The sequence below is a fragment of the Brassica napus genome, chromosome A9, assembly GCF_020379485.1.
Source record: "Brassica napus cultivar Da-Ae chromosome A9, Da-Ae, whole genome shotgun sequence".
In the NCBI taxonomy this organism is placed as follows: domain Eukaryota; kingdom Viridiplantae; phylum Streptophyta; class Magnoliopsida; order Brassicales; family Brassicaceae; genus Brassica; species Brassica napus.
This window is the reverse complement of record NC_063442.1, coordinates 41727361-41998491: the sequence shown is the minus strand read 5'-3', so window position 1 is coordinate 41998491 and position 271131 is coordinate 41727361. Positions and strand designations below refer to the sequence as shown.

Genomic DNA, 271131 nt, shown 5'->3' with positions numbered 1-271131 from the left:
AGATTTATTTGAAATCTAAGGGCTGAGAAAGTATGATATATACTTTTATTGTTAAAATATTTCCTCCCTTCACCCCAATATATGTTATTTGCCATTATTTTATATCTTAATATATTTATATATTATTGTTTTATCCTTTTCTTCATATATTTTAAAATCCATATGCATATATGTATTTTTTTATATTCAAAATTTTTATTTTATAAAAATAGTTGTGTGGATAAACAGACAATAATAATATATTATGGATATTGATTTGTGGACAAATGTATCATGTGGGTAAGTGAAATTTGGATTGATCAATCTATATATATAAAGAAATGTTCGCCTCTCTCCCGTGAAGCCACGTCATCAATTCGTGCGTTCTGGGAGTGACACGTGCCCCATTTCATATTTAAGGCCAAAATAAATGAATGCAGTTAAGGGTAATCGAACCCAGCACCTCTAGCACTGGTAATTTCTCTTATAACCACTAGGCTAAAGTCACTTTTTATAAATATGTGGCCGCAAAAATACTTATTATCGTGTCAGCTGGAAGCTCATGCTTCTTCTGCTTGTGACCAGGGTCGACACTGAACTGACGTCAAGATGAAGATCGTGAAGTTAAAAACTTTGCTCCAAACAGTTTTGCAATGTTTCCAACCTTTATAACTTGATGCATATAATATATATCAAAATACATTTGTTGTACACGCTTTTATTAGTTTTGCTTTTAAAAGAAGGTATTTACAGTTATAAATGTTTTGTGCCAGTGAAGTAATGGTTGAAAAATCTCTATACATATGTCATTTTAAAATAACACTCAACTTCTATATATATAGTCAATACATATGTCCATGTTATATTCTAGACTAAATATTTTCTCTTTTAAAAATATAGAAAACACTTTTTTTAGTCTACAAGCAAATGTTGTAGAGCAAGTATGCATTTTACAAAATAATATATATTTAAAATCCATACACAAAAACATAAAAGTTGTTATATGCCTCTTTCTGACACATGCACACTCCACTATGAATAAGAATTTAAAAAAAAAACAGTATTGTCATCAAACTTTATCACAAATCCACATTTGTACATCTATAATTATGAGTTGGACAATTAGTTAATTTGATACAATACCAAAGCAAGAATAATCGAAAAACAACTATACCACCGTATACTAATAAGTAAGACATAACAAATAACCAAATTCTTGAATCTTAAAACAAATTTCAACTCGAACATTTAGTGAATATCAAATTAACTAATATCCCGCCCGTAGGGCGGGCCGACCCTAGTAATAAATAGAAAATCGTTGACGGATGAGTTGTGGAAAAAATAAATGTTACATACAAATGAATACATCGTTATTGTTGTCATTAAGTAAAATTTTCATTTTTTATATTTTTAATTAATTGAAATTTTATAAATTTCGTTTTCTTATTCTTGATGCTTGAGATTTTTATTTTGATATTAAAATTTACATGCTTAAAAGATCGAATACTTGTCAATGAGAAGACTATACAAATACCAGAGCACATGGATAGATACTGAGAGGCATGTTATACGTGGATACAAAATGAGTGGACAAACTAATTTTTTTTTTAAATAAATAATATATTATTTTTATAGCGTAGAAAAGCTCCTAATTAATATAGAGTTATATGAAACGATACCTTGAGTTTTATATCATCACAGAAACTTGCATAAAATTTCTTCACATGGTGTCCAACAACCAGTTGCACATATGACAAAAATGAATTAAAACTCAATTCGACTTGGTCTTTTAACATATCAACAAGCCTAAACCATATATCAACACCAAGCTCCCATCAATTCTCTTCAATTCAAAGCTCTCTCCTAAATATATAACATCTTAACTCTTCCACCACTTTGAAATATCTATGATCTCTTAACGTTAGACCTTATCTGATCGTCTTTCGTTGACCACCCAAACCTCTCCTCTTCCTATCTTTTACGCTCCAAGACGACAGAACCAAGACCTATCTCCTCCTCGGTCTTTCATGTGAGTCCACACCTTTTGTCTCTTTTGCAACCTTCTTTCCTCCAAACTTTACCACTTCTTTTTCAACCTACACATCAACTACAACCTCAAACTTTCTTAGTGTCAATGTTCTCGTAGGAGAAAACCTCTTCAAATCTTTGGTGAAGGTCCTGCATACAGAGATTTCTTAACCTAATCTTTAGCATTTCCTTCCTTTACAAACAAGAATGGGATATACAATTTCCCAACTACAACACTCTTGATTTATCTTCTGCACTACTGTATTGTATTATACCTTCCACTTACATCTTATCGAAATCAAGAAGCTCATAAAGATGCTTTGCGTCTTCTTTTTTAATTCCAACAGTGTAAATTATATCCAAACCCAAAAATCGAGTGTAATACACACTTAACCTAGTTTCTATAAATACAGATTTTAGAATCATTCCCAATTAGGAGGTGTCAGTGGGAGCTATACTTATAATAATTGAAGTAAATCTAAAATTCTATAGACATTGCTTATTGGATTCAAACATTTTTATTAAAATCAAGTGTTATTGGTCTGATGATTTTTTAATGACATATGCAATCCATTGTTATTCAAAAAGTTTGAGATTTAGTAATTTTATAATTCTATCAAAAATTAGTGTTATTGGAATTTAGATTCTTAACATTTTAAGTCCTGAAACAAAATTTTCAAAATATTACATATATTCTCAAGATTCTTAACATCATTGTACTAAATAATTTCATAGACTTTTTTAATATGACAAACTCAATAAGATTCTTTATAAATTTAACAAATCTTTTGATTCTCAAAATCAATCAATTCTACCTAAATTCATCTCCCACTAACCCCTCTTATATTACAAAATCTTCAAGATATTCTATATCCTTCTATATACCCCCTCAAGCTCAAGCCGGTGATCGAGAAACACGGAATTAGTGGCTTATGGAATTGTTAAAGAGTTCTTGATGGCAACAGTGTCCACAAGATTTCAATAGTTTTCCAAACGAAATAAACTCCAAACCTTTATTAGCTTATTACAAATGAATACCAACACAAGAAAGTTTTAAACAAGAAGCTATCATGATTCCCACTTGGTTTTCAACCTATCAGCATGCTTAAACTCAAATGTCAAGACCACACTTTCATCCATCCTCCTCAAGACAAAGCTCTCCACCAACACATAACATTTATAGCTCTTCCAACTCGAACCGCCTCCATCAAATCTGTCTCTTCTTTCAGCCACGGCTCTGCTCTTCCACCCGAACCTCTCCTCTTCCCATTTCATCCTCTCAGTGACAACAGACCTCAAACCAACACTCTTGTTTGCAAACCCAAACCAAACAACCCCATTTTCATCCACCCTTATTGTCTCTTTTCCGATAACTTGTCCCTCAAGCTTCACAACTTCTGGCTCAACTTCCACATTTACCAAAACCTCGCGGTTTTCTTTGTAAGCGCTTTCACAAGAGTAAACCTCCTCCCATTTTTGGTAAAGAGTCATTCTGTAATAAGTTGAGCTCTTAAGCTGATCCTTTGCGTCTCCATCCTTCACGAATATGAAAGGTACGTACCAGTTCCCCACCGCAACGCTTATGTTCAGATCACTAGGAAGCTCGGAACGAAGCTTAGCGTTAATCCCTTTTGCATCATCTCTCAGACCATAGTCTTCGGATGTCGAGTACTCAACTGTCCAACCTTTTCTCTTAAGGAACTCTGGTGGTACACCGTCGGGAGCAACGGATGTTGCAAAGTAGTATCGAGACAAAGATTTTCGTTGATGGATCTCGAATTGTTGGTATATGTCATAAGGATCTGCTTGTTGTGGTTTAGCTTCGGGAACACGGCTGAAGCAGAAGCAGCAGGGGACTCTGTCTTCCTCTTTCGCATTAGCCGAAGCTTCTCTGTACCAAAAAGTTGTGAATAATTTTATATTGTATTTGTAAGGTATAAGCTCAAAACATTAGACATATCCATCTAAGTTTCTGTTCACACTTGAGATTTTTAATGGCCTAGTAACGGTTAGAAGACATACCCTGAGTGTTTCCCGCTTCTTTTAATGGCGTAGTAACGGTTAGAAGACAACGGCTGGTCAAGAACCGGAATGAAAACGACAGGATCCTGATAAACGATGGTCGTGTTATTAGCTGCGATGATGTAGTTCACAGTCAGCTTTGCGTTCTGTGGGAACGGTAAGCCTTTGAGTTCAGACCCGTAGCAAGATCCGAAGCAACAAGTTGGCTTTGACTCTTCATCTTGAATTATAAGTACACCGGAGTTCGGACCTTCCGGCAATGGTTGCTTTATCTCCGATCTGTTTCTTTGATATTCCGACAAACGCCTTGTAACATACATGTTTGGTTTTAGCTGGTGAATGATTAGCTATTTTTTTTGTGATTCGTATAACTTGTGATTGGATCTATTTATATATATATAGAGTATGTTAAGAATGAATATAAATAATTAATAACAACGTTTTACGCGGTACTGTCTAAAGACTTTTCCAAGAGGTGATAAATGAAAACGACTTTTCCAAGCAAGATCTTGAACTTAGAAGGAAACGGAAGTCTTTTTCTGGCTGTTTTGAATGGTTACGTAACATCGTTTTTGAATTTGTGTATGTATCAAAATTTGTCGAACTTTGAATTCAACAGGAAATGACCTATGCGATCCAATCTATTCACGTGGCCAATCTTCAATGAGTTGGTGTGGAGATTGTAAGAAGAGAGCTTGTGTGATGGTAACGGCTTTTGATGCAGATTGTAAATATTCTTGATATTAATTAAAAAAAATGAATGACAAACTCAATTACGATTTCTCTTCCAACTTATAAACACGTCGAAGCTCGTATGTCTAAGATTTTTAAATGGCTGAATCTTAGCACGTTACCAGCAAGTTCAAGAAAGATTTAATGTTTTTACATGAGTTTAAGTTGGATATAAAAATAGAGGGTTTACAAAAGTTGTTGAAATGATGATTACAAAAGCTGTAGCTTCAAAAATATTAAAATTTGATAAAATAAGGAAGTAGGAAGAAGAAAAATTCAAACAAAGGAAACTCCAAACTGTATCAGCTTAGAGCATCTCCAATGTATTACCCCATTTTTTACTTCAAAATGGTGCAACACCAAAATGAAGTAACCCTAGCCATTACTCCATTTTGAAGTTGAAAATGGAGTGGGGTTGGAGAAGATTTTACTCCATAATGAAGTTTGGAGTTGAAAATGGAGTAGGGTTGAAGATGCCCTTATTGCAAATGAAACTAAATAAAAACATTACCAACACACAAGAAAGTTCTCAAGATTTCCACTTGGAATTCAACTTATTAGCATGTCTAAGCTCATATGTATAGCTATTCCATATGTCTAAACTAAATAAAAACATTACCAACTACACTCTCACCCCTTCTCTTCAACACAAAGCTCTCCCACCAACACATACAATCTATAGCTATTCCAGTTCGAATCGCCACCACTGATACTGCTAGTTCTCTCAATCTTTGTTAGTTGAGGATGATTCTATTATAATATTCCCTCATTCCCCTTGATTGATATAATATTAACTTCTCGGTATTGCACAATATATTATTTCCTAATGCTCTGCTTCCACTCATGTATATATGTGTATGTCCAGTCTATCAATAATATTATCTTCCATATTCAATATGGTATCAGAGCTAGCTCTGACTCTTTCACCTGATTTTTTTTCCTACGCCTCCATCTTCTTCTCATCACAAAACACACCATCTCTCCATGCCTTCACAGACGCTGACTGGACAGAGAACATAGATGTCTACACTTCAACTGGCATCTACATTATCTACTTCGGGAAACATCCTATAGCATGGCCCTCCAAAAAAGAAACCGGCATAGCTCGATCATCCACCTAAAAGCAGAATACCGATCAATTGACACAACGGTTTTGTGTCACATCATATGTTTTTATAATCAGCGAGTTGTTAGTATTTTATTCATTTGAAATTCAACGGAAACAACATTGTGGTTAAGCTGAATATTAGGATCGCTACATTACATATTTTTACTATATCGATCAGCTTTTGGACCGATTTTAATCACTTTGCTCAAAAACCTTGGTTTTGCTTTTATCCAATTTTAAGTTCCAAAATATCAATTACATTAAGTTGATTAAAGATTACCAAACCCAGCATAGAAAATCAAGCAACCAATTTAGATTCATAAAAGTTGAGATTACATGAAACATGACCTTAGGTTTATATTATTACATAAACATGCATGAAACTTCTTCACCAAGGTATTAAATCAACAGTTGCACACATGACACAATGAAAACATAAATCGATTGAACTTAATCCCACTTGCTCTTTAACTTATCAACATGTCTAAACTCAAATGTCAACACCAAACTCCCATCCATTCTCTTCAATTCAAAGCTCTCTACCAATACATAACATTTATAGCTCTGCCAAAGCATTGCATCACCTTCAAATCTCTCTGATCTCTTAATGCTAGACTTTATGTCATCGGTTTCCTTCGACCATCCAAATCTCTCCTCTTCCCATTTCATCCTCTCCACGACCATTGTTCTTAAACCTATCTTCTTGCCTGCAATCTCGAACCACACAACCCCATTTTCATCCACACCTCTGATTTCTTTTCCAATCACTTGCCCTTCAAGCTTCACCAATTCTGATTCTATTTCAACATCAACTACAACTTCTCCGTTTTCTTTCTTGTAATCAAGGTTTCCACATGAGTAAACCTCTTCCCAACTTTGTCTAAGCGTCATGCTGTAATAGGTTGATTTCTTTATCTGAGCCTTTGCGTCTCTTTCTTTCACAAATATGAAAGGAACATACCATTTCCCTACCACAACGCTTGTATTAAAATCACCAGGAAGCTTGGAACGAAGCATAGTGTTGATTCCCTTTGCATCATCTATTAGACCAAAGTCTTGGGAAGTTGAGTACCCAGCCCTCCAGTTTTTTCTTTTAAGGAACCAGGGTGGCACCCCGTCAGGAGCAACGGATGTTGCAGAGTAATAATAAGACTTTCGTTGATGGATCTCGAATTGTTAGTATATGTCATAAGGATCTGCTTGTCGTGGCTTAGCTTCAGGTACATAGTTGAAACAAAAGCAGCATGGGACTCTGTCTTCCTCTTTGGCACTTGCCGATGCTTCTCTGCAAACATTATATTAACAAAATATTTTGAGGTTTTTGCTCATACCTTGTGTGCAAGTTAGGTCATTTAAGGAAATTATTCATCATCACTATTCCCACCTTTTTATATGAATAAAATTTTCATATTTTTACAAGAAAACATATTAAATTTTTATCAAGAGTATAGTATTTTGTGATTATCAATTTTTGATAACACTAAATCAAATAATAATTCAATATTTATTTAATTTTTGAAAATTTATAATTTTCTGTGTAATATTAATAAAATTTAATAATAACAGAAAAATTATCTTGATCTTTTGGGAAACATTCATAATGTAAAACAAACGTTGTTTGTAATTTTTAAGCTCCGGTACAAAAAATCCGATTAAGCGGAAAAAGGTTTCGTATCTTGATCCCTTGTGGAACAAAAAGAAAGAAAACAGCATAAAGAATACCAAACTTCTATGCAGATTTGCGATAGAGTAAGCTTGTTTTTTTTAGTAATTTCTAGTCATGTCGACCATGTATGTATTTTTTTTTGTAACAAATCGACCATGGATTTGTTCTTGAAAACAACATGTAAAAGGAAAGAAAGTTGTAAGATTATGTTACCCTGAATGCTTCCCACGTCTTATAATAACGTAATAACAGTTTGAAGATAAGGGCTGATCGAGAACCGGGATGAACAAGACCGGGTCATGATATGAGTCATCTCCGTCACTATAGCTCACGGTCAGCTTTGCGTTTTGTGGGAACGGCAAGCCTTTTAGATCTTGACCATAGCACAACCCAAAGCAAGAGAGGGGTCTTGACTCTTCGTCTTGAATCACAAGTACTCCAGAGTTTGGACCTTCTGGTGGCCGCTGTTCCAACTCCAACGGGTTCCTCTGGTACTCAGAAAGACGTCTTGTAACATACATCTTCAATTCAGAATCTACCAGGTGTCAAATCCAGGAGCTGAGATCTCGCTTTTATATAATTGCACCATGGATTGAGAGGTAAGCCAGTTGTACAAGCTTTCGTATAAAGACTTTTCAAAGGTTTTGACTTTATGGTTTATTTATACAGAGGTTTTACAAATATGTATGAGAGCTTCAAGTTACATACATTGTAGCCTGTTTATTTAATGAATAATGTAAAAACATGTTTGACCGATGCACATTCTTTGCAGGTTATCGTCCGGTATGTTAGGGACAAGCGTGTAGTTGATGTTGGTACTATTAAAATGTGAAAACATAAACTATGCTTTTAGTTAATTCATTTGTATTACGAAAAGTCAAATGTCAATAATCTCATATAATTATATCTTAATACTTATTTATAGGATAACAGTGAAAAATGTTTCTAGAATAATTTTTCGTATTTTTCCCATGCATAAATCCAAAGCAAAAACATTATACAAAGTTCTCTACATAAATTCACCTATACTGATCGAACAAAGACAAGAATGACTAAGAAGAAGACGTCCGTATTGAACATTCGTCGTACTGATCCAACGGTACACGCAAAACAAAAAAAATATATTACCTTTAGGGTTCTTTTCAAGCTTCTTTGTGCGTGATCATGTCTTTCTAACATGTTCACTTTAGTAATTTTCATTCTAAAATAGAATAATTTTATAATATAGTTAAGTTTTATTCCATTGATATTATATTTTAGAATCGAAATAGAATGATGAATAAACAAAAAATAAATTATTCTACAAATAGAATACATATATTTTATTGTATTATAAAGTAAAAAATAGACTTGAATTGGAACTCTTTTATTTTAAACTCTATTTTAAAATGAAAAATAGAGTGCAATTAGAAATGTTCTTACCATGCGTTACCATCTAATTACAAGGAAGATTTCATTTAGTTTTATGAGTTTAAGAAAATAAGAAATTTTAGAAATAGTTGGAGCATCTAGGAAAAAGAATGACCAATTAATACAATATGTTAAATAACGGATAGTAAGATAATCATTTATTCTTTTCAATTTAACAGAGTTCACATCAATTCAATGCAGGCCAAGATAAAGCATACGCTGAAAATGAAGAAGCTCAATTCAGTATTGGATAGTCCTCAATTTATCAGCATGGCTAAACTCATATGTCAACACCAAACTCCCATCCATTCTCTTCAGCTCAAAGCTCTCTACCAATACATAACATTTATAACTCTTCCAATGTGATGAACCACATTCAAATCGATCCAATTTCTTAACCGTCAATAGGTTTCCATCTATCTTCTTCCATCCAAAGTTCTCCTCTACGCTTTCCATCCTCTCAACAATCATAGACCTTAAACCTATCTTCTTGTTTTTTCCTTCATGATCAAAAACTTGGAACCAAACAATCCCTTTAGCATCCAAATATGTTGTTCCTATATTAATCTTTTGTCCCTCTACTTTAATCACTTGAGCTTCAAGATTCACATCAACGACAACCTGAATACAATCTTCATTGCGAACATTCTCATAGAAGAAAACCTCTTCCCATCTTTGCTGAAGGGTCATGTTGTAATACATTGATATCTTCACTTGATCTATTATGTCTCCTTCCTTCACAAACAAGAAAGGGACATACCATTTCCCTACAACAACGCTCATATCAAGACCAGGAAGCTTAGAACGAAGCTCCACATTTAGACCTTTAGCATCATCTGTGAGACCAAAGTCTCGTAGGGTTGAAGTCGAGTTTTCTATCACCCAGCTCTGCATAAGGAATGCAGGAAGTATAGCATTAGGATCAACGGGCTTTGCCTGATAGTAAGAACAGGAAGGCGCTGATGTAGTTGTGATCACAACTTGCCGGTGAATGTCATAAGGATCTGGTTGTGGCTTCTTATACATATGAACATGATTGAATTTGATGCAGAAGCAGCATGTTACTCTCTCCACCTCTTTTTCAGTGCTAGTAGATGATTCTCTGCAAATCCAAAATTTAAGCTTCTCCAAATGAGATGAGTTTTCGAAACATTAATATGTATATGTGGGCATTTGAATTGTTTGTTATGCATGCTTATATGACACAAAAGGACTTATAAAGTTCAAAAAATTAATCATTATTTTTAGGGATTATAATGGGATCAATTCAACCTGATCTAAATATAAGACTATTTCCAATGCATTTTGCTATACATTACAAAAATATAGTTATCCATAATAGAAGAAATCGATAAAGTAAAAAAAAAAGATATTTTCCCTAAATACAGAAATTTTTATTTTAGAGGAAAAAATAAAAGTGACTTGGAATATATTTAGGAAAAATACAGAAATGAGTTGCTCTAAAGTCTAAGCAATCATATTTTATTACTGGTTATATGAAAATTTGACATTTTAAATAAATCATATAATGTTTATGTATAAAAACATATCATACACAATTTTTAGATAATCACTTATTATTAGTGTAAGTAGATGAAAATCTAGAAAATTGTAAACCACTCCATCTTTAATATTTCATGTCGGATAAGAAATTCAGACGTAAATAGTCATACCTCGAATAATACCCGCACCGTTCATAAGTGTAGTAACGATTAGAAGATAGAGGAAGACCAAGAACAGGTATGAACACAGCCGGATCACGACGAACGTTGTCTCTATGCGAACCGTAGTTGTGTATAACGGTCAACGCTGCGTTTTGTGGAAACGGTAATCCTCTGAAGAGAGTTTCGTTGCACAAACCAAAGCAACAAGTGGTCAACGATTCTTCGTCTTGAATCACAAGCACGCCGGAGTTTGGTCCTTCAGGTGGTGGCTTCTTGAGCTCCGACGGGGTTTTCCGGTACTCTGATAAACCCCTTGTTACATACATGTTGTCGTGTAGACGGTGTCGTGTGTTTTATTTTACGGTTTATAAGGGAACATGTTTGATCAATGCATATTTTTATGTTGAAGTATGTTGACTTTTGAAAGCCATGAGTTGACTTTTGTTATAGTCTTTATAGGTTAGTCTTTTTAACGTAACTAGGTCCGTTCCCGGGCTACGCCCGGGTTATTTGTTTGTGAAAATGTTGAACCAAAATATCATATTAAATTTTGGTGTTGATTGTATGGACGCAATAAGTGTTGAGGTGGTTGTTGTGTCCTCCACTCCAATCTCCACCAAATAAAACTAAAACAACAGTAGCTCAGTGGATGACATAACGTTAGCTAAAGTTAATTGCGAAATCGTTTAATTACATAACCCGAAAAAGTGACCTTTCTAGACATGGGTTTCATAAAGTTGGAGTCTTAAAATAATATTTGATATCTTCGCATAGCCTTTTAGATTAAGATTCCATCATGTTAAATCTTGATACATAGCATATAAAATAGTGATTATTAGTACAATTTTTGTAGGTGCTCTACATTATAATAAATTAGCAATCAGGGCAATATGATCTTGGAGTGTGACGGTTGTTAGCACCTGATCCTCGATAATCGTTAACATAAATTTTAGAGTTTTGTCCTGAATTTATGTATATAACATAAATTCTCTTATTTCAAAAGGTCGGAGTCTTATTTCGAATAAATTCAGCAAAAGAAAAAGTATTCCAATAACCTATTTAATATATAAACACCCAATTTTCAAAAAACGAAGCATACTTAATAATATTTTTTAAACGTGTAATTGTTGAAAACTTACAGTTGAATATCGTTTCAGAATATTATTTTAATATATATGTTGGTAAAATTTTTATTGTAATAAACGAATTTGGAGTTTTGTAATATTACATAAATTAAAGGTCTTTAAAATCTATTTGAAATTTCATCATCTATTATTCTTTCTTCTTGCTCAATCACATCTAGACATCGCCTTTTTTAAGTATTATATAGAAGTAGGGTTTTAAAGGAAAGGAATCATAAAACAATTTTATATGAAAATAAATCTAGGTATCAAATTTGTGAGAGAGAGAATAATAATCCGAATGATGCATGAAATAGGGTCACTCCGTGCTGCATGTTTTTGCGTAATCCCTTATTCGCCTTTTGAAATGCTTTATGTAATCAATTGATTTGTTGAAGTAGAAAATTGTTGCTGGTGTTGAACGGAGTATAAGTTTGCCTGCAAAATATTGGATATTATTCTTATGCTGTTAAATAAAAAAATTATATATGTATGATTTTTTGATGTGTTATATAGAATTATTTACCTTGGATTAGTTTAGGAATTAAGCTTGTGACGATCATAACTTTAAATTTTCTATCTTTCTTACTTTATAGGATGCTAAAATCTGCTGCTTGCTTGTCGCACAATATGAGTTTGACGATCGTTGACCTGAGATAGAGATGTGGTATGAAGATAATAATTATTCTGTTGTTAACTATTGTGTTAAACTAACCTGTTCAGCCGTAGGCCAATCGTGGCATCAATATTGAGTTCCGGGTGGTGAGGTTTTATTTTTTGTATTATGACTATCTGTCCGACGACATCTGCACATTTATTTTAGAATAAATATACATATTTGTTTAATTAATACTGGGATGACATATTTACCTGGTAAGTGTGTGGGCAAAATGGCCAACCGCAATAGATTTCTGTATTTCTGAGGAGATAAACTGTGAACTGGAAATATCGGACAATCGAGTGTAACATTCAATGCTATTGTCTTTTGGTTGATCTGAATATTGTAAGGCAGTTGGGTGAGTTTCCGTTGTCGGGAATTATGTATGACAGAAAATCTCGAGAACTCATATGTATCTCCTTCGGTTAAGTTTTTTGGATCATCTGGCTGAATGTCTCCGGTGACCCGACCTTCTAATAGTTGTCCCTGGGTGTGATCAAATTTTGGTGTGCCAATCCAATTAAGTAAGCAGTGAGTTATTTAAATCAAATATGGTGGATTGGAAAACATATATAGATATATATATATATATATATATATATATATATATATATATATATAGAGAAGTTTAGAAAAGGCTTACGTGGTGGTCGTAGCACAGGAAGCCGATGGAAGTTCGAGTATTATCTATTTGGTGTTTTTTGATGTCCCAAACATTTCTTATACATACTATGATAGGACGCACTGAAACCCCTTCTTGAAGTTCGTGGATTCTTTGGGGAATGTGTTGCATTGAAGATGTCACTAAAAACATTCGATTTAAAAATTGTAATAAGGTACATGAATTTCTAACTATATTTATTACACACATGGATTTAAAAAGGCATTCGCCTACGGCCCCCAAATTTTGTAAAATATTTAGGGCCCCTAATTACAAAAAAAAAAAATTACTTGATATTTAATGTATTTTTTTAGTTAGATTTTTATTATTATTTGATTCTAAATTTGACTTGTGTTTAAAATAACTAATCTGTGATCAATTTTACAATATTTTATATAAAACTATAAAGATTCTATTTCAAATTAACTATAAATATTTGATCCATATTTGTCTTCTTTGTATATATTATGAGTTAAATTTATTTTATATATTTATAGAATTTGATTAAAAATTTATAATATTTTGAATATATAGTTTATTGTATTTAATTTAAATGCTAATATTAAAATTTTTAACAGCGACCAACATTTCAATCCAAAACGCTAAAAATTTATAGTTTGGTTTTTAGTTTATAAAAATTTAGAAAATGTTAAGGTAATATATCAAAACTTTTTAGTGTTATATATATATATATATATGTTTTTTCAAAAAAAAAAACTTTATATAATTCGAATTTAAATAAAAATATTTTCAAAAAAAAAAATCATGTAAAATTTATTTAACTCGCCTCGGGCCTCCAAAAACCTTCGCACGGCACTGAAACACAGTATTTGTATATTACTTTTGATGTAAGTTAAATATATATATATATATATATATAACTTTCAAGTCCTTAAAACTCAAACTAAAAAAAAACTCGAGACATATCGCTGTGAAGACTGGGAAACTAATATATATACTATTTTCGTGAAAAATTGAAATTAACATTCGTGATATTTAAGTATATATATAATTAAAGCTTGTCTGTATAGACGAAGCAACTTAGCATACAATATACTGGTTTTTTACAAAACGTGATTTACATAGCCACTATATATCATTGACTATAGAATCATCCCTTCTATTCATAAGGAATAATTCCAACGTAGTAAAAAACGTAAAAAATTATAAGGATGACATTGTATTATTTATTTAGTCTTATAAAACGTTCTGGATAGTTCTTATATAAAAAATTTGAATTATAATGTTGCTTTGCAACTTTCTATGCCGAATGAGTAGAACTGCCATCCAAACCAACTTGTGGTTAAATATAGTTTGGATATTCATACTCATTGGTAAAAAATAATTATAAACGCTACGGGATGCTTCTAATTTTCTTTTGTTTAAGAGAATCATGCAGGGATTTGGTATTTACCTGACACTTCAATGGGCTGATTATTGGGGAGGCTATCCATACCGGTAAAACAGAGATCCGCACCACCAACTTGTTCCAGACGAATATTGCTTGGAAGTGTAGAAGAAACAGATGAGGTCTTTGTCTTTCTCGAGTCTCCTTCTTTCTAACGCAAGTGAATAATTGGGAGAGTTTGATTTTCTGTCTTTTTTCCTTCCTAAGGATCATAAGTAATATGGGATTATAATGTCCGAAGCAAACTTTCTTAAGGAGAATTTATTACTTTCCTATTTAGCTTGGTTTTAACATAAATATAGGATCATAAGGAATATGGGATTTTAAGAAATTTCATAAATGTAAAATATTCTAAAATCTTCATGCTGTGTGATATGCGTGTGTGATGGCTACGTGGAGTTCAAATTGTGTATGGATTATGGAAATAAATAAGTCTAGCAAGATATTGATGAGGCCAAATCAGTTGGTGTATATAAAGGAATTTAAACATGAAAACAATTGATCTGAGTAAACTATATAGGAAGGATAGTTTAATCGATTAAAATCCAAAGTTTGAAATGAAAAGAAACAAAGCAAAGTGTTGTTAAAAACCAAAATAGTACCAAACTGAAGCAAACTTGCAAAAACCAACATAGTACTTGAAGTTCAATGCAAAGACTTAAGAATTATCGAACTGAATCATTATTTCTCACACCTTGCCCGTTTGACTTTCTCTGGATCAACACTGTCAAACGTTCTCTTACTCTCTTCATCTGCAGAATCTCCACGGCTTTTTGAAGGCCCACACACTTCACTTCCAGTCTGCACTGCTTCCATGGATGTTGCAGCAATAGCGTTATCAACGGAGCCTTTTGTGGGTGATGATGTCTCCGGAGGGAGGATCTTGGTCACAGTGATTGCTCGGGTGTTGCCAGAGAAGTTGTGGTCTGTAACTTTTACACAGAACTTATGGGTCTGTCCGACTATGCTGATCAGAGCTTCCGGGACAGGCACTTCATGGTCAGGACCTTTGTCTTTATTGGCCTTGCATTCAAAAACAGTAATGTGAGTTTCAATCATTTGAGAGTATAAACTGATAGATATATACCTCAAAGTAGCTGCTGACCAACTCAGATGCATGCCTCCCAGTCAACTGAAAACCAGCATCACCAAGCAGGACAAAGAAACCTTGTTCACTGCTGTCATAGACCGAAATCTTTGCACGGTACCTGTTATGTAAGTTTTAGAAGTCAATAATCCAAAAACTATATAAGAGAGAGTGTAATTGATTATCGATGCCAATGAACTTACTGTGCAACTCCAGCTGTGGTATCCTTCACACATCTTGGGTTCGTGCAAATCAATGAATTTGCGCCTTTGGTAGCCTTACTATGACACCCAGTGCATGCAATATAGTACCAAGCAGATCCATGAACCACATCATCAATCGTGGCAGTGCACTCAAAAAAGGCATCCTGCAACAGTTCAAAAGCATTTGATATAAACATAGAAGCGTTTAAAAATTGCATGTAACATTTAGCTTTGTATTTACCTTTGCAGATTCCAGAGTCATGTAGGAGAAGATGTCAGATATGGTCATCGTCTCCCGCTTAGTGACCACCTCTGCACTAACCTGCTTAGCAATCTCTGGGTTCGAGGAGAGCCTAACAATTAATAGAAATCATAAATTCAGTCAATAACTTCAATTTGAATAAATGTGTGCTCAACATAAACTTATATAGACAGTGTTACATACCACGCGAAGTAATCAATTGTTGGTTGCACATCATAGTCCATGAAAACCCGTGTGGGAGACATAGAACTCAGTGCCAGGTTACCTGTAAAATGACGGAAGAAGGATTAAAGATGATAAGAGTGTAAAGTTAGAAGGCGATTTTAAAGAACAAAACGTTTGTAGAATGTTTAATCAGTCAAACGCGAAACCAAAGGGATAAATAAGTACCTCCGAGACGTTTAGTGTTAACAGCTGTGACCAAAAGAACTGTGGGAGTGTTTTCATAGGACTTAAACTTCTTGCAGAAGTCCGTTGCTGCCTGGTCCCAGAGGTAAAGCTTCATAACAGGTCCTCTGGAAAATAATATCTTAGGGACTTAAGAACCTTATGAACTAAAGAGATATGGTTTATCAAAAAAAGAAGAACACACTTACTCATGTGATTGCACGTGAACCATAATGTGCCGAGTGGTAGCGAGCTTCGCTTCATCAATGGTGGGACGCTCGGTAAGAGCCTGTCCATCAACCAGCTTCATGTGGCCAAGAACATCTATAACATTTATCATCAAGAACATAACTCAGATGTCTAATCATTTAAAAAAAAAGAAACACTTGAACTAATCACATAACTGAACAAAATTCTACAATTCTTTATCAAACAGGAAGATAGGCCAAAACAACATCAAAATATAAATATAGTAAAATTAGAATTCTTACCGTAGAGGTCACCTTTGAGATCACAGTTGGCCTCAAAATCCTCATACGAATGCATCCTGAAACGGTCTTCATCAAAAGGGATTGGAATGTCGTGAAGAACCGACAACTCAGAGTTCCATGCGAAGGACACGGTTGCGATATGATCAGCAACCCGATACATCGGTTTGTTCTTCGATCCGTAGAAGTTGATGAGTTCGTAAACTGAACCTCGCTTCATCTCAGGCAGGTATTTCTTAATACGACCTGGTGGGATGAATCCTTGAATGACAGTTCCCTATTGTCGGAAAAATAATAAGAAAAACACAAAATCAGAATCAAACCTCGGATTTAAACAAATACGATCCCAAACCTTAATAACTAACTAAACAACCATATAAACAAATGACAAAATCAAACTACAAATTCTTATTAACGTTTAAAGAAACGTGAAAGCATAGCTCAAAGTTAAATTAACTTCATTCTAACATTACTAATGAACGCAGACACGAATCGCACGGTCCAGTAACAATTAATATAGTCGGGAAAGAATAACAAAACTAAAAACGTGAAACAAACCTCAAGATTTAAACAAATACAATACCAGGAAAACGCCAAAACCAAATTTTAAAGTTTTTTAATCCTAACTAATTAACCCTAGATTCACCTTCCAAGTTTAAAGAACCGGCAAAATCACTGTTAAAAATTTTTATTAACTAACTAAACACCCATATAAACAAATGACAAAATCAAACTACAAATTCTTATTAACGTTTAAAGAAACGTGAAAGCATAGCTCAAAGTTAAATTAACTCCGTTCTAACATTACTAATGAACGCAGACACGGATCGCACGGTCCAGTAACAATTAATATAGTCGGGAAAGAATAACAAAACTAAAAACGTGAAACAAACCTCAAGATTTAAACAAAAAAAATACCAGGAAAACGTCAAAACCAAATTTTAAAGTTTTTTTATCATAACTAATTAACCCTAGATTCACCTTCCAAGTTTAAAGAACCGGCAAAATCACTGTTAAAAATTTAATTAACTAATCAAACATAACTAATGCACCCTAACACACATCGATCTCAAGGTCTAGGAACTATTTATAGAATTGACGTACCTGCTCGTCGATGAGAAGCATTTCCAGACCAATAAGGGTCTTCTTCACCGGGTTCTGAGCCTCCCAGAAATGGATGAGTCGGAATCGCAACCGGGTTTCATGGGGACCGAGAGAGACATCTCTGAAGAACATCACTGATTCGTCAGACTCGGAAGACGCAGGAGACTTTCCATTTCGTTTCATCGCCATATCTTGAGATCTGAGTTTTTCTAGGGTTTTGCATTCTACGGAGAAGGAAGATCAATTATATAAGAGGAGGAAAAGAGGGAGGTGAAAAGAAATCATAATGAAGGGGTATTGATTGATCGAAACGGAACTATTGATAGCTTAGGATTGAATCGATGGAATCTACGGTTCTCTTTTTGATCGAAGAACACGAAGCGGTAATGGTGAGGAGAAGCTTCTCGTTTAGATGTCGGCTCACCTAAATGATTCTCCTCGCGATACACAAAAAACACAAAGAAGCCCGAATCAAACTTAAAGCCCAAAGAGAAATCAGAAGCCCACGAAATCTCTTACTCGACTTCGGGCAAAAGGCAAACCCGAGTCTGACGTGTAAAAAAAAAAGAACCTGATTGGCCAAATAAAAAATCCGACGTGGATAGCCTGTATGCTCTTCTTATTTTGCTTTTAGTAGTGTTAGATGTTAGGAAATCAACGCGTAATTGCTATTAGTATTGTATTAAAAATGCGAGGACACACACTATGCCTAAGTTAATTCATTCGTGCCACAAAAGGTCAAAACGTCAACCAACACCTCATAGGCTTGTAAACGAAATTCAATTTAATGATAAAAAAATTTAAATATATAATTAATATTTTATATGATAGCAGTCGAGCAAAAAATACGAATAATTTTCGTTATACAAAGTAAAAAGACGTTATACAAAGTTTTCTACATAAATTCACCTATCCTGATCACACAGACGAGAATGACTAAGAAGAAATACATCACCGATCCGGTGAGGAGGTCCATATCGATCATTCAACGTATTGCTCCAACGATCCACACACACACAAAAAAAAAAAGCATTACCCTTAGGGTTTCTTTTCAAGCTTCTTCGTGATCCTGTGGATAACCAAAAGAGATACAAACATTAATTTCTTATGTTTTCAAAACAAGAACATGACCTGTTTGACAGGTTTTGATCAAAGACTTCACCTGAAGCAGTAGATTCCAAGAGCCGCAGTGATCTCATGGATGACCGAAGTCGCAAAGTGCAAGTATAACGACACTGTTTTACATCAATACAACATTAGTTAGGACTTAGGAGGGCCAAGATAACTAACTGATGAAGAGAGAGAGAAACAAACAGCTGAGCTAATTGTTTTAGGAGCAAACCTGTGAATATACAGTAGCCGAGAAGAACCCATAACTCGTCCACTAAAGGAACCCTGAAAGACACAAGTTTCTCAGTTTTATAAAGACAAAAAAAAAAACAATGAAGTTTCTGCAGGAATTTGTAAAGATGTTAAAAAAAAACATACCCATTATTCAATCTTGCGGTTAGAGCGTTTGCAAGTGCAAAGGGAAGATAGACTAGAGACTGCATTTTGAAAGAAAAAAAAAACATATCATAAGGTTACATTTTGCGAAACTAGGTAAGATGGAGAGATTAGAGATTTGTGGGATATTACCATGCACATGTTTGTTTTCAGTCCTTTTGGCTCATCACACAAGTGAGCAAGAATCATTCTTCCCTGAGAACAACAAAAAAAAAACATTTAAAACTTTTTTGAGTTGTAACTTTTTGGAATGATAGTTAAGTAGCACTAGAAATGAAGACTTACCACTAGAAATCCAAAGGCAAGTCCAGTTCCAAGTACAACCAAGTGAGGGTATGTTTCTATGAGATTGATTGGAGACAAGTAATCCCTGTAGCAAAATATGATCCCAATCATTTTCAACAGAGAAGAAGAGAGAAAGAGATCTTAGAAGAGCATGAAACAAGACTTACCATATCAAAACACCTCCAAGAAGAACCACGAAAGGATACAGCTGCATCAGAGAATTCAAACAGAACAATAAGCTTGCAGCTTAAAAAAAAAGTATTTTATAAATCAATCGTTAAGGAGATTACCATAGCTAATGCTAGCACCATGCTCCCTTTTCTTGATTGAACAACTTTATAGACATTTGACACACTGCAAAAAATGCAACCGCATATGAACCACCTCATCAACTAGGAAACTTAACTCAACACTAAAGAATACTATTTTCTAATTTCATCAGTACTTTCATTTTTGAGAAAGAAACACTGAATCGTCTGAAGAAAAATAAAACATATCTTGTTCAAGTTAGGAAGACTCACTTGATTGCGACGGTTGGTATAACAGCAAAAGCGATCATCATGTATAGTACTGCTCTTGAAGTTTGAATCGCTAAAACAGAAAACTAAAGGTTTAATCAAGAGCAACGGTAAAAGAAAATTGGATGAATAAAAATGTGAGATAGTTTTACCATTCACAAACGGCACCCAACTAAACAATGGTATGGACTCCCCTAACTGCTGAGCCCACCATTCAGCACCTTTAGACAGAAAAATAAAAAGATCAACAGTGGAAGTAAAGACCAAACCCAAGTATAGAAAGACACTGGTCTCAAAATGAAATGCTTAAAGATTGGCCAGACAGGAAAGAAGCATACCGACAAGGGCGGTGAAGAAGTGGCTGACGTATATAAGTGCAAGGCCCTCTGTAGGTCCATTGATTACCGGAAGAATAAGTGTGTTGGTGAAATAGCTAGAGAAGAGTGCAATGTAAGTATTAGAAAGTATATAACAATGTTAAGAGACATAAACATAGAGTTAGAAGCAGAGGACTTACTGTTCCCATGTAGCTCCATAGAAGGGAATAGCTGAAATAACCCAGAACCAGAAAGTATCTCTTCCACACATTGCAGTGCTTCCAAACGCCATGGCTTCAAACTGTTTTCATTTTAAAAAACCTTCAGCATAGACTCCACGAATGTAAAGTGAATAAAAAAAGAGAAAGGATTTGTTAATGCATACTGCACAAGCAAGTGCATCACAACCTGCAAAAATTGGAACACATGTCAGAAAAATCTAGAAAAAAACTGAGGACAGATAATCAAAAGGGGGAAAAGATAAAGCACCATGATCAAAAAGCTCTCCTAGGGGGCTAGAGGAGTTCGTTCTTCTTGCTTGCTTCCCATCAACCGCATCAAATGTCTAAAAAAAAGGTCAAAGAGTTTCAGGAAAAGAAAGGAGTTAAAACACATTCACAAGAAAGAGAGAGAGAGACGCAGACCTGATACAAGAAGAGAAGCAAACCATGTGCGAAGTGAACCCATCGTGGAGGAGGAGAATCCAACTGAGGTGAATATATCTGAGACAGGTAAAGAAAAAGTGTCTTCTAAATCAAATCCATATGAAGAAAGCAGACATAAAGACAACAAGCAAATGCTTCATAGAGACTACAGAAGAAGAGATTAATGACTCACGTATCCTAGCAGGGAAGATGTGACTAGAAACATGAACCCCATAAGCGTTATCTGCAAAGCAATAAAAGCAAAAAAGCCATAAGTAATAACGACACAACATAAAGCAAAATCGAGAGACAGGAAACACTTATATATACCATGTTCGGTCTGCGTATGGTCCAAAAGGCAGTAACAGAGATAAAAACCACATGAAAAGATAAAACAAAAGTCAAGACTTCACATTTAGCATCTCATCAAGTAAAGCTAAAAAAAAACAAAAGAGAGAGAGAGAGAGACTTACGGCATCCATAGAGGGAAGACTTTGACAAAACGAGTCCAAAAAGGGTTGAGAAGGTATTTGGCAAGATAAGAGTGATCCTCTCCACTGTATTTGTACCTATGAAGAGCTGCTGCACCATGTGCTCCTATGTAACCCATCACTTTCTAACCTCTTGCTGGTTCTGAAAATACAAAAAGACGTTAAAGCAGGGATCTTAACGGTCTCACTAGCACTAATCAGACTCCCTAACGCTAAATCAAGAAAATGGGCATGACCCTTCTACAAAAAGAACAAAACTTTGCTTAAGCTGTGACAGGAACCTTCGAGATTTGGATGCAATCTAAACTTGGATCCTTTGCTATTGGTCAAGAGAAGAGTACTTACGATGGTTCAGGTGGTTTGTGTCGGCGAAAGTAAAGGAAGAGCCTTTCGAGTGTCCGTGTCCGAAAAAGAGACAAGAGTCTCTAGTTCTCTCTCTCTCTTTGCCCAAAAGAACGGCTAAGCGGGACGAGAGGACCTGAAGCAAACGGAGGGCTTTGCTTTCCCCCACACGTGTGAAAGATATTTCTTTTTGTTGTAATTAATGTACATATACTTCTGTTATATACAAATATCTTTTTATACAACTTGGTTTCTATGGTGTTAATGAGTTGCAAGTTTAGTACCTTAACAAGAATCAATCAAAAGGACTTGTTGCTGTGGAATCATATTCTTCTTTTTATTTTATTTCTCCTTTTGCTTTCCTTACCTTTTAATATTGAGTAATATTTTTCCAAAAGGAATATGCCAGCTCCATTTTTCATTCTTAGACAAAGCCAAAGTTGCTTACTTTTACAATGTCCAAAAAATATTAGTTTAATTAGTCAATTATAGATTTTATCAACAAATAATTAAAAAAAATCTGAAGAATATTTCAAAATTAAATAATTCGAGTTTGGATGTGTAGTTTTGAAGCAAAATAAACGTGAAAGAAGAAATATCAACCATATTTAAATTAAAATTCAACCACCAAAATATTAGTAAGAACATGAATATACTTTACAGATTTATCAATGATGTTACTGATAGTGAAATGATACAATGAATACAATACAATACAATACAATACAATACATTATTACAATACAATCAAAGCAGATACTGAAGCTGTTCAATGTACAATTCAGTAAATCGCCAAATTAGATATGGTTAATCCATTCTGTCCATGAGCTGGTCCAGTGTTGGAGTTTGAAGACTCGGTCTCCACCCTTAACATCCATCAGTGATCAGAACCATTAAGAGAATATGCCAAAGTTTATACATTTCATAAGCTCCTCCTATACGTTTGTTATCAATCAATCCTCATGCTCATCTTCACCTTCAGAATCTACAAAACAAACAAAAAACAACCTTGAAGATCACTTCTCGATTTGACAAAAAAAAAACAGATTTTTAAATATTATAAACTAAGCTTACCGGATCTAACATCTTCACTAAGCTTGCCTCTGTCTTGTATTTGTTTCACAAGCATCCGATACATCAACACCCACCAATATATATGAAGAACAAGTAGGCAATAGAGAAGAGTGTTGAACATGTAGTAGTATATTGGTCCTTCCACCGGGTGCTTGTCCTTGTCTAGTTCCAAAACTACTTCATAGCTGCAACAAAACATTTATATACACACATAAGGAGAAAAACATTCGAGAGAACTATAAAAGGAGATCAATTATATACACCTTGTGCTCCATAGGATCCAAAAGGGATAGTAAATGAGGCGGAGAATGATCCAAGATATAACAAAAAGAATGAATGAAAAGCTTGCGATCCCTTCAGCTCCACTATATTTAGACATTTTCCCAACTTCAAGAAACACATCACTTGCGTCGTGAAGTGCCAGAACAACCGAACCAACACGAGAGAAGCTATAAAAAGAAGAAGAAGAAGATCAAAACAATGTGGAGCAAAAGGACGCCATTGTAGAGTAGGAGTGTGATGATGGGAAGCATATACCTACATACGTATGAGAGGACTATAAGAATAAGAGTAGCGATGTGATGACCCATTGAAACTCCAAAATCAGAACGTCTTGTTTCCCAGAAGATCAGAGCAAAGATTGAGTATGTGTAGAATCCAGCCACAAACATATACAGAAGCTTCAACTTTAACCTGCATGGGAATGATATATAACTTTTAAACTTTAACCTGTGAATATATAAGCAAAGGCCTTGAGGAGAAACAAACTTACTTGGTTTGTTGATCAGGCCAGGACTGGTCTCCAGGGCCAACCCAAAAGTATTTAGTGTTCATAAACCAAGGCTCATTGTAAGTCACAGAGAGAGCAAGAATCTCAGCTGATAGATAGTAAACACACTTCCAGGCTGATTCTTTGAATTTTCTGATTTTTTTATTTCTCTCCGTTGCATCATCTCCAAGATTCTGTCTCTGTTTCCCATATATCAAATGTTTTGCCAATTTCTATAAACACCAAATATCAAGTTCAAGTTAAAAAAACAAAAAAAAAGGAACTTTCTCCATACCCTACTTCAAACTAACCAAAGCCACACATGAATGATGCTTAACTAGAGAGGAACTAGAGCTAAACAAAGTCAAGTACTCGTTACCATAAATGTTTAATGTAAAAAAAGAATGCACAACAATGTCACAAGTACATTCATTCTCACATACACTAACATTTAACATTCCTAAGTGATTGGAACAAAAAGGTTTAAATCATTCTTCACATCATAACCATCACAAAGAGATACACTTTCAGCTACAATCATTCATCTTAGTGAAGCTTCTTCCCAATACTTTTAGCTCAATAAACAAATGTAAAGTCTTTACATCATAACCATCAAAAAGAGAGACACTTTCAGCTACAAATCAATCCTAATGAAGCTTCTTAATACTTTTAGCTTACGCAACACTTAGATAAGGCATTGATGAAAACACTACAATCAATCTATAAAGGTAACGGCTTTAGAAGAGAGTGAGTGCATCACAAAAAAAAAAAAAAAACTCAGAGCTTTCGATCTATAAGAAAAGTACCTACCTCGAAGACGAATCTATCGAGGAGGAACCGAACCGAAGGGAAGAAGACTGCGAAGAGAGGAAGTACACGAAAGTCCTGGTAAACCGGAGGTGATTCCAGCTCCCAGTCAATCGATTTCACAGATTCTAACAAACCCATCTCCCGATTTTTACGAATCAGAAAATTTTACATATGGTTGACTTCTCCGCGGAGAGAGACAAAGGGACCGGACCTCCTTTTATTGGATCAAGTGAGAGTTTAAATGCAAGTTGAAGTGTACTGCTCCAATTACAATCTCCCAATTTGGTTGATTCTCTATAAGAATGTATGTATGCTTTTTTATATTTTCAAAGCTGGAATAGTTTTCTGGTCTTCCTCGAATCTTCTGAGTCGCTTAGAGTCTTCTCTACTCTTCAAGCTGGCAAGTGTGACAACTTGTTATTGTTTAGTTGACTTCTCTTTAGTCTTTGACTTTGATATATATAATTGGACAAGTTACTGTCTTTTTTTATAAAAATAAAAACGACTGGTTTACGTATTAGTTTGTTCTGTATATTGTCATAAAAGAAGTTGTAGATTATAATTTGTAATAAAACTATGGTAGAAATTTTGGAACGAATTTTATTTATATATAATGGAAAGTTTTGGGAAAATAATGATTCGTTGATTATTGACGTCAAATAATGATTTCTAGTTTGTGAGATACTATATGTTAATGTTATGTGCAAATATAATTGTATAATTATTGCATCGTATGATTGGTATCACGGTATGAAAGTAATAAATTCGTTTTAAGTTTCAAAAAATAAATATTAGATTTTACCAAAAAAATGATTAGAATATTTGAATCTCAATTGATTCGTCTCATTATTGTGTTTCACACTCGTTAAAGCTTTGTCCACACATGCACGTTCGTCGGTGATTATAAAGCCTTATCTTCTCAATTTTCTATGGTTTTAAAGTAGGAGTAATATACTTATACTACTCCTAGATATGTCCATGATGTTTCGGTATATTCAAAGTCACATTGAAACAAGAAGAGGTGATGTTTCCAAGGAGAAATGAAAGCGTTGACCCCAAGTTGCCAAAATTTGACTTCACGTTCTCTGTCTTTCTGCTTCATCGATCTTTACTAGTATTTCTTCATATAACGCCCATCTTTCTATACAGCATTTATGATTCTATATACAACCGCATCTTTATTATTTAATTAATATAATAAAGTCAAATATCTCCGTATACTTTATTAATTTAGGCGTTATATAGTACAGTATATAAAAGAGTTCTTTGTTTGACACTTCATATCTTAAAGAGAAGAAGAGGAAGAAAAGAAATGATAAAGATGAAAACTAGAATGTTGATCATCTTCTTCACTCTAGTTTTGCTTCTAAGCATGGCTTCGAGTGTTATTTCAAGAGAAGATGGATTTGCTCCTCTTAAACCATCTCCCTCCTCCAGGACCTCCACGCATGTAAGTTCATCAATAGTATTATCCGGCTTCTTTTATCTTTCTCTAATGTGGTGTTATATGCATGGAGTAGAATATGGTAACTGAGATCGTCAACCATCATAGTATTCCTTTTTTCACTCGAGTACACAATTCTTTTTTTTTTGAAACTTCGAGTACAGAATTCTTTTAGACGAAAGATTTTTAGTTTCGCTATATATTCAGAAATTAGAGATTCTACGGTTTATCAGAAAAATCCTATCAAAAGATTTTGTATTTTCTTGCTTCGATATTAGCATAATACATAAATTTCTATATGTGAAAATATATATATATGGTGGCATTGATTTTTTTTTTACAGTGCAGCTGTTTTGTTTTATGTACTTAGCTCATCTATAATCTAAAAAAAAACACTTCTCAATCTTCTTGGGGGATTTAGAACATATCTTGTTCCAAACCAAGTGCGTAGCCCCCTTTCCAAGTATGCTTGGCCCTTGGTTTTTACTGCAAACAACTGAATCTGTATAGTTTTATCCACAAGCTTACGTAGAGTAGTAGCATCTTTTGGCTGTTCTTCATGTCTTTTGGAGTTGCGCTCTCTCCATATACTATGCACTGCCTTGTGGTATTGAATTGCATGTCACATGAATATCAAAATGATAGAATAAGAAAAATATTTGAGCCGAACAAAATTTATGTTGAATAAAAAATGAATAGTATTAAGTTCAAAAATAAAATAAAAAATGAATAGTATTGAGTGATTCAGCTCACTAGTTTTACTTCTTTCTGCTTCTTTTTGGTCGTTATAGGAGAGTAGAAAAGGCAATGGAGTTGGAGTAGAGTGCAAGAGTTCAGACAGTGAAGAAGAATGCCTTGTTAAGAAAACCGTAGCTGCTCACACCGATTACATCTATACACAAGACATGAACATATCTCCTTGAAACAAGAACATTTGCCCTTTGTTTTTCATTTAATACAAGCTATAAGCATAAGCAAAGTGTCCTTGACCATGTGCTATCATGTTCTTTTATTTTATTCTAATCGTCGTTTGCTTTCTTTCAATGTCAACGTATATTTATCCTTCGACGCTATTTAACTTGCTGGTGTGAGAGACAACAATCAAGTTTAATTGGGCTGTTTGAAAATAATTGGGTTTATATGCTTTCGTGTCAGGCCCATAAACAGGCTTATATTTAAATTTTTGTATGGAAAAAGACATGCAAAAGTTTTTTTTGACATAAATAGTTAAATACATACAAAAGGTTAAAAGAACGAGAAAATATAAATGATTATGGCATGGTGTTATTGGTACGTTGCGCATGTAGACGAAGTGCTGATTTAAATATTGATAAATTATTCAGAGACTATGTCACTATTTATGTTGTTAATAATGAACTAATTTCAATACTTTGATAAAACAAACTTATTCATCTTTTTACCAAAAACAAAACATTCATTTAAAAAGAATATCTTGATTGTGTTTGGGAAGATAACATTATTTATAAATTCTATTCTATTTTCTTGATTATATTTGTTATTATTCTTGTAGAAATTAGTCTCCAATTTTTATATACTTTTTTTTGGCAGAGGCACTATGCCACTATCACCAGGAGCCTCCACCTCCCTTTGTTCTATTCCATTCAACAACCATATCCACCATTTTTAAGCAGTCTTATTCTCAACAGTTGACAAAAGATCTTATATAAACACACACACAGAAAGCACATGCAGTCAAAGATGAATCCATTTATAGAAGAAAATACAGCTTAAAATGTTATAAGCATGCTTTATTTTCGTGTTATAGTTAGTCACAATGTTTTTTTTTTTTTTTTTTGCTAGATAATTAAACACATTGTTACTTTGTTAGGCACACATTATTTGTTGTTCTTTTAATTAATGTGATTATCTTTTTTTTTTTTGTAACTGAAATCTTTGAATGATCTTTACAAGTTATTAACTACACTGAACGATCCTCCATAAAAGTCAAAGCTTATAATTCCATCTCCAACCTATGAAAACAGAAAGCAGAAAAATCAAATTAAGTAGAGAATACAAATAAAATATTTAGTGGGGTTCAGTTCAGTATATATTCGCTAGTGTTTTATGATGTACATCTTTTCATTTGACTTTGATGTGTTTTGTTTCGGATGAATATTCATTCAGCATTTGAAGAAACAATTTATAGGTGGTTTGTCAAAGTCAAATTAATTATGTATAAATGGCCGAAATATATAAAAGTGGCTAATGATTAAATGGTTGATTAAAAAGAGTTCCACCATTGTAATCGATTTCTTCTTAAATCTCTGTTTGCCATGAATGTTTTTAATGATGCAAGTCTGTTTATGCGGCGAACTGAAATTGTTAAGATTTAATATATATCGTCATAAAACGTTTAATATATGGATAATCGAAATTATTTCAATAGTTTATTCCAATTTAATGGTTTAAATTCCACTCAAAAAAGTTTAGCAGACTCCACTCCTAACCAACAAAATTATTGGTAACTAAGGCATACCTTCATACAATCATATAAAAACATAACTTAGAGTGCGGAAATAAATAAAAGGAGTATATATTGTATTTTCTTGAAAGTTACATTTAACTAACCAAAATTTCGTGTCGACTCAAACATAGGTACGTTTTATAAAATATTATAAACCATCCGGAAAAACTGTTGTCCCACAGTGGAATTAATTCATATTTATTTATTTTGGCAAAAAGACATTTATTTATATTTTATATCATAATACTATAAGAAATTTATACTTAATAATTCAAGTTGGCTAAAAGAAAAATACATTTATTTATTTTGGGAAAAAGACATTTATTTATATTTTATATATAACATATAATACTATATTATGAAATCTGCATTCTTGACACAAGCAGAACATTGATCAAGATCATTAATTAATACAACTCAAAATCCCTGCCCCTTTGGTCCGAACCCGATCTAGTGTTTGATATCGAATCTTCAAGATCTCTTAGAAAATTGTTGTCGTCTTCGTTGTTGGATTTTATCTCAGAGAGTAGTTGTCTGAGATCAGAAGTTTCCTCTTTAAGCTTAGCGTTCTCCTTCAAAGCAAGCTCATGGCTTTCGGATACGTTGTTTAGCTTATCGATAAGACAGTGGTTATCAGTACGAAGTCGTATCACTTGAGACCAAAGCTCATCGAGATGTCTCTGCTTTCTCATTCTTGACCTACGAGCAGATTCTCTGTTAGAGACCATCCTTCTTTGTTTTCTCTCATCGATGGCCATGCTTTGTTGGTGATCTTCGTCTGATGCTGAGTTGTTGCTCGTCATTAGATCCTGACCATTGGATGATGAAGAGTAGAAGTTGTTGTTGTTAATAAGACCGTTGATGTAGTAGGAGGAAGAAGTAGGAGAAGAGTGCATGTTGAAGTATTCCGACTCCATGATTGGTGTTTGGTTATTATATTTTCCCGGCGCTACATATTGGAAGTATCCGGTGAGCTCCGCAGGAACTGTGTTCATGATCTTTGCTTTGATTTTTTTCCGGATATATATATATATATATATATTTTTTGCTAGTGTAAATGATAAAAATAAAAAAAAAAAATTTGAGAGAGAGAGAGAGAAAGAGATATGTATTATGTGTGAAGTGGTTTTGAAGTGAAGAGGAAGAGAGGGCGAAGGGTTTTATAGAGGTGGGAGGTAAAGGAATGAGTTGTGTAGAAAATGGGTTGTATGTATATTATATGTTTATAAACTCTTATGGAAATTCTATTTACAAAGATTTGTCCATTTAAAAAGAGAGTTGTAATACTTGAGCTTAAAAATATAATAACTTCGCTCTGCATATAAAATTCTGCAGATGACAATAAAGGAAGCAATTATCCTTTCTAATATTTCGGTAAGAGATATCTAACTGATAAATGGTGGTAGAAAATCATCAATTTGACAAATATATATTGCTGAAAAAAAATACAAATATATATTGTTTTGCAATTTTTTTCTGTAGAACTACAAATTAATTGTGCTTAGGCCGGTGAACTAATTAACTTCTTGAGTGGATATACGGGTTAAACGGTAGTGAAGTAAGTGATATACGGTTTAAAAACTTCGCTCTGCATATAAAATTTTGGCAGAGTTAAGAATATAATTCTACTTTCATTAGCAAAAAATACCCAATTTTTAATTAGTTTCGAAAGATTGGTCTAGGTTTCAGATTGAAATTCCCCAAGCTGGAAAAAAAGATTAAGATATTCAAATTGGTCTAGGTTTCAGCTTGAAATTCCCCAAATCCTTCCTTTATTGCATTGCATGTCATATGACATAAGCAAGCATGTTGTATAATATAAAAAGTCTAGCTAGTTAATGGACGGAAGATTAAAACTTGAATTTGGCAAAACGCATGCAAAAACGCAAGCATTTGCGTTATAACTAAAATAATTTGTTAAATAGTTTTAGTTACGTATGCAAAACAGCATGATAAACGTCAGTGCCTAAATAAAATATAAAACTATTTATTGATATAGCAAACTGAGTAGAAAGTATTTTCTCCAGTCTCAACTAAACACTTGCAATTTATAAATTATAACAACAAGAGCTATCATAATTATTTGAACTTTTGTGTTGTATGATTGTATCCTTTGTGTTTAATATAAGTATTTTAAAGTGAAAAAACTGCCATAGTGATTTAGTAAATATACCATAAATACAGTGAAGCCTCTATAAATTAATAATGTTGGGACTGCACCAAAACTATAGTTTTTTATTAATGTATAGAGATATTAATTTATCGATATACTAATTGAACCAAAAATTCGATTTGGGACTAGTGTATATTAATTTATAGAATATTAATTTAAAGAAGTTATACTGTAGTATATATAATCCATGTTCGAAAACTCGGACAACTCGGCCGAGTTTCCGGCGGAAAAACGTTCGGCGGTAGACAACCGCATCGATTTGGTGTTACTCGGTCCTAAAATCGGTTCCCTTAAAACAATCATGTTTTTTTCGTTTTACAAGTTAGAGATCAATATGTTTAAGATAGATCTGTCATATTTGATAACAATCAGAAGATAAAGCATGAAAAAATAAGATGAATACCTTTAATCGTGTCTCTCTCCTAGTGCGATAAAGAAAATCCCCTTTGCTACAGTACATCCGTTGCAGTGACCACCTTCGCTGAACGACGGCGCCTTCTCCGGCGTCGGTTGCAAGACGCACCCTCTCCATCTCTCCTCCTAATGGGGAAGGGTAAGAAGAAGCCCAAGAAATCTCGCTCTCCGACGAAGAGCCCGAGCTCGTCTCCTCCTTCAAAGAGCCCGAGTTCCTCACCTCCGTCGAGTTCGTCACTTCCGTTGAAAGAAAACCCAGTCGCCGTGGATTCGCCCATGACGACGAACTCAAACCCTGCATCTCCGACAGCTGAAACTCCGGTTGATGCCTCAAAGCCTGCTTCCGATGCCCAGATCGCTGATTTGGTTGCTCAGCAGACTGACTCCGACTCTGATTCCGACTCTGAAATTGGCTCATCTTCAAGCTCCAAAGCTAGTGATGATTCCAAATTGGAAAATCCAAGTGCCCCTGTGATCGCTCCCGTAGCAGATCCGGACACAACAAACGAAGTAGAAAGAAGCACTAAGACCGTGAATTTGATTACTGATCTATTTACTCCTGAGATCGCCTTGGCAGATCCAGAGCTGAACACAGTAGCAGAGCTAGCGAAAGAATCACTAGCCATTCCTCCCCTACTGACTGAGAATACAACAAAAACTACCATACCTATTGGTGAAACACAAACGACTGAAGCGGGTTCTAAGGTACCAGGCCCTCCTCCTAAGGACTCCTATGTCTCTCAGGTTAAAGGCATCAAGCAGCTAAAAAAGACTGGTGAATCCTTCATCCTACCATCTGGAGAAGCTTGTGTGAAGATTCCCAATTCAGTCATTGAAAAGAACAGAAGATCCTGGGATTGCTTTGTCCTCGGTCAATTCTATGTGGATCCACCCTCCCAAGGAACCATCCATAACATTGTTAATGGGATTTGGAGCAAACAATACAGAGATATTGCAGTTTCGAAGATGGAGGGCTTCGCCTACCTATTCCGAATACCTAACGTAGGAACTCGGAACAGAGTAATAAATCAAAGACTGTGGCAGATAGACGGGAAAACAATGTTTGTAGCCAAATGGGAACCGGGTATTGTCCCGGCAAAGCCAGAGTTATCTGCTGCTCCGATATGGTTGGAACTGCGAAAAGTTCCACTCCAGTTCTTTAATGAGGATGGTCTTGAGCGCATTGCGGGCCTGGTCGGAGAGCCAAAGTTTCTGCACCCAACGACCGCAAACAAGACAAACCTGGAGGTAGCAAAGGTCTTCACCATCATTGACCCGAGAAAGCCATTGCCGGAAGCAGTAAATGTACAATTTGACTCCGGTGAGATTAGTCGTGTGCTAGTTTCCAGTCCTTGGATGCCTCCCATATGTAACCACTGCAAAGAGATAGGCCACTTATCGAACAGATGTAAGCTGGCGCCAATTACTTGTGTACCATGTAACTCTTCCTCGCATGGCTCGCATAATTGTCCAAAAGCTAAGATCTCAGAAGGAAAAGGCAGGAAGACAAGAAGAGCGAAACCGAAAGAAAAGCAGTGGGCAGTGGTTGACGCGAAACCTCAGGCAAACGCTGAGCAGGAAACAACCTCAAAGCTTGGTACCAAATCGGATTTTGCAACTGGTGAATGCAGTAAGGATCCTCCTCGCCAGAACGCCATCACCAAGCCGCGAGGAACACTTAGTGAGGCTTCGTCTGGTGTTGAACCGGATTCTTCAGATGTGGAATCCTCTGAAGAAGAAGAAGAGGGTGAAATCATGGAACATGAGGATGATTTTCGCGTTGCGAAAAAGAAACTTTTTTCAAAGCTAAAGGGTGAAAGGGGCAAGGGCCTCAAACACGCCTGAGTTATGTCGACACAACTTTTTTGTTGGAACGTTCGCGGTTTTAATAAATATAGTCACCGGAACGGTTTCAAAAAATGGATAAAGGTAAACAAACCTATTTTCGGAGGGTTAATAGAAAACCATGTCAAGCAATCGAAGAGGAAGAAGTTTGTAAATGAGTTACTTCCTGATTGGTGTTTTGAGGATAATTACAGTTTTTCGGATCTTGGTAAGATATGGATTTTATGGCACCCGTCTGTTACTGTCTCAGTGGTCCACAAGTCCCTTCAGATGGTCACTTGTGATGTCACTATTCCGGGTCAGCCACCTTTCTTCGCCTCTATTGTCTATGCGTCTAACTACCATGAAGACAGGAAGGAACTATGGGAATCTATTGTAAACCTGGGAGCTTCTCAACGGTTAACGGGAAAACCATGGATTGTTATGGGAGATTTTAATCAAACTTTATCTCCTGAGGAACATTCTCTCTACACATCTGCTAGAGCTGACAAGCGTACAAGGCTGTTAAGGGATTGTCTTCTTGAGGCAGACTTGGCAGACCTAAATTTCAGAGGAAAAACCTTTACCTGGTGGAACAAGAGTAAGACAGCTCCTATTGCGAAGAAGTTAGACAGGGTTTTAGTGAATGATGAATGGAGCAACTTTTTTCCTACAGCTGTGGCTTCTTTCCTCTCTCCGGATTTCTCAGATCATGCCCCGGTTATCGTAGCTCTAAGTATCAATTCTCCGCCTCTCAAGCGTCCTTTCAGGTTTTTTAATTACCTGTTACAGAATACAGAATTTTTGCCAATGATAGCGGAGAGGTGGTTCTCTTTCAATGTAACTGGATCTGCAATGTTAAGAGTCTCCAAAAAATTGAAGCTGTTGAAGAAGCATATCAGGGACTTTAGCAGATTGAACTACTCTGGTATAGAGCTGCGAACTCAGGAAGCGCACCAAGCTATGCTAGAAGCACAAGAAAGTACTCTTGCGAACCCATCTATTGCAAATGCTGAATGGGAACTAGAATGCTCTCGTAAATGGCAACTCCTCTCTAAGGCGGAAGAAGCTTTTCACTTGCAACGATCTTCAGTAACTTGGACTGCATTGGGAGATGCAAATACCACGTACTATCATCGAATAACATCCTCAAGAAGATCAGCGAATCACATTCACTTTCTAATGGATGACTCAGGAGGAAAAATTGAAAACCAAGGCGACATTGAGGATCATTGCGTTGATTATTTTTCTGGTTTGTTGGGTGCACCTGCGAGTACACAACAGTTCGAGCAATCTGACCTGGATCTCCTGTTTGATTTCGCCTGCACAGAAGAGGACAGATCTGCCTTCTGTAAGGATTTCACGGTACTGGAAATTAAGGACGCTTTTTTCTCACTTCCAAGGAACAAGGCAAGTGGTCCCGATGGATATTCTTCAGAGTTCTTCAAAGCGGCATGGAGCATCATTGGCCCAGAGGTTTCTCAGGCCATCTGGGAATTTTTCTCCTCAGGCTGTCTTCTCAAGCAATGGAATGCGACAACTCTGGTTTTGATACCAAAGATTACAAACGCTTCTTCTACTTCGGATTTTAGGCCGATTTCATGTCTGAATACAGTGTACAAGGTAATTTCGAAGCTGCTAGCGAAGCGCCTACAAGTGATCCTACCTCTTGTAATATCTCAGTCTCAATCAGCTTTCATGCCGGGTAGACTCTTGGCTGAGAATGTTCTTCTTGCTACCGACCTAGTACAAGGGTACAACACAGTAAACTCATCTCCTAGTGCTATGTTAAAGGTTGATCTCAGGAAAGCTTTTGATACTATCAAATGGGATTTCATCATAGGCACTCTCAAGGCTCTCTCTATACCGACCAAGTTCATCAGATGGGTTTATCAATGTATTTCTACAGCATCCTTCACCATCTCTGTTAATGGTAGCAGCAGTGGGTACTTTGAAAGCACTAATGGTATTAGGCAAGGAGATCCTATCTCCCCCTATATTTTTGTCCTAGCTATGGAAGCTTTCTCTAGACTGTTACTATCCAGGTATGAATCAGGAATTATAGGTTACCATCCAAGGACATCAGAACTGAAGCTGACTCATTTGATGTTTGCCGATGACGTAATGGTCTTTTTTGATGGAAGTGCAAACTCGCTTCATGGAATCTCAGACAGTCTGGATGATTTTGGAAGCTGGTCTGGTCTGAAGCTGAATAGGAGCAAGACAGAGGTCTACACAACGAGGCTGAACAGCTCTGAATCCCTTGCTATCGCTAGCTTTGGTTTCACCCCGGGTTCACTCCCAATTAGGTATCTTGGTCTTCCTCTCATGAGCCGTAAGCTGCAAATATCTGACTATGATCCCCTGATGCAACAATTAATTAAAAGATTTCAGAGTTGGGCGGTCAAGACCCTATCTTTTGCTGGGCGACTAGTACTTCTAAGCACGGTTATAGCTGGAACTGTAAATTTCTGGATAACTACTTTTATGCTACCAAAAGGTTGCATCAAGAAGATAGACTCGCTCTGCTCCAGATTTTTGTGGTCAGGCAACATTGATCAACTTAAAACAGCGAAGATAGCTTGGAAAACTTGCTGTTTACCTAAAGATGAGGGAGGGTTGGGTCTAAGAAGCTTCTCGGTTCTAAATAGGGTGATGCTTCTCCGCTTTATCTGGTTGCTACACTCAGGAAGCAACTCTCTTTGGGTCAGTTGGCAAAGGCAGTATCGATTATCGGCTAAATCCTTCTGGGCAGTAGATGAAACCACAACAGATTCTTGGACTTGGAAACAATTATTGAAGCTAAGAAGTGAGGCGCTGAACTTCTGCAAAGGTATCCTAAAATCTGGGACTAAACTCAGTTTCTGGTATGATGTATGGACTCCTTTCGGTCAACTAATAAGCTTCATAGGCCCTACGGGACCAAGGGCCTTGCGTGTTCCACTACTAGCTACGGTTTCCGAAGCTTGCAATTCGGAGGGATGGTTAATCGCTCACCCTCGTAGCCAAGAGGCGCTGGACATTCAAATTCACCTAACCACCATTGCTCTGCCTCTTTCTGAGATTGATGATGATGAATATGAATGGATAGTCCCAGGTAGTTCTTCCACGGTTTACTCGTCTGCAGTTACCTGGGATTTTTGGAGGCCTAAATCAGAGAAGAAAGCTTGGGTGGATTGTGTATGGTTCAAGGGTCATGTTCCCAAACTGGCTTTTAATATGTGGATCACTAATGCAGACAGGCTACCTACCCGGGCAAGGCTGGCTTCATGGGGAATCCAAATCTCTACCTCCTGCTGTCTATGCTCCCACTACGTGGAAACAAGAGATCACTTGCTCCTAACCTGTTCTTATAGCAGAGAGGTCTGGAACCTTGTTCTTACCCGGTTGAACCCACCACTGCATGCCTTCCAGGACTGGAATGAGCTACTTTCCTGGATCAGATCGACAACGACACAGAGCCCCATTGTTTTAAAGAAGATAGCAGTACAGTCGACAATCTACAATCTTTGGAAACAGAGAAACAATGTATATCACAACAGCTGCATTATCGCTCCAACGGTGATTGCGCGTGGGATATACAGAGAAGTGAAGATTATAATTATGGCAAGGAGGGATAGGAAGAAATTTCTTTCTCTGTTGTCAAGTTGGATTATCTAATTTATTAGGTTCATAAACATTGCTCTATCTTGTTTTTCCTTTCTTTTTGCCAAGGTAGAGTAGCACTTAGATTAACTTTTTGTAAATCTGAACATCATTAATATGATATTAGCATTCTTAGCAAAAAAAAAAAAAATAAGATGAAAAAGTGAAGAAAAACTCTCGACGGCCAACGTAAGGTTTCCAGAAAAAAATTAAGAGGAAGAAGACAGGGCTAAATTCGTCAATTCCACCTCATTAATGACAAAAAAACAAAAAAAGAAATTTATATGCCTACCTGGCGTCGAACTGGCAACCTGTGAGAAACGACGTCCCCACGCGAACCACTACGCTACGCTTCCATTTTATATTTTCGCTACAAAACAAGTACATATAGCTATTTATTTATTAAACTTACAAAAACTAATCCCCGATTAATCATCGATTAATCTCCGATTTTTTTGCTACTCGCTAGGCGCATGCCGACCGCCCGACTCACGCCTAGCGCAATTTCGAACATGGTATATAATAGATACATAGACACAGTAGCTTCAGTCCTCCTCCGACGCGCTCTACCGTGATACCACCAGACTGGAGTACCGAACCGACCATCCTCCTCCTATCGTGCTCTCTCCAACAACGTTTCGTTGATGCTGCTAATAATTCTTATAGGAGAAGTTTTCATATTTTCATTTACCGGTGAGATCACTGGAACAATCTATATCACTTTCATCATATCATCCTTCTCTCCGGAGATGCAAGTCATACTACCCCTTTATTCATTTACGAGGAATGTTTCTTCTCCGAACATTATACAGAGGTGTGTATCATTATCCATAACCGGTTTACTATCTTGTGTAGCGTACATTCGAGGTTTGAAGATGTAACAAATATCATTTCCATGACATTTTCAGGTACGGATTAGATTTTAACATCACAATATAAAGTGAATAATTTCAAGTCTTCGGTGCTGCCGTGATTCTTGCTCTGACGCATTTGAACCTCACTTCGAATTCGTTATTATTTTAATTTAGAGGTTTCTTTACATCTAACTTGTCTTCGTTAGAGTTTGGTTAACAAATTTCTTTATTTATAGTTTAGATGTTTTGAGTTTTAACGAAACTTGTGTTGAAAAAATAATACAGATAGTCTACTATATATCGTTATGAGATTTGTCTTATGTCATATCCGCGAATTATATAAATTACTGTGAAAACTGTTGTAGCAATCATTGTATATTTTTCATTTTCATTTTGTTTTGTTACCAGTAATCAAAGCCTAAATCGTTACATTTTTATATACACGGTCGTTATACTTATATATCATACAAGACAAAATACTATAAAATATTTACAGTAATTCGGTTATTGTTCTGTAGCTCTCATATACTTATTGCACCGAGCACTCTCTAGTAAACCCATCTCAAAACAGATATAGAACAAGGAGTGATTAACCCAAGAGTATTTTACATTTGCTGGCCTGACAACATGCAGTTTTAGTTCTTTTCTTAAGAAAAAAATAGTGTGATAGAAAATTCTCCAAAATGATTTTTTTTTTGGTTTAAAAGTCTCCTACAAATTACCACAAAAAGTGTCCTACACGTATTATTGAGTTTTCGTTGGTAACATTCATTTGTAACAATGGTGAGTCATCAACTGTAACACCCGTTCTTGCTTTAGACACGGAGTCGGAGATTGTAGGTTACAACTCACAAGTTTCAGCCGTGTAGACTGCATAGCCTGTTGGTTCCAATGGCTTGGATTTAGAATGTACACAAGTAATTACACAACCCAACCAACAAATCATGTACTATTATTAATACTTTTAATCCTCTTAACCTGACAGAGAGAAGGGATAAAGAGGGATAAACAATTCATATTACCCAATAAAGATTGAGACTCACAAAATCTCATTTACAAAAGAAAATAGAAATGAGAACAAAAATGAATGATGTGATTTAAACATGAAAATGTAATGAGTACGTCCAAACATTTTGTAGTGACGCCTCGTGGCCGGCGCACCAATTCACGGAGACAACTTAAACATTTTACTTAACATGCTTACTTTGATAGTCGATTCCACAATTGAGTTCATTTAAAAGAAAATAAAATGGTGCAATACTTTCCATTGACTTGAGAAAACTTCAGGAAACTTTAATTTGACCCTAAAGAAAATTAATAACGCTTTAATGTTCGTTCTTTTTTTTTCTTTTTTTTGAGAAGGGCATAATTTGTAATGTTCGTTCTTTGTTGATAGAGTAATCAGTAAATTGTAGGTAATACGCTGTTTACAGTTGAGTTAATAGTATTGATATCATTTGATGTGGTTGTTTGTCGCTGTCGTCAAGATATGAAAATAATGTATATTGTTTGATTTTTAAGTAGTTGTAGTCGTGATTTTACTATTCCAATAGTTTTTAATTTTTTTGTCAAAATAATTTTGTTTAAAGAAGACTATATAACAGCTTTGTGTTCAGTTTATGTTAATTTGATTCGTTAATCTGGACTAAGCTGGATATCTTTTTCACAAAATAATCGACCACACAAATTTGGTAATTTTTTTTTCACTTGATTGGGCTAATGATAAATTGTTTGTAGAAATCACCTGTAATATTCATCACAAGAGACTTTTTTTTTTTGAGCAACCATCACAAGAGACTATTTGAACAATCATGCCAAAAGACATACATATTATCCGAAAATTGATTTGAAAATGTGCATTAGAATCTTCTTAATCTCATATCTGTTACCTGCAATCGAAAAATGAAATCGTATTTCGATAAAGCAAACCCGCAAATTTTTCCTTTATCATGGACCATTTATTCATCTAGAGATTTGTTCGTAAACATAATCAAGAGAAAAAAATTTCCGGTCGACAATGCGAGGTAATAAGTTTTCATGTGAAAGGACATCACAAGGAGGGACTGTGTTCAACAGGCTACTGGATAATTTCTAATTTTATATGACAGAAAGAAGAAAAAAAAAATTTCATGTTTATTATTTGGTAGCTTTCAAAGTTTCAGTATATACCCATTTAGAGAGACACTAAGAAGAGCCAGTGACCCTACGGTTCAATTTGATTATTAAAGTGTACCATTTTGCAATAATATTATGACGACTGTCTCCACTTTCCCCATTTCACTACAAAGCAGCCTCGCATTTACATATGTTTGATTGGACTAAAGAAGATAAACTTGTTTTATATTTCCCTCTTCATGCTAAAAACTTGTGTTGTATGTTGAATCAAACACTGTCGATCCATCTTCGTTGTATGCCTCAAATATTCCTCTAGAAGATGACACTTACCCTAAAAAAGCAATCTCTAAAAGATTTTTGTATATGTTTTTTTCTCTGTTTAGAAAAAACTGATATCAATTATAAGTATTTAAGTATAGCATAGTTTTCCCTTTGTTTTTTTGTAGCATAGTTTCACGAATACTCTAATTTTTAGAAATAATTTCATAAGTTGCACACAAAATCGAAATAATTTTGTATGGATATTATAATTTACATAAATATTACGAAAATTATAAAATATGTTTATACAAAAAAATCGATATGAACCAGTTTAGCAGGTCCTACAATCAAACATATACTATATAAGATCTAACAAAACAAATGAATATTTGTAAATAGTATGCTCATTTCTATTTGTAAGAAAATAATTTAGAAACAAAACAGCAATCATATCCCACTATATAAAAGCAACTAATTTCAAGCATTCTTAGGCATGCCACATATGATAAAATATTTAGAACCAATCATTTAGTCATGTCATTATGAATTTCTTAATGACAAATTGCTGGGCCTCACAAAACCTTCACACCAATTCAATGTATCATTCCAGCCAATAGCATATCATATTCCTCCCTCTTCGTTAACCCTAACCTCCACAATTCTTATAAGCTTAAAATAGTTAAGGCAAATTACACTACACCATTAAATAATTCATACCACCATCTTTCAAAATTCCGGCTAGATAGATACACTTTCTCCACTGTTCAGAGCCATTAACACCTTAATCAGATCAAAAACCCCAACCTAACGACTCTCTTCAACTTCCCCATCTCCATCTATATAACCCTTTAGCCACTTACGAAGCTCAAGTATTCTCCAAAGTTATATGAAAATACCTACCGCAGCTATGGCTGGACAAACTCCAACTCAACTGCACGAAATCCAGTCGAGGCGTGTTGAAGAAGAGTTAGAGTTTGTATTATGATCAGAGTACGCAAATTTCTGTCTAGATCGGCCATTTAGATCCCTGCAACTGAATCGCCACTGCCGAAGAGACGACGTAGCAGAAGATGAAAGATGTTTTTTCGTTCGAGAACTTTCGTATTGAATCTCTTCATAAACTCTTGGTAAGCTTATGTTAAGTTTAATGTTCTAAATCTGATCTGATTTGATTCGATATTATACATCGACGAAATTAAGCTTTTAAATTTAGTCATGATAATTGACACTGTTATGAAAAATTCCTTTGAGATTAGGAAGCATAAGTATATTGAAGCTCCAGATTGGTAATGATTTGTTTTTTAAAAAAAATTATTGCTCGAATGTATGGTTTGTCTATGCTCTTTCTTGATTAATAGTGTTTGTATGATTTTTTGCAGAAATGACAAAGCAAATCTGCTCAAATATTAGCCACAGACCTGAAAGTTTTTGCGGCTTTCAACTAACTTTACAAAGAGATCACTCAGCTTCTGACTCTAGAGAATTTTAGGTAAATTTTCTGTTCACTTTATATAACTGAATTTTCTGGAAAGCATACACTTTGGTGTTTAAGAGTGTGTGTGTTTGTGTGTGTGTGTTTGATATCTCCACAAGGAAAACGAGAAATTGTTAAAATATGGTGATACAAAATCAGCCAGAAATATAATATATACTGTGTTGCAGAAGCTGATCGAGGGAAATCCTTTGTTTGATGTGAAGCTTCCCTTTCCCAGTTTCAAGGCTTCCCAGCTCAGAACTTTGATCAATCAAAGGTGAATTTCCTATATATTTCTTCAAACAGAAGGGTCAAGTTTTCAATGTTATTTTGTGCGGAATATTACATCTCGAATTGGCAGAACCAGCTATGTCAACGAGGCCAGATCTAGAGTTCAACACATCAACCAAATTGACAAAATTATCCATCTCTTTTTTGATGTATGCCATCAAAATTTAATCTAATCTTTAACTCGAGTCCTGAAATGGCTTTTTGTTGCAGGTTGTACAAAGTCTTGAACATTCTTGAGTTCAATAGCACGAGGCAAAATATGCCAATAATAGTGCATGATAAAGATGGGAAACTCTGACTACTTTTTGAAAAACCAAATAAGTAAGTGTAACTGGTGATTTCATATAACAAAGTATACATATCTTTCTTTTCAAATTATTTTATGCCACTTCCTTTTCAAAAAATTTGGAGAATGCATGCTTGATCATTAGTATATTATATACATATGGGATTGGTCATATAATACACTGAAAACGTAGCTCCAATTGCTGATTTTTCATGGGATGTTAACGCAACGATATTGCTATCTTTATTACAAACTCATGTTGGATGTGATCTTGACTTCAGGAATCTTTTATTTTCCTAGATTGATAATTCTAGAAGCAGAAGCATGTAATACAAAGTTTGGATATTTATAGTTAATTAACTAACTTGTCATGATCTGTGTTTGTACCAGGTCAAAGTTGGGTGCACAAGGCAGGAAGCAACTGTGCTTAATAATGATTTACTATACACATGCTTTACTATATTTACTCTGAAATTCTATCTGAATAAAATATTTTCATATCTTTTTTTTCATTTTTTCATTAAAACATATATATTTCATTTTATCATTAAAATAAATATTTGGATAATTAAGTAATTTCAAATTTATTTAAAATAAATTTATATTTCATTTTTATTTTAAACAAAACTTTTAAATATTTAGTTAATGTCGTATTTATTTTAAAATTAAATTTATATTTCATTTTAACTAAAACAAAATTTTAAAATATCTAACTAATTTTGTTATGGGCAATTCTCTCAAATAGACCTTTTTTTATTTTGAAAATTTTAATATTTTTTAGTTTTTAAAATTTGAAATCATACTCCCAAAACCCTACCCCTTAACTCTAAACCCTAAATCATAAACCCTAAGCCCTAAATTATAAATCCTAAACCCAAAAATACACCCCTAATAAAACTTTTTTGGTCATTTTGATATTTGAGGTCTATATTTGTTATAAAAACTTTTTTAGGTCTATCCTAGGATATTTCTCTTTTGTAATTACAACTAAAGACATGTATAGTTTTGTATTAATCTGTGATTTAATTTAATATAATATAATACTTTTTAAAAAAAATTGATCCTTCAGCAGTAAAATTTTTCAATTTAGAATATTGTATATCACATGATTTAAAATATGCTTTCACTCAAAATTTAAAACAAATAAAATAAATTATTGTAAATGAACTATAAAATTATTGTGTTTTAAAATGTTTTATAAACAATTAGTAATATTGTAAATGTAGTGAAATTTTTTGTAAATTAACAAATTTGAATCATGTAATCCGCGCGTAGCGCGGAAAACGAATCTAGTATAAGTAATAAGTGATACATTTATAAACCTATCACAGTGCAAACAGATCACGCATAAACTTAATATTTTCATCACGTGCAAACATATTACATTCAATATGCATTCTAGGTTTTACTGTTATTCCGAAGTCCACCTTTATATATTTTAAAACTAATTTTTCATTTACTAAGTTATCTTATCTACAGATCACATACATGATGTGGTTGTAAGACATACGTACTTTCAAATTCAACAGGACGCAAAAAAAATTCTGATTTTTTAATTCATTTTTATGAACCTTTTATTTATTCATTCTTCTTTACTCTATTAAATTGAGAGTAAATTTGAAAGTGTTACGTGCTTTAAAGAAAACCCGTGCTTGACAAAAAAAAACCCGTGCTTACGTACGGCACCTCATCTAGTTGATGATTAACTTATTGATTAACTAATTAAGCGTCTTCTGAATTGGGTTAAGCAATTAAGATATTCGAGGTAGCTAGTGATCCACTCACACTTCCGCCACTAAATATTGTACTAATTAAGATCTTGGGGGTGTAACCTATATCTAATTAAATACGTAAACGATTTTGCCAGTTCTTAGCTGTGTTCTCGGTCGACACGTCTCAACCTGACAAAATTTAATTAAATATTCAGGATATTTTAAAACAAAATTCAATTAGCCCATTCTCGACAATTTATATGCAGATAGTTTAATTAATTGAAATATGATAATAGGTCACGGTCAGTTCAGGTGAGTGTTACCTAACCTAGTATTAAGATGCCGTTTGTCTTATTTTGTAACTAAAAGACGCGCCATAATACCGTAATGTGTCTCTATCCGTCCGTATTTTAATATAATATAGGACTTAGGCTTTTGCTTTTCTTTTTTCAGATATATATTCCCTCCGTTTTTTAATATAAGTCGTTTTACAGCTATGCACGTAGATTAAGAAAACCATTAATTTCTTATATTTTCTAAACAAAAACATCATTAATTATTTACCTAACCACAATTCAACCTAGGCCTGGGCAATATATCCGTAAACCGAACAACCGATCGGTATCCGGTCCGATCAAAGCGGTTCGATTCGGTTTCGGATTATATTAAATAACCATTCGGGTCGTGATTTTGGGTTAGAATGGATGTCGGGTCGGATCGGGTAAAAACCCGACAACCGAATCATAACCACCGAAACCCGACGAATCTCAACCCTAGCCCCTCTTTCTTCCATTTTCGAATCGAGAGTAGATACACCACGATTATCTCCGAAAATCTCAACCAAACCTTTCCAAAATCTCAACTTGCGTATCATGCAATCCGAAATCCTTTCCCTTACCCGAAAATCAAATATTCTCAACGATTCTATTGTCGATTCAAACTCGAAACCCTTATTACTAATCCTATATATGCCTCTGCAAATCCTTAGACTTGAGAAGCCATTCCACCTCAAAGTAATCAATCCGGGGTGCTTATTTTCTTCTCAAAGTACAGTCTCGATGTATCATTCATGTTGCTTTCTTTTTCAAATATAGATTTTGGATAGATAATATTATTGGTTTCGGATTTCGGGTGAAGTCGTGTGATTTTCATGCTTAGTCTGAAAAGAATTGGACATTAAACTCGAATTGTGGTTTGGTTAGTTGTTCAGCTGTTCTTGTTTGTAATGACGCGTTCTTCAGCGGTTCTTGTATGTACTGATACGTGTATAATAAGTAATGATGCGTGTGATGTTAGTTCTGCAGCTGTTCTTTTATTGGTTCTTAAACTTGAAATGATGTTAGTTCTTCAGTTCTTAAACTTGAACTAACTTGAATTAATGTTAGTGCCTCTCTAGTTTTCATATTGCAATGTTAGTTTGCTGTTTCTAGTAGAACTCGTATTTACTATTTCAAACTTAGTTCTTCTATATGCTGTTAGTTAAATAAGTCTAAAGCTTATAAAAGTTTTTTTTATCTTGCAGATGACATCCTCAGCTTTCGATAACCAAGCAACTGACGTTGAAATGCAAGGTGAAGACCAAGAGTACCAAGAGACATTTGCGGCTGCAAATGCTACATCTGGAGCACCATCTCAGGCGCAGAAGGTGAAGAAGATGGTCGTGCCTAGGTCTACTGTGTGGGAGCATTTCACCCGAAAGAAAGAGAATCGAAACAAGTGTGTCTGTCACCATTGCCAGAAGATCTTTTCATGTGCATCCAAGTCAGGAACTTCTAACCTGAAGCAGCATCTTCAAATTTGCAAAGAGCACATAGCGTGGTTAACTTCGCAGAAAAAGAATCAACAGCAGATTGGTAATGGAGGCAACCTGAAGGCATCCAAACTGACTGAAGCGGTTTTCAGAGAAGCCTGCAACGAGCTCGTGGTGTTAGCAGAGTTGCCACTTTCATTCATTGAAAGTACTGCTTTTAAGCACTTCTGCGACAAGGTACAACCTTACGTAACGTAGCCTTTAACTTTTTACAACACTACTATAGCTTTTTGATATCGTCAAACTTACTAACTCTTTTAATGTCTTATTGTGCAAGGTTTTGCCTTTCAAGCCCCACTCAAGAAGGACATTGACAAGGAACATTGTGGAGATGTTTGTGAACAAGAAAGCAGCGCTGAAGAACTTACTCATGACGAATAAACAAAGAGTTTCACTGACAACTGATATTTGGGTATCTCAAGTGACAGGTACCATTTTTTATACGCTTATACTAATTGTTAATGGTTTTATACGCTTATACCAATTTTTATACGCTTATACAAATTGTGTCTATTGGTTTTCATGTCTTGCAGGTGCAAGTTATATGGTTATCACTGCACATTTCATTGACGAGCAGTGGCAGCTGAAGAAGTTAATCATTGGCTTCAAGTATGTCATGGATCACAAAGGTCAGACAATCTCTAATGTTCTTTTAGAGTGTTTAGCTGACTGGGGTCTTGAGAGGGTGTTTTGCATCACAGTAGACAATGCTACCGCAAATACTTCTGCTATTAAGAGGTTTCATGAGAGCTTTATTTCCGTTTCCCCTGATGCTTTTGTATTAGACGGGAATTTTTTACACATGAGGTGTGCGGCTCATATTATAAACTTGATAGCTAAGGAGGGTTTAGGTGATTTAAGTGAGAATGTGTTAGCTATCAGGAATGCTGTTCAGTATGTTAGGTCCTCGACCACTAGGTTAAATGCCTTTGATCAGAGAGTCACAAATGGTAAGATGACTCGTGGTAGCTTGCCCCTAGATGTAAAGACTAGGTGGAATTCAACTTTCCTTATGCTATCTAGAGCATTACAGTTTAAGGTAGCATTTGATAGAATGGAAGCAGAAGATAGGCTGTACAATGACTATTTTCTAGAGGTAGATAATGGGGCTAAGAGGTGTGGACCACCTGATTCTTGGGACTGGAAAGCTGTGGAGAAGCTTATTAGGTTTCTGGTCATTTTTTACAATAGCACCTTGGTTGTCTCTGCCTCATCTAAGGTCAATGCTTTCAAATGCTACGGTGAGATAGTGACAATTGAGAGAAATCTCACGGGTTTAGCTAGTAGCGTAGACTCTGAGCTGAAGTTGAAGGCATCAGAAATGTTGCAGAAGTTTTTAAAGTATTGGGATGGCATCAGGGGTGTCAACAAAATGTTGATCTTAGCAACCATCTTCGACCCTACACAGAAGATGCATTTCGCGAAGCTCTGTTTCGAGAAGCTGTATGGGAAAGACAGCTTTGAGGCTAAGGAAATGGCAAAGACGGTGACTGATCTCCTCACATCCATGTTTAAGGAGTACAGCATGCGTTTGAAAGTAGCTTCTGTACAAGCATCACAGCCAACTGAAGCCTCTGGCGTCTCTACTCAAGACTCTCAGGAAGAAGGAGTAGACAGAATGGAACTGGTGGTTGAGGATTTCGGTTATGAAAGGATGGATGCTGTGTACAAGGAACTTGTGGCAGAAAAAGGTGAAGACACTAGGGATGAGCTTGAAGTTTACTTGAAAGAGGCGGTTGAGAACCCAAAGCTCTTACCGGGAATGGAGTTTGACATTCTGTCGTGGTGGAAGGTGCATAAAGTGAAGTATCCGGTTCTTGCAGAGATGGCGAGAGATCTGTTGGCTATGCAGGTTTCATCAGTGGCATCTGAGAGTGCATTCAGCACAAGTGGGAGGATATTGGAGCCTTATCGAAGCTGCTTGACTCACTACATGATAGAGGTTCTTATGTGTACTGAGCAATGGCTTCATGCTGACATCAAGCTTAAGGAAACCATCATCACAAATGAGCAAATCCTAGCTGATGTTGAAGAGTTTGATAAGCTTGAGAAAGGTATGAATTCATTTGCACTTCTTTTCTATTTGTTTGCGCGTATTATTGGCCATGTAACTGATTTTTGTTTGCCTTTATATCAGAGTTTGAAGCTCACAATCTTGATGATTGAAGTCTGGATTTTGAAGGTTGAAGGCTGGAGATTGAAGTTTCAAAGAGTTTTTATTTATTTATTGATCTATGTTGCTTTCTTTTGGCTATCACTTGGATAATGGTGATTTTTGTTTTGGTTTTTCATTTGAATAATGGTGATCTTTGTATCACATCTATCTTAATAAAGTTTTAATGTTGCTTTCATCTTTGGCTTTGCCTTTCAGTTGTCTCGAGTTTGAATATGTCTTTGGTATGTTGTCATTTGTGACTTTGTGTCTTAGTTTTGGGCATAGGTCGTGATGAGTTCCAAATGTAAAGCAGAGGTCTTTTAGAGTTTGAATCAACGTTGGTTTGATTTGTATCAAGTTTAACCGTGCACCAAATCGACTTTAACCGCTCAAAAATTAGGCAACCCGAATTCAAATTAGTGCATCCGTAACCGAATAACCGATTAAGAACCGAAATCCATACATATTTCGGTTTCTATTGGTTTTCGACACAGTTATAAAATCCGAACCGAACCCGACGAAAACCGAACCGATACCGGACCGAACTTTTATAATATCCGAATGGGTCTGATTTTCGTAAACCCGACAACCCGACACCCGAATGGACCCAAACCGAAACCCGACTGGACCACCGATTGCCCAGGCCTAATTCAACCAATAGAAAAATAGAAGATATATTACCATTGGTCATACAACATTAACTATTAATAAATTTTACATAGAAAACCGAAAACGACATATAATTTGGAACAAAAAAGTTTCTCTAAAACGACTTATATTAAAAAACGGAGGGAGTACTAAACAGAGTCTGAATGAGTTCTTTGCTTTAAGCCTTTAATAATAATCTCCATTCGATATTTAATCAAAAAGAAAAGAAGACGACAAATTGATAACAAAGTTCACTGGAAACATTGAATTATGTTTAAAACCCAATATTTCTACCACTGGAAAACTAAGAAAATCCCGTTCCAAAAAAAACTAAGAAATTATAAAAAGTCTCTTACATGCAAATAAATCTTTTACCACCAGGTATTAATTCGAATCTAATAATATACGTATGTAAAAATTATAGAAAACAGATGACTAATATAGCTTTCGATCTAACTATTAAAAAATTCTATAATTATATTCTAGTTAAAACATTTTAGTCAATTAACATGATGTCTATATATAGAACAATATACTCAAATTTATTTTGGTTTTATAAATTAATACGATATTATGAAAAAGAGTTTGCAAAAATTTAGAGCCAAATACATATATATATATATATATGTATATATATTAAAGATATGTTCATTCTACTTACAAGGTTTTTCTTATTGTTTTTTTTTTGGTTTTCGTATAGTTTCTTATAGCATCGTATGGCATAGTTTTGTACTTTCGATAAATTTTTATCACTAATTGGAGTCGCTGTTTAGCGAGAAGAGGCAGTGTAGTCTGTAGAGAGTAGTCGAATTTGACTTGAAGAGGCAGATTATCCGAAGCATTCACCATAGCATCAAACCACAAATTTAATATATTAAATTAAAACAACTTTCAGTTTTACAAAAAAGATTTAGTATTATTATTTTCGACGAAGGAGAGCCACAAAATCATCTTTGATGAGCCCCAGCACGAAGAAGCCAATTGGTAAGCGACAATAAAATGTATACAATATTGTTAAAAATAAGTGACCTTGGAGGCAAAACAAACGCAGACATGGTTTCATATATATTTAATTAATCGAGATAAATCATTGGCACCTTTGAACCTAACTACAGCGAACTGGCGTCAGCAGATGTCAATTTCAAAACGTTGGAATTTTCATTTTGATTTGGACGACTTAATTATTAAGTATTTTTCATAAACAGTTTTGGGAGAAGTGGATTAGATCCAAAACGCTTTACTCATCCCACTAGATCTAGGGTTTAATAATAGTTCATAACGCCTCTTTCTAATAGGAGGAATAATGGACTTATCTATGCCTATTAATTCTAGAAGTATCAAGGAAATTGTAAAATCATTCGATTCACATACTAGTATACAAACTCTCAAAATTGATATTTGCCTCAATATATTTATGCTATTAAGTTCTTTGTTTTTTTAAAATTGATTCGCATTCGTTCGCAACAATGCCATAGAACAACTCAAATGGTAAATTTTTTTTCATGAAATTCTGAAATTACATATTGGTATATATATATATAAGAATATAATAAAATTCTTTAAAACCCAACCAATAATATTTCATTTAATATATTATTGGTATAGTTTCCAAAAAAATTAATACTATTAATTAAATTATTATTATTATATATGCATACACGATATGTAACTTGAGAATTCCATAGTAAAAAACTATTATTGGAGTTGCTCTTAGAAGTTTAATTGCATAACCAAGCTGGATCGGTTCGCATATTGTGGTCTATATTGGTACCTTGAATTTTTCAAGTCACATTCGTAACCAGAGGTAAAAATCCTATAATGCCATCTGAAGTATGATCTAATAATTAAAAAAAAAAGAGAGAATATGCTTTATTATATTATCAATACTATTAAAAGAGAAAGAGTTTTAATAAATTTACTTAAAAAGTTGTTTAGACCCTTTCATTAACTAATAATATTTTGGTCTTACTTTGATTCGGACAAACAATATGTTACTTTAAATTTTTCTAATAATCATTTAGTCAAAACTTTTATTTATTGGATCCATATCTTTTTGTAAACGAAAAGATTATACTATATATATACTACCACATAAATTTGATTCACGAAAATGTAATATCACATACACTTTATTATACTCTTCTTTAAATGTCTCACTAACTTCATAATTAAGATAAGTTTAAAAATTATATATTATGTTAATTTTATTTTATTGATAAATAACAATTTAGTATTTAAGATAAGTTTAAAATTATCAAAAACGCAACAAATCTTTTTTTACTGCTCAACAAAAAACCTACAAATCTATACTATTAAATTAGCCAAAAACCTCTCAAATAAATCTTAAGTTTCACCAACTAAACAAATGTAACTTTTATAGAATGCACAAAAATATAATGAAATGTTAGATTTAGGCATTCTGGTCTTCGGGTCAAATATAAATCAGTTTCTTTCAGGTCCAAGTTTTTTAGGTCTTGGGCATTTATATCCAACTAGGTATTTGAATTTGTTTTTTGTTTAGATCGGTTCCTTTTAGTTTCAGGTCAATTTGAGTTAATAATTCAAGTATCTGTAAATTTACTATGTAATTTGACTTCATAATGAATCTAGCTCGGTTCGAGTATTTATGACAAAAAGATCTAAAGAATTCGAAAAGCCAAAAAATCAAAATTCGAAAATACTCAAAATCAAAAAAAAATACCACAATAACTAAATATCTAAAAGACCAAAATTTTACCCGAGAACCAAAAATATCTAATATTTTAAATAAATTTTTAAATTTTGAAGTTTTACCCAAAACCTGAAACTATAGCAGAAAATGTGAATCCAAATTTTACAATAATATTTTTATACTGAAAACATTTATGAATTACTCAAATATACATAATATGAACAAAACATTCTGGGTACTTTGGGTACCCGGAGTCCAACAGAGACCCAACAGAGACCCACGGGTCCAAAAAAATCAAATAGATACTTTTTTCTCAATCTCGAACCTTAACATGTATTTTATATTGGTTTGGTTCGTTTATCAAATTTGGGTAAAATGTTCATACTTAAGAAAAAGTTACATAAGAGTGTATATAAAAAATCTAGAATAAAATTATACATACGTTATATAATTTTAAACAAATTTTTGTATTCGATATAATACGACTTTATAACATAATAATACACAATATACTTAAAATACTATCTCATATCTAATTTCGTATATACCCATAAAATCTGCGCTTTCGAGGCGCGGATCAAAATCTAGTTTTACTTTATGAAGCAAATCAACTTCTCCACGGTAAGAGCCCGAATCAATTCTAGATAATATTGTGCTCAAGTCAAATCATGCCTCTCTATTTTTAGATGAAGACATACATATCCATTCATATTATATGTTTACACATTCGTACGAACATATCTTGATTTTTCTTTATATTTTGGATTCCCTCTATGAAACAAACAAACTTTATAATGTTCTTTTTCCAGCATAAATCAACTTTGGGCGGGGGGTTAAAAGAACTTTATATTGTTCTTTACAAATGCAATCTAATTCTAGATATATCTTCTTATTCAATCAGTGAGATATGTGGCTGATCTTTTTAGGTGGTTTTAAAATTCCTCTAGGCCGGTCAGAATTCACATCCGCCACAAAAGAAAATGGATGTGCATACCTTTTAGAAAGAAATTGTATATGTCGCTGGTCCACTTAATCCATCTACATTTTCTGTTTGTTTATAAAGATTATAGATTACAGAGCATAAGAAAGAATAATACAATAGTAAAGGCCATTTTCTGATTTGTAGCCCAAATACGCACAAGCAAAAGAGAACTAAAATGAACCAAGCCCATATATGAAAACTGTATCAATTTACGCGCAGAATGTCTCTCACAGACCAAAAAAAGAAGAAGAAGAAGAAGAAGAAAACAATGAATCTACTTACTCTTGAGTCTTGAGCTTCCACCAAGAGAGAAAGATAGAGAAATAGATGGAATAGGTTTCGAGAGTCGCCAGAAGCAAGACGGCAACGCCGACCAGGATGATATGTGTTATCTGTTAGCCAGAAACTATTGTAAAGCCTATGAATGCATTCAACTCTAAAATTAATCATAATGGAAAAAAATCAAGTGCCCCCGCTACTTATGTTCCTACATCCGCTACTGCATATATACGTAAAGAGTATACATCTTTTGTATCCCTTATCAAGTTCCTAGCTATAGAATAAAATAAGTGAAGTTCATGGATTAATGCATATAAATGACATAATGCTCATATAGACTTAATATTATATATAGACTAACCCCATGAAATTGACATTGAGATGGTGACTTAATTAGTTCGATGAAGATGATGAACATGTAACCCAAATCAGCGGCATTGCCGTGAGAATACACACCGGTGAGTTTAGCCGTTGGATTCTTTACATACAACCCCACGATCTCATTCCCTCTTCTAGTCATTATCTTCACCACTTCAATTTCCTCGTCTATGACGACGAATCATGTCCGCCGATATCCTCATCGATCTTCCCCGTCGATTCATCCGTCACCACCGTGTACGTCGGCGGATTTGGTGGGAAGAATGCTAACTTCGCCGTCATCGTCGACGTCTCTGTTCCCATCTTCACTAAAGAATATTTTGTCTCTTTTTTACGCTTAAGGCGAGAAGAATATAGCCTATGCAATATATGATGGGTGCCATAATAATCTATTTATACTTTTTTTGTAAAAACTAATAATCTATTTGTAATTTTATATTGTCTAAGTTGTTTATTTATTTCCACTATGTTAGAAATGGATGATGGAAAAAGTTTTACATATTTTCTATATAAATTAGTGTTATAAAAATCTGTTTAAGCGGCGCCTAGATATCCAACTAAACAATAATCTTTTACAAGACGCTTAACCACCGTCTACCAATTTTTATAACATTGATCTAAACATAAGACTAAAAGGCTTAACGTGATGTAATATTTCCATAATTATGCACAAATTATTTGTTAACATAATTGTGCAATACACCTTTTTTCTTGTGAAATATACTTCTCCACACACTGATCGTTATTTTAGTTTCCTAAACAGAGTCAGACCTGAAATTTTCGGGACCATGTTTGAAATAAAAAATATTTACAAAATGATCTATTTTCTAAATTTCAATAAAATAATCTTATTTTAAATAATTAGCTTATAAATCTTGAAGGTTAGAATAAAAAACTTAAACAGAGTTTATATCCTTTTAAAGTATAATAAAATTGTTGCAATAATAATTATTTATCTTAATTTAATTATTAAACTTATTCATAAATAAATCATAATAATATGAAATCCATCTAATTTTAAACTAATTTCTCTACAAACAAACATTGTTTTTTGTTCTTTCTACTTAACATTATACATTTAATATTTTATAGTGTAAATATATTCAACTGGCTTTTATGTTTCAAAAAAACTAAATATAAATTATTTTTTGGAAGTGGAGCTCCATAAATTGAGGGCCCTATTCAAAACTTTTATTTCATGGCGTCAGCCAAGGTTTTGTTCATAAATGCCATGTTGATCTTTTTTGTAACTATTATCTTTAATTGAAAGAAGATAAAGAGAGATGGAAGAAACTGGAGCAAAACCGACAAGGCGAGATGGAAGAAGATACATATATCAAAGATGATCCTATGGCCAGAGCTGAGGCCGAGGTTGTAAGCCAGCTCAAAGCCATGAAGATAACTCCCAATGAAAGTAAGCTTTGTGGGATTTCTCTCACGCTCCTTCGTCTTGTCGAATTACGATTTCGATCTTCGCATGAGTGTGTAGCACTATTACCTGATTAAGTTTGAGATTAGTTTGTTTAAGTACTAACCATTTTATTGTTATACTTTACTTGATCTGGTATTTTTTGAAAAGTTAAAGCAAAAATCAATGTTTTTAAACCGGATGCTCTTCATACAAAATGGGTCATCAATGATATTAAGAACCATTTGCTTTTTGGAACAAAGAAGATAATCTAAATTCTACTCAGAGAATTTAAACCCGTCAAGTTTAGATCCTGCTGGTTTATCCATAAACCAGATCAGATTCCCACTGCTTGGCTGGACCATCCTAGCAGGCAGGGAAAGAGAGCTTTCTAGTGACGGCAGATCATCTATCGCTAAGTGAACAGCATTAGCTTTGGTTTCACCGGTTGCAACTACAACAACACTAGCAGCTGAGTTAATGACTGGCAAAGTGAATGTGATTCTCTCTGGTGGCGGTTTAGGTGAGTCAGTTAGGAATGTAACCCAATCGTCCTTCACCTCAAGGGCTGGATGGTTGGGGAAGAGCGAGGCTACATGTCCATCAGAGCCCATCCCAAGCAAAATGAGATCAAACTTGGGACAGTCGCTATTCTCAGACGCAGTCACGGTTCGTGTTTTTACCATCTGTCTGATGGCGAACTCATACTCTGTTGCAGCGTCCTCAGCCGAGACCGTATCGTTAATAGAACATATATGTCTCGGAAACACATTTACCTGGGAAAGGAACAAAAAATAAATAATGTCGCAACTATTTGAGCAAAGTCAACATAATAACACACAAAGCTGCGTTGACCAAGATTGTGATTGGTTTGTATTCTTTTCAAGCAAGCAAGGATTAAGGCAAAAATGTCAATATTGAAGATAAGCAGATAGCGTCAAGATTCTTCTATCCATTAAGTTATTAAAAAATATCCAAACATCTGACCTTAGAGAGGAGATTATCCTTGGCGAGCTTGTAGTTGCTATCGTCATGGTTCTTACCTACCACGCGCTCATCAGCCCAAAAAACATACCATTTAGCCCAATCTACAATCTTGTTGTAAGGTGGTTCGACCAATTTTCTGTTGAAAAATCCATTAGGAGATCGGTCGAGGAAACTGAAAATGGGATTTTAACGGACTTAAAAACGTTTTGGTAAAGATTTGTAATTACCCCATCAAGTTGATGAGAGAGCCTCCTGATAACGCAATGCAGAAAACACCATGTTCTTTAATCGAGGCTTCTGATATCTCAGCTATATAATCTACCAAGTCTATGCTTAGTTCCTCCAAATTCTCATGAACCCTAATTTCACCTGTGTCTTTATGAGTCCAAGTAAGTGCCATATTGCTTCTTCTTTGTCACCAGTTCAGCAATTCTACATGTAAATAACAAATGGGATATATGAATCTACAACTTGAACCTAAGAAAGAGATTAGACTTGGATTGGGAGAAGTAAAATAAAAAAACATGTGTACTGAAAAGAAACAGAGAGAAGATCTTGGTTAATTCTCAACAAATCCATCTTAACTACCAATCCAATAACCAGCATTTAAAATTTACAGACAACAGCAATAAGAAATAAATAAATAAATATAGATATATGTCATATAATCAAAACCAAACCAAACAGCAAGAACTCGATTGCAGAGATAACATTAACATGAAACTTGTTAATCAAGAACCAAAAGAAATTAGAATAAAACCTAACAGGAAAGAGGAGGAGGATAAGATTGTTAGAGAGGAGGGAGGGAGAAAGTTGAGTAAATCAGGTTAATGATAGATTGTACAAAGGACCAATAACAATGATTATATAACTGCATATCAACACATAGGCCACATCTACATACATTCTTAATATATATATGAATTATATGTAGGCTGTACACAAACGAGGGACATCCTAATCTGCCTTATAATAATTAACAAAAGGTCTCTTCGGAGGCAAGAAGAATCAGCAGAAAGACATTTTACCATCTGTGTTTCCACGTGCATATCGTTGGTAAAACTTCGAGATGATAAGTAATAAAAGGGGTATTTAGCGAGATGGTATTTCTTGTGGGGGTTGGTGTTTCATCGAATAAAATAGTTCGAATTATACATGCGAGTAAAATAAAGAAATAAAATATATGCAATCCAAAACGAGTAGTAACCAAACAACTGTCAGTTCATAAAAGACAAATGGACCAATCACTTCTAGTGGCGTGTCAATTTGCAAGTAATGTGGATAACTTCGTTTTAGTTTTCCTATTTTTATAAAATCTATTTGAAGATATATAAATATATATGGATAAATGAGGTTTACTGAAATAATATCCAGCTATTAATAAATAGTTAATGCAATAGTATCCAGTATCTATATATATATATATATATATATATATTCAGATACAGTTTTACTTATTTTGTCAATCTTTCCAATTTGTTTCTAAGTAGTAGACTTACAAAAACATTTAAAAGTAAATTAAAATGTAAAAGTACATGCAGAAGTAGTCATTTAAAATTTTAGACAGGATCTAATAACATTTAATAATCATTCAATTTCAAACAGGGATGTATAAAATATCCATTGATTCAACACATTATCCATATCAATTTGATCTAAGAAAATCAGGATATCCGTAATTTTATAAAATAGAATAAAATTAATAATCAATTTGTTAAATATAAATACATTTTTATGATATTATTAATTATAATTTTTCACATATATAAGTTGGTACTATTATAAGTTTTATAATTATCTTTTACTTATAAAAATCTAAAAAAAATGTATAACTATTTTCTACAATTTTGTGACATATATAACTTAATTATTTTTTATCTACCCAAGTTTTACAATCTTCTTATTCATTATTAAGTTACTATGTTTTTAAAAAATGATAATTTATTATTTTATAATAAAATATTATTGTTTTCATTACATTTTTATCTTTACGAATTAAATCAAATATCGAATGAAATTGTATATTTTATCTAATATTTGAAACACCGAATACCTAGATGATGTCGAATCAAACGATTGATCTACTCTTTAAAAAAATTGGATATATGATCCTTGCTCACCCATTCATATATATTCCAAACAAATAGAATTAAAGAAAACAAAAATGCTGAACTTCATAGACTATCATTATGAAAAATATACTTAGAAGAGTTTTTAGTAAAATGTTTAATATTAAAATAGTACTGACCACGAAAATATAATGATTGTATTGAGTTCTTAATGATCTAGCATTAGCCACTAAAAATGAAAACTAAATTTAAAAAAGAATCTCACATATATTCAAGAAATTTTCAGGACAGAAACGGTTATTCTCTCTTCCTTTTTGTTTTTGTTTCTTTATTTTATGAGAAAATCCATAAAATATTCTTAATGTTTATGCTATTTAAAAACAAAAATAAAAATGTTGAAGTCATTATATACTTTAACAAATTAAACGCATTTACATCATAGAAATTAGAAAATGACCTTTTTATATAAAATAATATAAGTTCATGAGCAGTTGATATTTTTTTTAAAAATGTTTTGTTTAATTTTGGATTAGAGAATCATTACTCTTTTACTCTGAGTCCGATATATAGAACTCATGAACACGGACAAAAAAGTTTGATCCATTATACAAGCCAATTGAATGGATTCTTTATTGTTTTTTTGTTTTAACTAGATGTAGCTTTTTTTATCAATCTACTGATTGAAAATATGATTTTTCTCAATGAACACACAATAACGCTCTGAATGTTACGATCTGCTTCGTACTGTAGTAACAATTTTTTTTACATATATTATATATTTATATGTTTTTATTAGTGTTTTAACTGCACTACAGCTGTACCATTTGTGATGCACCGCTCGATCCGGTGTTATCATTCGAAGCCTAAGTAATGTTTTATGTCTTAATAGGTGTTACCAACCACATATTAGAGCAGCCTAGTCGGCTAAGATCTACTAAAGGTTCTCAACCATTTTCTGTTAATGTTTTAATACAATTTTGTTATCCAATTAAAATTTTCTTTTCCCTTTTAAAACTAAACGAATTAAAACGTGACATTGTATGTTGAGATTTTTAAAGGGTTCCGAAAATATTTCTGCAGACATACCGTATCACTCTCTTTCTTCTATTTTTTCTTAACTTTTAATAAATTAATTATGAAAACTCCATTTTAATCTAACCGATAGAGGTGCTCTTAGTCTTATAGTATGTATTTAGTGTTTGGCTCCTTATGATGGTGTATCGCAAGCCCCACAGTCAACACTTAACCTTAAAGCATGTTTATTGGTAAAACCTATGATCTCATCTTAAGTGGTTCTTAGTGATTTTTAAACTATTAAAATTAAGATAAGAAACTTTGGTAAAAGACATATAATTAAAATGGTTTATTGGTAGTTTCTTAATTAAAGTTTGTAACAATAAAAAATATTAAACTTATTTTTAAACATAAAATTTGAAACAAAGATTAAATTTATTTATTAAATAAAACAAAATCAAACATAACATTTTAAACATAGATTTTAAAGTATAAACACAAAAACAAATATTACTAAAACAAACGATAATAATTTCAAAGAAGCATCAAAGCTTAGTTCTTGTCTTGATCACGTCCAAATTTACGCCATATATATTCAATCAAATTACATTTTAGTTGTTGATGCACTTGTCTGTCATGAATTATAGTTCGAACACCCATCTGATTGACGATATTGATATCTGTAGAATAGGAAGATCGACATGTAAACTTTGAATAAGCACTTCAAAATTTCTCCCATATAGTTTTGAATTCTGGGTCTGATTTATCAATTTTTAAAAAGATTCATGTAAACCACTAGATCAAGAGTTATATATATTCTAAGAGCATCTCTAATGGTTTAGTTTCATTTCTATCTTAAAAGTTCATTTTTTTCAAAATGAAAAAAAGAAGAAGTAACAATTGTTTCAATGGTTTGCTCCATTTTTTTTAGTAAGTGTAGTATTTCAAGTATATTATAATTCTATTTTATTATTAATTATTATTAATACCTTTCATTTTATCATGTTTACTTCTGTTATCCAATTATTTTGTTTTAACAATAATTTAGCAAGATGTCAAAAAACACAAATAAACAAAGAACATCATATATTTTTTTATATAAATGATTTTTTTAACAACTTTGATTAACTTCAAACACAAGAGTTAGGTGAGGGCAATAAAAGCCTCAACCATTCATAAAGCTTCTTTTTCTAAGGTATCAGCAAAAAATATTGGTTCCTAGTAATTTGATTAACAAAAGTAATTTGAACCAAAAAGTAAGTCTATTTATCTTTGATTCTAATTGAGCTACTGTTTTTTAGAAATTATATTTCCATGATTTTTGATGTAAACATGCAATTAGATGAAAGTAATGATTGAATCTTTAAAATTAATTGGGTAATAATAACACATATAAATTATTTTAGAAAAATATAAGAATAAGTAAAAGTTAATAACGAAATTTTTAATTTAAAAAGTTCATTTAAAAAAAATGAAAATGTGAACCGTGTATATTTAAATAAGACACTATTCATTTCTTCATTTTAATGCAAGAAAAGAAGTATCATTTGAACAAAATTTTCTTCAAAATGAAACAAAAAAATAAAACATCATTGGAAATGATCTAAGGGTCAGAAAATTAACTGGGATCAATTATATAGTACTTCTTAAACTACATTATCTTTGATTTTCAACCAAATTTCATCATGTCTTTTCATCAGTTTTTATATTGATCAATAATGGTCTGCCATCAATGCAACATTATAAAAATATCTACCCATATTTATCAAAGCAAAACCTTGTTTATAATAATTAATCTTTTAACCAAAAAATAAATGGATAGTTCGTGATCGTACATAGAACTATATGTACTAACATTAACAAGGCCTAATATAGGGTTACAACAACATTTATCAAGTACACATAATTATATAATTTGCTTAAAATTTTCGTTAAAGTTAGATACATATATTGATCCCGGCTGATTGTAAATTTGATGAGAAACGCTTTATGTTTCACATTTCTCTAGTGTTTGACACTCGAGCTAGTGATTACAAGTTCAATCTGTTCACAAAACTTTCTGTCAGTTGAATTACATTCATTTGGTTTTACTTTTTTATTTTTTTTTGTAATTTTGACATATATACAAATCATCTGTATACTGAAAAACTAATAACAATTAACAATGTATTTGTTAATATGTACTTTAACAGCGATGTGTTTTTTTTAAACGATTTGTTTATTTGACATGCATTAAAAGCCTATAGTTAGGAGAGCTCGTGAGGCATACATGCCGAATTGCCGATCTAAGTATTGAACTTCCGGAGGTCCTTGCATGAGACTTCTCTCTGATTTTTCATATACATGACGCGTTCGTATTCGTCCGTGTTTAAAAAAAAACACTCCAAATCTATGTATATACATACATATAGGTGTATGTTTGGAACAGATGCGAAGGAGCCACTTGCTACTGAGCTTGATGGTGACTAGTACCAGCACAATTCTATCTTTGCTAAAGAAATATTTAATGTCACCATCCTATCATAATGTTACACACATATATACTGTGTGGGATGATATTATTAAAATCCTTTCTCTCCTATTACGCTCACATAGTCACATCCCCCTTTTGCCCAAAAAAAAAGTCACATCCCTCTAAAAAGAAGTTTTCTTTAGTGCTTTCCACCGTGATTTTTCAGCCTGAATTATTAAAAAAAAACAGTTACTTCAAAAAAAATGTATTTTTATATTTTTAATGCATTTTTATTAGATAATAATGGTAAACTGTAAAGTTTGAAGAAATTAATTGTGTATTAAATTTTGATTTGTTAAAAGTTATGGAAAATAGTTAATCACAAAAAAACACTCATAATCAAAATCTAAGATGTTTTCTTACAAATTTGAAAACTTCAAAACATACATTTTTGAAACGGAGTAAGTAGTACTCTTTCAGTTAGAGAGAAAAAAACTGTTTTAAAATATATTTTTTTTTGTATTTTTAATGCATGTTCTATCAAATAATGATGATTAATTGCAATTTTTTTTTAAAAAAAACTTAATTGCACTTATTAGATTTTTATTGGTTTAAAATTATGGGAAAAAATAATCACAAAAATTATGTATTTATTAGATGTTTTATTAATATGTGTGAAAAAGTATAAAATATGCATGCATTATATTGAAACAGAGGGAATATATAACAACATATTTGATATAGGTGTACTAAACCGGTGAATTTGAAGTGTTTAACTAGTTTTTTTTAACACACTGTTTAACTTTATCTTCCTAGATAACTGAATAACCAACTATGTTTCTACGATCTATTACGTTTATTATATATTAATCAAAGTGTAAACCAAACTGAAAATTAAAATACAAGGTAACAGGAAAAATAAAGTACAATGATTGTTACAAATGGTAGAAAATTGTTTGCACATGGACACAACACCACATTGCTTCCCTGACATGTAAAGAGACCAGACAATCTCCCCAAAGTTGTGGGACACATAACTCCTTTTTACATAACTTTCCAAATTGAATTGAGAAGAAGAGAAAAACTGTAATGCCTTCTTGCAGATAATAATAAGTAATATATGATTTACAGGGTTCAACTATCGACTTCATGACTTAATGTCGACATGACATGTTAAAGAAAATCACGTAATATATTGACAAAATAAATTTGCAGTGTCGTGTAGTCTTTTTCTAGTTCTGTTAAGATTATTTTGACTAGATGGAAAAAATAATATTTACAACAACATACGGTAAGAGCTTGAATTATTTTCAGACCAAAATCAAAAGGGTTAACTTGAAAAATACCTTATTTAAGATTTGAAATTTGAAGAATAGATTGTATTTAAATAAATTTGAAAACTACACTTGTACATATGTCATAAGACTATTTTAACCCACATTTTAATAAATAAAAATAAAATTCGAAATTATTAATACTCTTATTAATTTATTTGAGATAAAAATAAGATATCTGCTGAATAAGAGAATCGTTTGATCCTATATCCATCAATTTTGATTCTCCAAATGTATATGGATCCGCTTTGAGAGTCTCCTTCAAGTGAGTATAGATATGCTCTTGTCCCATGTTACTGTACACGATACACAACAATTGTATGCGGCATTCACTTCAAAAGCTGCATAACATGGAAAACTAAGATATGATTCATATAGATTTTTTTTTTTTTAACTTAGAAAAAATAAGATGACCATATAACTTCTACGGTTCTACCTAAGAAAAACCAAAAACGCTAACCCGAATCAAACCATTGAATCTCGAGAATACTAAAAATTAAATGACGACCATGCAATATGGTAACACGATAGGTAAATATGTCCACTGGAAATCAATCAGAGCATATAAGATGCAAAGAGAAATGGAACCCCTAAACTTCTCTGGATTGGGGAAGAGATAGAGTTTTGTGTTAAGTTTTAGTTGTGGAGGACTGGAGGGTACACGTGAATATACATATAAGTAATTTAGTTATAATTAAATATCATTCATATCTAAACCTGTGTTTATTTTTTATTTTTACAAACAAGAATTCGAATTTAAATATTAATTTTGATATTAATATTAAAACTAGTGTAAATTCAAATTAGGTTAATTTAGTCATTTCACTTATAAATAAGTGTAATTTTTAAAAGTAATAATTAATGGTGCAGTTTTCAAAATATAATCTTATTGGAAGGTATTTTTCCAAATTTTCCCAAATCAAAAACTAATAACACCGAATATTTAATATTATATGATCATGGACGCATTGGAAACCTAATTTGGTGATATCCAATATTTACCGCCCACACGCTTAAGTTTACTCCAACTATCAACTTGTAGAGTTATAGTATGTTTTAGATATAGGGCTATTATTCAAGAAAAGTTTTAAAATTTATTCTAGTGGGGCAATCATCACTACAAAAAAAAGATAGTTTTACATCATTTATTTTTAATGTTTGCATTATTTATAAATGATGTAAAAGAGTTTTAAATCACTTGATGCAAATAATTTACATCAATTCATTACCAATTGATGTAAAAATATAAATTATTTGCATCATTTACATAAATGATGTTAATAAGTGTCATTTATAGTAAATGATGTTAGTTTTTACATCAATAATATTAAATGATGTAAGTATTTCTATCAATAAAATAATTGATTTTAATAATTAGAGAAATATTTGATTAATAAGTAATTTATTTTGTTAAATAATTACCGAATTATTATTTTATTAATTAATTATTTTTTACATAACAAAAATATAGTTTCCAGTATCAGTTAAGATTTCAAAAGCAGAACTAAAATTAAAAACTTTCATTATTTTTTTTGTTATGTATATCATGATAAAAAATGATTTACAAAAAAAAACGAGAAAACAACATTTCGAACACAATCCATATAGATTTCAGCCATCATTCTTGCTTTTGTTTCAGCTTTCTTCATTCCATCTTACAAACTCCAGTATTCTTTGTATACTCTTTCTCTTCTCCTTGTAAAATAAGAATTGAAAATTGTCCAATGGTGGAGATGGATCTTGATACTTGAACATATTTTTATCCTACAAAATGTAAAAAAAGATTAGTAATCGTTTATAAGTATCATTAGCATAAAAATTTAAAGCATCTTAATTTTCTGTTTCTCAAAACTATCCGAGAAACACACACATTTATAGTGATCCACCACGTACCTCCATTGATCTTGAAATTCACCATGTCTTCATATTTTTTAACAATCAATAATTATTATAAATAAAAAATCATGTAAAAGAACAGAATAATAAATATAAGAGAAAATCAATAACTTAACATGCAAGAGACTAAAGAAAAAGGGATAAAAGATGATCAAGCGTACGTCAGATTTGAAAACCTTTTAAAAACTGTGAGAGAGTTTAACAAAGAATTATAAGTGTAGAAGAAGAAGACTTTGGTCGTTCTAAAAGATGTGTTTGTGGGTGACATAAAATCCTCTGTATACTAAAGCACAAGTCACATAACCAATAAAACTTAGACATGTGGAATAAGTTTTAAAAAAAAATTGAAAAACAAAATCCTATTTTCTACAATTTCAACTACCTCAATTCCTAAAATTTCTCAAAATTTTCATTCCACGTTTTATTATCTAACTGTTTTCTTTTCTATATAGCTTCTTCTCTAACTTTCCACGGTTTCAATATTATGGCTGTGAATCTTTTTTATAACGATCAAAACAGTAAAGAACTTCTAACTTTTATTGGTCTTCCTTTTTGTCAATTTCTCACAGTCTCCTCAAAGGCTCAAACTCCACCATACTTACCATATGTATAGAGCCCAAACAGTAATAATTCAGATTTAAAATGACCCTTGAGTATACTTCTGTTGAAAGCTCCAAAAAGAATGGGACATAAAAGTTTATCAACAACAAAGGAAACAAGGTATTTCTCTACTTCTTTTTACTTATAAATTGATTTTAATATCTGTTTTGTGACTTCTCTTTAGGAAATTTATGTTATCTATTTACTATTTCAATTGTTGCAAATAAGAAATTGGGAGTACATCCGTGAGTTTGCAGAAATATATGTTAAAAAAGTTTGCAGAAATATTTTAAAACAACAGAATATCAGTATTACTTTTATAAAGTATTATCCCAATTCATCTAAAAGATAACTTTAAATAGAATTTGGATTCCCTGCGAATACATTTTTCTGTTCAAGGCTCCAAGTAAATGTTTGCTACTTTAATAATAAAAAATAGAACAATAAAAAAGTGTAGCCATTAAAAATAATATACATGTGTTTTTAGAACATGGAAGATTATGAAGGTGTTTGAGAACAATTGTGAGAAAAATCTTATATGTGTTTATTGTAGCATTTAAATATATATATATATATATATATATATATTATTTTTCATAATTGATTTTCTATTGAGTCTCACTCTCTTTATATTAGGTCTCAAAATATCATAAATAATAAGTATATATTTTTATTATATTTTATCATAATCTATCACAATTTTGGGCTCTTTGTATTTAAAATAAAAATGTATAACTTAATGGAAGATTTACAAGAAAATACAAATAAAAATTAATGAATCAAATATAGTACTTTTAAATATATTTTTGTGTGTTGGTATATGTACTTTTAAACATAAAATACTTTCAATATATATATATATATATATATCTATTTTAAAACAACATAAAAATATTGTTTTGCCATTTACAACCTCTTTTTTTGCTGCAACTATTTTATATGCAATTATTATCCATATCTATAGAATATTTAATTAGTATAATTATTTTTATTGATTATTCAAAAAAAAAATTTGATTGATTATTCAAAAAATTACAGTTTTGTTATCAAATAATTTTAAATACAGTCATTTTGATTCGTGCGAAGCACGGAGTTAATACTAGTAGGAGATAAATTAGGAGATATCACTATATTCATATAACAAATATTGGATTTAATAGCATAAAATATTTTTTTAAACAAACTTAAAGAAATAAATTTGAAATTAACACTAGCATTTATTTACAGCAAAAATTTCGCATAGTCATTGTAAATTTCATTTTTCTTTTAATTAGTTTATCTATTTAATTATTTAGATATTTTAAACGAGTGTGCAGATATTTTAAAAATGAGCTTTTCAGTTTCAACCGAAACGAATGAACTACATATATTGATAAATTAATTAAAATTATTTTAGTATCATTTTATTACTGATTCCAAAAATTTACATCATTTATTGAAATGATACTACTTTTGTATCATTGTATAAGTGATGTTAGTAAAGATTAAAAAGTGTGTCAATTGTTTAATTGATGTAAACTTGTATTTTGTATCATTTTTTTTGAAATGATGTAAATTAATATAGTTTTATGTCAATTTCATTGAAATGATGTTAAATAAGTTAATAACAACATCATTTAATATAACTGATTCTGAAATATATCATTTATCAATAAATCAATAAATGATTTAAATTAATATCACTTATTTTTATGATACTAATTAAGTGATGTAATACAACCATTTTTTTGTAGTGCATGTTCATTAAGTAGGGCTATGCACACATTAACTGAGGGTCATAACTAGTTTGCTCCAAATTTAAGTTCATCAGTTGCTAATTTATTTTCCTAGTTGGTGATTGTGCCAGACGAACATGAATACCAGTTTATTTTCCAAAGTTATGTTTGTGTGTTGAAGAATGTTAATACTTACTTCATACGGTTAGTCGACTATAATTAGTTTTTAATTCAGTTTGCGAAATACATCGGAGATAAGTCCTAGTTAGTTTAAGATAATGATAACTTTATTATAAGTCCTTATCAACTTAGGAACATTACTTGTATAAATACCGAGCTATTGCTATCGTAATAAACAAGTGATTCTATTCAAAACTATTTCACGTTATCAGAACCAAGTTGCAAGTATAAGACGATCGATTTCCGGTGGATGTCTGCAACCTATAAGAACTTCCCTAATTGTGAGGTGGTAGCGGATATTTCTTAAAAATTTTATTTTTTCGTCAATATCTCTCAAATAGTGTGATTGATTGAAAATAACTATAGAAAATTTAGTATAAAATTTTGTTTGTAAGATTTTTTAATTGAGCGGTTTAAAATTTATTGCTACATTAATATTTTTCTTACAGCTAAAAATATTATTTTATTAAATAAGATTTTTACAGCCATTATTTTAAATGTATTGTTTAGATTTTCTTTTTATAAATGCGAAACATAACCAGGGTACATCTAATCTATTAAAACAGAGTCCTATTTGAATTTTACCATGTCATGTTTTAAATTTGGACTTATTAAACATGTTGTGACCATGTTAAAAACAGATTTCTTATACAATCTTAAAATAATATATTTTTGTATCAACCTAATAATATCCTTAAATAAAAAGTGACGCAACCTCATATCTTCATTCGATTCTTTTTTTTTTTGTAATTGAATTTTAAAATCAGGAAACCTAATTTCAATTTCTGGGTTGTGTCTCCAAAGGAAGGAATATGATATCTCAATTCTTGAATCAGACTGGGTTGTGGATATGAGTTTGTTCTGTTGGAAGCTCCCGAAGATACATGACCCTTGGTAAAATCATGGCTGGGAACAAAGCCAAGAAAAATCAAAACTTTTCACAGATTCTTGAGAAGATTGAAGCAGAAGGACACTTCTTTCAGTGGCAACAAAAGTTTATATCGGGCATGTAAAACAAACAAATCATTTTTTCTTTTCGAAATGTTCTGCGTGTAAATACATGTTTGATCATCAAATAATCAACCAGTCAACTCGGATTGACTCCGTTTAGTTTATGTGACTTGAACGTGGACTGTCCTATAGTATGGTTTTTCATTACAAACCAAAGACTTGGCTGTGTTTTAATATGTTTCTCGAACGATCTGTTGAATATTTTTCTGTATTTGTGGGTTTTAAATTTAAGCTGCGTTTAGACTCCTTGGGCCTCTTGTGACGGGTTTGGATTTAAACTGGAGATCCACTTATTGATTATGACAATTGTGTGGTGGAGTGTAACAGGTACTACTCAATGTACAAACATGTGGAGAAACTAGCACAAGAGATTAGGAAAGGTGCTGCTCCTGGTGATGGTGTCAATGCCAAACTTTGGCAGGTCAGTCAGTGCTCTCTTTACTCGGTTTTCTATGAAACATTTCTAACAATTCTAGGCTACAATGAGACACAGAAACTGACCATGAAATCTTTGAAACAGAATAAGAGTTGAAGTTAAAAACAAGTTCTTATGTCTGAATGAAACAGGGAATACATTTCTACTATATTTTTATTTACGGTGAATGTCTCTGGTACCTGTCAAAAAAAAACACTTAGCTCAATGCTTCAGTATGAAAGTGTCAAAATAACTAAAAAAAATAAAAATCTCACTGATTCATGTTTTCAGCTGCTTTAAATTTAACTTGCATCCTCTCAAATAAATAAGAAGACATTCATACTGAAGCATCGAGCTAAGTGTTTTTTCTTGACAGGTACCAGAGACGCTCCAAGAAGATGTGCTCTCTAAAATGAGTTCACCTCTAAAGAGTGATGCTCATCTTATCACCCCCAACGACCTAGCCGAGGCTGATGAGTATTTTGCTTCTCAAAAAGGTTCGGTATGATGGCTGCTCAGTTCAAGGCATTCTTAGATGAAACTGGTGGCCTCTGGAGGACTCAACAACTTGCTGGTAAGCCAGCCAGAATCTTCTACAGCACCGAGTCTCAAGGTGGTGGTCAAGAAACCATGGTGTAAGTTTCTTTGCACAATCCAAAACAACACTTCATCAAAGACACTTGCGTTAGTTTTTACGTTTTAGAGTTTTACTTGGTGTTGTCATTGATTTCTAACACAATTTTGTTTTTGGAATCTTTGTAAGCAGGAGGCAAAAACTATATTCAGACCAACTCTACTTTATAAATCTTGATCTCATGCCAGTTAAGCAAACATAAGAATTTTTTTTATCTCATTTATTTATTTATTTCTAAACATAAGAATCAAGATACATGTTTACAACTACATATTTGGTTGCTAATGACATTTATAGCATATGGTGAGTTGGTTTTTCGTCGCTTTTAACTCATTTTTTAGTTAAATGATGAATTTTAACTTTTCTTTTTATCAAAGTTAACTTGGAGCGCCTGAGTAAGATAATAACACTATCATACAAATTCTACTAATTCCTTTGATGAACCCGACAAAACATCAAGAAAATACAAAACAAAATATTGCCCATATAAGTGCGTAAATATTTTTTCGAACCACTAAAAATGTTACCTAGATCAGAATCAAAATCGAAAATTTCATATCCTATTCTTGAATAGATCCAAAAATTATATCGGTTTCTAACACTGTATTTGAACCAAACCAAACCAAACCAAGATAACTAATTTGATACCAAATCCTAATTCATAAATAACTAAATTGTTCCTATATTTTTTGAACCCAAAACCACAACTAAATCAGAATCAAACTGAAAACAAAAAATAATCCGAAAGTAAACAAAAAAAACAAACGTCTATGCCTAAACAATTTAGTGAACAAAACATACATGTTATTAAATTTGTCAACACATAATAATTTCGCGCTTTGAAAGCGCGGGTAATATCCTAGTTATTACGTCACAATAAAAGAAAAAAGTTTCAAATGCTAAGCTACATTTTTTTTGTAACACTTTTTTTTTTTTTTTTTTTTTTTTTTGTAACACATGCTAAGCTACATATTTACCTTTTTTCCTTAGCCATTTATTTACTTTGGTGTATGGTCGTAGCACTACCGCGAATAAAATAGTTGACCATTCTTGTGATGTATACTTGTATGTAATATAGCCATATAGGTGTGTAGCCCTTTTTATTTCTTAACAAATTTTGAAAGAACAAAATCTATTATTTTGGATGATTAAGCTATCGCGGATATATATTCAGATGATTGTCAACAATGATATTAACAGTTTTGAAATTAGCCATCATTAAATTAGGATGTACACTACATCACAGAATAATATTTTCGTTTTGAATTATTTTATATTGTAATAATAAAATGATCATCATAAAGTTATGTGAGATAAATTTACATGTAACATTGATCTATAATATTTATATTTTTATAAAATATAATTATGACTTATTTTAATTTTTTTAATAACCTGTTATTTTATATAAACTAGGTGGTGGCCCGCAATTTTGCGGATACGAATAGGCATAGGACGGATCAGGTTTCCGAAGAATTTTAATGATACGGATCCTTATCCGGCAGATTCATGATTTTACTATCTTTATCATCCGACAGATTCATGATTTTACTATCTTTATCCGGATTCGGATATCCGAGTGTCAGATATCCTTCTAAAAGTTTTAATATCCGGTGAATATCTGGATTTGAATCTTTAAAATAAATAAAAAATAATATTAATATATATAAAAAATTAGCAATAATTTAGAAATAAAATGTACATAATGTTTTAATTATTCTACATATAATATTATAAAATTTATATTAAATTTATATTAAATTTATATATACTATTATAAAAATGAAAATATAAGAAATCAAATTAGTTTTTATATATAGATATTACTATTTTGAAATAATTATCAATAAATATTTACGAATCCAAGTATCCAGACAATCAAGATACACGAACCCATATCAGATTTTGACGGATCCTAGTATCCAGATCCGGATTCGGCCCCTCAGGATATTTGAATTTTCTGAGCGGATCCGGATCAGATCTCAGATCGTATCCGGATCTCGGATAATAAGTCTCAAGCCTAGGTACGAATATTTTATAAAACCAGAAATATTATATTTTCATGAAACTAAATATATTTTTATTATTCAAAACTAAATGTTAATTTTATTTGACAAAAATTTTAATGTAACAAAAATTCATTTTATTTAGGATATCCAGATTAACATCATCTTTATTCTGTATATATATAAAAATAATTTACAATCTTATGGATTTTGAATGTTAATTATTTTTTGCTTATAAATCATTATGTTTGATGATATTTGGATCATTTGGAAAATTATTTTAATTGGTTCTAAAATTACCTTTTTATAATTTAGTTAAAGTAATTCAAAAATTATCAAACAATCAAACTATAATAAGTTTTTAAGGTTTCGACTATAAGTGATATCTAAAAAAAAGTCACTTAGATAATTTCTATTTAATATATATAGAAAATTTTTTTACATCCATATATTAGTATATGAAGCATAAAAATATGAAAAGGTGTAAAACATATATAATAATATTTTGATTCGTGCATTAAAAAAATCAATGGTTACAACAATTTTCACAAAATCAGTGTTTTTTTTCATGCATAAAAAATAGTGATCGTGGTCACTCCCAAATACAAAAATTTAAGATAAAATCACTGTAATTTAAAGGGTAAACCATATGATATTTTGATTTATAACTTGACCAATTAAATCATATATTTACATGACCAATAAAAAACCTTAACTTGTCTCACAAACTTTAAAACTTATCGTCTTTACATACATTCCATATAAATATTGACTAATTGATTTAAGTTCACCGACATTGATCATCGGATCCCATCAGAACTCCGCAGTTAAGTGTGCTTGGGCGAGAGTAGTACTAGGATGGGTGACCTCCCAAGAAGTCTTCGTGTTGCACCCCTTTAAAAGTGTTTCAAAAAAAAAAATAAAAAAAAAATACAATGATTATTGTCAAAGGAGTAAAAAAATTATTGAAGTAAAAGATTAATTAAGAATGATAAAGTACTTGCTAACCAAGTATTTCGTGTTGGAGGATTGTCATGGGGTGTCCAGACCTCGGCAAATTTGCTTGTAATTTGGTTTCTAGTTTTTGAATAAAAAGTAGGAGATTCATGTCTCCTACCTCCTACCAAAAAAAAAAAAAACCAAGTATTTCGTGTTGTATGCAAGTTCAAATATCTCACCAAAATCTTTAGAATCAAAGGATAGACTATTAGATGGACGTGTATCATATCTATTTATACAGTACTTACTAATCAAGTATTTTGTCTAGGTGGTTGTCTACGATTTCGTGGGTATAAACATTGTACGAAAATTCTATATTATATTTATAATTTTGTAATTTTGAAAAATATTCATAACTATTAAATATAACCTTTTAACTATAAATAATTTGAAAATCAAAAGTTTTGGTATTATATAAACTAAGAAGAGTTTTGAAATATAGTGATAATTCTATAAATTATAATCTAACTTTTCAAAAATATGTTTATGACATATTTTGTGATTGGTAAAAAACTAAAGATTAATGAACAAAACAGTATTTTGTAACACTTTATATTTTTCACTTTATTTTGTTTTTATTTTACTTAGTAGCAAAATACTTACAAAGTTTCCATAATTTCTCAAATCACAAATCAGTCTTTCACACAAATTTTTGATTTAGTGTTTAACATAATTACATAAAATTCATAATTGGTTAACCCAAAAAATTATGAAATGTGTTTTAAAATTGCTTATATAACTATTTCTATAATATCTCTTATGTATTTATATGCATATTCTAATTTTCTATAATGAAATATATGACATTTAATTGTTTCTATAAACAAATTATGTTAATTCATATATATTTTAGATGTTTAATTAGATTAGGTAATTCTAGAATTAGTTTTTTAAAATTTAATTAAATAAATTACAATTCAAATATCAACAACCAATCATGTTAAGAGAATTAAATCTGAACTTCACATATGAATGACACATAAGCAAAATCCGTTTAAGTGACTTTTCAATTAATATATGGGATGTAATTACATATATATTTATATATGTAAAATCAATATGAGATAATTTATCTATTTAACGCCTCTTTCATTTTGTTTCCGATTTAGTAATAGCAAAATGGATTGGGTCTAACCCATACATAAATTAGCCCATTGACTGTCAATATATAAATGGATCGCTTCTTAAACTAGACTGCCTTTAAAAAGGAGCCCGTTAATGTCATAGAAAATTACATAAGTTTCTAAAATTATGGAAATAATATATTGATTGAAATATGGAAAATGCAGAACTTCTTAAATTATAAAAGTACGTATATAATTTTCAAAAACACTTTAAAGTTGTTGAATACTAAAGATTTGAGGTATTTATCCCAAAAAAATTCCCAACATAACTATTGTAGTATAAAGATTTGTACTACTACCGGTCCCTACACAATCATATCGTAATCCGATAGAATTTTGTTTTTGGTTAAGTATTTACAATATTAGATGATAATTTCTTTGAAATGAAATTTGTATTAGATGAATGTATCAATATAATATTCTTATACTGATTTTTAAAAGTATTCATTTATACAATTTTGTACTACTACCGGTCCCTAATACACAGTTATATTATACAAATATGCAATTTAAATATTTTTCCAGAGGAAACTATAGTGACCAAAATAAACATTTGTTAAAGTATAAAATCTCATCTCATATTTTATTAATTTATAATAATTTCAAGGATTTATATATTATTATCTTTAGTCTTTAACTTTCAAAATAAAAATCCTTGTATGCATTTTGTTAACAAATTAAATATTAGCATATATTAACTAACGTGGGAGGATTTTGAACGGTTAAACGACCCGGATTTGAAACAGTCCCATAATATCATATTTGTCTAGTTACATAAATATTTAATCAGGTTTTTGATCTCATTTAAATACATAAAAATATTTATGTATAAACTACATCTCTATTTAATAGATTAGTTTAAGCATTTTCATAGATTTGGTATCCCATGTTAATCAAAAGAAACTATCATATACTCCATCCGTTTCACAAAGATAAATTTCTTAGTATTTTCTTATATATTAAAATAACATACTAAATTATATAGTAAATGTATCGTTTTCTATAATTTTTAATAATTTTTAACTAATAGCAATTCAATAAAGTCAATTAAACTTTTTGAAAATCACATTTTTTAATAAAAAATACAAAAAATCTATTTTTGTGATATAATTTCTTTTTCTAAAAGACCTAACTTAACGAAACAGAGTGAGTATTATATAAAAATGATGACTCTTATCTGCATAGCATGAATCTATTCCACACAGAGGCGTGCCTACAGTGTATTGAAAAAGGCATTCGCCTCAGACCCCCGATTAATATGACTATTTTTAGGGCCCCAAAATTTAAAATAATTTCTAATCTAGTGGTTTAGACTTATTAAAAAAAACATTTCTACGAAAATTAATTAACTCATTTTCTGAATTCATGTATTTTTTTTCTATATAACATAATATAACATATTTACGTTATAAACTTATTTTTTTACAGTATTAGACTTGTGTATTTGGTGAAAATAATATATCATATTAGAAAATTATTTTCATTACAGTTGTAAATAAGTTTATTTTTAGAACTTGCCTTAGGCCCCTTAAACTCTTCGCACGGCACTGATTCCACACTAAAACGCAGTAAGTAATCTTAGCCAAACTTATTTCCTATCATATTTTGTAATGATCGATTAAGGATTTACATACTCGGCCATACTGTGGTGATCGATGTACTTGTATAGATTGTATACACTTATTTTTAATTCATGCGAGTGCTATTAATGAGTGGCGCAGAAAATACATAGCCTTTTTGGGCTTTAATGTATTTTAAAATATTTAAAAACGATTGTTGTTGCAAGTGAATATTTGGCTTTAACAAAAGCATCTAAATTCGGCTTTACAAAAAGAATCGTAATCATTAATTAAGCCACTTGAAAATCAACAAAAGTATGAATAATTAATGATCTCATTAGTGTCTACAACCCTAAGACAGAGGATCCAATTCTCTTGCCCAATGAGAGGCAGATATAATCCAAGAGGACTAATGATTCATAGCCCATGAATTTTCCTATGTTATATCATGATATTGGTATAGATGACGATTTAAAAGACTGGACAGTGAAAGTTGGATACAATTTCAAGCATTATAAAAAATCCACCATTTATCAGATGCCCTTATATAGGGTGATTTGTTTTTGGCAGATTCTCTTAGGTAATTTTAGACTGCTTTCTAGGTGAGAATTTGAATTATTAATGTGTATCCTGAACATCCGGTCATATTGAAATAAGTTAAAGTCTGAAAGATGACTTCTAAGCAAGCAGTGTATGTATTTCAAAAAAACAACCAGTGTATAACAAATAGACTAGTCATAACAAACCAAATAAGTATGGTTAATGTATGAGGGGAGAACCATAATTGTGAAAATATAGTCTAGATATTACCTAAATTTTGATTAAGCGAGCATCCAACGATTTAATAAATTAGTGAATCTTCTAAAAGCATATATATAGCAACCGCATAATTATCCTTTTCAATTCCTGTGTCCAACATCGATTCTTTGGTTGCAGTCTCGATTTGGTGGTGAATCAGTCATATCTATAATGAAGGAGTGGATGAATCGATTCAATGGAATATGGAAATTTTAAAGAAAGAAAGAGATGGGAAGGAAAGCAACTTGCACTTATTTTGGACGAGTGTAAAGTTTTATATATTGGATATTAAGAAGTATACATATCGTTATTTTATATGTTGTTACTGATCGTTTAGCACTTTCAATAAAAAAATGTTTTCATCTCCGATATCAGCTGTAAATTATACATGCAAGTTGTAACATGCGACCGTTTACGTAAAATATATATTCACTAGTATTATTTCCAAATATAAGATTTTTTGAACCATCGGCGACTCCTAAACAACGCTATTATCGAATTGAAATACAATACAGCTGAAACTATCATGTCCAAACATGTTGAACTGATTACAGTATATCGCTTTTATTTATCATAAAGGTAAACGTCTTTTTCTTTTCCAGCATAAAACCCTAGCTACCCTCGTGTATTATAAGGCCTATTAATCCTTAGTTGAAGGCTAACTAATAGTCTTAAACTTCAATCTTTCAATGATTTGAAAGATACTAAAGATATGCCACCGCTCCTAACATTCCAAATTCATTTATCTATATCACTATGATATTTGATCTAGATATTTTAGCTTTATATATGATGTGATTACGTAGACGAACTACTAATCACATGAAAAGATATCCAAACACACAATGGATGAATTACCATTTTCTCTGGACTTATTCAAATATGTTTACAAAACATAAAACGCATTTATCATATAAAACCAAACACAGTATGCTATATTAGCATAATAATTATGCACATAATTATTATTTGTCTGTTGTATATAAACAAGTAGGAAAACGAGATACGTACAACAATACGGCCAAAACATCATCCTCTTATTTTACTGATGGGGTTTCCCCATATATACTCTTATTCTTCGAGTATATTTTAATTAGGGGTCCTTCACATTAACGATTTTTTTGTTAATGAATATGAATAGTTAATAAGCGATGGAAGATTCATGAACGAAAAAGAGGACGTTGAGGATATGATCTTGAAGTATATATTAATACAATTAAATTCGGTCTAATCCATATGTACATTAAACATTGTATGCTGATAAGTATTAACTTTAGTGCAAACTTTAAATGGTGTTGAGTTCCTATCGGACAAACAATATTCTTCGAGAAAAAAAAACAAGGAGAGGATTATGTCGAAATTATTATTTTTGGTAAAAGAATATGTCGAATTATGATTGTTAAATTTATGTTTCGTTGGTTTTCTACGTCATTTTAGCATATTTTAAGTTTACTTTTTTGTACCTTTGAATATGTGGTTAATAATGTGACAATTCACAAGAACAACAGAAACAACAATGTTGAAGAAAAGTTAAGGGGTTATACGTGACTGAGACCTAACATCTAAGACTGCTTACAATAGGGATGTTGAAAGTTAAATGTGTTACTATTATAGTGTATAAAAGTAAAATGTGTATTAAATGATACAATGGAAGGAAACAAATATTTTGTAGAGTGTTAAAAATGAGAATGTAAATGTTGAATTTTGAAACTATTGTAGATAATCAAGTTTCAAAAAAAAAAACTATTGTTAATAATCTAATTAATCGTTTGATATATCAGATGTGAAAAAATACGAATTCAAAGGTAAGATAAATATTACTTCCTCCGTTTTACAATATAGGGTGCGATTGGTAATGGCTGTAGCTTTAAAATTTTTGCTGTAGAAAAAAATCTGTAGACTTTTTGCTGTGGCTTTAGATTTTATTGCTGTAGAATTTTATGGAAAGCACTAAACAATTGCTTTGGATATTTGGCTCTGCAGAGCACTTGTACAGCTGTAGATTAATTCAAGATCTGTGGTTTCAAAAAAAAAATTAAAGCTTGATTGCTATGAATTTGGTGCTGTAGAAATAAATAGGGCTGTGGACAGCACCTACAGCAACTACCAATCACCCCCATAAGATGTTCCGGAGAAGTTTTGATATTTCAAAATATAAGATGTTTTGATATTTTTAAAGTATTTTAACTTTATTGAAAATTGGTCAACCAATTATATTTTACTGTATTATTTATGATTGGTTAACTTATGTTTAATTTATATTATTTTAATAATATTACTTTTTAAAGTAAATTTCTTAATTTTTGTGAATTCAAACAAAACATCTTATATTAAAAAAAATGAAATATTATTTTTGAGAGATCACAGTTGTTATTTCTTTATTTCTCAGTTACATATTTAAATTTTATTTTGATATTTTCTATATAAAATAAAATCTGGATTTTCAGTATCCTACACGCAACTACAGCTTCGAACGGAAAAAATAATTCAAGCCTTACAATTTTTTGGGGTTATTTCTAAATATATTTTATTTTATATAATAAAAATCAAACATATATTTCACAATTTAGTCGTCGAAAAATAATATCTTATCAAGAAAGCAGACATTAAACTTGCGTAAAAACATTTTCACAAATTTACAATAGATTTATGGTGTAATTCCTTAGTTTTTTTCCCGCTTTTCTAATTGGAATTTTTGATCATGTCATAATGATGGATCAGCATGTGTATGATAATAAGAGAAAATCAGTAGCTCATTGATCTACAATCATATTATATTGAGTTAAGTAGCCTAATATCCAATGATTTACTCACATGTTCGAAATCTGGATCATCTTGACCGAGATGCTAACACATGATCCAACTGATAATTTTCATCAATGATCATTTAATTACTCGGTTTCCTTTCTAGCAAAACTCAACCTTTTCATATGACTCATATTATGTCGGATCTTATCAGTATATTTTAATGTTCTGATTAAACTCTGACCTAATAGCTACATAACTAGTACTGTACAAGACCAGGAAAAGAAAATTTACATTTACATATTCTCTCGGATTTACCTCCGATGAGCCAAATTCAATGTTGATGAATATGCTAGTTGAAATATTTCAATAGCTTAATCAAATACTGTAACTCGTTGCATATGGGATAAGATGACATCCGGGTTTTCATAACTGATTCATTGTACGAGTGGGGAAAATAAAATATAATTGTACGTGATCTTTGCTAGAAAAATAGTACAACAATTCATATTGCATAAACTTGACTAATCAATTTTATAGATATGATATTATTGAATATATAGCCACTAAACCAAAGCCGATAACGAGATACGCTACGTTACTTGAAGCAAACACAAAACGTGCCAAAACCCTAACTTCCGACGCAAACCATAATTATTAATTATTAAAAGAGACTACCCGTAGTAGTTATTAAAACAAGTACCCGACCCGATACAACAGATAATCGGATCCATCAACCAAAACAAACATTCCTTGGAACAGCCTTGCACTTCAGCGGCTTCTTCATTTCCATAGACAGCTTGAGAACCTCAGTGAGATCCACATCACAAGAACCCTTAACCCATTCGAAATTCTGAATCATCTGAGCAACCCAGAGATGAACAGTGGCTAGACCCATTGCTTTGCCAGGGCAAACCCGACGACCTGCTCCGAATGGAGCCAACCTAAGATCCGAACCCATGATGCTTACATCCTCACCTTCAGTAAACCTCTCAGGCTTAAACTCTTCAGGGTCGGTCCAGATTTTGGCGTCATGTGTGATGGACCACATGTTGACCATAGCTATGGTTCCTGCAGGGATAAGGTTGGGACCTACGTTGACATCGTGGATAGCGAGACGAGCCCACGAGAGGAGGGGGCCAGGTGGGTGGAGCCTCAGGGTTTCTTTGACAATAGCTTGAAGGTACGGCAGTTTTGAGATGTCAGAATCAGACAAGGATCTAGTGTTGTTACTTGTAACGGAAGCTATCTCTTTGAACAGTTTAGCTTGAATGTCTTGATGCAATACCATTCTTGCAAGTACCCACTCCACTAGAATGGCAACTGTATCTGTCCCTCTAAATATCATTTCCTAAAAATATATAAAAGCCAAAAAGTAAAAAAAATTAGAGAACATATTAAAAACACATTTAAAATTTTTAAACCTTATCCTCAAAACAAATTACTAGTAAAAGAGCTTACCCAAAGAACAGCAATCATGTCGGAATCAGACAACTTTTCATCCTTTTGCAAGCCAAGCAAGACATCAACGAAGTCATTTTCCTCTCCATTGAGATTGTTTCTCGCCTTCATCTTGTGCTTCTCAATTATGCTGCCGACAAAAGTGTTGACTTCGGAGACCAAAGCTCTACACCGCTTCCTCACTCCTTGGAAGTCAAACCAACGAAGAACACCAAAGTGATCACTCCAGTTAAATATCCCAAGCAACTCATAACCTTCACTCACCAGCCTCTCCAGAAAACACCCATCACCATTAACTTCATCAAAGTCGTAGCTTTCACCAAAAACAGTCGTCATTACATTATTCAATGAACCAAAGTGAATCACCTTCTTCACTTCAACTTCACCACCAGCTGAAGACATAGCAACACTCTTGATCTTCTTCACCATCTTCATACCGATTCCAACCCTAACACCTTCGAACCCCGCGATTCTTCTCGGACTGAAAAGATGTGTTGAAGCGATTCTCCTCAGGTTCCTCCAGTACTCACCATACGGTGCGAACCCCATGGCGCGGTGGAAGAGAAGCTCGTAAGCTGACTCCTTAACCGGCCGGTCAGCAAAAGCAGAGCTGTTTAGAATCTCTTTAGCGGTGTCCGGTTCGCTGGAGATGACAAAACGTGAAAAACCAACGGAGAACGCCATCAAGTGAGAGGCCTTAAAGCGTTGGGAAAGCGCTGCGAGAACGCGGTGAGGGTTGGAGCGTGAGAAGACGGCAAGAGAACCAGATGGACCAGGAATCGAAACCCGAGACTTGGTGCAGGCCCATGCGAGGCCACCTGGTGAGAGAAAGAAAGCAACTGTGGCTATGAAGAGAGAAAGCCAAGCAAAGGTTTCGAAGGTGACCAGGTTGAGAGAGTCAAAGAACAGAACGTAAGGTTCTGGAGACATCTCAGGCTTGAGTAATGAAAGAAGAGAGAAAGTGTGTGTGTGTGAGAGAGAGAGAGTAAATAGAAGTGTTGAGAGCTATGAAAATATATGAAATGGGATGCATGGAAAGAGTGTTTAAATAGACGGTCACTTGGTACATCATTGATACTTTAATTATTTTTCAAAAAAATTAATTTACTTTTATTGGCCTGTTAATGTTTGATTAATTATTTTAAAGAAGTTTGTATTAGCATTGATTATGTTGTCTTTAGGTCAAAGGCAAGTCATTAACTTTTACTGATGAAACCACGGAATGATGGAGTAATTCTTTGATATTGCTGCAACTTTGTTATTTCCAAAATTGTGTTGAAAATCACCATTTTTAAAACGTATTAATGTTTTAAAAAAACGTCCTTTAGATACAGGCATTATGATAATTTTTTTTTTTTTGTAAACTATTATGATAAAATTATACTGTAATGATATCTGCTAACTTTGTGTTAGACAACAAAATAAATTCGTTTGTTAAACATTTTAGTCCTAATATATGTTGTTTTTTCGAACTTAAAAGAAACTTAAAAAAAAACTCTAATATATGTTGTTATTATAATGATTTGGGAGTGATACTAACCAGAACCAATGTTTTTTTTGAAAAATCGTTAGCATGTAGTAAAATTTGATTCATATGGATTGTGTGGGAATTTAAAAGCTAAAGATTTGGTGTGTCATGCAAATAATTTTTCAACAAAGTCAAGATATTTTCTGCCACATACATAGAAAATGTTTTTAATACTTCACTCCAATAAACTTTTATAACAATTTAACATCAAGGAATAATATCAACCTCGCATTAGAAATAGCTAATATATTTTTTTTTGTCGGCTAGAAATAGCTAATAATAATACTCTGATAGGAATTCATTCGCTTCCTTATAAAATTTGAAATATATGGGTGTAGTTAATTAACTAAAAAATACTAATAGTAGTATATATAATGTTAGTATTATCGGAAAAGAGAAAGGATACTAAAGAAGAGAATCGAAATGAAAATCACAGCCGTCCTGGCCACTCTTATCAAAGTTCTTTTAATGGTACGGATGTATTAGTATTTTATTGGTGCATTTTTGTGATAATATTACTAAAAGAAAATGAAGAAAACTTAACGAAATGGTAACAAAAATTCTATTTTAAACATTTTAATTTTCAGAATGTCAGTAGTATTCAATGAAAATTACGATTCCTTGAAATGAGTCTATAATTCAATAAAATTTTACAGAACTGACGCAGTTTTTTTTTGCTTTTTGTAATCACAATGCAAAACCTAAATAATTAATTCGAGTTCTACTTTTTGCTTTACACTCATAAATATGAGTAAATACATGTAGTTTAGATCAAAAGGTGGAGTTAATACGTCTGGCAATTAATTCTAAGGCGTGCTCACATGTTCGAGGCTTTTACTTCACAATTCGATATTTTAAGAAATAATCAAACGAGTTAAATTATGAGACACGTATATGGAGTCAAATCGGAAGTGGAGTCAATATCAATATCATAATTGTGAAAGCAAAATCTTTGCCGTGTGATTTTATCTTTAGAGGCCTCGCGTGGTCCTTGTAATTTTTGTAAAATCACTGTGCTTCTTTAATTTTTGTATTATTGTACAGTCTATATTGCTAATTTTATTGTTTTACAGGATATAGACTGTAGAGGAAAGCTAAATTAACAAATAATTGTACTATGATATGTAAAAAAGGAAGGAAAAAAAGATTAAGAGGGGAGACAAAAGGCAGTGATGATTAAACGAAAATACAGGAAGCGGAGAAAGCTGACATTTTATACGTAAAAGCTTTGTAATGTGTTATGTAGTCTTGTGTAGTGTAGGCCTGCTTCGTTCAGCTACTTCTACTGCTTGATTTACTGTTTCGTATTTTATATAGTATGATAGTATTTGACAGCGAAGTCTACAATTCCCTTTCACATTTACTATAGTGTCGATAGTAACTTGAAAACATGAATAATAGTAATTTTACAATTCCCTTTTACTGCATGAAGTGTGAACTTTTACTTATGTCGGCTTAAAAAATAGCCACTATGTTAAAAATTGCTTTTAAGATGATTTATCTAAAATCTTTTTACTACAAACATTTTTTGGGTAAGATGTTAAGATTACCATTTTCTGAAATAATTTACAACTAGATTTATACCCGCACAACCGTGCGGATATATATTTTCACATTTATATATATAGATATTTAGTTTACATAATTGTTATATATTTTTAATGTTACTCACATATTTAAATGTTTGTATAATTATGCCAAATATAATAATTTTATAGTTTTTATGCTGTAAATTAAAATCATCACATATATATGTTGCTTATTATATATTTGTCCTATTGAAATTGCGTTTACTAAACTAAAATTTTTAATGCATGAAACAACATATATGAAAACAATTTTGTATTTAATTTATTATAATCATGATCTGTAATTCAAATCGCTAGATTTTTTTAGTAATTTTTTTAATGTTTATTAATTTTATATAAGAAATTACTGTATATTAAAAAGTTTAAGATAAGTAAAATTTTTATACATGTATTATATAGTTTACTAATACTAACCCGTTCTACCAACATATTATATTTTTAGCATAAATATTTTATATTTATGAAAATAAAATATGTTAACTTATCAATTTAAAATAATTTAATCATATTTTGTTCAATATAACGTTTTTATTTTAAAATGATAGATATTATTATAAAATTGATAAAATAGGATATTATTTTATTCTTTTAGTAACATTTCATTACTAATTACAAAATTAGTTGAAAATATTTATATTCAATTTATGACAATTAAGATCTTATTAAAAACTTTTTCAAGAGATTTGTTAGAATTTTTTTTTTTTTAATTAAAAGATATAAAAGATATTATGATTAAAGTAGTTAAAAATATTATATATATTAGCATTAGTGATATACATTTAATAGAGAATTTAAATGATGGTTCAAATAAAAATATCACTCATCAAAATAATGATTTTTATTTTATTAGAAAATAAATTTGAAAAAATTAAAATAAATATTTATTTCTAACAAAATCTTTAAAAATTATTAGTAAATGTATTTTTGAAATTAAATAATTTCATTTTATTTAAATTTTCGTTTATAAACCAAAACTATATTCAATTTTAATTTCTAATTATATTTTATGATAATTTAAATTAAAACTAAATAATTTTCGAAAATAAATTTAAAAAGATTCTAAGAAGATTTTAAAAAGATTTTAAAAAGATTTTGTTAGAACATTTTAAATGTATTCATTTGTATTTCAAATAAAAAAATAAAGATATTAAAAGATATAATAATGAACTTATGTAAAATACAATATTTTCTAGGAATGATCCAAATTAAAAAAATCACACATAAAAAAAAGTCATCACTTCTGTTTTAATATATTAGATGTTGATAAAAGCAACTTTTTACAGAGCAAGAAAGAAACATACGCAACCCAATACTCTAATAAACATTACGTTAAAGAACCTTTCAACATTTTTTGGACAACTGCATGATCTTATAAATATAGGGGAAGGATAGATAATACATCCAGAACCTAACGCAAATCCCTGAACCAAAAACGCATGGCCTAGCAAGAGTTCCTTTACCATACTTACAAGACCAGCCCCATCAAAAACCAACCTTATACAAACATTTAAGAAGTTACTTATTTTCAAAGAAAAACTAGTTCAACTATTGGTCAGCAAAAATGTAATGCACTCCAGAAACTTTGACCAAGAGAATACATAAATACATAGAAATAGAACTACGACTTTTGAAAATACTGAAGCAGTTTAAGGGAAAAGGTGCATGTTCTACATTTTAGTTGAAAAGGACATAACATCAGGAGAATATTTCACTATTGACAACTGTTCATTATGGAACCCAAAATGATTTTACGGTAACGCGTAGGAATAAGTAAGAACAACAAAAATGAAAGGAAATGAAAAGTGAAAGGCCAATCAAGTCCATGTCGGGACAACGAGAGATCTTACAGTTATGACTTCTGGTTCGGTTTGAGCATAACCAAATTGATATAATTCTTCTCCTGTCATCATCTTGTGGTTCTTCTTGCCCTTGTTTGCCATGTAGTTGAAGATGTACATGGATTGTTTTTTGGTTACAGATTCAAACACACTCATGCACATATATTTAAGAAACATTTACAGTCTAAGACACATTTCATCTTATTATTACACTCTAGGACACATTCTACTACACACACACTTTCTTCAACTATTTCATTCATTCTTAACTAAATTAATTCTCTTTTAGTTCAATTATAAAGACTGGTTTTAATAAAAATAATAGAAGTGGCGGGATTCAACCACAACCATTGATCTGTTTTCTATTTCGACGGCCAAGATCTTTTTTTCATAGATCTGGATTAGACATATATCTATCTGAAACCTAATCCATTAAATCAACAAAGCTAAATCTATCATCTTCATCATCTTCGTGGCTTTCAATTTTTCTTCTCTGGCAAAAGTTTTTCTTTTTGTTTAGTAAAGAGATACAACAAATTATTTCTCTCACAAAAATGATTTGAGTTTGGAGTGTGCAATGTCGACAACGACGGAGACATCGATATAGACGACGGCGAAAATGTAGACAACAACACAAACAACATCGATGATGGAAACATCAACATAGATGAAGATGGAAACGTAGTCCACATCAATATAGATGACAAGCAAACCCCAAGGCATCTCCTCCTTCTTGCTCTGTTGCGATCCTTTCTTGATTTCATGTTCTGCCCGTGACAAAAGATCTCTCCGGTGAACCCTTTTGATTATGTACCATCTAAATATCTGTTATGTTGCATCTGTTCCAAAGGACGAAGACGATCTCCTTTCATCAAAGTAATTTTCTTTTTATGTTTATTTCTATTGGATAAGAAATTTTGACAAAAAAAAATTAGCTGAAAGAATCTTTTTCTTCTTGTTAATAGAAAATGATTTTTGTTCATGATTATGTATGCGATGAATTTTGTATGGAGGAGATTAAGAAATGGATGTATTTTTTCTTGTTAATGGAAAATGATTTTTGTTCTTGGTCATCATAGGAACAAGACTATCCACAACCCATGTCTTCTTGCTTTTTTGTTGTACACATGGAATTTGCACTTTTGTTAGTGAATATTATAATGTTGAAGTTTAGAAAAAGTTTATAACATGTTAGAGTCTTGTTATGTTAGAGTCTTGTGTACATAATTTTATGAGTTTTTAATATGTGTACACATGTACACTATAACTTCTAAGTACATATGGACATCAAATATGTGTATTGTTTTACCATGACTATAAAATATGTGTATTCTAAGTACATATGGACATCAAATATGTGTATTCTAAGTACATATGGACATCAAATATGTGTATTGTTCTCACGAATATCTATTCCATTCATCCAACACAAAATACATCTAGTAATACTACATACAACTATCTAACATAATGCAATCAAATTTTTGAAGTCATAAAAATACATATTTATGGCTATATTGTAATCTACGGGTTCTTGATTTCTAATGTCCATATGTACACACTCTTTCTATTGTCCATATATGTACACACTTTTCTAATGTCCATATGTACACACTCCCTTGTGTACACTTATTTCACTCATTATACAGATGGTTGGTTTAAACAATATACGTTCACCCCATCAATGAAAAATGTGATCCAATTTATAATAATGTTTTAAATGCTTCTCAATGTATAAAGTATTCGAATAAAAAATAAAAAATGAATTTGCAATGGAGTAGATTGGTATTACTATATTGTTGAAAAGTTTACATTTTTGTGTATATGTGAATATCATTACAATAGTGTACACATGGATATTGTTCATATGTACCGGCTCTATACTCTCCAACCCTCTTCCTTCTCCTCCCCACACTCCATCATCGGTAGCATAGTCAGCTGCAACCAAAAATACACAACCAAAAAATAAAATCAATAAGCATCTCAGATTGTGTACACATGTACAACACAAATATCATTTACGCTCGTGTTCATTTAAAAAAATACCTACATTTTCGAACTTGTACACAAGTACAACTTCGTTGCCCATTGTACACATGTACACCACATATTCAAGTGTACAACCTAAAACCTGCGTACACATGTTCACCTACTAACCTGAGGATCATGCTCAGCATCTAACACGTCGGCCAATGACACAAAATCCTCATTCCTCTCATTAATTGCTTCTTCCTCCGGTTTTGTGACCTCTGTAAGACAACAACAAACTTAGCAAAATCGAAAACAAATTGAAATTGTTCCCTAAACCCAAGCCCTAAATCTGTGTAGATCGAGAAACCAAAAAAAAAATCACCTTTGATCTCACCGCAGTTAACTCTCCTCCAAAGAAATCACTTTTTGCTTTCTCCTTTGTTGCTCGCTCCACCGTGTAAACGTCATGGTGCCGCCTCTGCAACATGACCACCCGTTTCTCGAAGCGAACTAAACTGACCAAAAAAAAACATAAAACTTCACCCACCATCGTCTACATCTTTTTCCGGTCGCTTCCGCTTCGTTGGCATCGCCAAGTATCCCCGTCGTCTCTCCTCTGTAGTTAACCGTCGGTCATTTGGAAAATTAGGTCTATCAATTGGGGAAAGTGAACGATTACAGTTTCGGAAGCCTCTCGTTTATAGTTTCACCTTTTCACGGGTCCAAGGTGAAAAAATAAACCACAAAAAACTGCTCACTTAGAATCCACCAATCACCGTTGACCCATTTCGAATTTCGAAACCGCAAACCAGAGTAACCAAAAATGTTTGTCGAGTTACGAAAATACCCACGCCTAGTTTACCTTTTTTGAGGACATACACGACTTTGGCCACAACAAAGTATGTTAGGAGTAATAAGTGTTCTTTCATGTAATAAATTGTCAACAAGTGTCTATATATGAAAATCACTCTATATTTAAATATCACACACACATATATATATCATTTTATGGATGTACTACTTTCACAATATATATATATATACATATATATGTATATATGCATGGGTGGACCTAGAAAAAGATTTTACTGGGGTCATAATTTTGTATTTTAGATCCGAAAAACCCAAACTATAACAAATAAATAAGTATGCAAGCAAAGAATTTGAACTCGGGTTAGTGGGTTCAAATTAAGAGACTTACCAAGTGAGTTCAAGCACCTTATGAAAATTAGCTTACCGATTTTTTACATTTAACTGGTGTCAGTTGATCATTCTTTTCATTATGTGGATCCGCCCATGTATATATATGTTAAAACTTGAAACTATCATAAAAATATATTTCAAACAATAATAGTTTTCATGATATAGCACGATGTTATAATGATGATAATAATACAATATGAAAAGCCAGTTTATATATTTAACTAGTGTCAGCTGATCCTTTTTTTTCTGTGAATCCGTCAATGTATATATGTTAAAAGTTGAAACCGTTAGAAAATTATATTTCAAACAATAATAGTTTTCATGATATAGCACGGTGTTATAATGGTGATAATAAAGAACAATACGATAAATTTATAAGATTGCCAAAAGTATAATAATACAGTATGAAAAACCAGTTTAAAATAAATCGTGTTGGTGATATTTTAGCTGGTTGGTGAAAGTGAAACTATAGTTTTATTGTCTTTGTAATCTTCTCACATGCGCTAATATGCTGTTAATTCGTAACAATTAAACGTGTTCTTACTAAAAACTATTAAAATATCCTTTGGTATCCAGATGGTGAATGTGAAAGTGAATGGTTTGTGAGTTTGATGGATGGCTCAACGTATTCAAAACAGTATCCTGACTCCGATTTGTTGACTCTACGAACAGAAGCCCATCAGATAGTTATTTATTGGGCCGATAATATATAGCAGAGACTCGTGCAAGCACATCAACATTCTTAACTGTTGTTTTTCGATCATGTATATAACTTTTCTTTACACATAAAGCTTTGCATTCTTTCAATGATTTCATTTGACACATTCGCAAATTCCTTGGTTACTGGAGTATCCACCTTTGCGTTTCGAACATTGGAGTCTATATCTCTTTTACAAAACATAACTCGATCCTTTTGTCGAATACCCATCTTACACTTCGGTCCAAAATGGCATTTTCCATAACTAGCACCATTGTTCTGATATTGATCATTTGAGATTGTCGCTCCAGCCTTAATACTACTGGCAAGATCTTGTTCTACATGGTTACATTCACCAATAAATCAAAATTTAGGCCATCATTATAAATTTTAACCACATTTAAGATTATAGAAAGTATTTGGTTCTTTAAATGTGAGCAACGTTGTGGCTACAATTTTAACGAGGCTATTTTCCATTTCCCATAAAAGTAATGCATAATACCTCTTTTACGTTTTTCAATTGAAAGAAATCAGGTATATAAAAACGTACGGTATTCACGTATATATATATATATATCAAACTATATAAGAATAGGTAAGAAGAAGTGAAAACAATAGCACGAGTTAGAAAGAAACTTTATTCATTTAGATCTCTGAGATGTATGACAACTTTGATGTCAACTTTACGATTGATTAATATCATCAAGTTTTAAGATAATGTTGTTAAGCTATTACCCATTGCTATTTATACTGTAGTTTAAAATTTTGGGTTAAAATATTTATTAGCAACATTATCTTGAAAAATTTCGTAAAAAAAAAACATTATCTTGAAAATTTTGATTTAATTACCTTACAAATTAACAACTCGAGAAAATATAGGAAAAATCAAATGCAATTGGAAGAAAGATATGTAAAATTATTTTAAAAAGAGAAAAGATGTTATATTTTAAACAATATAACAAAACATCAACACATTTGACGTTTTGTGGAGGAAAAAAACAATCTGCATTTGACATACGTAAAAAGTTTATAGAAATGAAACATAAATTTCACTCTCTTCTGTCTCTTTGAATTGATTTGTATTTCTATACATTTTTGACGTATGTTCGCTTTTATTGTCTTTATAAAAAAACACAGTGTACTCTTTTAGTTTTTTTTTTTAAAATAAACATTAAATAGCCATTACCCAACTGTCCTCTTTTACAAATCTTAAATGTGTGCCTCAATATTTTGAGATCTGAAAAAAAAGTGTTAAGATATTTATAAAAGCAAAGAAATGTATAATATGCAGAGACATTATTGTAACTGTAGATGCACATAATGTATTTGATTTTTTTTTTTTTTTGAAACACACATGATGTATTTGAATACAATACTCAATAGTCAAATTAGTGATAATGTTTTGTTCTATATAAAATTAAAAATGATCATGTGTACCAAGAGCCTCCGTAGCATAGTGGTATTGCGTTCGCTTCGTAAGCGAAAGGCCGCGAGTTCCATCCTCGCCGGGGGCTTTGACGTCATCAACCCGTTTTGTAATTAGGCTTTTTTAACTCCTTTTGATTTTATAAATACATTTTGAATTCTTACTTCTTAGCCACAATTTTCTGTTACGTACTCAAAAACATTTCAAGCAATATAGAAAAATAACTGTAGAAAAGGCCTACAGGAATCTCAAATCTCGTCGGAGATTTCTAAAGTAAAACCCTAGAAGAGCCATTTGTATGGTCAGGCCTGTGTATGGTCATCACTCGTGTGTGTCCTTTTCTCACTCTGATCTGAGATTTTGACTCTGTGCTTCTTACCATCCTTCCAAGGTTTTTTTTCCCCCCCAAGGTATTGACTTTGACTCTCTGCTTCTCTTCAATTCATTTTAATAAATTTAAGTTATGCAATCAACTCTTGATAGTTAAGCTGTAAAACACACTGAGATTTGTGAATTAATGCATGTCGTGTAGATTGGAATGACACCAGAGCAGCGAAATGAAACATTCAAAGGTTTTGGTGCCATTAAGAAAGATGCTATCCAAGTTAGAAGTTACAGGGTGAGTTCTGTTATTAAATCTATCTCTAAGACGTATCCTCATTTATGTGTGTTTATATGAACATATTCAAAAAGTTTTTAGTATTTTACAGCTAAAAGGGAAACTGTTATCGGGTTTGTGACATTCGAATCTGCTGACACTGTCAAACTAGTCCTCCAGGTATGTTTCAAACATCCATGAACTCATCATTTGATTGTAATACTAGATTTTTTTCTTCTGATGTTCTGTTGCACAACTGTAGGCTCAAATCAATAAACATTTTTAAATTACGCCCAAATAATGCAATTTATAAAATCTAAAGTTTCAAAACAAAAATGGGCAAAGCCTTTTAACCTTATGGGCTTGGAGGAGATGGGGAAGTGGATAGGGGTCTTCTTCACTCATATTCGTAGTAGTAGTTTCTTCGGTTGCATTATTATGACACAAACCAACAGGTGAATGACACGCGACATTTTTGGTTTTTATGGTTAATGTCTAAAGATCTTCTCCTTCGGTCCCCACTTGACTCAATAAAGTGACACACCAAAAGATTCTACAAATCTTCTTTTTCAATTTATAAGATTTCATTCTCCAGCAGCTAACTATCACTGAATCAGTAAACTGAAACTGTCAAGACATTTTTCACTTAATCACCTTATTATGTTATTAATCACTTCTCCATCAAAAGATTAGTCAATAATCAAACTTTTTAGCTTAATACTTTACAATTAGTCTTTTAGTTTACTAAACAATTGAATTCACCTTTTTATAGTAGTTAAATTACTAATAAACAATGGAAGTGTTATTCTCCGTCACTTTTTCACAAGCAACTTGCTTCCTCATGGGTCCTACAGACCGTCCCACGTGAGTGACGTTGTCGAGTCGCTAGAATTATCAATGTTTCAATTATGTTTTTTTTTCTAATCATTCCTTCATAATCAAAAAGTTTTAAGGCAATTTTAATTAATTTTCTAGAAGGCAAAATCTCATTTTAAAATTCTATTACTATTAGGGGTGGGCGTTCGGGTACCCGTTCGGGTTCGGGTCGGGTATTTCGGATTTTCGGGTATTTCGGTATAGAGGTGTAGAACCCGTTCGGGTATTTCTGTACTTCGGGTCGGGTTCGGATATTTTTAATTCGGATTCGGTTATTTCGGATCGGGTTCGGATATTTAGATTTTGAAAAAAAAAATTAAAATTTTCATTTCTCAAGTTTCTTGTATTTAAAAGTATAACTTTAAGTTAACTAATTTTTTGTTTTTCATAGATTGAATGGTTAATAGATTTGGACATAATATTTTAAAACTAAAAAGACACTAATTTAGTTATCTTTTTAAAAAAATTTGGTTGTAACTTTTTGTTAATTTTTGAAATAAAAAACTTGACATGCATTTTAAGTGAGTAGCAAATCCTTTTTTCCGTAATTGTATGTATATCATATGAACTTAAAGTATGTGTAGTATCAATATAAATATTTTATATAAAATGAGAGATGTAAACTAGAAATATAAGGTTAATTATACATATGTTCGGTTATCTTCGGATATCCATTCGGGTTCGGGTATTACCCGTTCGGGTTCGGGTATCCAATCTCTCCTTATTCAATACCCGTTCGGGTATTTTGCTACTTCGGTTCGGGTTTCGGTTCGGGTTTTTCGGATCGGGTTCGGGTGCCACTTCGGATATCGGGTAAAGTGCCCACCCCTAATTACTATCATCAGCAATAATAATAATCTAGTTTAAGATATGGAATCAAATTGAATTTGTGTTAATTAATCTGTAATAGTATTTCTTAAGTTCATTTACTTTTATGTGTTAGCCATAAAGACAAAAGAGAAGACGGATCTTTTTTTAACTGGCGGACACGTGTCGCGACACTGGCGAACTCAGTTGCTTTAAGACACGTTTCTTGAAGCAGCATTATGGAACGCCGACGTAATCCACCGGCCACGTGTCGTTGAGACAGTTCACTCGGCGGCCACTTGCCTCCTCTCAGTCAAGGGGGTTGTCGTCTGTCTCTCTTTCTCATTTTCTGTAATGTGTCTGAAAGGGTTTTTTCTTCTTCTAGTCAATTTTCAAAATAAAGCTTTTCATCTTCTTCACCGTCTCTGTTAACTTTGATAACAAGTTCTTCATTCCTTCATCATCTGAGAAATAAAACAAAAAAAAACTTTATTATTTATTTGCTTTGTGTTGTGTTGTTTTGTAATCTAATGGGGGAAGAAGCAAGGGAATGGAACAAAGGAACAAATCTTTCTCTCGACATGAACAAGTACCCTAGAGATCTGTTACGAGGCTTCATGTCTGAAAACGTTGACGGAAGAGATGAAACTTCCGACTGCGAAGATGAGACTGCGGTTGAGCTGAATCTTGGTTTGTCCTTAGGAGGTCGGTTCGGAGTAGACAAGGCTCCGAGGAAGCTTAAACGGTCTTCTTCTGTTTTGAGCACTATGCCGTTTGAGAGCTCTATCGTAGCTGACAAGGAGGAGGTCGAGCCGGAGAATTACACGGTGGGTTTAGCGAGAACGACGTCGTTGCCAGCGGAGATGGAGGAAGAATGGAGGAAGAGGAAAGAGATGCAGTCGCTTAGGAGAATGGAAGCTAAGAGGAGGAGGTGCGAGAAACAGAGCTCCCAAACGGCGTCGTTTGAGTCTGAGAGATGGGTCAACGCTAGTAAAAGCGGGTTTCTACAGAGACATTTGGTTTCTCCTAGACAAGTGTGTGTTGATTCCCATGGAGGAGGAGGGAGCTCGTCGAGCTTGTCGGAGCTGGACAACAAGAATCAACAACAAGGTAGGTTTTGAAGGTTAGTAGTAACATTGTTTTGGTCTTGAGACTTATGTTTGTTGTCTTGTAGGTTCATCAAACAGTTGTGGTGACCAAATAAGCCCAAAGATGATGACAAGATGTTCATCTAATAACAGCGAAAGCCACGGGAATGAGAACGAGACCCCTAAAGGCAAAGGGACGGCTTCGTCTACCGGTTTGTTTGACATGCCGTGTGTGTTCACCAAAGGTGACGGTCCAAACGGAAGACGTGTCGATGGGATTCTATACAAGTATGGTAAAGGAGAGGAGGTTAGGATCATGTGCATTTGCCATGGCAGTTTCTTGACGCCTGCAGAGTTTGTTAAACACGGTGGTGGTGGTGATGTTGATCGTCCTCTTCGGCATATCGTCGTCAATACTTCTCCTTCAACGTTTTGACATGAAAGGATCTTGTCTTCTTGTTTTCTTGTTTCATCTTCTAGTTGTCTTATGTTTTTAATTTCTTCTGCTTGGTTTGGCTTTAAGAATGAATTGCCAAATCTCAAATCTTGCTGAAGATCAAGATTCTCATGTGTAATACTTGAGAACATCAAGAATCATTAAATGATTAAATGATTCTTATTTTGCCAGTAACTATAATTGATTTGTGTTATCACTACAACAGTTTAACAATGGAAACAAATGTAACCAAAGAGTTACAAGATTCTCTTGTTTATGAAGCAAGTGTAGTTGCAGGGCAACTATCAACAGCACAAGCCAAGACGTCTCTATAATCTCTTGATATCTTGAACGAATCATGGACTGTTCCGTCACTGCTCTTCTTGTACTCAAAAAGAAGATTGGAGTAATTAGCCGCTGTTAGTTTAAGGAATCCATAGTCGTAATCTCTGACAATACTCCAGTTCGGTTGGAGATCAGAGAACTCAGCAAGACCAGCTCCTGCACCTCCAGCAACAATGTGGATCGTCCCATTGAATGTACCCTTGTAATTGGTTTTCTCATCACTAGTGCATACACTCTACACACACAACAAAAGTAACATAAAGATTAAATGGTTCTGTTTTCTAAAAAATCATTGTTCAGTACATTTATCCAAAACCGAAGAACCGAACCAGGTACTAGAATTTTTAAAATAAAGATTATATACCTAAATATTCTAAAAATATTATTTATAAATAGAAATATCCAAAAACTCCGAATTACTCAAATAGTTCAGTATGTTTACCTGGTAAACCGGGCATGTTCTCTCGTAGTTATGTGCATGGCCATAGATTGCAATGTCTACTTTGTACTTTTGCCATAGCTTCTGTAGACTATCTCTCCCCATTGGTTCTCCAAAAGAGCCTTCTTCCGCGTAGAAAGACGTGGAGGAGTAACCGAGCACGCGGTGAGCTAAGAATATCAGCCACGGCTGTGTTTTTCTGTCTACTGAGGCTAAGCACTGCTCGATAAACTTGTATTGCTCAGTTCCTTCTCTCCAGTCATGTTCTGTGTCAGCAACACAGAACCTAAACATTCCATAGTCACTCGAGTACCAGAACTTAGCTCTGTTTTGAGCAGGAACATAGAACATTGTCTCAGCTGGTACACCACATTCTCCTCCAGAGTCTAAACCCTGGTAAAACGATCCCGAGTCTGGCCAGTCACGCTCATGGTTTCCGCTGCATAGAGTATATTTTCAGGACTTGGTAAATAAGAAAGCAGGCCTGCGGATTTTGTCTGAACCAGCCGAATAGAACCGAAACTCACTTCGGCTACAGTTTTGAGTTCGATTTAGTTTGGTAGGGAAAAATGATTTGGTTTTCAGTTCGCTTGGGTTTTCGATTTTTGAAAAAAAAACAGAAAATAACTGAAATAATCTAACCAAACTAATTGAATTTAATCGAAATAACCAAATTTAACCAAAAATATCTATTTTTAGAAAATTTTATCAAATTCTAAATGAAAATCAAAAATATATTTTTCGGAAATAAAATTAAAAACCGAAATTATTCAAAAATGAACCGATTTCTTTTTCGGTTCACTTCGGTGGGATTGTGGCCAAACCGAATAAATTGAAACTGATAATACCTGAACCGAAATAACCAAATAAACCGAAACCGCAGGCCTACAAGAAAGCCAATTAGAAAGTAATGAAAATAGCAAAACCTTGCAATCATGTATGGAACAGTGGAAGCAATAGGCTCAATCTGAGCTGTGAACTGATCCCACTGTGAAAGGTATCCATTAGCATAACAGATATCTCCAATGTGGAACACTGCATCTGTCTTCTTTAGATCTTTAATAAGCTGCTTTGTGGTGTTGAGAGAAGCTCGTTGGAAGTCATTATACTCGTTTGTGCCATCAACCTCAGCCTGCAACAACAAAGTACATGAGAGGCTTACCATAACAATAAAATAATCTGATATGGTTTTTAGACCCAAAGTACCAAACCTTTCCCATGTCTCCAAAGATTACAACTTGTTGGAGAGAGTTTTGTCCTGGAAATGGAGTGGATTTGAACTGATACTCTTTACTCCATACAAATGCATCATTGGTCAGTCTATGCCCAACTCTGTAGGTATACTTGGCATTAGGCCACAGCTCTTTGAGAAAAGCTGTGTGTATGTAACCAGGATCACGCCATCCCACGGTCCTTGCAGGTGCACCACACATGGTGTTGCGCGCAAAGGTCAGTGTTCCAGCGGGTGAGAGTTTACGTTCTCCTCCTTTAACCCCCCACTCGACAACAGGTTCAGCTATCTTGAGTCCGTAGCCACTAGTCCATGTCACTGTCATCTGTTAAAAGACAAAACTCATTTAAACTTTCTTTTTAAGTTAACAATCAAAAAGGGTTTTTACAAGGATCTTACTGTATCCCATTCTTTGCCTAGCGCTAAGCGAGGGTAAACTGGTGCATTTGGGTTCTCAAAGGCTACTTTGTTTGAGACTGCCACAAGCTTGGGCTAACACAATACCAAGTAAAGGGTTAGCTTCAGAAAAACTTTAAAACTAGAGAAAATTGTAAGTGGATGAGTGTTTACATTCAGCAAGCCGCCAGAGAAGAGGGCGAATGAAAAATCTGATCTCTGGTTGATGAGTTGAAGATTCAAGGAACCGGTTCCAGTGTTGCTGTATCTTGGATTACTAAAGTTTGCATATTGAAACTGTAAAGAGAGAATGAGATAATCATTTGCTGTATAGTAGAAAAGCAGAAACAATGTTATGACTTATGAGAAGTACCTTGATAGGAGCTGAACAAAGCCTAGGTAGGCTCACCATTTTGTTATCTCCTGGACAAGTGGAAGCACTGTAGTAACAACAAAAGTGTTAAAAACATACACTTTTGACTCTACAGTTCATGAGAAGGATTGTTTTTAAAATAATATATACTTGAAATCTGCAGGAGAGAACACTCCAATCCAATCATCGTCTGATGGGTGTGGAGAAGTAAACTCCACCAACACAAATTCACTATGTTGACCCTGCCCAAAAAAAAAAAAAAAAGGTATTGAAGTTTAGGATATTGTTCATCAAAGACTATGAAAGGATTTGAATGGTAATAATTACATTGGATCCAAGAAGTGTTGGAGAGGCTTTGACATGAGCTTTGTCATTGAGATGGAACGTTGTTTCATGGATAGCAATTCCTGATAAAGGCTGGTCTTTATGAGATTCCACTTGTTGAATTCTTCCACCAAGAGCTAATACTACTACTACTACATAAAGAGTCACCAAGACTGCAACGGATTGTTGTTGCCTTCTCATGTCTAAGAGAGCCTGAAACACAAAAATGGAAACACCTTGGTGAATTGACAAGAATCAAATTTAAAGTGGGTATCGAATCAACTTGATTCGGACAGAGCAGAAATGAGGATGAGGACATTACCAATGACTTTCGTTTCGTCTTTTTTTTTTTTATTCAAGAACGAAAGAGAAGCAAAATAAAAGTTGGAGGAGATTTTAGATTTTGGAGAATATTCCAGTATTGAGATTCGCTCGCTTATCAAAGACTTTACTCGTCAACGGCCAGCTTTCATGACACTAGTCGAGTAGTATTCACATCTATGTTAGATTCCCACTCTTTTGCTTTGACTTTTTGGTTTTCAGACTTTGCTTATATGAATGTCAGGAAACTCGAGAGATTTTTATTGCCGGAAACAGAGGAATATTGGTAATCTTATTATATAAAGCTTGGTTCTTCAAAGTTGCTAATTAACACGATCTTGACACATGGCAATTATATATTTAAGATTGTGACATGTGTTAATATTGTTTTTTTCCCTAAAATCATAAAAAAAAGATAACTGTAAAAAGAAATGATAGTAATTATCTAACACTAGTAAAAGGGGAATATGAAGCCCTTAGAAGATGTCCACGTCCTCAAAAAAATTTAGCCAATTAAAGATCTTTTAATCAGCCACGTCATTTAAGTTAAGTTGTAATGGACATTTTGTGTGGGCTTTGTTTAAATAATAATTTAGCCCAGCCCCACTCTCTGTCGACAAACTCTTTTACGGTTTTGAGAGTCATAACTCTTCCATTTCTGTCGCTTCCAATTTCAGAGTTTTAGGTTACTTTGATCCCTCCGAATCAATCAATGATTTGCATTCCTAATTGTCGTCTTCAAAACTGTAATCTCTGGATGACGATTCACTCTTCACGTATTCCTCCACTATGTATATGATGCTCCAGATTTACACGGCTGCCATATATATATTCATCACTCTTCCTCCACGTATACTCTATTGGTGTGACTCTTAAAGTCTCTAACCCATCATCGCAGCAATCCCTCCCACTGTTTTTTCCGATGAAACTTCAGTCTCAGGTTTGAGTTTAAAAAGACAGATTTTACACCACTCTGTTTTCTGTTTGATTCAAAAAGAGTCTTCCAATTTGTGAGGCTTTTCATTGAAAATTAGATGGCTAAACATTGCAGACTTGCAGTCATAAATGGTCATGGAGATTTTCGGTACAGCAATTGTCAAATCCCCGCGGTGGAACTTGCTGAGTCAATGGCTACAATGGGACATCGTTTTACTTATCATTAGTTGACTGAAATTATGACGGATGTTGATTATTACGTGAGGGCGTTATGAGTTTCAGTATATACTGAATTCGACCAACTATACATTTTTGTAATCATTTTCAGGATAACAAGGATGCAAGTGGTGAGAACAATTTAATTGGTCAGATCTTGGTATGGGGGTTCTATATCATTTATTTGTTGAAGAATGGGTAAATTATTTCGTTGTCACTATGTACTCTGATCATTGTTATGCTCAACTCTTCATCAACTAAGTTATGTGTTACTTATCTATGTTTTGAAGGTTACTGTGTCTTAGACCAAAAAAAAAAAAGGTTACTGTGTCAACAAAGAGCCCAAAGTCTGGTAAGCAATATGTATGGGAAGGAGAAGCAGATTCACGCAATTATACCATTAAAGAAGGGACTGATTCTCAGCTAATCATTCCTAGAGGGACATGTATTACTTAGCACCTTAAGGTTTGTTATGTGTTTGTATTGCTTTTGTAGCTCAGTGCAAGTATTTGTGGCTCAGTGAGGTATACTTGCTTCTCTTATGCTCTGAGAAATATCTTGAGTTTTACAGAAAAACTTTCAACGAGTATCCATGCATTGGCATGCATCATCCCACTTCCCAACAGAGGTACGTTGGAAGGAAAAACATCTACTGGAATAGTATATATAAACAACCCAAGCAGGTTATGATTTGTATGATCCAGTATGATTTATTTTTCTTAAACTTAAATTGTTCTGATATACTCTTATTGTAGCCTGAGGTCGAGTTTAGATCCATCTTTTATGTGCCACCAGTCTCACCAATTGGACAGGATGACGTGGTTAATTAAAAGACAAAGAACATAAGGCTCTATGTAAAACAAGTTTCAAGTGATTTTGACGAGAAGCTGGTGAGAGAAGTATCTCTATGGACAGCTACTCTTTGGTCATTTTTTTGGTAAAATCTTTGTCATTTATTGTCTTTAGTTTTGGGAACTTTGTTGTTGGCTGTAGCTTTGGGAGGCCTTACTACACATTGAATAAATATTTTTTTGGTGTGGCCTTTCAAGAGATCTTTTTTTTTGGTATTGATATCTACTTTTCTGGTGCTTCGTAAGCAGTTTCATTGGTATTTTCTCAAGGGTGTTATGGACTCACACGATCTCCCGTTAACGTGTCTCATGAGATTCTTTAAGAAAATTGCATTGTAAGTGTTAGTATCCATTTTATGGGAAGTGATATATGTTCTACTCTTTTTTCGTGTAAGTGTATTGTTAAGCTTAAATTTTGTATTGTATGAAAGGTGTGTATCATGAAGAAATGTCTGGTGGAGAAAGCTTCTGGTATGATTTTGAGAATTTACTTGAGTGAGAATAGAGAAGTATGCTTCAGAACTCTTCATCCATTTTGCTAACATTTTCCCTCTTATATATGGAGATACTCAATCAAACCCATTCCCGCAGAGAAACTAGCAATACCCTGTAGTTTAATTGCTTAAAATGTATGGTTTCATGACTACCTTGCTCATGTTTCTCGCTCTTCGTTGCTAATGATGCAGAGTGTAGAGTTCATGTTCGTGATGTTCCTAATGATGAAGAGTGTGGAGTTTCTGTTCATGAGGACAAGTACGTGATGAACTCTCTTTTGGTTAGCCTGAGAACTCTTTCTGGATTATAAACGCTTTTATTCTTTTTGGTTTGCTGGAGACTTTTCGAGTTATTAAGCATGTCTTGTGCTCTTGAGGAATTGTACTATTGTGGAAAGACCAAAAGATAATTATACAGGTGACTAGAACCAAATTGGCATTTGCTGGTTTAAATCAGTACGGTATATATGCAGTATATCTGTATATATGTACTAGATGGGCCTAATCAAATGTTTTCGTAAAAATGGTATAGATCATCTTCGCCACTCAAAAGATTGTTCTGTCCAAAGGCTATATACCATTTCTACTTCTTTTTTTTTGAAACTTATACCATTTTTATTTCAGAAGTGGGTTTCATTTAATTCTCACTCAGTAATATATACTAAGGTTCTTTTAGCTATAAACTACTATAGTAAGTTGGTAACATTTATTTTTCGATAAAAAAAACACTTCTTTTTGGATAAAAAAAAACACTTCTTTCACGATTATGATACCGAGAGATACATTTAAAAGAGGAAGTAAAATGATGATTGCATATGTGTAAAAAACAATAAATTCCACCATATTTCATAACTTTTAGGTCTTTAAGATGATGGCAAAGGCACGAATGTAAAATCAGGTTAAGTTCTTAAATTTCTTGTGTTTGATGGTCATATAGCCAAACAATGAAATGTTAAAGATCAGCATAATAACAAGAAGTTATGATTAAACTCAGAGGAAATAATTAAATGCACACTAATATTTATATGTCATACTGTACTAAAAAGACTATTTTCAAATAATAAAATACATCTATTGTGTTAAAAATTAATTTATATTAATGAAAAACCTCTAAAATAAAAAGTTTAAACATTCTAATTAAATAAAAGAAACGTAGCAAAAAGATAAAATAAAAGTAACAAAATATAATTTTCATAATTATAATTCATGTTATGTTATATATTATGAAATCGTTTTACTATATATATTCAATATTGCACTACCAAACATATTCAAAATGGTTTCAGTCTTAAAACCTACATTCAACAATTGATGACGTAAACTTAAAATGATATTCTTTTAGCTTAAAACTTAGAATGATATTCGTAAGAGTGTTATTAGGAAAAAGAAATTTCATATACAATTTTGATATTTTTTATTCAAACCTGTATACAAACAAAATAATTTCAAAAATATCTTACAGGCTATCATTATAATTCAAAATGAGTTTAAAAATCGAAATGATTCTACAATTATTGATATTTATATAACATATAATTGTAAATTTAAAGACACTTATCCGCGCGTAGCGCGGAAAACGATCTAGTCCTTTTTAAAAATCTTAAACCAAAAAATTGTAGAAGAGTGTTTAATGTTAATTTTCTTTTATTGGTTCTTAAAGTTTCTAATTAATATGATCGCGACACATGCCAATTATATAATTAAGATTGTGACATGTGTTAATACTAATTTTCTTTTTTCTATCATAAAAAAACTATAATTATTCACATATTAACACGATTTTTTGAAAAAAATAATAGTAATTTTCGTTTTTACAAATCCTATACCAAAAACGATTTGTACAAATAATTTATTTAAATACTAATTTTCCTTTACTAAAATCATAAACCAAAAACAATTTGTACAAATAATTTTCCTTTTCTAAAATAATAAAGAAAAGATAACTGTAAAAAAATGATAGTAATTATCCTTTTTAAAATTCTAAAGCCAAAAATTTGTAAAAGAGTGTTTAATGTTAATTTTCTTTTATTAAAATCTGATTTTTTGAAAAAAGTAATAGAAATTTTCGTTTTTACAAATCCTATACCAAAAAAGATTTGTACAAATAATTTATTTAATACTAATTTTCCTTTTCTAAAATAGTAAAGAAAAGATAACTGAAAAAATATTAATAGTAATTATCCTTTTTAAAACTTTTAAACCAAAAAATTGTAAAAGAGTGTTTAATGTTAATTTTCCTTTATTCAAATCCTAATTAAAAAGATCATAAACCAAAAGGAACTACAATTATTCACATCTATATATAGGACTAAGCTCTCTCATATTTTGACACTTCTCATATTTGATCAGCAAGCATAAAAAAAAATATTAGGTGGGTTTTTGGTCATCGCATGTTCTTTTCTTCTTATAAACTGATGTTAATTTTTTTTTCATTATTGTCATGCTGGGCACGTAAGTTATTGCCACAATAATGCTTAGGAGTTTGTACATACAATATATAATTAGTTATGATGTTGTACATAAGTTAATGTCAACGCCAGTTTACTACTTTAATACGTTTAATTATGCTTATGTGTGTTCGTTCTATTTATTATTTTCTAACTGAAATTGTAATTCAATTTGCTACCAGGAATTATCAAGAGACAATGGCTTCAGAAAGTTATCTAACACTAGATCAGTTAAATAAGAAATGTCCTTACCGTCGTACTGAGTACGTCTTACTAGAAAGTGGGAAGCAAGAAATTTAAATAAGAATAACGAGCTTATAGGAATAAATTTTCTCCTACTTGATAAGATGGTAAATATTTTATTTTTAAAAAATTTTATATAGTTTTATTGTTAAAAATAATTTGTTTATTATATAGGAAAATACAATTCAAGGTTGTGTGCATCCTTCTCTTATTGAAAAGTTCGGAGATGGACTACATGAAGGGGCCATTATTGAAATCTGCAAATTTAATTTGCAAGATTACAATAAAAACTACAAAATCTCATATCATAAATTTCAGATAAGATTGACCGAGAGAACAACAATTGCATGTGTAGAGCAACAATTACCTCAAACACCGCCTGAAAAATTTCGATTTCGAAACTATGAAGAGTTTGCTCAACTGAAAGATTCAACATACGATTTATATGGTAATATTTAGTATTTTCTTTGGTCAGTTATTTCTTTATCTTTCCCCTTTTGACTTTGCTTTATATATTCAGGATAGTTAAATCTCTTGCAGTATTGAATGCAAAGATTGATAGGTTTAAATAATTATTACATCGATTGAAGTTGGATCCTTTCGTATAGAGTCTGCTTGACATTGGTTGATGCATTTGTATGTTTAGTAGGTCATTGATTGATTGATTACTAGGAACACGTAATCTGTTTTTTTTTTGTAGCAATTTAGTTGTCAAACATCATATGTTTCAGTCAAATTATTCGGTATTTGTAATGAATTTTGCTTGAAATAACATTATTATATAACACGATTTTTGTTACAGATGTAATCGGATGTATAAAGAATATTGAGAAAACGGATGTTCGTAGCAAGACCACACCTGTCCTCCGAAGAGTTATTCAACTTTATTGTTAGAAATGTATATTTTTCAATTCCAATTCTATTAATCAATTTCGATTTTTATTTTTTATTTCTCTTTTACAAAATTTCTATCTTATACAGTAGAATTGAAATACAAGCAACACTATGGGCTGAACAAGCAGAACTATTTGAAGATAAATATCGCGCTTTGAAAAGTAATAATATTGTTCTTATCATGACAAGTGTTTTGATCAAGACATATCAAGGTGTAATTTGTCTCTCAGTATCTTCTCGGACTGAATTCTATTTGAATTATGATTTTGATTCTGTTACAGACTTTCGAAAAAGGTATTATTTAAAAGGTTCAGTTCAGGTTCGGATAACCCATTTAAATAATTTTTGAAATTTTAAAATTTATTATATACTTTTAATCCTCAAAATCTATAAATACAATAATATATTACATATAAATTTGAATAACATATGTCAAAACAACTAAAATTAACATATATATTGGTTTGGTTTGAATATTTTGATAGAGAATCAATAGAAATTTCAAATATATTTTGGTGTTTTCAGTATATTTTAGCTATTTTAGACATTTAGTTTTAACTATTTGTTTATATTTTCAAGTATTTTACACACGTTAAAAGTATCTTATATATTTTGGATGTTATTAATATACATTAAATCTAAAAATAATTAATATATTTAGGTATATAAATCTATATAATATATATTCGGATACCCGAAATACTTCGTTTCATTTCTCTAGATACCAAAATTTTGAACCCGTTCGAATATTTAATCAATTTCGATTCAGGTTCGGTATTATTTTTTTGGATCGGGTATGGTTCAGTTTTTTGGATTTTGTTTTTTTTGCCCAGCCCTATTTTAATCTTTGTTTCATAGTAACATACGAAGACGTTTTCATTAAATTAATATAATAAAAACATGTTATAAAAAACTTTTAAAATCATTCCAAATTACTATTAATATAGCCTTGCATCATTCCAAAATACGATTTGAGTTGAACTTGAACATGATTATTTCAAAACAGACGATATAGTCTGATCATTAAAAGGTGAACTATTTATAAAAAAACAAAAACAAATTATTAACTATTGTAAAACACGAAAGACAAACATCATAAATTATGTAGAAAACAGATTTAAATTCAAAAATGTGTCCATAACATATACATATATTCTAAAATTGATGTAAAAAAAATTATCATTCTTTATATGTTTTCATAAAATTTAAAATCAAACAAAATCCGTGCAACGCACGGGTCCATACCTAGTATATATATAAATATATATATAAAAGTGTCTTTGATAATAAAATCTATATTATAATGGTTGAGTTTTTGTTTTTTTTTTCTTTCTACTTTCCGAAGTTGTCCACTAAAACATGTGCGCTATGGAGGGATTCACTAATTTTCCAGACTCCAAATCCAAATTAGAACACATTGATAGTTTTAAGGAAGATGTGAACAAAATTGTTTACACAGCCGACAGTTATATGCCAATGAAAAAGAAACACAATTTTTTGGACGGAGTAAGAGGGTTCACATAGACTACACAATGAATGAATATAATGGATCTGAATCACTTCTACTTACGGGCTAATGTCACGTCTACTTGTTAGATACGTTAACGGATTCTTCAACCTTTTCATTACTATTGCCCGACAAGCTATACGTTGCAAGTTTCGGATGGAATCTAAAAAGATCTATACTAATGGTAATGGATTTGGTTAATGAATGGACGGATCTGAATCTCTATTACTTTATTCTTATAACTAAAAAAATCCAAAATTGTAAAACAAAATACAATAACTGGAAACCGATCCTTTGTTATTATATTTTCCTTTTTCATTTCCTTTTCTAATTAACATTTGGAAATATTGTTTAGATATAAAATCGCCCAAATACCAAAAAAAAATCACAACATTGATAACAAAGGAATATGCCATTTTCCTGTTTTTTCGAATGGCATTTAAAAGGAAAATATAACCAAAAAAATAAAAAGAAAAAAACTATGATAGCACCAAACAAGTTTTTGTTTTTAAAGTAGCACTCAAGGCTTAAAGTCAAAAAATAAGTTTCATTAAAGAGGTAAATATATACTTATACTTTTTGAGTTAATTAATCTAAACCTTAAAGGATAGAGTTTTGGAATTAGGGTTTAAAATTTTATAAAATAAAAAATAAAAATTTTAAAAACAGTTTTAAAAAGTATTTTTAAATTATAAAAAGAAAATTTGAAAAAAAATAAAAAAATTATAAAAAATTTCGAATCTGAAAACATATAATCTGAAACAATAAATTTTTTTTTTTCATTTTATTTATTTATTTGTTTTTATTTATTTTTGTTTATTTATTTAATTTTAAACCAATGATATTAAGGATAGATTACTCTTTAATGAATATTATTTTTGTGACTTTCTTCTTCTAGTGCTATTTTTGAGACATAAATTTTAAAATGTGCGATTATTGACAATTGACCAAAAATAAATATTGATTAATATACAATAAACACAATCTTTATTTTGGAAACGCTCATTTTGAGGATGGAACCGTGACCGCTTCAAACGTATAAATACTCAGTAAACGATATCTCGGCACCGTTTCACACCGAAAAGTTACCACTTTTCTATCTCACTTTCGATCACTCCGGCCATTATAATCTGCCGGCGACTCAAATCTAATCCTCGGTGAGTTCTTCAAATCTTTCTTTTATTATTATGATTGATTAGAGAAACTCAACACCTAGGGTTCGATCAAGATCTCTCTTTTTATTTTATTATTATGATATTTGTTGATGCTATTAGGGTTTTCGTCTCGTGATGCCTGGGATGGATCGGATCAGCGAGTTGCCAGAATCTTTACTTAGTCAAATACTCTCATACATACCGACAAAAGAATCGGTGCAGACAAGTGTTTTGTCTAAGAGATGGGAGAATGTGTATCTAAGTGTACCCGGTCTTGACTTAAACTGCTCTGTTATTCCTAATTATAATGCTGATGAAGTGATCTTAAGCTTCTTAAGCTTCATTGACAAGCTTCTCGAGTTTAGCCCTGAGTCAAGTCTCTTTAAAGTCACGGTTAAGTGCAGGGGCATGTTGATAGACGGGTTCAGCGACCGGATCGGTACGGTGATTGACCGAGGGACACAGCAACTTGATGTTGTGAGCAGTACAGATTATTACGAGGACTCTTTTGGTCATGCCTTACCGGGTGTAGACTTCATGCCTATGAATCTCTACACGAGCAAGACATTGGTTTACTTGAAGCTCACGTCGTCTGGTCTTGGTGATCCTGGTTTTGTTTTCATGCCTTGTCTTAGGTTCTTGCATCTTGAAGAAATTAAATGGCGTGTGCATCTGGAGAAAGTCCTCTCAGGGTGTCCTGTTCTTGAGGAGCTGACTTTGGTGAGGGATTTGGATGATGATGATTATGCACGTACGGATGAAGAATTTAGGGTTATGCGTGTGAGGTCTCAGAGCTTGAAGAGGTTTAGTGTGCTGCCGCTTAGGGAGGCAAGGGATTACCATTCCAGAGTGGAATGCACACTTGAGATTGATGCTCCTGGTCTTGAGCATATGAGTCTCGGAGATGATCAGTTTGATAGGATTGTGGTAAAGAAGCTGCCTTCTTTGTTGGTGGTTGAGCTTGATATCAAGTTCTTTGTCAAGGTTGGCGTGCTTTTTAATACTTGGGACGTATCAAAGAGCAACGAGATCCGCGAGTTTCTCAATGGGATATCGAGTGTGAGAGATATGATCATCTCTGGGATGACAGTGCATGCCTTTGAACATTATTCAAAAGCAGGAATCATCCCCAAGTTCAACAACTTGTCCCGTTTACAAGCAGTGTTCCATGGCAAGTTATTGCAGTTTCTGCCAGCCTTTCTTGAGTGTTGCCCCAATCTGAAACACCTAATCTTGGTAAAAACATTACTGTTGTCCTTATGTTTTTTTTATGGATGTGTGTTTTTGAAAACCCAGCTTTTTTTTTGTGTGTTGTTTACAGAAGGTTCTTCATCCAGAGGAGATGGATGAGGGATTGGAACTCGCAGATGTGCCACGGTGTGTCTCATCGACTCTTGAGTGTGTTGAGATACAAGAGAAACTTGAGTTGGAGGAAGGGAAGATGAAAGCAACAAGTTACTTTCTTGGAAACTCAGCAATGCTGAAGAAACTCATTCTCAGCCCTACAGCTTATGATCCTCGAAATGTTGCGGAATCAGAAATATGTGAGATGGTTAATAAACTCACAAAACGTTCCACAGGATGTGAAATTGTCATTCGAGCCATGGAGGAGGTCGTTGTCATTTGATGGGTCTTCTTAGTTCTGGTTGGATTCCATTGACCATTGTCAGTATGACTGCGAATCTTTTTTCTTTTCTTCCAAAAGTCCCAATCTCAGTTTCTTGGATGTTTTGATAATGATGATCTTGCATTCTCTTAAGTTTGGTTTTATATGTTTTATACTTTTAAATATCATTTTTTTTTAGTTTATTCAGCTCGATTTTAATTCTTTTCATCTGAATCATTTTTCGATAAGAAAATACTTTGTATGAACTATAAAACATAAATTCTTGAAAATGGTATAAGTACTACAAGTTAAACATGCTATTGTAGAGAAAAAACAGAAGTACATTAGAAGTTGAAAGTGAAAGAAAGAAGAAGACGAGAGAAAAATGTGTTTTCTACAATGAGAGTGTTGCTTTTACTCTTATATTTTTGTATCTATTCTACTAACATGAGATTTGGGAGAATGTTGTAATAGACTTCTCTTTAATTTTAAGTTTGGTTCTGTCATTCCTGAACGTGGTTAATTCACGATTCAGGTATCGCTGCTGCTATCGGAACATGTCAGCTGAAAAGAATGCTTCTGTTAACAGCTTCATCATAGGAAATTGATTGTAAAACAGTCATGATTAGTCTTTTAATAATATATTTATAATCTTTTGGGATACATATATCTTACTTGGGCAGTTTGATACAAATTGCTTTAAGTCGGGAACATAAGACTCATATATGCTCTACTCATGTTTATTTGTGTCTCTATTTAGGACACTTACACTTTCCGTCTTTCTGATCGCAATAACCATTACCTCTGTTACAACTAGGCATAGTATAGCATTCAAGGTCAGTGTCACATTGCCCTAGATGATTCAGATCGACTCCATTTGTGTGTTTCTTCGTCTCCGCTGCTTGTAATTTAGGACACTTACAAGCTCCGTTGTTGCAATATCCTCGACCTGTGTCACAACCCATGCCAGAGCACTCAGGGTTTGAGGTGCATGTTTTAGGACACTTGCAAACTCCATCGACGTTGCTGTGATCGCAATAACCGTCACCTCTGTCACAATGCATGGTATAGCACTCAAGATCAGTGTCACATTGCCCTAGATGATTCACAACCGCTCCATTTGTATCCACAACTTGTAATTTAGGACACTTGCAAACTCCATTGTCGCAATATCCTGGACCTGTTAGACAACTACGCATGGTGTAACACTCAAGGTCTGAGTCACATTGCGCTTGATGGTTCACCTCGGCTCCATTTGCAAGATCTTGTCATGCATATGAATAATGTTTTAGTCCATATATGGTTTGTCAACAAACGAAATTATTTATAAAGATCAGTTTATACCACTAGTTTTCACGTTTTGGGTCAAATTTCGTTTGAAAAGGAAAGTGGAACAATAAATTAGTAAAAGTCTACCAGCTTTTCTTACATACGAAAACTATAATTCCCACATGACATAAACCTTAAACGCCCCTAGAACATAGATTTTGATAGCATAAATTAATAATAAATTATGTGTATTCTAATTATATGTTCGTGTATAAACATATATACGAATGCATGTATCATATTGTGAAATGAACGATAAGTAGTATCCTTACGGAAGGCAACATCAAGAAGAAAAGACAATAGCATAAAGTTAAGGAACACTTTCTTCATTTTTTGGGTATAGAAGTTTTTGTGTTTCTCAATTGTAAAGCTAACTTACTCTTCATAGTTAGCTTTTATGATGTATTTTAGATAATGAAATTATTTTAATATTATTCTTGTTTTGTAATTCAATGTTATTAGTGTAATTTGTTATATTATAATTCTTTTACGAAATTTATCTTAAAGTAAAGAATATCTCAATAGTATTAAATTATAATCTAAATGTAATTAATTTATGAGTTAAACATATTTCTTTATATAATCAATAAAATAATAATAAATTCAAATGATCAAACTATTAATAATTTTAGAAAATATTAATAATGCAATAAATTGTATATAATCAAAAGAAAAGGAATACAAAATGTTATGGTATTTGATAAGTATACATATAAGGGAGAAATCAATAGTTACAATTTAAAAATTTTATGATTTTCTATTACTTGAGATTTTCTATTAATTGAAAGTTAATATACTATTATTTATTAATATTAAATAATATCAATTTAAATTAATTTTACTATACAATTTAATTCATGCATAATAGATCTTGTTAGATAGATAATTTATTTTATGGTTTTAGAAAAATAAAAAATAATATTACTAACATATAATTACTTAATGAAAATTTTAAGTTCTGGTTTATTTGATTTAATGAAAATTAATTCATGCATATATACGACTGCATGTATCATATTATAAAATGAAAGATAAGTAGTATACTTACGGAAGGCAGCACCAAGAAGAATAGACAATAGAACAATGTTAAGGAAAACTTTCTTCATTTCTGGGTAGAGTTTTTATGTTTCTCAGTTGTGAAGCTAATCTATTCTTCCTAGCTTTTTATAATGTATTTTGAAGTAGTGATTTTTGGTAAAGTTATTAATATATAGGTTGAACGTTTTGGTCTACAATCATTAAGGTAGCAAAAAACGATGTACAATAACTAAATGTGGTCAATGGACACAAAACTTTCCAACTAAACTGAGTCAATACTTTCACTCATTGACTGATTTAATCATTAATTAGTTAGTCTAATTGTTGTCAAACTCCAATAGAACAATAACTGTACACTGATCCTTTGTTATCTTTTTTTTTTTAACGTCTGAATAGATTTTATTGGTATACCGAAGTGAAAATAGAGTTATAGAATCGTATACAAAGCAACAAAATACAATGATATACTGATCCTTTGTTATCATTTTTTATTTTTCATTTCTAATTAACAACAAAAAAACTGAATTTTGGAAAGATTGTTTAGATATCGAATCTCCTAAATACAAAAAAAAAACACAAAATTGATAGTGGAGAATATGCAATTTTCATTACAATCGATTTTCATGATTCTTCCAATGGCATTTAACAGGAAATATAACCAATAAAATAAATATTTATAGATATACAATAAATACACTTTACTTTTGAAACGCTCTTTTGAAGATGGAACCGTAACTGCTTCAAACGTACAAGTACTAAACGATATCGGTACAGTTTCAGACAAAAAGGTTACCACTTTTTTCTCTCACTGTAGATCACTCCCGCCGGTGACGCAAATCCAATCGACGGTGAGTTCTTCAGAAACTTTAGATCACTTTCGTTTCATTTGTAGTCTTAAGTTTTGTGATTGATTAGAGAAACTCAACGCCTAGGATTCGATCAAGATCTCTCTCTTTTTTTTTAATTATACTGTTAGGGTCTTCTTTCGTGATGTCTGGGCGAGATTGGATCAGCGAGTTGCCGGAATCTCTGTTAACTCAAATACTCTCATACCTTCCGACAAATCAATCGGTGCAGACAAGTGTTTTGTCGACAAGATGGAAGAATCTGTATCTAAGTGTTCCTGGTCTTGACTTGAACTGCTCTTTAATTCGTTATGATGCTGACGAAGTGTTCTTAACCTTCATTGACAAGCTTCTCGAGTTTAGCCCTGAGTCAAGTCTGTTTACAGTCAAGGTTAAGTGCAGAGACACAATGATAGATGGGTTCAAGGACCGGATCGGTACACTGATTAACCGTGGGACACATCATCTCGATGTTGAGAGCAGTATCTATTATTTCGAGGACGACAATTCTCTCTATCCTATTGTTGACATGATGCCTATGAATCTACTCACGAGCAAGACATTGGTTTACTTAAAGCTCTCCTCTTCTGGTCTTATGGATCCTGGTTTTGTTTCCATGCCTTGTCTTAAATTCATGCATCTTGAAGAGGTTAAATGGCGTGTGCATCTGGAGAAGCTTCTCTCAGGGTGTCCTGTTCTTGAGGAGCTGACATTGTCGAGGGATATGGATGATGATTACGCACGTACCGATGAAGAATTTAGGGTTATGCGTGTGAGGTCTCGGAGCTTGAAGAGGTTTAGTGTGCTGCCGCTTAGGCAGGTAAGGGATTACCATTTCAGAGTGGAATGCACACTTGAGATTGATGCTCCTGGTCTTGAGCATATGAGTCTCGGAGAAGATCAGTTTGATAGGATTGTGGTAAAGAAGCTGCCTTCTTTGTTGGTGGTTGAGCTTGATATCAAGTTCTTTGTCAAGGTTGGCGTGCTTTTTAATACTTGGAACGTATCAAAGAGCAACGAGATCCGCGAGTTTCTCAATGGGATATCGAGTGTAAGAGATATGATCATCTCTGGGATGACAGTGCATGCCTTTGAACATTACTCAAAAGCAGGAATCATCCCCAAGTTCAACAACTTGTCCCGTTTACAAGCAGTGTTCCATAGCAATTTATTGCAGTTTCTGCCAGCCTTTCTTGAGTGTTTCCCCAATCTGAAACACCTACTCTTGGTAAAAAACATTACTGTCCTTATGTTTTTATGGATATGTGTTTTATTGAAAACTCAGCCTTTGTGTGTGTGTGTGTGTGTGTGTGTGTTTGCAGAAGGTTCTTCATTCAGAGGAGATGGAGGAGGGGGAGGGATTGGAACTCACAGATGTGCCACGGTGTGTGTCATCGAGTCTTGAGTGTGTTGAGATTCAAGAACAACTTGAATTGGAGGAAGGGAAGATGAAAGCAACTAGTTACTTTCTTGCAAACTCGGCGGTGCTGAAGAAACTCATCCTGAGCCCAACAGCTTATGATCCTCGAAATGTTGCGGAATCAGAAATATGGGAGAAGGTTAATAAACTGACAAAACGGTCTACAAGATGTGAAGTTATCATTCGAGCCATAGAGGTAGTTGTCATTGATGAATCTTCTTCTTAGTTCTGGTTGGATTCCTTGACCATTGTCAGTATGACTGCGAATCTTTTTGTTCTGTTCCAAAAGTCCCAATCTCAGTTTCTTGGATGTTTAGATAATGATTTGCACTCTCTTAAGTTTGGTTTTATATGTTTTATACTTTTAAATATCAATTTTTTTTTAGTTTATTCAGCTCGATTTTAATTCTTTTCATCTGAATCATTTTTCGATAAGAAAATACTTTATATGAACTATATAAAATATAAATTCCTTAAAATTGTATCAAATACTACAAGTTAAACATGCTATTGTAGAGAAAAAACTGAAGAACATTAGAAGTTGAAAGTGAAAGAAAGAAGGAGACGAGAGAAAAATGTGTTTTCTACAATGAGAGAGTGTTGCTTTTACTCTTCTATTTTTGTATTTATTTTACTAACATGAGATTTGGCAGAGTGTTGTAATAGACTTCTTTTTTTTGTTGTAAATAATAGACTTCTCGTTAATTTTGAGCTTGGTTCTGTCATTCCTGAACGTGGTTAAGTCACGATTCAGGTATGCTTGCTGCAACCGGAACATGTCAGCTGAAAAGAATGCTTCATCATAGGAGTCCAGCTACCAGACATGAATCGAACATTTGGAGTTTTAAAAGTTTTTGTGATCTGATAAAAGTCGGAATAATTAATTATACAATTCGATTTGATCCACTTTTACCTGAATGTTCCGTGTATGAATATCCATAAAAATATATGTTAACTAGATATCTAATTCGATTTGTGCATGAAAATAATAAAATATTAAAAAAATTATTACAAATTTTTTTGGTGTAAACCAACTATTACAAAATAAAAATTTATTTACTTTTAACACTCTAATAACTAAAATAATTGATTTAATAAATAAAAATATTGTAAAGTACATAAAATATAATAATTATATAATATAAATATAATTCTTTGAATATGTGTATATATGCATATACCGGATCAGATCGAATATTCGTTCTTAAAAACATTAGTATTTATGATTTATTAAATGCAATTTGTAAACAGATCCCTTGTTATTATATTTTCCTTTTTCATTTGCTTTTTAATTAGCCACAAAAATTTAAAATGAAAATATAACCAATAAAATAAATTTTGTTTTTTGTCAAAAAAATAAAAGAAATATTTATAATATATCGACAATAAAGACAGCCTTCACTTTTGAAACGCTCTCATGGAACCGGAACAATCAGTTCCGTATAAATTCTGAACAATCAGTTCGACAGTTCCGTCTTCAGACAAAGAACTTTTCTCTCTTGCTTTCGATCACTCCCGCCGATACAATCCGCCGGCCACTCAAACCCAATCCACGGTGAGCTCCTCAGAAACTCCCCATCGAGTCTTTCGTTTCATTTGTTTTGTGATTGATTAGAGAAACTCTTCAACGCCTAGGATTCGATCAAGATCTTTTTTTTCATATGTTGTTTTTTGATGCTCTTAAGGTGATGTCTGGGATCGATAGGATCAGCGAATTGCCGGAATCATTGCTTACTCAAATACTCTCTTTCCTTCCGACAAAACAATCGGTGCAGACAAGTGTTTTGTCAAAAAGATGGAAGAATCTGTATCTAAACGTTCCCGGTCTTGACTTAAACTTATCTCTCATTCCTTATGATGCTGATGAACTTCTCTTAAGCTTCTTAACCTTCATTGACAAGCTTCTCGAGTTTAGCCCTGAGCCTGTTCTTTTTAAAGTCAAGGTTAAGTGCAGAGTCACGATGATAGACGGGTTCAGGGATCGGATCGGTACAATGATTAACCGGGGGACGCAGCATCTCGATGTTGAGAGTAGTACCTATGATATAGAGGACGACTCTTTTCACCATCCTTGTGTTGACTCCATGCCTATGAATCTCTACACGAGCAAGACATTGGTTTACTTGAAGCTCACGTCTTCTGGTCTTAGGGATCCTGGTGTTGTTTTCATGCCTTGTCTTAAATTCATGCATCTCGAAGAAGTTAAATGGCGTGTGCATCTGGAGACGCTTCTCTCAGGGTGTCCTGTTCTTGAGGAGCTGACCTTGTTGAGGGATCTGGATGATGATTATGCAGTTGCCTATGATGAATTTACGGTTATGCGTGTGAGGTCTCAGAGCTTGAAGAGGTTCCGTGTGCTGCCGCTTAGGCAGGTTAGGGATTGCAGGTCGAGAGTGAATTGCACGCTTGAGATTGATGTTCCGGGGCTAAAGATTATGAGTCTCGGAGAGGATCAATTTGATAGCATTGTGGTAAAGAACCTGACTTCTTTGTTGGTGGTTGAGCTTGATATCAAGTTTTTTGTCAAGTTTGGAGTAATCTTTAATCCATGGAACTTAGCAAAGAGCAATGAGATTCGTGATTTTCTCAATGGGATATCGAGTGCTAGGCATATGATCATCTCTGCCAAAACAGTTAAGGTGCATATCAGTGGCGGAGCCAGGATCAATTTACACTGGGGTCAAAATAATTTTATGGGGTCAAAATTTATTATTAAATGGGGTCAAAATAATTTTTCTTTAACAAAAACAAAAAAAAATTAAAAAATAGTGGGGTCAGCTGACCCCACTCCCCATACACTCCCTCCGCCCCTGGTGCATATATAATATATTCATACAACAATTCATGGACTTATTCAAGACCTTTCACTTGTATTAAATATATTCGTGTTGCAGGCCCTTGAGTATTACTCACAAGCAGAAATGATTCCCAAGTTCAACAACTTGTCCCGTTTAGAAGCAGTGTTCCATAGCAATTTATTGCAGTTTTTGCCAGCCTTTCTTGAGTGTTTCCCCAATCTGAAACACCTAGTCTTGGTAAAAACATTTTTTTCTTTATGTTTTATGGATATGTGTATTATTGAAAACTTAGCCTTTTGTGTGTGCGTTTGCAGAAGGTTGTTCACTCAGAGGAGATGGAGGAGGGATTGGAACTCACAGATGTGCCACGGTGTGTCTCATCGACTCTTGAGTGTGTTGAGATTCAAGAAAAATTACAATGGGAAGAAGGGAAGATGAAAACAACAAGTTACTTTCTTGGAAACTCAGCAGTGCTGAAGAAACTCATTCTGAGCCCCACAGCTTATGATCCTCGAGATGTTCTGGAATCAGAAATATGGGAGATGGTTAATAAACTCACAAAACGTTCTGCAGGATGTGAAATTATCATTGGAGCCATGAAGGAGGAGGTCGTTATCATTTGATTTGATGAGTCTTCTTCTTAGTTTTGGTTGGATTCCTTTTGACCATTGGTGCTGATACAAGTTCTTCATGACTTGCGAATCTTGTTTTCCTTTTTTTCCCTTTTGAAAGTCCCAATCCCAGTTTCTTTGGATATATCTCTTATATAAATGATGATTTTACATTCTCTTAAGTTTTTTTTTTGTCAAAGATTTCCTTTCATAAACTCAGAACTGAATAATCAAAGAACATAATTTGGATACAACACTCATTGTGAAAGCAACAGCAAAACAAGTGGCTGCGCATTGATTAAAAGTACAAGATAATGGAGTGAAAAGAGTGACAAGGTTTCTGAAAAGAAGACCTGTGATCTTAATCATGTCCAGCCATGAACGTATGGCAGAGGAAAGGACAATAGAGTCCAAAATTAACTGAAGACTTGAGAGTCTACGAGTCTTTGCTGATTGAAGAGCTTCAATCATTTTTCCAGCTTCGTTGGCAAGGGACGAACCTGCGCTCAAACTGATAGAGGAGCCTTGGGAGTCACGGGCTTCCCCCTTTCCATAGATAGACCACCCAAAACCTCCAATTTTAAAAGCTTTAAACCACATTACATTCACCAAATCAGTCGAAAGGATTTTAACATGAACAGCTGGGGACCTTACGGCTACAAACACAGAGACAACAAAGCCATGCTTTATGAAAACTGAAAGTTGTGAAGAAGACCACCACTGCCAACTGAGTAAACTTGAAATAATTGAAACCAAAACCACAAAGGCAAATGTCCAAATAACCTCATACTTGGGTAAGAAACTGGTACACCACAGTGTAATATCCTCATACTGAGGTAAATAGAGTTTCATGAAGAAACCCACAGAGCCTGCAACATCCTCAAACTGAGGTAAAAAGAGCATTAAAGAGAGCACAACATCCTCATTCCAGAGTAAAAAGAGACTCCTATTGAGATAATTAAAACTGATACTCAACGGGGGGATGGGAGCTGAGGTCAGGCTGAGAGGAAGGACTCCGATATTACCGTATCGATACCCATAGCTCTCACTGAAACCCAAGCTAAACCGCAAGCCCGTAGACAAATCCGACACAGGAATCACCTTCACCTTAACGGTGACTCTGAAAATAATGGAGCTTGATGACAGAGCGGACGAGTCAACAAACTTAAAGAACTTGATAGAGCGTGAGTCAGCATTGGGTGATGGGCGCTGAGCATCAGGTGGTGGAGGTTTAATCCCATCGGAACAGTCAAGTTCCCGTGCGAGATGGATAGCCTGAGGCGACAGTAGACAAATACCGAACGGTGATGAGTAGCGACGGCGGCAGATAGCAGTGGTTGAGAAGGTTCTTCGGAATTTGTCCGAGAAAGTGTCAGGTCCGGTTAAAAGGTGTCGACAGCCTGAGGCGACAGTAGACAAACGGGCTCCAGGAGACACGACAACTGACTCAGCTGCGCCAAAAACGAGTCTTGGAGGAGGAACTGTAGCCACAAGGGAGGAAGGACGTCGGAGCAAAGAGAACGAATCTGGTGGGTCAGGAGGGTCTGGAGGATCTGGAGATGAAGCTACATCAAAGGGATCTGCAAGAGCAGTGAACGGCGGCGGATCTGGATCCGGTCTCGACGAAGGTGCTAACCGAGCAAGCACCACCATCTTCAAAGAAGAAAGGAAGAGGAGGAAGAAAGAAGATGTTCTCGTCGGTGGACGTGAGGTCCACCAACGGTACATTCTCTTAAGTTTGAATTGGGTTTTAATGATTTAGAATTTAGAATTTTTGATAGTTTAAATGGAAAAGTGGCTACGGTATTGAATTTAGTCTTTAGATTGTTTTCATTTAGTATACCCAAGTCACAAACAAAATACTTTAGTGTTAAGTAAAATCATGTGTGACCATTATGTCCAGGGAATGTCTTGGTATAACAAGAATTGCAATAAATGTAAAAACTATAAAGATGATTTGAAAGTTAACAGACATGATTAGTCTTCTAATAATATATTTATTTATTTTTGGGATACATACTTTATTTGCCCATGTTTAAGTCTGGGTACATAAGACTCATATGTTCTAGTCATGTTTATTTGTTTCTCTACTTAGGACACTTACACTTTCCGTCTTTCTGATCGCAATATCCTGGACCTCTCTGACAACTACGCATGGTGTAACACTCAAGGTCTGAGTCACATTGTCCTTGATGATTCACGTCCGCCCCATTTGTATCCACAACTTGTAATTTAGGACACTTACACTTTCCGTCTTTCTGATCGCAATATCCTGGACCTCTCTGACAACTACGCATGGTGTAACATTCAAGATCTGAGTCACATTGCCCTTGATGATTCACGTCGGCTCCATTTGCAAGATCTTGTCATGCATACGAATAATGTGTTAGTCCAAACATGGTTGTTTTGTCAACAAAACGAAATGATTTATAAAGTTTAGTTTATACCACTAGTTTGCACGTTTTGGGTCAAATCTCGTTTGAGAAGGAAAGTGGATCTCAAAAAATTAGTAAAAGTAAGTATTAATTATAAAAGTCTCTATTTTTACTACGAACTTTTCTTTCATACGAAAACTATAATTTCCACATGACATAAACCTTAAACGCCTCTAGAACATAGATTCTGATAGCATAAATTAATAATTATTTATGTAAATTCTAATTATATATTCGTGTATTAACATACATACGATTGCATGTATCATATTGTGAAATGAACGATAAGGAGTATACTTACTGAAGGCAACACCAAGAAGAAAAGACAATATAACAAAGTTAAGGAACATTTTCTTCATTTTTTGGGTAGAAGTTTTTGTGTTTCTCAATTGTGAAGCTAATTTTTTCTTCATAGCTAGCTTTTATAATGTAGTTTAGATGATGAAAATATTCACTAAATATCTTACCAATATTATAATAGTATTATATATTGTAATATTAATTTTCTTTTTGTAATTCAATGTTATTAGTGTAATTTGATATATTAGAATATCTCAATGGTATTAAATTATATTCTAAATGTCATTAATTTACGGGTTAAACATATTTATTCATAAATGATCAAACTATTAATAATTATAATAAAATATTAATAATGCAATAAATTTTATATAATCAAAAGAATATAAATATAATATGTTATGGTATTTGATAAGTATACATATATGGGAGAAAAAAATAGGTAAAGATAATTTTATTAAAAATTCAAAATCTTAAGATTTTTCTATTACTTGATACTTTCTATTAGTTGAAAGTTAATATACTATTATTTATTAATCTTAAATAGTATCAATTTAAATTGATATTACTATACAATTTTAATTCATCCATAATGGATCTTGTTGGATATATAATTTATTTTATGATTTTTAAAGAATCAAAAATTATAGTAATGACATATTATTATTTAATGAAAATCTTAAGTTTTAGTTTATTTTATTTAATGAAAATTATTCAAAATAAAACATTTGTCATCTTGCAAAAGGTTCACGTCAATAATATCTACTTTTACTTCTAACATTTTTTTTGTACGGAAACTATAATTCTCACATAAACCTTAATACGCCTCTAAAACTTCTTTTAAAAAAATGTAATAATTGGAAATAAAATAATCATCAATGTAATAGAATAGCAAAACTTGAAATTCCATGAAGAGAGGAAATCAAGCATTAATATCTGAATAGTATAATGTCAGGAGTAATCATTTATGTATATTATAATTCTATATTCATGTATAAACATATATACGATTGCATGTATCATATTGTGAAATGAACGATAAATAGTATACTTACGGAAGGCAACACCAAGAAGAAAAGACAATAGAACAATGTTAAGGAACACTTTCTTCATTTTTGGGTAGAAATTTTTGTGTTTATCACTTGTGAAGCTAATCAATTCTTCTTAGCTTTTTATAATGTATTTGAAGTAGTGATTTTTGGTAAGGTTATTAATATATAGGTTGAACGTTTTGGTCTACAATCGTTAAGGTCAAAAACGGATGTACAATAACTAAATGCGGTCAATGGACACAAAACTTTCCAACTAAACTGAGTCAATACTTTTATTCAATGACTGCATTTAATAATTAATTAGTTAGTCTAATTGTTGTCAAATTTCTTAATAACCGAGTGTTCCACCAATAAAAAACATGTTATTGACGGTGGAAACCATGGAAAGTCCATCGAAATCAAAACTTTAGAAATATTCTTGGAAGACAGTTTGGCATATGCCTTTGCTCAAAAGGATGAAACTATAGTTGACATATACTTAGTTTACTTACGGAAGACAGTGACAATAAGAGAAACCAGCAATACAAGCTTGGAAGATACTTGCTTCATTCTCCAAAATAACGCTTCTGTTCTTTGGTAAATTTTATAGAGATAATATTTTGAATGTAGTGGAAACTACTCTATGCCTCATTGGAATTTATAATGCGTTTTAGGATAACATGGATGGGTGGTAATTGTTGTAACGTCTAGTTTTTAGCTAAGTTGACGAATCGTCACACTTTTCACCACTATTGGTCGAGCTATACGTTTACATAGTAAAAGTTGCAAGACTCGTGTCATCTGTGAGGTCCATGTTGTGTAAAAGTTTTTTTTATTTTTTTTTGCTAAAATGTTGTGTAAACGTTTCTAAAGGAATCCAAAAAATTCGATTAAAATGATATATGTAATAAATACTAATGGATTTGGGTAATAGATGAATGGATCTAAATTTTTTTTACTTTTTTTATAACCAAAAAGTCCAAAATTGTAGTGCAAACTGTAGTATAAAATATAAGATACATTTTTTTTTTGAAACGCATCATGAACATAGAATCTCTGAACCACTTCAAACGTACATAGATACTAAAAGATCTGTTTTCTGTAATGGATGACCTTTGTAGCTCGTCGACCTCTATCAACGACGTGAATAATCGACCATTGTAATTGGTTTTCTCATGTATAAAGGGATGTAGCTTGTATAGTGCAGCTTCCTTATTATTAAATGCAATATGTAAACCGATCCTCTGTTATTATATTTTCCTTTTCATTTTGCTTTTGCAACTGATAACAAAAACTGACTTTTAGAAAGATTGTTTACATATCAAATCTCCCAATTCCCAAATATAAAAATCAATATTGGCAATTGAAACTATGCAATTTTCCTGAAAATACTCGATTATTACAATTATTGTTTTCCGATGGCATTTACATGAAAACTAGGTGTTTTGCCCGCGATGCGGACTAAAACATTTTCATAAATTTTTGAAAAGTTCTTTGTATACTATACTAGTTATATTGTATTTTCCAAAAAGAATTCTTGCGATCAATTTAGTATCATCTATGCATTGTCTACTCTCGAATATATAAATATATATATTTCTGAACAATTAAATATTAAAATATATTAGTGGTATAATTTAAACTTGGGTCTCTAGTCAAAAAAACAAAACTTGTTTCCAATTTATGTAAAGAATATTATTTTTTTGAATGAGCAAAGATTTAAGGATGGTTATTGTTTTAAAAACATTAACTTGTTATTTCTGAACAATTGAATATTAAAATATTTTAGTGGTATAATTTAAACTTGAGTCTCTAGTCAAAAAACAAAACTTGTTTTCAATTTATGTAAATAATATTATTTTTTTGTGAATGAGCAAAGATTTAAGGATGGTTATTGGCAAATAAATGTTTGAGAACTTACATTTTTTTTTGAGACTCTACTGCTATAATAGTTTAAGGTTTTTTGAAATATTACTAATTAATTGTTATTGATTCAGAGATTTTCAAATTTCATCAAAATTCTTTATTTATTTATGATAATAGTTTTTCATTCTATTTTAACAAAATTTAACGTTATTAAAATATAATTTATTTTTTTATTCATAAGATACAACTTTCAAAATATTTTGGCAATTAAAATAATAGATGTAAGATTTAAAATCCACTATGTAATTTGTTATTTAAATATCACAACAAAAAATTACATAGCGGTAGAGTTTATATTTTTTTAACTTTAAGTTTTGAGATTATTTTTTAGTGTTTAGGGTTGGTAGAGTTTTAGCGTTAGATGGGATTTATGGTTAGATTTAGGCAGGGTTTAGGGTTACCAGGGTTTAGAGTTAGGTAGGGTTTAGGGTTAGAAAGGGTTTAGGATTAGGTAGGATTTTTAGGGTTAAGCAGGGTTTAGGGTTAGGAAGGTTTAGGGTTAGGTAGGGTTTAGGGTTAGGTAGGGTTTAGGGTAGGTAGGGTTTAGGGTTAGGTAGAGTTTAGGGTAAAAATGGGTTTAGGGTAGGTAGGGTTTAGGGTTAGGTAGGGTTTAGGGTTGGTAGGGTTTATGGCTAGATAGAGTTTAGGGTTAGGTAGGGTAAAGTTAGGTAGGGTTTAGGGTAGGTAGGGTTTAGGGTTAGGTAAGGTTTAGGGTTATGTAGGGTTTAGGGTTAGTAGGGTTTAGGGTTAGGTAGAGTTTAGGGTTAGAAAGGGTTTAGGGTTAGAAAGGTTTTAGGGTTAGGTAGGGTTTAGGTTAGGTAGAGTTTAGGTTATGTAGGATTTAAGGTTAGTAGGGTTTAGGGTTATATAGGGTTAGGGTTAGGTAGAGTTTAGAATTAGGTAGGGTTTAGGGTTAGTAGGGTTTAGGGTTAGATTTAGGACTAGAAAGGGTTTAGGGTTAGGTAGGTTTTAGGGTTAGACAGGGTTTAGGGTTAGGTCAGGTTTAGGATTAGAAGGGGTTTAGGGTTAGGTAGGGTTTAAGGTTAGAAGGGGTTTAGGGTAGATAGGGTTTAGGGTTAGGTAGGGTTAGGTAGGGTTTAGAATTAGGTAGGGTTTAGGGTTAGGTAGGGTTTAGGGTTAGAAAGGGTTTAGGGTTAGTAGGGTTTAGGGTTTAGGGCTAGAAAGGGTTTAGGGTTAGAAAGGTTTTAGGTTAGGTAGGGTTTAGGTTAGGCAGGGTTTAGGGTTATGTAGGGTTAAGGTTAGGTAGGGTTTAGGGTTAATAGGGTTTAGGGTTAGGTAGGGTTTAGGGTTAGGTAGGGTTTAGGGTAATAGGGTTTAGGGTTAGGTAGGGTTTAGGGTTAGGTAGGGTTTAGGGTTAGGCAGAGTTTAGGATATGTATGGTTTAGTGTTAGGGTTAGGTAGGGTTTAGGATTAGGTTTTAGGTAGGGTTTTAAGGTTAGGAAGGGTTTAGGGTTAGGTAGCGTTTAGGGTTAACTAGGGTTTAGAGTTAGGTAGGGTTTACGTTTAGGGTTAGGTAGGTTTAGGGTTTGGGTAGTATGAAGGGTTTAGGGATTAGGGTTAGGTTTATGTAGGGTTTAGGGTTAGATAGGGTTAAGGTCTAGGTTTAGGTAGGGTCTAGGGTTAGGTAGGATTTAGGGTTTAGGTAGTAGGAAAAGTTTAGCGTTTGGTTTAGGTTGGGTTTAAGGTTTGGTTTAGAATAATGCTTAGAATTATAGGATTTAGGGTTTGTTTTTTTTTGTTTATGCATTTAGTGCTGAGTTTTTTGGATAAAATTTTATATTAATATTATTGATTCATAATTTTTCTTAAAATGTTAAAATTTTTAACGTGATTTTTAATGTCCTTAAAATAAAGTATGTATTTTTTTATTAAGTTTTTTGTGACAATAAGTTGAATATATCTTAGACCACAAATCATAAATATTCTTAGTCTTATACATTTTGTTCTTTAAGTTATTGTTACTTTTATTTGTTTTTATACATTTCTCTTAATATTTATGTACGCATCCATAATATTTTTTAAAAAGGATTTTTCATTAACTAATGTATTTATTGTAGTTTTAAATATTTTATAGTTTTCGTGCACTTGATTAAATTTTTTTGGTGTTGGTGGTATTTGAAGTGGTTGAGAATCTGAATGGATATTTACTTTCATAAAGTTTTTGGTGTATGTTTAAAATTAAAAATTCATAAAAGCTTTTAAATCATATGAATATAATATTCAACACACTAATATTGACTGTTTATATACTTAAAATTCTGAAGTAGGTAATTGCAAATTTGTTGAACTCATATATTCGTTGTTACTTTATAAATTAACACATGATGAGGTACATACGGTAAAAATTGCTTTGATGATAATATAACGTCCATATCGTAATGTGTGTTTTTTTTGTTTTATCTACTATGTATTAACAAATTCAATAATATTAAAGAGTAATAAGCTTTGTTAATTGTTTATAGTATAAGCCCAAAGTTAAACTCAAGTCTAGCCAAAGAAATAAAACCCAGAGACACGTATCAGTCTTTCAGAGAGTGACTTTCCATGTGAATATGTTAGGAGAGAGGCAAACATATTTTATATATATAGATTTACTATTAAAATAAATTTTAAAATAACTCAATATTACATTTTAATTATATAATTAAAAAAATTATTTGATTAATATTTAATTATATAATTTATGTTTTTAACGTTTTATTAAAATACTTTTTCATATAACAATATAATATATATATATATATAAATTATCTTTTTTAATTATAATTTTTAGATTTTGGATAATTCAATATTCTATTTTTAATTATATAATTAATAATTTTATTTAATTAATATTTAGTTATAGAATTTATGTTTTGAACTTTTTATTTAAAGACTTTTTCAGATAACAATACAATATATACATAAGTTATCTCTTTTTTAAATTATATTTTCAAATTTTGGATAATTCTTACTATTATTAATATTAATCAATTATCTAATCAAAATCAATTAAAATTTCGTTTTTATTTTTTATTTTATTTATACATTTTATTCATTAAGGGTTTAACAATATTAACCACTCTAACTCTCAACGTGAGAACTCCATTACGAAAATTTACTTCGTAAATAATAGTTTTAAATTATATAATTAAAAAAAATTGTTTGATTGATACTTAATTATATAATTTATGTTTTAAACGTTTTACTAAAATATTTTTTCAGATAATAATACAATATATATATAGAAATTATCTTTTTAAATTATATTTTTATATTTTGGATAATTCAATATTCTATTTTTAATTATATAATTAATAATTCTATTTAATTAATATTTAGTTATAGAATTTATGTTTTTAACTTTTTACTTAAAGACTTTTTCAGATAACAATACAATATATACATAAGTTATCTCTTTTTTAAATTATATTTTCAAATTTTAGATAATTCTTACTATTCTTAATAATAATCAATTATCTAATCAAAATCAATTAAATTTTTGTTTTTATTTTTTAATTTATTTATACATTTTATTCATTAAGGGTATAAACGATATTAACCACTCTAACTTTCAACGTGAGAGCTTCATTGTAAATGTTTACTTCATAAATAATAGTATAGATTTTATTCATTAAGGGTATAAACGATATTAACCACTCTAATTTTCAACGTGAGAGCTTCATTGCAAAAGTTTACTTCGTAAATAATAATATAGATATATAACCAATAAAAAAGAAATATTTATTAGGTGACAAAAAATAAAATAAATATTTATTAATAGACAATAAAGACGGCCTTTATTTTTGAAACGCTCTCATGGAACAGGAACGTATAAATTCTAAACAATTCAGTTTAGTTTTCAGGCAAAAAGTTCTTCAGAAACCCATATCCACAGTGAGTTGTTCAGAAACCCATATACTACCTCCATCGAGTCTTTCGTTGTGTGATTGATTAGAGAATCTCTACTCCTATGATTCCATCAAAGAACTCTCTTTTATATGTTGTTTGTTAATGCTGTTAGGGTTTCGTTTCGTGATGTCTGGGCGAGATAGGAATCTTTGCTAACTCAAATACTCTCATACCTTCCGACAAATCAATAGGCGCAGACAAGTGGTTTGTCCAAAAGATGGGAGAATGTGTGGCTAAGTGTTCCCTGTCTCGACTTTGACTTACACTCCTCTGTTGTTCCTTACCATGACAACCAAATGCTCTTCACCTTCCTTGACAAACTTCTCAATTTTAGCCCTGAGTTAAGTCTCTTAAAAGTCAAGGTTAAGTGCAGAGACATGATGATAGATGGGTTCATGGAACTTCTCGGTACAGTGATTAGACAACATCTAGATGGTGAGAGCAGTACCGATTATATAGATGATTACACTAATTCTGTTACCTTACCTTGTGTCGAGTTCATGCCTATGAATATCTACACGAGCAAGACATTGGTTTGCTTGAAGCTCACGTCTTCTGGTCTTAGGGATCCTGGTGTTGTTTTCATGCCTTGTCTTAAATTCATGCATCTCGAACAAGTAAAACGGCGCGTGCATCTGGCTAAGCTTATCTCAGGGTGTCCTGTTCTTGAGGAGCTGACCTTGTTGAGGGATCCGGAGGATAGATATAAGGCTCTGCTTGTTAGGACTCGGAGCTTGAAGAGGTTTCGTGTGCTGCCGCTTAGGAATGGATATGTCTTCGAAAGTGAAATGCACGCTTAAGATTGATGCTCCAGGGCTAGAGCATTTGAGTCTAGGTGATGATCAGATTTGTAGCATTGTGGTAAAGAACCTGACTTGTTTGTTGGTGGTTAAGCTTGATGTCAAGTTTCGCGTGCTTGTTAATACTTGGAACGTATCAAAGATCAATGTGATCCGTGATTTTCTCAATGGGATATCATGTGCAAGACATATGATCGTCTCTGCCAAAACAGTTCAGGCCCTTGCTCGCTACTCACAGTTAGGAATGATTCCTAAATTCAATAACTTATCCCGTTTACAAGCCGTGTTCCGTAGCAAGTTACTGCAGGTTCTCCCAGCCTTTCTTGAGTGTTGCCCAAATCTGAAACACCTAATCTTGGTAAAACCATTTTTTATCCTTATGTTTTTTTTATGGATATGTGTATTATTGAAAACTCAGCCTTTTTTTTTTTTTTTGTGTTTGTGTGTGTGTGTGTGTGTTTGCAGAAGGTTGTTCATTCAGAGGAGATGGAGGAAGGATTGGAACTCACGGATGTGCCACAGTGTGTGTCATCGACTCTTGAGTGTGTTGAGATAAAAGATAAGTTTGAATGGGAGGAAGGGAAGATGAAAGTAGCCAGTTACTTTCTTGAAAACTCAGCAGTACTGAAGAAACTCATTCTGAGCCCCACAGCTTATGATCCTCGATATGTTGTGGAATCAGAAATATACGACAAGGTTAATAAACTCACAAAACGGTCTACAAGATGTGAAGTTATCATTCGAGCGCATGGAGGAGGTGTAGACAAAGGTGACAAGGAGAAGACGATCTGGAAACCAAAAGGAACATCAACTTCAGAAACGTGTTCTGTTTCTGAAACAGAGAAGAAGAATGAGATAATGGACTTGAGAGACAAGACTCCAAGGGCAGAAACAAGCTTTACTAAACACGGAATGGGCTTGCAAGAAGAAGAATTAAAGCCCATTCAGAATCAGAAAACAGCAACGGCTACTACAAGTTATGAAAGGCAAAACAGAGAAAAGGACAAGTCTTGTGGTCCTGGAAAGTACGAACTAGAAGAACCAATAGTGTTGAAGAATCGCTTCCAACCGTTGGAATCCAATGAAGAGATGTTGCTCTAATAAACTTCAAGCAAGAAATATAATGAAAACATTCAGTTTATATTAGTCTCTGTTCTAGATCTCTAGATCTTCTTCTTGCTTACAGGAGGTCGTTGACATTGATGAGTCTTCTTCTTAGTTCTGGTTGGATTCTTTGTGAACATTGGTGCTGATAAAAGTTCTTCATTGTCAGTATGCCTGCGAATCTTTTTTTCATTTTTTTTCAGAAGTCCCAATCTCAGTTTCTTGGATGTCTTTTAGATAATGATGATCTTGCATTCTCTTAAGTTTGGTTTTATATGTTTTATACCTTAATTAATATCCCAAAAATTTAAGTATTATTTGGTTCAGATTGGAGAAAAAATTATTTATATGAACTATAAAATATAAATTCCTGAAAACGATATAAATACTATAAGTTAAACATGCTAATATGCTACTGTAGAGAAAAACAGAAGTACGTTAGAAAAGTTCTTAGTCGAAACTTAAAGAAAGAAGAAGACGAGAGAAAATGTGTTTTCTACAATGAGAGAGAGACTCGCTTTTACTATCATGATTACAAATTATATCTTTGTATATATTTTACCAACATGCATGCGATTTGGCAGAATGTTGTGCTCATTATTTTTTTAGTTTGGTTATGTCATTCCTTAACGTGATTTACTATTCACGATTCAGCTACGGCTGCTGCAACCGGGTCATGTACAAGAGCCTACCAAATAAGGATGACGAGAATATCCGAGTTTTTGGACCTTTGTAGTTGTTATAGCTAGAAATCAGAAAGGTCAGCTCGTCAACCTAACCCTTGTAGTTTGGTTTTCTCATGTATAAAAGGGCTTGTAGATTGTATATGAGCTCCTTAGAATGGTGATGATACCAATTCAAATCATATGCATCGTATTACTAAATGCAATTTGTAAACTGATCATTTGTTATTATATTTTCTTTTTTCATTCGCTTTTGAAAATTGATTTTTTGGAAGATTATTTATATATCAAATCTCCCAAATACATTAATCAATACTGGTAATGGAAAATATGCACTTTTCCTTAAATTACTCTATTATTACAATCGATTTTCATAAATTTTCCAATGGCATATAACCAATAAAAAAGTTAACTTTACTAAAAGAGGGAACCCGGAACCGCTTTACACGTAGAAATACTAAACGATATATTATTATTTTTATGTTGTTTGTTGCCTGTTGACCCTCTTAGGGTTTCGTTTAGTGATGCCTGGGTGCGATATGATCAGCGAGTTGCCGGACTCTTTGCTCACTCAAATACTCTCATACCTTCCGACAGGAGATTCGGTGCAGACAGGTATATTGTCTAAGAGATGGAAGAATCTCTGGCTAAGCGTTCCCGCTCTTGACTTAAACTGCTTTCTTATTGCTTATGAAGACGACGAAGAAGTGCTCTTCACCTTCGTTGAAAGATTTCTCGAGTTTAGCCCCGAGTCAAGTCTTTTAAAAGTCAAGGTTAGGTGCAGGCCCCTCATGATAGATGGTTTCATGGACCGGGTCGGTACAATGATTAGCCGTGGAACACAACATCTCGATGTTGTGAGCAGAAACTGTTATTTTGAAGAGCGCGGTATGTACTATGCTTGTGTCGAGTTCATGCCTATGAATCTCTACACGAGCAAGACATTGGTTTACTTAAAGCTCTCTTCTTCTGGACTTATGGATCCTGGTTTGGTTTTATCATGCCTTGTCTAAGATTCATGCATCTTGAAGAAGTTAAATGGCGTGTGCATCTGGAGAAAGTCCTCTCAGGGTGTCCTGTTCTTGAGGAGCTGACTTTGGCGAGGGATCCGGATGATGATTATGCACTTCGGAATGATGAATTTGGGGTTATGCGAGTGAGGTCTCAGAGCTTGAAGAGGTTTAGTGTGCTGCCGCTTAGGGAGGTAAGGGATTACCATTCGATAGTGAAATGCACACTTGAGATTGATGCTCCAGGGCTAGAGTATATGAGTCTTGGAGAAGATCAATTTGATAGCATTGTGGTAAAGAACCTGACTTCTTTGATCATGGTTAACCTTGATATCAAGTTTGTTATCAACTTGAACGGATTTTTTGATCCATGGGATGCATCAAAGAGGAATGAAATCCGTGGTTTTCTCAATGGGATATCGAGTGTAAGACATATTATCATCTCTGAGAAAACAGTGAAGGTACATATATATTCATAGGGAATTCGACCAAAAAAATCACGAACTTTGCACGAATTACCAAAATAAACCTGAACTTTTGGACTGGCTAAAAAAATACCAAACTTTTCATTGACTTTAAAATTTATTAACAATGTCTTTATTGACTTGCCAATTTAGCACACCGTTAGCAAACTTAACAGAAAAAAATTGACGTCGTTTATTGTTCCGTTAACTGAAACGACGTCGTTTTTGTTTTACATGATCTGAAAATAAAAACAAGTAGAACCCTGGATTTGAACTCGGGTTGCTTGGGTAAAATGAAAATGTATTTAACCACTAGGCTAAAGGCGTTTTCAATATAGTTCCAAACACATTTAACTTTATTTGGTACTCACTGAATATAAAAAGTTCTCTAAAAACATAAAAGATCTTTAAAATTACAAAATATTGAAAAATAAAGATTTTGTAAAAAACAAATTGAACTTAGAAATATTTTTTTTCTTTAAATAATCAAAACATTTCCAAAAAAATTCATTTTTTTAAAATTAAATTAAAAATTGAAAAATAAAGAATTTTTTTATAAAATTAATTTTGAAATTAAAATAATTATTTTTCTTTAAAAAAAACAAAAATCTTCCAAAATTTTCCATTTTTTTAAATTAAACTAAAAATTGAAAAAATAAATAATTTTCTATTAAAAAAAATCTTCCAAAATTTTCAACTTTTTAAAAAATTTAATTTTTAGCTGATAATTGTAACTTAATTTTTTGCATTTTCTTTGATTTTTTAAAAAATTTGGATTTTTTTTTAAAAGAAAATTTTTGAAGATTTTTGATTTTTTAAAGAAAGAAAAAGTTTATTTTTAATTTCAAAATTAAATTTACAAAAAATAATTATTTTTCAATTTTTTGGAAATTTAAAGATTTTTCAAAAGTTTTTAGAGAATTTTTTGAGTTTATGAGAAATTAGGGTTATGTTTTGTTTTATTTCAATCATCCACGTCTTTTGATCAATAAAAAAAAATTTGTATCTAATCTTTCAAAAAGTCTCACTAGCCCAGTGGCAAAGCTCTCCTCTGTTAAGTTGAAGAGTGTGTGGGTTCGAGTCCAACCAACAACAATTTTAAGATTTTGTCTTAAACAAAAGAACTGAATGAAACGACGTCGTTTCACTAAACGGTAGTATTTAACGGTGGGTTATTTTGTCGTTTCAATAATAACGACGTTGTTATTTTGGTCAGTCAATCGTAAGTTTCTTAATAAACTAAAAAAGTCAACGAAAGTTTAGGATTTTATTGGCCAGGCTCGAGTACATGTTTATTTTGGCAATTCGTGTAAAGTTCGTGTTTTTTTTGGCCGAATTCCCTATATTCATACAACAGTTCATGGACTTTGTCTAAGACAAAACCTCTCACTTGTATTCTATATTCGTGCTGCAGGCCCTTGATCTTTACTCAAAAGGAGGAATGATTCCTAAATTCAACAACTTATCTCGTTTAGAAGCAGTGTTCCCTAGCGCCTTGTTACAGTTTCTGCCAGCCTTTCTTGAGTGTTGCCCAAATCTCAAACACCTAGTCTTGGTAAATCATGTTTTTCTTATAATACTGTGGTGTTATGGATGCGTACTATTGAAAACTTAGCCCCTTCTTTTTGTGTATGTGTTTGCAGAAGGTTGTTCATTCAGAGGAGATGAATGAGGGATTGGAACTCACAGATGTGCCACGGTGTGTCTCAACGACTCTTGAGTGTGTTGAGATTAAAGATAAGTTTGAATGGGAGGAAGAGAAGATGAAAGTAGCCAGTTACTTTCTTGAAAACTCAGCAGTACTGAAGAAATTCATTCTGAGCCCTACAGCTTATAATCAGAACATATACGAGAAAGTTAATAAACTCGCAAAACGTTCTACAGTATGTCAAATTATCCATGAATGAATGAGTTTCATTATCACTGTATGAGTCTTCTTTTTTTAGTTATGGTTGGCTTCCTTGACCATTGTTGTTAAATCTTCTTGGATATATGTCTTATTCTTTTAAATATTTAAAGAAAATTAAGTATTATTAGAGCAACATTATCGGATAGAAATCGAATTGGTTATCTGAGCTAAAAATATTAATATTTTATTATTACTTTATTAGATTATTATAACTTAACTGAAACTAGAAAATGAAGCTAATGAAAAACAACAAGTAAGCAATTACAGTTCTAAACAGATTTTAAAAAGTTTGATTTTAAGATTCTCTTGCTTCATCTCTTTTATTTTTTTCTTTTTAATAATATAATTATATTTAAAAATTCCTCCTCATTTTCCGATAATGCTGCTCTTAAGTTCAGTTTTTAATTCATTTAACCTATATATCTAAAATTTAAAAATAAATAAAAAATCGCTGTAACAAACATTTTTCATTTCAAATTTAATATTTGTAAATGTTAAGAAAATTAAAGTTTACGGATACTCCCTCTGTTTTAGATTAGTTATCGTTTTAAATTTTTTTTCACACAAATTAAGAAAAAACATTAAATTTCGTATTTTATCTCTATTTAATATATTGTTTTATTTGGATATACTATATTATTTAATGAGCTTAAATAGTATGGATAAAATTAAAAAATTAGTAAATAAATGCGTTGAAAACATAAAACGACAATTAAATGAAACAAATTTTAAGTTCTAGAATGGTAATTAATCTGAAACTAAGAGAATTAACTACAACTAAACTATAAAAATGCTGACAAAAAAAAACAACTAAACAATAAATAGAAACTTAAAAAAAACACAGTCCTGAGCATTCAAATTTCCAAGTAGATTACTTGGATTGGTCTTCATTGAATCCGAAATCTGTTAATTGAAAGTTATTAATATATGTATTTATAAAGTTTTGGATCTGAGTAAAATGCTGAGGACTAAATTTCAGACAGATCTTTTTCAACTCTGATTAATTCGGAATGAAAGTTTTTTGTTTGTTTGAACAATTCGAAATTAAATAAATAGCTTTTATTTATATTTGGAATGAAAGTTTAGACTAAATAAAAGCTATTTATTTAATTTCGAATTGGTTAATTCTGGTTCGGATTGGTCAAACGAAGACCATTCTTATTGCACCTGCTCCTACTCGTCGCCTTTCTCTTCGCTCTCCAAAGGTTTCGCATCTTTCCCTTACAGCTTGCTTGTATCTACAGACATTTGCAAAATTTTGTTTTTTTTTTTTTCTGAAATTTTCGAATGGGTTTCATTCTGTTTCTACAGTTATGGGTCTCTCTTTCTTCGTGTTTTAAGCTCTGTAGAAAGAGTAAAGACGTCAACTTTTTCTCATCTTCTCTTTTAGTTAGCGAAATGTAGTTGGATTTGAGTTAGGGTTTTAAATGGGTTTTGTGTTCTGAGCTCAGTCTCACTAAAGTTTGCGTCTTTATGATCTCCTGGGCTGTTTCTTACTCTGATCTTTCAAAATTTGTAAACTTCTAGTAGGTTTATGTGAATTTCAGGTATAAGGTTCAGTGATTAGTGTTTAATTATACACACCACAAGCATAATTATGTATTTCCTTTGCTTCTTTGTGGTTGCAGGTTGAGATGTATTCAAGAAGAGAGCTGGATGATTTGGAGTACAGATACTACTGTGAGCTGAAAGACGGCACTCGCAAGGTCAAGATCTCTGACTCTCTCTTCAGGTGTCCCTTCTGCTACATTGACCGCAAGCGTGACTACAACTTTGACGACTTGCTTCATCATGCTTACAACATCAACGGTAGTTCCCGCACTAAGGATGGCCGAGAAGTAGCTAGGCATCTCGCACTTGAGAGATACATGAAGAAGTATCTCCGCCCTCTGGAAAGACCATCATCAGATGTCTCTTCTCTTCCTACAGAGGTGTTAACCGGAAGCTGGATAACAGCAGGCTCATCAAGTTCTGCTGCAGGGGAAGTGAAAAGCAGCGTTGTCAAATCCAGTTCACCATGTATCGCTGAAGCTGAACCTATGTCTGTCTCAGGAGGAGATGATCCTGTACCAAGTGGTGAAGAAAGACAGATGCTTTCTCCTAAACCCAGCTCCTCTTTGAGCAACCAAGACAGTACATACCCTTCCAAGAGAGCTTGCCTCACTGCTGGAGCCAAAGAGGGAGAAGAACCTGTCCAACAGAGTGGTCTCAGCCATGGTGCTCCAAGATATCCTCAGAGGCGTGATCCTTTGGCTGCTCGTAATGATGGTCTGATGTTTGTGCATCCATGGAAAGGGATCTTGGCCAACATCAGTAGAATTTATAATGAGAAAACAGGCAAGTTTGCTGGCGAGAGTGGAAGCAAAATAAGGGAAGAGTTTGTTAGCAAAGGGTTTAACCCCCACAAAGTGGAGCCACTGTGGAACGGCAGAGTTGGTTTCACAGGTTTTGCTCTTGTTTACTTTGGTAGCGACTGGGAAGCTTTCAGAAAAGCCACCATGTTTGAGAAGCACTTTGAAGTCAATCAGTGTGGGAAGAGAGACTATGATTCTGCACGTGATCGTGGTGAAGAGCTTTACGGTTGGATAGCCAAAAAGGATGACTATTATTCGAGAACTGTTGTTGGTGACCACCTTAGGAAGCAAGGGGACTTGAAGACTGTTTCTGGTAAAGAGGCTGAAGATCAGAGAGAGGCATTCACGCTTGTCTCCAACTTGGAAAACACACTCGAGACCAAAAGCACTGACCTTGAAGAAATAGAGAGGAAGTACAAAGAAACCAGTACAGAGCTTCAGAGGAGTATGAAAGAGAAGGATGAAATGATCAACGCTCATAATGAAAGTATGTTTTTTCTCTCTTACTTACTGATGAAATTAAATTAGTATTCTCAAGCTTAATTTGTTTTTAACTAATTTTTCAATGTTTAGAGATGAGTAGCATGCAGCGTTCGGCGCGTGATTATTTGGCGAGTGTGAAAAATGAACATGAGAAGGCAGCTCAGCATCTGGAAGCTCAAAGGAAAGAGTTTGAAGAGAGGGAGAGATATCTTGATAAATGTCAATCGCTGAACAAAACTGAGCGACGAAAGCTTCAATGGCAAAAACAGAAGGTAGCGTTCAACATCCTTTGTACAACTCTTGCTTGGTCGTGATGAAGTCTTTTAATTTCTCTGTCAGAACATAATGGCTACTGAAGAGCAAAACAAAGCTGATGAAGAAATGACGAGATTGGCAAAACAGCAACAGGTATAGGCTTTTGCTTAATGCTTTTGATTTGTGGTCATAGTTATGAAGCTGGGCTGTTTGTTTTGGCAGAGGGAGAAAGATGAGTTACGTGAGAGAGTCAAAAAGCTGGAGAAGAAACTGGATGATGAGCTGGCACTGGAGCTGGAGATAGAGAGAATAAGGGGTGGGCTGCAGGTGATGGGACACATGGAAGATCCTGATCTGAAGGAAGAGATAGAAAAGACTAAGGCAAAACTCAAGGAGAAAGAAGAGGAATCAGAATACCAAGAGTCAATACTTCAAGCTCTTGTTGTTAAACATGGCTACACTAACGACGAGCTTCAGGATGCTCGCAAGGCTTTGATCAAAGTAAGCAATTCTCACCCTCTTTCCTCTCTCTCTGAGACTTGCTACTACCAGGGTTAAGCTTTGTGCAGTCAATGCAAGAGTTGACATTACGTGGTCAGATATCTGTGAAGAGAATGGGAGCGTTGGATGAGAAACCGTTCCAGAAACTAGCTAAAGAGAGATATCCAGCTGAAGAAGCTGATGTTGAAGCAGCAACTCTCTGTTCCTTGTGGGACAACCACTTGAGAGACTCGGCTTGGCATCCAATTAAGGTCATCCAAATAGACGGAATCCACAAGGTAACAACAATACAGTACACCTCTTCTTCTCTTCTTCTCTCTTAAACAATGCTCTTAGAATGTATACAATTTTTTTTTGCAGTACGTGCTGGATGAAGAGGATGAGAAGCTGAAGGAACTGAAGAAAGAGCTGGGGGACGAAGTGTTTGAAGCAGTGACACAAGCGCTGATGGAGAGGAACGAGTACAATGGAAGTGGAAGGTACATAGTGCCTGAGCTTTGGAACTTCAAAGAAGGAAGAAAAGCAACTCTCAAAGAAGGTGTGGTTTATCTGATGCAGTTGTGGACGCACCTCAAGCCAAAGCCAAAGCGTAAGTAACAAACAAAAAAAGAATCTGAAACCGAGTTTGTTGCCGATGGGTTGATACTCCTATATTAAGACTTAAGTGAGTTCTTATGATTTATGTTCCACAAGAGTAGAGAGACGGTAATTAAGGTGAGATCTTGGACGCAGATGTTTATAATCTAATGTGCTTGGTTTATGACTTCGTTCCCCTGAATTACATATAACAAACAGCTATTTAAAATTGTTTACAACGCTTATTTGTTTTATGCAAGATAAACCCTTGACAATTTACATGTGTTCTTATTACATACAACTAAAATCAGTTGGTGCTTACACCATCTTTAGGCTTGTGGAGATTGTTTCCTGTGTCATAAAGAAAATGCAGAGTTCACAAACTACCGAACCGAGCCGACTCCAAACCAGAATGTTTTAATTAATTCACACCAAACCGAATTATGTTTTACAATTGCGAAACCCATTAGTTATCTGTTTCTATCAGAGTCGCTTCCTTTTTTATTTTTGGACAACAGTCGCTTCCTTAAACCCTCAAAATTCAGAATCGATATTTCATAGAAATTACAAAGAAGATACACGAGAAACCTGTTTTTTTTTTTTTCTCATCATGTGTGGATTAGTCCACTATCAAACAAAGAGGACACAGCATTAACAGACAATGAAACATTTCACAGTACAGGAGACATGACTATATAAGCGTATGTCTTGGGTTGAACATATAATGTGACTGAAAATGACAAAAAAAAAAAAAACAAGAGATCCGCAGAGAAGAAAGGCTCAGAAGCAGGCATTCCTCCAACACACATCAACAGCAGAGAGCAGCAAGACTGCAAATTTGCAACCCACCGGCAAAAAAAGAAAAAGATACGGTTAATCAGGAACACAAGAGAATCAAAAAGCAGAAGGAACAATATGGTTAGGTTATATCATAAATTAACAAATAACAACAAGATGAATACACCAACAGAAGATTTGACTACTTTAAGCCAATCATTACTTTTTTACTACTCCATTAGAGTGAACACAACGGAAGTTGTAGATGATATTGACACTAGAATTTTCAAAAAAAGTCTTACCTTATCTATCGATTTATACCTAGCTATTAGGCAGTTCTGAAGAGAGCAACTAGATTCATTGGGACGTGAAAGATCACGTCCAAAAGGGAGGCTATTATGAATAGCTCTAAAATCATCAGTCATCCACAGATGCCAAGAACCTTCCTTACAAGACCAAAACAAAAGAACACTCAAATAACAAAAAAAACTAAGGATCAATAGTCAACTCTAGGTTGGCAAGGGAACACTTGGGTTTCACAAAAGATTTCCAAATTCAACTCACTTATCCAAACATCAACTCAAGGAATCTGGTTCTGATCCTAAGATTCCAAAATATCAGAAAACAAAAACACTGGTTGGTTCAATGAACCAAAAAAAAAACATTAGTTAGTGAGTAGTGAGTGATCCTTTTAAACCCACAGACAGTTAGCTCCAAAAGTGTCACAGATCAATCATTTGATCAAGAGAATCGAAAAAGAAGACATAAAAGCTCAAACTCTCAATCATAGCTTTATACCGACACAATGAGTTAACCAATATTGACCAGAAACACGCAAGCTTTCAGGAAACGTAGATTCTCAATTTAAAATTAATGGCGGGAAGTTAAGAGGGACGAACCAGAGTCAGAATCTTGGTGATTTGTCTCGAAAAGAAGATTTATTTCAATCCAACGATGATGATGATTTGTCTCCAAAAGGACCAGAGAGCATATCCAAAAAGCTTTTGTCCAATCTACCATCCGACAACATATCCATCACCATCTTTATGGTGGAAGCATCTGCAGAGAAGCCACACCTCTTCATTTCTTCGATGAGTTCAACTGAGTTGCTTATGTCACCGCCGCTGAGATGAGCTCGGATTAGTGTGTTGTATGTACAAACATTTGGCACAATCCCATCTTCCTCCATTTTTCTTAGCAAGATGTTTGCTTCAGGCAGTGACCCTTTCTTACACAATCCCGAAATCATTACGGTGAATGTCTTAACATTGGGCTTCACTCCTTTCGAAGGTAAGCTACAGAATAGATCCCAAGCACCATCGACCTTACCAGCATTGCACATCCCGTGAATGATTATAGAATATATACAAATACCAGGATCCATCTTACAATTGTGCATTTGATCAAGTATTTCCAAAGCCTTTTCTAGTTCTCCATTGTCACACAACCCATCCAGCAAAATACCGTAAGTCACAACACTCGGTGGCACACCAATAGAAACCATCTCTTGAAAGAGTTCTTTTGCAACCTTAGGTTTTCCCGTTTGACAAAATCCTTGGATGAGAGTGCTATAAGTCACTGTATCGGCAACCACTCCTCTCACAGACATTTTGCGGAAAAGTCTCATACCTTCATCAACCAGTTTATTTTTACAATATCCGTTTATAAGGATACTATAAGTCACGCTATTAGGATCGCATCCCTTGCTAACCATCAGGTCCATCATCTGGTTGGCTTCATCTAAGCGGTTCTCCATGCACAACCCATATATCAAAGTAGTATATGTAATGGTATTAGGATCTATGCCTCTTGTGATCATCTCATTGTACAATTCTTGAGCCTCCGTAAGCTTTCCCTCTTTTACAAAACTATCAATCAACGCATTGAAAGTGACGACGTCCGGGGTGATGTCCCTTGTGATCATATCTCTCAGCAACTGTGCGCCGTCATCCCATCTCCCGGCATTACAGAAGCCTCCTATGAGAGAGGTGTAGGTAAAGACATTTGCTTTGATTCCTTTGGTTTCCATTTCACTGAAAAGGCTGAGTGCATCGTCGAGGCTCTCATCTTTGCAAAGACTGTCAATGATCATATTATATATGACTACTTGAGGCTTGATCTTTCTATGTTCCATCTTTGTGAGCAGATCAAAGGCCGAGGCAGTGTTACCTGACTTACACATTCTGTTCAAAACCGGACCATAGGTAAATTGATCGGGTTGACATCATTCGATCTATCAAAGCCACTGCTTCAGACACTCTATCTTGAAGACAAAGACCGTTGACAAGAGTGTTAAGTATGATGAGATTTGGAACAACCTATACGATCAACTAACTCCACAGATTCAGAGACTCGACCCTCGAGACACAATCCGTTGATCAAAGTTGAAAATGTAACCGTGGTAGGCTCATACCCAAGCTTCAACATCTTTCCAAAAACAGAAAAAGCAAAACCGAGTTTCCGGCGACGGCAGAAGCAATTGATGACAATGCTGAGCGTGTAGAGGTCATGCGCAATCCCATTCGATTCCATTTGCTTGCAGAGAGACAACACGAGATCATACTGTTTTGTTCTGGCAATGCCACTAAACAATCTACTGAAATCAACGACGGTAGGCAGAGGACGAGACTGAATCATGGACTGAAACAGAGCAACAGCATCATCTTTCTTTATATCGACGAGACCACTCCTCAGTTTCTCTTTGTAAGAGAAATTTCTATCGCTGCTAGAACCAATCGAGGTACCTGTTCCAGAGAAACGAGGCTGAACCAATGCGAAAGCTTTCCGATGAAGAGGAATACATGTTCTTCGTATCATCATCTTCTTCTTCTTCTTCAGATGAATCATTCCTTTTTCCTTAGGGCATTATACGATCAAGGCAGCTTTCCCTTTCTCTGCGTCTATCTCTGCTTCGGAGGAGACAACAATAGAAGACCCGGTTCGATAATCATATATCTTAACCTCGGTTCAATTTGGGTTGAACCAGACCAAAAACCGGTTTGTTATAGAAAAAATGAGAAATCAATACACCAACTTTTAGCATCTCACTAAACAGCCACAAACCAGATCATCAAAGGTTCGTTTTCAGTGCCGAGTTCAGAATCCTCGTTACTCTTGCTTCACCTGAACTCCTACAAACTGAACCGAGCCGAACCGATTCCAAAGTTTTAATTAACTAAAACCCAACCGGATTATGTTTTATAACTGTGAGGCCCATTAGTTACGAGTTTAGATAAGGCCCATTGGTTACGAGTCCTATCAGAGTCGCTTCCTTAAACCCTCAAAATTCAGAATCGATCTTGCCGCCGCCGATATGCTTCGTCGTGCCTTTTACAAGCGCGCACGGTCAGTCTGATCACCTTGTCTAGTTCACTAGTTAATATGTAATAAATATCAAGGAAGTAACTTTTGACCTTTACTTACTTTCTTGGCAGTGATGAGATAGCTTTCTGTCATCGCTTGTTACACGTTCCGTCTAACGAACCAGAACCTGACTCCAAGGTAATATCTCAAAACGAGACCAAAGACTGGCAAGATCTGAGGAAGAACAGGCTAACAGCTAGCAACTTCTCACGCGCCATCGGGTTCTGGCCCGAAGGTAGACGCGAGCTTTGGTTAGAGAAAGTCGGCGTAGCCAAACAGTTCTCCGGAAACGAAGCCACGTTCTGGGACGCTGATAACGAAACCGAAGCACTCGAGAGATATAAACTGTTAACAGGGAACGAAGTCATCGCTAGACCTGGATTCGTAGTCTATAACAAGAACGGCGAAGAGACAAACTGGCTAGGAGCTTCACCTGATGGTTTGATCAAAGGAACGAGTTCAACTTCTGTTGTAGAAGTTAAGTGTCCGTTTTACAAAGGTGGGGGTGGTGATGATGGGGAGAAGCCGAGAGGAGCGTATCCGTGGAAGAAGGTTCCTTATCATTGTATTCCGCAGCTTCAGGGTTTGATGGAGATTGTGGATACGGAGTGGTTGGATCTTTACTGCTGGACTCGTAACGGGAGCAGTCTGTTTAGAGTTTGGAGAGACAACGCGTTTTGGGAGGAGATGAGGCCGGCGCTCGTTGAGTTTTGGGAGAAGCATGTGGTGCCTGCGAGGGAGATATACAATGACGTGGGTATCAAGGATCCTCATGTGAAGCTGAGAGAGTTTAGCCCTAAGCGAAGGCATGGAGACTGCAAGAAGATTATGCGTAGAGCTGAGGTGCTTAGTGAGAGCTGTAACCGTTTGTTCTATGAAATCGATGGGAATCTTGTAGATTGATTTTGTTTTTATCTTTTTGTTACTTTTAAGTTGAGTGTTTACATTGTGTACTTCTCTGTTTCTTGTTCTGAATAATATGGGGATGTGATTCTTGTTTATGCCAGATCACAGAGTTTGTTGGAGAGACTTGCATGTGTGTAAAGAGATTGAAAGTGTTATATTAGAGAGGCTTTGATCAATTATTGAAGGTGTGAATCTTACCTTAAAGTAGTAGTTGGCACTTCACTTGGTGTTATTGTTGGTTGGTCTTTTTAGTTGAATAAATTTTCTGTGAGTCTATGATTTGATCATTAGAAATTAAAAAAATGGTATCTTCTTACACAACCCACGAGTTCCTAACGTTGTTGTTGACAAGTCTTTATCATGATGTTCTGTTTATTTTATTTTTTTTCTTTTTGCAATTATTTACTTAAGATTCTAATTAGAGCAACTTTCACATAAATGGAAAAAAACAGAAATATAAACCACAATGACCACTGAAGCTTCCTTTTCTACCCAAAAGGGAATCAAAAGACGGACCCATGTGGATGGATGGCTTTTGTCTCTACACGAACCTTACATCAGAAACGCTAGTGATGAGAAACAGAGCGTGAAAACAGAGGAAATTACCAAACTTGAAGCAGCTTTGCTTGGGGTAAAGCCTCCGGTTCCGGTTGGACCAAAGGCAGGAGGAGTTCCCGGAAATGGAGTAAAGCCTCCGGTTCCGTTTGTTGTTGGAGTTGTTCCCGTTGGTGGTGTAGTTGAAGGAGGCGACCCTGCAGAGCTGTTAACACACACACACACACCAAACTTTTTCAAAGTCATGTTTATGAATATGAGACAGGTTAAGGTTAATGGAAGTGATCATTAGTTACCTAGCGCTTGAAGGATATATACATCCAGTAACCAAATCTGCACAAAAGAACATCATCAAGATCATAACTACTTTTCTTGTCAAATCTATAAGTTGATTGACTTACTTGAAGGTGGGGTTTGACTGGTAGTGGCAGTTCCAGAGAAATTACAGCTTCCAGGGACCTGAGCTGCTTTCTGGAAGTAGCTGTTAACAGCCCAATCACAATGGTTTTTGATGGTGTTTGGTTGATAACAAGCACCCTTGTCATGGATTGGGTTACAATCTGCTAAGGTTCCACAAGCATAGTCTATCGATGTTTGAAGCCCGTTGTCACCTATCCCATCTTTGCAGAGACAGTAAATAGCACCTAGAGAGAAAGAGAAAATTTTAAGTAAATGTTATGGACCCTTTAGGAAGAAGAGAAGAAAGACTTACTTGAAGATGTGGTCAAGGCCAAGAGAAGCAAGACACCTAGAAACATTCTCATGATGATTAGTCTTAAGGTCACTTTTTTAGGGGAAGCACCAAAATAGACGGCAAGGCACACACCAAAACCAAGATGATGGCTTTAGAGAGAGAAGATGTAGAGAAGTGTAGAGCATTGGAAAATGATAGTTGATTTAGTATATATATATATAACTTGTAAGTAAGTCTTTTGGTAACAAAGTTCCAAGTCTAAGTACGATTATGTATATACTTTGGTAAGTTGATTTATAACGTTGAATAAGAAACAGAAATTGACAAACTATGCGGGGCCCTCTCGGGTTGTTGCATAACGCATCTTTGATAATTGATTAATTATATGTTTCACGCATTTCTCTTGACTTGTTTGTTTCATTATCATACAATTAATGTTTTGTTAACTGTACTTATTCGTAGATTGTTGTTAGAACTTTCGATCGGGAATTTTATTTGTATATTTATTGTAGCGTGCGTAATAACAATTGGGGATGTAGCTCAAATGGTAGAGCGCTCGCTTTGCATGCGAGAGGCACGGGGTTCGATCCCCCGCATCTCCAAATTTGTTTTACCTTTTTCCTTTTAATGTAACAGTACAATTATTTCTCAAGATACTTATTCTTAGGTAGATGCACTTGGCTACCAGCCTACCACTTGCCTTATATTCTCTTGCAAACTCACATATTAGCTAGTATACTCTCTGACATGTTATGACGAGGAACATAGGTTTCTCTTTCTTTGCCACAGAGTATATTCTTTTAACTGAATAACTAACACCTAAAGAGAGAAACCTTAGTTTTAACTGAATAACAACTGGTAGATTACAACAAAATGATGTCTGGTGGCTTTTGCGTTGTTGAAGTTGTAGAACAATAATCTAAATTGGATGTTGAAGCTACTAAAATGGTGAATAAATTTTGCTTTAGTCTATATGATTGATCATTAGAAATTATAAAAATATGGTATCTTTTTATTGACAAGTCTTTATCATAATGCTCTGTTTTTATTTTATTTATTTACTCAAGATTCTAATTAGAGCAACTTTCACATAAATGCAACAACAGAAATATAAACCACAATGACGACTGAAGCTTCCTTTTCTACCCAAAAGGGAACCAAAGACGGACCGATGTGGATGTCTTTGTCTCCATACGAACGTTACATCAGAAGCGCTAGTGTTGATAAACAGAAGCACCGTTGGTTGGAGTAACGGTTCCGTTTGTCTGCTTTGTTCCCGGTGGTGGTGTAGTTGAAGGAAGCGACCCTGGAGAGCTGTTAATACACACACCAAACTTTTTATAAGTCATATCCATGTAAATGAGTTAGGCTTAGGTTTGTGTTAGTGATCATTAGTTACCTAGCGCTTGAAGGATAGACACATCCGGTAACCAAATCTGCACAAAAGAACCTCATCAAGACCACAACTTTTCTCATCAAAATGTAAACTTTTTTACTTACATGGAGATGGGTTTTGACTGGTAGTGGCAGTTCCAGAGAAGTCGCAGCTTCCAGGGGCTTGAGCTACATTCTGGAAGTAGCTGTTAACAGCCCAATCACAGTGGCTTTTGATGGTGTTTGGTTGATAACAAGCACCCTTGTCAAGAATTGGGTTGCAATCTAATTTTCCACAAACATAGTCTATTGATGCTTGAAGTGCGTTGTCTTCTGTCCCATCTTTGCAGAGGCAGTAAGTTGCATCTAGAGAGAAAGAAAGACATAGAAATAAAATCTTAAATACTGTTATTGGACCGTATACCAAGAAGAGAAGAAAGGTACTTACTTGAAGATGTGGTCAAGGCCAAGAGAAGGAAGAGAGCTAGAAACATTCTCATGATGATTGGGTCTTAAGATCACTCTTTTAGGAGAAGCACGAAATAGACAGCCAGGAACACACCAAAACCAAGATATGATGTAGAGAACTTGGAAAATGAAAGTTGATTTGATGAATATATATATAGTATAAAGAAACTTGTAAACCAATCAGTTGGTTACAAAGTTCCAAATACGATATATGGTTTGTAGTGTGAATAAAAACTGATTGTATTTAAGTGTGAACATTTTTAGAGAGAAATAAAACTATATTTAGTAAGTTGGATTTGTAAAACGTACAATAAGAAAAAGAACTATGCGGGGGCCCTCTCGGGTTGTTGCACGCCGCATCTAAGATAATCGTGTGGTTAACGCATTTCTGTTTGACCTGTTTTCTCATTAATCATTTCAGTTTTGTTAGTTGTACTTACTTATTCGTAGCTGCTTGTTATGATAGATCTTTTGGTCGAAAAACGTATTTATTGTATTTAATTGATGAATTAATAAAATAGTAATGTAGCTCAAATGTTAGAGCGCTTGCTTTGTATGCGAGAGGCATGGGGTTCGTTTCCCACCTCTCCCAAATTTGTTTACCTTTTCAATTTTAGTGTACAGTCAAATTATTTTTGGAGATATTTTTATCTACTTAGAGCGCAAGCGATGTCTAACACAGTTCTATATGCAAGAAGCCAAAGACTATGTAAAATCTAACTGGTACAACCCTAGCAAGCACTAAACAAAAGACAGTTTCAAGATATCTTCAGAGCGAAGTGAAACGTAATTTGTTTCTCTTCAAACAACATTAGCCTGAAGATAGTTTTTGAGTAGACAGGCTGGTGCGGTACAACACTAGTTACGCATGAGTAGACAGGCTGAAACTGCGTAACTTTAAAACTTAATGTGGCCAATACCTTTTAGTTGTACTCCATGGGATTAAGAAAAGTAAACTACTGATCTGTCGTCTAAGCCAAAAACTGTGGCAAAACTCATGTCCCAAAACAAAGGGATTCAAGAACTGGAAATCATACTATTACAAACAAAACACTAATGTTTAAGTTGATAAATGATAAGTATATGTTTGCATAAGAAAAATACATCAATTTCACCACAACTTTTCACTGAATACAGAGTTACTCTAGGTAATGATCTTCCTCCGATTGAAATTTGCAGACCAGTTGGACTACCGGAGCTAGGTAGGCTTAGAAGAACGTTTGTTAAATTGATGGGTCAGTCGAGTCTGAGCGGGCCACCGTTACCAACTGATGCAAACAGTGGAAAGAGACGGTTTGTGGATTACTTGAACAGAGAGTTTAGAGGTAATAACGCTTGAATGCATCATCTCTCCTAATTTTGCCATTGTAAACCCTATCATTTCCCCAAAAAAACATTCTGAACCCTTGACAAAACAGTTATGAATCCTTAAGAACCCTTCCGCTGTGACTGGGTATCACAGTCATAACTGGTCTGCAAATTTAACAAACGTTCTTCTAAGCCTACCTAGCTCCGGTAGTCCAACTGGTCTGCAAATTTCAATCGGAGGAAGATAATTGCCTAGAGTAACTCTGCTTATAGCCCCACCAAGCGCTTGTTGTTCCACGACCGCATTGATGACTCTTGTGTCGCTCTGTCCAACTCATAAAGATAATTCGCTTCTGAGAATCTTCTCTGTAGGCATGTTGGCATAGTTCTGGTTGCGGTCTAGATGAAACGAAGCTTCATCGATGATTCTAACGTTTTGCTTCGTTTCAGATTCTTTCAGTTCTTCGGATAAGGTTACTGCAGCTGCAAGGTTGCCCACAAATCACAACTAGCGCCATTTGTCTGAAGTCTTGTCACACTGCCTACAAAATGGAACAGCAGAAATTGACAAACTATGCGGGGCCCTCTCGGGTTGTTGCATAACGCATCTTTGATAAATTGATTAATTATATGTTTCACGCATTTCTCTTTGACTTGTTTGTTTCATTATCATACAATTAATGTTCTGTCCCCCGCATCTCAAAATTTGCATGCGAGAGGCACGGGTTTCGATTCCCCGCATCTCCAAATTTGTTTTACCTTTTTCCTTTTAATGTTACAGTCGAATTATTTCTCAAGATACTTATTCTCAGTATTAGCAAGTGTACTCTCTGACATGTTATAACGAGGCACATAGGTTTCTCTTTCTTTGCCACAGTATATTTTTTTAACTGAATAACATCTGGTAGATTAGATTACTACAAAATGATGCTGGTGGCAGTTGCGTTGTTGAAGTTGTAGAACAATAATCTAAATAGGATGTTGAAGCTACTAGAATGATGAATAAATTTTGCTTTAGTCTATGATTGATCATTAGAAATTATAAAAATATGGTATCTTTTTATTGACAAGTCTTTATCATAATGCTCTGTTTTTATTTTATTTATTTACTTAAGATTCTAATTAGAGCAACTTTCCCATAAATATAAACCACAATGACCACTGAAGCTTCCTTTTCCACCCAAAAGGGAACCAAAGACGGACCCATGTGGATGTCTTTGTCTCCACACGAACGTTACATCAGAAGCGCTAGTGTTGATAAACAGATTGCGAAAGCAGGGGAAATGACCAAACTGGAAGCACCGTTTGTCTTGTTTGTTCCCGGTGATGGTGTAGTTGAAGGAAGCGACCCTGGAGAGCTGTTAATACACACACCAAACTTTTTATAAGTCATATCCATGTAAATGAGTTAGGCTTAGGTTTGTGTTAGTGATCATTAGTTACCTAGGGCTTGAAGGATAGACACATCCGGTAACCAAATCTGCACAAAAGAACCTCATCAAGACCACAACTTTTCTCATCAAAATGTAGATTTTTTAACTTACTTGAAGGTGGGTTTTGACTGGTAGTGGCAGTTCCAGTGAATACGCAGCTTCCAGGGGCTTGAGCTTGACTCTGGAAGTAGCTGTTAACAGCCCAATCACAATGGCTTTTGATGGTGTCTGGTTGATAACAAGCACCCTTGTCACGGATTGGGTTGCAATCTAAATTTCCACAAACATAGTCTATTGATGCTTGAAGTGCCTTGTCTCCTGCCCCTTCTTTGCAGAGACAGTAATTTGCACCTATAGAGAAAGAGAGAGACAGCAAGAAAATCTTAAATACTGTTATTGGACCGTATACCAAGAAGAGAAGAAAGGTACTTACTTGAAGATGTGGTCAAGGCCAAGAGAAGGAAGAGAGCTAGAAACATTCTCATGATGATTGGGTCTTAAGATCACTCTTTTAGGAGAAGCACGAAATAGACAGGATATGATGTAGAGAACTTGGAAAATGAAAGTTGATTTGATAAATATATATATATATATATATATATATATGTAAAGAAACTTGTTAGTCAATCAGTTGGTTACAAAGTTCCAAATACGATATATGGTTTGTAGTGTGAATAAAAACTGATTGTATTTAAGTGTGAACATTTTTAGAGAGAAATAAAACTATATTTAGTAAGTTGGATTTGTAAAACGTACAATAAGAAAAAGAAACTGACAAACTATGCGGGGGCCCTCTCGGGTTGTTGCACGCCGCATCTAAGATAATTGTGTGGTTAACGCATTTCTCACTAATCATTTCAGTTCTGTTAGTTGTACTTACTACTTATTCGTAGCTATTTCAGTTTTGTTAGTTGTACTTTCTACTTATTCGTAGTTTGTTGTTATGATAGATATTTTGGTCGAACACCGTAATTATATAAACTAATTAAAGATTCAGTCGTATGGGGATGTAGCTCAAATGGTAGAGCGCTCGCTTTGCATGCGAGAGGCACGGGGTTCGATACCCCGCATCTCCAAAATTGGTTTGCCTTTTCTGTTTTAATGTACAGTCAAATTATTTTTGGAGATACTTTTATCTACTTAGAGCGCAAGCGATGTCTAACACAGTTCTATCTGCAAGATGCCAAAGACAATGTAAAACCGAACTGGTACAACACTAGCTGACACTAAACTAAAGACAGTTTCAAGATATCTTCAGAGTGAAGTGAAACGTAATTTGTTTCTCTTCAAACAATATTAGCCTGAAGATAGTCAGGCTGGTATGGTACAGCACTAGCTGAAACTGCGTAACTTTATAACTTTATGGGCCAATAAATACCTTTTAGCCCCTTTTAGTCGTACTCATGTTCAAAGACAAAAGTCATTCAAGAACTGGAAAGATATTATTACACAAAAAACTGTTTAACTTGATAAATGATAATTATATGTTTGCATAAGAAAAATACATCAATTTGTCCACAACTTTTCACTGAAGAGCACAAAGTGTAACTTGACTTGTGTTTAGAAAATGCAAAAACCAAATTGTAAAGTGGTTCTTCCCCAACTAACTTCAAGCGTTACTACCTCCAAACTCTCTGTTCAAGTAATCCACAAACCGTCTCTTTCCACTGTTTGCATCAGTTGGTAACGGTGGCCCGCTCAGACTCGACTGACCCATCAACTTAACAAACGTTCTTCTAAGCCTCCCTAGCTCCGGTAATCCAATCGGTCTGCATATTTCAATCGGAGGAAGATCATTACCCAGAGTAACCCTGCTTATAGCCCCACCAAGCGCTTGTTGTTCCACGATCGCATTAATAACTTCTTGTGTCGCTCTGTCCAACTCGTAAAGAGAATTGGCTTCTGAGAATCTAGCGGACTGTGTAGCAATACTCGGTTGAAGTATCCTCACGTCTTGAGTTTTGGAATCAACAGTCTTGGTCAGATAAGTCACAGCCTCTAAAACCACAGGAGATGATTTCTCTATTCCATCTCTAGAAGGGAACAGCTCAAAGAGAGGCGAATCCCATCGGTTCCTCCTCTCAGGTTTCTCAAACCTTCTCACCAGATCCTCGAATATACCATCGTCATACGAAGCCTCACCTCTACCCTCACGTTCCTTATTCCACTCCCTGCAACGATCTTCATCCACATCACAGAAGAGAACACAGTACCTAATCCCAGCGGCACGCGCAATACACCACAGCTCGTATCTGTAACCTTTAATGCTGTTCAAAGAATCTACAATAACAATGTCTCCTCTCGAAACAGATCTATCAACATCCGACCTAAGCTTTCCTCTAAGCATCTTCTCTGCAGGCATGTTGGCATAGTTCTGGTTGCGGTCTAGATGAAACGAATCCTCGTCGATGATTCTAACGTTCTGCTTCGTTTCAGATTCTTTCAGTGCTTCGGATAAGGTTACTGCAGCTGTTGATTTGCCACTGCAAGGTTGCCCACAAATCACAACTAGCGCCATTGGTCTGAACTTGTCACGCTGCCTACAAAATGGAACTTTAGATCCAAAGCTAATATGATGATAACAATCGTTTCTAACAGCTAAAGGGCATCAAAACACATAACTAAGGGATAGGCAAAGACCCAGATTCAAAGCATCCAACTTTCTAGAGCTATATCAATAACTAACATTAGGCATAAAGAAACCAAGCAAATTAAAGTATAATTCGAGCAAATTGATCCACGAAAGTGGGCTTTTCATGAATCAAAAGAGATAAGCTATACTTACTCAGATCACGAGCAGATGCAACGAACTGGAGATCTACGGAATCTGTATAGAATCAGCGAGAGATCGACACCGGAAGCAAAAAGTCGAGAGAAAGGTCGCGTGAGAATCTGATTTGGGAATTTAGGGTTTATGAGAGAGGATTAGATTATAACCGGTTGAGTTTGCTTGGTCCGGTTAATGCAAATTGAATACCAATTACGTTTCGGTTTATAAAGATAGATACGCGTATATGCCAAAGCAAGTTGCAAGGCACGTGCTGGTAAACTGCGAGGATATTATTGTAATTTCGTATCATTTAAAGTGTTTTTATAAGGTACATTGATGATGTTGTCTCGGTATCCGAATTTAATCTGGGCCGGGTCTTCCCCCAAATCGAAAAGCACGAATTTTCAACCCTATCCTCTTTCGAAATTTCCCCCAATTTATTTTTTTCGTCAATTAGCGTTCAGATCTCTTCCTTCTTCCAGATCTATCTTCAAATCAATTGTAATTTTCGTTTCCCTCTTGATTTCATCTTTCGATTGATACCTGTTTTGATATCATCCATTGGTTCTGGTCAAATCTAGGGTTTGAGCTAGATCCAGATCTGTAAACAACAGATCTGATCATTTTTTTCGCTTAGGTGTGTTTAATTCATTTGTTATTATTATCGAATTCGTTCTTAATTTCTAGTTTTCCCCAATTTTCAGAATTCGATTTTCTAGGGTTTGTTAGATCTGTCAATTAATCGAGGGCTTGTGTCTGTTGTCCCGATAATTAGCCAATTCTTTGATTTTTGATTCCTGATTTGTTGATCTACGCCGTGAATTGAAATCTAGGGTTAGGGTTCCGTTCAGATTTGGGGATTTTTTAATTTACTCATATTAAATTGGGGGTTTTGGTATTTTTAATTAAATTCCCCTCAGTACTTAACTTAACATGGGACTTAGAGCTCTCACCGTTGTAGACTTGTTGTTTGTTACTTGTTAGTGTGTGGATGTTATATAAATGGCAGTTGACATAAGACAACCTTCACGCCAAGTAACTAAATTTGCTTTTGGTTTTTCATTTTACAGGTACAAAAAAATATGGGTTTAAAGCGCACTTTTGAAGCTGAGGATGTGCAAGAACTCAATGTGAAGGAGGCAAGAGAGATTAGTTATTGCAACAAGCTGGCCAAACTAGATGATGGAGTTCCATATCATGTTTCATTGGAGAAGTCAGGTGTTGTCATAGGTAATAATAGTATGCATCTTCTTGCTTAGGGGTTAACGTGACAAACTCAATCATCTTGCTTAATGTGTCGTTTGTGTTTGTTGCGCTAGCAGGAGAGGATCTAAGTGATCTCTACGGGTTTGAATGTGAAGATAATGTTGAGAAGGGGTTAGATACCAACGCACCTTTCTCTTGGATCACATCTGAGGAGGATGCTACGACTCAGTCAACCCTTTCTCACGAATCTCCCGAGTCAGATGTCCTCTGGAGACCAGTGTCTCCAGCAGACGATGTTGATTGGTGTGAGAATTCTCCTAGAAAACAAGTTCCAATCGGGTCCGATTACCAGGCTGATATTCCTGAATGCGTCAAGGAAGAAGTCAGTGAAGAACAAGTGATGGAGAAGTGCGTCATTCCAATGCCTGACCGTGAAACCGACTTCTTCGAAATCGGTAAAGGAAGAAAGGAATGCGTTTGCGTGGATAAAGGCTCCATCAGATGCGTGCAGCAACACATAATGGAAAACAGAGAAGGCTTGTTTGAAACTGTCGGATACGAAAAATGTCTGAGCATAGGTCTCGGTGAAATGGGTGAGGAAGTCGCTGGTAAACTAACTGAAGACGAGGAAGACCTGTTTCACGAGGTTGTTTACTCCAACCCTGTTTCACTTGACCGTGATTTCTGGAAACAACTAAAGTCTGCGTTTCCTACACGGACCATGAAGGAGATTGTGAGCTATTATTTCAACGTCTTCATTCTTCGAAGACGAGCTGTTCAGAATCGTTCTAGAAGCCTGGACATTGATAGCGACGATGACGAGTGGCAAGTGGAGTATGATAACACGTTTTATGGCTCTCAAACTCAAGATGAGAGAACCGGAATAAGCTTATCAGGAGATGAAGAGGAAGAGGTGAATGTTGAAGAAGATTCGTGCACGTCCGATGACTTCCTCCAGTCCAATGTAAACAGAGAAGAATCCGATGTTGGGAAGCACTGGCGCCACTGCAATGATTTGTTGGAAGATCATTCATATTCATTTGATCCTTGTTGGAGTAAGAACATTGATCTTCTTCCAACTTCCAACATCCTCGACGAGATCTTTGGTCAACAACACCCATGGGATGATTTCTCAAGGGGAAGAAAGTAAATGAGTAATGGTATCAAATCTCCCCATTGTTACTATGCTTTAGTTCTGAATCTTGTGTATGTGTAAATGCCTTATTTAAGAGCATCCTCCAAGCTGGATGTTGTAAGAGAGTTCTCTGTAGTTGAAGTCTTTTTTTTTTTGTATTTTTGATACTTTAGGTTATTTGTAAATTACCTTTCTAAATCAGATTAAGATTATCTTGTAAGAAGAAGAAAAAATCTTCAAAAACTGTTTAATAAACTGACTTTTTCATCTCTAGTTCTCTATGACATTTGCTCTCTTGTCATAAATAGTCTCTCAGATCTTGCAACCACCTCTAAAACAGTGTGTTTTGGTAGTTAACGGTCTGAAAAGTAAGGAGAAACAGAGGACCTTGATAGTGGCTGATCACTTGTCCATCTTTGACGCGTCTCCTCTTCATATTTAGATCCTTTCAGCGGTACATGAACAGAGAGAGAAAGAGAGAATCTAAACGATCCGTTCTTGATATTCATATCTTTGTCACAGCTTTCTATTTTTGGATAACCATTTTCCTTTTCTTTTCTCTAGATTTTTCTTTAATCTGAATCTTCTCTTTCGAGACGTCTCAATCAAATAGTCTTTCTCTCATTGTCGAATAAATGTTTGGATTCTTAAAATCTCCGGGGAACAACAAAGTTCCCAACGAATCATCAAACAACAAAGGAGGAGGAACGATCAATGCAGGAAGAAGAACTTCTTCGGAACCAGTCCTCATAACACCAGATTTCGACGAAGATGATGACAAGTACAAGAAGGGTTTCAGCAACTCTGGTGATCTGCAGAGCCAGACGACAGAGGATTTAGAGAAGTACGCGGTTTATAAAGCCGAAGAAACAACCAAAGGTGTCAACAACTGTCTTAAGATCGCTGAAGATATAAGATCGGATGCTACGAGGACGCTTGATATGTTGCACGCGCAAGGTGAACAGATCAACAGGACTCATGTTATGGCTGTTGAAATGGATAAAGATCTCGGTCGGGTAATGCTTTTTTTTTTCTTACATATTTTTTTTGGTTTAACCTGCCGGACTTATGTTTTTCTTACATAGATGTTCTGTTTTTTTTAAAAAAAATGATTGTTGATAATTTGTTTTGGGAGAGCAGGGAGAGAAGCTTTTGAACAGTTTAGGAGGGATGTTTTCTAAGCCATGGAAACCAAAGAAGGGTAAAGAGATTGCAGGACCTATGATCACACCAGGTAGAGACTTATAATCTACATATTATTTAACTAGGTGTTTGATCTGCACATGCAGGAATAATCATTTTACAGTTATTTGCATTTTTAATTTAAAGATCATCATGGTTAATGTTTATGCTTTGAAAATGTTTGAGCTGAACATTATTTTTTTTGTATATGACAAAATATTATCGAAATATATGTTTGTTATTGCGTTAATTTTTTCGGAAACTCTCGAATAGTAGTATAGCTGATTCTTGATCATTGATAATTGATTCTTGATTTTGATTAAGATCATGTGGTTTGGTTGAATGGTTTAGATAAAGCGTCGAAGAAGAGCGCGAATAACAAAGAAGAGCGAGAGAAACTCGGTTTGGCTGCGAAAGGACGATCGAGCAGCCAACCGATACCATCAGACCAACCAACAAACGCTATGCAGAAAGTGGAGGTGTTTTTCTTCTTCTTATTCTTCAAATTCTTAAACTTGGTAATAATTTTGAGAATCTAAAAAATGGTATGTTTTGATGTGCAGCAAGAGAAGGCAAAGCAAGACGATGGACTTTCAGATTTGAGTGACATTTTGGGTGATCTTAAGGGCATGGCCCTTGACATGGGATCTGAGCTCGACAAGTCAGATAACACACACTTACATACATACATGTACACGTATCCTCATTACTATACGTAGAATAACTTATTGTTATTATTAATACTATTGCAGGCAAAACAAGGCTCTTGATCATCTGGACGGCGATATTGATGAGCTTAACAACCGTGTTCAAGGAGCTAATCAACGAGCACGTCACTTGCTTTCCAAATAAATACCTTCCAAAACATCCAAAAAAAACTACTATTTTCCTATACGTATATTCTCTCTTTACGTTTGTACACTTGAAACTCTCTTCTTTGTTTCATTCTTTGCTATAAAAGTTGTAAATATATAAAATCTCATTTGATATAATAAAAGCATTTTTTCAGTTCCTTATCCAACAAACTAATAAAAACATTAATACATACATACATATACTCGTACAGTATGTCTGTATGTATTTACAACAAAAACTCTTTAACATAGAGTGATTTTCAGACAAACTCTATTATTATAGTGTACACTTTCCAACATGAGAAACATGGTTCTTACCGTGGGAAAGAAGATATAATACTATACAAATCAGACACCTTAATAGATTAACTTCTTGACTATCATGTCTCCTCGTTCTTGACTGGGATCCAACGGTTATCAGATGAAGAAGATCCTTTCTTCCCCCTTGTAAAAAACCCTATAAGGAACCCTAAAAGCACACCCATAACCAACAAGCCTGCTCCTTTAACATACCATAAGACATCAGACTCAGGTTTCCCCACAAGTGTTGCAGATACAGGAACGGTCTTAATAGTTTCCTCTTTCCTCCCACTGATTACTTCCCCAGACGCTAAGATCTCAACACTATCATGAACTTCTCCATCATGGTTACCCACAAACGAAACAGTAAGCTTCTCTTTGTTCGCAACCAAACGAGTGTACCCAAACTCACCCGTCCTGTACATCGACTGTTCAGGCTGAGGGAATATAGGAAGACCCGGATGGTTCGGTCTCGGCTGCCAAATCGGTTGCCAGTCTTGACCGCCCATACCGATCACAAGATGAACCGGGCTTCCTCTCCACTGTTTCCCACACGTGTTGTTGCTTATCGGACAAAACCTCTCGTATCTATGAACATGTCCCCACAGAGCAAGCGTCACGTTGTTCTCCACAAACAGCGGCTCCAAATGCTCCACCATCTTTTGCCTAATCATCGCGTCTCTCACCTCGTTGCTCGTGGTGTACATCGGTCTGTGTCCTTGCACGACAACAAACGGTGTTTTCTCCCTGTTCACAGACTCAAGATCTCGCTTTATAAACTCGTATTGCCTCCCTCCTTTGAGAAAGTTCGTCTCGGTGGAGATGTAAAGGAAATGAACCGACCCCATGTCGTAAGAGTAATACAAATTCCTTGTAGGAGGAGCTTTCGTTCCCGTTGGTTCCGACGAGTTTCCAGGCATGTTGAACTTGAGACTATACGGCACACCGCACTCTCCCCCACCGTCATTACCGTAAGTTCCCCAATCAGGTTTCCACGGCTGAGTAGGGAAGTCATACTCGTGGTTACCAATGCAGACGTGGTAAGGAACTCTCGAGGCAATAGGCTCGATCTGAGCGAAGAACTCATCCCACACCCACGAGTAACCACGAGCGTAGCTTATATCACCAATGTGCGAAACAAGAGCTGGCTTGTCACCAAGAGCTTCGATGTCGCGGAGTATCCACTTAACTGTTGAGATACTCTCGTCCTGCGTCCGGATAAAGGTATTGTAAGGTGTAGCGCAACCCATGTCTCCGAACATGAAAGCTATGGTTTCTTCTGAGTAGATATCTCGAGCGATAAAGCTGTGGATCTCACTCCATCCCTTTGAATCACTCCCAACCTGTTACAAAGACATAAAATGTCATAAAGACATAACCAATGTTCTAATAAATTGGTCTAGACGGCACTTAAGCTCGGTCATAGCCGAAACGACTTTCTTATCATCCGATTTGTATGACTCAAATCAGTTTAGACTGTTCTAAATCAGTTGAGATCGATCTAGATTAGTCTTAGCTCTGTTAAACTAAGCAATAATAATAGTAAAAATCATCAAATTTATTTAATTTCTTTTGTTTTGTATATCTAACAATTATAATTAAACCCAAAAACTAAAATATCTAATATAAATGCAAAATATATATAAAATAAATCAATAATTCCTTAACACCTAAACTAAACTCTGCCTAGAACCAAATAATCCGACCAGTCCAGTGCCTAGCTACCGCGTAGCAATTTCCTAAACCTTGGATACAACCTTTGATGTTCATCTGTCTTAAAGACATAATAACCTTTGATGTTCTTACAACTACTTTAAAATAAAGACATAACCTTTGATGTTCTTACAACTACTTTAAAATAAAGACATAACCTTTGATGTTCTTACAGCTACTTTAAATTAAAGACATAACCTTTTGATTCAGATTTAGCTTTTACCTGATAATAATACCTAACGCCACCGTTCAAATTCTTCATAACGGTATGAAAAATCCACCCGGGATCTCTCCATCCCACGGTGGAATTAGCCGGAGCATTACACATATGCTCCCTCTCGTACCTAATCCCGCGCGCCGCCGCGGAGTTCGCCAACGCATCCTCCGCCTCTCCGTACCTCACGAACCTTTCTTCCCCATCCCCAGCTACGAACGTGACCTGCATCCTGTTAACCTTATCCTCGAACGCCAAATGGATCTGCTCCGGCCTCCCCACGCCGGCGGATCCGAACCCCACCTGCTCCGATTCCGCCAGAAGGTGCTTCGTTCCCGGTAAGGGATTCTGGTCGTGGTCCTTGTGCTTCGGATTGATCTCGGACTGCGTCCATCGGAAGATACGGAACGTGTAGTTCGATCGGAGGTTGGTGAGGGGGAGGGAGATCGCGCCGGAGCCGGATTGCCACGTGGGGGAGACGTTGAGGAATTTGTAGCCGATGAAGTGGTCGTGGGGAGAGTCTGGGGGGGAGTAGATGCCTAGCCAGTCGAGATCGGAGGGAGAGTCGACGTTGGACCATTTGATGAGGATGGAATCGCCGGATCGGCTTAGAGTTTTGGGGGAGATGGATAAGGTTGCTTTGGCGTTAGCTGAGGAAATGAAGACGGAGATGAAGAGGATGAAGGTAGAGAAGTCGACGATCATGGCGATTAAATGCGACGCGACGGATGAAAGCTAAAAGAAAAATATTGTTGCCGGACACGAGGAAGATATAATAAACATTATTTAATACGACGATGTCTTATTGTTCGATGTGTTGATTTATGACGTGTCATATTCCTTCTATATGGGCTTATTGAAGCCCAAATATATGGGCCTTACTTGGCTAATTAGAGGAATTAATTTAATAGAATTAGGGGAAGTTCAAACGATTTTGTTCATACTTGTCTCCACTGATAAAGAATTTTTAATCTATTGAACTTACTATACATCATAATCGATATGTGATGATTACTGATTTATTGCGATAAATAAAAATAAATAAAATTTATTAATGTAAGAAAATTTATTAATGTAATAAAATTTAAACAAAAAAATATACTCAAAACTATAGTTTTAAATATATAAATATAAAATAAACCAATCCAAAAATCAAATTAAAATATTGTTAAGTCAAATGAAAAAAATAATAAATAATTATTCACGATTTTCTTTTTATTTTTAAATCGATAAAATGAAATTTATATTTATATTTTTTATATATAATTATTTTGAAAATTTTATTTCTGTGCAGGAAAACCAACTAATACCTTTCAAAAAACCAACTAGTACCTTTCAAAGATCATGAGTGTCTTTATACGTTTTATTGTTTATAAAACAAATTAAATTGATTAGTGAATGAACAAGTTAGATACACTGAATACAGTTGAAGTAACAGAGAGAGTTTGGCGTCAGTCTAAGATTTGGCCATTAATTTCATAAAACAAACGCTTACAAGAGTTATCCATAACCCTCTCAGTCCCACGCAAAATCTGATTACACCGTTCATGTCTAGACTCAGGCACAAACTCCACCAGCTCCACCAAAGGATCTGTTATCACAAGAGAGCTATCACAAAACCTGTCTCTCCCGGGAACCACATGCCTCTCCCAAAAATCAACAAGCGTCGGTTTCATCTCCCGCCAAAACACACAATCTCTCTCAATCCTAAACAAACTACTCCCGTTAACAGTCCAACAATACAAATCCAACCAATCTCTCCCCACAATCTCCATCAAACCCTGAGCCTGCGGCACGTAATGCCACGGCACTTTCTTCCACGGGTAACCCTCTCCGTACGGACACTTAACTTCCAGCATACCTTTCGACCCCTCGCTGACCAAACCGTACATGTCTCCGTCGGGAGAAGCTCCTAACCAGTTTTCGTCTTCTGTTAAAGTAACGAACTCGGGAAAGACAAAGTCGTGTCCCGTTAGAACGTGGTATCGGTTGAGCGCTTCTAGCTCTTTGATCTTGGTCCAGCACGTGGCTGCGTTGCCTGAAAACGGCTCTATCGCTCCGATTTTCTCTAACCAGAGCTGGACTCTACGGTTTGGCCAGAACCCGATGGCTTGAGCGAATGTGCTCGATGTTAATCGGTTCTTTCTTTGGGGGTCCCAGTTTTTACGCCAATGTTGCATACAAGATGCCTCTGTAAATGAATAGCTCATCGTCTCCTCCGACTTGCTGCTGAATCTTCTTTTTCCCCAACTGCAAAACTTTTATAATTTAATTAAGAAATTTCGGAAATTAAAATCTTACGAATTAAAGTTTAAAGGGAAGACTGACAGTGAAAGCTTGCAAGAGCTACGACGAAACATTGTTGTTTCACTAACGAAAGAGACGATGTCTGGGTTTAGGGTTTTTCCAAAGCCACCCAGAATTTATGGGCACTTATTACTAATATCTATTAATTGGAGGACGCAAAAGGTAATTAAGATAACACGAGCCCAACAACGTTGGGCCTTATATTTGTAAAGTTATCAAAAGAGGGCCTATACATTTTATTGACAATACGAACCGAGCCCAACCGAATTTGAACCTTTTTTTTATATATAAACCAATTTAGAACTCGGTTTGACCTTAAAAATAATACAAAAAGTGATTATTTGAATAAAAAAATATCTTCATCTATATCACCCAACCGGAAATTAAAAAACTCCTCTATGAAAATCACGGTCTGATATTATATCTCTCTATACGACAACATTTTGAAGAAAACAAACAGGAATGATATATTATGGTTACAAATATATCACGTGAAAGGCGCGTGACGTTGGTTACTAGTAGTAGTTACAGTAGAAGAAGGACAACGTTGTCTCCTCGGCCTTCTTGTCATTTTACCCCAACCTGCAAAGCTTCTATCTTCAATCTCACCATTGTTGTTCCCCACATGTTGTTGAACCGAGGGATAATAAACCGGTTCAGGGATTGTAACGACCCGTCTCGGTCTACCTCTTGACCCGGTTTTCTTCCTCGCTAAACCGGCTGGAGTCCAGGAGCTTCCCGTTGCTGCTCTCATGAACCCATCGAACATGTGAATGTCTTCTGTCACTTCGTGTTTCGAAAGAGACACAAGTCCGGGGAGAATGTCTCTCTGGAAGTCTCGTCTTTGCTTTCCCTTTCTAGCGTTTCCTCTTCTTGGTCTTTGGCTCGTGATGACCACAGAGGTTTCCTCCAATACGAGGTCTTCAGGGACTAATGGCTTAGGCGTGTACTCTTCTTCTGTGGTCTCAGGTAGTTGCAGGGTCATTGACTCGAAGTAATCCATCTCTTCTATAGAAGGCGCTTGGTTCCTTGTGACAGAAGCTAGCTTTTGGTCCAGGTTCTCTACTGTTTCTGCAAACCAGTGAAGGATCATTGTTTCTGATGAAGCAACGACTTCAACCTCTCTGTCTAGGCAAGCTAAAGAGATGGCAACTATTGTTTCTGCTGCTGTTTTTTCAAACTCAGGCGGTTTCTCGAGAGTTTGGGACTCTTCTGGAGGTTTTTCTCCAGAGACATCGTCTTCTTCAATATCAGACTCGGGAACAGTTTCCAAATCTATCATGATTCTCTTTGAGCTCAGTCTTGAACTGGTGGGAACAGAGCAGTTCTCATCTTCTTCTTCTTCACTAACCGACATGTTCAAATCAATATCACACTTGTTACTAACCGAAACCTTTGTCCCTGTTTGTTCCTTCTCCATTTGCTGATCTTCATCCGAAAGTGGTTCACAAGGTTCGTTGATGTCTAGCATCATCCTAACGTTATGGACTTTATCTCTTTCTGCATTGCATTCATCTGTAGCAATGTTGAACTTCTCAGTCTCTACAGCATCATTACTGTTCAGATTCCATCTCCCATCAGCCACATCAGAGTTACAAGCAGACTTGGGTTTAACAAGCCATGGTAAAGTAGCTTCATCCTTTCTAACTTCAACAGCACAAGTGTTTGATGGAAGTGTCACATTCAAGTTCAAATCTCTAACAAACTTCACCTCCGGCCTGTGATCACTTCTTCCTCCGTCAGGATAACTATACCCACTCCCAGAGAATTTCGATTTCGACGAAGAAGAAGAACACTCATTGTAAACCATGTTGTGGTTGTTATATCTAGAGTTGCTTTCAAACTGTAATCTATCTCCCAGACACCCTTGTTTCTGCTCTGAAGCAACAACAACTCTCTGAGGGTTTTGCCAAGAGGAATGCATATGGAAAGCAGAAGCTGGAGTGTTAAATGGAGGATACAAGTGGCGTTGCGGTTGATGAGAAGCAACTTCATGGCTAGTGTTAGTATCAGTATCAGCTTCTAGGTCAATAAACGTCCTTTCTCTCCACAAGACTGCCTTGCTTGGAGGAGGACCAGAGTTAGGTAAACCCTTTCCTCTTTGTGAACTGTTCACAAACACTTGCATAGCCTGAGAGGATGACTCCAGTGGCTTAGATGGAGTAGCATACTTATGTGTGCCACTGTAATGATCTGCATTTACAACTTGGTGGATCATCTTACTAGTTCTTAAGGGCTGATGTTGTGGCCAGACTTTCCCAGGATCATGCTCCCTTACACTGCCCGAGTGGCCATAAGCAAACTCGTTTGTGTCTTGAGCCTTAAATGGTTCATTCAAATCAGCCAAGCCATTGGTTCTACTACTTGACCCATACCCAGTCTTCACATCTCCATTAGGAAGCTGACTAACTCTGTGATCTTTCAACTCCACAACTTCCTCAGTGTACTCATCAGCAGGAAGACAAAGATCTATCATCTTTCTCCTCATTTTCGTCGGTCTGACCTCCAACACCCCTTGACAATAGCTTCCTTTCATGGGAGAATGGCCATTATCCTCCACTACTGACATGGATGGTCTGTCGTAAACCGAGTTTGCCACAGGGAAACTAGGCATTTTCCATTTACGGAGATCATCATTAGTAGCTTGAGATGAGCATGATGCCTCGAATTCTTTGTTAAACTGTTTCCTTTTCAGTTCATCCATCATATCCCTTTGTATCCTGTATACTCTGTGAAGTTCCATAACCTGTAGTTTAATGATGAAAATGCACAACATATTAAATCAACCAAAACCTGAAAAGTCTAGAGAAAGTTAATCCACTACTAACTAGCTAACCTGAGCCTTAAAAACAGCTTCGTGTTCGAGCATTGTCCTTCTCACCACATCTTTGTCATTGTAGAATTGATCATTCGCAGAGGCTTTATTGTCAGCATAGAACAATGGCCATCTACAGCCGTTGGATTCGTTGTTGGGATCTCTCATAGAGTGATGATGTCCAGGGAATAAGCTTTCACAGTGAATCTTTGTTCCCATTACTACTCACACACAAAACAATTAAAAATAAACTTTTAGCATTGAAACATCCCCAAATCCAAATTCATCACAACAAGCATTAACCACCACATTTTCATCAGTAAAAACAAAAACTTTACAGCTCAATCAGATTAGCCTTTTTCAGACAGCAGCTCAAAAGTCAAAGCATATAGCAGAAGAAACAAGTGAAGATGAGACTTTTCAGACAAGGGTTTTGACTCGGTGATAACTAAAGGTCGTTGATAGATAGTTCTTACGCAGACGAGTCAATTATAGGATCTCGGAAACAAATAAAACAAAAATAACCAAGACAAAGAATCTGCAAAAAAAAAATATAAGGACATTGATTGTACTAAATTGAGAATTGAGCAGATTCTAAACTAAACATCTCCAAATCATCAGACAAAAGTAAAAAAAAAAAATAGTATTTTTTTTTATACCTCAAACGCACATCCTCTTATCGCCAACTCGTCTTCAGAAGATCAAAAAATGAAGACTTTACGAGGTTTCAACAAAGTGAAATTAGAAGGAAAATAAAAAAGGCTCTGAATCAAAAGGCAAAAGTAAGAAAATTTTGGAGTCTATATTCTCTGTGTATATAATGGTTATAGCGGAAAACACTATTAATGGAAGAAAAGAAAATAGATCATCGTCATCTTCGATCTACTGGGCCACTCTTTCTCTCTCTCCCTGTCTCACCAAACAAAAAAAAAAAAAAGAACTCTGCTTTGTTTTTCTTCTTCTTCTTCGTCTGCTTCTTTTGGTTGTGTTTATAGAGAAAAAAGGAAAGATCCCAAAAAACACATAAACAAACCAGACCTGAATTTTTTTGTCAACATCCCCCTCTTCTCTTCTCTTCCCTTCCCCTTTTTATTCTCTCTGCTTTTTCTTTCTCCTTTTTATTTTATTTTTCTATGTACTTTGTTTAAAATATGTAATAACTCTCGTCCTTTTTAAACATAATCTATCCATTTAAAGAAAAGAAAAAATGGGTTTATTGTGACATATGTCTAGAATAAGTGATCTAGTTGGTTTCGACTTTTGAAAACTGTATAAATCTTATATTTTTATGTATGTTGTATTTAAATGTTGTTTACCATATGGTATAATAAAATAGATAAATACTAAATTGTAAATCCAAAACGGACATGTCGTCATGGATAAATTTTCTAAATCCTTGGTCCATTAATTACGCAATCCTTCGTTTTTCTATTTTGTTGTTAGCGTCAATATTTTTCAAATATATGCTAATATAAAAAAGCTGTAATTAATACTATACTATTGACAGCAAACAAATCGTAGGTCCCACCTTAAAATCTGTACCTCTACTCGCGTTGGCTACTGTGGAATCAATTTTTGATTTATATACCAGAACTTTTATTAGATTATCAGAAGTTTTTTTTTTACCAAAAGAAGAAGTTTTATTGGTGATCGGAATTAATTTTTGATTATAAGACTTTGAAAGGGAGGCTGGATACTGATGGAATCCAGGAGCATCGCTCTGGAGTTTCAAAGAATTATAAGGGAATAAAGATTTGTTTATTTTATTTCTAGAGTAATATTGCAACGAATACCCATACATTAGTTTATATATTTACAGAATAGAGAAATCAAAATTATGTTGTTCTCACATATTGAATTTATTGCATAGATTCTTGTGTATTTTAACATATAGGAGTGTCATTGTATTTTTACTCCATTATTAGCTATTTTTATAATGTCATGTTATCTACTCAAAATTAAAACAAAGCTTTGATAAAGAAAACTCAAAATAAATACATAAATTATTCATAATATTTTTACAATTATATTTTGTTATCCATCTTAATTCTTAACTCATCATATACTAGTGATTAAGCAAAAACATGTTTTTAATCATGAGGCTCTTAGAGCATTAATTTCCATGGAATTCTCGAGTTTTCATAATTATTATATTAATATTTAAGAATTATTTAGCTATGTATTTAAATTTGAATTTTTGGACTACCTAAAAAGAGATACATGATTTACGGGTCCATTGGTGTTATCTTAGCCTTTTTAGTTTTTTTTTTACGAGAACATGTTTTTATATTTTCTCATTCTTTTCCTTTTTTATTATTTTATTTTTAAATTTCTTTTAGAAAATATACAACAAGAGGTGTATCTTAACTAAAAGGTCTTGTAATGTTGTTGCAGATAAATTAGCTAAACAGGATAGGATTACAAACTCAAGTTATGTTGTAAATTGGAAAAACGATTTGTAACATTTTCTAATGTTTGTTAGTAAGGTTGACGACAAAAAGAAAATCTTTAAAGATGGTTTTGGCATCAAAACTGGGTTTTTCTTAGTTCTACTAGATTTTTTAACCGCGCTACGCGCGGATAAGATATTATATGTATTTCTCAATTCTAAAAAAATATAATGTATAATATTGTATTACATTATTTAAAGAATATAAAATAAGACTACATAACATAAATATATTTTTTAAATTTTCTTTGTGGAAATCATTATGTTGTTTGATTGTTGTACTTGATTCACATATTTGCATAGTTATTTGTGATAGATGAATAACTATATTTTTATTATCAGTAAATAATATATATTTATTATATAATATAAGAAAAATAAAATTATATTCTTTTAAAACAGACTTGTCTGATGTAGGGACTCGGTTATAGACATATCATATTCAAATGAGACATTTTACAGTTATCAATCTTCTTAACAATCAAAAAACAAATCTGAATATCAAAACAATATCTCATACGATCTCTTTGTGGAATAACTGCTCTGAAGAAATTGAATTTATGCATCAAAAAGGACTGAAAATGGATGTGCATATGTGTTATCTAAGTCAGTTTTACAAAGTACTATTCATAATTCATATATCATTTATGTCCATCCTATTTTTTGTCCATATTTTCTTAAACATCTTGAAATAACTGATGCTAATTAATAATAAAATTTTGGCTGGCAAAAAAAGAGTCAAAATTGTCTAATTATTGCTTAATTTGTCTAACTGATATATATGTATTTCTCAATTCTAAAAAAATAATGTATAATATTGTATTACATTATTTAAAGAATATAAAATAAGACTACATAACATAAATATATTTTTTAAATTTTCTTTGTGGAAATCATTATGTTGTTTGATTGTAGTACTTGATTCACATATTTGCATAGATATTTGTGATAGATGAATAATTATATTTTTATTATCAGTAAATAATATATATTTATTATATAATATAAGAAAAATAAAATTATTTACTTTTTAAACAAAGTTGTCTCATGTTGGAGATTCGGTTATAGACATATAATATTCGAAGGAGACATTTTTACAGTTATCAATCTTCTTAACATTCAAGAAACAAATCTGAATATCAAAACAATATCTCATACGATCTTTTTGTGGAATAACTGCTCTGAAGAAATTGAATTTAGGCATCAAAAAGGATTGGAAATGATGTGCAGATGTGTTATCTAAGTCAGCTTTACAAAGTACTACTATTCATAGTTCATATATCATTTAATTCCATCCTTTCTTAAACATCTTGAAATAACTGATGCTAATTAATAATACACTTTTGGCTGGCAAAAAAAATTAAATTTGTCTAATTATCGTTTAAATATTTTATTAATATTGTCTAAGAAGCTTTCAATTGATATCATAGTTTAATTTTTATTAGTTTTTTTTGTTAATTTTAGGATTTTTTGTATTTAAGATTTTTTTCCATATTAAGCTTATATTTCTTTCACATAATATATATATATATGTCATAAAAATTACCATCAAATCAGTTTTACTTTTTTATTATTTTATTTTTAATGAAAATACACTTTTAAATAATTTAATTTAAAATAAAATTGTATATTAATTTGTTGTATTCTAACAATTTGATTGATTTAATTAATTTGCTTTGGTGGATAACTTAAAAAGTTTTCATATGAATCGGGGAAAGCAAGCTTATGTTGTTATATTATATTTATTTGTGTATATAGAATCTTGTGTATATAGAATCGGGGAAAGCAAGCTTATGTAAACGTACTTTTACAAAAGTCTTAACTTTGTCACGAAAACAAAAATCTATGTTTTTTCATATTTGTCAATGTTCTCACACTTTCAAAGAATATATTAGCTTAGTCACTTTCTTATTTTTTTTACAAAACAAAATATCGAAGTCTTGAAAGTTGAATCCATATTATTGTAAATGTACATAAGAGTTTGTGATTACATATTTAGTGATTCTTGTATATGTGTTCAAGAAAGTTTCAATGGCTTAGCGGTATATGCTCTATATTTATGTCATACTAACCCGGGTTCGATCCTGTCCTTTGCATTTTTTTTCATTTTTTACGAAAAAATAAATGAGATGACGTGGCAACTTCGGGCTCTCTGATTGGATGATTATATATGCTGATGTGGACACTCTAAGAGGGGTTTATATCTCCCTTTTAGTATAGTATAGATTACCCGGACAGATATTTATGTAGGTAATAATGATAAATTTTGAGTGACAAAATCATTACACTTTTACGATCGATGTGACCGAACCTCTTTTAAAAAGGGTAAATATATGCAAGACAGTATAAATTCCTTATAATTTTCTTCCTCACATACAAAAAAAATGAAATTCTTCAAAAATATCCTTCCAAAAAAAATCATTTGTGTTCGGTCAAAAAAAAACTAGGATAGCCTCTTGGGCTCTTGACTCTTGTGTCTGTGGCATGGCATCATTTTGTTCTGTCTCTGATGTCACAAACCCACATGGTTAATGAGATTGCATATTTTCTTCTGGTGATTTCTTAAAATTTAAACCATCTCGTTTAAAAGTTTTCGAATCCAAGAACAATACTAAACGCAAAAAAAAAAACAGGGATATAATAACATATGCTAGATCTGTCTGTTTAAGTTAAATGTATATAGTCAAACAAAAAAATTAACTATATATTTATGTAAAGAAAAGAAAAAAGTTAACTATATAATTTTTTCAACAAGTTAACTAGGTATTACTTCATGATATCAGTATAATTCTTCTATTATAGTTTTTTTTAAAATGTTCTTTAACTTTTTGCTATATCTTTTATTACTTTAAATCTTAAAAGCAGAATTAGAGAATTATGAAAGAATAAACGAATTTAAATAGCATGATAATTATTGGATTGTTTAAGATTCAACAACACGATACAACATCTACATATATAAAGTTACTAGATTTTTTTTTTTAAACTCTTAAAAATAATTCGAAGACTCAAATAATAGACCAAAGGCAATGTATTAGTATTTTATTTGTAAGATATATATATATAGTTATAGTGCTTTTATTGGGTTCAAGATAAGTTGGGAATAGACCTTAAAAGTGGTCCAAAGTATGCTTTCGGAAATGTCACTCTCATCAGAAAAATAAATTAAGATTTATTAGCTGAGTATTAGTCAAGGGTCCTATCATAGTTCTTCTGGTGTGTCCCACTAAATTGATCTCACTGAGAATCAAAGAGAAAACAAAATTCCATAAAAAAAAATATACATATATATATATACATGCAACTATGCAAGTACGCAACTGTCATTTTTCTTCAATATTTCTATTAAACTAAATTATATTTCCCGGTCAAAATAAATTTCTTACTATAAAGTCTTTGAATTAAATTTAAGTGAGAACATTGGTGAATCGAAATTTTTAAGGTGATATGAACCTTTATTTTTAAAATACAAAAATTATTCATAAAACATGATTTACAGAAATATGGTTGTTGAAACTTGAAAACTATAAAATCATATGTTACTTTATCGTTGGTCATTACGCATATCATTAATCGGAAAATATTTGATCACTGGAATATTAAAAAAAGAAGGTGTTTGAAAGGTAAATTATTTGCCACTCGTCTCCCACTAGCTCCTCTGCATTACCTTTTACAAAAAAAAAAAGCAAATTAGCTCAATATATTCAAAAGAGTGGGATATCATTGAATTGGGGGAAAATGGTAGTGATGGGGGGAAAAAAATTGAAGGGAAATAGAGTATGGAGTGCAAATAGGAGGTAAGTTGTGTGTAGAAAATACAAATATTCAAAAAAAAACTATTTTAAAATCCGCTCTCGTCTTTAACGTCAATTTTTAGTCCACATTATTTTATTAGACGCTGGTTAAATAATTTCTCAGTTACATAAAGATAGTCCCTTTCGAAAAGTTTGCATCAATTTTTGAAAAGCATCTAGAACGTAGACAAACCATGCTTGTCCACACAAAGCAATGACCTAAACAATTAATTATCCTATTATAGCCTGAAAAAGTAGATTCCAATAAAATCTATAGCTAATCGAGATCCGTAACAATTTGTTTTTTCTTCTTTTATTATAGGCCAAATATTTGAGAGAAAATCAAACATGAGTCAATCAAAATGGGTTGTGCAATTGATAGTTGATATACAAACTTTTTCACAAAAGCTTATATCAAGGGTAAACTGATTCAAGGTGATCCATCTCAGAATGTTATGCGAACCGTTAGTGTTCAGTAGAACAAAAATACGCAATTAAACTGGACATAAATAACAACTGTACATGTAGTCTTCTTTTTTTTTTGGTAAATCTTCTAGTGACCAATGTTCGAGTTTTCCAACAGTATTTTAGGATTATCGATGTGTTATATAAAACTAACAATAATCAATGTTTTTTACATATTCTTGTGGAATTAGTGTAAAATTTTAATTGATATGAAAATCTTTGTTTACAAACAACAACAAAAATAAATCCAATCTAAAAATCATCTTGAATGCTTTCCAATCCCATGAAATGTAGAGTGAGTTATTATTGTTTTATTGACTATGTAGATGATTATATAACAATTTTATTATTGATGGATTCTTGGTAAACTTCTTATCATACAATCCACATGATTCTGTGTGTTTCTTTCCCTGACTTTTTTTTTCCTTTTTTTTTTCTCACCGTAGTAAGATTGATGATAATAAGCCCATTGCCAAAATATACATTCGGCCTTTCACCAAGAAAAACATTTGCTTTTTTTAGCTTTCGATTTTTTGATAATGTTCGCATAGTTATATAGATACAAAATGTTCATACATAAACCAAAGAGACGTTTTTAGCGGAATAACCAGAGACGATGATGCATGGTGTAACTGGGGATTTATTTATGCTATATGCAACGTGAAATCATATTATATACAGTAAAAATTGTATAAATTAATAATATTGAGATTATAATATTTTATTAATTTATAAAAAAATATTTATTTCAAATTTTATATTTTGAATATTTTGTTTATAAAATATGAAATTATTTATTTTACCATTTATACATAAATTAAATTTTAAATATTTGAATTTTTTGTTTTAATATATTATTTAGTGTATATTTTTATGTTTCATATAATCTAAATGTGGTTTTCGATTAAATTTTACTAAATATTATCAAAATATATTAAAATATTAAGAAAAATAGAAGTATTTTCATTGTCAATATAAAACCAGCAATATAATGTTTAGTTTGTACTTATATAAAATGTATATATAGATAGATTATTAATTTATGATTTTATTGGAACCATCCATATATTTACAAAAAAAGATTTATTATTTTATCGATTTGTGTTCTATTTTGAACCGGTGCAACTCGAAACCTACAAAAATTATTAATTTATAATATTTATTATTTATCAAGTATTATTAATTTATATAATTTCTACTATATTAAGATTTTGTGTACTAAATATTCTTAACGACACAAGGTTTTGTCATGAAAAAAAACATATTTCGATAGTCTAAAATCTATACTATTAAACCAAAGTTCATTTTGATCATTTTAAAATAAACGTGATATTCATTTGGGTTCATTCTGTTTGAATTAGGTTAGTTCTGATTATTATATTTAGTTCTGATTATTATATGCCATCGTTTTCACTGGCTTGTGTACGGCTTATTCGTGATGCTATTATTTCGAAATTGAAAGGACCAATCACCGAATGTTGTCGACAAAGACGAGTGAAAAGTGGAAAAGATGCTCTCATTCTCTCAGTAACCATGAGGAAAGATAATTTCGATCACTTAAATATCAGATGATGTAATTAACGTGTAAGTACGTGGTTTTTGCCACATCACACATGTATTGAAGATTTGAGAGTGGGAGATGGAACCCTAGATTGTTAGTATGACTTGAAAAGACATGAACGGCGGATGCGTCAGTCTTTTAAAACTTCTCAACATGTGTGTTCGGTTACGAGCTGTGTTCAGAGTCGGTATAAAGAGCAAAATAACGTACAATTCTTTTTTTACGCAAACCGAAATGAAAAGCTTGAAGAGTATGGCTTCTACATGGTAGCAAACCTTAGGTTATATGCTTTTAATACAAATTCCGTTAATAATGAACATATAATAGCTTTTCTTATAGCGTATGCGTGTTGACAGAGAAGACTAGTTATAATTAATATCAAAAGTATTAGGATTAGATTAAATCTAGATTTACTAGAAGAAGTAATTAATAAAGTCTGATCTTTTTTTTTTTTTTTTTTGTGAAACATAATAAAGTCTGATCATGTAATCCAACGACGGTAGAAAAAGAGCTCTGTTATCTCTAAGGCTTTAAGCCCATCTCAATCTCTATAAAGGCCTTCGTTATAAAAGCCCAGAAGAAAGCGCGCCGCCACCCTCGAGCCTTCTTGATCGTAGTAACTAGTAACTAACTTGGATCCGTTTCGATTGTGTTGCAATTTGTTGAGGTTTCAACGTCAAAGACTAGGAAGCATGGTCATGTGAAATGTCGCTTTGTTGCTATTGACATCTTCACCAGCAAGAAGCTTCAAGATATTGTTCCTTCTTCTAACTATTGTGATGTTTGTTGTTGATAGCTTCTTTTTGGTTCGAGGAAGTCATCTGTTTTATGCACCTTCTATGTGACTGTTGTTTTGTGTTTACCCTACTTTGGAAAATTTGGAATTTGGAATTTAATACTTTTATTACTAATGTCTCATCGTCATCAACTTTTTTCCTGAGACGTTTCTTCTTATTGTTTGATTTTTTTGGCTCCTCAAATGTCAACCTCTCCCACCATGATTATTGTCTTTATGAGCGAAGTCGTGGCTCGTGCGTATAGTTAGAAACTTACGTAATGTATTGTATTGTGGTAAAATATAAGAAAAGATTAGTACCTCTACGACCTACGTGTGTCCCACATACTTCATAAGAATGTTTATAATAATATCTCTTGCTCTTCTAAAGTCAAATGTCTGTTCAAAAGTCATGTTGCTAGATTGCTTTATTTCCTTTACCTCACGTTTCCTCCTATTACAAACTACCCAAAAGTAAAGTGATTTACAAAATCATTTGCTTTCACATGATATTTTTTTTAAAGAAGTAATATGTAACCCATATTTGTATCGGCTAAAGTAATTAATTATAACTTATATAAGGTAATAATATTTCTAGTATATTATATACTTATCGCAGACATATCATATGATTAGTAGGCTTTTTTAACGACAGCCCATTAAGACCAGAATGGGCTATCAAAACAGAATGCCAGCTGTCATTTCAGAGTTCAGACAACGTGGAGTAGCTGTGGCCTTGTGCTTTGCCTCTTCACTCCAGGTTCATCGTACAATCCAATACCGACGCTTTTGTAAAAAAGGTGTAACCTAAACTCAAATCAAAAGATCAATTTGGTAACTGGTACAACTTCGAAACTTGTTCTTCATTTCTGCGCACTACTCAAATAAAGAAATCCATTTAATTAGTTTTAAATTAAAAAATGAATTTCACTTTACACAAGTAAAAAGAAAAGAGTAGAGAGAGAGAGGTAGCAAGAGAGAGAGAGATTGATTTACATATCTGCAGCGTGGACTTTTTTATACTGCGAGAAAACAAAAGTTTTAAACCTTTTTTTCTTCTGTCTGATTATTTTGGGGATCGATGTCGGAGAAGGAAGAACTCCCGTCGACATCTAAGTCCACCGGAGCTCCGTCACGACCGACTTTATCTCTTCCTCCACGGCCGTTTAGCGATATGTTCTTCAGCGCTGGCGTTGGATTCAGCCCTGGTCCGATGACGCTGGTCTCAAACATGTTCCCCGAGTCCGATGAGTTTAGGTCTTTCTCTCAGCTCCTCGCCGGCGCCATGGCTTCTCCCGCGGCTGCAGCTGCTGCATCAGCCGGGGCGGCTAGTGAAGAAGGGAATAATAGCTCGAGCGGTGGTGATGTTGACCCGAGATTCAAACAGAGCAGACCCACCGGTTTGATGATCTCGCAGTCACCGTCGATGTTCACCGTACCGCCAGGGCTAAGCCCGGCGATGCGGCTGGATTCGCCGAGCTTCTTGGGTCTTTTCTCTCCCCTTCAGGTTCAAGATTTCATCGACACAAATATTATTCTGTTTTTTTTGGGGGATTCTTAAAAAGTTTAAAAATCTATTTATGGAAACTGAAAGTTTAGGGCTTTCTTTATTAAGCTGTTTTTGTTTGTTTGCTTGGTTTTAGTTAGCAAATCTATGTAAATTCCATTTCCAACAGATCATAGACTTGTAATAACCATTTTGCTGGTAGATAGATAGAGAAAAAAAAACATTTTAATCAGATTATAAGTTTGAATTAAGGTTTTATTAGAGAAATTTGGGAAACTTTGTAACTCAACTGTATTAAAAGGTATGAACTTTCAGATAAGGAATCCAAATACTTATCAAGATTTTGACTTGCTCATAGGTTTTATTGATATAAATCTTCATCAAGATTTATTGTTGCCATATCTAAGAGATTCCTAGTCTTATTAGTAGGGTGATTTAGAATCTAACCATGTAACAATGTGCAGGGATCATATGGAATGACACATCAGCAAGCTCTAGCACAAGTCACAGCACAAGCAGTTCAAGCCAATGCTAATATGCAACCACAAACCGAGTACCCTCATTCCTCTCAGGCTCAACCATTTTCATCCTCAGCTCCGGATTCTTCACTACTAGCTCCAATAGAAACCTCAATTACAACCATCATTGAGCAGAGGTCACAGCAACAGCCTCTAAACGTTGACAAACCAGCTGATGATGGCTATAACTGGCGCAAATACGGACAAAAGCAAGTTAAAGGCAGCGAGTTTCCTAGAAGCTATTACAAGTGCACCAATCCAGGATGTCCTGTCAAGAAGAAGGTTGAGAGATCACTTGATGGACAAGTAACTGAAATCATCTACAAGGGCCAGCACAATCATGAGCCTCCTCAGAACACTAAGCGAGGCAACAACAACAGCAACAGCAACAAAGATAGTAATCTAAACGGGAGTTTGGTTAATAACAATAAGAGTAAGAGGGAGCAACATGAAGCAGCAAGTCAAGCTACTACTACAGAGCAAATGTCTGAGGCTAGTGACAGCGAAGAAGTTGGTAATGGAGAAAGTGGTGTCAGAGAGAGAGCTGAAGACGAGCCTGACGCCAAGAAAGTTCGAGTTTCGGAACCAGCTGCTGCTGTTTCTACGTCACATAGAACTGTGACAGAGCCTAAGATCATCGTCCAAACGACAAGTGAAGTTGATCTCTTAGATGATGGATATAGGTGGCGCAAGTATGGACAGAAAGTGGTCAAAGGGAATCCTTATCCGAGGTAATAACAAGAAAACATTAGTTTTATTTCTTTAAAACATTCTTGTTAATGTTCTCTTTTTGATCCTTAGGAGTTACTACAAGTGCACAACACAAGGATGTGGAGTGAGGAAACATGTAGAGAGAGCAGCAGCAGATCCAAAAGCTGTAGTGACAACATATGAAGGTAAACATAACCATGACCTTCCTGCATCTAAATCAAGTAGCCATGCTACTGCAGCAGCAGCACAGTTAAGGCCAGAGAATCGACATGGCGGTTCGGCTAATCAGCAGCCTGTTGCGCGTCTAAGGCTTAAAGAAGAGCATATAATTTAAGAGATGAGAACTCTGATCTTTTTTTTTCATGAAAAAGCTTGCAACCTTGATGGAATCAGTTGAGCAGGTCTCTTTCTGTTTACACTTGTCTGAGAAAATCTAAGCAGTTTACAGGAAAAAAGAGAGTAAAACTTAAAAAGCTTTTTAGGTTTTTTTTCAGATTTTCTGTAAGTGAATTCTTTTGTACATGAGGAAGCTTTTGTGTTATTGTAGTTGCATAGGTTATACAATTTGTGGATGAAATTTATCTGTTGTAACAACTAAACTGTTGTGTGTTTTTCTTTTGTTTATTATATTTACATTATTATTGATCTACTTGCTTTGGTTTGTATCTCAGTCATTGCTTGAATGAAATTTACAAAGCAGTCTCATTGTTATTTTTCATGGGTTTTGAATAATGGAGTAGAAACTTGTGACGTCTGTACAAATGAATATTTTTCATAACATACTTCAGAGCAAATCTTGTTTCTAAGGTTTCCAAAAAAAAAAAGACATTGATTTGTACTTAATGTCTTTTTAATACAAATATGTGAAAGGTTCTTTGTTTTGCTTTTGTCTCTTTAGATGTGGAAACTCATCATTGTTTGTTAGTTAAAAGCGTTGGGATCTGTCCGTGATTCACGAAATCAATCTTGTTCAGCCTGACACAACACAGTACTTGCTCTGGAAGTTCCTCTGGTGATTGAGCCTGTGTGAGAAAAAAAGAACAAAAATGTTTACTTGAGCAACACTCCAAATCAAAAAGACCTAGAGATTATTTCAAAGTACCTGAATAGTTAAACCAAGATCAAGAACTCCATTCTTGATCCTATCCCTGAAAGATTCGAGTCCTTTCCTCGAAATATAACTGAACCTGTGAATGTCCAAATCGATCTCAAAGTAGTTTGGTCCCTGTATCCAAATGATCAACACATAACATTATTACAAAGTTTTAGCAACGAACTCTCAAAAAATAGCTAAGATATGTAATCTAACCTGAAAGAAATCATGTTGGGGACGAGAAAGAACAGGTCTATCATTGTAAGCTGTGATAAGTTTTCTCTCAGTAGAACTTAGCAGAAGATCCTCAGGATTCACCAATCCGGCCATGATCTTCAACCTCTCTCTGAATGGCACTGTTGATTCTCTTGTGAATCCTTTCACTTTCTCCATCTCATCATCCATAAATCTCTTGATGGTTTCTTGAAAGTGAGATGAGATCTCTTGGTGATAACTCTCATTCAGTTTGAAGTATAAGACTAAGCTAAGTCCTTCACCATCATAGTCACCAAACATAGAGGTTTGATACATTGGAAGCTGAATGTTCACAATCAAGAGACTGGGGACATAACACTCTTGTGATGACACCGGTTTCAAATTAGGGAGCTCAATGTGCTGAGCAATGTGGCTTATCTTCTTAGGACACGCGAAAAGATCGACTCCAATTGGTGTGTAAGGACTACAGTTTGGTGCTGGACTCTTTTGTTTGTCTCTGAAAATGATGTAAACAAAATATAATTACAATAGAAGCTATGTAAATTAATACTTGGCAAATTAATAGATTTATTTTGTTATTTTATTAATATCAATATTCTAAAATAGAAAAATTCTAAAACGATTTTTCTTTTTGTAAATTAATAACTCCATAAGTTAATAAAATATCATAGTCATAACATTATTAATTTGTAGAGTTTTTTTTACTGTAAATTGATCAAACAAAACTGTTTGTCTACTTTCTTAAACTGAACTTTGAATCCTAACCTGAAGAAGCTCAGTCCACGGAGCTTGAAACTCGATGGAGAAAGTTCTAACCAGCTTCCTTGGTTGGTCAGTTTCTCTCCCAAAGAACGTTGAATCACAGAACCAGCTTTTGGTCGGTCTGATGAAAAGTTTTAAAGACATAAATAATCATGAGAAAGAAAACTTAAAAAAAAGGATGGAAACTCTAGAGATAATTTGATCATTTTTCTTACATAATTCAGATGATGTTGATTTTCTATCAATAGATGTTCTTCGAACCGAAACCATAACAACTTTCGATGATCTCTTATTGTGATCTTGATGTTCTTGACAAGTGGTAGTCTTGATGGTTTCTTGGTGAGATTCATCAGCAATTTGGTTTCTCTTTATGCTGACTTCATTCTTGCTTGAGTATGTCTCAGCTTTGTTCCCATCTATTTTGAGGTAACTCTCGTAGAACTCTTCATACTGAATCACTTGTCCCATCGCAGAAGGGTTTGCATCTGCAAGAAAGATACATGTTACCATCTTCATTCACAAACCAATGTCTCAAGCTTTGATGTTTTACCTTCAAAAACACTACAGTTTGATCCATCATCAGACTCAGAGTCAATGTAACTAAAGGAATCATACCAAGCTTCCTCATGTGACACTCCTGGAAATAGAATCAGATTCAATAAAACATATTCAAGATCTTTGAGATTTTTTTTTTAAATGATGTTCTTACGGTTTCCATCAAATTGGCAGTTCCATTGAAGCTGAGTTAAATGGAAATTAGCATTGGTCATCTCAGCTCTCTTACACATCATCTTGGCTGCACCTTTTTCAAAATCAAGATGAACAAAATCCCTGACGCTAGCATTGCTCATGCGTTTCATGGGAACATCAGGCATTGAAGCCGAGATTTTGGACCGGCTTTTGCCATGTCTGCCACCATGTTTATGCTTCTTCTGATGAAGCTTGTTGCTGATTTTTCTCTGTGAAGAAACGCAGCCACCCATCTTTTTTTTTTTGCTTTGGAGGGTTTCTAATACATTCACCGGCTAATAATAGCTCAAAGAAATCAAATTCTTTTTGAGGAATCTGAATCAAGACATGAAAAGAAATAAATGATAAGACTATCACACACCAAATATGTATATATGTTCTTGTCCGAAATTAAAAAAAAAAAACAAATGCAAGAGAGAATCTAGTACCTTTTAAAAAAAAAGTCTTTTCAGAGAGGTCACCTGTAAGAGCTTATGTATACATAAGAGAGTGCATCAACATTCATAACAATGGGATGTTGATTCATGTATATCTTCAAGACCTTCATCAAAGAGAAAAAACACAAAATCAAACCCTAAGAATGCAGCATTTGAGATTTGAAACGTGAAACACAAGAAAATCTTGAATACAATATCATTTCTTAGGAGAGACCCAGTAAAAAGAATGAACCAATAATGTTTAAAAATGTAAAAATTATGTTTGAAATCAAGGAAAACAAACCAGGAGAAGAATGAGAAGAAGAGAGGAAGAAGAGGATCTTTGGAAAATCCTCTGTTCTGTTCTCTTCGTCTTTCTTTCCTCTGCCTATCGACTCTCTTTTTTGTTTCTCTGTCTTTTCGTGTTCAATAAAAAGTAAAAATTTAATCTCGTTAAATAAATAGGAGAGAGATCTTGACACCACTGATTCTTAAGTAACCCGTTTTCTTCGGATCCTTCCCAAGTCTTGTTCCTCGTTTCAATCTCTATCTGCTTTTTAATTATTTTTTTTTTGTATTTCTTGTACATTTTAATGATATTTTTATTACAGAGAAAGTGAGTCTGTTTTAGGGGTTGACCCCATGATCTTCGCGCGCGGGTAAGAAGCAACCGTTTTTAATTACAGAAGTCTTGAGTTATTTTACAGCATGTGTCTCCATTTAAGGAAAATTTCTTAACCTCGTTTAATATTTTTTGTCTTCTTTCTCATCGATGTCAACAAAACATCCACATCCATCTACACATTTTTTTTTTTTAATTTTCAAGTTTGGTTATTCTGGACGAGAAGACTGGAAAATGGTAAGAGGAATAAATTGTATAAAGGCGAAAATATATTCGTATTCTAGTTCATCAATGTGGAGTGTGGAAGTTTACAGCAAGGCGTATAAGCTATTACATATGCAGTTGTTGATAGAAAATGTCTAATCAAGATCGTCGAGACATTTGAAATAGCATAGTTTCAAAAGAGATTCGTATGTGAAGTTCTCGATGAGGACCACATGCTTTACTGTTATAAGCTGCATTCATCTATCATCGACCTATAATGCTTATTAATGCATGTTGATAATTAAATACACTGACCATATTTTTTTTTATCTTTTTTCAATTTTTTTTTTTTTGGTCAAATATCTTTTTTCAATTAGATGCATACTTCGTACCTAGTATATGTACACCATCAATTTGTATCTATAATTAACTATGCTGTGCATGGAGCTCTAGATCATATATACCTTCTCGTTTTTACAATAAATATGGTTTTAATTTGGCATAAAAGTGTCAAAATATTAATTAACTTTTGTATAATATGTATACATAACTTAGATATCCAAGGAAAATTGTTTGTTCATAGACTCATATCTTATTACGTTGATAGAAAGTTGTATCATTATGTAATTTTACAATTAATTTACTTTTGTCATTCATGGATTGTTTAGCTATCAAATCCGTCCAAGAATATAATAAACTACTTTCTTAAAACATATTATTGAGCTAAGAAGTGAATATAATCCTATTAGTTAGTTCAAAGTCCTTTTCGTTGGAGAGTATAATGTATTTTCTTATTTGTTAATCGTTACTGGCTTACAGCCATTCTTACATGTAATCTTCCGGCTATACTGGATAGAAAGAAGCTACAAATGACTTAAAATTCCATTTGCACATATTCTCTTGCATCCATTCTTTTCATACATATAGTATAAGATCTTTTAGTTGTTAATGATATATGTCATTATAACAATGGATTCTCCAATATATTTCAACTGTTCTATTGACGGCTCATATTATTTATTCTTAAAGGTTATGATTTTTCTTGATTTATTAGAAGATTTGGAGTCCAGTTAAGAGGCTTGAACAGCTGCAAGTGTGGTTGGCAGACTTACGATTAGGAACATCGATCGAAGTGTTTACACTTACAGGATTACTATATATTTTTTTGAATAATTGTAATATATATACCTTTCTCTTGTATCAAGTTAGACGCATAATCTACTTGAACCACTGGAATAAAAAGTTTGTTTGATGACAACTCGAACTGTACTAAACGGATTTACACTTAACTTCAATTTATCTGCTCTTTTATTCGTCTGGAAGAAAAACTGAAGTGAAATCGAATAAAAGTTCAGATAATTAATATTAAATATGATTTAGATATTAATCATTTTTACCTCCTATACACGCGATTAACTTTAGACAGTAACAGTAACACAACAAGTATACTACAGTAGAGAAAACTAAACTATAAATCTCGATTATTGTCTAATTAGTTTACATAATATTCTGAATACTTCTTAAAACAGAAACGGTGCAGTTGGGTGGATACCAAATATATCATATAAGTTTCTGTATATAAAAATACAAGAGCAGATACGTTCCAGACAAATACTTGAACGTGTGTAGACCTCAGAGAACATTGCCATTTGCCAACTGTAGTCCACATTATTTTAATATCTATAAATCTAGGGGTGGATGTCTAACGATTATTTGTTTGATATTCAATTTCATTTTCAAATACCAAATACCTAGATGTATGTCAAATGAAAACAAAAGTCTCTCTATATGAAGTTCTTTTACAGATCTGAATCATATGAATATCTAAATTACATAAATTTTGGTTTACAAAACTTTTCTCATTCGTTTTTCACCTGACTACATGACACTTCTCATTAAACATTTACCCATTTCCACAACTCATATATCTAGCAAGTAGCTATGTAGTTATATCATGAATATTGTAAATCATAGACTGATAACTTTACATGCTATACTTTATTAAATGGTTCTTCAATTTTTGACACTAATTAAACATGAAAGAGACATGTCATTCGGCTGCAAGAATACCTAATCAGACAAGGCAATAAGTCATAATATATTATGATTATATAAATGTAGAGATATATAAAAGTTCATTGTATAATATTTCCTTACATAGTTTATGTTGAAAATTTCATATTAATTAAAATTTAATCATTATTTGAGATATAAAATTCTGGAAAGTATTGTCTCCCACTAACCGGAGGAGCAAAGGCAATTACCTCACTCAACAACAACAACGAAAAAAGAATCATTCAACTGTTCCTGAATTTATAAATGTATATATACTAGTGTTACAGTTGTCTGTGACTCTGCGACATACACTCTTTAATAGAATTTAATACGATTTTAGTTTTCCATCTTGTTAGAAATGAGAGAAGTGTTATGAATACAAAGCAATTTATAGAGTAAGGTAAGGACTGTGCGACATTTAATTACAAGCCTGCTACAGGCCCACTGAAATAGTGGCCCATTTATAATATATCTACCACTACCAGCATTGCTTTCTCATCAATTTTCAAGATCCTAATTAGTCTGAAACTCTGAATGTAGTTGGTCAAAATACTACAAATATTGAAGACGCCATACACTTGGTAGTTGATTCTGTGACAAGCTGCCGATTTGAGGTGACAAGTCTTGCATCAGAAGAGGTTGTGCTAATGAAGATACTTCAGGTCTTCTGGCAACCAGCTTGTATGCACTGTCGTCAACACTTGTTTTCGTGTTGTTCACCAAGCAGGAAAAGGTGACTTATTGCAGCGCGTTGCTCGCTAAACGATGCATGAACTAGTCATGAGGTGTATGTATCTTCTCACATCTCCCACATGGCTTCACGTTATTAACATTGAGCCTTGTACAGTTGTAGGCTGCTCGAGCTGTTCACTGGTCAAGAATCCACACAGCTTGGTGATGACCAAACCGTCTTAACCCTTGGAATGGCTTACCTTCTCTCTAAGCTGGAGCAAACACAGTTGGTTAGCTAGTGTCAGTAGACGATCATTAGGCGAGTTTTTGTATAATGTATACGTTTTTGTAAGATATACATGTTTCTAATTCAGAGATTAAAATTTAGTTGTTTTTCATGACCTAGTTGGTCAAACATTTGCGAGTGTTTATAGTTGTCTATACATGATTAGTTGATTAAAACAAATTGTAAAAAGTCTATTTCTAGTGCATTGATTTTATATAAACATGAATAACTTTTTTAATCACATGAAAGTAGATGCTAAAGGCATATGCGTGTATATTTATAGCAGTCATGTGATAGATGTGATGCCATGTTATCCGGATCGTTGACTTAGTCCCCTTCACACCCAAGAACCATAACATTTATTAATATGATTCATATTAGTTCTTCAAATATGACTAGTTCTTCATTTCAGTTTTAAGTGACTGTGACAAAATATGAATAGTTCTTTGTAAGTATTAACATCAGATTCTACTGTAGTTTGTAGGCAATATAAAGCTATAAGAAACAAAAAAAATCTAGATATATATTAGATATATATTGTTAATTTTTTATCAAATATATATTGTTCATACAACTCAAAAAAATATCCCAACAAACATGAAGGAATAAATAATGTGAAATGAGTCGGCCACTAAAAAATAAAGACCAAAAGAAAAAGTCTGAGATAACGGGGACGGAGTTAACAAACTCACGAAAATAGACGGAGGAAAAAGTCTCCAACTTGACGGCTAAGTTAACGGCGACGTTCACACAAGAGAACAAGCTACAAGCTTCTTCATCATCACCTCCACTGTAAAAGAATCGATTCCTCAATTACCCAAAGAAGCAAAAATCCATAAAAAAATCCAGAATCTTTACGTTTCAGATGAGCTCCGAATCGTCGGCGACGGCTGGAGACGGCGGCGAACAAGCCGTTTCCGCAGCGGGAACGAGCGCTGGGTACGACAAACAGAAGGAGAAGGCGCGCGTGAGCAGAACGTCTCTGATCCTGTGGCACGCGCACCAGAACGACGCGGCTGCAGTTAGGAAGTTACTGGAGGAGGATCCGTCTCTGGTTCACGCTAGAGACTACGACAAGCGGACGCCTTTACACGTGGCGTCGCTTCATGGGTGGATCGATGTTGTTAATTGTCTGATTGAGTTTGGTGCTGATGTGAACGCTCAGGACAGGTGGAAGAACACTGTAAGTGTTTTTTTCTTTTCTTTTTGTTGTTGTTATTCTTTTGTTCTTATAGCTTTGATCTGAATATGTTTTGTTGGGTTTGGTTTGAAGCCTCTGGCTGATGCAGAAGGTGCTAGGAAGCAGAAAATGATCGAGCTGCTGAAGTCTCATGGCGGTTTATCTTATGTGAGTTCTTGAATTTCTCTGTGATCTTCTTTAGCTTCAGATTATGTAGGAGCTTTTATTCTTAATGTACTGATTGGTATGGAATATGAATAAGATAACATTCATCTCTCTCTGAAGCAGCTGTTTAAATGCAGTGTTGTTTGGTGTACTTGTGTTCAGAGATTCAAAGAGACACTTTGTGTGTGTGTGTGTGTGTGTGTGTGTGGATCTCTTAGTCTTTGAACCTGGCTGATAAAATTCTCTGTGCAGGGTCAAAACGGAAGTCATTTTGAACCAAAGCCTGTGCAACCACCAATTCCAAAGAAATGTGACTGGGAAATTGAACCTGCTGAGCTGGATTTCTCTAATGCCGCCATGATTGGAAAGGTTTGTGTATTCTTCTGAAGCCAAGTTTTGAGCTAAGCATTATCTTCTCTAGCTGAATTGCAACATAGTTTGTCTTTTTTTTTTTTGAAACTCAGCAACATAGTTTGTCTAATTGGTTTGTTTTTCGCTAATTTGGAGGTTGGTAACATTTTTCTGTCAGGGTTCCTTTGGCGAGATTGTGAAAGCTTATTGGAGAGGAACACCAGTAGCTGTTAAACGTATTCTTCCGTCTCTGTCAGATGATAGACTTGTTATGTAAGTTCTTATCTCTCTCTCTCTCTCTCTTTTGCTGTTAGCTGATGAGTTTTTTTTTGACTGACACCTTTTTAACAGCCTCTCTCCATCTCCTAAGATTCTTGTGTTTCTTATTTGTTTTGATACAGTCAGGACTTCAGGCATGAGGTTGATTTGCTAGTTAAGCTTCGCCATCCCAATATAGTGCAATTCTTAGGAGCTGTAACCGAAAGAAAGCCCCTTATGTTAATCACTGAATACTTACGCGGGGTAACTAACTTTTCACTATCCTCCGCCTTTTTATCTCTGCAATGTTTTCACCATGGTTAAAGCTAAATATGATTAAATCTATTTTTGTCACAGGGAGATCTTCATCAGTACCTCAAAGAAAAGGGTGGTCTTACTCCAGCTACTGCTGTCAACTTTGCCTTGGATATCGCAAGGTACTTTCAATTTTTAACATTCGAGATATTATGTGAATGTTTGTTTTTTATTTTCTTTTTAATTTGTTGCTAACAGAGGAATGACATATCTTCACAATGAGCCTAATGTTATCATTCATCGAGATCTTAAACCAAGGTAATAATCACTATTGCAATAGCTTCTCTGTTGTACTTTAAATCTGGTTTTGTGTAAAACCGGTTCTCGCATGTTATATTTTGCAGGAACGTTCTTCTGGTTAATTCGAGTGCAGACCACTTGAAAGTTGGAGACTTTGGTCTTAGTAAGCTAATAAAGGTTCAAAACTCTCATGATGTCTACAAAATGACTGGCGAAACCGGAAGCTGTAAGTGTTGTTGTTCTATACTCAAAACCGTTGTTGACTTTCTTGTTTTTCCCCTAACTATGTTGTGACTCCTCTTCTTGCAACAAACCAGACCGGTATATGGCTCCTGAAGTATTCAAGCATAGAAAATACGACAAGAAAGTCGATGTCTTCTCCTTTGCAATGATACTCTACGAGGTATCAACATCTCTAACTACAAGAAAATCTCTGTCTCTCTACACTCTTAACCTTTATTTCATTACCCCACATTGTATCCAGATGCTTGAAGGAGAGCCACCGTTTGCGAACTACGAGCCATATGAAGCAGCCAAGCATGTATCAGATGGACACAGACCTACTTTCCGTTCCAAAGGATGCACACCTGATTTAAGAGAGTAAGCAAAACAACCTAAGTACCCTATGCTATGCACACCGGTTATAGTCTTATTGAGAATCTAACCAGTTAATTTTTCTGACAGGTTAATAGTGAAATGCTGGGACGCAGACATGAACCAGAGACCATCGTTTCTGGACATCCTCAAGAGACTTGAAAAGATCAAGGAAACTCTACCTTCAGATCACCACTGGGGCTTATTCACTTCATAAATACACCAAATCAAAACATGAGATTTAACATTATGTTTGCTTATTACTACTATTCTATGTTTCTTGTCTTTTTGTAAAGATTGTTCATCTTTCTGCTCTTTCCATTTGTTTCACAGTACACGACTAGAAAAGGTGTAACAACAAAAAAAGGGGCTTTTGTTTTTTCCATGGACTGGATTGAGTTTGCAGGTCACTGAGATGTTAAGATGATCATATAATGCTTTAACAAAAATGAATATAGTTGTGTATATTAGATGGTAATGAGTCTTCAGATGAGTTTCTTCTTCTGGAAGAAAGTCTTCAAGTGCCAAAACTGAAGTCCAGCAACTGATAAACAAACTCCAAGCGACAGAAAACTAAACCATGCCATCTTCGTGTTTGTGGCTCTGTTCAGTTCCTGCATCTCTTCTTCCCTACAACACATACCACAACACGATATGTCTTTGAGTTTTTAGCCTTAGAACCATTCTCTTGGGTCGTGTAAATTTACCTGTCCCTGAGATAAAACATCTCATCATGGATAGATGTGACAGTGTCGAATAGCTTCTTAACCTCAAACTCCATCATCTACCCAAAATAAAATCAAAAGATTAAAAGAAACAATCTTTAAGAACACTCTGTAATGAGTTAAAGTTTGACTTTACTTCAACTTGGCTCTTCTTAGCCACATTGGACCAGTCCTTGGTATGAACACCCGACCTCCAATCAAAGTCAATGGTCAACATCGTCTCCGGTTTGTGATCAACGGCTGAGATGCAAGTTATGTAATCTCCCGTTTCAACAGCCGTTAACGAGAACTGTCCCGTACTCACTCCGTCAGCCTCGTGATACGCCGTTCCTTGCGGTGACGTCACCTACACACACCAAACACATTTTGCATTATTTATAATACTTAAAATGACGATGAGATTATTCGGAATGTGTTACCCTGACGGTGATCTTGTGGGAATCGGGGAGAGGATGATCGTCGTTAGGGTTTACGATGCTGTACTTGCCGACGGACATTGCGTTGGCGTGAATCTCCTCGGAGATGCATTTCGTGTGGCCCGAGAGTAGCTCGTAGCGCATGGAGAGAGTCGCTGGAGATAGGATGGAGAGGATTAGTAGTACAATTGAGCTCCGGCGAAGATCCATGGCTGCTATGATGTTGAGAGAGTCCAACGGAGATATCGATTTGACGAGTTTCTATGTGTCGTTGTCTCTGGCTAATGAAGAAGACAAAGAAAGTCAACACGTGCAGTGCCACGCGTAAGTTTTTAATTCGTCTTAACACGTGGATTATCTTTAGGCCTAAATAACAATGGGCTTATAGAATTAAGGCCCAATAATAATGTTGGACTTTACTTCAGATAAATTTTGTAATATTTTTGCTAGAGTTTTTCTTAGGTAACATAATAATAGCCAATAAAAATTTGAAATTCATATTATATTTTTTGAAAAAAAAATTTTAGTACTAATTACCACAAAAATAAAAAAAAATGTAAATTATTAACGCCACAACAAAACTCTAAATCATAATACCAAACCGTAAATATACGGTGAAGCTAAGAAAAACTCTTTTTATTATGTAGTTTTTTTTCTGTTTACTGCATAGTTGCTGATCTTGATTTATTTTTTGACTTAAGTTTTTTTTTTAATCAAATTTTTTTTACTTAAGTTAAGATGTAGGTAAAACAAGATTATGTATCTCATCTTGCAGAAATTTCACAAAAAAAGGGCGGTTTTGGCAATAGCCTAACATACAGATGGTGGTCTCTCTCTACTCTTCTGTCTCAGTGCTGATTCAGTAAAGATTTTCTTTCTGTCCTTGAGTTTTGTTCTGTAAGCTGTACGAGCCATAAGCTAATTCTCACTCCCAGAAGATGATTTCCCCTTGCTCACCAACCAAACCAAGATCTTTGAGCCGTCTCTCCTGGTAATACTCTAGCAGATCAAGCTCAAGCTCCCTATCCTTGAAGATTTGGTCGATTTGCTGAAGCACCTTCTTCTCACCAATCCTTACCTTGATAGCCAGTTCCATCCTCGGATCAAGCTTCCCTTCTTCCAGAAGCTTCTCATCCTGCAAAAAGACAAATCATGAAATGATGCTAAGTAGCTTACAAAGACATGAGAAGAATTCAAACATATATATACTACCTCTTCAATGGTGGTAGCAAAACCAGACAAAGCAGATTTGCAGGCATCTCTGACAACACGGCATATAAGTTCCTCGTTGGAACGGCTTACAGGCAACTCAAGATGGCCCCATATGGTGTTACTGAAGATAGATTCCAACAAGAACGCATCTGAACCGCCAAGAGCCACAAGCCGAATGTACTGAAGCATCCCAGCAGGAAGAGACTGTCCCTCTACTATGTCAAAGTAACCGGTCTCAGCCATCCCATTAGTCTCAGCGATATCCAACTTATCCCCAAAGAACGGGTCTGATTCTGGTATCTCGATTGTTAAAGTGTATGAGTTCCGGTTTGGGTTTGATTCCACAAAACCGTAGTCCAGAGCAAGTTCAGCATTGCTTTTGTTCACATCATACTGAATGTACACCTGTGGAAAGAGATAGTGAAGAAAAGTGTTAAAGGGTACACTCTTTGAGGGGTTAAAGTATAAGTAAGAGTGGTTGAAGCTTACCTGCCCACCTGCTTTAACATAAACAGGGGATTTCAAGGAGAACAAGAGATCTCTAGAGAAGAGGCCAGCTCCTTTGATCTCATATGCATAGTCTTCTGTCTTTATCTCAGGGTTGTGGTTTATCTGTTCAAAACAAAACATTAAGCATCATTGTCTTTGATTAGTTGTATACAAGGGGGGACTTTACCAAATCTGCAAGAGGGATCAAGACAAGGTCTTGGCCACGGAGGCGAGAAAAAGCTCTTGACCTGAGAATCCCAAACGCCCACATGAAGTCATCAAGTGTTATGCCGGATGGGAACATGTCTTTGTTGGGCTTTAGTATCTCTTGTTCCAGTTTTGAGAACTCATTCTCCAGATACTCTTTCGCACCAAGTGTGTTGCTCAACAGTTGAGTCCCTGTGCCAAAAGATACACTGCTAGTGATACAAACCGATAGGCAAAGAAGCTATACAATTCAAATGAGCTAACTACTGAAAGAAGAAGAACAAATGGGTAAAAAGATGGAACCTTTGAGCTCAGCAAGCTCCTCTTCTGACCTGTACTGGAGACATTTCATCAGACAAGTTTAGAATAGCGATAAAGAAAGCTAATGATAATAGTTCAGACAAGGACAAAACCCACCAGAAGATGGTGGAGTCAGTAGACTCAGGAAGAACGTCGAGATAAACTCTCCATGCAGAATCTTCATCATACTTCTCTCTGATCAAAAACAGAGCAACCGACACCCACGGCTTCAACCCGCCGCATAAAGCTCCGATCTTTGAACCCGCCGCGGTCTCTGGGCTTATCCACAGCCGCTTGGGAATCTCCAGAACGACCTCGTTTCTCCCGATATCGCGCCGGGCCACAAGTCCCAGACCTTCCGGCACCACCGCGGGCTCCGCGGCGGATTTACCGGAGACGACTCCTTGGTCTCCGAGCCACTTCCAGAAGCTCCGGACGTTCTCCGGCAGCTCTGAGGTTGAAGCTGAAATGGGTCTCACCGAAGATTTCTTCGGTGAAATTCTCTGACGGGTAAAGAGAAAGGAAGTGTTTTGGGACTTTGAGACTGACGGTGAACGGAGAAAACCCGTCGCGACGGTGACGGAGGTGACGGAGGCTGTCATGGTTGTTTTCTATTGGCGGGTAGAGTGTTGAGTGGATAATAATAATTATATCACAGATAAGAAAATCTAATATAAAAAGCCCATTAATGTATAAGGCCCAAGTTCTGTACTTAGATGATATTTCTTTGTAAATTGCTAAACCCACGTTATTTAGGGCTAACTACAGTGTACAGACTCATATTTTAAAGATGTACTCGACAAGTAAAGATTGTTAATTGACTGACAAGTCCAATATCCCAAGTCAACTTTAGTCATACACCTGGAAATTACAAACACATATGAATATTATCCCTTTTTTCCAAGTGTGTTTGTTTGTGTGGTAATGTTGACAGTGGAAAATCAACACTTGTTGTCTTTATATTAAAAAAATCGTCAAATTTAGACAACGTGACTGTTTCACCTGTCAATTAGGCCATGACTTGGTTGCTGTTATAGTTTTCATTTTATTGTAGATTATTGTAAAATTTAAGATGTAGTTTTTTTGTGCTACAGATGTAGAAAGTTGACCATTATGCACAATGATCATAGTTTTCAACATCCCAAGTAATAAAGATTTATTGATTTCCAAAGATACCAGTCATTCTTTAGGGCATCCACAACCTTGTTACTCATGACTCGATAATTCAGATAAGTCTTTTATATTATTTTATTATTTTTATTTTTTTCAGTTAAAAAAAAAAGAAAAGATAAAAAAAATAAAAAGGGGCCAATCGCGGGTTCTCACGTGACGATGGAACCCGCGCACAGTGACAAGCCCGACAGCAAAATGATCCTTACCTACGGACTCTAACACACAATTATGGCACAAATTTCTAATTTTTTTGGTCTCCACATATTATAAAAAAAAAATTGTTGCTAAGAATTTTTTTTGTAAGATCAGCGTTGCAACTGCTCTTAGTTTCTTAAATTTATAATTTTGACTTAAAATTTTGGAAATACAAAACAACAAAAGATAAAGAAGACCTACATGGGTAAAACATGATAACTGAGAGTATTTTTATGAATACTTATTTTTTTTTACAAAAAATATTGTTATTAGAATATACGAAAAGAAGAAAAAATAGACCATTCTCTTTTAGATGTTTTAAGAAGTATAACAATTTAAATAACTTTTTATTATATAACTGATTTAGCTTCTATAATTAAAAGTTAGTTAAACTGTTAGCATTATATGTCTAAGATACTTAGCTGAAAATTCTATTACTATTGACGTTATAATTGATAAATGATAATTCAGTAATGCTCTAAAAGCAATGGCAAGTTATTAAAAACTGTAAGTTTATATAGTTCGATGCTAAATTTAAATATTTATGATTGACTTATACTCAGGGATGAAGGCAAGAAAAGTATAGTAAGATGACGGGATGAGGTAGCTCACTTGGTAAGGACCTTGTGGGTCAATTGTCATGCTCACGGGTTCGACGCCAAACGGAGGCGAACTACCTATTCTGTCATCAAATGCGGTACTGGGTGTTGGGCCTTGTCCCCAGCCCAAGTAAAGTCCTCTCGGGTGAAGTGGACCGCTGCCTAACCAGACCCAAAGGAATGATTCACGTAAGTGGGGAACCCTTGGATTATCAAAAAAAAAAAAAAAAAGTATAGTAAGATCACCCGATTCTTATGAATTTGATAAATGAATTATTTATACTGTATGGTTGTTTAAAATTAACAAAATAATGGGTTTAATTCATTTTTTGACCTCACTAGTTTGTGTTTAAATTTTCATAAACCCCGCTAATTCATATAATTTTTTTTGTTATATCCTATATACTGTATTATTTAATAATATTAACTATATATATGTGACCCCAATAAAGAAAATTCAATTTATACTTCTCAAAGTTCAAGAAGAAAAATCTTAAGAAGTACGTGTTTTTGTTCCCCCCACATTATATGATTGAAATAAAAAAAAGTCTGACAACTTTTCTCTTGAAAACAACAAAATCCACCCAACACAGCCTCAGGGATTGGTCAACAAAATCATGATTTTCCAATTAATTTTCTTACTTTTCTTCTTTTACCAAATATATATGTATCTATTCATTATTATCTTTCTTCACAAACCCAAATTAAAAATGCTGATAAATTGATAACTGATGTTACTATTAAAACCGCATAAAAAACATTCAAAGTGGTAGTCACTTACACTTTAAACATTGAGAGTATTTCAGAAACATTTTAAATTTCTAAAGTGATACTTGCATCAAAACAAACTTTCAATCTGGCTTACTTGTACATTAAGTCAAAATGATTATCTTCAAAATCGATGAAGTGTCGATTTCTTTCTTTTTTTTGATTTTTTCTAAAACTATTTTATTAGTAAAATAAATATAAAAAATACAGAAAATATAAAAATTCAGAAACAATTCAAAACAACTCATAAAAATCACTAAAATTCACCAAAATAAAAAAAATTCACAAAACATTACTTTTTAAAATAAAATAAATATAAAATACAGAAAGTATAAAAGATTATAAAATATTCAAACAAATCATAAAAGTCACTAAAAATTTACAAAAATAAAAAAAGAAAAAAAATTATTTTATTAATAAAATACATATAAAATAAAGAAAATATAAAAGTATAAAAAAATTATAAAAAATTATAACATTTCAAAAAATCATAAAAAATTATTTACCAATTTTTAATTATAATGTTTTTATTAAAAATTATTAAATTAGATACAAATTTTAAATTAATATTACAAATTATAAAACTTCAATATTCATATTGGTAATCAAATTAAATTAAATTATTTTGTTTCATAGTTTTATTTATGAGATGTGGATTTTAGATCATTTTTTCTATATTAATAATCAAATTAAGAAAGTTGAGTTTGAAATTAACACTTATTGTATTTGGACTGAAAAGACATCCAATGACATTGAAAGGATTATAAACAATTAGAACCCATAAAACGTCAACAAAATAACAATAGTGGAATGTTCAATCTGGTAAACTCGAACCATTTAAAACCGAACGGAACCGAAATAGAAAAAATTGTTTGGATTTGGTAGTATCAAATAAACTGAATAAATATTATTTTAAAAAACTGCAGTATATAGATATGATTCAGTATATTAAATGAATAAACCAGAGAAACTGATTAATTAAAATAAATTAGTATACTTATATATAATTTTTAATCTGTATTTGGATCTATATTTTCAATAAGAATCAGAGAAACTGGTTATATTACTAGTCACTAAATATTAGATGATATTATTGGTATATATTGTTAATATCAATTGTTAATATTTATTTATTAATTGAATGTTCTAAATATCATGATGATTACATATTATTATTTTTAAAACAATAATATATAAATCTGTAGAACAGGTTAATATTTATTAATTATCTTAAATATCATGATAAATGTATATGTTAAAATAAAAATTTAAATAATAATATTAATTAAACTAATGATTTATTTTAAAATCATATAGAAGATGACAAGTAATAAAATTCACTGAAACTATGGAGAAGAAGACAAATAACCAAATTCAAATTATGGAAAAGATGACAAGTAAACAAATTCATTAAAGTTATAGAAAATATGACAAATAAGAAAATTTACTTATCAAATAATAGTGTATTTACTCTTACTAATTAGATATATCCCTCAACGAAATTCTAAATTCTGAAGCTCTTTATCAAAAAAAGGGAATTTTTGCATACGATTATGACGAATTATTTAAGCCTAAATTTAGGCATTGTTCAGTTTCGTCCTGAAGAAATGTAGTAAAAAAGAACCAATATAAGAAGCATCTATTTATATTTGAAATTGTACAGAGTACTGAATAATATATAATTATTAGAATATAAATCAATTGATTTTATTTGCGAAATTGCATTGTATCACGTTCAATAAAATTATAATTCACTCTATGGACAAAATCCTATTTTTTCACTGTATCACATGCATTTTATATAATATTGCCATATTATCCGGCGGAACCTTCAAAGTAAAACAAATGAAATTATGTATCTATCTGAAGTTGTTGACGTCATCTCCTTTTCAACCACACAAATGTATTTAGTTCACAAGTATACGTTTCTTTCCATTTTAGATAGTATAATTTAATAGTACAAAATATTATATACTATTTTCATATTTTAATTTTATTTAAAATATTATAACTATAAATCATATTTTACATTTGGGTTTGGATTTAAACTTTGGAGTTTAGAATTTAGTATTTAGGAGGACTGGAATATTGTTTAGTATTTAAGGATTATGTTAATTGTTATAATATTATACTACTTTGGATACATGGAATATAACATTTACTTATCACAAAATGGAATAGAACATTTGGGGTGAGTTTAGTATTATTGTTTCGTATTTAAAATTTAGGGTGGGTTTTTTATTAGAAAAATTTCCTAGGATATATAGACCTAAATTTTTTTTGTCACAAATATAGAGCTTAAAAATAAAAATGATCAAAATAGACTTAAATGTTTTATCAAAATAAATAAATATACATTTATACCCCTATGATTAATTAATATATACATTAGGGTTTAGAGTTAAGAGGTGGAGTTTAGGGTTTAAAGTTTAAGGTTTAGGGTTTAGAGTTGAGGACCGGGATTTAAGGGATAGGATTTCAAATTTTCAAAAATAAAATAAAATGTAAAATTTTCAAAATAAAAGAATTTTATTTTGGTCATTTTAGTTTTTGAAGTCTATTTTTGTGACAAAAACTTAAAAAGATCTATTTGAGAGAATTGTCTTTTTTATTAAAGAGATGTGGGTTGGATTAAGCATTATAAATATATATTATAGTTTATAGTTTATATTTGGATTTGGGTTTAATGATTACAATTTAGAGTTTAGTATTTAAAAGTTGGGGTTGAGTTTAGTATTTAATGGTTGTGAGTGGGATAAGAGTCCTATACTATTTCAGTGATATGAAATACATTTTAAATAAAAAGTTCTATGTTATCTATTTATTTTACTATTTATAGTGACTAAGTATGAGGTAAATGTTGGTTTTTTGTGTGCTGTGCTATTAAGTAATATACATTCATTTATGTTCATAACAAAAATACATCAACGTCATCCACTCTATACATATGTAACCTTCTGCTCACTACTATTAAGGATATAACCGGATCAAAGATATATTAAATGTTAATTCTTATATTATGTCAAAATCAGTGATATTTAGTTAATTTCTTCTTCAAATATGATTAATTCACACAAATAAGGCCTTTTTATTTTGTTATAAAATGTCTTTAATTAGCTGAATGAAAATGGAATATACATATATTACAGATTAACTTTACTTGTGGTTACATATAAAATTGGAGGAAATGATAAAAATGTAAATGAAATATGTAATTGTACGTTGAAGGCCTGTAGCTAAAGTCCATCACATCAGCCGACAAAAAAACCCATCACATCATTCTAATTAATAGTTATATAGTTTTTTACAGATTTTAAAATAGTTCCAAATAACAGAAGTTCCCATGCAATTCCTGATGACGAAATCCCAAACGTCGTTGAAACTGTGACGTTCGGTTCGGTTTAATTCGGTTCTTGAAGTTTGGTAACCATTAAGGAACCATGAAAATCTCAAGTCAGATCAGGTAGGTCTTTTCAGTTTTTGGTTCTTTCGGTTTCTGAAGTTTGGTAATCATATTAGAACCAGAAAAAGTTCCAATCGGATTCGGTTCTAAGTAGTTACGTTGTAGCCATATTACCCAAACTAATCCGATGTACTTGCAAATAAATGAATCAAAACCAATACCAAAATAACATTCAAATGATTTCTTCATTCAGAAACCAAAATCCAAACTGTGAGAATAAAACATCCAAAAAACACGAGGTTCTCGTATAAGCTAAGTGTTGATCAATAAAAAAGGTAAGTATATAAAGTATAAACTATAAAGATATAAATGTATAAGGTAAGTGTATAAGAATTTTTCATCCGATTCTATATGGGTATTATTCGGTTCTTGGTTCAGTAGAGGTTCGGTTCCTGTTCTTCAAGTATAAAATATCAGTATCCGGTTGGGTAATTTCTAAATTTGGTTTCGGTCTGTTCGGTCTTTTTCGGGTCTCTTCGGTTCGGTACTTGGGTTCAAGTTTTTTTGTCCACCCTTAGTTGAAAGACTTGAACATCCACGATGATAGATATTACATTTGCTATATTCTTAACTCGACCCACTGAACTGGTATCAACCAACTTACCCTTATAAATACGAGTCCTCTGGTCTCATTATGGAAACATAAAATATAGAATCCAACAAAAATAAAGAGAAACATAATTAGATATCAAGAACCGAAATGAAGTTCGGGAAGGAGTTCTCGTCTCAAATGGTGCCAGAGTGGCAACAAGCTTACATGAACTACGGTTCTCTCAAAAAGTGTCTCAAAGATATCATGGCATTCAAGCTCAGAAGCAACCATGCAGCTCCTCGTGGTGGCGCCAAGAATCACCACGGCGGAGGATTAAGCCGCAAAATGACGTTGTACCGGACGTTTAGCGGCTTAGTCTCAACTCCGGGAAGACATAGACGCGGTAATTCTCATGACCTAGAGGAAGGTGTACCATTGACGGCGACGTCGGGTCCCATTCTAGTGAACACCACCGTGGATCACGGTTGCGTTACGACGTTTCTGATGACGACGGAGGAAGGAGGAGAGTACGAGCTTGTGTTTTTCCGGAGACTAGACGACGAGTTCAACAAAGTGAGTAAGTTTTACAAAGAGAAAGTTGAAGAAGTGTTGAAAGAAGCGGTGGTGCTTAACAAACAGATGGACGCTTTGATCGCGTTTCGTGTCAAAGTTGAGAATCCAGAAGGGTGGGGATGGGATGAACGTGCGGTGGAGATCACTCAACTGGCTTCCGATATAGCTTCTTCCGCGGCGGCTATCTCCGCTTCTTCTCCCGCCGGAGCTAGATCTAGTAAGCAATCATACACATGCCTATCTACTTTAATTTCCTACAATTTTTTTTTGTTAATCTATGAACTCATTATTTTATTAACAGGGCCCTCTTAAATTATTTTTGGACCCTGTTCAAAAAAATATTATCGATATGTTTAATGAAGCAATGATTACTTTTAAAAATTTACTGCTCAGTCTTTATATATTTAAAATTTTTTGTAGTTATAAGCATAAAATTAAGAAGTATATTTTAAGTTGTAGTTATAAGCATAAAATTAAGAAGTATATTTTAAATTTTAAGCTGTAGATACTGTATTTATAAATCTTAATTAATTTTTAAATTTCGATCATGTTGGACCACTCCATTTCCATATGCCAACAGATGGCCAAGTTTATTAATCTGTGAACTTACTATTTATTAATTTTAAAAAATGAAGAAATAAAATTGGAGTTGAAAAGGGTTATTTGGTCTCAAATTTTGTTTTGCTATTAGACCTATATTGAGCGTCAGATTCATGGACTAAATTTACTACAATACTAGGTGTTTTTAAGGCGTGCATCACTTAATTTCTTTTATTCATAAATGTTTTCCTATTCTTACCAAACCTATATTTCAAATTTGTAGTAAACGTTAGTAAAGCTCATCTGGAGGCTATACAGGAAGGAGGGTCAAGCAGAGCTGGACGAACGGAAGATGTTGTTCAAGAAGAAGAAGAAGAAGAATCAAATGGAGCCTCGGCGTGTACCACAGCTAGAGACGTGAAGACGACCAAGATGAGAGCAATGAGACCAGCTCCGCTAGATATTCTTGATCGAGTGTGGTTAAACGACACCAAAGAGACGCCTCGTTCCACCATCAAAGGATTTCTCCAGATGACGAAGCAGACCGATTTAAAATTCAGCAGAGAAAATCTGATGATGGTCGAGGCGAAGCTGCGGCAAGCTTTATTCGTGTTTTATCAGAAGCTGAGGCTTCTCAAGAGCTACAGGTGCGTATGGTGTGTACTTGTAGGATTTTGATTTTCTTTTTAATATGTTTAATGAGTTTATTTAAATTATGCATATGCAGCTTTTTAAATGTATTGGCGTTCTCGAAGATATTGAAGAAGTACGATAAGGTAAAAAAAAAAAAAAGATTATAGACTTTGACTTGGCGTTATATTTTATATAGATTTATATGACTGAAAATGTGTGTTATATATAGATAACTTCTAGGGATGCAATGAAGCCTTACATGAAAATGGTAGATACTTCACACCTTGGAAGCTCTGATGAAGTAAGATGTTTGTTAAATTTTGATCCAATAGGAAAAAACATCCTCTGTTTTTATTCTCTCCAGTATTGAACTTCTCTGGATTCTCTGTTGTGACAGGTTGTGCGACTCATGGAGCGTGTTGAAGCTACTTTCATAAAGCATTTTGCAAATGCTAATCGAACAAAAGGAATGAATATTTTAAGGCCTAAAGCGAAACGAGAGCGACACAGACTTACATTCTCCACTGGTATAAAATATAAAGTCATTGACTCGCATCAGAAAAAGAAAAAAAATTGAAGTTCAAACTTTTTGGTGCTTATGAGGATATTGGTTCCAGGTTTCTTGGGTGGATGCATTTTCTCTCTTATTGTGGCTCTTGCAGCGATTATCCGCACTCGACACCTCTTGCAGCAGGAAGACCAAGAGCAATACATGAATACCATGTTCCCTCTTTATAGGTAACAACTTAGTATTCTTGTCCATTCTTCTTAAGTATTTATATCGAGCATTTGTGTTGTTACAATGTTGCTTAGTTGTTGTTGTTGTTGTCGTCGTCGTCTTCTCTGATGTTTCTTGCAGCTTGTTCGGGTTTATAGTGCTGCACATAATAATGTATGCTGCTAATATATACTACTGGAAGCGATACAAAGTAAACTATTCCTTCATATTTGGGTTCAAGCAAGGAACTGAACTTGGATACAGACAAGTCCTGCTTGTGGGTTTCAGTATTGGAGTCCTTGCATTGCTCTGTGTTCTTGCCAATCTTGACATGGAGGCAGATCCCGAAACGAAAGGCTATCAAGCATTAACCGAACTTCTTCCTCTTTTCCTATTTATTGTAAGTGTAAACCCCTTTTATAATTTCATATAGGTTTGGTTTTATTTAACCATAATATATCTTTAAGAAAAAAAGAAGAAAAACTAACCTTGATCCAATGATCAAATCGGTTTGGTATTAGATCCATTCACCGATTGATTTTTCTCCCCTTATACCTTTAATTCCTTAAAAATGATTTTTGATGGAGAATATTGCAAATTTCTACTTAACTATTTTATGTGGATGCAAAATTTTGTTTTTTTGTCAGAGATGTTAATGATTCTTGTTTTTATTCTATAGAAGACATCACATTAGCAATCACCTATTTTCTCATTTTGTAACCACCAATTCATATGCCTATATGTATTATATATTTTTTGTAGTTATTTTTTTTTGTAGTTTTGTCCATAATTATATTGAAGTAAATACTCTATTAAATGGCAAGGAAAGATGGTTAATAATATACTATAATTAAAAAGTAATAAATTACTCTATATATGAAATAAACCTATTTTTTATTATATTATAGTGTATAAAATAAAGTACCATTGAAACATTTTTACTTTAAATTCTATTTTAGAGTGAAAAATAAAGTAATGTTGGACATGTCCTTAATCGAAACCTAGTCATTATGATATCGGATTTTATAGTAGAATCCTTAACTTTAGTGTGAACTTGATTCTTATAATTAAACCAAAAAGACATATATGTGATATAAGTATAAAAAATCAGTCATTAAACACAGTGTCATAATAATAGCTGTGGTACATTTATCTTCCACTTTACAGGCTATGTTTGTGGTTCTTGTCCTGCCATTCAAGTTCTTCTACGGCTCAACTCGCCTTTTCTTCCTCACTAGTTTGTTTCATTGCATCGCCGCTCCTCTTTACAAGGTAAAACAGAGATCGAATAAGCTCCTTGACCAAAGAGAATGTTGTAAATTCCTATTGTAGTAGGGCTTCAACCAACCCTCCACTTCTCGTTTTTTTTCTCCTGCAGGTAACATTGCCTGATTTCTTCTTGGGAGATCAATTAACTAGCCAAGTTCAAGCTCTTAGAAGCATCCAGTTCTACATCTGTTACTATGGTTGGGGAGACTTCAGACACAGAAAGAACACTTGTAATACTGGTAGCTACAAGGCTTTCATCTTCATTGTTGCTGTTATCCCTTATCTCTCTCGCCTCCTTCAGGTACATAGTTTCTTCTCTCCAAAAGAAAAAGTTCAACATCTCAAAGCATTCATTCAATAACTAAACTTGTACTCAATGCAGTGCATGCGACGGCTGTTTGAGGAGAAAAATCCGGAGCAAGGGTGGAATGGACTCAAGTACTTCTTAACTATAGTGGCGGTTTGCTTGAGAACTGCTTACAGTATCCAGAAACATCAAGTCGCTTGGAGGGTCTTAGCCGCTATTTTCTCAGTTATAGCTGCAATATTCTCTACTTGGTGGGACTTTGTTCATGATTGGGGTCTTCTAAACCGGACATCCAAAAACCGCTGGCTTCGGGACAAACTTCTCATACCTCAAAAGAAAGTATACTTTGTCGCCATGGTGAGTCTCAAAACCATTAAAAAAATATTACATCAAAACATGTTTCATAGCAACTGATGTTTTAAGAACATGTATTCAGATCTTGAATGTCCTGCTGAGATTTGCGTGGATCCAAACGGTTCTGGATTTCAAATTCTCCTTCATGCATAAGGAGACGATGATTACCGTTGTTGCTAGTCTTGAGATCATTCGTCGTGGTATATGGAATTTTTTCAGGTAAAAAAAAATACTTCAAAACTCATATCATTTTTTTGGACAGGCTGTCTTCGGTCTTTAGTGACTCTCTGTGGTTTTGTTTCTTGGTCTGGTTCGTGGAAAACAGATTAGAGAATGAGCATTTGAACAATGTTGGGAAATACAGAGCCTTCAAGTCTGTCCCATTACCATTCAACTACGATGAAGATGAAGATAAAGATGATTAGAGTTTCATTGAGTATTATACTCTTTAGCCACCAAAGTCCATCAAACTGTTTCATTTTTGTTGATGTTTTGGGATTTTAGTTGTGTATTAATTTAAGTGATGTTTTCAAAATTCTCTGCAAATTTTTATGTTATTTGGTGGTTTCGACTATTTGTATTCTATAATAAAATTTTTTGTTGGTTTGATTAGTTTTAGTTAACGTAATTTTAGGCAAAATGAATAAAAATCAACAATTTTTAATGTGTGTATAAACCTTAAAGATCAACTAATTTGAAACAGAGGAATATTTTTTTTCTTTTCTAAACATATAAACATAAGGTTCTACCTCTAGTGTGTGTCTTGAGATCATTCGTCGTGGTAGTTCACAACTTCACATAGTCCACCCAATACTATGGGTGATCCTGGAATGGAATTAGTCAACAAAATTCCTGATTTTTCAGTTTTTCTTTCTTATTTTTTTCCCATGAACATATGCGTGTTTGAATGTTCGATTAATAAAGATGGTCAAAGTGGATCAACAAAACCTTTTTTATTAACGATTAACAAATTACCCTTAGACTTTCACCATTAAATAGAAAAATTAACAGGGTTACTATTCAATTAATTAATAGTCTTTTCTAAATTTATTCAAGAACTATTTCCCACGAACATATACGTGTTTGAATGGTTGATGAAACTCGAATCTTTTACGGTCAAATCTTATGCAAATAGTCTATATATTAACGGTCAACTCGAATATTTTACACACATCCATATTTTATGTATTTATTTACATATGAAAGATCCTCCAATAATTCTTTGTTTCTAGATGACTGCTGTACTGATTCTGATCACTCCAATATTTTGAATAACAAATAGCTATCCACCTCACGATCATAGTTTATGATTCATCTTTTTTTGTGCACTTATAGTTTATGATTCATCTATACATATATATATATATATATATATATATACTAGGTGACTATACACGCAGAATGAATATTTATGAAAAAACTAAATTGCAACAGTTGTTAATATTTAATTTTGTTTAGTTTTACATATTTTTGAGTTATTAAGTTGTGATGTTTTGATGTGTTTGATTTTAAAGAATATTTAACTTTGTGATGATGTTTGTTTATAAAATTCTAGTTTGATTTTAATCTAGTGCAATTAGTTTCTTATTGTTTATATGTTTTTTTTTTTTTAATTTTGGGTTTATACTGGAGTTTTTGAATAGTTGAAATTTTATATTCACATAAAATTTATAACTAATAAAATTCCAAAAATAAAAAATATTGTTTAAGACCAGTTTGAAACTGCATTATTTAAAATATAACTTTACAATAAAAAAGTTACACATTAACATAAACTCAATTAAAACTACTTAATGTTTAATAAAACTTCTTTGTAAACAACATATTTGTTTTTTTTTGGTGAAGACAACACTAAGTGAAAATTGTATGCACTGAATTCTAAACTGAAATCTTATTTTTGACGGAGTAAAAAACATTATAAATATTAAAACCCTTAGATAATGCGGTTACAAGTGACTTTTCAAAATAATATTATAGAAATATATATATAGATGTTTATGTACACAAACTTCATCTCTCGTACATTCATCATTTATACTGAAACCAATGGTTCAATATAAAATGAAACTAGATTATAGGTTCAAAGGGATAAGCAACTAAAGATTATGGACATTGTGAGCTGGCTTTACTGTCGATGAATATCCATCACTCGAGGACTACAATCAGTGTTGATCTTACAGTCTTACATATAACTATTCTTGTCGCATATCTCCGAGGTTTTAACCAAAAAAATCTCAGAGTGATTCTATGAATTGTAACTCCCGGGTCGTATTGTATCACATGATTTTTTTCTTCATTTCTATGCACGTACGTACGTTTTTACGTTGAAAAGATCCGTGCAACCTTACTTTTTTGGTAAAACGTGCAACATTATTTTTTGGTAAAACGTGCAACGTTATTTGAGTGATATCAAGTAATTTGTTTTTGTTACAAAGAGTTATATGAAATAATTAGATATGTTCGATGTTCCACAATGAATTACTTGCATGTAATCATTTTCATCAAGGACTTATTCAAATTGATTTCTCTGCTTTTGAAATGACAATTACCAAATAAAAGACATTAAACATTGACCTCTAGCCGGTATATGATATGGGTCTTGAAAGAATGAGACTAGGGTCGTCCACTATGAATATATAAATAAATAGACGATAGTGATTAATGGATTAAGTTAGAATCGAATATGTTAAAACTTTTTGAATTTTTGAGCTGCTTTTTCAAGATCAACGTGATTTTTTAACCGAAAATACGATGGTGCAATTATACTGTAAAGAAAACTTGTTAAACAAAATGCTCGGCTTCGTATTCCTGAAAACTTAAATATATATCATACTGATGGTAAAAATAAAAATCGAATATTATTTACCTATATATGAACATATAATTTCTCACGCGCTCTAGTTGCCCTGATTGAATACACGTTAACAAGAATTCAATAAAGATGATGAAAAGCTATAAAGTTGAAGCACTCTTATTATGATAAAACTTTTTTAATCATAATTAAATCGTGTTTTGCAAAAAAAGAAGTCATAATTAAATTATACAAATGTTAAATTAAATCATAACTACTCTCGTTGTCTCAGTCTCTCTCCTTGACCTAGGTGTATATATAAACGAACACGAGTGCTCTGGTCCTCATCAGAGAAACACAAGACATAAACCAAACATTAAACAAAAACTAAGTACATAGATTAGTGACAAGAAGCGAAATGAAGTTCGGGAAGGAGTTTTCATCTCAGATGGTGCCAGAGTGGCAACAAGCTTACATGGATTACGGCTTTCTCAAAACCCTACTCAAAGAAATCATCCGGTTCAAACTCAGAACCAACAATGCAGCTCCACGTGGTGGCGCCAAGAATCACCTCGGCGGTGAAGGACTAAACCGGAACATGACACTTTACCGCGCGTTTAGCGGCTTAGTCTCAATTTCAAGAAGGCAAAGACACGGCAACTCTCACGACGTCGAGGAAGGGGTGCAGTTAACGACGACTACGACTACGGGGCCGATTCTTGTGAACACCACGGTGGATCGCGGTTGCGAGACGACGTTTCTGATGGCCGCGGAGGAAGGAGGAGAGTACGAGCTGGTGTTTTTCCGGAGACTAGACGACGAGTTCAACAAAGTGAGTAAGTTTTACAAAGAGAAAGTTGAAGAAGTGTTGAAAGAAGCGGTGGTGCTTAACAAACAGATGGATGCTTTGATAGCGTTTCGTGTCAAAGTTGAGAATCCAGAAGGGTGGGGATGGGATGAACGGACAGTGGAGATCAGCCGTTTGGCTTCCGATATCGCTACTTCCGCCGCTACTCTCTCCGCTTCTACTCCCGCCGGAGCAAAGTCCAGTAAGCAATCATACAAAACTCACTTTTCTACTATTCCACCAAACTCACACACTCACTCCCCGACAGAAAAAGACAAAAATTTAAAGGTTTCTTTTTGTGTCCGGTTACATCAAATCTGATGACAGTACTAAACCGGTTAGTTTATTTTCGTCCCAATCTGCTACAAAACCTGACTTGAATTGGTTCAATTTTCCCGGTTCGAAGAGTAAACTAAGTGTTAATTGATCTATTGAATTCTGTTAATTTCATTTTTGGACTACTTAAATACTTTGTTTCCTATTAAAATTCATTTTGATTTTAAATTTTATTTTATTTTAAGTGTCATTTTTAATTTAATGCATATATTTACCAATCTTTAGTTTTCTATTTTTCATTAATTATCAAATATAAATAAAAAATATTAATATATGTGTGAAAAAGAAAAGAAGTATAACTTTACTCTTAGCTTTGTATTGTACCGGTCAGCGTAAACCACCACATCCAAAGCGGATTATAATTGGTTCTGATTAAGCTCCGGTTCATTAAATCGTATTGTCACCTAACTTACCAGACCGACATTCAAATTTGTAGTGAAAGTTCGAAGTCAAGCTCATATGGAGGCAATACATGAAGGAGGGTCGAGCAGAGCTGGGCAACTAGAAGATAATGATGAAGAAGAACAACGAGAAGACATCAATGAAGTGAAGACAACAAGGATGAGAGCAGTGAGACCAGCTCCGTTAAATATTCTAGACCGAGTCAGTATCAACGACACCAAAGAAACGCCTCGTTCCACCATCAAAGGAGTTCTCCAGGTTCCGAAGCAGACCGACTTAAAGTTCAGCAGAGAAAATCTGATGAGAGTCGAGGAGAAGCTGAGGCACGCTTTCATCGTGTTTTATCAGAAGCTGAGGCTTCTCAAGAGTTATAGGTGCGTATATGTTTATTTGTAAGATTTTATTTTTAATTATGATTGATTGGTTTTGAATTTATGTATATGCAGTTTCTTGAATGTATTGGCATTCTTGAAGGTATTGAAGAAGTATGATAAGGTAAGATTTGATACTTTGACTTGAGTTCTTGAAGTTTTTTTTTTCTTAATATTGAAGGGTTTGTATAAGTACTATATAACTGAAATATGTTTTATAGATAACTTCAAGGGACGCAACGAAGCATTACATGAAAATGGTTGATAGTTCATACCTTGGAAGCTCTGATGATGTAAGAGGTTTACTTACTTTTCTCTCAAGTCCTCTTGTTTCTAATTCTCTCTCGGTATTGATCTTCTCTGGATCCTCTGTTCATTTCAGGTTGTGCGACTCATGGAGCGTGTTGAAGCCACATTCATAAAGCATTTTGCAAATGCTAATCGAACCAAAGGAATGAGCATTCTACGGCCTAAAGCGAAACGAGAGAGACACAGAATTACATTCGCCACTGGTAAAAAATCAGAATATGGCATCATTTGGTTTTGAAGTATAAACTTTGTGGTGTGCTTATGAGAATACTGTTTTCAGGTTTCTCTGCTGGATGCGTATTCTCTCTTATAGTGGCTCTTGTCGCGATCATCCGCACACGAAATCTCTTGCAGGGGGACGGCCAGAAGCAGTACATGAATACTATGTTCCCTCTTTATAGGTAACAAGTTTAGTAAACTTGTTTTTTTTTCTCTAATTGGAACGATGTTTGCTTAGTTGTTTTTGTTGTCTTCTCTGATGTTTCTTGCAGCTTGTTCGGGTTTATAGTGCTGCACATAATAATGTATGCTGCTAATATATACTACTGGAGGCGATATAAAGTAAACTATTCATTTATATTTGGGTTCAAGCAAGGCACTGAACTTGGTTACAGACAAGTCCTGCTTGTGGGTTTCACCATTGGTGTCTTTGCATTGCTTTGTGTTCTTGCCAATCTTGACATGGAGGCAGACCCCAAAACCAAAGGCTATCAAACTTTAACTGAACTTCTTCCTCTTTTCCTACTTATTGTAAGTTCTAAAACCTTGGAAAATGTGGAGTTTTATATTTAAAAAAAATGGCATAATAATATTTTCCACTTTGGCAGGCTATGTTTGTGGTTCTAGTCTTGCCATTCAACTTCTTTTACCGCTCAAGTCGCTACTTCTTCCTCGCTTGTGTGTTTCGTTGCCTCGCCGCTCCTCTTTACAAGGTAAGCCAGTGCTCTAATAAGATGGTTGACCAAAGATAATTTTTGAATTACTATAATAATGACTTGAACCGTTACTTCTCATGCAGGTAACATTGCCTGATTTCTTCTTGGCGGATCAGTTTACTAGCCAAGTTCAAGCTCTTAGAAGCATCGAGTTCTATGTTTGTTACTATGGTTGGGGAGACTTCAGACACAGAAAGAACACTTGTAACACTAGTTTGTACAACAGTTTCTTGTTCATTGTTGCTGTCCTCCCTTATGTCTCACGCCTCCTTCAGGTACGTAGCTTCTTCTCTCCAAACGAAAAGTTAAACATCCTTAAGCATTCATTCAATAACTAAACATGTACATCAATGCAGTGCCTGCGACGGCTGTTTGAGGAGAAGAACCCGGAGCAAGGGTACAATGGCATCAAGTACTTATTAACTATAGTAGCCGTTTGCTTGAGAACTGCTTACAGTTTCCATAAAGGTAATATCGCTTGGAGGATGGTAGCCGCTATCTCCTCAGCTGCAGCTGCTATATTCTCTACTTACTGGGACTTTGTTCATGACTGGGGTCTTCTTAACCGGACATCGAAAAACCGCTGGCTTCGAGATAAGCTCATCATACCTCAAAAGAAAGTATACTTCATCGCCATGGTGAGTAGTCTCAAAACCAAAAAAAATATATATATTCATTCCATCAAAACATGTTTCATAGCAACTAATGTTTTAATAACATGTATCAGATTTTGAATGTCCTGCTGAGATTTGCGTGGATTCAGACGGTTCTTGATTTCAACTTCTCCTTCATGCATAGACAGACTATGGTTACCACTGTTGCTAGTCTTGAGATTATTCGTCGTGGTATATGGAGTTTCTTCAGGTCGGAAAAATATTTCAAAACTCATATCACTGATCCTACAGATTGTGTTAGTAACACTTTGTTTTTTTTTTTGTTTGTTTGTGGAAAACAGATTAGAGAATGAGCATTTGAACAATGTTGGGAAATACAGAGCCTTTAAGTCTGTTCCACTACCATTCAACTACGATGAAGATGAAGACAAAGATGATTAAAGTTTCATTGAGTATACTCTTTAGCCACCAAAGTCCATCAAACTGTTTACACAATCTTATCTTTTAAATCGTATTAAAAACATAATAGTATTAGACTATTAGTCAAAGTTCAAACTATTTACTATTTAGTTCAGTTGCATCTGATTATTTTCTTTCTATTCAACTTGCTCCTTTGAGCCTTATTTTTTATTTTTTTTGGTCAATTCCCCTCTGTGCCTATTTTTTTTTGGTCAAATCCCCTTTGCGCCTTATTTTTGAAAACAACTCTGACGCTTGTTTGCATGAAGTCGTATAACAATAACAAGAAAATCATGAAAATAGAAAAGATAGAGAGAATGAGATGAGTTTTCAAACTAGATTTTTTTTTTTGAGAATGAGATTCTTTATGCTCACTTTTTTGCTCTAATCTGATTTGAACCGACTTTGATCCTAGTTTAATTTTTGACGAAAAATAGTTACAAAGGTAAACCAGAGACAATGCTGGCCTTTGAATTCTCTCATTCAAATCAAAGAATCTTCAGATCAAAGCTAACAAAAGAATAAGTCAGTTATGCTAGGCGGCCGCTAACAGCTAACTCATAAACATCATTGTCCAAAGCTGAACTAATAATAGATGAGTTAACATGACTAATCAAGGTAACCAAATAATCATATTCTATGGGGGCTGATAACAGCTACGGATGAGACAAAGTGAAACAACAAACAAGTAAGCTTAAACAAAAAAAAGATCAGGCATTGACTGGTTCATTAGGCACCAAATCACATTCAAATGATCGTAAACCACAAAAGAACCAGAGTTGTCAACTGGAATGAATGTTCATGGGCATTAACAAAGTAAAATCAAATTATCAGTATCACCATCCATCAATGGTCTTAAACTTTAAACAAACTTTAACAAAAGGGCCATTACAAATTTTTATCCCTGAGCTTGCTTCCTCGCAGCCACTTCCTCTTCAGAGATCTCCTTCTCTTCTTGGACGACCTTGTTCTTCTCTGCTTCAAACTCCTCCTTCACCTGTTCTGCAGCAGCTTGCTTCGCGAAAATGGGCTTGTAATAATCGGAGTGAGCGTCCATACATTTAAACAACTTACTATTGACTTCCACACACTTGGTGAAGATATCTTCCTTGTTCTTCTCAGCTTCCTCCATGCACACTTCCCACGCCGTGAATGGTTCTCTGCAACCGCCTCTTTTCATGAACGCGCAGAACACGCACTCTCCTTCCTTTGGTTGATCCGATTCTGATCCGGATTCTACCGGATCTATCCAAACGGTTGAGGAGTCCCCGAGCTTCTCCGAAGAGTTCGAGTCTCCGAGCTCCGGGGACGAGTCTCCGAGTTTCTCTGACGGAGGTTTGGAATCGGTTGCATTCTCCGTTGATGACGTGATCACCATTGTTACCTCAGCAGAGATCGTAACTGTGGCCAACGTAGCTTCTACGTTAAAAACCCCTCTAAAACCCTTTTAAATCAATTTTTTTATTACAAGAATGACCCTAATTCATCAGCTTATTACTAGAATGACCCTAACTTTATTTTAATTATTAGTTTAAATTTTATTTTATTTTTCTTTGACGACAGATTTATCTTAACTTCTATAGAGTTAATTAGATTTTTAGTTTTATACATATTTATTTTGATATATCTCTCATATTTAGTCACAGATTTATTAAATATTCATATATTTAATTAGATTTTAATTCCTTTAGCCATAGATTTACTTCTTTTTGACAAATTTATATAAGGTTTGATATATTTGTTTCCCATTGACCACCAATTTTTCTACTTTTGATAGATTTATTTGGGTTTTAACTGATTTATTATCCTTTGACCACAAATTTACTTAATTTTGAAAAATTTAATATGAATTTGAAATATTTTATTTTTTGACCAATTTAATTACAATTTGACAGACTTTTGTTTACTTTGGCGACATATTTAATAATTATTTGGCCACAAATTAATTAAATTTTATTTAACGAACTGGTTATTGAAAACCGGATTTAACCATTAAGTTCTGATTTTCTTAAAGCACATATATATTTCAATTGAATTAAACCAAAATATTTCTAAACAACAAATTAAATTAAATAAACCAAAATAAAATAAGTAAACCAAACTGTAACCAAAACTTACGCAATTGCAGCAGCGGAAGCACATAAGCAATGCTGCATATGATTCGTTGTAACAAATATTCTGATCTATAACACTTAACACAAAATCTAAAGCTATCCAAACTCCATGGATATTTCAATATTCCAGAAATTCAAAATTTATTAATCGGAGGAAACAAAATACAAATTCGAAACCATGGAGTGACATACGTAATTGACGGGTGAAGAGATGGTGGTTCTCGTCGTCGGAGCGTTTGACAGCAGAGATAACAAGAGACCCTCCCACTGGTGAAGTCGACACTACTCGGAGGAGAAGATTAAACTGCCGGCAATTTTAAAAATTAACATCTTCGAAGAAACAATGGTTTTGTTTTCAGAATGTTTTTCTTATTCCGGTCGACAACGGCTAGGGTTTCAATTATTTTTCACCTTTTTAATTTTTTATTTACTAAGGAATTAAATGAATAATGGCAAAATTGTAGTAAAGAAGAACTATTAGGGTTAATTGGTCTTTATGTACATATCTATTTATACTATTATTTGCGAAGTAAGTTTTCGCAACAGAGCTCTCACATTAAAAGTTAGAGCGATTAATATCGTTTATATCTTTAATGAACTTTTATATATAATTTATTATATAATTAAAAACGAATTTATAGTTAATAATATTAGATTTATATGTTATATTAGATTATGAATTAATAATGTCAAAATCAAAAGATAAATCTTATATATATTGTGTTATTATCTGAAAATAATATTTTTAATTATAAAATTTAATAATTAAGATATAATTTTTTTTTACAATTACATATTAATCAATCAAAAACATTTGTATACATATATTTTCTAAAATATTTCAAATAGGCGAGTGCTTTTAAAATTTCAACACAATAATAAGCATATATATATTTTGTATGAAATTTTTTACCATATATAAAAATTTGATGTTTTAAAAATTTTAAGAACATACTAATAATTTATTATGATTATTTTCAAACTAATAAAATATAACCAATACATGTTCAAAAGAAAATTATGCCCGCATATGCGGGCAAACCACCTAGTTTATTTTAAAAGTTAAAAAAGTTAAGATAAAAAACAATTGATAATTAAATATTAGTCAAGCAAAAAGATTATATAAAGATATTTTCTAAAATATTTTCTAAGATATTAATGTTTTAAAAAAAAAATTAACACAATAGTAAGTATGTATTTTGATAAAAAAAATATTTGACATATATAAATACTTTAACGTTTGATTTAACTATTTAAAACCATAAATAATAACTTATTATGTTGGTTTTAGATTAATAAAACATAAACTAATAAGTATTCATAAGAAGTTTATGTCCGTTTGTGCGGGCAAAACACCTAGTATTAGATTATATTGATTACACAAAGTTAAGCTAGTAATTAAGTAAAAGATTAGAGCTAATCTGAGTAATTTTTTTTATAACAATTTCCCTTTTTCCAATTTTTGCTTCATTATTAATTTGCTGCGATAATTATAAAACCTGATTTTACTTTCACAAAAACTTAACAGAATAATAAAGTGTTTTTAGTTTAAGTTGAATTTAACTTCAGCCCTAGGTTTTGATGATGAACAACAAATTTGGTGTCATGTTATTATTAAAAAGATTTATAACTTACGCAACAATCTCATTGTATTGCATGGTAGTTACAATTTCCTTAGAATTATTTATTATTATTTTTATTTTTTTGCTAAAAGCTAGAATTAAAAAGTTTGCCCTTTGCTTTCTCATTTAGACAGTTTGTGAGTTGGTTGAATTTGATTATAACTAGTGGAAATATCAACAGTACACTGTTTCCTTTTTTTTGACAACCAAACAAATTGTTAATTAGTTCATATCATGATGTTATCGTAACATGTACATGAAGTAATCATTCAAAAAAAAAAGGTTGTATTCACAGTTTGTCAATTTTCACAGCAGAAACATTAAAAATATTCATAGACGTATACGTTTCTTTGAATTAACTCACAATGAGAGTTTTGAACTCTTGGATAACTCATTTATAACAATTGATACAAAAAGTATCATCAACTATGTCAGATCTCCAATGAAGTCTTCGTGGGGTTTGAGTATCAAGATGAAGTTTATGATAACAGTCTTCGCTTGCTTAGTACTCTGGTCGGTGATGTTAGTATCATTCTCAGACCTCTTCACACACCAGCTTCTTAGCGCTATAGTCAACGGTATATGGTCATTTATCGTTTTGATTTCTTATACAGAATGATGCTTTGGACTTAATATTTCGTTTTTGTTGTTATAATAGTGGATTCAAAAGAAGCTAAGGATAAACTATTAAGATGGATTTTAACCGCTGATTTCGATGAGGATTCTTGCTTGAGTAGGCATCAGTCTTCCTTGTATCGCAAGCCTTCTCCACACAAGCCTTCTGAATACCTAATCTCTAAGCTAAGAAGCTATGAGGTACTTCACAGGCGTTGCGGTCCAGGAACAAGAGCTTACAAGGAAGCAACAAAGAATCTTATTGGTCATGATGATGAGAATTATGCAAATAGATCTGTTGGTGAATGCAGATACATTGTGTGGGTCGCGTCTTTCGGGCTGGGAAACAGAATACTCACTCTTGCTTCTGTGTTCCTCCACGCGCTCTTGACAGACAGAGTCGTTCTTGTTGATCAAAGCAAAGATATTAGTGATCTCTTCTGCGAGCCGTTTCCAGGCACTTCATGGTTACTCCCACATGACTTTCCATTAATGGGTCAGATAGGCAGATACAACATGGGATACTCTCGTTGTTATGGAACAATGTTGCGTAATCATGCCATTAACTCAACTTCAGTCCCTCCGCATCTATATCTTCATATCCTACATGACTCAAGGGATGTAGATAAGATGTTCTTCTGCCCTATGGATCAAACACTGATCGATAAAGTCCCTTGGTTGATTGTCAAAGCCAATGTGTACTTTGTCCCATCTCTGTGGTTTAATCCAAACTTCCAAACCGAACTAATCAAACTATTCCCAAACAAAGAAACCGTCTTCTACCACTTGGCTGGATATCTTTTTCACCCGACCAATCAAGTTTGGGGTATGGTCACAAGATCCTACGACGCTTACTTATCAAGAGCAGACCAAACACTAGGGATCCAAGTACGTGTTTTCACCAGACGAGCTGGTTATGTCCAGCACGTGATGGACCAGATCGTTGCATGCACACAAAGAGAGAAACTGTTGCCTGAACTAGCTACACCGGTCATTAATGCATCAAGAAGCAAGAAACTTAACGCTGTTCTTGTCACATCTCTGAATCCAGAGTACTCCAACAACCTAAAGAACATGTATTGGGAAAGACCAACTTCTACAGGAGACCTTGTACAAGTTTATCAGCCAAGTGGAGAAAGGTTTCAGCAAACAGACAAGAAGCTACACGACCAAAAGGCGCTCGCCGAGATTTATCTTTTGAGTTTAACTGATAACATTGTCACAAGCGCAGGGTCTACGTTTGGATATGTTGCTCATAGTCTTGGAGGGTTGAAGCCATGGTTACTCTATCGGCCATTTAGAGGCAGAGCTCCTGACCCACCATGTGTTCTTGCTGTATCCATGGAGCCTTGTTACATTACTTCTCCTAGTCATGGATGTGAGAACAAAAAGAGAATTGACTTGGCGACAGTCTTTCCTTTTGTAAGACATTGTGAGGATACTAGGCATGATGGGGTTAAACTATTTGATGATACCAAAGATGAGTTATAAATCTTATCCTGTTGAAACAAATAGTTTTTTTTTTATGAATATTGATTGTATGTAAAGGCTACTGATCATCATATGCACAAGTAAACAAAACAGAGGAAAGTTTGTAATATATATATATATATATATATATATATATAGATAAACTGACCATATATCTTGGCTTGCTTTTCATTTAGAATGTAAATGATTTTGTCTATGTGCTCTTACAATTTGTCGTTTTTAAAGCATTTTCTTAGTGAGTTATGACATACAGACTGGAACTTAAATTTACAGATAAACAAGATCTTCCAAAATCGAATTATATCATTAATTTATAACATTTTATTTTGTATTTGTAATAAAAAATATTTAATTAGTGAATTTTAAATGTTTTGGAGTTCGTTGATGGTCACAATAATACAAGATTTGTAGATCAAAGTTCTGTTAACTTAATCACAATTTAGATCTAAGCACACATACATATATATTAACTGAATCAAAGCAGGAACCGTCTTCCTTGTATCGCAAGCCATCACCATACAATCCTTCTCAATATCTCATCTCTAAGCTTAGAAGTTATGAGATGCTTCACAAGCGTCCCGGTCCAGGAAGAGATGCTTACAAGAGAGAGTACAAGGGCAGCTTGGTAATGGCGACGAGGATCATCCAAGCAGAACTAATGGTGAATTATGCGAACACATGGTGTGTGTGCCACAGGGCTGGGAAACAGAGTTGAAGAATCATGCTATTAACTCCACTACAATCCCATTGCACCTTCATATTCATATTCTCCATGACATGGGATTATACTAAGATGTTCTTTCTGCGGAAACAATCCGAGTCTAATAGGAAAGTCCCATGAATCATGGAGATTTTATTTGTTTTATTGTATGGTTTTAAAAAGACAAATTGACTTATATTTGATATAGAGTTACCGCTTATTTGACGCGATTAATTTAAGCGTAGCTTTCTATAACAACATATCCCTTCATCACTAAATTTCTTGCATGCATTGCGTGGATATTTTTGTATTTACTAAAAATACGGAAATCACACACATCACAACATTACAACATTAAATCTATATACATTTTGATTCCAATTCCATGGAAATCAATTGGTATATAGTAATTAATGACTATTGATTCATATTATAGCGTCATTAGTGTGTATATATATCAACAAAAATATGGAAATGAATAAAAAAATATATATGGAAATAGGCATATTACATTGGTCCTAGAAAATAGTCAATATTACCTTACTTGTTGTTAATCGACGTTATTAAAATATAGTAACATTTTTTTAGCAAATTGAGATTTTTTTTTTCTTTTTCGACAGCATATTGAGATCTAATTAACATCAATCTTAATACGTGTGTATCTATATATATATAAAAATGTGCCTCTCTCCTGAGAGAGCCACGTCACTAAGTCAAGCTCCCACAGTCTTCCACGTGTCCAACACTGCGTTTCATTAAAAGGAATCAACGTTTCTTTTGGGCTACTGTTAATTTTGTGGGTTTTTGGCATGGCTGAATAAACCCATCCCTAATTATCTTCTAACATGTCCAATGGAAAATTAGGGTTCATCTCCGCCATTGAAGACATCAAGTTGCTGAGTTCGAGTTGATGAATCTGTTCGTAGCGTTTCGATCACGTCGTCTGATCTTATTTCTCATCAACCGAAACGCTCTCAGTTACAGATTCGTCGCATTAAACATCTTCTTAACTCCATCAACCATATCTAGCCTTGAATGCGAATTTCCCTTCGGCAAGGCGGTGTCACTGAGCGTATAAAAAGGTAAGCCTTTCCCCTCTCAAAATCATATTCTTGATCTGTTGATTCATGGGGAAATGGCTAACTCGAAAGTTCTTCTTTCTGATTTGAAATCTGGTAGTTGCTGCGGTTATGGGAGGCGAGAGACGTCAGGCGCGGTGGGGATTTCTTCTCGCTGACAAAGGGAAACCGGAACTGTTACGGGCTACATTCAACCGATTCTTTTGGATTTCTTCTTAGATCGTTATGGGCGTCGATATGCTCTCCTTGATGCCAAGGTAGCTCCGGGGATTTAAAAGAACAAACCCAACTTTTTCCTTTAAGATTTACAAATCTTATCATTTGAGTTAAATCTCATATGTAAGATTTTTGCTTCAGTAGATTTTAGTTTTCAACAATGTTTTTGTTTTAAAAAGTAGATTATTGTATGATAGTTTTAAACAATTTGCAGGATATTACTGAAGAAAAAAAATCTTATCCATGCCCAACGGAGTGGTTATTCGGTGTTGATATTGTAAAGAAATAGGAAGAGTTTTCACGGTTTCACAGCAAGCCCAAATATACTTTGTTTTTGCATCATCTGGAGATTCCTTTGAGAAGAAGAGGAATAGAGTTCTTTTGGTTCGATGGGAAATTGGGTCAGAAGTCCGAAGAGAAGGTGCTGAAGGATTCAATGAAACCATCACAAAACAGTAAGTAAATGGATAAGTTTCTGATAAAAACTTTTTTTGAATCGAGCATAAAGCTAAATATATTTATGATTATATGATGTATCAGGTTCTGCTTCTGTCTCTGAAACCTGGAGTCGAACTGAATCTAACCGCATTTTCACACGTCTTCTTAACGGTACCATTTCTCTTCAACCTTACGTTAAAATTCTACTTGATTATGTAGAGATGATGGCTGCTCTGTTTTTTGAAATGCTTATGATCCATCAGCGGAAGAGCAATCGATCATATGAGAACTAATCGCGTAGACATAGCAGCGACACTGTTTAGAGTTCCGTGAGTGAGAACAAGATCATAATAGGCAGTACAATGCCTGCTTTATTGAATCTTCTCTTGAACGGGACCCGAGAGCAGCTGTGGCAGCATTGTTCAATCTCTGCATTGATCAGGGAAACAAAGGCATAGAGATGATAGCCGGCATAGTAGCTACATTGGTTGAGATGCTAAGCTTTGAAGTTACATGGCTGTGGTTCCCATTGCTTGCACAATGCCAAGAAGATTGACAAATCCCTCCGGCTTAGAAAGAAGGTCAAACCCACTCAGGGTTGTGAGGTTTCAGTTAAAGAATAATAAGATGCCTGAGCCAAAAGTGCCGGTGAGGTTCGATCTTGATGATCATGAGCAGGAACCAAAAGAGAAGTCTCTGGAAGAAAGAGAGGGTTTGAAAACTGTTGAATGGGAGGTGGAAGTTGTGAGGTTCAAATCAAGCTGACGAAGAAAAAAGCTCTAACTAAGGCTATTACAAACCAAGACGAAACCAAGAAGATCGTATTATTATATTTTAACTAGCGTGGATCCGATAGTTAGAGCTTTATGTCGAAACCGAGAAGATCGTATTACTCCCTCCGAAGGTACTCCTTTCAAACTCATTTATTCGTTTCTTGCTTTTAGATCGTACATACATGATTCGAACTGTTCAAGAAATGCATCAAACAATGTTGACTGTATACTTCTTGCCCATAGCGTTGTTCATGGTGCAATGGCAGGTTACACTAGCTACATCAGTAGTCTTATCAAATGGAAGACAAACATACATTCTTTAAAGCGTAAGTTACTGACACATATCAAATGGGTTTTTCGCTTTCAATCCAGGAAGAAGCCGAGTTGTGATTATGGATGTTTCAATGGGATAATCTGGTTCGACATAACAGAGCTGTGGTCTTGGAATCGCCCTGACCTGTTTTTTTTGTTGTGGTTGCAGAGTATAACATAGAAACAGAACAATATGGTGGTTACGGATAGGATGTGGACAAGGCTAATGTTTTAGACGAATCAGCTCAGTTTTTAGGCCCTACGGATATAATCAAGGAGAAGAAAGAGGTGCCGGAAAAGCTACTTAAGAAAACTGGTATGGAGTTTTTGATTTTCCTACGGCTTCTTAAAAGATCGCTAAGTGAAGCTCAGAAAAGCAATATGTTCTAGCGATTTACGCATATTTGTATCATTTTCTGTGTGATGAGTTTTAACACTTCAGCTATATTCTCTTAGTACTATGCTCAAGACGAAGCTGAACTGTGTAGATGGTAGATAAAAGCTTCACGTTCTACCCTACAAATAAGTGAAGAAGAATGACCAAAATTATTTGTTCAAAAAAAAAGAAAAGAATGACCAAAATTAATGATTATTTTTAACACTAAGAATTGTCATTGTCGTCAAGGACAAAATAAAGAATTAGTAATATAAAAGTGGCTTCATTGTGTACGGTGTGTTATGATTCTGTAAATAACACAGATTGTATTGTTTATCATATTAAAAATATATTCTCATTATCGAATGAACAGAAAAACAATTAATCTATTTCACTTTTTATATATATTTTAGATAAGTTATTTTGTTTCTAAGTTTTCACGGGAAAATAACCTAATTCTCAGTATCAATGTTGCAGGAAGTGAATGTTTTTTAAATATTTTTAAGAATGGGTTCATTTTCAATTAAATTAATTTATTGGCATAAATATGTTAACATATAATCTTTTTCAAAATTCATATAATAAAATATAAAATACATAAATTTATTGCAATTTTTAATATTATCGTGACATCATATTTACATACAAAATCTAAATTTACAGAAATTATCAAAAGTAAAAAAAAAATTAAAAAAGTATTAGAATAAACAAAAAATTACATCATCCCAACATATAATCTTATTCAAAATTCATATAATAAAATACAAAATACATATACTTATTGTAATTTTTAATATTTTCATACATGCAAAAAACAAAATTTATAAAGATTATCAAAAGTTTTAAAAAATAAATTAAAGAAAGTATTAGAAAAACAAAAAATTACATCATCCCAACCTAAAATAAACAGAGTTCAACAACGTAAAAAAAATAATTTATATCTATCTTCATCTTCTTTACTATTACTCGCTATCTTTGGTTCCATAAAATATAACCTTATTTTAAATAGTTAAATATAAAAATTAACTACATCAAAAACACATTAAAAATTATAGTATTCATTTATAGAAAACTACAAAATATTAAATTAAAACTGTAAAATATAAGAAACTAACAAAAAATCAAACTATTTACAAAATAGTAAACAAATACTATATCTCAACTTCAAAATTTGTAACTTTCTTATCTTCTTTACAACTAGGTAATGACCTTAGACGAATTAAAATATTTGAAATGATATTATAACTATACATTTAAGTGTTGATTTATAATATAAACAATATATTTATATTTTTAATATTTTATACAGTTTTAAATATCATATTCAGCCTAATATAAAACGTAACGAATGCATTCGTACAAATTGATAATTATGAGAACCACTAACCTTATTCTTGAAAACCAAAAATATAGCAATTCACAATTATCCAACAAACTATGAATTCATAATTATTATAAAAAAAAAAAACAAGAACACCTACACCTAATCCACCCAATATGATAAGTTATAGGCAGCAATTTATTAATATAAACACAAACATCGAAATCAAACATAATTAATCTTAACATACATAATCTCTAATCCTTGCACACCTTAATATTATTAAAAACTACATACGTTATTATACAATTCTCTTGCAAAAACTTATCAAAAACACACACAATGAAAATATACAATTACATAGTTACATATATCATAAGTAAAGTAAATCCCGCCCGTAGGGCGGGCCGACCCTAGTATGTATATATAAGAACGTTTCAGTTTAATCTCTCTCTCTCTCTCTCTCTCTGTTTAAGCCAAAACTTCCTGAATTTTCTCAAAAAAAAAACTTCTCTGCCCTTTTGTTTACTCATCTCTTTGTTCTTTTTTGTTATTGGTAGTCTGTTTTTTTCTTTTGTCTTGGTTTTTCTTGTTTTTTTTTAATAGTGTTTTTACTAAACACATGATTTACTATCTTCATCATTGTTTATTAAGTTATTCGTGTTTTCAATAAAAAAACACATTTTCTTTTTGAACAAATTCCTTTTCTATTTGTTTGATTGAACACCATGGATTCCAAACAATCATCTGGTTCATATGCTGGAGAACAGACATATTATCAAAGATCAATTCAACCAACAACATATGATCAATTCATAAAGGTACGTACGTTATGAAATATTTAAACGTTTATACCTTTGGTTCTCTGTTCATATTTAATCTCACATTCAATATATAATTACTGTATTTATATCTAAAACATACGTTTAATTCATATTTGATAAAAAAAAAAAGCAGTTAAGTAGAAGTAAAAAATCTATTTCGATAAAAGTCTGCATGAAATATGAATTAAAACTGATCACCTTGGTTTAGAGGTCTCAATATTAAAATTTCATTCAAACTTACTGAAATATGTTTTAACTTTTTAAAAGTGATAATCTATTAAGTGAAAACCTTAGTTTTGAGGCTGGTTTAGTTGTTGATTTCGATTGGTTAAATGGCATGAAGGGCTAGGCTTGTTGTGTCTATTAATTTTGGGCCCAGTTGTTAAAGGCCCAGTGGCAGCAATTGTTATAAAATGACTGCTTCAGATTCTGTTTCAAACCGTTGGAAACAGAGTAACGACTCTGCTGAAGGTCGTTAATTATTTATTTATTTTGGTTTTGGGAGTAGTTTGTTTTCAGAGAACGAAATCTACTTAAAAATCAATATATAATGCTACATGCATTAAGTTTTCATTACAAATTAAAAATACATAAATAACTTTTATTTTATTTTATTTTATGGTAGTTGCGGTAAGTTTTCTCTAAAAATACTATATAAAAGTCATCATTTTAAAATAGGGATATCTTTTCAAATACAAGTTGTCAAATGGTAAAAGCATTAAGAAAAACCATGGTCTATTGAATTGATATGTGGAGGCTCAAGTTAGGCCATTCTAGGAAACTCGTTTTTTGCCAATCAAATTTGCTTACTTTTTATATTCTCTCAGTCAACAACGGGATCTTACGCATCTGAGCCAAAGATTTTTATTAGCTGAATAAGTAAATGAATATGATTTGTCAATTCAACAATAATTCATGATTACAGAAAAGATCAAGATCATAATAATACATGACATGTGATGTATTGTATAGATTCCAAGTTTTTGAAATAAATTACAGCTCTTGTTGATTATTCAAAACAGCTCTTTCATTGGTCATTTCCTTGTTTGTTAAATCCACAATACAACTTGATGATTTGTATAATTCGAATATGAAGACTTTTATATGCATTAAACAAAACTTGAGTCACGTTCGGGGTTCGTTGATGGGCACAACATAACAATGACACATTAGAATATTCAAACTTTTATTAATAAATATCATGCTTCGTCCACTTTGGATCACTAATAAGAGTTGTAGACGTTAGATATATATATATACCTTTTGAAGCATCTCTGACCATAACTGATCAAAGTAAAGTCAACAATGTATCATCACCTGTTTCAGATCTCCAGCGATGTCCTCAAAACTTTGGGGTTGAAGATGAAGTTTATGATAACATTCATCTTCACCAGCGTACTCATTGGTTCCATATTCTTACTATCATCCCCAAACAACTTCAACGACCAACTTCTTTACGCTACAATCAACGGTAAACACACAAGAAGACCATTTAATCGTTTGAATATGTTTTTTTCTTGAACTTATATTTATTTTATTTTTTTTCTTGTGATTAATAGGTTCAAAAGAATCTAAAACACCTCAGGATAAGTTGTTAGGAGGGCTATTAACACCAGATTTCGACGAACGTTCTTGTGTGAGCAGGTACTATAAATCATCCTTGTACCGCAAGCCATCTCCATACAAGCCTTCCGAGTATCTCATCTCTAAGCTAAGAAGCTACGAGAAGCTCCACAAGCGTTGCGGTCCAGGGACACAAGCTTACAAAGAAGCAACCAAGAATCTTATTGGTCATAACGACAAGAACTACGCAAACGAAACCGTTGGTGAATGCAAATACATCGTGTGGGTCGCGGTCTACGGTCTCGGAAACAGAATACTAACTCTTGCATCCGTCTTCCTCTACGCGCTATTAACAGACAGAGTCGTTCTCGTTGATCAAAGCAAAGACATTAACGATCTCTTCTGCGAGCCGTTTCCAGGTACTTCGTGGTTGCTCCCTCGTGACTTCCCCTTGACGAGGCAGATCGATGGATACAATAAGGGATACTCTCGTTGTTACGGAACAATGTTGAACAATCATGCCATCAGCACAAACTCAACACCACCGCATCTCTATCTTCATATCCTACACGATTCAAGGGACGAAGACAAGATGTTCTTCTGTCCGAAAGACCAAACACTGATCGATAAAGTCCCTTGGTTGATTGTTAAGGCCAACGTCTACTTCGTCCCATCTCTATGGTTTAATCCAGCTTTTCAGACAGAACTGGTGAAGCTCTTCCCGCGGAAAGAAGCAGTGTTTCATCTCCTGGCTAAGTATATTTACCACCCGACGAACGAAGTTTGGGGTATGATCACAAGTTACTACAAGGCGCACTTAGCTAGAGCTGACGAGAGGCTCGGGATTCAGATACGTGTCTTCAGCGGCGGCGCGGGGTATTTAAAAAACGTCATGGACCAGGTCTTGTCCTGTACGCAAAGAGAGAAGCTACTACCTCAAGTCGCGGGTACACAAGAGGTTAACGTAACTCAAAGTCAGAAAGTTAAAGCGGTTCTTGTCACGTCACTGTATCCAGAGTACTCTGATCGTTTGAGGAACATGTTTTCGAAGAAAGATAGTTCGAGAGGAGAGGTCATCAAAGTTTATCAGCCAAGTGGAGAAAGGTATCAACAAACAGACAAGAAGATACACGACCAAAAGGCTTTAACGGAGATGTATCTTTTGAGTTTAACTGATAACGTTGTCACGAGCGCGAGGTCCACTTTTGGGTACGTTGCTCATAGTCTTGGAGGGTTAAAGCCTTGGTTATTGTATCAGCCGAGGGATGCTTCGGTTCCTGATCCGCCGTGTGTTCGGTCTACTTCGATTGAGCCTTGTCATCTTACTTCACCGTCTCATGGGTGTGATGCTGATTGGGGAACTGATTCAGGGAAGGTTCTTCCGTTTGTAAAGCATTGTGAGGATCGTGATAATGATGGGCTTAAGCTGTTTGATGAGTTGTAGTAGTTCCTTCTTTAGCTTTTATTTCATTGGATTATTTTTGAGTTACTGAAACAGAGGATCATTGTTTATCTATCTTTTGATTCTTGTCTATTAATAATTATTTAAATGTTTAATAGAAGATTGTACGTAATTATATCCGCTGTATCAATATTTTAATGCATAGAAACACATTGTTATACATAGCACAAGATTTTAATATGATAACTTGTAAACAAAGTTTCTACCTTTATGGCGGCTCCTCTGTTCTCAAGCATTAGCAAAGCTGCGGTTCTGTTTTTGTATTTTTCCGTCTCTGGCTCTAGCTGTTTTTTTTTTTAAGAACTGAAGCCCTGAAGATACTTGTATAACTGTATGAAGTAGTTTCTTTACTTGAACATTGAGCCCCTGAAGACAAGGGCTTGGTCATATCTACCTTGTGGACAGCAACCACCGGTTAAAGTCAAGAGCTATTATTTCATCCGTCGTCTCTAGCAACAATTGTATAGTTTTATCAACTTTATAAAGCTTAATCAAAGCATCAAATGCGACGTTGTAGCAAACCCTATCAAGTGAAATGTTCATGTCTCTAATTTCTATAAACTTATGATAAGCTTCCTATATGACAGTGGCCATGTAGTTCAGGGGCGGACCGAGATCACCTCTCTCTCACCTAGGTGGCTTAGGTCCGCCCCTACTGAAGTTTCTAGCTTGCTATCGTTAATAAAATGCAAAGGGTTAGGCATATTCATGTCTTGCGGTGTCCTTCCATTATTGCATAGTAACCACACACATTCGGATCAGTCCACACACATACATGTGACATTTTGTCTGTCTCTGCGTGTGAGTGTGGACCCAACATTTCTCCACTCTTTCTAATCATTTTGGAGGGAAATGTATGACTGAGAGTCGAGACTTTAAGACTTTGATAGAGAGAAGTTATGAAATGGTATTTAACTATTTCAAATTCTATATGAAATTTTTAAAAGGGAAAAATATGGAAGATTTGTGAAAGGTTTATAAGAAAATTTAAACATAACTGAATGGGAAATTTTCGTACAAATGTGTGAATTAATAATGAATGACATTTCGTGTGTATATTTTTAAAATAACATTGCATTTCTTATATTGTCTTCTCAAAGAGAATTGTTAATCTTTCTCAACAATAAATATAAACAAATTCCTTTATCAACCTAAATTTCAAAATTATAGTTCAAATAATTTGAGATTTTACGAAAAAAAAGAGTACTGAAATCCATTTCTCATTTTTTTGAGGATTCTTGCCTAAATAGGTAATAAGTTGAAGGTTTAGTGTATTTTCTACAATGTTCACTTATCAACTGCAGATAAGAGACTTGTGGTTCACGTTTAGTGGAAGAGGCAGCCTCAGGCAGGTCCCTTCCATCATTAAAAAGGTAGGTCAAAAAGATAAGATTGTGATTGTACCAACAAAAAGACAAGAAGCTTCACCGTCACCCACAGTAACAGCACTATGCACACATTTATCATCACATCTACTATAAAAAGTAGAAGATTCTTCTACCACAATTAGAATTAGTCTAGTAGTCACACTTGAACTCTTTGATAGATAGCTCTACGTAAACATGTCTTAGTAAGTAACACCTAATCTCTGGCCAAGTTTCTGAGCTCTGGATTTGAAGATGAAGCTGACAACAGTTGTCACTTGCTTACTACTTTCTTCACTGATGTTACTATCATTATTTACCTTCAACCATCAGCCTCTTGATGCTACAATCAAAGGTAAACTCATTCATCTTTTTGGTTTTGTTAAATCAAGAAATCTCCTTTGACATTTCCTATATAGGTCAAACGAATTCAAGAAAACCAAGGGATGAGCTGTTAGGAGGGCTTCTTACTAAAGAGTTTGATGAAGAATCTTGCTTGAGTAGGTACCATTCTTCCTTGTATCGCAAGCCATCACCTTACAAGCCTTCTCAATATCTTCTCTCCAAGCTTAGAATCTATGAGATGCTCCACAAGCGTTGCGGCCCAGGCACAAAGGCTTACAAGGAAGCAATAAAGATTCTTGGTCATTATCAGAATGTGAGTAGATCCGTTGGTGAATGCAGATACATTGTGTGGATTGCTGTTTATGGGCTTGGAAACAGAATACTTACTCTCTCTTCTCTGTTCCTCTATGCTCTCTTGACTGGGAGAATCATTCTTCTTGACCAACGCACCGACATAAGATCTCTCTTCTGTGAGCCCTTTCCAGGTACTTCCTGGCTACTCCCTCAGGATTTTCCATTAACAGATCAGCTAGATAGCTTCAACAAGAATGGTTCACATTGTTATGGAACAATGTTGAAGAACAATACCATCAAGTCCACTATAAGGGAAACCGTCCCTTCCTACCTATGTCTTTATCTTATCCATGATTATGAGGATCATGATAAGATGTTCTTCTGTGAAAGAGACCAAAACCTCATCAGACAAGTCCCTTGGTTGGTCTTCAACGCAAACCTTTACTTTATTCCATCTCTATGGTTAATCCCTAGTTACCAAACCGAACTAAGCAAGCTATTCCCACAGAAAGACACCGTCTTCCACCATCTAGGCCGCTATCTTTTTCACCCTACAAACCAAGTGTGGGGTATGATCACTAGATCCTACAATACTTACTTATCAAGAGCAGACGAGACACTTGGGATTCAAGTACGAGTTCTAACCAAGCCAGCCGGATACTTCCAGCACGTTATGAACCAGATCCTAGCCTGTACCAAAAGAGAGAGCCTCTTACCTGAAGTAGCTGCAACAGAATCCAAAGTTACTAATACATCAACAAGACCGAAACTCATATCCGTTCTTGTCACATCTCTTTACCCGGAGTACTCAGAGAATCTAAGGACCATGTACTGGGAAGGCCCTAGCTCGACAGGAGACATGGTGCAAGTTTACCAACCAAGCCAAGAAGTGTATCAGCAAACGGACAAGAGGCTTCACGACCAAAAGGCACTCGCTGAGATTTATCTGCTAAGCCTAACTGATAAACTTGTCACAAGCAACTCCTCTACGTTCGGATATGTTGCTCAAGGACTCGGAGGATTAAGGCCATGGATACTTTACAAGCCAAAGAACCAGACAGCTCCGTGTGTTAAAGCCATATCGATGGAGCCATGTTTCCTCAGAGCTGCGATCTATGGTTGTCAAGCTAAGACGGTGAAGATCACCCGCTTTGTTACGCCTTGTGAGGATCGGCTCACAGGGCTTAAGCTAGTTGATTTCGCTAATGAAGTTTGATTGTAAGCTCTCATCTTCTTCTACATACATCATTGTTACCAAAGATCTATAAATAAATTGTATATAACGTCATTAAGTTTTGTAAGGATCATATTACAGGAGTTAAGCTAGTTGGTGAATATTGATTTTAATCCTTCACCATCTTCTATGTTCATCATTGTAAATCCTTCTCTTTTTTTTGGGCACCATCATTGTAAATCCTAAGAAATCGAAATAATCACCAAAGTATGTTTGACTATTTATATATTTGTGTGTGTATGGTTGTATACTACGTCACACTCTGAAGTTTTACTTTATATAATCAGAAAGAAATAGAGTAACGATTTAGTTGATAAAACTATTGGAGAGAAGATCCCATATCGAATATATGAAAGGGACTTGAGTAATATATAAGGGACTTGGGCCAATCCACTAATTGCCAATTGGTTTTAAGTTGGAAGCCCAAGAAACTTATCATGGTATCAGAGCTGGCCCAATACCCTGACCCATTAATCCGGCCCGGACAGTGGCCCGATCATCCCATTAGCTGATGGCCCATAGAAGGTTCAGTTCCGCCGAGATCGCTAGAAAATAAAGCATGATTTCGGAGGGGGTATGATGGATTCTGCGAGATTAATGGTTATACGCACCATTATCTCGAGGGAGGGTATTGGAGAGAAGATCCCACATCGAATATATGAAAGGGACTTGAGTAATATATAAGGGACTTGGGCCAATCCACTAATTGCCAATTGGTTTTAAGTTGGAAGCCCAAGAAACTTATCAAAAACAATCCAAAAACGTGACAGGCCAACTGCTAAATTTAACATGACAGTGATTACAATAGTTATAAACAGGCCTTCTTACTAGTTTAGTAGTTATTACGATAGATATTACATAGATTTGTATATCTATATTTCCTATTCTAGTTCTTTCCATTTATTCCAATTAGGTTTAGGAGAGATCATGAGGTTTGTATAAATACTCGGCTAAGGCCAATGTTAATGGACAAGATACAAGTTAATATTCATTCATTCATAAACTTGTCATGGTATCAGAGCCAGGTTAATGATTTAAGCATACCTTTTAGATCACGTTTCCCGAAACCAGGATCAATATTTAATATATATATACATGCAACAAAATAGAAATAATGAAGAGAACTATGCCGTTTATAATCTCTGGGATGATGAAGCTCACGATAGGAATAACCACTTGCTTACTACTACTTTGCTTGGTGATACTACAAGAATCCTCTAACATCTTCAACCTCCACAAGTCCGTTTTCATAGCAGAACTTGCTTGAGTAGGTATCAGTCTTACTTGTATCGCAAGACTTCACCTTACAAGCCTTCTCAACATCTCATCTCTAAGCTAAGACGCTACGAGATGCTCCACAAGCGTTGCGGTCCAGGCACAGAAGCTTACAAGAGCGCTACAGAGAAGCTTGGTCACAATCATGTAAGCAACTCTGGTGATGAATGCCGGTATGTGTTGTGTGTGTCGCCGTTGTCAGGGTTAGGGTTAGGAAACAGGATGATCTCTATGGTTTCTGTGTTCCTATATGCTCTCTTGACAGAGAGAATCATGCTTGTTGACCAGAGGAGTGATACAAGCGACCTCTTCTGCGAGCCTTTCCCTGGGACTTCTTGGTTTCTTCCTCTTGATTCTCCGTTGATGGATCAGCTTGATAGCTTCAACCGTGAGTACTCGCGTTGTTATGGAACAATGTTGAAGAATCATTGCATTAACTAAACTACAGTCCCATCCCAACTTTATCTTTATCTTTTCCATGATTATGGTGATCATGATCAGATGTTCTTCTGTGAAGATAACCAAATGATCATAGGGAAAGTGCCTTGGCTGGTCGCTAAGTCAAATCAATACTTTGTTCCATCTCTATGGTTGATCCCTAGCTTTCAGACCAAACTCATCAAGCTGTTCCCAGAGAAAGATACTGTCTTCCACCATTTGAGTAGGTATCTTCTCCACCCTACAAACCAAGTCTGGGGCATGGTTACAAGGTCTTACATTGCTTACTTGTCAAGAGCAGACGAGAGACTTGGGATCCAAGTAAGAGTTTTCGAAAAAATAACAAGTCCTCCTCCCATCAAGCATGTGATGGATCAGATTGTAGCCTGTACGCAAAGAGAGAAACTGTTACCAGAAGTAGACACTCATGAGAAAGTCACCACCACAGAGAAACCCTCTAAACTCAAAGCTGTCCTAGTCACTTCTCTGACTTCTGGATACTCGGAGAGTCTTAAGAGTATGTATTGGGAACATCCGACTTCGACAGGAGATGTAGTTGTAGTTCACCAGCCAAGTCAAGAAGCGTATCAGCAGAGTGACAAGAAGTTGCACAACAAAAAGACCCTTGCTGAGATGATTCTCTTGAGTATGACTGATGAAGTTATGATCAGCGCTTCGTCTACGTTCGGATACGTGGCTCAAGGTATGGGCGGGTTAAAGTCATGGATACTCTACGAACCAGTAAACCACACAGTTCCTGATCCACCTTGTGGTCGTGCCATTTCGATGGAGCCGTGTTTCCATGTCCCTCCTGTTTATGGCTGCAATGGTAAGACCGGAACCAACACAGGAAACATGGTCCCTTTTGTAAGACATTGTGAGGATAGAATCTTGGGAATCAAGCTAGTTCAAGATACCTCATGAGTTTTAACTTCTGTGGAAACTAGAGCAAGTGAGAATGTTTGAATAAACTCAAAGAGAAGTGTTGCATCCTGTTAATTTTGAAGTGTCTGGCCACATTTGTTGTTTACCGTAATGGGTATTTGCCTCAATTCGTTTAGCTTTTTTAAAAGTTTTTTTTGCTTTCTTTAAGGTTAATTCGTGTTTGTTCACAATACAGCCACAAAGATGTTAATGTAAAAAAATATTTATGTATTGAAGATCCATAGTTTCACATACCTACATCTTTACTTCTCTATCTTAGGGACACCAAACAAAAAGTACAAATGTCTTTTTATGTCATTACATCATATTCATTCATTCATAGGATATAAGCTTGAGAGCTTCTCCATCATGCAAATTCGTTGCCATTCTAAGACTTCGATACCTTTTGTGACTAATAGCCTTGTATAGTCGCGGATGTTCAGCATCCACAAACTCGCTTGGAGCTTCCAAATCTGTATCCATTGGTCCCAACAAGAAGGAAGCGATAGAAAACCTTGTTTTAGCTTCGTTGCATTGCACTCTATGCTTCACATTGCATAACCTTCCATTGCTCCATATTGTAGCCATGTCCCCTAGGTTGATAGCAAGCGAGTTTGCTAACGGGGGTAAGGGAAAGAACGTTTCAGAAGAAGGGTCCATGGCTTCAAGTCCACCAACGTTTTCATCATCTTGGAGTATCGTCAAGAACCCCCAATCTGTGTGTAAATTCACACCAGAAGGTTTCCCAACTGCCTCGGCTTTGAAATGGTACTTGTGTATACGAAACTCGCTTGGCCAAGATTTGAAGAAGTTGGTAGTATCAGCCAAACCATAACTCTCTGCTAGTCTCCTTGATAAATCTTTTGCAAGCCCACGAATAGCTTCAGCATACTTCACCATAATGTCCCTACAAAATATTAACACACAACTCAATGTTTTTTTTATTAATCTGGGGTATTTTGGACCTATGGAAAGACAGACTAATCCTCAAGGAAGATGTAGCCGAGGTAACTCAATGTTCCGTACCCTTTTGAGGCCAACCAAAATAACAAGAAAAGAGAAATTAACCTTTGTTCCTGAGAAGCCTCGAGTTGATCACAAAAAGTGTTGACAGCTTGAGGAGAAGCCGTGTCATAGAGACCCAATGCTTCATTATAAGGATTGATTTCGCTTTGAGCCGTGTAACCACTCCATTGTTGCACATCAGTGTTACGCACTTTCACCTCGTATGGACGCTCAAAGAGATCCATAATGGTCTTCTTCATGTCAGACATGAGAGACAAAGAAACTCCATGGTTAATCACCCTGTAGCATCCCCATCTCTCGCTGGCTTCACGGAGTTTCTGATTCAACATCTCATCAGAAACCTGTCCCAAGTCTATTGTCGGAAAAAATACACTCGTGGCCGACATTATCTTCAATGTTGAGTTTGAGAAGAGAGGCCTTTGTCTACTCAACATAACCAGATTATAATGTTATATAAAGAAGTTCAAGAATCAGAAGAAAACGTACGAAACTTCTCATCCTAAAATTGATTAATGATAAAACGTGTCTAATGATAAAATAACGTTACTCTTTTTTGGTCAACTGTAATGGATACACTAAGCACTAAATATATGAAAAATTTACAAATTTAATAATATTTATTTCGGTTAGATATACGCCAACATTTATACACTAAATCTATGCAAAAATCACAAATTTAGTGATATTCCATTTTAGTTAGATATACACCAACATTCATGCACTAAATATATGAATAAATCACAAATCTAATTATATTCCATTTCAGTTAGATATACACCAACACTCTTTTTTTTTTGTCATCAACTTAAACAAATTCAATACACCAACATTCATACACTAAATATATGCAAAAATCGTAAATTAATAATATTTCATTTCTGTTAAATATGTATACCAACATTCATGCACTAGAATTTGATTGGTAGAAGGGATGATAAAGAAACAGTATAATGTTATATAGAACTAGTATGATGCATAAGATGTAACTGCTAGACTATATATAGTTCAAAAGTCTTGAAATGTTATCTATATCTTATTACATTTTCACTTCATAACAATTTAGTTAAGAAAAAGTGAAAACTGATATGAAAATTCAAGGAAACTAACCAATTTATTTCTTTTTTTTTGAATGAATGTAAAATTTATTCAATCAAAACTGTTTTACATCAAGTGCTTCATTTTTTTGTTTAATTACATACTCATAAAATGAAAATTATCCTAATCTTCTCTCAAGAACTTCCAAGTATTCTCGCTCCAAACCAAGCAGCCAATCCCTCTTCAAAGTGTTGTTTACCCATTCCCTTGACTGACAGCAACTTCAGCCTAATCGTTTTATCCACCCAAGTAACCAAGAACTTCTCATCTCTTGGTTGCTCCTCATGTCTTCTTGCATTTCTCTCCCTCCATATACTGTGCAGCAGGGCTTGGAATGGAGCTGTGATTCCATGTCCCTCCTGTTTATGGCTGCAAAGGTAAGACTGGAACTAATACAGGAAACATCGTCCCTTTGTAAGACACTGTGAGTATAGAATTTGTGGAATCAAACTAGTTCAAGATCCTCATGATTTTAGCTTCTATTAAAATTAGAACCAGTGAGAATGTTTGCATAAACTAAGTACAAAAGTCTTTTATTTATATATATTGCGAAAATCCATAATTTTCACATACCATAAGACAGAGTTACATCTTTACTTCTCTATCTTAAGAACACCAAATAAAAAGTACAATAGTCTTTTTATGTCATTACATCATCATGTTCATTCATTCATAGGATATATGTTTGAGAGCTTCTCCATCAATCAAGTTCGTTGTCACTCTGAGACTTCGTATCCCTTTATTACTTATAGGCTTGTATAACCGCGGATGTTCAGCATCCACAAACTCACTTGGAGCTTCCAAATCTGTATCCACTGGTCCCAACAGGAAGGAGACGATAGAAAACCTGGTTTTAGCTTCGCATCGCACCCTATGCTTCACGCTGCCCAACCTTCCATTGCTCCATATTGTCGCCATGTCCCCAAGGTTGATAGCAAGCGAGTTTGTCAACGGGCTTAAGGGAAAGAACGTTCCTGAAGAAGGGTCCATGGCTTCAAATCCACCAACGTTTTCATCATCTTGAAGTATCGTCAAGAACCCAAAATCTGTGTGTGCCTGCACACCAACTTTCCCGACTGTTTCGGGTTTGAAATGATACTTGTTGATACTAAACTGGATTGGCCAAGATTTGAAGAAGTTGGTAGTATCAGCCAACCCGTAACTCTCTGCTAGTCTCCTTGATAAATCTTTTGCAAGCCCATGAATAGCTTCTGCATACTTCAGCATAATCTCCCTGAATATTATCAAGACATAAATCAATGTTCCATACCATTTTGAGACCAAACAAGAAAAAAAGACAAAAACCTTTGTTCAGCAGAAGCATCGAGCTGGTCACAGAAAGTATTGAGAGCTTGAGGAGAAGCCAGGTCGAGGAGACCTAATGCTTCATAATTAGGATTGGTTTCGCTTGGACGAAATCTGTAACCACTCCCTGGTAGCACATCAGTGTTACGTACTTTCACCTCGTAGGGACGTTCAAAGAGATCCATAACGGTCTTCTTCATCTCAGACATGAGAGACAAAGAAACTCCATGGTTAATCACTCTGAAGCATCCCAATCTCTCGCCGGCTTCACGGAGTTTCTGATTCAAGATCTCATCGGAAACCTCTCCCAAGTCTATCGTCGGGAAAACTACACCGGTGTTGGACATTATTTTCAAAGGAGAGTTTGGGAAGAGAGGTCTGTGTCTACTCAACACAACCAAAGTCAAATGTTATACAAAAAAAATTGTGAGTAGTGATAAAAAATGTTACTAATGATAAAAAAATGTTACTAATGACAAAAGGAGGTAAGTAATGATAAAAAAACATTACCAATGATAGAAAACGTTACAGATGACAAAAAAACGTGAGTAATGATAAAAAAACGTTACCAGTGATAAAAAACATGAGTAATGACAAAAAAAACTTTACTAATGACAAAAAATTGTGACTGATGATAACAAAAAATATTATTAATTACAAATATGTTAGGACACGAGAATCCATATTAAAAATTACAAAGCAAAATATGATGGTTGCAATAATATAAATTGGTAAAATGTTTGAAAATCGACGTAAAAATAAACGAATATATTGAATCGTGATATAATCACTTTGTTATCGTTCATAAGTGAGATGTTTATGCATATGATTATTGAGTTCCAAGATAAAACCTAGACTGACATACTGTTTTGCATCATTCAAAACAGAATTTGCAAACTTAACAACCACACTACTCTTGAGACTTACTTTGAAAATTTTAAAGTGTTGCTGGAACTTTGTATGTGAAAGTTAATCTTTAAGATTGTTATCAATAAATGAGTTAGTTTAATTGAGAGGTTAGATATCTATTTATACAAGAGATTAATCATAAAGTAATTTGGACATTTGTCATTATACTAAGTTTTAGTCATTTGTTACTAAGTCATCTTAATTAATCACCAAGTGTAATTTAGTTTGGCCATTTGTCACCAAAGGCAATAAGTGTCACTAAGGACAACCTTATTGGTGGTATCAAAGAGAGTTTCTAACTATCAATTACATTGAAAAAGCTAAAAAGAGTGGAGAGAGAAGGATGAAAAGATAGTGCAGGCAAACTTCAACAAAAGAATAGGAGATACTTCTTTACATGTGTAGCTTTATAATTGATATGTTTCATCTTTATGATTTAAGTTTAATTAATAATTCAATTATGTTACAACTAATCATATTAAAACAATCAGATACTTCTTTCCAAGATACTACCCATTGGTCATGCTCTAAAGATCCGAGTGTTTTTTACTTTCAAAACTTTTATTGTTGAGCTTTAATTTTAGGTTGACTATTAAAACTTTTGGCTTTTAAAAAATTAAAATGGCTTTGGAAATTGTTAAGAGCCTAAATCTGTGGCTTTGAAAGAAAAAACAAATCATATTAAGAGTAAAGTTAGTTATTTTGGCTTTGAAATTTTTTAGGAAAGTTTTAGGACTTCAGAAAACTTAAAGTGTGATTGGTGAAAAACAAACTTTAAAGATTTTAGAATTAAGTTAAAACTTTCAAAGCCAACAAATTTAAATCCGAATCGGAACCTAAGTTGCTTAGCTTAGTCATTTAAGTAGTTTAGTCAGTACGTTTACTTTTTTTTTTTTTTTTTGGCTCAACAACAACTTTCATTATCCAAATAAGTGATTACAAGATTTTCAACCTCGAAAGATTTTAAACCCCACATACATCGACGGATCTAGTACCACCCAGGAACACTTAGAAGGATCCTACGCTACCCGAATCAAAACGTCGATGCATTTTTCACCACGACGAGCCGAATTCATTCCACGACTCGGAATGAACCGTCTCTTAAACCACCTAATTCTACCACTAAAAACCAGATAACAAAGCTAGTCCTTAACCGACGATATTCCTAAAATGGGAATTTCAATTACTAAACCGAAGCAACCAGCACCAAAAAGATTTGAGTGATTATCAAGACCGGCTGCTTCCAACACCCTTCGGGTGCGTATTCCACTTAGGCTCTACCGGTAGAGAAGGAGCAAAGCTTTGCATCATTGAAGGTCAGGTTGAGACTTTGGCACCATCTACGGTCAAGCTGGGTCCCTGCAAAGTAGAAGGAGCAAGGCTACCGGATCTGACATTCAAAACGGTACTGCGAATGCATTGCTCCTAAGTGTGTATTCTAAGCCTTATTACTCTCCCACTGACCAGGTGGAGGAGCTCTGAGTCTCACCACACTCCGCCTCCGAGAACCAGAGGAGCAGCTTACTCTACAGGGAGCCGTCACGTCGATGTCGAAGCCTCGTTTCTCTAATGTGAAGCGCCTCTCTTCTAATCTCCAAGAGGACCATAGACGATCCTTAACGGTTATCGGAAGATCAGCTACACGCAGCACAAGAGTCGGTCCGGCGACCACACGACCGCCTTACGAGTTCCGGTACGCCTCCGGACTGTTACTCCCAAAGTTCACATGGCGAGAAAAGGCGTTGAGCTGCACACACGCTGAGTAAGCTCCTGACGCCTCTGCACGCGCCCCTCTCCTCACGGATCTGAGAATCAGGCCATCCTTCCTGCCACAGCTTTCAGATCTGCAAGCTGAGAGTCGAGAAACGACACCACGCGCCTCCATCCCGAAGAATAGAGCCAACGAGACCAAAAGGGGAAAACGGCTCGTCACGCTCCATCCTCAAAACCCTAAAAGCCGACCCTTCCATAGGTTTCCCCCTTCACACGACTCGCCACTGCTCCAGATCCACCTTCAGTCTTCTCGTCTTCATCTCCGCCGCGGACAGAGGAAAGCCAAGAACCTCCATTGAAACCAGAGTCAGCAAGCATATCGTCGGGAATAGGGGCCACCACCGAAAGAGCAAAGAGAAAACGAGACGGAAAGGATTGAGAGGAGCCTCCGACGCCGGGAGAGGACACCGGCCGCCGGGGGTAAACGCTGCAATTAGGGTTTGGTTTTGTCGAAGGGAGAGAGAAGAGTTAGTTTTTTTTACGGCTAGACTTTTTTTGTCAGTACGTTTACTTAGTTATGTCATTTTTCACCAAATGGATTTTATTTAGTCATCAACTCACTAAGACTTTTTTTAATTGTCTATAAACAATTTCAACATTTAACTCAGCCCATAGAATTCTAAAATGTGGTGGTTTTTTCATATAAAATATAACATTTGCTTCATATTAAATTAGATTTTTATCCAACTCGATAAACTTATAAAATTCTACTCACACGTACTTAATTTTTACTTAGCTCGATAAACTCATAAAAATAGTTCCAACAAAATATATACCAACATTCATGCACTAAATATATGAAAAAATCATAAATATAATGATATTTCATCTCAGTTGATATACACCAACCAACATTCATGACACTATATATATGCAAATTTTAATAGAAAAAATACTTGAATTTTTACATATCTTTTCACAATTTCACTTCATAACCAATTTAGTTAGGAAAAGATGAAAACTGATATGAAACCCCAAGGAAATCAACCAATTTATTTAAAACTAGACTTGAAACCAAACTGGTATTGAATCTTACCCTAATGGGAAACTAAGAGTAAGATGTTACTTTTCAAAGATGTTTCAGAACCCCAAAGCCTCAAATTAGCTTTTACTAGAAGGAAGAGAGACCAGCAAGCTGTCTAAACTTCTCATAAGAGACCCAAAACACAAACTGCCATGGTCCAAGCCTCCCCCATGTCGGCAAAAAGCCTTTCCACAAAGCTCTTACTCCTTCAAACCTAACCGTCTTCACCAAACAGTCATACGAGCTCCTGTACACACCTTTCTCACCCTGATTCATCATCCTCGTCTTCACCACATCTGCAGGACAACTCAGAGTCGTCGAAGCAAGACCCGACATGATAGACGCAAGAGTGTGCGCGTAAATGTTATCCCCGCCCGAGATATTTTTATCGATGACAAAGTGTTTGGCGTGATCGTAGCAAGCTAGCTCACCCATATTCACCAAAAACGCTCTCTGTATGTTTGGAACAACACCTTTCCATAACCCTTTCACTCCTTCTGCTTGTAGAATTCTAGTGAAAGCTTCCACAGGTCCAGAGTACCTCGGTTTCAGACCTTGGCTCACCAGTCTACCATCTGCTTGCATTCTCACTTTCACCAAATCAGCTGGGCTAGCCACTACCTGGATTACTAACAAGAACACAACACAGGAAGCATCTTAGTTTGGTGTAGAATAGATAACACTCAAAGCTCAATCCGAAAGATATAAACAAACGTAAAGATCTCATCTTTATGCCATCGTAGAACAAACAAGAAGCAAAATGATATAAACAAACTTAAAGATCTCATCTTTATGCCATTGTAAGAACTAAGAAGAGGCAAAATGATATAAACAACACTAAAGATCTCAGCTTTATGCCATCGTTGAACTAAGAAGCAAGCAAAAATGATATAAACAAACTTAAAGATCTCATCTTTATGCCATTGTAAGAACTAAGAAGAGGCAAAATGATATAAACAATACTAAAGATCTCAGCTTTATGCCATCGTTGAACTAAGAAGCAAGTAAAATGATATAAACAACCGTAAAGATCTAAACTTTTATGCCATCTTAATACTAAGAAGCAAGCAAAATGATATTAACAAACTTAAAGATCTCATCTTTACGCCACTGTAAGAACTAAGAAGCAAGGATTCTTTACCTGAGCCATTACACCAGATAACCCTCCGAGGAGAGCCTTTGTGGCCAAAGGAAGAGACTCGCCGTTGTTAGCATCGGATCTGACAATGAGCCCTTTCAGATTCTCGTACCCGATGATTCTGATCGGCGTGTAGAAGAGGTGTCTTATAATCGCCGGAGAGAGACCTTTGTAGAAACCCATCATCCCTTCCTGCCTCATGATCTCAGACACCACTCCGATGGCGCCAACCCGGTGAGCAGCCGAAGCGGATCCGGGAGCATAACCATGGAGCTGCATTCTGGTCTTTGTGAGATCAATCGGAAACGTAACTGACTCCGCGACCATCGCCGATAGTGATGCGAGCAGGATCCTCTTTTGGGTTGGTGCTTCTCCGGTTACTCGGCGCCGCTCCATTTTTCTCACCGGCGGGTAGGTTACGAAGTCGAAAAGTTTAACAACCCAAAACTGATTTCGCTCTACTCTATTGTTTGTGAAACGACATCGTTTTGGTTATTTTCTACCCATGACATTCGGTTCTTTGGTTATAAAAGTTTAGGATCTGTTAAAAAATTTAAAATTTATAAAAATTCGGTTCTGGTTCAGTTATTTTTATTTTCGATTTGATTCCGGTAACAAAATTAAAAACCAACTTATATCCAAAATAACTTCATATTTCATTTGGTTCCAATTTCTTTCTAGTTAAAAAGTCAAAAATTCAAAAAAAATTGGATTAAGTATCAATTTTTTTTTCAGATAAAAATTTAAATAATTTTAAATATTTTGGATAAAAATATTCTAATAATTCAAATTTTTAATATTTTGACTTATAAATAATATTTTTAGTTATTTAATTTTTTAAAACTGAATGTAGCTACTAATTATAAATTTATAAACGGTTCAGTTCTGATTTTTCAGTTCTAAAAATATATGACCCACTCATATGATTTTATAGGATCCAAACCCCAACTAAACCTTATTTTTGGTTCGGTTTGTTTCTTCGATAAATGTGCATGCCTAATATTTCCCATGTAACCATGGTCACTTATTTTTATGTATATTTCATATTTTAATATAAAATCTTAGAGATAAACATGCATGCCAATGTGGCAAAAATGAAGCTCCACTAGACAGTATTTTCAGCTCCTCCCATTTCATATCCTCAAAAACAAATTTTTAAAAAGGAAAAGAGTAGAACGAAAATCCGATGAGCTCCTTCACCACCAAAACTCCACCACCGTATCTCCGCCGGTCAAACGACCATCGCCGTATAAATCCACTAATCTCCATCATTTGCTCCGTAGGAGAATCCCAACAAGACAGCTTCACTCGCCGGAGAACCCTGACATCGCTTATTACACTGACGGCCATCGGGGCCGGTGCCATCGCCACGTCATCAGCATTAGCACAGGAGAAATGGGGAACGAGGTCATTCATTAAGGAGAAATATTTTCAGCCAGGGCTATCGCCGGAGGATGCGGCGGCGCGTATAAAACAGACGGCTGAAGGATTAAGAGACATGAGGGAGATGTTGGACCATATGTCGTGGAGGTACGTCATCTTCTACATAAGACTAAAACAGGCTTATCTGTCTCAGGATCTGACCAACGCCATGAATATCTTGCCGGAGAGTCGCCGGAATGATTACGTTCAAGCCGCAAATCAGCTAGTCAGCAACATGAGTGAGGTATGTAGAAGTTAAGTAATTAATGCTTTATAGAAAAAATGTTTAAACATTGGTGTTTTCGTTTCTATATATTTTTATTGAGGTAAATTGTTTAACTATATTTTACCAAAAAAAAAAAATTATATAACTATTGAGTATATATTTTATAAAATGTATATAATGTTTTAAACGGTTCAAATGATCTGGAATTCAAATACCATAATATTATTCATCTTAAAGTTATATTATATTTACAAGATTAATGTAAATCAAACCATACACGAATAGTTGTATTTGTAGTATTTGTAATTTCATATTTGACGACGATATGCTATTTCATATTCTTATCAATGTCTTATGATAATTCTGTTAAATGTTTTTAATGAAATAGTTGGATTTTTACGTACGGACGCCAAAGGTGTATGAGTCGTATCTCTACTACGAGAAGACATTGAAATCAATAGACGATGTTGTGGAACTTCTTGCCTAAATGTTATTATCTTCACATGAAATCTCTGTACTCATTACATTACGTTACACTGCATTACAAGTTTACATTATATATATAAGCTTAAAAGACCATATTGTAGATTAGATACACATCTCGCCACGATTGTGATGCTGGATTAGATATATATATCTTAGTGGCGCGAGAGAGAGATGCCGGAATTGATAACAACAAGCATGAGCAAGATCACTGCGCAGAAAGAACCGATGAGAGATCCAGAGATGCGTTCGCAGAATCCGCCAAATTGCTGGCAAATCGGCGGCCAGTTAGCGGTTGTGTTCCCCTCGTGAGCTAAATACACGGTTGCTGTCGCTGCAGATGCACCACAGCTCACCAAAGCCAACATCACCTTGTTATATATACATAGTAACAAACTTTTTGAGTGATCGGCTTGTTAGATACAAAATTACATACATGGATTTCTATAAGACATAGGTTTTCTTGAGATACAAGTTAATCGTCTTGTGTCACGCGTTAATTTGTTATGTTTATGCTTACGTTATGTTGTCCTATTGGAGCCATGAAACAGTAGGGGTAGTGTTATAGAAGAGGAATACAACTATATACTTTGAGCCATGAAAGACTAGATATATATAGGTGCAATTTTAGAGGAGTAACTAAAAATTACCGTATCGATGGCGAGCAAGATGATTCTTGAGGTTTTAGCTTTAGTACTAATGATATGAAAGATACTCACAGGCAGTGAAAGAACCAAATATCCACCAGCAACCGCGTTTGCAACCACAAAAAACCTATGAAACATAGCAATATGGTTATCTATGGAAACATATATACCAAACTATAGCGTAATTGATCACTGAATTTTTTACATGAGCGTTGGTAAGTCGCTGTATTTAGCTTTAAGGAGTACAAGCTGAGTCAAAGAAACAACTGATTCTTGTGTTGTTCCCATGGCGAGTGCGCTTCCTATAGTTCCAAAAACAGCAAATAACCGAAAAACAAATCCAAGAGTCGATATTCCTTTCTTTATAACCAGCTTTGGCTCTAGAGTTATAACTTTTCTAGATGCTGTAGATGTTTCCCCAACTTCAGTTTGATTTGCTTCATCCATTTTTTGTTATCTGTGCGTGTTACACAAATGGTCTGTCCACAATTTATATGGATGTCCACAGTGAATAAGTTCAAGAAGTGGTTAAGACTTTGAATAGTTGATTATATTGAAGAATATACGAAAATTGTGAAGCATAAGTGTAGTATTCATATAAAGACAGGGAAATTAGGTTTTTGCTGAGGACATACAATGAGCAAAGATTAATTTGGAATCTTGTGTATTATCTATCCTCTCTTTACCTGCTCTGATTTGTTACATCCAACAACAACCAATACGAGTTCTCTTTTTTGGCATTATACTCATGTCCTTAATTAGTCATTAATCTAAGCTATAAATTACTTTGAAGTGTTTGCTAATTTGACTGCAGTTTATCTAAGAACTGATAAAATATTCGATTCGTAGAGAAAGCTTGAACTAGTGAAATAATTTTTTTTTTTGAATGTTTAATTTATTCATATCGAAGCTTTTTGTTGTGACTGCAACTTTGTATGTAGAAAGGAATAAAAACTTAGTTGAATATTTAGAAAATCTATATGTTATAAGAGCAAAGGAAGAAAATACTCAGAGCATCCTGACACAAATCTCAGGCATAATGAAAGAAAGTCAAAATATTGAGCCTTCATAGAGATCTGTAAACTGAATCCAAATCCAGTGATTGGAGTTTCGACTATGTAATCTGTAATTCATTCTCACACAGATGTTGTAGGACCAGTTATAGCTAGTGCCTTGTGTCATGCCATGTTTGTTTGTAATATAGTTTACTTAGTTACCAAAAATAGAAATGAAAACCACTATTGAAATTCAAATAGTATAACCAAATTAAATAACAAAAAAATAAGCAAAGGAAAAGATGAAAAGACACCCTCATGTTTACATATCTTATGTGAATTGCATAGACAAACTTTTTTTATTTTTAATTATTACAAAGTAATAAAAAAATTACATCAACATATAAGTTCTGAAACTGTGGAACACTCTCAGTCTTGTTGTCTTTTGAATAATACTCGAAAACCATAAACCATTATCTTTCTTCTTTTTGTGCTAAAACCATTACCTTTCTAAGATAAGCCTTCTCGCTTTAAGAAACATGGTTTCTTCTCTTGGAATTTGAACTCTGTAACAACACATCATTTACTTAAGTTGAATATCCTGATATACAGATCGACACCTAACATTTTCTTCATTGTTACCAGTACATACCAGTTTACTATAGTCTTGATCTCTGGAACCATCACGCTTTGCGTATTTGGACCTGTTTGAAGATTCAGATACTTGAGGAATATATGGGAAAGATGTAGGAAGCAAGACAAGTCCATGATTCATGTCAAAAGCGTTAGCTCTTAATCGCAAGACCACTTGCGTAAGAGCTTTCATAGCTACATCAGGACTTCCAGTAATCTGACCACAACAAAACAGAATATTACCTTAGTCTATACAGCAAATGGTTCTAATAATACATTTTAATTATGTGTGTTTAATTACCTGAACCATCTCTTCATCTTCACGTGCAATTTTTGGTACATTTTCCTTTTGAAGAATACGGATATTAGCTCGTGTTACACTCCTCATCTCGGATATAACAGCACCACCTTTTCCAATTAGGCACCCTATATGGGAGCTCGACACAAGTAAACGAGTGGAGATTGTTGCATCATTTGTATCTTTACCAACTTTCTCACTGCATCTCTCTTGTAAACGTATGGCTGCATTCACCGTTGGTGATTGATCCTCATAGAACTACACACACAAAAAAATCGTTTATTTAAATAATAAGATCTTTATATGAGATTTCTTTTGGTTACCTCTTTTGATGAAATGAAAATGATGCTATCATCTTCTTCAGTTTCCGAGGTATTGACTCTAATGGTTGCACCAGTTTCTTGCCTGATCTGATTAATGAAACCACCTCCTTTCCCTATAACACCTCCAACATTTTCAGCTGGACAGATGAAACAAATACAAAACTCAGTTGCATCCGCTAAGTCTCTCCGTGCGGTATAGTTTCTGTGAGAGCCTGTTAATGGTGCACACATCAACATCCCACCAGGTTGATACATTGTACTTGGAGAAGAGAGGAGAGAGTGCTGAAACCGCGACGGATTATCATGAAGCAGTGAAGCAACTTGATAGAGAGCCTCTCTAACAACCAGAGGCTCTCCAATTATCTGAAAAAAAAAAAATCAACCAACAACACACACATGAGCTAATGTTAGAAGTCATATATAAAGACTTGTGAGAGTGTATCTATCTATCACCTGAAGAAGCTCATCATGGCTCAAAGTCAAAGCACAGGGAGGTAGGTTATCTTTAATAACACGAATCTGAGCATTGGTTTCGGTACGCAGCTTCTGGATGACTTGCCCGCCTTTCCCGATAACGCAGCCGATCTGGTCTGACGGCACAAGCATCCTCACAGTAACCGTTTGTTTTCCGACAAGATCCTCATCACCATCATCATCATCATCATTGTCATTACTGTCCGCTACAAGCATGTCATGAACTTTGAAAAGAGCATCCAAAGCAGGACAAACAAGCTCTCCATCGTCTCCAAAATGATTCAACTCATCACTAGTGGAATATATTGTAACAACACGCTCCTCACAACCGGGCAAAGCTTCGTTGATCCTCAAGTTTGACTTTGTCTCTGACCTTATCTGCTTTGCGATCTCACCGCCTTTGCCGATAATGCTCCCAGTCTTTTTCACAGGGCACAAGTAACGATAGACAGTGTCTTCAGAGCCGATAACGTTGTGATCTGTATCATCATCATGAAGATTTCTTCTCTTACTTCCTCCATTTCCAGGGAACTCAGATTGGAAGTTAGATCTCTTACCATGGATGTTCCTCAGAGTACTAGCCATTTCAAGAGTGACGAGGAAGTAAAACCACAATGCCACAGGAAGCTGGATGAAAGCAAAAGATAGAATTATGAATGATCAGATCTCAGCAGCTCGATAAATAAGCTTTAGTTTCTTAATTTGGAAATTTTCAGACATAAACAGCTTGACTTCATCGGTCAACTATTCTAAATCAGGAAACAAATAGACATTATATCACATCTATATCCAGAAACTAGTTTTCTACGAAAATTGAGCTCATGAGAACCATTACGGACCCAACCGATCAAGATCAGTGACACATCACCGACCAAGAATAACCAGTTTACATGATGAACTCGATTTTACCAATATTTAGAAATTTGAAACATGCAAATACTTACCGGAGAAGAATTATTCAACCGTCCGTCTTGCCGGAAAAAAATGTAGCCGCTTATCTCTTCGCCTTCTGCTGCTTCTATGGTGTGTTTTATTTTCGGTTTGAAAGCAGAGAAAACAAGTAATGGGGCCAACGTTTATAAATGTAAACAAACATCTGTAGGTTAAGCTTGACAGGTGGCTTTTTAGCTGTGTAATTTAACTGTTCTTCGGGACGTGACGGCACGTATTAATAATGGGCTCTAACCATCATTTAAATAAATAAAATACATTTACCTGAAATTAGAATAAATGATTTATTTTCGTTATACTATTATTTATGACGAAATAATTATTAAGACTTTGATAAACCAATATGATAAAAAAAAAATTTATTTTGTACTTCCAAGGTCAGTGATGATTACTTGATTAGTATTTGATTAAATGGATATAAAAATGAATTTCTTACAAGACTTTAATATCACCAGCGACAAGCATTGGAAAGTAATGTTCAACCATCATTATAGTTTGGTGAACTAATATTTTGAATTGCTAACGACTGCATAAATGTTGACAAAATGTAGCAATCTTTATTTTTAGGTTTAAGATGTTGCATTTTATAGTGTTGTTTATATAAACAGTTGAAACTTTTGATAGATTAACACTAACAATTGATGCAAAGAATAGAAAATAAACTACATTATTATTGACTTGTAATTTTCTTATTCAACTTGTGTCTGGTGGTGGCATAGGATTATTGTGTAGCTGGGGCTGTGAATTATAGATATCTTGAAATAAAATTACCCAACTAGTCTGAACGAACTTGTCTTTGGTTGGCATGTGCTAGATTGAGACTTTCATATCTAACTTTTATAAAGAACAAGAAGAGTATATTATCTGTATATAAATAATGATAACAAAGGCAAACTAGTATAGTTAAATTATCCAATCGATACTGTAGAAACTAGTCGGCAGATATGCGTAGAAATTTGATAGTCAACGTCGTTAAAAATTGCTAATACTATTCATTAACTCAATAATCGGTTGAAAATAACCAAAAAGCGGTAGTTCAAAAACATTCAGAGAAACTAACTACGCCTAATTCACAATAATAGAGCTCAAATGATTTTTTTTGAAAAACCATTGTTAGACTTTACACTTGTTAATTTTTAAATATTAACATTGGTATTAAAAAATTTATAAAAAATTCTAGGAGTCTCACCCATTGTTAGATTATTTTAACAATGCATGTCTCTTGGTAGTATTATTAATCTTCCTTGACAAAATTCAGTGAATTCATTTTTTCATACAAATTAAATGAATACTGGCTTATCCTTTGTCAACAAATGCATTCAACTTTTGAATTACACTAATTAGTGATTTTGATATTTATATCCTTTGTATAAAAGTTTCTTCATAATATAGTACAGTATCATTTAAATAAGATAGAACAAAAGCAAAAGGTAAAGCTTACAAAAACAAAAGAGTACAGTAAAGAAGAAGCAGTACCTCTTCTCCCTTTCCAATAAATTAGGGTTTCTTCGATCGAATTGGCGACAAGCAGGATCATTTTCTTCCGACAACAGTCCAGATTTGTCTCTCTCCGAGTTTCGAAACAGTAAGCCCTTTACTTTACTTCACTTCGTGTCTGCAAATCTTCTAACGGATTTTGCTGTCATTTCGAAATTCATAATGCATCTGCAATGAAATCTCTTGTTTAGAAGACAATGTGGGGTTCGTTGATCAATAACATTTTGTCTTTTTGAAAGCTAAAGGTAAGATCTTTGCTAGTCATAGGATGAGTGGGATTGGTTCTGAGTAATGTTTGTTTTTGACGATTGAAAGTTTGAATCTTTTGGTGCTATTTGATTTTCAGAGGTGTGTTAAGCTAAAGGACAAGGAACATATCCGAATCCATATATGTTTTTTGCGAAACGTATCTCATAGTTTATGTAGTTGGAGAGGTGTTTAAGCTTTGATTTGGAGAGTCCTCAGACATATATAGAAGCTAAGCTGTTGTGAGCTTCAGATGGGTTCGCTCTGTTGTGTGGCTGCGAAGTCAGACAGATCAAACTCTCCAAGTCATGACTTTTCCTTTGGCCCTCATGAGCCTTACTGGAGGACTAACTCAAGTTTCTCTCCACCTTCATCGAGATGGGATCTCCATGGTTTAACCGATGGTGTTAGCTTCTATGGATCTTCCACATCATCAAACGCTAACGTTCTTCGTAGTCCCGACCTTGCACAGACTCTTCATTGGACACCCAGTGACTTTGAATCTGCAACAAGAAGAGGTTTGCGCCACATTCTCATTATTTAACAAAGCTTCTTTTTTCTTGACGTTTTGCTTCTCGCAGATCAAACTCCTAAGCGATTTTTCCTGTCTAAGCCGGTTCATCCTATACTTCACCCTTCTGATAACGCTAGAGAAATAACGTCTGACTCTGCGGATGCCTGCAGCTGGAGCAGCGAGACACCAAGCAGCATCGATTCCACGGATGTTCCCGAGCCACTTCTTGATGCACAACGAGTGGTGGCCTCAAGTACATTTAAATGCGGATTGTGTAACAGATACATCTCGCAGAAGTCTCCTTGGGGATCACGGTCCATCATGAGGAACAGAGACATGCCTGTCACAGGAGTGCTTCCATGTCAACACGTCTTTCACGCTGAATGTCTTGACCAATCTACTCCAAAGACTCACGGTAATGACCCGCCTTGTCCGATATGCACCAAGCAGGAAGGAGAACACTCCAACAAATCACACAATATTGGCCTGAGGCTTAAACCGCTTTGTGAAGATGGGACGTCTACAAGACAATGGGGATGTGCTCAGGTTGGTGACTGTGTTGAGAGTGCTGTTAACGTGCCGCCGAGAAACACCATGCTGATGATAAACAAGAACAGGATAAGGAAGAATCTCTCGTTGAGAGGAAACTCAAGCAAAGATTCTCCAAGAAAAATCAAGAAAAGTAACTCGTTTGCCTTGGAAAATCAAGTGTCGCTTGTGCATTCGAGAGGGAAACAGAAAGCAGCTTAATGGTAGCTGGAGAACGTTTAACCTTTTGACAAGACTGATCTTGGAAGATCATTAAAGGACTGTAAAATATTCATTTTGGGAGATGTGTAAGCAAATTTGTTTAGGTCTTTGATTGTTATCTATCATGTAATCAGCTAAATTGAGTAAACCGGTTTGTGATTCATTTAACGGTTAAGTTCTTTCAATATTTATTTTCTAATTACATGACTTGAATGTGTCTATTTCGTTTTCTGGTACAGTTCACTATACATTACTTTGACAATGGTGGTGGTCGGTTCTTTTTTATACTCTTTTTAAACCTCTAATGTTGTTAAATTCTAACTAACGCTGTTGCTTTGTCCACTCAGAGTTTTAGTTGGAACAGCAAAAAAAAGTTAAAAACCATAATTATCCAGAAACTGACTTTAAGGCATGGATATATGATTATGAAAGGAAAATTTCATAATTATTCCAACAAAGAGACCATCATGATCTCTAACCATGCGCTCTCCTTAGCACCAAACTTTATTTACTTATCTATGTTTGTTGACCATTTTCTCAGATCATTATGTCTACACTGTTACTGCCTTAAGAGACACAAAATCATCACTTAGCCTCACAACCTCTTCCATTATAAACCAAATAATCCTTTTGCTTCAGACAAAAACTCCTGTCTTTAATTCTTTAAAACATGTCTCCTCTTGTGTTTATCTTCATCATTTCTATGCTCATTAACTTGTCACATGGAGCAATGCAAATGCCTTACATGACCTCTGATCCTAGAGAAGTCTCCGGCAAGTCATTCGATTACATCGTTGTTGGAGGTGGAACTGCAGGATGCTCCTTAGCCGCAACACTCTCTGAGAAATTCTCTGTTCTTGTCATTGAACGCGGTGGCTCTCCCTTTGGTGATCCATTAGTAGAAGAAAAAAAATACTTTGGATACTCACTGCTGAAAACAGATGAGTACTCATCCGTTGCGCAAAGTTTCACCTCAAGAGATGGAGTTGAGAACTACAGAGGACGCGTTCTCGGTGGATCTTCCGCTATAAACGGCGGATTCTACAGCCGAGCTAGCGAAGAGTTTGTGAAGAAAGCTGGCTGGGACAAGGATATGGTCCAAGAATCTTATAAATGGGTTGAGTCTAAGGTTGTCTTCATGCCGGAGTTGACTCAATGGCAATCCGTTGTGCAGTTTGGGTTTCTTGAAGCGGGGTTTTATCCTTATAATGGGTATAACTTGGAGCACACGCAAGGGACGAAGATTGGTGGAAGCATATATGATCAGTGTGGGAAGAGGCATACATCTGCGGATCTTTTGGGGTTTGGGAGACCAAACCACATCACTGTTCTTCTCAACGCGACGGTGAAGAGTGTGATCTTCGATGGTAGTAATACACGTGCTGTTGGAGTTAGGTTTATGAAGAGTGATGGGAGCTCAAGTAAGAGCTATAAAGTTCACGTTGAGAAGCGTAGAGGCGAGGTTATACTTACAGCTGGAGCTTTAGGTAGTCCTCAGATTCTCCTCTTAAGTGGAATAGGACCTGAGGATCATCTGAATGATCTCAACATCCCTGTAGTTGTCAACCTCAGAGATGTAGGGAGAAGAATGTCGGATAATCCAGCGATCTCTCTTCTTGTTGATAGATTCTCTCAGAACCGCACACTCGAGCCACCTCAAGTGGCAGCTATAGCAGAAGGTTACAAGTACATACTCGAATCCGAGGTTCTTCCAACGAACATCACCACAACAAGGATCTCTATAGCAGCGAAAATCGCGTTCCCCAAGTCCAGAGGAAGACTCAAGCTGAACAGCACTAACCCTAGAGAGAACCCTTCGGTGAAATTCAATTACTTGGGAAGCAAGGAAGACCTTGAGGCGTGCTTAGAGATGGTTCTCCTTCTTCAGCACGTTGCTAGGTCAGAGACCGTGACTTTTTACCTAGGGTTGCAGAATCGGGAGAAGCTTTTGGCTGGTGATGAGGAGCTTAAGAGCTTTTGCAAGGACAATGTGAGGACTTATTATCATTACCACGGAGGTTGCGTTGTTGGATCTGTTGTTGATGAGGATTATAGAGTTAGTGGTGTGAGGAGGTTGAGAGTTGTGGATGGCTCAACGTTTGAAGAGTCGCCAGGGACAAACCCTATGGCTACGGTTTTGATGTTGGGAAGATATCAAGGAATCAAAATGCTCAAAGAACGAGAAGCAGAGAAAGAAGGAGATGAGAGTTTTCTTAGTCCCCAAGGAAGTCCACAGCCACAACCCTAGTCACTCTCTCCCTTATTTTCAGACAGCAGTTACTTCAACCCTATACATTGAAATCTCTGTTTTGTGTTGTTTGTGCAGTGAATCATGTTCTTGTAATGAATCTATGTTCTTGTAATGAATCAATTTCAGCAAACGAATTCTTAACTGAAGATTGGAAATATCTTTCTTTTTTTTTTTGTAACAAGATTGGAAATATCTTAAAAAGGAATAAATATATACACAAACACAAATCAAAAGCCTTGAACCTAAAGCCTCTGTTTCATCTCGAGGGGTTCGAATCACCATCGTCTTCAGTACCTAAGCCTCTGTCTCATCTCGAGGGTTCGAATCACCACCGTCTTCTCCGTCTCTTCTTCCACCGGTGCTAACAGAGAGACCAATCCAAACCCCAACTTTCTTCTCTCCTTCCACTTCCTCAACAGGCATCTCGTACCTACACAGCGGACACGTGGCGTGCCTCCCCAACCACTCCTCCACACACTTTGAGTGAAACTCATGCTTGCACGGCATCTCCGCGGCCACGTCACCTTCCGACCACTCCTCCAGACAAATCGAACACCCTCCTCCTCCTCCAGCCTCCTTATCTCCTCCGATCACGACACGTGGCATACTCTCCACCGACGATTTCGACGCCGGCGATCTCCCCTGTTTCCCGGAACCGTCGTCGTTCAAAAAATCCTCGAGTCCGACAGGCGATCTGATCACTACCACTCTCTGGATCACCGAACCGCGACGATCGGTGGTTTCTCCGTCCTCGTCGGCTTCTCCGCCGGCTGAAGAAAAATTCACCGGTAAGTATCCACCTTCTTCGATCCTCCTGCGGAACACAGCCGCTAACGCAAGTAAATTCGCCTCCGTATCCGTAGACATCACTCAAACAACTAAACGACTTAACGTTGAAAGGAGAGATCTTTTCGAGAGAGAACAAGAGAAAGGAGCTAACTTTCTCGGAGGAGAAGGAAACTGAAAAGAACAGATACAAATCGGAGAAGGAAGACAGAGAGATGTTTTACAGTGAAGCTGGCAAGAAGGAAATATACGCAAGGTTAGAGAAGAATCTAGAAACCATTGTTGTTCAAAGTCTTTAAATTTTTTAAAAACATTTTTTAAATATTTAATATTTAATATTGCGAATCCTTATCTTCTTTCATTACAGGACAAAAGATGTGGGAAGATATTTTTACTACAACGCAATGCCAGTTTGGTCAAAATAAAATCGCTGCAAAATATTTTTAAAATCCGCATAAAGAGTATCATAGCTGCACAGAAGGTGTTCGGTTAAATTCCGCTGAGAGAATTTTTCGACTTTCGATGCTTCTGGAATGGTATCTCGCATGGCTGCTTTGACTTCTCTTTCTTCAGTTCAGTTCAGAATCTCCGACATTCTCGGAACTCGTCTCAAACCTTGTCCCCTCTTTCCAGTTCGAATAACAAGTAAGTAGTACTATAACTCTTCTTACTCCATGTTATTGTCCTCTGTCTTCGTTGTTTGGTTCACAAATTTCGACTCTTTTGATCAGATGTGTTCGTGAAATCGTTAGTGATTGAAGCGAGAAACAATTCTCGAGTCGAGAGCCCCAAAACCAGGAACCGGAGGAGCAGGAAGAAGGTAACTTTTCTAAAGTTTGATTCATAAAGTTTGAATCTTGGCTGAAGTTTCTTTTTTTTGTTGTTCTGTAATAGTTTAACGGCACACAAACGAAACCGAGACTCTCGGTGTTCTGTTCAGACAAGCAACTCTATGCTATGTTGGTGGACGACTTTAACAAAAAGTGTTTGTTCTACGGTAGTACATTGCAGAAGTCCATTCGTGGCGATCCTCCATGTACCGTCCTTGTAAGTTTATCCACTAAAAAAAAGCTTGAGACTTCAATAGAGCTAAGCCGCGTAGGTTATTAGTATTTAGCCGGACTGTTCATGCTTTTGATTTATTGTTTGAGATAATGATAACATGTCTCAGAGCTAGATTAAAGACATTAGTCTAGGACTAGATAAACTTGTTTCTGCTCATGTTTGAAGTGACATTTTTGTCTTTGGTCTGTACGGGTTATGTAACCAAGGCGAGTATGTTCATATTAATGTATTTACAGGAAGCAGCGAAACGGGTTGGAGAGGAGCTCATCAAGGCTTCTATAGACCTCAAGATCAACGAGATATCATCCTATGATCGAAACGGGAATGCTCGAGGGGAAAGAATGCAAGCCTTTGAAATTGCTATAAAGCAACACGGTTTCTTACCATAATAGCAGGTTCTTAACTCTCTTATCAAAGACTCATCACACTCATCATAGTTTATAGCGAAGCTTTCTTACATTAACTCTCTTATTGAAAACACAATACACTCTTCACTCTCTCTTGTTTACTTAGGTAGTTTAAACAGAAGATATCACACTTAGAGTCTCACCGAGAGAATCTTTCTTTGGGAACTTTGGAAACTTGATCTTGGAAGCACATGATTTATCAGGCACATAAGGGCATTCCACAAACTCTTTTGCGTAGTTATCAAGGCATATGTAGATCTGGAATAGCTGCTTTGTCCCCTTTACATCTTCATTGCATTCGATACCTGGTGCATATCCGATGGCACACTTGATAGCGTTCTTGATCTCATCTAAACCGTATAAACCACCATCCGGTTTAATTCCTACACAAGCACAAACAATGATCAGTGTACAAAACTTTTACATGGATTTACTCTTTTTTTTTATGAGTCTTTGATGTACCTTTTTGTTTAAGGATGTTAAGTAGATTGAGTTTTTGTCTGAATCTGAGATTGGTGAGGAAGTAAGAGTGTTGGTCGAAGACAGATTGAACACAAGTTCCGTGCTTGTTCCACTCGTGTTCCCATAGCTTAGTCTCGTTGCTTGGACACGCCCAAACACCCCACTCTGTCCACTTCTTCTCCATTTTGTTTACTAGATCTGATACCTGTTAGTTTTTTCAGGACTCGGTTTAACTTCTTTCATTAATTACTATTAAAGTACCAATCATTTTGATCTACATTTCACCTTGGAGATATCGAAGAGATTGGTTTGGTCGCAAAACGCAGGCCAAGTGCCATTGTTGAACTGAGGCCAGAGTCCATGGATCATGAAATCCGACGCCGTGTTGCCTTTCGGTGGAGGACAACATCCTTTCTGACTATCGCATATTGCTCCTGGCCACTACCATCCATATAAATAAATAAATATACAGTAAGAAAATGTATAAAACGTATGTATGAGTAGTTGGAAACATACGTAGGTGACCCAGTAGAAGAAGTTGAAGTCCGGTGGTGATGGAGATGAAGACACCAGAAGACTCTGTAATATGAAGAAGCTTGCGATGATGATTCCTCTCATGAGTTATGGCTCTTTCTTGGATTTATTTCCCAGACAAGTTATGACAGGACTTGCTTGCTTTTGTATACAAGTCGTCAAACAATTTATTTTTTTTAGTTTAATCGTTTACCTCCTCTTCTCCACTAGTGAATATATCTGGTATAAAATAATGCAATAGTGACTATATATATTAAGAAGGTTGAGACATTGAATATAGCACCCTTAATGATGGTATGTCACCCGGCAAGTTATCCCACGTGAAATGACAACGCTCTCTTTTCATATTTAGCTCACTCAGATGGGCTTCCGTGAATTTTATGGGCTTTTAAAATGTTGTGTATACACAAAATAACATTGTGCGAAGAAAATGGATTAGGATACCGGAGAAGACAATACATTAAACCGGAAGCAGACCGGTCCTTGCTAAACCGCAAAGGTAGAGTTGGTACGATGAGCTAAAGTTGGTCATTACTCATTAGCAATAGCAAGTAATCGAGCATGTCCATCAGAGCTCCTTACGCAAGGGTACTTAAAAAAAAAGGAAGAAAAATAAATCAAAATTGAAAAGAAAACGGAGGACCGCTACTTAAATTGGTATTTTTGGGTTTGGTAAGGACCCCTACGTGGCGTGCTATTACTGGTTCGTAAGAGTCGAACTCAGCCACGTCATCACGTCTTGAGGCTTCGTCTCGCCGGTTGAGACTGAAACGACGGAGGAGAGAGCGCGTCAACGGAATCGTCTAACAGCTCGAGGCATGAGTCGTAGGCGGAGCGCGGTGGCATGTCGAGGAAGGAGAAGGAGGAAGATATGAGTAGAGTGCGTGGCTGAAGTGGTGTAGCGTCATGTTCAACGTAACATGGATCAGATCTTTGGCGGAAGAGGCGGGGAAGTCCATGAGTGAGTCGACGCATAGCTCGGGGAAACGATTCGGCTCGCAGGCTTTTGAGATTGCTTGGCTTGGTTTCCGAGCTAGGCCTGGAACGTGTTGGGAAGAGTTGACATTTGATCGGACTCTGGCGAAAATCGCGGCGGCAAGGATAAGGGCGAAAGCTACAACGATTGACGACACTAGAAGCTTCTTTCTTCTCCGGTTGACGTGGAGACTTGGTTCACGTTTGGAGCCGGAGCTGTGGTGGTTGTGACCGAACCTAAAAAAGAAAAAATTTTTAAGTATTCCAATAAGGTTCTACCAATGGAGTATGAAAAAATTAAATAGATTAATAGAAGTTCTAAACCTTTCAAATCACTAAATTAAACATTAATTTAATTTTAAGTACCCATTAGGGGTCCTAATGGATGGAGATGGTGAGTGAATCTGAATGCCCTCCTAAAAAGATTATTATACCAATACGATTTGCATTCCCAAAGAAGACCCATCTATGAATATCTCTCTTTAAAAATTAGTATGGATCATTTTATAAGCTTGAGATACTCCAAATTAATCCAAAATTAAATAAAACAATACGTTGTAATTTATAGACATGCATGCCGTTATCACACCAAAGCTTGTCTTATTATATTTTTATAAAGTAAAAGTAGCGTGTACAGCATTACATTTTAGCTTCCACGTGAAATTTAGTTTATAACAAAACACTAAAAGAAAGATATAATTAAAATTTGGCAAACTGGATATGTGAATAAGGACATCTATCTGTAGGCATTGGACAGTCCATAAACTCAGTTCCTGATTTATCGACGCATAGTAAGATCTCGTGAAGCTGACGGTTTTTCTCCGGATCTCTGTTACAATTGATTACTGGAGTAAATCCAGTTGCTTTTTCTATCGCCTTTTTAATGTCTTTAAGTTTATAGAATTCGTCGTTTGGTTTGATTCCTATAGTTACCCCACACATACCAAACAAAAAAGGAAAAAAATATATATAAGAGTTTAAGCATATGTAAATGAATCATTGTTAAGGCATATTGACTTGATTAATTTATAGGGTATATATATAAATACCTGCGTCTGTAAGAATTTGAAGAAGATTGATTCTGTCTCTGAGTGCAAGAGTTTTCTCAAAGTAGCCATGTTGGTCCATTACGGATTCGGAACACGTACCATGTTTTTCCCACTCGTGTTCCCAAAACTTGTAACCTTCGTTGCTCGGACAAGATAGTGTTGGCCACTTCGTTTGCAAAGTACTTACAAGATCCGATATCTAAACATTCAAATATGAACTTTATATATATATATAGAACTTTATATATATATATAAACAAGAGTCGTTGAAGGAATATACCTCAGATGGATCAAATTCATTGCTGGGATCGCAGTTTGATGGATACGAACCGTTGTTGTAATTAGGCCACAGACCGTGGATGCCAAAATCTGCCGCAGGTTTACCTGTTGTTGGATAGCAACAAGCACGCTTTGTATCACAATAGGCTCCAGGCCACTGCATACATATATTTTGATTCAAATTATTTGGATATTCACTTCTAGTTTTATACTAACATCAAAACTATAAAATTTTACAGGACTTTATATATACATTTTTATCAAAATGAGTTAAATCCGAGTATATTTATATACCTGAAGAGCAAGGTAGAAGAAATCAAAGCCTGGATCCGGAGGAGGTGAAGTGAAAAGACCTTGGAACGTTAGAAGCTTAAGCAAAAACCAAACCTTAGTTATCATTTTATTTGTACTCTTGTTTTTGCAATGCATACTTGAGACATCTTGGCTTCAGATTTATAGTCAAAGACAGATAGCATCTCCCTCGATACCAATTTTTTTTATTAGTGCCCTGATCGTGATTAATTAAAGAATTCTTGAGGGGGGGGGGGGGGGGGGGGGGGGGCGGGGCGGGGAGTTATGTATTTATGACTTTTACTCTTGTAGTAGACAATGAACTTAATCTTTTTTGATAAAATTGAAATAAAGCGATTTAAATTTTCATTAAAGTGAACATTTTAGAGAACAACTAATTTGTAGTATTGTTTCGCTAAAAACCTATGAATTGTTTACATGTCTCTCTTTCATTATTTTATTTTAGTTTTGATAAAAATGAAAATAACATATCTTTATCTTTTAAATTTGTTGTTGCAATGATCCATGATCATTTTTTGGATAGGCATAGGAGGGAAAAGTCTTCATCATAGAACTTCAAATTTTCCGGATTTTAGTATATGTGCGTATGTTTCGGCGAGGCAGCAGAGTTTGCTTTTTATGTATTTATGACTTTTACTCTTGTAGTAGACAATGAACTTAATCTTTTTTGATAAAATTGAAATAAAGCGATTTAAATTTTCATTAAAGTGAACATTTTAGAGAACAACTATTTTGTAGTATTGTTTCGCTAAAAACCTATGAATTGTTTACATGTCTCTCTTTCATTATTTTATTTTAGTTTTGATAAAAATGAAAATAACATATCTTTATCTTTTAAATTTGTTGTTGCAATGATCCATGATCATTTTTTGGATAGGCATAGGAGGGAAAAGTCTTCATCATAGAACTTCAAATTTTCCGGATTTTAGTATATGTGCGTATGTTTCGGCGAGGCAGCAGAGTTTGCTTTCCCTAATGCATTATCTTTCCAAGGGTTATGGATCAATCAACCATCACTTTAATCTAAAGCCAAGTCGGAAACCAAAATTAAAACAAAAAATCATATCCGTGAGGGAAAATCCATTTCTGATATGCTTAACTAATTTACAATTTGGGAAGAAATAATACTAAACACACGTTACAACATGTGATCATCTGAACCAAATCCAAACTATTCACACATATATAGCCAGGTAATGTAGATGGGAGAACATTTAATTATTCGCTTAAGAAAGAAACCAAAACTCAAATTAAATCAGAACGTGTTAATTTAGGATCTGTCCACGATTAGTGTTAAACATGTTATGCCCATTAATTTTGGACTTATCTCTTCGAGTTAGGACTTATGAATAGATATATAGTAAACACTTTAACCCGCAACAAGCAACAAGCAACATGCACCAAATCATTATGGACAATATGTTAGTGATTTAGGAGATTTATTATCAAATGTACCTGAACATTAGTAATATTTTAATATTTTAATTGATGTAAAATTTATGTTTTCATGTAGTTTTATCTTTTTATTTTGTACTAATTTTTTTTTGTAATATTTTTTTTCTATAATTCTTTTACTTAATGTTATAATATGTTTTGTATTTTCAGGAAATAAAAAATTTAAAGGAATAAAATAATAACTATAAAATTTAGCAAGATAATTTTGAAAGATAACTAATTGTAAGGACTTGTGTTTCAAAAAAAAAAAACTAACCATAAGGACTTCAAAATATGGAACTTCGAAGATGAACTTTTGTACCGTAGAATTTCAAATAGAAAAGTTTACTGTTCAGAGGTTGCTTTTAGAGATGTTCTTAATAGTTAATAATAATTATGGTTGAAGTTTTTCCTTGATGATATGTCTGTATTTGGGTTGAAGTTGCTCCTTAATGACATGTGTATGTATATTGCATTAGAATAATACACTGTAATTTATAGACATGCATGAAATTATCACACCAAGGCTCGTCTTATTAAATTTTAGATAAATTAAGTAACATGTAAGACATTACATTTTTAGTCCACATGAACTTCGGCTTCTGAAAATACAGAGAGAAATTAGAAAAGGTTTATAACAAAACACTCAAAGAAAGATATAATTAAAACATAGCAAACTGGAGTTTAGAAGGACATCTATCTCTAGGGATAATTGGACATTCGATAAACTCGGTTCCTGATGTATCGACGCAAAAGAAGATCTCGTGAAGTTGGCTGTTTTTATCCGGATCTTTGTTACAATGGATTACTGGAGTAAACCCAGTCCCATCTTTTATCGCGTTTTTAATATCTTGAAGATCATAGAACTCGTCGTCTGGGTTGATTCCTGTACTTACCACACACATACAAAAGAAAAGGGAAAACATATAGTAGAGTTTAAGCATACGTAAATGAATACACTGATTAGATGTAGTCTTATTAATTTGTGTATATATATACCAGCGTCTTGAAGGATTTGAAGAAGATTGACTCTATCTCTGAGTGCAAGAGTATTCTCAAAGTACTTATGTTGATCCATTACGGATTCGGAACACGTTCCGTGCTTTTCCCATTCGTGTTCCCAGAACTTGGAACCATTGTTGCTCGGACACGATAGTGTTGGCCACTTCGTTTGCATAGTACTTACCAGATCCGATATCTACATTCAAGAATGTATTTGTTATGTTTATATATAAACAAAAACCATTGAAGGAATCTCACATAATCATATACTACTATTACGTATACCTCAGCTGGATCAAATTCACTGTCGGGATCACAGTTTGATGGATATGAACCATCGTTGTAATTAGGCCACAGACCGTGAATGCCAAAATCTGCCGCTGGTTTACCGGTTGTTGGATAGCAACAAGCACGCTTTGTATCACAATAGGCTCCTGGCCACTGCATAAATATATTTTTAAAACAAATGATCTGGCTGTTCATTGCTAATTTTATATAAACAAAATTATAACATTTAGCAGGATTTTTATATATACATGATTGTCAAAAAAATGGTGATAGAAATGGTTTAAATCAGAGTATTATATATACCTGAAGAACAAAGTAAAAGAAATCAAAGCCTGGATCTTGAAGACGTGAAGTGAAAAGACCTTGGAACATTAGAAGCTTGAGCAGAAACCAACCCTTTCCACCCATTTTGTTCTACTCTTGTTTTTGCAATGCATACTTGGACCTCTGGGCTTCAGATTTATAGTCAAAGACGGATAGCATCTCCCTTGATACCAGATTTTTTTATTAGTGCATTCGTGATTAATTAAAGAAATAGAAAATCTCTCACGATCTTTCTTGGAACACTTAACATGAAACTTTGGGTGGGGGGGGGGGGGGGGGGGGGGGGGGGGGGGGGGGGGTTGGGGGGGGGGGGGGTTATCTTTCTTTACTTCACCAGTAGACAATAAACTTAATCTGTTTGATAAAACCGAATATAAAATGATTTAAATTGGCACTAAAGGGAACATTTTAGAGTACATCTTTATTTTCTACTATTGTTCGCTAAAGGCTTATGAATAGTTTTACCATGTCTCTCTTTAATATTATTAAGGAAAACAATCCGTGTTAATCCTGTGAAAATATCAGATGTAAAATTAAAAAAAATCCTGTGACAAATATCATTTTTTGTTTACACATCCCATTGATGATTAATGGCAAGATATTTGTTTCAGTGATAATTTTTGGATAGGAGTGAAAAGTCTTCAACATAGAACGACTTCAAATTTGCCGGACTTTAGTATATGTATATGTTTCAAACGAGGCAGCGGAGTTTCGATTTCCCTAATGTTTCATGTGTCCAAGGGTTGGGGACCAACCATCACTTTAGTCTAAAGCCAAGCCGGAAGATTGATCTAGGTGGAGAGAAAAAACATTAAAAAGTTATTTCCGGGAGAGAATATCCATTAAACTGTTTTTTTTAACTAAAATATCCATTAAAATGCTTGACTAATTTGGAAATTTGGGAAGAAATAACACTAAACACACGTTACAACATGTGATCATGTGACCAAGTCCAAACAGCAGCTAATGTAGTACATGTGCGAAAACTTAATAATTCGCTAATGAACGCTTTGTAAGAAAGAATCATGACGCTCAAATTAACTCATTACTAATTGTTCTTGGATCTGTCCACGATTAGTGTAAATTGTTAAACATGTTATGCCATTAATTTTGATCTTATCTCTTCGAGTTAGGACTTAGGAATATATATATTAAACCCTTTAACCAGAAAACAAGCAACATGTGGTGTCGGGTCCAAGACAAGTGTATCATTATTCTTTTGAATTAATATCCCACGAAATTAGGGGATATGACCCCACATACTATTCAACTCGAGTTGCCGTTAACGTTATCTAACGCATTCCTGAGAAGGTTTTGGCTAGCTACTACAAATCATTACGTCAAGAAAAATTAATTTGTCTCTATTCTTCTCTTGTGTTTTGGTTCATTTTGATGAATTCAGTGTATAGAGTTTGCACGGTTGCCCGAAACAAATACTCCCTCCGTTTTTTATATAAGTCGTTTTACAGCTATGTACGTAGATTAAGAAAACCATTAATTTTTTATATTTTTTAAACAAAACTATCATTAATTATTTACCTAACCATAATTCAACCAATAGAAAAATAGAAGATATATTTTCATTGGTCATACAACATTAACTATTAATAAATTTTACTTAGAAAACCGAAAACGACATATAATTTAGAACAAAATTTTTTCTCTAAAATGACTTATATTAAAAAACGGAGGGAGTACTATATATTTACTGAGGAAAAAATGCCATTTTTAATTTGGGTTTTTAACATCTTGTGCTTATATATATTCTTTCCGTCTTTCACACTTTTTTACTTCTATATTTTTTTATTTCATTAAAGTAGAAAATATGGAACAATTTTCGGCTGCACTTTGGCTGATATTATTGTGCATTTTTCGGCTGCACTTTGGCTGATATTACATCTAGTATGAACGTGGCGGCAGAGTCAACGAGAACGAATCTTCTCACTAGCATGGACGAACTTTTTGCCGAGCATATATTATATTAAAGATGTACAGCCGGAAGCTGTCTTATCATGTCTTATTTATATTTTCCAGTCGCATAACAACAAAAATGTCTTATCATGATAAACAATAGGGCCCGGGAGAGGACGCGTAGTATGCTCCAATCCGAGAATCAACTTACTATAATTATTATTATTTTATACTATAATCAACATTGGGAACGATATTGTCAAAACAAATCTTATGTAGTTTGAATAGGACCCGGAAGAGGACGAGTATGCTCGAATCGGAGCAGAATTTACTACAATTACAATAATTTTATACTATAATCAACATTTGGGTGTTGACAATAATTTTATACTATAATTAATAAATTAGATAGATACTTTTTTAATAAGTCCTTTAATTATAGAACCTTCTAGTTTAAGGCTTTTTCCTGGTCTCAATCCAACATTCAAAAATCACAGACCTGAAACATTCTAGTGCAAGTAGAATAGAAATTCAAAAAGCAACAGATATCACGCATCGATCTCAAGAAAATGGGTAACTAAATCAGCATAAACGTATGCATACCCCTCATCACAGACTTCTACACCGGCAGTCTCTTGAAACTGGTAGTAGAGACGTCGATTAGCATCATAAGCGTAATGAGTTAAGAGAACAACGTGTCCACCAGGCTCGAGACAATCCAATTCATACTTCGTGGGATAGTAGATATCCTGTTCAAAGTATGATTGATAAGTACAGTGGACATGAACATATATTCATATATATATAGATATAAGAAGATTTTACCTTTCCTTCTAATTTAAGGTAAGATGGATAGACTACGATACGAGCAGCAACACAACCACCCCTCACATGTTTGACAAGCTGGGCATTCATGGCATCAGATCTCCTTTGACTAAAATTGCTGTTTCGTTTTGGATAAATCGAATGAACACGAACTTTAGTAGGAATGAACTTCTGCAGATTCTGCAAAAAAAAAAGGAAAACAGCTGATGATGACAGAAAAAAATGAAAGAAAGAAAGAACTCTAATGAATACACTTACAGAATCATCGATAGGAGCCTGATCAAGTCTTTCAGTGAGTGGACAGTCACGGTCAAGAAGAGTCCCATTAACTTGTAGCACTCGAGCTAACACAGATAAGTCTTCTGTGAAAGTACCATCGGCTTTTAGGTATCTCTTCGGCGTGTGGTTTATCAAGGCCTGGATGGACAAGTGCTCCTCCAAAGGCATTTGTCCAAGAAGCTTCAGCTTAAATTCGTAATGTCTAATGAAAGCGATAGCCCAGCATATTGCTCGGATCTGAATAATGATAGAACAGAGCAACCTGGGCCTTTTCTTCCTCCATGATTTAATCCTAATATAGGGAAAGAAACAAGAATAAAATTGATACAAATCACAATGGCAACAATCAATCAAAATAAGTATGGAAAAGTTCAGTATATAGATTCAAATCAAGGGATAGGAAAATAAACCTGGGAGCGCGTCTTTTCTGTGCCCGTTTTTTCTGAGCCCTTCTTCTCTGAGATCGACTAAGCTGGGAACGAGCCATCTCGGAAAGCAGATTGCTCCGCCTCTACGCTGAGAGAGAAATTGACTTGAGCAATTAGGTTATGATTTTGGTGTACTGAAAGACCTTTTCATTTGGATGTGTATCAGGCCTTGAATGAGATTTGAAATGGCCCAATAAATCTACCAGATCTCCAATGTGAATTGGACTTGCTGACGCCTCTGGAGGCCTTTGCGTTAAATGGGTCCAATCTCTGGCCTGCATGATTTGAAAGGCCTTCGAGTAGTTGATCTCTGGATCGACAATCTTCGTGAATTGTCGTAACATATATTAAGCAACGACGGCGGAAAATAACAAAATGCTACGGTGGCGGATTAGGACGTATGGATCCGGTGGCGGATTAGGACATATGGATCCGGTGGCGGATTAGGACATATGGATCCGGTGGCGGATTAGGACATCTGGATCCGGTGGCCGCAGTGCAGGAAACAACCGGCTGCGGCAGCGCAGAGGAGAACCATCGGCTGCGGCAGCGCAGAGGAGAACCATCGGCTGCGGCAGCGCAGAGGAGAACCATCGGCTGCGGCAGCGCAGAGGAGAACCATCGGCTGCGGCAGCAGAGGAGAACCATCGGCTAAGGAGGCGGAGAGAACTACCGGATGATTGTGAATGAGTCCTTCGGACCAAACCACAAAGAAGGAAGAATAAAAAGAAGTTTGAACAAAAGTATTGAATGAAAATAAAAAGAAGCAGTGGAGAACGAGGGGTGGATGTTCTTTTATATAAAAGATTAGGTGAGCGGTTCAATGTATTAACTCTCTCCGGCTTTCACGCGCCTCTCAATATCTTCTTTCCCAAAACGTTATCTTTTTATTTATTTATTATAGTATTATACATTTAAAATTACGTCAACATCGACTTTGCTTAAATGAGGAGATAACAGTAAATTCCCGGATTCTACGGCCTTGCCAAAGACGTCTGGCCTTTTATATTTATTACTTATTAGCAGATATTTTGATAAAAATGTCTGGTGGCGCAGATCTCGTAAATCTCAGATCTCGTATTTAATACTATTTTTTAACAACTATTTTATTTATACAAATTACACAGAATAATATAATATAACTTGAATAATACAAAGACAATAAAATAAAAGAAATATAAACCTTTCTATTAAATATTTAATATTTATTCTAAGCGTAGGATTATCTTCTTTTTTTTAGTTGACAAAAAACAATATTATTTTTCTATTTAATGCAGAACAAAAAAGATTACTCAATTATCTATTATTAGTACTTAGTAGTTACTATATTTTTAAACTATGTTTATAATTGTAAACAATAGCATATGCTTATTTATTTAAAAATATAAATAAAATGAAAATAAAAAGAGGAAGTAAATAACGTGAGGTGGAGTTTTTTTTATATAAAAAAAAGATTAGGTGACCGGTTCAAAGCATTAACTCTCCCCGGATTTCACGCCCCTCTCAATATCTACTTCCCAATACGTCTCTTTTATTTATCCTACATTTAAAATTAGGCCAACATCGACTTTGCTTAAAAAAGAGGAAATAACAGTAATTTCCCTCGTTTTACGGCCTTACCAAAAACGTCTGTGCTTTTATATTATAACTTAGTAGATATTTTGATAAAATGTCTGGTGACGCAAATCTGGTAAATCTCACATCTTACCTTCGTTATTTAATATTTTTTAAAACTATTTTATTTATATAAATTATCTAAATACATACAAATTACAAATAGTACTATAATATAACTTGAATAATACAAAGACAATAGAATAAAAGAATATTTATTTTTCTATTAAATATTTAATATTTCTTACTCTAACTGTAGGATTATCTTCTTCTTATTTTAGTTGACAAAAAAAATCTTCTTCTTATTTTCTATTTAATGCAAAAGAAAAAGATTACTGAATTATCTATTATTAGTAGTTACTATATTTTTAAAATAGATGTTTATAATTTGAACGATATCATATGTTTATTTATTTATTTATATATAAATATTAATAATTATGAAAATAAAAAAATAATATACTTATTTAAGACAAAATCAAAAAATAATATACTTTTGGTGTAATTATTTCATAAAAAAATGTCTAGTGGGCACAAAAATCGACAAGTCTTACGCGTCCATATTATTTTATTATTATTCAAAAGTACTGTCTTGTTCTTCTTGTACTTTAGTTCATAAGATAAAATAGTTTAGTGAACAAGTGGTCCATGTTGTGGACATAGGTGGGGCGCCACGTGACGGGACCACAAGCAGCATTAGTTCTTTAGGAATCTACCCATTTAAAATAAAACAGATATTTAATTTAGATGAATGGTTTTCTCTGTAAATACTAAGCTTTTTTCTTCTTTTAAATATTCGATTTTTTCTATTATAATTACATAAGAAAAATAAACTGAAATAATGAACTATTGTAGACAAAATGCGAAAGACATAAGTCAGCTTTTACATGTTATTTGTGCTAATTTAAAGAGTACTAACTAGATTTTGATGCATATCCACATGGTCCAGTACATGGTAAAAACTTTAACACAGATGCCAACTCTATAAAATCACACAATCGGAACTAATAAAAAATCATTCTCTTTTTCAATTATTCAAACTCACAAATCACAATATCAGATCACAATTATGTATCACAATATGCATCAATTTATATAAGAATAGATAACTCCTAATTTTAATAGAATTAACACAATCAATATTTCATAATCCTAATAGATATCCAAAGTTTGGTATGATTATGATGACTTCTTTTTCAAGCTATCTTCAAGCTATAAGAGGCTTCTGCATCAGTATTATGATTCTCGTAACTTTCGTTTTGTTATCTTTCTAATGATTTTTCATTTTTTCCACGGCGAGTGACACTGTTTTTTGATCAACCATTCTATATTATCTGAAGAGCACTATTAACGATTAACTTTATTTTTATGTGTGATTAACCAAAATATCATTATTTATGTGTTATCATATTTATGTATTATCATGAGAATCATTCCCATAACCTTTATTAAATAACCTTTTTTTTACCTAGACTAGTTATATGTAATGCCATTATTTATTACTAGGGGTTTTCCCGGGCTACGCCCGGGGTATTCGTATAATTTTTTGTTAACTTAAAAAAAATTACATTTATGAACATAGACCATGTATATATATATTACAATCGACTTTAAACTATTAAATTGGTAGAAATTCTAAAATTTGTTTGTATTTATTCACTATCTTGTATCTAACCAAATTAAAATCATATATAGAATGAGAAGTAAGATGAGTAAAAACTAACAAAACTGGTTATGATTTAAATACATTGTGTTAAGTTTGTGTTCTGTATAAAAATGTGTAAGATTTACAACTGATTTAAACCTTGTTTTGATTTTAGAATCTTTGGGTTCTTATGAGATTGAAAAGTTTTATAATAGAAATAAAATTGTATAAAAAATTGATCCAAATGTAAAAGTAGTATCATTGTCCAAGCCAAACCAAACTAAAGAACAATATTTTTAGACAAACCATTACCAAAACTTGATATTTAAGACTGCATACACTTGTATGAACCTATAATCATTCACGTGACAATGATCTGATCAGGGAAGTAATTTTTTTAGTAATTTCCACAAACCTTTCAGTCTCATCAAAAGAAGCATGTGAACCATACACTTACGCCTGCAACTCTGGAGGGAGCATGCCAGTAAAATGATGGTATTAGATGAGAAACCAAAAAAGTATTAAAGTGAAGTTAAGAGTTTTAGATGAGAAACCAAAAAGGAAAAGTGTTGCATGCTCTTCTTGTAAGCCTTATTCGACGTATAGTTGATGACTTATGCATAAAAGGGGTTTAATGAGAGGTGTAGATTCTCATCTAAAATAGCTAACACCGATGATATCAAGTAGCAAATTATATTCAAGTAGCAAATTATATTCCTAAGTGTAAAAATGGAAATAAATTAATGTACTTCAAGTTTGAGATTAGAATAGTCCCTTTGATGAAGTTTCTCAACATATATTTCCTGCTAGAGAAAATAACAAAATGAGGACCAAGCATCAAGGCAATCACTTATAATTTTCAGATCACTTTGGAACTTCACCATTAGCTCGTAACGATCCATCTCGCCAGAGAAAATTTTCAAATTATAATACGTGAGGTAGAAAGTAGACGGATGCTCTGCCTTAAAAAAATAATCATTAACTGCATCTGATGTTACAGAGAAAATGAAGAATGAATCAGCTCACTATATAAACTTGGTGAAGAGAATATTCAAGAATCAAAAACCTTAACGACATAGGACTCCTTGTGACAGAACAAAAGCCGTAGTTGAACACGGTAAGCGGCGTATAAAGAAACTCAGAGGAAGATAGGTCAATTGTGCGGTAAAATGAAGATATAATTTATTTCACTTTCTACTATTCAGATCATATTCAGATCATATATGCACAGCACATGTAAACAATGATAGGTCACTTGTGCAGTAATATGAAGATATAATTTATTTCACTTTCTACATTACTGGTCCTGAAATTATTGTAAGAAAAGTGAATAAATTAATTAACCATAGTCTGAGAAGATTATAAAGATTGCATGTGGTTGCATGTTTCGCCATCTGAATTACTTCTTCAAAATGAGAGGGAAACCAATCAAAATGATGGCCTGTTTTGCCGTCTAAATCACACGGTATTGCATATCCAATAAATTTGAAGAAAAAATTTACTTTAATGTGGTTTTCGAGATTTTAGGTCATGTGGCATCATCCAGTTACGAAAAAGAACACTAATTGTATATAAACATTATTATTTTAAAAATGATATTTTAATTTTTTATAAATGATTTTTTTTCTTTATACTTTAGTTTTGATTTTATCATTTATATTTCTATTTAAAATATAATTTTTGTTATTTTGTCTTTCTCAGAAAATAATTAATCATCATAAAATAAAGAATAATATCAATATGAAGAAATATGAAGAAAATAAAAATTAAGAAGTATATACTGAAATATGTTTTTTTTATTGTATCATATTCACATGGTTAATTTTATATAATAAAAATATTTTTTTGAATAAATAATATACCTAATTTCTACAATATATTACAATCGAACCAGAAATATAAAGAAAGTCGGCATACAACTTTGGACGATATTTTACTTCAATCAAATTCCCACTTTTCATTTTTTCTTTCACAATTTTATTTTGAGTTAGTGAGATGATCCAAAGACCGATTGTTTTTTGAAGTTTCCCAATATACGCATAAACAAAGCAGTATCAGTGTCGTGATAAATTTTATATGTCCTATGCAAACAATTAAACTTATGCAGACGAATAAATACCTCTCATCGTGCAAGCTTAAGCTCAGCTTCTAATGGAGCAAAGATAAGTTCAATTGATAGCGTGTCATCATATTTATGTGCCGACATGGACCCTTCTTAAGATGGTTTCTGCAGCAAACTGAGCAACCATTGATGCTCTCTACTCCATATTAGTTTTCTTGATTTTAGTATCAAAATTAAAATTGTAACATAGCTAGCAAAAGAAAGATTTTTGTAAGTTATATTTTCTTCTTCATTTGGTGACATCAAAGTAGTGATCTCACTTCTAAATAAGCTTGCAGCGCGAGAGTACAGGATTGGGGATCCATTAGCCGGATGCTGATAAATCTAACACGCGATTCTTGTTCCTTGGCTGAATAATGCTTCAACAGTCTGGGACTGTACATCGATCACGTACATGAGTCTAATTTTATTCTGGAGGGAGTTCAATTTGTAAACATTTAAATCAATATTTCACAGTGAGAAAGGAAAGAAAAAGGAGAAAAAAACAGCAGCAACGTGTCTTCCTGCAGCGGTGACCTCTCAGCAGTGAATCCACTTGGAACAGGTTCAGGAGGTAAGACAGCTGTGGCGGTTGTAGTTCCTTCTACCATCCCAATGCTTGTTTCTGGGGCTTCCCTGGTCACACCTTGAGAGAGCTTTGTTGTAACAGCTCCAGCTCCAGCTCCAGCTCCAGCTCCAGGAATATCATCACCAGGATACTCTGCCTCAGGAAAATCACTGTCGGCATTGATGTTATCAACTCATAGCTTCTTTCCAGCGTCATTAGAATCTCCATGGTTTCCATCATTCTCTTTACCCCATTAGTTGCCGGTTCTTGTATCATAGACAACTCACACACGTTGTTATCTGTCTTCCTAATTTCCGGGACCTTTTGCTCTGCATCTTCCAACTCTCCATCGAGCTTCCGACGGTATGATCATTTTCTGAAAATAGAAAACTGCAAGATCCAAAAACATGTAACGACCATCAAAACAGCTTGAGAGCTACAAAGCAGAAACCAGTAAAAGATTCAACAACTAAAAATATTCAAAAGCTAAAAAATTTAGTTACCTGCTCTCATCCTTTTAGAAGAGTAATTTTTCATAGAGAGAAGTCAATATACAGAGGTATATCTTCAAGGCTTCAAGCACCAGTCAGAAACCAATTTACATGTCCAAGAGGAACATTTTTATCAATTAGATTCACACAAAAAGAAACAGAGAACAAAAACGAAGAGAAGAAAATATAAGATAACATCGTAGTTATAAAGCAATCAGTTGAACTATCAGTTAATACACAGAATGAAAAATCTTTCGCAGTCATACAAAGAAGAAAAGAGAAAAAAATAAAATAAAGCTTTGATCTTTTTTCAGCAGTCAGTAGCGGAGGTGACTACCATTAGTTGTTTCTATTTTGATCTGAGTAATAAAGTATAGTGAAATCATGAGTTACCTGCTCGTTGGAGTCTGAGATGAGCGTGGGAAGATCTCCAGTTGAGACGACCTCTTCCTTTTTTTATCATTGAACATAGCAGCTCGGCGGAGGAGTCAACGGATTTGCCGTTTGGTTTCTTCGACTTAGGATCGCCGGAGACAACGTCTTTTCCGTTTGGTTTATTCGCGGTAAGATCGTTTTGGAATTTTCTGCTAGAATTCATCGTTTGAGTGTTTTTTTTTTCTGTAACAATTCTGTGAAAAGAAGAGACTTATAAAGAGAGGTAGAGAGGATAAGGCGAAAGGAATCCATTAATGTGAAACTCAGAGGATTCATTGCTCACTAATGAATATGGTGTCGATTGAAACGGCGAAGGGAGGAGTTGTCGAAGAGATTCATTTAGGGTTTTCAAAGAGCGAAGAGAAGAGAGACGTCAAAGATTCACGACATTATCCGACTTTATCGGACCAGGGCTTTTGATCAACATGTTTCTTCGTTTTTCACGATTAAAAAAAAGTACAGCCCAAGACCGGTCCAATTCGGTTTGACGTGGAAAAACTAAGCAACCTCATTGGTTGATTTTAATGGTCGACGTGGACACCCTCTTTACTCTTCATATTCGACTTTTAGTAGTGTTAGATTTTGATCCTTTCATGTAATATACAATATGATTTTTTATTGCATTACTAAAAACCGATTGATAGTTGTAAATACTTATATGAATCGTGATTACATTACTAAAATTATGGTGTACGCTGATGGTTATTAACAATATCCTTGATAACTACGAAATGTTGTCTTTCCCAAATATGGTGTGGCATAATATTAGTATATTTTTTGATGTATATACTGCATTATTTTACAAATCCGTAGTATAATATTAGTGGATTCTTTGATGTGTATGTTATATTATTTTATATAAGTTAGCATACATTAAGTTTATTTGTCTTAGCTATTATATCATGGCTATATAACAAATTTCGAAGGCTAAGTCAAAAATCCCTATTTTATAATATATTGTTATTAATCATGTTCTCGAGTGATTGCAAAATACATTAAAAACGAATTCCATATTAAATTGCTTGCAATCCCTTAACTTTTGCAGCAAGACTTTTTTTTATTACAAAATTAACATAAATGCTGACAGACATTAATTTGGAAATTTATATAATTCTTTCCGGTTAAGTTTAAAGTCAAATATCATATTCTTTACGATTCATAAATGATACATGACATTTTTTAGGGACACGATTCATAATTATGTTCTTCTATAAACTTTGGTATGTTACATTAATTTTGATTAATTTGTTTTGTATTTTATGGGATACGTGACATTTACTTTGGGATTGATCAATAGAGACTCGATTATATTGTAAATCAAAAGATCATATATAAAAAAATTTAACGCAATCTCGAATGATTGTAAAATACATTCAAAAAGGAATGACATATTAAATTTCTTTCAATCCTTTAACTTTTGCAACAGGATTTTTTTATTACGAAGTTAACATAAATAGTGATAGACATTAAATACGGAAATTTATATAATTCTTTTCGGTTAAGGTTAAAGTCAAATATCATTTTTAATATGGACTTCTTTTATTTTGGCTCTTTGCATATAATACTTTCTATAATTGTATGAAAATGTACGAAAAATTAGGGATTTGGAACATTCCTTTGTGGCAATGGGATATTCATTTTTTTCAAATTTCTCGGGTCAAAACTTTATTAGTTGTGTATATATATATCATACTATCCTAATATCTACGGTATTGCAACCTAAACGTTTCAAAACTAGCAAAGAAAATGAGTGGCATAAATTTCATCTTTGAATTGAAGCCAAAGAAGTCTTTGTGGAAGATTAGGATGAAAGTCATAAAACTTTGGAAGCAGTATTTGGTTGCTGGTGGAGAGAGCATTGAAATGGTTTTCTTGTGCTGTATATTCTTTAAATCTTAAAAAATATCAAATGTTACTTCTGCTAATCTATATAGAGGTGTTTAATTTGGATGTCGGTTTGGTTTCTTCGGTTTTTCAGTATTTCAATTTATAAAAAATATCTATCATATTAAGACTATATCTATTTTGGTTTGATTCAGTTTATATACAGTCATTCCCGATTTATTTGATTTTATACCAAAATACCATAAATATAATCGTTTATTACATTTTTTGCCTTTAATAACAGTTTGTTTCAAAAAAATATTTATCTTTTATACTTTTGTAAATTTTACTTTTATATAACTAGATATTAGCTTTAATAAAACATGAAGATACTTTGGTTATTAAATAGACTATTTTTCTTTTACAATTTAAAATAATTAGTAAACATATTAAGCTGATAACAATAATATTTTCTATAGAATAGAAAAATTAGCAATCTATAATATTATTAAATAAATATTAGTATACATATATGTCAGCGAAAAAAATAAAATTATGTTTTTTTAATTTGATAAAGATTAAATATATCTTTTGACTTAAAACAAAATATTAAATTAGTAAAATAAAAATTTTAAGTATGAAGATCATATCAATAAATAAATTATGTATATGTTACTAATTATATTATAGAATTTACATATAATTATACAACAATATTTTCATTTTATTCGCTTTGATCAGTATAATCGGTTTATATACCAAACCATATCCATAGAGCGCGTTTTTAGAAAATAACATTCATCCATACCAAATTCAAAACATTTTTTTATTTCGGTTTGGTTTTACCGGACTGAACTCCTAAAGCTAAACCATGTATAATATTTCACTATTGTTTTTACCTATTCAATATCTATTGATTAAAATTTATAATTCTTTTTAGTTTATTCACTCGGCGCAGCATCACCATGTAAACATTTGTATTTCATGAAAATTTTGTATAATATATGTCTTCCTAAATTTTGTATAATCCGGTTTGATTACGGTTCACCTTCGAATAAGTAGACGTTAAATGGAAACCAGACAACACGGTCTCGCGATGTCGTCATCGTCTTCCTCCTCCTCTAGGTCACGCACCAAATGTTCATCCCTCAATTATCCGTCTAAGAAGCTCAATTACATGATCTGCTTGTCTCCATCCCTTGGTCCCTCTCAATCTCCTCGAACCATGAATATAAATGGGCGTGCGAAGGCTGCACCTTTCTGAACACCTACAAGAACTCAGTGTGAGGACGCGATCGCCGTCGTCTTCTCCTCCCCTGATTTGACCGATTCGGGTCTCGAAAGCAAAAACATGAACAATCGGATTGCTCTCCCGGGTGGGTTTTCCTTCCTCCGCGGCGGTTAGCAAGCGCAATGCCATGTTTGACGACGCCATCGAGGTTGATGGTGGTTCGGAGAAGAAGATCAACGAAAGGTCGGATTTTTAAAACTCCTTAAATGTTTTTTTTTTGTGTGTCTGTCCTTGCTCGTTAATGGTTGTTCTTTACTTTGTTTGAAACTCTTAATATTGTGGAATAGCTTCTGGTTCGAGAGCACTTTTCTCTTGCGTGAAGATCTTGAGCTACATTGTTTGGTTCTGTGAAGATCTTTAGTTGAGTATCGGTCACCTTATTTAACTTCACTCTTCTCATCTCATATGACATTAGGTGAGTTCCATCTGCGAGATTTGGAAGCGCGATTTTTGTGTGTTCTTCCCTGAGATAGATGAGATTTTCTTGGAAATCGAACTGGTGGAAAGAGTATACTTGTTTTCTCTCAGTAGATGCGACTCAATCACCGTGGCTAATTCTGCATGCTGGTAAAGATTGTGGTTCTTTGCTTGTAGATTTGTCAAATTCCTGTGATTGTTGTAACTGACCCGTATGGTTAGACTGGTTTTTCTGTTAGTTTACAAGCTTGGAGAATCGAGATGGTTGGGAAAGAGGCGATTCCTGGTTTATCCTATGTGTAAGGGAAGAGGGTGAGGGGCGATCAAGAAGTTAGAGCTTCCAGTGTTTCCTAGCGATCATTTCGCTCTGCTTTTAACTCTCTGCCCATATGAGATTAAACAATCGGAGCTCTAAGTTCCTTTTTCCCCTCTGGAAACTCGTGGTTGGAATACTGATAAGAGGTTTCATGTTTTTTTTCTTCATTGTTTTGAACTGAGCGTCTTATGGCCAACGCCAACACTTGTAATGAAGATTATGAAACTAATCAGAGTATCACTAAACACATGAGATATGTTTTAATATAGCAGGGTCTGGTTTCAGACAGTTACTAAGTTATTCACTGAATCTTAATTTTGAATTTTTAACGTACAAAGCATGTTCTAACAATAAGCTCGATTAATTGTTTGTGTCAACAATGAAGAGTTTGAAGCTTCGAAGATGAGAAAATGATGGTTGAAGCCACTTCTTGCCGTATTACCAACGTCAAGAACCTGGTTATTCTATATGTTTATTTTCAAAGTATGGAAACACGAGAACGATAAGATCCAAGCTCCAATAACTGTGATTCACAGACTACAAGAAGATTAGCTACCTCTCACGAGATATCGTCCTGTCATTCTCTCAGATGCTTTATAATTGCATAAAGGAAGAAGATTATACGGCCCTTCTATTTATATGTATCTATAACCGAAAATCCTCTTAGCAGGTCAGAGTCTTTGCATCACTTTGACCTATCATTACCCCTTCCACAAATTCAGCTTGCCCTCAAGCTGGAAAGTAGGAACTGATGTTGCAATAGCTATGACAACATTCTTTTTTACAAGAAATGTGAGTCATGCTATTTGTCAGTTAGAAATTTCTAGATAAAAAACAGAGCTTTTCTTTGAGAAAAGGAAAAACAGAGCTCGTCAGTTAGAAAGTTTTGATAAAAAACAGATCTTTGAATTTGATGCCTAGGTGATCTGGGACGAGCAAGGCTCGAGCTAAGCATTGTCCATGACCTTATCAGTAAAGAACCTACAACATTGAAAGGCAGTTGAGAGCTGCAGTCCTCAGATGTGAGTAAAAGTCGAGACCAGATATGCATATGAACATTTGTGTATGTTGTTTCGTAAGAGTTAGCCGGTTACGAGCAGTAATGAACCATAGTCCTCAAATGAGAGTAAAACTTTTGAGGGTATTACTTAAGCTTTGGTTCTTCATTTGATTGTCTCTGACTTTCCTATTGCGTTTGGTATAGTCTTACAGTGTTTTGGTATTAAAATGTGCAGGCGTAAGTAGGAATGTCAAAGACTTAGTGGAGAATGGAGAAGATAAGCTTTGTAAGATCTTTTTTTTTTCAGTTTCTCTCAAAAAATGAAAAGAAACTGATCACTGAACTGAAAGTGGATTGTCTTCTGACTTTTAAGCAGTGCGGACATCAATGTGTCAAGCAGTGCCGGGCCTCTGGGGATAGGTGGAAATATTGGTATGAGGACCACAAATTTGTGGGTCTTTAAGAAAAATGTTTCTTTTATTGAAAGGATATTAATACATTAGAATAAAAATTTCTATTAGAAGAACAAACATATTATTTAATGTAACATATAAATATATAAAATATATTTTCAATTGGTTCTTTTAATTAATGAGATACTTATTTAGAATTTACCAACGGACATGCTTTTAGATCTGTGAAATATTATATCAATTAATTATTCGTTTATATTATATACTAGGTGTCTTGCCCGCATATGCGAACTTAATCGTTTTACAAATATTTACTAGTTTATTTTTTATTAATTCAAAAACCAGCATAATAACTTATTATTTATGTTTTCAAAAAAATTAAATCAAACATATATATATATATATATATGAAAAAATCTAATTAAATATATATATTTAATTAAAATTTATTAAAGATAACATTGATTTTAACTACTGAATTTATTATAATTGTTTTATAGTTTATTTTTAAATTTTATAATTGAAAAATATGTTTTAAGATAACAACACAATATATAAGAATTATATTATTTTTAAAAAAGATAATATTATTAATAAAAATTCGTTTTTGATTATATAATTAATTATATATAAAATTCATTAAGAGTATTATAGATATTAATCGCTCTAACTTTTAACGTGAGAGCTCGATTCCAAAAATTTACTTCGCTAATAATAATATAGTTAATTAAAATTTATTAAAGATAACATTGACTTTAACCACTGAATTTATTATAATTGTTTTATAGTTTATTTTTAAATTTTATAATTGAAAAATATGTTTTAAGATAACAACAGAATATACAAGAATTATCTTATTTTTTAAGAAGTTAATATTATTAATAAAAATTCGTTTTTGATTATATAATTAATTATATAGAAAATTCATTAAGGATATTATAGATATTAACCGTTCTAACTTTTAACGTGAGAGCTCGATTCCAAAAATTTACTTTGCAAATAATAGTATAGATTATAGTATGTAACTTTAATTAGGGCAGCTTCATCCATAGCATCTCATAGAATAACCGGAGAGTATTTTAAGAATATAAAATTGAAAAATCAATAAAAACAAGAGAAATAATTTGATAAGGTTTATAAGAGAGATATTTTCTCAAACTTTTGAGAAACATTCATCCACATGGTTTTTTCATTGGACAATTGCTTTTACTAAATAAAAATATTGACTTTTAAATTTTCAAAAGAAAAATAATGAAATTAGGAGAGAGAAGGGAAACAATCATTTATTGCGATATATTCAGTTTATACCGTGCAAAAACATACATAGATTTTCGAAAAATTTAAATGACATACATTTTGTTTATTTTTCTGGCGAATCATATGCCAGTCGCCAGATCGGCTGCCACATTAGCTAATTTTACTAACGTGAATTCTCTATTGGTTAATTTTGCTAACGAAAATGCCATATGTATAATGTATTTTAAAGAATAAAAAATAGTTTTTTTCGTTAAAATGATTTAAGATGTAAAGGTTTATAATTTTATATTACTATTAAAATTAAAAATAATTAAATAATAATTTTTAATCTTATATAAGAGATATATTAATTAAAGTGTTTCGACCTTATATTCCTATAACAATACCGTTTTTATAAGAGTTGTATATGTGTTGTAATGATTCAAATTCAATACTAGTGTTGCATTTGTGTTACTCTCGATTAATTTAGTTATGCTTTTACATTTAAAGAATTTACGTTAACATATCATAAATTATTAATCTCATTGCACAAAATTATTCGCATGATTACACAACATATCTAAGAAAATTATATATAAACACATAACCAAGATTAACACAAGAGTAATTGATAGGATAGAAAACTTATAACGAATGATAAGATTAAAATTTTATTATTTAATTAAGTTTCGTTAATATTACTAAATAATAAAATTTCTAAGATGTCAAAAATATAAATGTTTACATTTTCTAAAACAAGATATTAATTTTTATTCTTTTTAAAGTTATTGTACAAGTGGCATACTAGTTAGTAAAATTAGTTTACGTAGCACGTACATTAGCAAAATTAAATGATGTGGTAGCTGATGTGTGATTTTGTGAAGAAAATTAACAAATGTATTTTATCTGCATTTTTTGAACGTACATGTATATTTTTATACGGTTATATAAATCGGGTATAAATTAAACATATTGCAATATGCTGTACATAAAGTTCTCATGTTCAACTCTTTTAAATCATCATGTTAGAGGTAATTAGTTTTTTATTGGCTTAGAAAAAATAAAACATGGCTGCGTAACTATAAAATATGTTTTTCTTTCTTTTGGAAACTTTTATGGT

At 34.1% G+C, this 271131-nt stretch overlaps 50 protein-coding genes, 7 long non-coding RNA genes, 4 other non-coding genes and 6 pseudogenes across 81 annotated transcripts; 30 read left to right on the top strand and 37 right to left on the bottom strand.

Moving 5' to 3' along the window:
- Window positions 1-2992: 2992 nt before the first annotated feature.
- On the bottom strand, window positions 2993-4420 carry LOC106434772. The gene is made up of 2 exons (XM_013875622.3): window positions 4030-4420; window positions 2993-3898 (listed from the first exon to the last, which is right to left on the bottom strand). Exons 1-2 carry the CDS (start codon window positions 4347-4349, stop codon window positions 3076-3078), a joined length of 1143 nt encoding a protein of 380 aa, XP_013731076.2. The 5' UTR covers window positions 4350-4420; the 3' UTR covers window positions 2993-3075.
- Window positions 4421-5946: 1526 nt separating this feature from the next.
- Window positions 5947-8800, bottom strand: LOC106434788 (annotated as a pseudogene). The gene is made up of 2 exons (XR_007316702.1): window positions 7749-8800; window positions 5947-7154 (listed from the first exon to the last, which is right to left on the bottom strand). The product of XR_007316702.1 is annotated as an uncharacterized LOC106434788 (transcript).
- Window positions 8801-9146: 346 nt separating this feature from the next.
- Window positions 9147-11038, bottom strand: LOC106434786. Its single transcript, XM_013875634.3, has 2 exons — window positions 10619-11038; window positions 9147-10047 (listed from the first exon to the last, which is right to left on the bottom strand). Exons 1-2 carry the CDS (start codon window positions 10933-10935, stop codon window positions 9186-9188), a joined length of 1179 nt encoding a protein of 392 aa, XP_013731088.2. The 5' UTR covers window positions 10936-11038; the 3' UTR covers window positions 9147-9185.
- A 3868-nt stretch (window positions 11039-14906) lies between these two features.
- LOC106438790 lies at window positions 14907-18638 on the bottom strand. The gene is made up of 9 exons (XM_048741763.1): window positions 17989-18638; window positions 16888-17161; window positions 16606-16720; window positions 16400-16524; window positions 16193-16274; window positions 15989-16100; window positions 15748-15911; window positions 15545-15665; window positions 14907-15480 (listed from the first exon to the last, which is right to left on the bottom strand). The coding sequence occupies exons 1-9, from the start codon at window positions 18175-18177 to the stop codon at window positions 15139-15141; spliced, it is 1524 nt and encodes a 507-aa protein (XP_048597720.1). The 5' UTR covers window positions 18178-18638; the 3' UTR covers window positions 14907-15138.
- Window positions 18639-18793: 155 nt separating this feature from the next.
- Window positions 18794-22314, bottom strand: LOC106434796 (choline/ethanolaminephosphotransferase 1). The gene is made up of 19 exons (XM_013875649.3): window positions 22095-22314; window positions 21732-21891; window positions 21589-21598; window positions 21452-21502; window positions 21259-21336; window positions 21104-21179; window positions 21000-21022; window positions 20815-20915; window positions 20636-20730; window positions 20450-20518; window positions 20301-20370; window positions 20070-20133; window positions 19947-19987; window positions 19780-19864; window positions 19627-19689; window positions 19477-19535; window positions 19331-19383; window positions 19151-19223; window positions 18794-19057 (listed from the first exon to the last, which is right to left on the bottom strand). Exons 2-19 carry the CDS (start codon window positions 21866-21868, stop codon window positions 19027-19029), a joined length of 1179 nt encoding a protein of 392 aa, XP_013731103.2. The 5' UTR covers window positions 21869-21891; window positions 22095-22314; the 3' UTR covers window positions 18794-19026.
- A 373-nt stretch (window positions 22315-22687) lies between these two features.
- Window positions 22688-25096, bottom strand: LOC106434774 (ceramide synthase 1 LOH3). The gene is made up of 6 exons (XM_013875624.3): window positions 24745-25096; window positions 23938-24167; window positions 23703-23858; window positions 23429-23614; window positions 23166-23350; window positions 22688-23076 (listed from the first exon to the last, which is right to left on the bottom strand). Exons 1-6 carry the CDS (start codon window positions 24880-24882, stop codon window positions 23045-23047), a joined length of 927 nt encoding a protein of 308 aa, XP_013731078.2. The 5' UTR covers window positions 24883-25096; the 3' UTR covers window positions 22688-23044.
- A 923-nt stretch (window positions 25097-26019) lies between these two features.
- Window positions 26020-27225, top strand: LOC106434782 (phytosulfokines 1). The gene is made up of 2 exons (XM_013875632.3): window positions 26020-26194; window positions 26980-27225. The coding sequence occupies exons 1-2, from the start codon at window positions 26057-26059 to the stop codon at window positions 27109-27111; spliced, it is 270 nt and encodes an 89-aa protein (XP_013731086.1). The 5' UTR covers window positions 26020-26056; the 3' UTR covers window positions 27112-27225.
- A 1767-nt stretch (window positions 27226-28992) lies between these two features.
- On the bottom strand, window positions 28993-29875 carry LOC106434781 (basic leucine zipper 43-like). The gene has a single exon (XM_013875630.3). The coding sequence runs from the start codon at window positions 29666-29668 to the stop codon at window positions 29081-29083; it is 588 nt and encodes a 195-aa protein (XP_013731084.1). The 5' UTR covers window positions 29669-29875; the 3' UTR covers window positions 28993-29080.
- A 24349-nt stretch (window positions 29876-54224) lies between these two features.
- LOC106434771 (probable 6-phosphogluconolactonase 1) lies at window positions 54225-56270 on the bottom strand. 4 transcript variants are annotated; one of them, XM_048741758.1, is made up of 4 exons: window positions 56069-56270; window positions 55268-55472; window positions 55041-55176; window positions 54225-54829 (listed from the first exon to the last, which is right to left on the bottom strand). In XM_048741758.1, the coding sequence occupies exons 2-4, from the start codon at window positions 55438-55440 to the stop codon at window positions 54332-54334; spliced, it is 807 nt and encodes a 268-aa protein (XP_048597715.1). In that variant the 5' UTR covers window positions 55441-55472; window positions 56069-56270; the 3' UTR covers window positions 54225-54331. The 4 variants fall into 4 exon arrangements, with proteins under 4 accessions (XP_048597715.1, XP_048597716.1, XP_048597719.1 ...); XM_048741759.1 differs by lacking the exon at window positions 56069-56270 and adding an exon at window positions 55801-56039; XM_048741762.1 differs by lacking the exon at window positions 56069-56270 and adding an exon at window positions 55945-56029.
- Window positions 56271-63419: 7149 nt separating this feature from the next.
- LOC125578587 lies at window positions 63420-65141 on the bottom strand. The gene is made up of 2 exons (XR_007316701.1): window positions 63803-65141; window positions 63420-63673 (listed from the first exon to the last, which is right to left on the bottom strand). It is a non-coding gene; the product is annotated as an uncharacterized LOC125578587 (long non-coding RNA).
- Window positions 65142-71143: 6002 nt separating this feature from the next.
- LOC125578884 lies at window positions 71144-71261 on the top strand (annotated as a pseudogene).
- A 6838-nt stretch (window positions 71262-78099) lies between these two features.
- LOC106369101 (cytochrome P450 78A5-like) lies at window positions 78100-80055 on the bottom strand. Its single transcript, XM_013809205.3, has 2 exons — window positions 79053-80055; window positions 78100-78942 (listed from the first exon to the last, which is right to left on the bottom strand). Exons 1-2 carry the CDS (start codon window positions 79980-79982, stop codon window positions 78325-78327), a joined length of 1548 nt encoding a protein of 515 aa, XP_013664659.1. The 5' UTR covers window positions 79983-80055; the 3' UTR covers window positions 78100-78324.
- Window positions 80056-89320: 9265 nt separating this feature from the next.
- Window positions 89321-89392, top strand: TRNAT-CGU. The gene has a single exon. It is a non-coding gene; the product is annotated as a tRNA-Thr (tRNA).
- Window positions 89393-91796: 2404 nt separating this feature from the next.
- Window positions 91797-93304, top strand: LOC106369103 (ninja-family protein AFP2-like). The gene is made up of 2 exons (XM_013809207.3): window positions 91797-92695; window positions 92760-93304. The coding sequence occupies exons 1-2, from the start codon at window positions 92116-92118 to the stop codon at window positions 93107-93109; spliced, it is 930 nt and encodes a 309-aa protein (XP_013664661.2). The 5' UTR covers window positions 91797-92115; the 3' UTR covers window positions 93110-93304.
- Window positions 93276-96801, bottom strand: LOC106369102 (probable inactive purple acid phosphatase 1). Its single transcript, XM_013809206.3, has 10 exons — window positions 96540-96801; window positions 96221-96430; window positions 96044-96135; window positions 95894-95960; window positions 95695-95817; window positions 95524-95616; window positions 95105-95449; window positions 94820-95025; window positions 93897-94332; window positions 93276-93689 (listed from the first exon to the last, which is right to left on the bottom strand). Exons 2-10 carry the CDS (start codon window positions 96416-96418, stop codon window positions 93384-93386), a joined length of 1866 nt encoding a protein of 621 aa, XP_013664660.1. The 5' UTR covers window positions 96419-96430; window positions 96540-96801; the 3' UTR covers window positions 93276-93383.
- Window positions 96802-97005: 204 nt separating this feature from the next.
- Window positions 97006-99559, top strand: LOC106449513. 3 transcript variants are annotated; one of them, XR_007316700.1, is made up of 9 exons: window positions 97006-97478; window positions 97590-97734; window positions 97803-97888; window positions 97981-98155; window positions 98262-98318; window positions 98446-98627; window positions 98791-98876; window positions 98973-99050; window positions 99228-99559. It is a non-coding gene; the product is annotated as an uncharacterized LOC106449513 (long non-coding RNA). The 3 variants fall into 3 exon arrangements; XR_007316699.1 differs by having other exon boundaries at window positions 97011-97478; window positions 97590-97888; window positions 98973-99012; XR_001289186.3 differs by having other exon boundaries at window positions 97012-97478; window positions 97590-97888.
- Window positions 99560-105112: 5553 nt separating this feature from the next.
- LOC106369106 (F-box/FBD/LRR-repeat protein At1g13780-like) lies at window positions 105113-107106 on the top strand. The gene is made up of 3 exons (XM_013809210.3): window positions 105113-105283; window positions 105401-106516; window positions 106602-107106. Exons 2-3 carry the CDS (start codon window positions 105416-105418, stop codon window positions 106905-106907), a joined length of 1407 nt encoding a protein of 468 aa, XP_013664664.2. The 5' UTR covers window positions 105113-105283; window positions 105401-105415; the 3' UTR covers window positions 106908-107106.
- Window positions 107107-107511: 405 nt separating this feature from the next.
- On the bottom strand, window positions 107512-109402 carry LOC106369109 (integrin beta-1). 2 transcript variants are annotated; one of them, XM_022691481.2, is made up of 2 exons: window positions 109264-109402; window positions 107512-108150 (listed from the first exon to the last, which is right to left on the bottom strand). In XM_022691481.2, exons 1-2 carry the CDS (start codon window positions 109319-109321, stop codon window positions 107639-107641), a joined length of 570 nt encoding a protein of 189 aa, XP_022547202.1. In that variant the 5' UTR covers window positions 109322-109402; the 3' UTR covers window positions 107512-107638. The 2 variants fall into 2 exon arrangements, with proteins under 2 accessions (XP_022547202.1, XP_022547203.1); XM_022691482.2 differs by lacking the exon at window positions 109264-109402 and adding an exon at window positions 108488-108832.
- A 544-nt stretch (window positions 109403-109946) lies between these two features.
- Window positions 109947-111908, top strand: LOC106369105 (FBD-associated F-box protein At5g27750). Of its 2 annotated transcripts, XM_013809209.3 has the most exons (3): window positions 109947-110101; window positions 110230-111326; window positions 111421-111908. In XM_013809209.3, the coding sequence occupies exons 2-3, from the start codon at window positions 110244-110246 to the stop codon at window positions 111742-111744; spliced, it is 1407 nt and encodes a 468-aa protein (XP_013664663.1). In that variant the 5' UTR covers window positions 109947-110101; window positions 110230-110243; the 3' UTR covers window positions 111745-111908. The 2 variants fall into 2 exon arrangements, with proteins under 2 accessions (XP_013664663.1, XP_022547196.1); XM_022691475.2 differs by having other exon boundaries at window positions 109982-111326.
- Window positions 111909-112759: 851 nt separating this feature from the next.
- Window positions 112760-115109, top strand: LOC125578586 (F-box/FBD/LRR-repeat protein At1g13780-like). The gene is made up of 4 exons (XM_048741757.1): window positions 112760-113073; window positions 113204-114157; window positions 114413-114553; window positions 114631-115109. The coding sequence occupies exons 2-4, from the start codon at window positions 113207-113209 to the stop codon at window positions 114937-114939; spliced, it is 1401 nt and encodes a 466-aa protein (XP_048597714.1). The 5' UTR covers window positions 112760-113073; window positions 113204-113206; the 3' UTR covers window positions 114940-115109.
- Window positions 115110-116904: 1795 nt separating this feature from the next.
- On the bottom strand, window positions 116905-119324 carry LOC125578585. The gene is made up of 2 exons (XR_007316698.1): window positions 119206-119324; window positions 116905-117289 (listed from the first exon to the last, which is right to left on the bottom strand). It is a non-coding gene; the product is annotated as an uncharacterized LOC125578585 (long non-coding RNA).
- On the bottom strand, window positions 118539-118652 carry LOC125578810. The gene has a single exon (XR_007316893.1). It is a non-coding gene; the product is annotated as a small nucleolar RNA snoR98 (small nucleolar RNA).
- Window positions 119325-124438: 5114 nt separating the features above from the next.
- Window positions 124439-126748, top strand: LOC106363824 (annotated as a pseudogene).
- Window positions 126749-127068: 320 nt separating this feature from the next.
- On the top strand, window positions 127069-131334 carry LOC106363823 (annotated as a pseudogene).
- A 449-nt stretch (window positions 131335-131783) lies between these two features.
- LOC106369110 (factor of DNA methylation 4) lies at window positions 131784-134924 on the top strand. 2 transcript variants are annotated; one of them, XM_048741756.1, is made up of 7 exons: window positions 131784-132048; window positions 132130-133342; window positions 133429-133610; window positions 133678-133746; window positions 133816-134094; window positions 134193-134372; window positions 134455-134924. In XM_048741756.1, exons 2-7 carry the CDS (start codon window positions 132136-132138, stop codon window positions 134689-134691), a joined length of 2154 nt encoding a protein of 717 aa, XP_048597713.1. In that variant the 5' UTR covers window positions 131784-132048; window positions 132130-132135; the 3' UTR covers window positions 134692-134924. The 2 variants fall into 2 exon arrangements, with proteins under 2 accessions (XP_048597713.1, XP_022547195.2); XM_022691474.2 differs by having other exon boundaries at window positions 134163-134372.
- Window positions 134925-135196: 272 nt separating this feature from the next.
- LOC106369111 lies at window positions 135197-138528 on the bottom strand (annotated as a pseudogene).
- A 150-nt stretch (window positions 138529-138678) lies between these two features.
- Window positions 138679-139811, top strand: BNAA09G46020D. The gene is made up of 2 exons (XM_013804800.3): window positions 138679-138792; window positions 138882-139811. Exons 1-2 carry the CDS (start codon window positions 138761-138763, stop codon window positions 139711-139713), a joined length of 864 nt encoding a protein of 287 aa, XP_013660254.1. The 5' UTR covers window positions 138679-138760; the 3' UTR covers window positions 139714-139811.
- A 246-nt stretch (window positions 139812-140057) lies between these two features.
- LOC106365357 (PLASMODESMATA CALLOSE-BINDING PROTEIN 1) lies at window positions 140058-141172 on the bottom strand. The gene is made up of 4 exons (XM_013804801.3): window positions 140984-141172; window positions 140673-140915; window positions 140568-140604; window positions 140058-140476 (listed from the first exon to the last, which is right to left on the bottom strand). Exons 1-4 carry the CDS (start codon window positions 141033-141035, stop codon window positions 140269-140271), a joined length of 540 nt encoding a protein of 179 aa, XP_013660255.1. The 5' UTR covers window positions 141036-141172; the 3' UTR covers window positions 140058-140268.
- A 322-nt stretch (window positions 141173-141494) lies between these two features.
- Window positions 141495-141567, top strand: TRNAA-UGC. The gene has a single exon. It is a non-coding gene; the product is annotated as a tRNA-Ala (tRNA).
- A 667-nt stretch (window positions 141568-142234) lies between these two features.
- Window positions 142235-142889, bottom strand: LOC125578584. The gene is made up of 3 exons (XR_007316697.1): window positions 142788-142889; window positions 142365-142401; window positions 142235-142279 (listed from the first exon to the last, which is right to left on the bottom strand). It is a non-coding gene; the product is annotated as an uncharacterized LOC125578584 (long non-coding RNA).
- A 2312-nt stretch (window positions 142890-145201) lies between these two features.
- On the bottom strand, window positions 145202-146027 carry LOC125578242 (PLASMODESMATA CALLOSE-BINDING PROTEIN 1-like). The gene is made up of 4 exons (XM_048740586.1): window positions 145982-146027; window positions 145660-145899; window positions 145559-145595; window positions 145202-145473 (listed from the first exon to the last, which is right to left on the bottom strand). Exons 1-4 carry the CDS (start codon window positions 146025-146027, stop codon window positions 145350-145352), a joined length of 447 nt encoding a protein of 148 aa, XP_048596543.1. The 3' UTR covers window positions 145202-145349.
- Window positions 146028-146551: 524 nt separating this feature from the next.
- TRNAA-UGC lies at window positions 146552-146624 on the top strand. The gene has a single exon. It is a non-coding gene; the product is annotated as a tRNA-Ala (tRNA).
- Window positions 146625-146971: 347 nt separating this feature from the next.
- On the bottom strand, window positions 146972-148511 carry LOC106369112 (protein KTI12 homolog). 2 transcript variants are annotated; one of them, XM_013809214.3, is made up of 2 exons: window positions 148334-148511; window positions 146972-148088 (listed from the first exon to the last, which is right to left on the bottom strand). In XM_013809214.3, the coding sequence occupies exon 2, from the start codon at window positions 148064-148066 to the stop codon at window positions 147158-147160; it is 909 nt and encodes a 302-aa protein (XP_013664668.2). In that variant the 5' UTR covers window positions 148067-148088; window positions 148334-148511; the 3' UTR covers window positions 146972-147157. The 2 variants fall into 2 exon arrangements, with proteins under 2 accessions (XP_013664668.2, XP_013664669.2); XM_013809215.3 differs by having other exon boundaries at window positions 146972-148084; window positions 148334-148471.
- Window positions 148512-148649: 138 nt separating this feature from the next.
- Window positions 148650-150928, top strand: LOC106369113. Of its 2 annotated transcripts, none has more exons than XM_013809216.3 (3): window positions 148650-148819; window positions 149389-149548; window positions 149641-150928. In XM_013809216.3, exons 1-3 carry the CDS (start codon window positions 148655-148657, stop codon window positions 150672-150674), a joined length of 1359 nt encoding a protein of 452 aa, XP_013664670.2. In that variant the 5' UTR covers window positions 148650-148654; the 3' UTR covers window positions 150675-150928. The 2 variants fall into 2 exon arrangements, with proteins under 2 accessions (XP_013664670.2, XP_048597712.1); XM_048741755.1 differs by having other exon boundaries at window positions 148686-148955.
- A 172-nt stretch (window positions 150929-151100) lies between these two features.
- LOC106369114 (putative SNAP25 homologous protein SNAP30) lies at window positions 151101-153056 on the top strand. The gene is made up of 5 exons (XM_013809217.3): window positions 151101-151675; window positions 151800-151893; window positions 152193-152320; window positions 152405-152502; window positions 152594-153056. The coding sequence occupies exons 1-5, from the start codon at window positions 151295-151297 to the stop codon at window positions 152691-152693; spliced, it is 801 nt and encodes a 266-aa protein (XP_013664671.1). The 5' UTR covers window positions 151101-151294; the 3' UTR covers window positions 152694-153056.
- On the bottom strand, window positions 152868-155710 carry LOC106369115 (probable inactive purple acid phosphatase 2). Its single transcript, XM_013809218.3, has 2 exons — window positions 154932-155710; window positions 152868-154338 (listed from the first exon to the last, which is right to left on the bottom strand). The coding sequence occupies exons 1-2, from the start codon at window positions 155625-155627 to the stop codon at window positions 153076-153078; spliced, it is 1959 nt and encodes a 652-aa protein (XP_013664672.2). The 5' UTR covers window positions 155628-155710; the 3' UTR covers window positions 152868-153075.
- Window positions 155711-156078: 368 nt separating this feature from the next.
- LOC106365358 lies at window positions 156079-157497 on the bottom strand. The gene is made up of 2 exons (XM_013804802.3): window positions 157251-157497; window positions 156079-157172 (listed from the first exon to the last, which is right to left on the bottom strand). Exons 1-2 carry the CDS (start codon window positions 157280-157282, stop codon window positions 156374-156376), a joined length of 831 nt encoding a protein of 276 aa, XP_013660256.3. The 5' UTR covers window positions 157283-157497; the 3' UTR covers window positions 156079-156373.
- A 111-nt stretch (window positions 157498-157608) lies between these two features.
- On the bottom strand, window positions 157609-161197 carry LOC106369116. The gene is made up of 3 exons (XM_048741754.1): window positions 160704-161197; window positions 160066-160265; window positions 157609-159975 (listed from the first exon to the last, which is right to left on the bottom strand). The coding sequence occupies exons 2-3, from the start codon at window positions 160261-160263 to the stop codon at window positions 157717-157719; spliced, it is 2457 nt and encodes an 818-aa protein (XP_048597711.1). The 5' UTR covers window positions 160264-160265; window positions 160704-161197; the 3' UTR covers window positions 157609-157716.
- An 8698-nt stretch (window positions 161198-169895) lies between these two features.
- LOC106369119 (probable WRKY transcription factor 4) lies at window positions 169896-172473 on the top strand. The gene is made up of 3 exons (XM_013809221.3): window positions 169896-170595; window positions 171060-171844; window positions 171915-172473. Exons 1-3 carry the CDS (start codon window positions 170170-170172, stop codon window positions 172156-172158), a joined length of 1455 nt encoding a protein of 484 aa, XP_013664675.1. The 5' UTR covers window positions 169896-170169; the 3' UTR covers window positions 172159-172473.
- A 105-nt stretch (window positions 172474-172578) lies between these two features.
- Window positions 172579-175495, bottom strand: BNAA09G45930D. Of its 2 annotated transcripts, none has more exons than XM_013809220.3 (9): window positions 175366-175495; window positions 175074-175186; window positions 174605-174960; window positions 174446-174532; window positions 174111-174380; window positions 173899-174016; window positions 173134-173629; window positions 172927-173049; window positions 172579-172846 (listed from the first exon to the last, which is right to left on the bottom strand). In XM_013809220.3, the coding sequence occupies exons 3-9, from the start codon at window positions 174876-174878 to the stop codon at window positions 172736-172738; spliced, it is 1479 nt and encodes a 492-aa protein (XP_013664674.1). In that variant the 5' UTR covers window positions 174879-174960; window positions 175074-175186; window positions 175366-175495; the 3' UTR covers window positions 172579-172735. The 2 variants fall into 2 exon arrangements, with proteins under 2 accessions (XP_013664674.1, XP_022547191.1); XM_022691470.2 differs by having other exon boundaries at window positions 175107-175186.
- Window positions 175496-179765: 4270 nt separating this feature from the next.
- LOC106369120 (probable serine/threonine-protein kinase drkD) lies at window positions 179766-182220 on the top strand. The gene is given in 11 exon segments (NM_001315904.1): window positions 179766-180083; window positions 180174-180248; window positions 180498-180614; window positions 180775-180869; window positions 180998-181118; window positions 181212-181291; window positions 181368-181427; window positions 181514-181635; window positions 181727-181812; window positions 181894-182009; window positions 182094-182220. Coding segments are annotated over 11 exon segments (1317 nt in total).
- A 135-nt stretch (window positions 182221-182355) lies between these two features.
- Window positions 182356-183419, bottom strand: LOC106369121 (transmembrane emp24 domain-containing protein p24delta7). Its single transcript, XM_013809223.3, has 4 exons — window positions 183148-183419; window positions 182865-183074; window positions 182711-182787; window positions 182356-182633 (listed from the first exon to the last, which is right to left on the bottom strand). Exons 1-4 carry the CDS (start codon window positions 183352-183354, stop codon window positions 182489-182491), a joined length of 639 nt encoding a protein of 212 aa, XP_013664677.1. The 5' UTR covers window positions 183355-183419; the 3' UTR covers window positions 182356-182488.
- Window positions 183420-183885: 466 nt separating this feature from the next.
- LOC106369122 (fructose-bisphosphate aldolase-lysine N-methyltransferase, chloroplastic) lies at window positions 183886-185992 on the bottom strand. The gene is made up of 6 exons (XM_013809224.3): window positions 185470-185992; window positions 185356-185384; window positions 185033-185244; window positions 184846-184968; window positions 184357-184761; window positions 183886-184279 (listed from the first exon to the last, which is right to left on the bottom strand). Exons 1-6 carry the CDS (start codon window positions 185952-185954, stop codon window positions 184070-184072), a joined length of 1464 nt encoding a protein of 487 aa, XP_013664678.1. The 5' UTR covers window positions 185955-185992; the 3' UTR covers window positions 183886-184069.
- A 6138-nt stretch (window positions 185993-192130) lies between these two features.
- On the top strand, window positions 192131-197085 carry LOC106380903 (phosphate transporter PHO1 homolog 3). Its single transcript, XM_013820743.3, has 12 exons — window positions 192131-192872; window positions 193479-193842; window positions 193923-193971; window positions 194058-194129; window positions 194226-194355; window positions 194446-194566; window positions 194688-194946; window positions 195714-195818; window positions 195925-196116; window positions 196198-196479; window positions 196559-196695; window positions 196802-197085. The coding sequence occupies exons 1-12, from the start codon at window positions 192251-192253 to the stop codon at window positions 196899-196901; spliced, it is 2433 nt and encodes an 810-aa protein (XP_013676197.2). The 5' UTR covers window positions 192131-192250; the 3' UTR covers window positions 196902-197085.
- A 2306-nt stretch (window positions 197086-199391) lies between these two features.
- On the top strand, window positions 199392-203677 carry LOC106369124 (phosphate transporter PHO1 homolog 3). The gene is made up of 12 exons (XM_013809226.3): window positions 199392-200316; window positions 200887-201226; window positions 201299-201347; window positions 201445-201516; window positions 201606-201735; window positions 201813-201933; window positions 202024-202282; window positions 202360-202464; window positions 202551-202742; window positions 202824-203105; window positions 203195-203331; window positions 203423-203677. Exons 1-12 carry the CDS (start codon window positions 199686-199688, stop codon window positions 203520-203522), a joined length of 2418 nt encoding a protein of 805 aa, XP_013664680.1. The 5' UTR covers window positions 199392-199685; the 3' UTR covers window positions 203523-203677.
- Window positions 203678-204257: 580 nt separating this feature from the next.
- On the bottom strand, window positions 204258-206293 carry LOC106369126. Its single transcript, XM_048741750.1, has one exon. It carries the CDS (start codon window positions 204916-204918, stop codon window positions 204439-204441), a length of 480 nt encoding a protein of 159 aa, XP_048597707.1. The 5' UTR covers window positions 204919-206293; the 3' UTR covers window positions 204258-204438.
- A 1234-nt stretch (window positions 206294-207527) lies between these two features.
- Window positions 207528-209438, top strand: LOC106379356 (probable fucosyltransferase 7). The gene is made up of 2 exons (XM_048741749.1): window positions 207528-207854; window positions 207935-209438. Exons 1-2 carry the CDS (start codon window positions 207719-207721, stop codon window positions 209380-209382), a joined length of 1584 nt encoding a protein of 527 aa, XP_048597706.1. The 5' UTR covers window positions 207528-207718; the 3' UTR covers window positions 209383-209438.
- Window positions 209439-210894: 1456 nt separating this feature from the next.
- LOC106369127 lies at window positions 210895-213949 on the top strand. 2 transcript variants are annotated; one of them, XR_001274133.3, is made up of 7 exons: window positions 210895-211164; window positions 211262-211418; window positions 211592-211832; window positions 211918-211986; window positions 212079-212719; window positions 212832-212914; window positions 213070-213949. It is a non-coding gene; the product is annotated as an uncharacterized LOC106369127 (long non-coding RNA). The 2 variants fall into 2 exon arrangements; XR_001274134.3 differs by having other exon boundaries at window positions 212855-212914; window positions 213070-213947.
- A 2690-nt stretch (window positions 213950-216639) lies between these two features.
- On the top strand, window positions 216640-218608 carry LOC106380906 (fucosyltransferase 6-like). 2 transcript variants are annotated; one of them, XM_022712834.2, is made up of 3 exons: window positions 216640-216892; window positions 216981-218466; window positions 218507-218608. In XM_022712834.2, exons 1-2 carry the CDS (start codon window positions 216727-216729, stop codon window positions 218426-218428), a joined length of 1614 nt encoding a protein of 537 aa, XP_022568555.2. In that variant the 5' UTR covers window positions 216640-216726; the 3' UTR covers window positions 218429-218466; window positions 218507-218608. The 2 variants fall into 2 exon arrangements, with proteins under 2 accessions (XP_022568555.2, XP_013676198.2); XM_013820744.3 differs by having other exon boundaries at window positions 216981-218608.
- A 1173-nt stretch (window positions 218609-219781) lies between these two features.
- On the top strand, window positions 219782-221909 carry LOC106379272 (probable fucosyltransferase 8). Its single transcript, XM_013819277.3, has 2 exons — window positions 219782-220165; window positions 220230-221909. Exons 1-2 carry the CDS (start codon window positions 220066-220068, stop codon window positions 221663-221665), a joined length of 1536 nt encoding a protein of 511 aa, XP_013674731.2. The 5' UTR covers window positions 219782-220065; the 3' UTR covers window positions 221666-221909.
- An 888-nt stretch (window positions 221910-222797) lies between these two features.
- LOC106369130 lies at window positions 222798-224395 on the top strand (annotated as a pseudogene).
- A 146-nt stretch (window positions 224396-224541) lies between these two features.
- Window positions 224542-226359, bottom strand: LOC106369131 (2-oxoglutarate-dependent dioxygenase DAO-like). Its single transcript, XM_013809230.3, has 2 exons — window positions 225389-226359; window positions 224542-225227 (listed from the first exon to the last, which is right to left on the bottom strand). Exons 1-2 carry the CDS (start codon window positions 225778-225780, stop codon window positions 224654-224656), a joined length of 966 nt encoding a protein of 321 aa, XP_013664684.3. The 5' UTR covers window positions 225781-226359; the 3' UTR covers window positions 224542-224653.
- Window positions 226360-226917: 558 nt separating this feature from the next.
- LOC106369133 (2-oxoglutarate-dependent dioxygenase DAO-like) lies at window positions 226918-228749 on the bottom strand. The gene is made up of 3 exons (XM_013809232.3): window positions 228674-228749; window positions 227747-228130; window positions 226918-227675 (listed from the first exon to the last, which is right to left on the bottom strand). The coding sequence occupies exons 2-3, from the start codon at window positions 228091-228093 to the stop codon at window positions 227108-227110; spliced, it is 915 nt and encodes a 304-aa protein (XP_013664686.1). The 5' UTR covers window positions 228094-228130; window positions 228674-228749; the 3' UTR covers window positions 226918-227107.
- Window positions 228750-231286: 2537 nt separating this feature from the next.
- Window positions 231287-233069, bottom strand: LOC106369132 (mitochondrial uncoupling protein 3). Its single transcript, XM_013809231.3, has 2 exons — window positions 232594-233069; window positions 231287-232073 (listed from the first exon to the last, which is right to left on the bottom strand). Exons 1-2 carry the CDS (start codon window positions 232984-232986, stop codon window positions 231540-231542), a joined length of 927 nt encoding a protein of 308 aa, XP_013664685.1. The 5' UTR covers window positions 232987-233069; the 3' UTR covers window positions 231287-231539.
- Window positions 233070-233660: 591 nt separating this feature from the next.
- LOC106369134 (photosynthetic NDH subunit of lumenal location 2, chloroplastic-like) lies at window positions 233661-234817 on the top strand. Its single transcript, XM_013809233.3, has 2 exons — window positions 233661-234256; window positions 234627-234817. Exons 1-2 carry the CDS (start codon window positions 233777-233779, stop codon window positions 234723-234725), a joined length of 579 nt encoding a protein of 192 aa, XP_013664687.1. The 5' UTR covers window positions 233661-233776; the 3' UTR covers window positions 234726-234817.
- On the bottom strand, window positions 234535-235851 carry LOC106369135 (casparian strip membrane protein 6-like). The gene is made up of 3 exons (XM_013809234.3): window positions 235574-235851; window positions 235372-235495; window positions 234535-235092 (listed from the first exon to the last, which is right to left on the bottom strand). Exons 1-3 carry the CDS (start codon window positions 235813-235815, stop codon window positions 234877-234879), a joined length of 582 nt encoding a protein of 193 aa, XP_013664688.1. The 5' UTR covers window positions 235816-235851; the 3' UTR covers window positions 234535-234876.
- A 740-nt stretch (window positions 235852-236591) lies between these two features.
- On the bottom strand, window positions 236592-239235 carry LOC106369137 (RNA-binding KH domain-containing protein RCF3-like). Of its 2 annotated transcripts, XM_013809237.3 has the most exons (7): window positions 239036-239235; window positions 238649-238718; window positions 238071-238570; window positions 237618-237980; window positions 237298-237552; window positions 237016-237213; window positions 236592-236929 (listed from the first exon to the last, which is right to left on the bottom strand). In XM_013809237.3, the coding sequence occupies exons 2-7, from the start codon at window positions 238674-238676 to the stop codon at window positions 236894-236896; spliced, it is 1380 nt and encodes a 459-aa protein (XP_013664691.1). In that variant the 5' UTR covers window positions 238677-238718; window positions 239036-239235; the 3' UTR covers window positions 236592-236893. The 2 variants fall into 2 exon arrangements, with proteins under 2 accessions (XP_013664691.1, XP_013664690.1); XM_013809236.3 differs by having other exon boundaries at window positions 238071-238718.
- A 1208-nt stretch (window positions 239236-240443) lies between these two features.
- Window positions 240444-244430, top strand: BNAA09G45730D (protein HOTHEAD). Of its 4 annotated transcripts, XM_048741747.1 has the most exons (4): window positions 240482-240627; window positions 240731-240784; window positions 240886-241303; window positions 241367-244430. In XM_048741747.1, the coding sequence occupies exon 4, from the start codon at window positions 242720-242722 to the stop codon at window positions 244295-244297; it is 1578 nt and encodes a 525-aa protein (XP_048597704.1). In that variant the 5' UTR covers window positions 240482-240627; window positions 240731-240784; window positions 240886-241303; window positions 241367-242719; the 3' UTR covers window positions 244298-244430. The 4 variants fall into 4 exon arrangements, with proteins under 4 accessions (XP_048597702.1, XP_048597704.1, XP_048597703.1 ...); XM_048741745.1 differs by lacking the exon at window positions 240731-240784 and having other exon boundaries at window positions 240444-240627; XM_048741746.1 differs by having other exon boundaries at window positions 240500-240784.
- LOC106369138 lies at window positions 241039-242049 on the top strand. Its single transcript, XM_048740585.1, has 2 exons — window positions 241039-241303; window positions 241367-242049. Exons 1-2 carry the CDS (start codon window positions 241039-241041, stop codon window positions 242047-242049), a joined length of 948 nt encoding a protein of 315 aa, XP_048596542.1.
- LOC106380915 (E3 ubiquitin-protein ligase MPSR1-like) lies at window positions 244421-245167 on the bottom strand. The gene has a single exon (XM_048741748.1). It carries the CDS (start codon window positions 245165-245167, stop codon window positions 244595-244597), a length of 573 nt encoding a protein of 190 aa, XP_048597705.1. The 3' UTR covers window positions 244421-244594.
- On the top strand, window positions 245109-247063 carry LOC106369145 (50S ribosomal protein L18-like). Of its 2 annotated transcripts, none has more exons than XM_013809246.3 (6): window positions 245109-245342; window positions 245454-245731; window positions 245818-245906; window positions 245981-246133; window positions 246388-246546; window positions 246669-247063. In XM_013809246.3, exons 2-5 carry the CDS (start codon window positions 245620-245622, stop codon window positions 246538-246540), a joined length of 507 nt encoding a protein of 168 aa, XP_013664700.1. In that variant the 5' UTR covers window positions 245109-245342; window positions 245454-245619; the 3' UTR covers window positions 246541-246546; window positions 246669-247063. The 2 variants fall into 2 exon arrangements, with proteins under 2 accessions (XP_013664700.1, XP_013664701.1); XM_013809247.3 differs by having other exon boundaries at window positions 246665-247063.
- Window positions 246517-247775, bottom strand: LOC106380914 (ribonuclease 1-like). The gene is made up of 4 exons (XM_013820758.3): window positions 247537-247775; window positions 247306-247461; window positions 247021-247225; window positions 246517-246941 (listed from the first exon to the last, which is right to left on the bottom strand). The coding sequence occupies exons 1-4, from the start codon at window positions 247636-247638 to the stop codon at window positions 246670-246672; spliced, it is 735 nt and encodes a 244-aa protein (XP_013676212.2). The 5' UTR covers window positions 247639-247775; the 3' UTR covers window positions 246517-246669.
- A 1189-nt stretch (window positions 247776-248964) lies between these two features.
- LOC106369143 (ribonuclease 3-like) lies at window positions 248965-250293 on the bottom strand. Its single transcript, XM_013809244.3, has 4 exons — window positions 250152-250293; window positions 249859-250014; window positions 249579-249777; window positions 248965-249452 (listed from the first exon to the last, which is right to left on the bottom strand). The coding sequence occupies exons 1-4, from the start codon at window positions 250284-250286 to the stop codon at window positions 249229-249231; spliced, it is 714 nt and encodes a 237-aa protein (XP_013664698.2). The 5' UTR covers window positions 250287-250293; the 3' UTR covers window positions 248965-249228.
- A 1823-nt stretch (window positions 250294-252116) lies between these two features.
- On the bottom strand, window positions 252117-253452 carry LOC106365361 (ribonuclease 3). The gene is made up of 4 exons (XM_013804805.3): window positions 253197-253452; window positions 252891-253046; window positions 252603-252801; window positions 252117-252489 (listed from the first exon to the last, which is right to left on the bottom strand). Exons 1-4 carry the CDS (start codon window positions 253299-253301, stop codon window positions 252266-252268), a joined length of 684 nt encoding a protein of 227 aa, XP_013660259.2. The 5' UTR covers window positions 253302-253452; the 3' UTR covers window positions 252117-252265.
- Window positions 253453-255191: 1739 nt separating this feature from the next.
- Window positions 255192-257440, bottom strand: LOC106369149. 2 transcript variants are annotated; one of them, XM_048741743.1, is made up of 5 exons: window positions 256864-257437; window positions 256643-256748; window positions 256212-256524; window positions 255954-256133; window positions 255192-255877 (listed from the first exon to the last, which is right to left on the bottom strand). In XM_048741743.1, the coding sequence occupies exons 2-5, from the start codon at window positions 256717-256719 to the stop codon at window positions 255677-255679; spliced, it is 771 nt and encodes a 256-aa protein (XP_048597700.1). In that variant the 5' UTR covers window positions 256720-256748; window positions 256864-257437; the 3' UTR covers window positions 255192-255676. The 2 variants fall into 2 exon arrangements, with proteins under 2 accessions (XP_048597700.1, XP_022547186.2); XM_022691465.2 differs by having other exon boundaries at window positions 255954-256524; window positions 256864-257440.
- Window positions 257441-262432: 4992 nt separating this feature from the next.
- On the bottom strand, window positions 262433-264050 carry LOC106369150. Its single transcript, XR_007316696.1, has 2 exons — window positions 263092-264050; window positions 262433-262978 (listed from the first exon to the last, which is right to left on the bottom strand). It is a non-coding gene; the product is annotated as an uncharacterized LOC106369150 (long non-coding RNA).
- A 2326-nt stretch (window positions 264051-266376) lies between these two features.
- LOC106365363 lies at window positions 266377-267611 on the top strand. The gene is made up of 3 exons (XR_001273473.3): window positions 266377-266812; window positions 267045-267196; window positions 267269-267611. It is a non-coding gene; the product is annotated as an uncharacterized LOC106365363 (long non-coding RNA).
- Window positions 267612-271131: the final 3520 nt, after the last annotated feature.

Bases quoted from the DNA above. Each gene is read 5' to 3' on its own strand.
- LOC106369126 (XM_048741750.1), bottom strand. From the start codon at position 204,918: ATGGTGATCACGTCATCAACGGAGAATGCAACCGATTCCAAACCTCCG.
- LOC106369121 (XM_013809223.3), bottom strand. From the start codon at position 183,354: ATGGATCTTCGCCGGAGCTCAATTGTACTACTAATCCTCTCCATCCTA. The intron at 182,788-182,864 runs GTAAAGTCAAAC...TATTTTGGGTAG, and splicing joins CTAAGAAGAGCCAAGTTGAA to ATGATGGAGTTTGAGGTTAA. The intron at 182,634-182,710 runs GTAAATTTACAC...TATGTGTTGTAG, and splicing joins ATGTTTTATCTCAGGGACAG to GGAAGAAGAGATGCAGGAAC.
- LOC106369103 (XM_013809207.3), top strand. From the start codon at position 92,116: ATGGGGGAAGAAGCAAGGGAATGGAACAAAGGAACAAATCTTTCTCTC. The intron at 92,696-92,759 runs GTAGGTTTTGAA...GTTGTCTTGTAG, and splicing joins CAACAAGAATCAACAACAAG to GTTCATCAAACAGTTGTGGT.
- LOC106369138 (XM_048740585.1), top strand. From the start codon at position 241,039: ATGGGTTCGCTCTGTTGTGTGGCTGCGAAGTCAGACAGATCAAACTCT. The intron at 241,304-241,366 runs GTTTGCGCCACA...TGCTTCTCGCAG, and splicing joins TGAATCTGCAACAAGAAGAG to ATCAAACTCCTAAGCGATTT.
- LOC106365357 (XM_013804801.3), bottom strand. From the start codon at position 141,035: ATGAGAATGTTTCTAGGTGTCTTGCTTCTCTTGGCCTTGACCACATCT. The intron at 140,916-140,983 runs GTAAGTCTTTCT...CTTTCTCTCTAG, and splicing joins GGCCTTGACCACATCTTCAA to GTGCTATTTACTGTCTCTGC. The intron at 140,605-140,672 runs GTAAGTCAATCA...TCTTTTGTGCAG, and splicing joins CAGTCAAACCCCACCTTCAA to ATTTGGTTACTGGATGTATA.
- LOC106369112 (XM_013809214.3), bottom strand. From the start codon at position 148,066: ATGGCGCTAGTTGTGATTTGTGGGCAACCTTGCAGTGGCAAATCAACA.
- LOC106369132 (XM_013809231.3), bottom strand. From the start codon at position 232,986: ATGGAGCGGCGCCGAGTAACCGGAGAAGCACCAACCCAAAAGAGGATC. The intron at 232,074-232,593 runs GTAAAGAATCCT...TTAGTAATCCAG, and splicing joins TATCTGGTGTAATGGCTCAG to GTAGTGGCTAGCCCAGCTGA.
- LOC106380903 (XM_013820743.3), top strand. From the start codon at position 192,251: ATGAAGTTCGGGAAGGAGTTCTCGTCTCAAATGGTGCCAGAGTGGCAA. The intron at 192,873-193,478 runs GTAAGCAATCAT...TCAAATTTGTAG, and splicing joins TCCCGCCGGAGCTAGATCTA to TAAACGTTAGTAAAGCTCAT. The intron at 195,819-195,924 runs GTAAAACAGAGA...TTTCTCCTGCAG, and splicing joins TCGCCGCTCCTCTTTACAAG to GTAACATTGCCTGATTTCTT.
- LOC106369124 (XM_013809226.3), top strand. From the start codon at position 199,686: ATGAAGTTCGGGAAGGAGTTTTCATCTCAGATGGTGCCAGAGTGGCAA. The intron at 201,348-201,444 runs GTAAGATTTGAT...TATGTTTTATAG, and splicing joins TATTGAAGAAGTATGATAAG to ATAACTTCAAGGGACGCAAC. The intron at 201,934-202,023 runs GTAACAAGTTTA...TGTTTCTTGCAG, and splicing joins ACTATGTTCCCTCTTTATAG to CTTGTTCGGGTTTATAGTGC.
- LOC106369110 (XM_022691474.2), top strand. From the start codon at position 132,136: ATGTATTCAAGAAGAGAGCTGGATGATTTGGAGTACAGATACTACTGT. The intron at 133,747-133,815 runs GTATAGGCTTTT...TTGTTTTGGCAG, and splicing joins GATTGGCAAAACAGCAACAG to AGGGAGAAAGATGAGTTACG. The intron at 134,373-134,454 runs GTAACAACAATA...TTTTTTTTGCAG, and splicing joins AAATAGACGGAATCCACAAG to TACGTGCTGGATGAAGAGGA.
- LOC106379356 (XM_048741749.1), top strand. From the start codon at position 207,719: ATGAAGTCTTCGTGGGGTTTGAGTATCAAGATGAAGTTTATGATAACA. The intron at 207,855-207,934 runs GTATATGGTCAT...TTGTTATAATAG, and splicing joins TCTTAGCGCTATAGTCAACG to TGGATTCAAAAGAAGCTAAG.
- BNAA09G45730D (XM_048741745.1), top strand. From the start codon at position 242,720: ATGTCTCCTCTTGTGTTTATCTTCATCATTTCTATGCTCATTAACTTG.
- LOC106434786 (XM_013875634.3), bottom strand. From the start codon at position 10,935: ATGTATGTAACAAGGGGTTTATCAGAGTACCGGAAAACCCCGTCGGAG. The intron at 10,048-10,618 runs GTATGACTATTT...TTGGATTTGCAG, and splicing joins CGGTGCGGGTATTATTCGAG to AGAATCATCTACTAGCACTG.
- LOC106380914 (XM_013820758.3), bottom strand. From the start codon at position 247,638: ATGAGAGGAATCATCATCGCAAGCTTCTTCATATTACAGAGTCTTCTG. The intron at 247,462-247,536 runs GTATGTTTCCAA...TATGGATGGTAG, and splicing joins TCTTCTACTGGGTCACCTAC to TGGCCAGGAGCAATATGCGA. The intron at 246,942-247,020 runs GTACATCAAAGA...GTGCTTGTGTAG, and splicing joins TAACATCCTTAAACAAAAAG to GAATTAAACCGGATGGTGGT.
- LOC106369109 (XM_022691481.2), bottom strand. From the start codon at position 109,321: ATGAAGAAAGTTTTCCTTAACATTGTTCTATTGTCTATTCTTCTTGGT. The intron at 108,151-109,263 runs GTAAGTATACTA...ATGCATGACAAG, and splicing joins TCTTCTTGGTGCTGCCTTCC to ATCTTGCAAATGGAGCCGAG.
- LOC106434774 (XM_013875624.3), bottom strand. From the start codon at position 24,882: ATGGGTTTGTTAGAATCTGTGAAATCGATTGACTGGGAGCTGGAATCA. The intron at 23,859-23,937 runs GTAAGTTTGTTT...ATTCCCATGCAG, and splicing joins TGGCCTGATCAACAAACCAA to GTTAAAGTTGAAGCTTCTGT. The intron at 23,351-23,428 runs GTGTATATAATT...GTTTTGTTGCAG, and splicing joins TGGATCCTATGGAGCACAAG to CTATGAAGTAGTTTTGGAAC.
- LOC106369119 (XM_013809221.3), top strand. From the start codon at position 170,170: ATGTCGGAGAAGGAAGAACTCCCGTCGACATCTAAGTCCACCGGAGCT. The intron at 170,596-171,059 runs GTTCAAGATTTC...AACAATGTGCAG, and splicing joins GTCTTTTCTCTCCCCTTCAG to GGATCATATGGAATGACACA. The intron at 171,845-171,914 runs GTAATAACAAGA...TTTGATCCTTAG, and splicing joins AAAGGGAATCCTTATCCGAG to GAGTTACTACAAGTGCACAA.
- LOC106365358 (XM_013804802.3), bottom strand. From the start codon at position 157,282: ATGTTTCGTCGTAGCTCTTGCAAGCTTTCACT. The intron at 157,173-157,250 runs GTCAGTCTTCCC...AAAGTTTTGCAG, and splicing joins AGCTCTTGCAAGCTTTCACT to TTGGGGAAAAAGAAGATTCA.
- LOC106369137 (XM_013809236.3), bottom strand. From the start codon at position 238,676: ATGGCTAGTACTCTGAGGAACATCCATGGTAAGAGATCTAACTTCCAA. The intron at 237,553-237,617 runs GTAACCAAAAGA...TTGTGTGTGTAG, and splicing joins TTTTCATTTCATCAAAAGAG to TTCTATGAGGATCAATCACC. The intron at 236,930-237,015 runs GTATGTACTGGT...GTGTTGTTACAG, and splicing joins ATCAAGACTATAGTAAACTG to AGTTCAAATTCCAAGAGAAG.
- LOC106369115 (XM_013809218.3), bottom strand. From the start codon at position 155,627: ATGATCGTCGACTTCTCTACCTTCATCCTCTTCATCTCCGTCTTCATT. The intron at 154,339-154,931 runs GTAAAAGCTAAA...TCTTTGTAACAG, and splicing joins GCGTTAGGTATTATTATCAG to GTTGGGAGTGATTCAAAGGG.
- LOC106369101 (XM_013809205.3), bottom strand. From the start codon at position 79,982: ATGTCTCCAGAACCTTACGTTCTGTTCTTTGACTCTCTCAACCTGGTC. The intron at 78,943-79,052 runs GTAAGCTCTTTT...ATATATTTTTAG, and splicing joins ACATGATTGCTGTTCTTTGG to GAAATGATATTTAGAGGGAC.
- BNAA09G46020D (XM_013804800.3), top strand. From the start codon at position 138,761: ATGCTTCGTCGTGCCTTTTACAAGCGCGCACG. The intron at 138,793-138,881 runs GTCAGTCTGATC...CTTTCTTGGCAG, and splicing joins GCCTTTTACAAGCGCGCACG to TGATGAGATAGCTTTCTGTC.
- LOC106434771 (XM_048741758.1), bottom strand. From the start codon at position 55,440: ATGGCACTTACTTGGACTCATAAAGACACAGGTGAAATTAGGGTTCAT. The intron at 55,177-55,267 runs GTAATTACAAAT...ATTTTTCAACAG, and splicing joins TCTCTCATCAACTTGATGGG to AAAATTGGTCGAACCACCTT. The intron at 54,830-55,040 runs GTCAGATGTTTG...TTCCTTTCCCAG, and splicing joins AGGATAATCTCCTCTCTAAG to GTAAATGTGTTTCCGAGACA.
- LOC106380906 (XM_022712834.2), top strand. From the start codon at position 216,727: ATGTATCATCACCTGTTTCAGATCTCCAGCGATGTCCTCAAAACTTTG. The intron at 216,893-216,980 runs GTAAACACACAA...TGTGATTAATAG, and splicing joins TCTTTACGCTACAATCAACG to GTTCAAAAGAATCTAAAACA.
- LOC106369134 (XM_013809233.3), top strand. From the start codon at position 233,777: ATGAGCTCCTTCACCACCAAAACTCCACCACCGTATCTCCGCCGGTCA. The intron at 234,257-234,626 runs GTATGTAGAAGT...TTAATGAAATAG, and splicing joins TAGTCAGCAACATGAGTGAG to TTGGATTTTTACGTACGGAC.
- LOC106434781 (XM_013875630.3), bottom strand. From the start codon at position 29,668: ATGAACACAGTTCCTGCGGAGCTCACCGGATACTTCCAATATGTAGCG.
- LOC106434772 (XM_013875622.3), bottom strand. From the start codon at position 4,349: ATGTATGTTACAAGGCGTTTGTCGGAATATCAAAGAAACAGATCGGAG. The intron at 3,899-4,029 runs GTATGTCTTCTA...TTTTTGGTACAG, and splicing joins AGAAGCGGGAAACACTCAGG to AGAAGCTTCGGCTAATGCGA.
- LOC106380915 (XM_048741748.1), bottom strand. From the start codon at position 245,167: ATGTCTACGGATACGGAGGCGAATTTACTTGCGTTAGCGGCTGTGTTC.
- BNAA09G45930D (XM_013809220.3), bottom strand. From the start codon at position 174,878: ATGGGTGGCTGCGTTTCTTCACAGAGAAAAATCAGCAACAAGCTTCAT. The intron at 174,017-174,110 runs GTAAGAAAAATG...ACTTTTCATCAG, and splicing joins ATCAACATCATCTGAATTAT to ACCGACCAAAAGCTGGTTCT. The intron at 173,050-173,133 runs GTTAGATTACAT...ATTTGGATACAG, and splicing joins CCCAACATGATTTCTTTCAG to GGACCAAACTACTTTGAGAT.
- LOC106369133 (XM_013809232.3), bottom strand. From the start codon at position 228,093: ATGTCCAACACCGGTGTAGTTTTCCCGACGATAGACTTGGGAGAGGTT. The intron at 227,676-227,746 runs GTTTTTGTCTTT...GATAATATTCAG, and splicing joins GATGCTTCTGCTGAACAAAG to GGAGATTATGCTGAAGTATG.
- LOC125578586 (XM_048741757.1), top strand. From the start codon at position 113,207: ATGTCTGGGATCGATAGGATCAGCGAATTGCCGGAATCATTGCTTACT. The intron at 114,158-114,412 runs GTGCATATCAGT...TTCGTGTTGCAG, and splicing joins TCTCTGCCAAAACAGTTAAG to GCCCTTGAGTATTACTCACA. The intron at 114,554-114,630 runs GTAAAAACATTT...GTGCGTTTGCAG, and splicing joins ATCTGAAACACCTAGTCTTG to AAGGTTGTTCACTCAGAGGA.
- LOC106369131 (XM_013809230.3), bottom strand. From the start codon at position 225,780: ATGTTGAGTAGACAAAGGCCTCTCTTCTCAAACTCAACATTGAAGATA. The intron at 225,228-225,388 runs GTTAATTTCTCT...AATATTTTGTAG, and splicing joins GAGGCTTCTCAGGAACAAAG to GGACATTATGGTGAAGTATG.
- LOC125578242 (XM_048740586.1), bottom strand. From the start codon at position 146,027: ATGTTTCTAGCTCTCTTCCTTCTCTTGGCCTTGACCACATCTTCAA. The intron at 145,900-145,981 runs GTAAGTACCTTT...CTTTCTCTATAG, and splicing joins GGCCTTGACCACATCTTCAA to GTGCAAATTACTGTCTCTGC. The intron at 145,474-145,558 runs GTAACTAATGAT...GTGTATTAACAG, and splicing joins GTCTATCCTTCAAGCCCTAG to CTCTCCAGGGTCGCTTCCTT.
- LOC106369114 (XM_013809217.3), top strand. From the start codon at position 151,295: ATGTTTGGATTCTTAAAATCTCCGGGGAACAACAAAGTTCCCAACGAA. The intron at 151,676-151,799 runs GTAATGCTTTTT...TTGGGAGAGCAG, and splicing joins TGGATAAAGATCTCGGTCGG to GGAGAGAAGCTTTTGAACAG. The intron at 152,503-152,593 runs GTCAGATAACAC...ATACTATTGCAG, and splicing joins ATGGGATCTGAGCTCGACAA to GCAAAACAAGGCTCTTGATC.
- LOC106369122 (XM_013809224.3), bottom strand. From the start codon at position 185,954: ATGACAGCCTCCGTCACCTCCGTCACCGTCGCGACGGGTTTTCTCCGT. The intron at 185,245-185,355 runs GTTCCATCTTTT...CTTTTGGCACAG, and splicing joins GGAGCTTGCTGAGCTCAAAG to GGACTCAACTGTTGAGCAAC. The intron at 184,280-184,356 runs GTAGTATATATA...GTCTTTTTGCAG, and splicing joins TTGCTACCACCATTGAAGAG to GATGAGAAGCTTCTGGAAGA.
- LOC106369116 (XM_048741754.1), bottom strand. From the start codon at position 160,263: ATGGGAACAAAGATTCACTGTGAAAGCTTATTCCCTGGACATCATCAC. The intron at 159,976-160,065 runs GTTAGCTAGTTA...ATTAAACTACAG, and splicing joins AAGCTGTTTTTAAGGCTCAG to GTTATGGAACTTCACAGAGT.
- LOC106369145 (XM_013809246.3), top strand. From the start codon at position 245,620: ATGGTATCTCGCATGGCTGCTTTGACTTCTCTTTCTTCAGTTCAGTTC. The intron at 245,732-245,817 runs GTAAGTAGTACT...TCTTTTGATCAG, and splicing joins CTTTCCAGTTCGAATAACAA to ATGTGTTCGTGAAATCGTTA. The intron at 246,134-246,387 runs GTAAGTTTATCC...ATGTATTTACAG, and splicing joins ATCCTCCATGTACCGTCCTT to GAAGCAGCGAAACGGGTTGG.
- LOC106369105 (XM_013809209.3), top strand. From the start codon at position 110,244: ATGTCTGGGCGAGATTGGATCAGCGAGTTGCCGGAATCTCTGTTAACT. The intron at 111,327-111,420 runs GTAAAAAACATT...GTGTGTTTGCAG, and splicing joins ATCTGAAACACCTACTCTTG to AAGGTTCTTCATTCAGAGGA.
- LOC106369106 (XM_013809210.3), top strand. From the start codon at position 105,416: ATGCCTGGGATGGATCGGATCAGCGAGTTGCCAGAATCTTTACTTAGT. The intron at 106,517-106,601 runs GTAAAAACATTA...TGTTGTTTACAG, and splicing joins ATCTGAAACACCTAATCTTG to AAGGTTCTTCATCCAGAGGA.
- LOC106369143 (XM_013809244.3), bottom strand. From the start codon at position 250,286: ATGCATTGCAAAAACAAGAGTACAAATAAAATGATAACTAAGGTTTGG. The intron at 250,015-250,151 runs GTATATAAATAT...ATATGTATGCAG, and splicing joins TCTTCTACCTTGCTCTTCAG to TGGCCTGGAGCCTATTGTGA. The intron at 249,778-249,858 runs GTATATTCCTTC...TTGAATGTTTAG, and splicing joins ATGAATTTGATCCATCTGAG to ATATCGGATCTTGTAAGTAC.
- LOC106369149 (XM_022691465.2), bottom strand. From the start codon at position 256,719: ATGGCTCGTTCCCAGCTTAGTCGATCTCAGAGAAGAAGGGCTCAGAAA. The intron at 256,525-256,642 runs GTTTATTTTCCT...TCCCTATATTAG, and splicing joins CAGAAAAGACGCGCTCCCAG to GATTAAATCATGGAGGAAGA. The intron at 255,878-255,953 runs GTAAAATCTTCT...TACTTTGAACAG, and splicing joins ACCTTAAATTAGAAGGAAAG to GATATCTACTATCCCACGAA.
- LOC106365361 (XM_013804805.3), bottom strand. From the start codon at position 253,301: ATGGGTGGAAAGGGTTGGTTTCTGCTCAAGCTTCTAATGTTCCAAGGT. The intron at 253,047-253,196 runs GTATATATAATA...ATATTTATGCAG, and splicing joins TCTTTTACTTTGTTCTTCAG to TGGCCAGGAGCCTATTGTGA. The intron at 252,490-252,602 runs GTATATATATAC...TGGTAAGTACAG, and splicing joins TCAAATCCTTCAAGACGCTG to GAATCAACCCAGACGACGAG.
- LOC106434796 (XM_013875649.3), bottom strand. From the start codon at position 21,868: ATGGGTTACATAGGAGCACATGGTGCAGCAGCTCTTCATAGGTACAAA. The intron at 21,023-21,103 runs GTGCTTTATCTT...CAATTTTTGCAG, and splicing joins AGGAGAGCTTTTTGATCATG to GTTGTGATGCACTTGCTTGT. The intron at 20,731-20,814 runs GTAAGTCCTCTG...ACTCTTCTCTAG, and splicing joins TATGGAGCTACATGGGAACA to CTATTTCACCAACACACTTA.
- LOC106438790 (XM_048741763.1), bottom strand. From the start codon at position 18,177: ATGGCGATGAAACGAAATGGAAAGTCTCCTGCGTCTTCCGAGTCTGAC. The intron at 17,162-17,988 runs GTACGTCAATTC...TTCCGACAATAG, and splicing joins TGCTTCTCATCGACGAGCAG to GGAACTGTCATTCAAGGATT. The intron at 16,525-16,605 runs GTAAGTGTGTTC...ATTATTTTCCAG, and splicing joins GTTCACGTGCAATCACATGA to AGGACCTGTTATGAAGCTTT.
- LOC106369102 (XM_013809206.3), bottom strand. From the start codon at position 96,418: ATGAGAAGGCAACAACAATCCGTTGCAGTCTTGGTGACTCTTTATGTA. The intron at 95,961-96,043 runs GTATATATTATT...TTGTTACTACAG, and splicing joins TTCTCTCCTGCAGATTTCAA to TGCTTCCACTTGTCCAGGAG. The intron at 95,818-95,893 runs GTACTTCTCATA...CTCTCTTTACAG, and splicing joins TTTGTTCAGCTCCTATCAAG to TTTCAATATGCAAACTTTAG.
- LOC106369113 (XM_013809216.3), top strand. From the start codon at position 148,655: ATGATGTTGTCTCGGTATCCGAATTTAATCTGGGCCGGGTCTTCCCCC. The intron at 148,820-149,388 runs GTAATTTTCGTT...TTCATTTTACAG, and splicing joins GATCTATCTTCAAATCAATT to GTACAAAAAAATATGGGTTT. The intron at 149,549-149,640 runs GTAATAATAGTA...TTGCGCTAGCAG, and splicing joins GAAGTCAGGTGTTGTCATAG to GAGAGGATCTAAGTGATCTC.
- LOC106369135 (XM_013809234.3), bottom strand. From the start codon at position 235,815: ATGGATGAAGCAAATCAAACTGAAGTTGGGGAAACATCTACAGCATCT. The intron at 235,496-235,573 runs GTAAAAAATTCA...TATGTTTCATAG, and splicing joins AGCGACTTACCAACGCTCAT to GTTTTTTGTGGTTGCAAACG. The intron at 235,093-235,371 runs GTAATTTTTAGT...ATATATAACAAG, and splicing joins TCTTGCTCGCCATCGATACG to GTGATGTTGGCTTTGGTGAG.
- LOC106434782 (XM_013875632.3), top strand. From the start codon at position 26,057: ATGATAAAGATGAAAACTAGAATGTTGATCATCTTCTTCACTCTAGTT. The intron at 26,195-26,979 runs GTAAGTTCATCA...TGGTCGTTATAG, and splicing joins CCTCCAGGACCTCCACGCAT to GAGAGTAGAAAAGGCAATGG.
- LOC106379272 (XM_013819277.3), top strand. From the start codon at position 220,066: ATGAAGCTGACAACAGTTGTCACTTGCTTACTACTTTCTTCACTGATG. The intron at 220,166-220,229 runs GTAAACTCATTC...TTTCCTATATAG, and splicing joins TCTTGATGCTACAATCAAAG to GTCAAACGAATTCAAGAAAA.